The sequence below is a fragment of the Dromaius novaehollandiae genome, chromosome 1, assembly GCF_036370855.1.
Source record: "Dromaius novaehollandiae isolate bDroNov1 chromosome 1, bDroNov1.hap1, whole genome shotgun sequence".
NCBI classification, from domain to species: domain Eukaryota; kingdom Metazoa; phylum Chordata; class Aves; order Casuariiformes; family Dromaiidae; genus Dromaius; species Dromaius novaehollandiae.
The window spans coordinates 145273422-145517281 of NC_088098.1; the positions used below are offsets into that span (position 1 = coordinate 145273422).

General features: G+C 39.5%; 6 protein-coding genes and 1 long non-coding RNA gene across 21 annotated transcripts; 2 read left to right on the forward strand and 5 right to left on the reverse strand.

Moving 5' to 3' along the window:
• Nucleotides 1-7479: 7479 nt before the first annotated feature.
• On the reverse strand, nt 7480-34351 carry LOC135324691 (uncharacterized). Its single transcript, XR_010385990.1, has 5 exons — nt 34130-34351; nt 21221-21293; nt 14860-14942; nt 9472-9645; nt 7480-7774 (listed from the first exon to the last, which is right to left on the reverse strand). It is a non-coding gene; the product is annotated as an uncharacterized LOC135324691 (long non-coding RNA).
• On the forward strand, nt 33879-90284 carry PPP2R3B (protein phosphatase 2 regulatory subunit B''beta). Of its 5 annotated transcripts, none has more exons than XM_064501421.1 (14): nt 33879-33993; nt 35864-36314; nt 67101-67286; nt 69167-69270; nt 69864-69966; nt 70719-70793; nt 74280-74366; nt 74841-74997; nt 76970-77018; nt 78289-78378; nt 79098-79273; nt 82723-82841; nt 82926-83032; nt 89105-90284. In XM_064501421.1, the coding sequence occupies exons 2-14, from the start codon at nt 35967-35969 to the stop codon at nt 89247-89249; spliced, it is 1746 nt and encodes a 581-aa protein (XP_064357491.1). In that variant the 5' UTR covers nt 33879-33993; nt 35864-35966; the 3' UTR covers nt 89250-90284. The 5 variants fall into 5 exon arrangements, with proteins under 5 accessions (XP_064357491.1, XP_025964778.2, XP_064357496.1 ...); XM_026108993.2 differs by having other exon boundaries at nt 33880-33997; XM_064501426.1 differs by having other exon boundaries at nt 33892-33967.
• Nucleotides 90285-91908: 1624 nt separating this feature from the next.
• Nucleotides 91909-154413, reverse strand: LOC112988454 (cohesin subunit SA-2-like). 5 transcript variants are annotated; one of them, XM_064501396.1, is made up of 33 exons: nt 154324-154413; nt 153351-153531; nt 148766-148850; nt 148016-148162; nt 146467-146563; nt 145390-145466; nt 142014-142085; nt 139387-139591; nt 138153-138304; nt 135354-135427; nt 134812-134935; nt 129699-129797; nt 127602-127681; nt 118008-118115; nt 115912-116020; nt 114931-115048; nt 113972-114075; nt 113440-113532; nt 113261-113350; nt 112042-112245; nt 110484-110560; nt 109163-109250; nt 108074-108151; nt 106021-106113; nt 105127-105292; nt 103124-103275; nt 102189-102290; nt 100726-100880; nt 100504-100632; nt 96810-97000; nt 95619-95793; nt 94539-94632; nt 91909-92958 (listed from the first exon to the last, which is right to left on the reverse strand). In XM_064501396.1, the coding sequence occupies exons 2-33, from the start codon at nt 153392-153394 to the stop codon at nt 92950-92952; spliced, it is 3591 nt and encodes a 1196-aa protein (XP_064357466.1). In that variant the 5' UTR covers nt 153395-153531; nt 154324-154413; the 3' UTR covers nt 91909-92949. The 5 variants fall into 5 exon arrangements, with proteins under 5 accessions (XP_064357466.1, XP_025964775.1, XP_064357477.1 ...); XM_026108990.2 differs by lacking the exon at nt 154324-154413 and adding an exon at nt 153919-154087; XM_064501407.1 differs by lacking the exon at nt 154324-154413 and adding an exon at nt 153919-154087 and having other exon boundaries at nt 148766-148884.
• GTPBP6 (GTP binding protein 6 (putative)) lies at nt 154336-164939 on the forward strand. Its single transcript, XM_026108986.2, has 10 exons — nt 154336-154714; nt 156808-156945; nt 157375-157445; nt 159041-159171; nt 159919-159989; nt 160437-160595; nt 161933-162141; nt 163529-163677; nt 163985-164137; nt 164627-164939. Exons 1-10 carry the CDS (start codon nt 154336-154338, stop codon nt 164766-164768), a joined length of 1602 nt encoding a protein of 533 aa, XP_025964771.2. The 3' UTR covers nt 164769-164939.
• Nucleotides 164940-165367: 428 nt separating this feature from the next.
• On the reverse strand, nt 165368-185100 carry PLCXD1 (phosphatidylinositol specific phospholipase C X domain containing 1). The gene is made up of 7 exons (XM_026108989.2): nt 184950-185100; nt 180422-180564; nt 176456-176592; nt 173427-173555; nt 172310-172465; nt 168327-168510; nt 165368-167241 (listed from the first exon to the last, which is right to left on the reverse strand). Exons 2-7 carry the CDS (start codon nt 180531-180533, stop codon nt 166958-166960), a joined length of 1002 nt encoding a protein of 333 aa, XP_025964774.1. The 5' UTR covers nt 180534-180564; nt 184950-185100; the 3' UTR covers nt 165368-166957.
• Nucleotides 185101-204025: 18925 nt separating this feature from the next.
• LOC112988458 (regucalcin-like) lies at nt 204026-222633 on the reverse strand. 5 transcript variants are annotated; one of them, XM_026108999.2, is made up of 7 exons: nt 220410-222633; nt 211413-211581; nt 210670-210852; nt 208741-208956; nt 207033-207164; nt 205811-205965; nt 204026-204640 (listed from the first exon to the last, which is right to left on the reverse strand). In XM_026108999.2, the coding sequence occupies exons 2-7, from the start codon at nt 211576-211578 to the stop codon at nt 204590-204592; spliced, it is 903 nt and encodes a 300-aa protein (XP_025964784.2). In that variant the 5' UTR covers nt 211579-211581; nt 220410-222633; the 3' UTR covers nt 204026-204589. The 5 variants fall into 5 exon arrangements, with proteins under 5 accessions (XP_025964784.2, XP_064357625.1, XP_064357629.1 ...); XM_064501555.1 differs by having other exon boundaries at nt 219834-222633; XM_064501559.1 differs by lacking the exon at nt 220410-222633 and adding an exon at nt 217437-218113.
• A 153-nt stretch (nt 222634-222786) lies between these two features.
• On the reverse strand, nt 222787-238483 carry LOC112988459 (regucalcin). Of its 3 annotated transcripts, none has more exons than XM_064501582.1 (7): nt 238420-238483; nt 235366-235530; nt 231646-231828; nt 230170-230385; nt 228476-228607; nt 223972-224126; nt 222787-223229 (listed from the first exon to the last, which is right to left on the reverse strand). In XM_064501582.1, exons 1-7 carry the CDS (start codon nt 238466-238468, stop codon nt 223179-223181), a joined length of 951 nt encoding a protein of 316 aa, XP_064357652.1. In that variant the 5' UTR covers nt 238469-238483; the 3' UTR covers nt 222787-223178. The 3 variants fall into 3 exon arrangements, with proteins under 3 accessions (XP_064357652.1, XP_025964786.1, XP_025964785.1); XM_026109001.2 differs by lacking the exon at nt 238420-238483 and adding an exon at nt 236402-236537; XM_026109000.2 differs by lacking the exon at nt 238420-238483 and adding an exon at nt 235652-235811.
• Between the last annotated feature and the right edge of the window lie 5377 nt (nt 238484-243860).

The window sequence follows — 243860 nt, forward strand, 5'->3', positions numbered from 1 at the left end:
TTTCCAAATGCCACTTTTGTACTTCATGTTGAGCAACTGGGCAAGTGCTCCTATCGCTAGCTATTGTGACAGCTGCACCCCATCACTTTTTAATAAAAGTGGCTGTGGACTCCATGGTTTGTGATGGCTTGCATTCATCACATGTGGTTTTGGTCCTTGGCATTCACAGGAGAAGTCCAGGTGGTCACTTGCCCACTCATAAGTATCCAGTGCCACTTGAGATGTTCCAGGGTATCCGGCTTAGCCTCCAGCTGTCCCTCCAGAGACTGCAGGTCTTCCATAGGACCTGAGATACCTTGCCAGCCTTATGCAGATGTTTCTGTTATCCACAGGTGTTTCAACTGGTAGTAGATGCCTAGGTGTTGGCGGCTGAACTGAGTTCTCAAATCCCTGAGCCCTCCTACATGTCAGGGGAACTTCACAGTGATTACTGAATACCTGTAGGATTAGGAAGAGGATTTGACGCCTGCACATTACTTAAATACATGAATTCTCCTTAAAACTCTCTTTAGGAACCTATAATCTCCCATAGATCAAGACCTTGTTGGCTGTCACATCTCACATTGACCGTGTAGGGTAGGTGTCTTGCATTGCTGCTGGACTTTCCCTTTCTCTGCTGCGTATTGTCACTGTGCTAGTGAAAAGAAATACAGTAAGCACTTTCTACCTGATGTGGTTTATTATATTTAGGAGTCACAAACTAGTATGGCCATGAATCTCATCATATTACTTACATTTTTTTCATTACTCAGGTCGCAAGGAACTTCCTATTATACTAATAGTTCTCACTAGTTCTCAGCAGAAGATCACTGTTTTTCTTTAGTGGACAGATCCACCACAGGGAGATTAAGTGACTTCCTCCTTGAAGGTATGGTCTAATAAATTTCAGGACTTTAGCTAAGTTTATATAAAGGCTGCATCTCAATAGTTTCTTACTAACTAGAGGTAGATTCTGTCTCTGAAGGTTCTTATATTTGCTGAGATCCTTGTGCATTATGAATTTGAATTTGCTGTTCAGGATCTTTAAAGGGATTTGCCCATATTTCAGAGCTTACCACTTAACCTTATCTTTCTGAGCAAGGGGAAGGTTTTGAGCCAGGCATATCTAGTCAAGCAACATGTTCCACAGCTATATACCTTCTAAAAGCCACAAAAAAGTTGTTTTTCCCTGCAGAATAGATGACTGAGATTTTCATTACATATAGAGTATCTGATACATTCAGCATGTTTCCTTGATTATGAACCAATCCTTATTCCTACTGATGTTACCATTCTTCACAAGTATGCTACAAATAGCTTGGAAAAATAGGAGGTGGTTTGCTTGGATCATTTACTTTGAATATTTGATATTTGTAATTTTTACTGCGTGATATTTACCTTATGTCAACAATCAGATGTTTCTGTTCCTTGACTAGATGATAAAATTTAAAGAGAGGAAAAAATCATACAGATAGGAAATACAGAATAACAACTGTTTCTCTCTACATTAATATTGCACTTACACATGTGAGTTACCTCCAAACCCATAGATTAACAAAACCCTGTGTTATTGACAAACAACAAACCATAAAGACACACAGACATTGTCAAATGGAAGCTGAGTACAACCAAATTTTTGCCAAGTCTTTGCACTGCAGCATCCAGGCAGCTCTAGCCTGTGCTACTGTGGTGTCTGTAAAAAGATGGGTGATTTTTTACACACAACTGAGATATTTAATAAGCCACAGGGCCACAAAATGCTGACTAAGAGCTCTTTTCTTTACTTTTTTCTTCCTCTTTTCCTTTAACCTAAAAAATACATTCATCTAATATATTTCTGCAGAAATTTTACTTAAGATTTTCTCTAAGTGCCTTTTTGAATAAGGGCCAAAGACCATAAAGTTAAGCACTCAGGAGTACAGAAATCAAATTAATAAGCTGTTATGTCTAGGGAAACATATGAGAAACCACCATATGATAACAATAATAATGCTTACATATGTGTATACGTATATAAGAACACATGTGTGTGCATGTGTGTATATATATTTGTAACCTTGCTTGCAAAGCTGTATTACTCAGTACCCGCTAGTAAAGTATTCAAGACAATTATTTCTAGAACGTATGATAGAGATCATACAGAACTTATTAATATTAGTAACTGTCAGTAATAATTGCATGGATCAGTTGTATTCTCTCTTGATTCATGTGCCTCTGATAGCAGCAGTTTGCAGGACTGGACACCTAGGGAGTGACAGGGTTTTGGAGAGATACCTGCTGGTACAAAGGCACCACACAAAAGGACCTTCACATTCCTGTGGAGCCAGTCAAAAACCTCCTACAGGACAAGTCATTACGACCTCTGTCATGCATAAATGTAAACTTATACATAAATGCTGTTAGGACTCAGGTCTAAACACCCTGATCCAGAGTCTACTGAAGACAGTGAAAATGTCCATTGTGTTTAATGACTGTTGCATTGGCTCTAATTTTTTGGCTAAGTTCATGCCTTAATTCAAGCCCAGTTCAGCCATTTGATTCCATTATTGCCAATCCCAGCTACAGGAAACTCATGATTCATCTTCTTCCAGAATTTAACTTGATGGCTAAAAATGGTAAGATCTTCAAAGAGTCATGATATGGGGTGCTTTCCTTCTGGTTTTTAGAGCCTATAGATTAGAGACTAATGCACTTACATCATATTTTTAAGTTGTCCCTATAATCCTAAGACTTAAAAAAACATTTTTCTTTTGTTAATGCAAACAGGGACTCTTGCATAGACACTTGCTCCAAGGATGCTGGGCTTTAAGAAAGATACACTTAATGAAAGCACAAGGGTTAGATTGTGTTGACTTGTGGTTAAATTCTGTTAACTATGCTAAATAAAGCTAAGCCATAAATCTGGGGAAAACAGTATTGCTGAACAGTAAATTTGACCAAAAAAAAAGATTTTCCAAAGAGTAAGAATATTTGCCAAATCAAATAATCTCTTACAGACTGTTTGGCCAAAAGAAAGGAGAAGAAATGTCAAAACACTTATTGTCAACATTTTTTAAGTGAAATATATCCTTCAGAAACATCAACATCTTGTATCCTCATTTAGCAAAAAAAAAACACTTAAGTTTTCTTTTTGGAATGTCACTTTTTGCTTACAGATTGAAGCAAGCTTCTGAAATGAGGCTTTAGAAACAGTTAAATAACCTGAAAATTAAACAAAATGGTTGCCTCAAACAAGCTGGTTTTGGTGATCTCTGTTTTAAGAAAAACTTCAAATTCATTGTAACTTTCTGGGGGGAAACCAATAGCTTCTTAACTGTGTGGAGATTGTTTAGTAGTTTGAAATGATTAGGAAGGACTTATCTTCCTAAATTTGTCTGTCAGTTTTGACAATAATTCCTCAATGACCTTGAGTACATCATTCAACTCTCTTTGCTTCAGTTTCCTCATCTACCTGGATTTTGCTAGGATACTATCAAAATCATCTTTTGTCAAGAATATTCATTTACCACTATGGATTGTCATTTACTTATGAGTTTGCTTGTGACAAGGCTGTCCTGTAATGTCATTGTCATCTTATTAACTGGGAAAGTAGAGCTTTAGGTGTATTTTTATCCTACCATGGATTATAGGAGTTTGGTTGGTGTGATTATTTCCATCTCACTAAGTAATCAAGCGAATTTTCTTGTTTATTTGTATGCATTTCTAAACCGTTCCAGCTCACATTTGCTCCTCAGTAGCATTTGCTTCAAAAATAATTGTATTGAACTGTGAAAAATAATAAAAAGAAATATCTTTGTATTCGTGGTGCATGATTTCTTTTCTAACAGAGGAAGTTTTCTTTTGCGACCTACTCCATGTTCACTCTTTTCGTTTTCCTCACAAGAAAATTAAATGAGTTCCACAACCAAGCTTTCAACTGTCAGTAAAATACCGGCCTACTGGTAACACAAAGTGACTTACACAGGAGTAGGTATTTGTGCCTAATTTGTGCTATGGGACCTCTTAGAAGATTTGCAATATCAGTTACTCAGACTAAACCGTCAGAAAGATGTTTGTGCACAGCAAGTTTCTAACTTTTATGTTATCTTTCTAGCCCACTAGGTGGCATCTGTTACTACGTGTGTTATTAGGTGACATGATATCCTTTCACTTAGGGCAAACAAACCTTCTCTCTGGGTAACAGGCTGTACAATACAGTACTCTGTGCTCATCATTACTGTATGGCAGTAGTGGTAACATAAAGTAGTACAGTTTCTCAAACTGTGGTGGCATTTGCTAACTGAACCTATCCAGTCTTTCACTAAAAAGCAAGCATTGAAAATACTGGACTATTACCAGCACCCGTAAGTTTCATTTTTTGAAAATGGAAGTGTTCTGCTCCTTAACTGTAATAATCCAAACCACCATATTTTTCTATCTTATGTATGGATTGTTTTCCACAAAGAAAACTACTTATAGTCACATTTCTCATATTGTTAAGATAACGGAAACCCTCCAATTCTCCCCTTCCAGATTATGCCTGAACTCCTAAATAAAACAGAGCAGGGACTATTCTTTCTCAAATCCCCACACTTCAACTCTCTTTCTCCCTAAACAGGGTGGCCAAGTCCAAAATGCCTACTGGGAACAATCCGAGCCACCCAAGCCCGTGCCAGGCTGTTGGCCACCAGTTTAACAGTGAGAACACCCACATACGGCTGTGTTGCCTTGGAGGCACTAATGAATTTATCTTGGAAGGAAAGGTAGAATAACGCTGCTACCACGTCAAGGATGGGACAGTGATTTTAGCAGAACAGCTACATTATTTGCCCAAGGTTGCACCAGTTGACTGGGAGAGATCTGGGCAGAAAGCCAGACCGTTGGCTCACCACCCAGACCCTTTTATCTTTCGACTCTCTTCTGGAAATACAGGAGTCTCAGCATGTATCTTACTGTCTTAGAGTACAAATCATCACAATAACACATCAAAAGCGTGAGGGGGTAGATTTCAGCTGGTGTGAATTCAGTTAAGTTATGGCAATGAGTATCAGGAAAGGGGCTGCCTCCAAGGCTATGACCACACCCAGAAGCACACACACACTCAAGGGAGAAACCAAGGAAAAATTCAGATCATCTGCGGGCTCTACCATCTGTCTGTAGAAAGCAGGGTGGCTACTACAGACAGAGTTTTAGTCACTGATTTCATAATTCAAGGACAGTTTATTTCACAGTTCTCCAGTTCCTGATAGTTAGCAACAAACAAAAATAACTTCTTCCAGACTTCTTCCATAGAAGCACTAGGACACATATGCCTTTTGGGATGTTACTTGTTAAATAACGTGCATCTGTTTTCCAACAAAACTGTAAGGCAGTGAGTCAAGGTAAAGATCTGAATTGTCTCAGTACCATATATAGACCTGAGCTCCCAGATTCCAGCGTATTCCATTTTGGACCCAGGAATTTGACACTTTGTTTATAAACTTTCTGCAGTTTGGCTGAGGATAATGTTATATTTAGCTTCATGTTCCTATTCAAATCCAGCAATGACACCTCACAATCTCTTAACTTTAACAGGACTTCAGTATAGGCTTAACTATTTTGATGAATAGGAATGAATTTGATCATTCACACAAAGATAATTAAATGCTTTATTCCTTGAATTCTCTCTGCTAAAGAGCTCAGAAGAAGCATGAATTTCCTTCTCAACCCTAATCTATATTTCTATTTTATTCATTTTGCTATTACTACTAGTTCCAGATTTTTCTGTTCCTTACTGAATTGTTCAGAGAACATCTTCAGTCATCCCATTGTCTTACAGAAATAAAATATATACTTAACTCCATAAAAGATGTGCTTAGTATGAAAATACAAATGTTTGACTAATAGTTGTTACATTTGTTAACATACCTTTTAATGCAGTGACCTGTTTCTGGAACAGGGAACACACCCAGGTTTCCAGACTAGTAATACATATTTTTAACAGGGAATTGTATTTTTTGTAAGAAGAGCTTTGGTTTTTGAGATTATACCCTCTGCAGTAGTCATACAGGCTTAGTTTTTAAGCTTAGAATTCTTCTCCTGTTAAAATCTACGGCAAAATTCCAGTTGAATTCTCTGCTAAATGCTCAGAACCATCTTCCTTTCACTATATATCAGCACGGCAAACTTTTCTTTAAAATATTTAAACTGGGGTATGGATTTTTTTAAGATATTACAGAAGGCAGAATTTATTTGCTACAACTTTTTTGTATCCCTGTAGCTGCACATTGGGTATTTTCATGTTTCAAGTCTGTTGCTACTAGATACTATCAAGTCTCTGTGTATGCTTGCTCGTTTCTCTCTGTTATTATAATTTCCATGTGGTTTTTCAGCATAAGAAAGATTTTTATTTTACTAGATTACAAAAAAGCATTTTGATCAAAATGCAGTTTTCCAAAGAAGTAGGTACAGAGAGAGTTTGTTAATTTGAAATGTGGAGTAGCTCTGATCTTCAGATCCATTTATTATCAAGGCACATCTCCCAGAATCAAATCTTTCATCATTGTTTATTGTCTATGCTAGGCCAAATCTCCCCAAAATCAGTGGCAGCTTGACTTCATTGACTCTAAGGTTTGTCCTCTACTGACTTGATGATGCGGGTGACTGAACCATCAGAGATGTCTAAGGGAACAACTCCTTACGGTTGCTGCTGCAAAATGTCAAAAGCAAGAGATATTAACACCTACACTGCCACTATCATACACTATGCAATACAACAGAGAAGATTCTTAAGCAAGAGGATTTTTTTTGATGTTTTATTTACCTTTGGCTGGATTATAGAACATTTTCTCATTGTACATACATCTGTTTAAAGACATGGTCATTATCAGAGCACTACCTCTCCAAGAAAAAGATGTGGTAAGAAAAAAAGAGTTGAAAATCTGTTCTATTTAGAAATTGTGTTCTTCTGCACTAACATGTTTACTTCCTTATTGGCCTTGAGGAAGCATTGCTACATACATATTGGCTGGTTAGCAAAACCAAGCAAGAATGACTGTCAGGTATTTGAAATGCCTGTGAATCTTTTCCATTACATCAAGATGAACACAGCACTCTGCTATAAATGTAGGGTCTGATCCTGTTCCCATTAAAGTTAGTTAGAGGCAAAATTCCCATTGACTTTAACAGTGCAACACAGGATCTTTACAAAACAGAGAGGGCACCTTTGTATTTCTTACTGAATATAAAAAAGAAAAAGCTGAGTACCAAAGTCTTTGATCAAAAAGAAAATGAACATCTCTTATGGACGTTTTAATAACTTTTTCTCCCAATATAAAGAGTAAGGTTGGCCTGAAATTATTATACCTGTTTGAACTCAAAGCATATTTTCTCCCTAGCTAGGCATTATATCATTCAATCTCTCAATACAGAGATGTAATATAAAGTAATAAAGAGGAAATACAACCTAAAGTAAGATTCAGACATACTAAATTGCTTAATGAAAACACAAAAGAAAAAGAGTGAGTAGGAAATATGGTTTGCTTTATTGAGAAAAATCCCTTTTCAAATGTTTAATCAATAATAAAGTTCATATTTCCTGACTTGAAATATTTTACACATTTATTTTTTGAGAAAATTATTAAATATCTTTAATGAATACAGACTGTCATTTTTCTGTAACATGGCCTGACAGCATCCTGGATAGATTGTTCTCTGCTTAATCTGTTTCCCTTCTGCAATTGACTGTTCCAAGCAGTGCATTTCATAATTTCATTTCAGGATCATTCTTGTCACTGACTTATATCCAGTAAATGTAAATACACATTTATAAATGCACCTGGGAAAAAGGAAATCCTATAGGATCATGCTGCCAGTAATTTGGAGATGAGTTGAATTAATATGGAACATTTCTTACCACTTAACAAAGTATTTAATTTTCTTGTACTATGTGAATAGATCCAGGCTATACAAGTATTGAAGTCAAAACTCCATTATTCCAGTCTCCATTCTCCATATTCCTTGAGCTTAATTCACTGTCTACAGATTATTAAATATCCAGAATTCAGGGACTAGGACATAAGAATGTGGGACTTCCATTATTGTATTAGACGTTACATCTATCTACTCCACTAACTTTTGCCTGAATATCTAAGGTACAATAAGCTTCCGAACCGTCTTACTCTGTGGGATTTTATACTTTCTGCTCATCAGGGCCATCTGTCTCCCAGCATGGGACTGCAATCACTCAGTACCAGCAAAGCATATAACTGGTAAGACCCAAACCACTGCATGCAGTTCCCAAAGAGGGGTAGGGGGTGGGGCAAGGCCCACCAAATCTGCGAGATGGTTTGGAGCCTTCACAGTGCTTCAAGGTGCTGGTAATCTCATAGGATACAGATTCTGCGGCATGGGGACCCATGCAGGTCATGGACAGGGAGTAGAAAATTCTCAGTGCCTGGGGAAGCTGGGATAGGAGTGCAGAGAGAAGGGCATCTGTGGGGGTCTTCAGTCCAGATGGTGCAGGGGAAGAGGAAAGGTTCAGAAGCTCTAAGAGACAGGTATGTAGACAGGAATGGGGAGTTGCAGGATGTCCTACAGATAGAGCAGTACAGGTCAGAATTAGGCCATGCAAGCAAAAAGAGAAGAACACGGGGTTCGTGGGGTGCAGGGTGGCAAGTGCAGGCAGGAAACAGGGACGGGGGTGTCCACTGGGGGGTGCATTGCAAAGCAGCAGTCAGGTGTGTTGGGAGATAAGGAGAACTGGCAGAGGCACCCTCTGAGGCAGAAACGGTGGGGAAAGAGGGGGAAAGATGCAGAGGGCTCTCAGCCATATTAAGATTTTAGTGTATGGCTTTTAATAGCAAGAAGTTTGATCACTCCTGGGTTAGACCATTTCTTCAGCAAGACAGCAACTCAGAACCCACATATATATGAGCAATGATGTTCTAGACAGCATGATATCCAAAATAAGTGCCTAGGGCTGGTAGACATAACAGAGAACCTATGGAGACCTAGGTCCTTCTGCAGCAGCACCTGGTTGCCAGTTGGGAGGCCTCTAGGCTTCCAGCATGGCACTAATGTTCAGGTTATATTTATTTTTTGGTAACTGGTTCCCCCCCTACAACTGCTCTCTGACTTTCTGGAAATGTTTTGGATGGTCTGTACTGGGAAGAGGGAAGCCACAGAAGGTCAGGCAGACAGAAAGTAAGAAAGAGGTGACAAATCAGACAGAGTGGTTGTCCTTGCAAAAACTGACAAGTCGCCTTACATATTATTAACTTTTACAGTGAATACTGTAGTGTATTGAGACAACCTTATTTACATATTCAAGTTAAATTTGGCTCATTTCTAAGGACTATCACTACAGTACACACGTATCATCTGGAACACCCTCTCCTTCTATTATAAACCCATAATAAAGGTTTGTAAACAAAAGCATGGTCAAGCTAGAGATAAGCTGTCACACAAAATGCTGGCACCTCTTAATACCAAGCCTGAGAGACTGTTTTCTCCTATTAAAAATATTGTACTTACTTTGCTCAGAGGAAGCAGAAGTTGAAAGAAAAATCAACATTATGTGAGCTAATCTTTCTCATTTTCATTTTTAATTCCCCCAGCATGGGGTTGGAATAGTTCAATTCCTTTATGCAGAGTGTCATGACAACCAACAGATCCATCAGGTATCCGCATAGCCATTCTGCTTGTTACCTGAGGAAAAATGTAAATACCAAATACTCAAACTCTTTTTAAACCTATTAAATATAAATAACTAATAGCATTTGACCTAGATAACTGAATATATCATAACATGCCAATATAAAAAAAAAAGTGTAAAAGCATTAATATGTTTTACGGAGACTAAATAAAGCCACTACAATGAGGTTTATCAGTTGTATTATGTTTTAAGAGAACCACTCCTTAAGCAAAATGCTTTCAAAGTGAGAAATGTGAGTCAGGTATTCAAAACTTCAGGTATCACTTGTAGTCTGCAAATATAAATTTCCAGGAACAGTGTAGTTAAAGCGTCTAGGACACATGTATTTTTATAAATAAGACACATCTCAAATCTACATAATTAGTATCCCCAAAGAAAAATTTATTTTAAATTGCCCTTACAGCTCTGGCTTTTGCATCTTATTGAAACCTAGACTGCACAGGTAAAATACTGTATCTTTAAACATTATTAATTACTGTATGAAACAAGCCATAGTTACAAACATTCAACCACATCCAGTTTGCCTTTTGCATTGGATGTACAAATACCAACAATATATCCAGCTTTACTCCTTGTATTTATAAATTATGCTATCGGTTTCACAGATGACTTATTTAAAATTTCTAATGTTTTCCCTAAGAAGCGCTATCTTTCTGGCCGCTGGCCTTTGTGAGAGAACATAAGATTCTCATTTAAAAATGAAAAAGAGATGTAAATCCAAGCATCACACTGTTAAGCTGGCTCAAGGCTTTCATTTAATTAGCACATCTTTATCTCAACTAAATTTAAATGAATACATTTTTTGGTAATACAGACAATAAAAAAGGTCTAGTATTTAGACCTTATGACATAGGTAAAGATAATGCTTTAAAGATGAAGGCTTTGGAGTTCTCTGATTGATTTCAGCTTTATTCAGTTTAATTCCCTGATTCTCTAATCAGTGTTATCCTCTCTATTCTCTTCCAATGTATCTGCAACTTCCTCCTGAAATACCTCTCCATTCTTCTTTCCCCACACTGCTGAATTCCCGAAGCTTTTACTCTATGTTTGATTTTATTTTCTTCCTTTAAATGTCTCTCCAAACACTTAACTGCTTTTCCAGTTTCCCAGATACCATCAAGAGATGTTTAAACATTAATGACTTTGCTTCCAGCTACTGATCAGCCATATAAATCTGTTCACACACCACAACTCTTTTTCTGAAAATTGGGTTCAACTCTGTCCTAAACTTCAATACAAAATCTCTTTGAAATCAATTGACTTAAACCAGCATGCCTCTAAAAACACAGTTGTTGATGCAAAACCAGCACCTGCATGACCCTAATGTTCTGAGACATTTGAATCTGTCAGGAAGTCCAAAACAAATGAATTTCATTTGCAGCTGTGAGACAAATAAAAATTCATTTGGGTAGAGGTCTCACTGTAAACTAATCACATTAGACTCACCACTGCCTTTCATCTTGTACCACATTCATTCATCTCTTGCTCAAGAACAGGAAGAGGAGGCTTCTTCCTCCTAACATAGCAGTCTCTGCATCCCTGATTCAGACCATATGGACTCCAGTGAAGGTGCACAAGTTTGCCTTCATGCAAGGATATGGCCCACAGAAGCTGGTGAAATCACTTTTTCTCTGCTTGGAAAATGAAACCAAGCTACACTCACAGAAATGCAGCAGTTAGAAGGGCTGTATGAAGATATAACTAAACTGCATGTACATTTTGTCCTCTGTGGAATGTTTTATAATCTATTAAATTTTTATTCCTCTGCTTCATGGCAGTCTAAGTGAAAAAAAAAAGAAAGGAACATTTAACCAACATTTGAGAATACTTCTCAAAGATAGTACTTTTCAAGGTCATCCCAATTATTTATTATTGGGACGTTTTTTTGGTTTGCAGCTGTTGCAAGGGAATCCCTTTCACTGAAGTATCATTGGCTGCAGTTTTCAACAAAAAGTCCATTAACTGGAACTGAGTATCAAAACTACCAGGTATGCGTAGCTGCACTGTAGAAGTGTACATTACCCGGTCACCTCTTGTATGGTATTCCATTTTTTTTTAAGTTCAAATGAGTGTTTGAAAGGGGAACCTGAGTGTGTAAGATTAAGAGGAAAAATATATAAAGAAGCAGCAAATAATGCCCTGCTAAAGACTTTTCTCAAAAGAAGGAACCAGAAAAATGAAGCCCCCAAATATGACCCAATATGACCAAAATGACCAAATATGAAATACATGTACAATTCTGTTAGAAACAATGCAAAAGTGTGTTTTCAGCAAATGAGGCAGACTGACTAAATGATGCACAAGCACATCTCTTGGAGAACAAAATCAAACAGACCACTGCTCATAACAGAAGAAGCAGAAAAACAGGATAGAAAATGCAGAAGCCAAATGAATAACAGGATTATAGTCTGAAACTGTGCAAATAAGCAGGGAATAATGAACAAAAGCAAACAAGAAAAATTAGAGATGTCAAGAGTAGAAAACTCAGCTACCACACATGCACAGATACCAGTATATTCCATTTCTGGGAATGCAGCATTTTGGGACTACCTAGGCACTCCTTCTGATGAACTAGTGCATATCAGCTCTGGAATGGTGTTCTCCTTAGGGACTGGTTATATTGCTGAAAATGCAGTGCTGGCAACATCAATGGCAAAATTGACACCTGGATAATGTAGACAGTGCCCGTTCTGGCAGCCAGCTACCTGCAGCCAAATTCCTTCCAGTCCATACAGTGCCAGCCCTGAGTGTAACAGAAATTGTAATATCTCTGTAACAAATTCACTTGCAGTTCTTAAGCACTCAGATCTTGCCAAAATATTTGCTTCCCATTCATGCACATGATGCTGTGGCACTGGATCGTCCTAAGCTTAGGGTCAACTCTGCACTTCCCAACTTGTGAGCCATTAGAGCTATGCCAGCCCCTGAGTGCTGTTTTACACTGGCTGCTTTAGATCAGACAAACACATGGGGATCACCTGAAAAGAATCAAATGAGAACTCTTGACCTTCCCTCATACATATGATGTGGTGATCATGGCCAGAATCTTGCCCACACAAAATTGTACTTTTGATCAGAACAGTTGTAATCAACAGGACAACTCATGAACCACTTCAGTGTGCATATGGTCCTCAGAGTCAGGCCCTTGGGAGCAAGCAAGTGGATAGAAGTTCTAGGCAAACTTTCCACTGCTTCCAGTTCAGGGTAGTCATCATAAGAATCCAATGCAGTGTTGTATCATGTTTGCACTTTAGACACTGGTCATATATATCACAGTCTTTTCACCAGCAAATGCAGCCTACAAGAAACCAAGATATTCAGAGATGTTTTCTTACATCTCTGCGTGCCAGTGCCTTGACTTCTCTGTTTCTTACCTTCAGCAAAACTCTTAGTCTACTAGTGTAACCATGCAGCCCTGTATGATGGTATTGCCCTTGCTAGTAACTGGCCATAAGTTTTGTACAGAGTTCACAAGGTCTCTGGACTGAGGCTTGTCACGCCTGCTCTGTCTGAAGTTTTGTTGACCTGCATGTAGCTTTGTTTTACTTGGTTTAACTGTGGTTTCTAATTGACAAGGTGTCTGTGGCTTTTTTTTTTTTACTTTTGTTTATTTTTGTGTGGTACAACCATTTTTTACAGATAGCAGTAACAAGCAGTTATTCTATGTAGAATGAGATACCTGTGACTGTAACACAATGACATAGCCTAGAGAAATACAGACTGGCACAATAGCAGAGGCCTTGAGAAGTGGAGACATAGGGTGCGGCACAGAGGAGTACAGGCATGGGGTGAAAAGAGATGGGGTGCAGGCTGGCACTGGAGACCCCACAGCTATAAACAGCCCACTAATGGTCAGCTTTAAAAATGCAGACCTGAAGCTGAACAAGACTGGTTTTAGGGGTAACAAAGAGAACAAAGAAATAGCATCTGACATACGTAAAGGGCACCATGTATAGTAAATTTGGATGTAACCTGGGGCTGCAGATCAATGAAGAAAGAGAAAGGTGTAAACATGTGTTAGCGAACATATAAAAATGACCCAGGTGGGGGAAGAAGAAAACATCAAAATGAACATCCTATTCCTCCCAATGAAGACCCCCAATGCCGACAACTTGCCATAACATCCCTGCCCACCACCAATACCAGAGTGAAACTACCAACCAAACTACTGATCTTACACAAAGATTCAGGGAAGGGTGAGTACAACACCAGGAAAAGGGGTAGAAAGAAGTGTGTGTGTTACAATTTTAATTGTATTATTACTTTTATTGTGACCTTTTCTTATATAAAAGTACTCTAATTGCATTATTATTCTTTCTTTTTCTATAATAATTAGATCTACATTAACATTGATTCTTGAATCAGACTGTTAAGATTTCCACTATACTAACAATAAATTCTTGATTTTACTTACATGTGTATATAGTGCTTCCTCTTTGCCCATAAACAAGATTTTGAGTGCAAAACTAGCGAGAACCTGCATTTGGGGTTCAAATGAGGAAAAAAAAGGAGGCTTGACAAAGTATTTCCTTTATATAAAGTGTGTGTGGCAGGGGGGAAGTACAAATTTCTGCTGTCTTTGAGGAAACAGGCTTTGGCATCGAAATTTCCCTCCTCCTGCTATCAGTCCAGCGCTGTTTTTAAATGCATTATGTTCTAGTTCTCTTCATTTTCAGTGAACTATTCCTCTGTCATTCTTACTGTCAGAGAATCAATACACAGTAATAGCATTATATAGGTGGGACTGTTAGCTTTGCAATATCTTCTGGAGAGGCAGACATATGGTTTATTAACATATCATACAACTCCGACTGGCTCTTTTCCCCTTTGCCCTCTAACCCACCTCCCAGGGACTCATGCTAACATTGCACAGCTCTGAGATGCTATAATGCACATCCTTGTTTTGCTTAGACAGAGTCGTCAGGAAGTAGTAGTCTTCTCTTCCTACAAATACAGAATCACCTTTCTAAATATTACACTAACTTGTACAAGGTCTAGGAATGACAAGAGTTAATCTCTGGCTTGTGGAATGGTTGTATATGTAATAACGTATCTGCTCTAAAATTCAGCATCTGAAAACACAGTGGCAATAGAGTTTTGCAACACAAAATGGAAGATTCCTGGTTTCCCAGTGAGTGACAATTCTTTCTCCTAGCCCTGCAAGAACCCAATACAAATGCTGAGAAACTATAAGGGGTCATACTTACAGTTTTTGATTCTGTCTTACAGCATGGTGCAATGAAGTAAAGTGGATGGCTGCATTACCTTCTTCCATAATAAAACACATGCACTGGGAAGGCAAAATCGAACATATATTACTGAAGTTTCACATAATACTATTTCACTAGGAACAGTTTTTGAAATGGCAATTCAGAAGTATGGATGTGCTTCTGTTCCTACCACAAATGCCAGTGTAAGTGAAGTCAGCTTACGCCAGGCCCTTTCAACCACTGTCCAAGAACACCCGCTACTCATAACAACTGCCTGTTGTACACACTGTTTACAGACCTATTCCATAAACTTCATTTATTTTTGTTTGTCATGGTTATATATGTGAAACTCATTAACAGTATCAAGATCAAGATCATTTTCCACAGATGTTCACTAATGCCCAGACAACCAAAACATCATTTTTAAGATGTGTTAAATGAAACACTCTCTTTCAGCTCTAGCTGCCTTCATATGGCCAAAGCGTATATACATTTTCTAGATATGCATTGACTCTAAAGGTAGAGGATCAGTCAGACTCATCAGTATTGCAGAACAGTGAGCATAGATGCAGTAGATTTCCAAGCTGCCACCAGCAACAATAAACTACACAGAATGACAATGATCCTTCCATACAAATACTGATTTCATTTTTGCTGAAATCTAGGCTTCTGGTTTCACGGTATTTTTATAGACTACACTTTGTGTGAATTATATTATGGAAAACAGTCATGATGCAAGAATATTGTTACACTCCCTTTTATAGTTATATTATGAAATGGTGCAAAATGAAAGGAAAAAGAAATGTTTCAGTAGACCACTGGGTCAGTACTGCACTTCAGGAGACAAAAATCAGTACAGACTCTGTTTGAGTTTGTAACATTCAAAGATCTTTCCTCTGCACAGTCTTGGTTTTCATTTAGAAATTCAGAATAAGGTATATTCCACTGTAAAAACATCGATACCCTTTTTTCTTCCAGAAAAGTATTTTATGAAGGCTTGTACAAGGCAGCTTTACATATCTCTGACACATCATTTAGCCGATTTACTTTAAATGCATTGCTTCTTCAGCTACCTCCAAAACAACAGTAAAAACCAAAGGCAGTCAGTCATAAGGGTACATGTATGTTACAATCTCATGAGGAGCTGAAGTAGAAGAAATGAAGAAAGCAATAGATCAAAATGGCTAATTTTATCTCTGCCCAGCTCACTCAAAATAACAGAAAAATGTCTCATGATTTGGAAATTACTACACATTGTGACAAAGTGACAAAGCATTACAGAGAGACAGAGAAGCACATGACTTCTTATATGATAGATTAGGAGAGTATTTATGTCATGCTTGTTTTTGAGAGAAAAAGATCTATCCAATTTATTGCTTTTGATAGTGAGGAGTGAGATGATTCTTCCTGCATTGAATAGTTAACATGGATTTACACACATTTTGCTTAATTCACAGGTAGAAATATACTTGCATGTCTTCTCCCGTTTGTTCATGATGTAACTTATAAGCTTCAATGCAGAAATAGCAAGTCTAACATTCCTGGTAAATTTTTAAGAATTTTGTAGTGCTGAGGACATAACTAATTACTACAAATATGACCTACAGTCACTGCAGTTGCAGTAGGGGTGATACAGTATGCACACTCTGGCATAAGTGGATGCCAAAGAGGAGAGGAAGCACAAAAATCCTTCCCCTTTCCTTTTTTTTTTTTTTGTAGATTCCCATTGTTACCACTTCCCAAAAGATAGGACCAGGCATGTACCAGTTACACCAGCTCCTACGATGCAGGCAGACAAGAGATGTATACTTCACAGGCAACCTTCTTTGGATCAACCAGTGCACAGCTGCTGTTGTCTCTGTGGGACTTCTAAAGCTCATGCTATTAAGGACCATTCCCTGTACATCGGCCTGTGAGGAAGAATCCTCAGCAGAACACAACAGGAGGAGTCTAAAGACACTTTAGCTGCAGCAATAATGAGAGATTCTTTATATTTTTCTTCACTTAGACAAACATCTCAGAAGAGTTCTCTTGCAACTGAGGTCAAGGTTGTAAGTGAGGTTAATACAGGTTTCTACCTGTATTAAGATGCCAAGGCTCATAAGAAATTCTCTTCTGAAATAAAATTCATCAGGAAGGTTTGTATCTAGACAAGGATTAGTGTTTCACTCTCTTAACATGGCTAGAGGTATCCCGTCTTGTTTCTATAGCACAAAGAGGAATGCGTATTGCTGTAACATCCTTTATATCCTTTTTGTCTTATTTATCTAGAACAAATTAATTTGAAGCTTCCTCATTCATCCTCGGAGGAGCTGTCTAAAGAGTTCAATATTCACAGTTATGTATTTTTAGCAAAATACTTAAGATGATATCAGTAGCATACCAGCTGATGGGTGTTTTATGCCCTGTGCATATAAAAGCCCATTCAGCTAAGTTTGTTTCATCCTTTGGGGACTGTAGGAAGTGAGGCTTTAGTTGATGAACTGTGCAAAGTTACCACTAAGGAATCCCTTTATACATACTCTAAGCAATATAATTTTCATGTTCTTTTTTCAGCAGACAAAGCCAGTGGGCAGCATGGCCTCCAGAGACTATGTTAAAACGTTTCCAAGAGGTTTAATAGGCTTGTCTTTTCTACCACTATCAATAACTTGTCCACAGTAAGCCTTCATACTTGACTGTGGACCCACCTGTATTGGTTTGGTCTACTTAGTTTAGGCTTTTTAGCTTTTCAGACTGGTTGTACTCAGAGTACGGAGAGAATGCTGTAAAAGTCCTGTAAAAGTCCTATCTATCCTGTACAATGTCATCAGGAGTTCAAAACTCAGAGTTTTTACCCGGTACTTAATTTTTTCCTTTCACTCTCTCCAACCAGAAATCTCCCTTCCAGTTAGACCAGCAAGTCTATCGTCATGCACATTGTATAGATTTTCAGCTGAACTGTGTCTCTGGAAATTACTCTGGTAATATATAAATATATATATATATAATTGTATAAATATATATATATATATATATAGTGGCAAATAAAGAGTATGGTATAACGAAAGGTTCTTTTTGGTTCTGATCTGCCTGTGAGGCAAAGAAGGAAGCGGATCTTTCTTTTCTCTTGGTAAGACCCAGGCACCAAAAGGAATAATTAGATAAGAAAATTCTGTGTCTACTAATCTAATTTTTTTGCTAAGGAAGATATTCTGTAATAAGCTCACATAATCCTATTAAAACTCATGCAAACCAATTACATAATTGCATTTATCCTTTTACATGTACTTTACCCTTCCAGATTGCAAGCTATCCTTTGCCCTCTGTACTGTATGCAGAGCAACCTCTCGGACAAATCTTGCTTGAGTAATGGCTGGAGAATTTTACCAAATACTTATTAAAACATCAGTGACTGAAGTATTTTAATAAGTCCATGATCCAATAGATAATGAAGAAAACGGGAAAAGCTCAGCTAGATCCAGACTCTCTCTGGGCTTGTCAGCTGTCTGTTTCTGTATGTAAAGTGATTAACACATTTGTAAAGGGGAATATATGCATACACAGAGGAAAACAAGTTCAGGGTTTAACTATCAATATATGCATACCGCATTAGGCCATTTGTTGCTAATAAAACAGCTAATAAACAAGGCTTTGTGAGTTTAGTTTTCATTAGAAAAGCTCAATAAACACAAATGTTTACTTTTCCTAATCTGCTCTCACTAAATAATCTCAACATTAACTTATTTTACCCACTGGAAATTTATACCGGGTATCAGTTTAAAATTGATCACTCATTTCTTGTTTACTGTTGTAATAAGGGGCTCTGCAGTTGAAAGAAAAAAATGGGTTTTATTCTTATCAATAATAGGAACATAATCATACTTATCTTAAGCTGTTTCCCTCTTAGTTTATTGTAGAGTTATAAAAATGGAGAAGGAAATTGTTGGGGGAGGGCATTGCCACTCTGCAAATTTCTCCTATTAAACAGAAGAAAAAATTCCATGGAGTATGATTACACAATTCTGGTGGTTTCCATCTGCTTTTATTCCATTTGTAGTAGAAGACAGTTTTATTCAGTAAAATGCATCTGCATCTCTGTTCGTCCTACTAGAGCAGCATCCTGCTGGACACAACATTAAGTTTTGCTGAGTTTTCTGACAGCTCTAAGTATCTGACATCTCACTTAGATTCTGATTCAAAATATATTGAGATAACAGAGAGATTTCTTCTTACTAGAGTAGGTTTTATATCTGAGTTCATTGGGCAGGCCCTTTTTCTCCAAGTGGTCTGTTATACATGACAACATTTGCACAATGGCCTGTTCAGAAATCATGTTGTTGACATGTTGGAGGAAATTCCCTTATACCTAAGGTCTACACAATTGCACACTGCTGGCTACAGTTCGTCCTCCCTTAAAGTCATAGGGGACTCCTCCAGCAACATCAATGGCAGCTGGAATGGATCCTCAGGTCAGCATACCATTCCCACAAAACCATCAGTGTTTATAAGTTGCTGAAGTTGAAAATTTCAGAGGGAAAAAAAGATACGTATTGCTTCTGCTGGCACAGCCATAAAGGCTCATCGCTTGCTCAAAAAAATTCCCTCCAGGTTTCCATCTCCAGAAATAGCTCTTCTACTTTTCATGGACTTTCATAAATATCTTGGCAAAATGGCAGCAAATTTTAAAAAAGCATTAGAAAGAGTAGTCCCATAATGTTAAAGATTTGATGCTCATTTGCCATGAGTCCAGCAGGGGACCATATAAGGGAGAGTGACCCTTTTTTGGCACTTTTTTCCCCCATTCCCTCTACAGCTCTAGAGGCAGCACAGCCACCCAGGAAGAAAGCGGGAGTTGGAGCAGCTCTACGGAGCCTGGCTCATCCCCTAGGCTGCCATCCATGATGCAGAGTGGTAAAAAGTGCCCTGTCCCTTCACCAGCTTACTAGCCTAGTTGCAATTTGGCTCTAATGTGCCAGCCCAAGTCCTCAAACACAAGCAATTCCACATGGCCAGCATGCTCTAGCAAGGCACATTGTCTCCTGCTCCACCTGTGTAACAATTTCTCCATCGTGAAATACAATAGGGCCAAGCTTACTACCTTACCTATTGGGAACTCCTGACTTTCGAATACTTGATCTCATAATCCTAACACTGCATGGAAATAGGTTTTGATATTTTAAAAGTCTTCCCAAAAATAGTCAATTAAGTAGCTGTCTCTTACCTAGATGACACATTTCCTTTCCATTATTACAGAACAGTCATTAGGTGGCACTTTCAAGCAGTGCTTTACCATTAAAGCGATTTTCCTGCATTAAGCTAACATACCCATGTGCCTTTCAGTTGTTTACCTCTGGCCTTCTGTGCTGTCGGTTATGTCCTGGAAGTGCAAACTAGTATGTATCTGGCCTCAACTCCCATTGATCTCCTTCGAGCTGACGGTCTTCAGCATCTTACAGGAGACACGCAGGACAAATGATCTTTAGGCCTTTTATATAACACATTTTATTGTTTGTTACGTACACCTTCTGGCCTCTCTGTTCCCAAGTGATACCTCTGCAGGGAGGAAAATGTTTCCTGTTAAATCTTGATACATTTGCAATGTATGTGTGCTTCTGCTTGATGCTTGCCTCTCCCCTGCACCACCTCCTCCCTACTACTGCTCTACTGCACAACCAGTTCTATTGCATTCTCCAGTAGTTCACAGTCCATCCATTCCTTTACAAAGTTAGATAAGAAACTGAAGTTTCTCCCTACAATGCAGGTGGTCTGCATTTTTTTCATTCCCTTTCCCAGGTCTTAGGATTTAATGACCAAATTTGTACAGAAGAGCTGCCTCACAGAACTTTACTTCCAAACACTGAGGCTTAGTTTGCTTTGAAACACGAAATACACTTATTTTATTTTACATTTATTTTGGTATTATTTTGGTATTACTTTTAATTTTAATAATCACTTGGTTTTATTTTTCTGCACTGTATATATTTTCTTTGTCATCATCCAAGCAGTTGTTCAGTGGCTAGCTATAAATTTGCATCTGTTTGATCTCAGATGTCTTTCTGCCTAGAGAATTAATGGTGCTTTTGATAATATATACTCCAAAGGTATGTTGTTTTGAACAGCTCTTTGACCTACTTGTTTCGATAATGTTTGAGGTTCCTGTCAGTGTGATTTCCCCTTACCATTTCTCTTCTGTTCCCTTTACCAGAGGCTGATTTTCTTCTAAAAACCTATTTCATTTCTATTCAGTAAAACTTCCTTTATTTTTAAATTTTATTAGGTTATTGAAGTCCCCAGATTCCAAAAACATTAATTATATATTCAGTTAAACAGAAGAAACTTCAGTAGATTCAAATAGAACCAGACTGAAAAATCTTACCTATGTAATGTCCTTTTTCCTTTGCTTTGAAAAATTCAGCAACTGTGGATGAAATTCTTGTTCCTGTGATAGGCTGAAAGAAAAATTAAAGTAAGTCTTATTTCATTAGATCTGGAATATAAAACTCTTTGTCTCTTTTTGAAAAAAAAAAGTTTTATTCAAATGTCTATGTAACATGCAGACACTCCTGATCCATCTAATAAGAGCTTTATTTTACAAAGACCCCCATCTTGCAATCCAGTCTGAACATAAGAGCTCTTTCACTTCAACTGCAAGCCAAAGAATCTGTTAGGGATTAGGTTTGTAAAGGTATTTCGGCATTTAAAATATACAGAGGAGTACATAGTAACATCCTCAAAAACGCATACAGAGCAAATTTCCACTGAAATATTTCACTCCAGCTCACATCAGTGCCTATAACACAACACATTATAGTTGAAATTAAATAAGTCAAAGTTGAAATATAGTTTTCTTTTACAAAAAAATCCAAGAACTGGAATCTTTGTCGCATGGAACAAGAAAAGGCTGCTGTGGGGAAGGCTTAGTCCGTAAGTTCTAAAGGACCTGTGAATTTCTGGAAAAAATATCCATCTCTATGAACATTCCCTTTCCTTTGCCTTTTATTCATTCAGAAGTCTCCTGACTCACCACATCATTTTGTTTCTCCTTCCTAATAATACTGGCTGCATTCGCTCATGAAGTGGCAAAAGGCCTAATTTCACATCTGCACATCCAACACTTGAATGAAAGCCCCTTTGTCTAGAGAATGAAGGTTCTGTTTGCTAATTTCAGTTTTTTAAGAAGAGATTATTTCGTTGACAGGAAGAATAATTTCAGATTCCATATAACACACTTTTAATAATGATACAGTATTACAAATAAATCAATAAGGCAATGTTCAGATTCACATTATTTTACTAAGATAAAGCCTACATATTTGCTTTCCAGGTTATATTACAGACATGATTGTATTTGGCTTCAACTGCAACAATACTTTCAAATTACCCTTTACAGAATACAAGAGAAGTTTCACTAAGGCCTAACTGATATCAGATCCCACCCAAATTCAGAACTGGTATTTGAAATATGAATCCAGTGCTCCTTAGAACTGAAATATATTTGAAAGCTTGATTATATATGGTACTGCCTATCCTAACTGGACAGACTACAAGCAATTATGAAATGCTGAACTATTAAAAATGAAAATTTACCATACACAGAAAGGTATCTGTGAACACCACAGTTATTTCTTATTGGAGAGAACAAATGATTCATAAATGAATACACGTAAAATGAAAAGTATAGATGCAGGATAAAAAATCCTGAGCTATCCAAAGCTGAATTTGAAGATCAGTGTGTAATTTACATGGTAAGTTTACAAGGTTGCTAAATTAGCATTCCAGGATCTCATTTGGAAATCTATTTTCCTGTAAAAAAAACATCAGCAAACCTATCCTGCATACACAGGTACACTGACAAGAATGGCATTACTATTTATTACTATTAAGCAAGTACAGAAACTCTTTGCCAAATCAGGGCCTGTATTTGTAAATGTCAACATTTCTGAGGCAGCCACAGTAGAAAAGCTCTGTCTTACAATTTCTTGGTATCTACATTAAAATAAAAAGAGAAAAACATTTGTTTTTATGGCATAACACCAACATGCTTCTACATTTATTTTCAACATTATTCATTTCACATTACAAGCTGGAGAGGGAAAGCTGCAGAAATTGTTACTGCAAACCCTCTTCGAGGAGACACTGATTATAAAACGTTTGAGATTTTTTTTTTAACAAGACAATTTTATGCATATAAATTGTTAGCCTTACATAATCATAACCTCTCCTGCACCACTGATCAACCACCTAAAACTGAAACAGGTAAGGCTATGAAGAACTGGATTCTCTATGTCCATACAGACTTTTACGATCTCTTTATAACTGATTGAGAATGTTTTCTGATTTGTATTAAAAAAAAGTTTAAACCGCTTGACAAATATTTCATTGTCCTCATACAGCTCGCTGCTGCCACTTGTTTGGAAAATTGAAAGATAAGTTGAAAAATGCACCTTTTCCATTTTCATCTCTAATTGAATTCTCTCTTGACCCCCTTATTCCCCATGGCTGTATTTCAGGTTTTGATGATAAGAAAAAGATTTTTGTATTTGGATAATACAATTTTCTCACTTGCCTTCAGCGACCTTCAGCTCAATTTCCTCTCCCCAGAGACACTGTATATTATAGAATTGAATCAAATTCCTTATTCATAGAAAAAAAAGTTCCAATTTAATCTGAATATTCAGCATTTTACACTGGTCAGGGTGATGGATGGCATATTGAAATGCTTTTGGTTCAGGTAATCAAATGGTAGAATTCAGACTTGTATTGAAAAAAATAATGAAGTCTATTCAATATTCTCATAAGGTGCAAAAATGCACATTACACAGTAGAACTGGTGCTTTTTCTTATTACCTAACCAATAACATCTCCCCTGCAAAAAGTATAGTAAAACATTAAGAATTTATGTAGGTTAGAAGATGTGAAAAGCAGCCACTCTTGAAGGAAAAAGTAGGCATCTTCCTGAGAATGCTCAAATGAGCAAGTACCAGAATCAGGGAAAAAACAGATCTTTTCCCAGTATGTAGCTGAAATGTTCAAGAGTGGCTTACTGAAGCTGAATAATATATACTTTAAATGCTTTTAGAAAAAGAAATATATCCTTTTGAAATGTTTCAAGTCATTCGACAGCCTAAATTATTGTAATGCCTTATTTACATTGCCAAAACTTTTGCCAAGTAAAAGTATCAGGTATCTCATTATTTCTAAAGAGCTACTGGTCTAATTTTGAAAATCTGTCATGCTGCTTTTGAAATACAAACCCAAAACAACAACTGGTTAGAACAATCTCAGCCTGACACCACCCCCCGATGTAGGATGCTTGGACCTGGACAAAAATGTTTCCAGGCAAACAACAGAATAATGGTGCTGAATAAATATGGTTTAGTTTTAAAAACTGTATCAACAGTTCCTTTCATTCCTAGAGATGCATGGAATTACCCTGTTTTATTTTTAAATACTGAATTAATGTTATTTATTTTGCATTTATTTTGAGTAAACCACAGGGAATGCTTAACTGTAGGCATTACTAGCATCTAATTACAATTCTGATGAAGCAACTTAAATGTTAAGGCACTGCATTAAAATGAAGTACAAGGTTGTCTGTATTAACAACTATACTGTACCTTGTGCAAAACAGCAGGCCTCCATGTTCATTCTCTCACCTTATACAGTCTTGTTGTACAGTCTCAGTTCCCTGAGAAGGAAGATGAGATGAACCTCCTCTTCACAGTAACCCCACACACCTGACAGATGTGAGGCAGCCTTCGCACCTAGGGGGAGAACATCTTTCCTCCCTCCACATCATTAGCAGCTCACAGGGACAGTGGTCACGCTCAAGCCTCCCATGAATACAGAGCTCTGCCATGATGCTGGGCATCCTCATCTGCCACCGTTTTTCCGCAAGTACCCTTTACATGGAATTTACCTTAACAGCTTGTGTAATTTCAGAACCACATGGTAAAAATGAGGTGTGAGGCACATGGAAAAAGCGTGCACGTCAGCACTCTCAAGAACAGTGTAAGTGTTCACGCCATCAGTGATAACGGCCATATTAGAAACGCTTACAAGTAGAAGCCCTTAACGCTGAACTAACTCCAGAATTAAGAAAAATTGGTAGCAAATGGCAAATGTTAAGAACTTGTGATTCCACCAGCATAGTAATGGGACAAGAGCAGAACCTAGAGACACACACAAATATATCCATTCCAGTCAAGTCTCAGATAAAAAAAGACTGCATTTTTCCAACTTTGCAAGATCAATTTAGGAACCAAACATTATATGGCATCCTGTAGTGCTATAAGGAAGGTTTTGCAATGAAAGCCACTAACAGTTCCACTCTCAAATGAGGGAACAGAATCTAATTACTGTTCCCAGTTATCTTACCTTTTCAAGATTAGCAGGAATAGAAGTCATTAAAATGCAAACTTTTATAAGCTTAAGGGAACAGATACCAGATACACATCTGACGGAAGAAAGTGCTGGGTGTTTTATACAATCAGAAAAACAAAAATGAACTATAGGAGTATCCTTGTTATAGATCAGGATTTAAGCATGTGATTATAAAGTAATTTAAGTACATGCTGCACTGTGCCCTGAATAGGATGGGAAATAAGTGCATACTATTTTCCGACTATCCTATTAGCTGCATTTCAAGGTTCAGAACACCAAGGCCTTTTGCTGCACATGCTTAGTTCTGTAGGCATTTATTGGGAATTGCTTTTTTTAACACTTCAGCGTGAATATAAAATGTATAAATAAGATGCAAATGTGAAAAGTACCTGTACAATACAGTACAAAAAGGAATTAGAAAAATGTTTTAATTTTCTTTGAAGGCTGCATTCAAATCTGGACTGCTCTAGTAAAGTTCTTAGTACCCTCCCCCTGTAGTGGTGTTCAGCACCCAGTCAGGACAGTAAGGCTGTGTGAGGAGGGCCTAAAAGTCAGGAAATGCCAGCAGTAAGATAAAAATACACCTTGTGTTAATTCTGTTCTTTTGTGCATGTGTGTGTGGGTGTGTATATATATATATATATATATATGTATGTACACATATATATATACACACCCCACACACACACACCGCCACACACATATGTATGTTAACAACATAATCTGTTTGTATGTTATCATGTGGGGTATCCCCAAAGACCGATTTTAGCCTGAGGACTCTAAGCCCCTTAGGAACTTTCCCAACCAAGGGAGAGCAGTAGGCTCCTCTGGAGGGCAGCTTGGATCAGGAACCCAGCTCAAGCCCAGGGAAGTTTGTGTCACCCAGATGAATTTAGCCCCTGTGAATGCTCCCCATACATTCAAATGATACTCTTTAGCCTAAGCTATTTTCCCCAGCAGCATGTGGCACATCATACAAGCTTTGTCTTCTTTCTGCTTGCACTTTTCTCATTTCCATAATATTCCAGTATTCTTCTAAAGACTCAGATCTTTTATTAGTTCACAATATTAGCTCCATAGCTTGGCTGTTGCTGTCTGCTGTGACATTAGCTTCTCTTTTCAGCTGATAATATTAAAAGCTAAACATTAATTACAAGGAATTTTTCTCTAACTATGTTTCTGGGCAGAAGATTTAGTTAGGAACAGTATAGTCAGTCACTGCTGTAGTCTGTTTGACAAGTGCTTCTTAAAGGCCAGACTTCTTGTCTGCAGAGTACTCCGCATCGCTGACGACTGGAGGAGGTGGGAGGTAGGGGGACAGTATGAGGCTCTTAAGAGGAATAACTTGGTTCAAGGTAGCCATTTGCTAGTGTGCCTCAAGTGCCTTCTTCAGAAAGAGGGACAAACTTCGTAACAAGGTACAAAATACTCTGGCCCAGCATTCAAGGAACTTTTGTTCATCCTGTGCATGCTAACTCCAGCAAATATCAGTGGGAGCACAGGCCCCTGTATTAGCTGGCACACAACACATTAGTTGCTGATATACCCTGTCGTGTTCACTATGAACATAAGCCAGCTTGGGTAGCAATTTAATAAAGCAGCTGAAGCTAATGCCATTTTTTGGCATCACGTAACAGAATTTGTTGCAGGGTCACATATACGTGTATAAGGGGTCATGTACCAGCAAATTTTCAGGAAATAGTAGACATGCCCATTATTAGACTCAATTGCTGTCTGGCTCCAATATCTGAAATATGTAACCAACCCTTAACCCTAAGTCTCAGCGCTCTGATGCATTTAAATCACAAAAACCTGTAGGTTTTTTTGTCTTAAACTAAGCTCCTAGAGCAGGAAAAGAATATCAGGGATGTAGCAGCAGGTCCTATACAGAAATACTTGAAGAACCATAGTGCTGACACAATATTTAGATTAATAAACACTTTTGAAAACCTGAGACTGCTTCTATAATCTTGATTTTTAAAATAACTAATCTGGGGCTCTTATAATTTTTATAATTAGAATTTTTGAGCCATTAATTTAATATTTTCAAGATTTTCTTTGCAATCACAAGGGCTCTTTTTAACATACACATTTAACAGCAAATAATATTATTTCATAATCTTGGGACTCCAGAGCTAGAACTTTATAAGAAAAACACTAAATCTTATGAAACTTGTAATAAAATTATTAGTGTTGGCAACCTTGCAGACATATGCCTAGAGCTGCACAGTGCTTTCCTCCTCTAACTACTGTTAACTAAAAAGACTTTAATGAGAGCAAAAGAATGTGGCTCTGTCTGCCCAGAATCTTTTGGAATTTTGACTTTTCCTTAATGGAAATGAAAATAAATACTTTTTCCCTGTAAGCTTTTATGGACATCTGAACTGACTTTTGTAATGAAGAAGGATTAAGTAAACTTCCTTCCAAAATCATGATAAATGTGGTTTATATTAGTGTACTAATTAGCTCATAAATTTAGAAATAGTTAATCTTTTAGTTCTGCTGGATGAAAATAATGGCTGAAGCACAGATCAGATCGTGGATCTGGAGTAATGCAGTGGTGAATTAAAACCCTCTGAGCATAAGTGTCTGATCCCATAGCATTATGAAAACTAGAAATTTTGCTACTAGCTTTGAAAAGCAAAAGGTGAATTTAACAGAAGTTGTAAAATACTACTCAAGCAAACAGTTACCTAACAGATAGTAATAAAAAAGTGTGAATTATTAGCTGAGTGCTTTTCATTGTGTGGTAATCCAACAATTAACTATATTAATTACCTTCAGTTCAATAGGTGAAATAGAACACTGATAGCCAGCATAATCCTATGCCTTACTGCAGTTTTCATTTAATATATTTATGTACAGAGGTATTCAAAAACCATGCCCCAGAAATATAACATTATTTCAGAAACAGTTCTGGGTGCTAAGTGATAAAAATGTACTTGCCCATCATATGATATACATTCCTTTAGAACTGACAAGGTAGAATATGAGTAGAGGCACTGCCCCCTTGACAATCTGATGAAGACTCTTCCGATGAAACATGGAGAAATACATATTCTATTTCAAAACAACCAGTTCAGTCTTCAGTTCTTTGGGCTGGGTCCTAGCCAGGTGGTGGAGATGCAAGGACCCAGCACCCTCACATGGTTTACAGTACAGTAGCAGGTAAGTAGTTGGCAGACATCACTGGCTGCTGAATACAATAGCTCAGAGCCTCCCCTCACCTCTAATGGTTGAACCAAGACAAGGTTAGAAGAGAAGTGGGCTCAGTAACACTCAACATGGAGAATGAATAGACTCCCATTCTCACACCCCATAAACATCCTCATGCACACCTTGTTAACCACCGGCCCAGAGACTGCATTTCAAGCAGTTTTCCATAAACTCCATGTAACCTGCATACAATGTTGGATAAAACCATCGGATGAAGTACAGCATTAGAAACATGCAAACACAGGATTAGAAGATCAGGGTGACTTAATGAGGAACCCATCTTCACAACTGGACTGCTGTAAACATTGTCCAAGGCAAGGTCCCTGAGGAAAATATAACACTGATTCAGTAAAATGTACAAGGATACTCACTGCTAGCCCTACAGAGTGATATACAGTGGAATTAATTTAAAGCCATGACAGCAAACAACTGCTGAACCAATTTTCTTCCTTGGCTTGTAGTGCACCTGCTCTTACAGTATTTACATTTTAAGCTGTCTCTTTCTTTTTCCCTGCAGAAATGTAAATATTCCCACATGCAATCAGTTACTCATGTAAAGAGATAGGCAGCGATAAGGCCTTATTCTGACTACACAATGTTATAAAGAGGAAATAAAATGTGTTTGCAAATATAAAAATGTTTAAATAATCTCTGTACTCATGATACAAACTAACAAGTTACAAAGCAATTTGCAATTATACCTCTGACTTGCACTTAAGGAGTTGCTGATCAGCAAGCAATTAACCAGACCTTGTATTTCTGCAGTATTCCACCGGAAAGTGGAAGAACAAAGACCAAATTTAAGCCTTGAATCTCAGTATCATGCTTTTCTCAGAGTGTAGCTGGCTGCAGAACATGTACATCAAGTCAGCATTGCTGACATTTTTTGTCTGCATATGATGCTACTTCTGGAGGCCATATGATCTGTAGCTTACCATCCTATCTCTATTTTTGGTTAGCAGCTGCAAGAAAGGATGAAGTGGCATGGTTAGCTGGTATGGGTGGGTAGCTTAAGGGATTCCCAGTTATTAACATTTTCTTAGCCCTTCTCTTCAGTCTAAGGGGGGCTGCATAAAGCCCCCCAAATCCTCTCCATTCTCAAAAAAAAAAAATGGTACCAGAACTAGCAACTTAGTTCTGAATGATAATATGCTAGATTTTATCTTTTACTCAGTGCAAGGCAACATTTATACTCTTCTGAAGTCTCTGACTGCATAGCAATAAAGCAGGTTTTACAAGGAACATTACCTTGAGAGCACAACCTCAATGAGCACCGACGGCCAAAATTTTCAATTATGACAACTTAAATAAAAATGACCTGCTCATCACAGATACTCAGCACACTCCCTTCTAAGTAACTAAGAAACTAACCTTAAGAAATCAGGACACAGTTATTTTAGTGCTTATATATAGGTTAGAATCCAACTTCAGATGCCTAAATTTGAAAAATATGAACTGTGTCAGCAGAAGCAGTATAAGAAGCCTCACTGAAATTCAATATTCTTTTTAAAGCAACATCCTAAGTAGGTACTGTAGTTCTCTTCCCCATACAGCATGCATATGAAAAGCTCTAGAATAAGGTCTCATAAAGATTCTGCAGAGTGAACTGCACTTTGATCTAGAGTATATATTTCACCTCACTCTTACATGCTCTGTGGAATGATGACAATTCTACTTTCTAGATAGAAGTACACATAACAAAGCCTGATGCAACCAGGTAAACTTACTACTGCAAACACATTTATCCTATCTATCTTTAGATTCCTTTAATGTGGTCATGTACGCTTCAGATAATAATCCAGATTCCTATTAGTGGAGAAAAACAAGCACTTTCACATCATGATTTATCTGACCTAGGTTAGATGTTTACCTTAGGATAAAACTAATAAGGCCTTAGAAATGTCCCTTTACTTCCACCAAATACGAAGAGACAACTCATATGCAGATGTCCATGCTTTGTATATGTAAGATTGTGTGGGAAGAAGCCCATGCCACATTCCTGAAATGCTGACAGACAATGGGAATACTTCCAATGAACGCAGCTCCCTTGTGTCACTGTAAAAGTAACAAACAAGGCTAAAGAAGGATTTTGATACTCAGCCCTTAACGTCTATTAGCAGCACTGCTAAAATCAGTCTGTCATCAAGATTGGAAAAAGAGGGCGACTGATGCTCAGAAAGGAGGTATACACAGCAGAGCCCACAGAAGCTGGAAGCTGTTGCTTCTTGGTTTCTGCAGCTGAGCTAGTACCTCCATATACTACATGGAGGGAGGCACTGCACTACATAGACATACCAGTAAAGGTGTACTAACTCGACTGTACAGTGCAGCTAGGACCAGGCACTCCTGTTTCTTATTAATTGGTGCAAGCTATACTAATACACCGCTCTCCTGCACTTGTTAAGCAGATTTTTGCCTTATTTGAAGTGTAGTCTGCATCTTTTTCAACAACCCTGAACATGATTCTATCACTTTAACTTTCAGACATTGACTGGATACTGCACACTCAGTATTTTTATATATTATTATTACTATTCAGTTGAACTTTTTAAGGAATCCATCCTGTAAACAAATATACACATTCTACACAAATTGTAACACATTAAAACAGATTTCTGTTTGCCACATGTCATGACCACCATAGAAAAGCTTGTGTACTTATCACGACAGCAAAAAAGTGGAAACGGTGGTCAAAAAGGAGTTTTAAGTATCAACCAGCATTGGAAGATGTGAACAAACAGGTTCATTGTAAGTATTTTTCTCCTTTTGGCCAAGTTTGGCTTTATATATCTCTACAAAGACACCTCCCTAGTGGGAGATATACTGCTGAAGAGACTCGATCCATCCAGAGGCACGCTCAGAATATCCCTGTCAACTGCAAGGATCTGTATTACTTGATGATGATGATGATCACTTTCTGTTCCCTCCCAAATATCCCTGTCAATTGCAAGTATCTGTACTACTCGATGATAATGATCACTTTTCTGTTCACTCCCAAGGCACTTTGTGTTTAACAGAAGACATGTGGAACTGATTCATCTCTCATGCCAATGCTGATCATGACAAATTCTAATAAAGTCAGAATTAGAATTGCTTTGAATTTACATTAGCATACACAAGAGAAGAATGTGACTCTGTGTATATTTTTCAGAGATTTTTTTTAACATCTCTTTTTCTTTTTCTTTTGGGAGATCTCATTGCCAGCTTCAACAAAGGGCATCATCTCTATGCAGACGATATCCAATTCTACAACTCTTGTCAACTCATTCTCTGATCTCCCTCTTGCCAGCTGTCTTCAATATGTCAATCAACAGATGGCTACACCAGCACTAAGGAATGCTTCAAAGGCATTCATAATGTTTTAAAAGTCCTCTTTGTTCCATGTCTGTGGTTCTGCTATCACTCGTCTTAATTCAGACGACCCTCAGTTCTAGGCCAAAAGTCTTGTCACTATCCATAATAGCACACAGTTCTCATCTTCTTTTCCCCTGCTTGAAAACTACTTCTAGAATATTTACAGATTTATTCTTACTTTGACATCTGCTTCCTCTACTTTATGTTGAATGCTTTACTCCTGTTTAGAGTAATGCAATTTTTTCCACTTTCATCTTCTAAAAACCTGCTCTCTGAACTTCATAGATCAGTGGGCAGCAAACAGAGTACTATTCTGCTTCAAAAAGTGGAGACTCTCTCAACTACTTTTGAAAGTAGTTTTAAGCTTAATCTCATTTTAAGACTTGTGTAAAAATATTCCAGCAAGTCAGCAAGCCTACAGCAGCAAGTCAAAGTCTTCCAATATACCTACAATACACCATTGTTTTTGCCGAAGACTGAAGTATTTTGAATACGTGTAATATTAATTGCTGTGTTGATACACACGAGATCTCTCTCATGGGTATCTAACTGTTTCCTTCTCCTTAGTCCTTTCTTATCTCTGTGTCCTCTTTGAAAGTCATCTACCCTATTTTAATCTTGTCTGCATCCCTAAGGCTTCCTTTCACTGAAGTATGTCTCTTCTACTTCTTAGCTGCCGCTTCTCGTAAATGGTGTCATCTCTGGTACAGCCTCAGTTCCACAATACTGGCATTCCAAGAACTCATTATATTGATCTATCACAAATCTTTGGAATATCTCTCACTGTAAAGACACTGGAAGAATGTAAAAGGAAATAAACAACAAGAAAGAATAGCCACATACAAAAAATAGAGAAGTGAAAGTAGGAATCCAGGGTTAAAATACTAGTGACTTGCTGAGGTACAAAAATACCAGTAAGAAAACTGTATGGGGCAAGGGTGTACTATGTAGCAAACCATTGCCAAGCCTACCTAGAGCGCCTCATAGGTGTCCCTGTGAAGACTGGCAAGAAGTTTCCTCTATATGTTATCTGATGCTGAAAGGGTCTTCAATAGATTGGCATGCATTGTTCTGTTAATGAGGGGTTTATCTGTCTGTTAGTTTGCTACTCTCCCTTTTCACCACCATCCTCTTATCCCGTTTGTAATCCTGTAACGGCAGCGGCAACTACAGCAATTATTCATGTAAAATGAAAAACATGGAAAATGTAAAACATTTCATTTGTAAAACATTTACATTATTCATGTAAAATGTAAAACAGGAAAGTATTTTTTTTGTTCTCTTTTAACTGGGATTTAACAGCTGGAAACAGCAAGCAAAGGCAAGATCATGTCATTTGCCAGCTCCTCTCAGCAAACTAGTCGGTGGCAGGCAGCCTGAGCCACAGCCCAGGAACTACTGTCTTAAAGTTGTCACCATCTAAATTTAGTACACGTGAGGGCAAAAGGAAGGTCCTGGGATCATGACAACATGGGTAGAGAGTGTCGTGACCTTGCACCATGACCATTTACAAGCAACCAAACCAACCAACTGCACCCTAACCTGGCAAGAAGCAGTCTTGCAATATCTTTGATTACAAAACCTGGATTTTGAGGGGGGAGGTCCAAATTACAAGCACTTTACTCTCTCCCCAAACAGCGGGTGACTTTGCTCTTAGCAGCCCAAGCCACAGCCTCTGGCGCCAGAGGGGCTCCTCAGCGGCAGTCCAGGACGCGCAGTCCCAGCCCCGCACCTGCCTGCAGCAGCCGGGCCAGGCGGCTCCTGAGCGGCACGGGGAGCAGTGCGACGCTTCCCAGCCCTCGTGCCAGCACCGAGACGCGTCATCACACGTCACGACACAGCAGCGACGGCCGCCCGCCACAACCGACAGCGACGGTCCTACACTCCCCTCCGCAAGGACTGCTAGGAAGAGAGGGAAACCGCCACACACTCCTGCGGTGACGCCATAACGCACGCGGAAAACAGCTCTTTTTGACCCCGCCCCGCTTCGTCACGTGCCCCTCCAGTAGTCTCCTCCCCGCCACACCGCTCGTTACCATAGTAACTGCCCGAAGCGTCTCGGAAAGGCCGGGCGACTCTCGCGAGATTTCCACGGGGCGGGAAGGGCGGGAGGTGTTTACATAGCCCGCGCCGTGCGCAGGGCGGGCCGGAAGCGGGCGCTGATTTGAAGGTAGCGGCGGGAGGAGCCGGTGCGGGGTGGGTGAGTGCTGCTGTCTCCTCTCTCCCCTCGGCTCTCTGCGCTGCCCTGCCCTGCGCGCGCGCGCGCTCGCACGCGCTCCCCTCTCCCCCCTCATTCCGCTTGCGCCGCTTGCGCGCCGCGGAACCACGTCACCTCTAGGGAGCTGGGGCAGGGGGTGCCCGCGCGCCCGCCAACTGCCGCGCGGCGCGGGGCGTGGCAGCGGGGAGCAGGTGCTGGCCCCTCCCCGTCCCGCTCCCGGGGCAACGGCTCCCTCCTCCCTCTGTAGCGCCGCCGGCTTTTTCGCGCCTCTCGCCTGGGCTGCGGTGCTGCTGTGTGGGGCTTGCTTCTCCCGAGGGCTGCCCTCCTCCCCCGCCTTCGGGCGGGGCTTGGCGGGAGGCAGAGGAGGCTCTCGTGACTCGCTGCCTGTCACAGTACCTGCTGCAGGTGAGGTGGTGGCTGCTGCCCATCCCTCAGCCAGGCTACAGCTCCCTTTCCTGTGCTTCTAAGTCATCGCCGGTATGTTTGCACCCAAAATGCAGGATTTTGTGCGAGCTAAGACTCTCGCAACAACCAGTGTGACTGCCTTCATTTCCCTTTGGGTTTACTAGTTCTGCTAACTGGACTAGTCCAAGACTTTAGAAAGTGTCTGTGTCGTGCTGTACAGCATCACTTTCTTTCCAGCTCAGATAAACGGTACTTTCACTTTGCTGACACAGCAACAAACACTAAGACTACTGATTTTAAAAACTAGCAAAATAACTGGACAGTGAATTTCAGTACTGAGGGGGAAATGATGATACTACTGGATCTGTGGGGGAAAAAATATACCCAATGAAACTGACTAACTTAATCTTTGTGTTATTAGTTAAGCATGAAGGTACACAAAATATCAGATGGTGCAATGTCATAAGGAATTACGGGTCTGCCACTTGATGAAGGCTCAGCTTTGATTTTAATATGACATTTAAGTGCTATGTTACTTCATATTCATCTTAAGGCTTCTTCAGCAAAATATTTTGCACATCTTTTTGGCCTTCTAAATAAGGATCAAATATTTATAAATGTGAAGGCTTCTGAGAGGCTTAAAAAAAGGTGGGGGAAGCACAGGCTTTATTTAAGCTGTACCACTAAGTAATTTGACTGCAGAGCTGGCAATAACAACTTGGGTTCTGTCCTCAGTGCTAAGCTCCAGTCCTCTTGCTTAAAAAAAGAGAAAAGTCCTCGGAAGTGAGCAATTGAAATACAACTTGACTCAAGAATTGGGATAGTATGATTTCAGGTTCAATTGGCTTTAAAAACTGTAAAAATAAATATCAAAATAGGTCAGTCCTTAAAATATCAAATGACTGTGGTACCAAGTAAGCAGATAAATCAAATCCTGAGGCAGGAACTATGGGAATTTGACTGGGCATAACAGCACGAGCTTCAGAATGTAAATTGAGCTTTCAACATTAGCTCTAAATCTCTTGACTGAAAGGCTTGCTAATTCAATCATAACTGTATTGTCACCAAGGCTTTTTGCATAGACTTTTTGTTTATAGCTATTTAGTCCTTAGCAGGTTCAATTATAAGTCTTCTCAAGGCTATTTGTCATAATAAATGTGTATATTAATACATGTTCTTGGGGAACGTTTGTTAGACGTAGCTCTGTTTGAAGTTTAAGTGCAATTTCTTTCTCTCCAATTTCCTTGCTTTACATGGTGTTCTTTTAAAAGAAACTGTCTTGTGGAGTTGACCTTGATTAATAGCTTATACTTACAAAATGGCCATATGTCAGTGTTGTCACATGATATCATGTATTTCGTCACATCAGTTCACATCCTGTGGGAATAAATTTTCACACTTTGTTAAAACAGTATGATTAAATACTATTATTTTTCTTAACAGGAACCTTGACTTCTGTGACAACTTAAAAGGCAAAAAGAATAAATAGATGATTTTCAGACTTATATTTTGAATTTGATCTGACAAAAAGGTAACCTAGTTGAAAATGCCAGCTGGGAAAGTTTTGCAACCTGTACTGAAAATGAAGGTGGATGAACTCTTTTTGTGTTGGCTGAGTCAGCCTGCAACTCAGCTGGCGCTAAAGGACTGCTTGAGAAGTATCAAGAATGAGGAGAAAACTGAGATTACTAATGGAGATTCAGGAAACAGTAAAAATGAGAGATGCACTACTAAAAATTCCAACTCCAAGCAAAGCATATTAGGAGATATCAGGTTACCTTTGGTGTCCTTCAATCCTCCTCATCTTTCTACGTCTCTTCCACTGGCAACTTCAACCAGTCCAAGGAACATTTCTAATATTAGAGGAATACGCAGATCTTCAGGGACTAGAGTAGTAAGTTGGTTTCTTACTTCTTAGAAATATTTGTTTAAATAGAAGTGAATTTGTAGCACTGGTGGGTTATGCAAGTAATTAGTCTCATTGCAGGGGGAGGGGGAGGAGAGAAATGGTACCACAGAACCTGAAATGTCAACTTTTGTGTCACTAGCACTTGGTGACAAAGTAAGTGGTCTCAACTTCCAAGAGACCGTCTTGGCTCATTTCAGCTTTGTTGTTCTTTATAAGCTATTTGTGCCTGACAAAAATGAAAAATCAAGGTTTTTCTATTTCCAGTAATTTTTCTGTCACAAGCAATTGTTTTGATAGTACCATATGTCTCAAACTGCAGAAGGAAAGATACCTTAAATTCCTTATCTGGCTGATTAGTTTTGGTACAGCTACCCTGCTTTTGAGGTATAATTTCAAACATCATGCTATACTGATCTGTGTTGCAACCGATTTATATGTTATGCCCACTTCATTGGATGCAGCATAGATAAGAAAAGATCAAAACAAGTGATGTTACATTCTGAAGGACTCTCTCTCCTGTGTGATAAGGTTAGGCCTAGTATCTGTATTCCTGCATTTCTTAACAGGCATGAACAAACTAGAAGCAGCTGAAAAACTAGAATAGCTATATAATGGCTAAAAATGTGGTTTTCCATGATGTGCTTGTGTCTACTTAGTGTCTAGTGTGTGGGAGTACCTGTATGTAGAATCAGAGGTTGAAAAAGAAGTGATTTTAAAAGCTAAAACTTGGCTGACTAGATCAGGTAATCAAGGCTAACCAGGCTTCATTCATGAAATACAAAGAACATTGTATATTAAAATAAAAAATCTAGCTTTCCTTCAGTCATGGTAGCTTAAAATGGCTATCTGGTTTACTGAACAGTTCAGTTCCTGGCTATCTTTGGTCTAACTCACTTTTGCCAGAGGTAACCCACACCAGTGTTGATGCTTCAAATGCCATCCATGTCAATAACAAGCCCTCCCACTATTAAATATAATCTAATTGTGGATAAGTGTAAGTGTTTATATGCAGTATCTCTGTAAAATACTGTCTTGACTGCAAATATTCCTTTGTGGAATGATACCAGGCACTGTTGTTAGTACAAGACTCAAACTTGGTTCTGTTGAAACTGCATATTAACAAAGTAATTGTTTTGGCACTGCATGGTACACTGAATGCATCCTTTCTGAGAAGATCTTGATTTATAATAGACAATGCTCTCTATGCAAGCCTGTAAACAAAATGCATCCCTCCCCCCCCAGCTGAGACTTTTTTTTAACTTGCAGTTAAGTGTACATCTAACTTCTAGCCCTCTTAACAAACTGTAAAAACAAAACTGGATGTAAAAATCACATGGTGACTGAAACTATGATTACATACATGATGTGCCGTATTTCAAAGGGATTGCTAACAGAGGCATGCTGTTTCTGCTGCGGTACTATAAATTCATATCATTTAATAATGCTGGGTAACTCTTAAGTGGTTACTTAACTCCCAGCCACTCCCCATGCTTTGGTGTCTGACTCAGTCCACTAACCAAACCTCCTGGTATCCCAGTTTCTCCCAGCTTTCTCAGTAGTACCTACACAAATTGCCACTGCATACCTGACACAGTGGAAAATGGCGGTGTGGAACTGATTTGAACCCAAGTTTACTGTTTACATTTTGAAATGCAAGGTTTTCATAGGGAAGTGTGGACAAAAGTGTTAATGGAATGGGAGCCTACCCAGGTTGTTAAGGGTAGAGGATTAGAGCTGAAGATGATTAAGAAGAATATCAGTTAATTCCTGTCTCATACTCCGTTTGCACTGAGTGTGTATTCCTGTATTCTGACCCCCAGGAGTAATAAGATGACTACTGTTTTGCACTAAAACGTTTGACCTAAAGTGTTGACTTGATTTTATATGTATTAATTGTCAAATCTAGTTGGACAACCTCGAGTCTTCAATTCTTAGTTTTGAGATATCACATTTCCAATCTAAAGTTATAGTTGCCTTTAAAATAATGCAGACTTGTATTTCATGCATAATCATTTAATTGCAAATTGATTAGCAAAACATAATTGATGTATTTGTTTCCTTTATGTTCATACATACATTTCCTAAGTTTAGGAAGTTTGCAGACGCTCAGTTTATTTTTATTTCAGGCAAAACCAAACAAATGGAGAGTTTCCATTAGAAGCCTGTGTTACTTGGTGTACTTGATCACTAACTCATGTGTGTTATAATTTCACTAGTGAATCTTGGTTGATTGTTTTAAGTAGACCATTCAAAAGAACTAAAAGAGATTTATAAACAGTAACAGGCTTCACGTAATATGAACTGCATGTGTAGTGCTCAGAAATAACCTAGAGGGTTGGGTTGTTTTTTCAATGAGGTAGGCAGGGGAACGTTCCAAGTAATTAGAAACTTATCTGTGGCTTTATTATTCAGCTGAATTGAAGCTTCAGCCAAAAGATTCTAAATCTTTTAGGAAGTGAAAATTGTATTTGCAGCAGGCATCAGCTTTTGAAATACTACCCAGAGCTACATAATTGCATGTTCTGCCATGACAGTGGGCTTTTTCTTAGATAGCAAAATGTGCCACTTTTCTTTCTTGTACATCCATAAAGCACTCACTGCAGTGTCAAAAGTAATGTTTCTGTTTTTATGCATTTAATCATGGTTCACAAATTGAACTACAATGGTTTTATCCACTTCATTTGAGTTTAAATAAGTTTGAGATCATGGTCATGTTTCTATAAGTGGAAGGAAGTGTTTCAAATGGCTTTCTAAAAAGGAAAGCTTGTACTATAGCTCCAGTAATCCAGGTTTAAATAGCATTCCTAGAAAAGATGTTAAAAATTAATATGCTTAGGATTGTGTGCCTGAGCATGATACCAGGAAAGGGCTTTTGCATCCAATCATAAACAGCTGGCAAATGAGCTCCTTTAGGACTATATAAGTCAACTTGGGTATCTTCTTATTAAAGCTTTTCTTACTGTATACAGAAATTCTTGTAATGCAAAGCAAAAGCAGTGAATTCATTTTGGCAGCATACTTTTTTTTTTTTCAATGTCATTGGGCTGAATCCCTAAGTTTGATTACTGGTAAAGTTGCTGTGCACACTTTCCTGTCTCTTGAAATGCTCAGGCTAAAGCTTTTCTGAAGAGCATCAGACAATATATAGATACTAGATAGGTAAGTACAAACATATAGAAAACTCGGCTTTCTTGCTATCGTTTTCTGTAGTTGTTACAAAATCAAGTCGTGCAAAATGAGAAGCATTCTTGGAACATAAGTCTCAAAATTAGTCAGATATTTATGCTTTAATACCTTAATTGGTAGTATGTGAGCAAAATAAAAACCAAGTTGGTGTTTTGATGGCAACTGTTAATATTAAAAGTACAGCGTTTGGCAACTGTATTCAGGGAGATCTTTTCTCTCTTTTAGAGATTAGCATTTAATTGAAGTTTGAGGGTTATTCTTTTATCCAAATTCAGAAGTTTTCAGGTGTTTTTGCTGAAACGCTAATGCCTTAGTATAGGAATTTGCTGTCTTTCAAAACAGTTGAAGCTCTCTGCTGATTAGCAAGTCCCAAATACTTTCTTGGATAATGAAAGAGCCTACATTGTCTTTATGTTAAAGATGAACAAGAAAACTAAAGTGCTTGAAATGGGATGTTTTCATCTGGACTGGGCACTTAAAGCTAGGTTCTGGAAAAAAAAAAGTTCATAGTGGACTGTTGGCTTAATAGGTTTTGGATTCCTGGCAGCACTGAACCAGGAAAATTCATCTTACAGTGTGTTTTGTTTAAGGTTTTCTTTTGTTTTTTTCTTTAGGGGAAGTACTTCCCCTTTGCTTGTATGGTGTTGCTCACAGGGAGGTCAGGGTCTGACTGCATCCATTGCGCAAACACAGTAATTGCAAAGTTCTGGGGATCTTGGTTATGTAACATAAAGTGCTTGCTAGCACTAACAGTATTTTGCATGTACACTCATGACTTGTATATGCTAAATGTGTTAAAATAAAAGCAAATTAGAGACATAGATCTCAACATTTAAGTTTCAGAATGACTATTTAGAAGAGTGCATTGTTGTAAAGAAAGGAAATTCTGGAGATCTAACTTTTCCAAACTTGAGGAATAGTTGTGTCACAGCTTTCTTCTAACCCTTATCACTCCTGTACATGGATTTAACAGTGTATTTGGTACTCTAGATTATCTTAAACACGTGGAGAGTACACAATTGTACACTGTTCATCACACTGTCAAAAATGCCAAGCCTTCAAGCCTCAAAGATGCTGCAGGCAAGATGTTTAATCCTAACCAGCTGTTGTGCAGGGTATCTAGGGAAACTATTCGCAGAATTCCCTATGGGCATTTTGGGGAGGGTATAGAGAATGCGATATGATCTGAAGAAGTTTGCAAAGTTATTTTCCATTTTCTGCAGGGGCAGCCTTTGGTATAAAGGTACTTCTTGGGTTGATTTCCATGTATCTTTTGCTTGATAACTATACTATTCCTGTTTGTTATCCTGTGGTGATTGTTAAAACTCATTGCCCTGTGTTTTGGTACTTTTTACTGCTTTATTATATTGTTGTATAGCTTTTTCATCACCATGTTTCTTCCCAAATTTTTGTTACCACTCATGTACTACTAGAATCCCTCTTAGTTTAAAGTGAGACTGGAGTACAACCTTTTAACATTAAGACAAAGGTTTGAGTATAGTAACACTAGCAGTCACTTACTGGAACAAAAGAACTCTTCTGATGGCTTGAGGTAAAGGATAGCAAGGTTTAGATCTGTAGCCTTAGACCAGTGGTGGGCTGTCTCCATGTTCTGCAGATCTGCTGCAAGGTTGGGGGCGGGGGGAGGAACACTCATCTTCTATTAACAAGGAGAGAAACTGCTCTTGAAACATTAGGTAAGAACAAGAGGAATGACTGCTTAAATCCTGCAAGCTTTCACTTCAGTGATTATTAAATTTTGATGTCAGTCTTGACACTTCAAGTGTGTAGTTTGTACACTTTCTCATCTGAATTGCTACCTACTGTACTCCTAATACTAGAAGCAATGTTAACTACAAAGTCTGGATTACATTAACTGTATTAGCACTGCACCACACACCAAATCATGCTGTGCAGAATTGAGTGTGGTCTAGTACATATGCTCCCTAACTCACTATTAACCAAAGCTAGTGTTAATAGTGCTGTCTCCCATCACTAGCTAGGGAGGGGTGATGGACTTGGCTTCCAACTTAAGCCTGTGACTTGAAGCCAGACTCTAAATAACCTGGTATCAAACTGATGTACTTTTATGATGATAATGGGGTACTATGACAGATGTCAGCACTAACATGTTCACAATAAAGGTCATTCTATGGTGCTAACAAGGGAAGGACAGTCCAAAGTTCATATTAAGGTCTGGAAGAATGTAGCTATAAAGGTATTCCTAGAAAAGTGTTTAGTCCCAACTGTGATGAAATAATAGTCAACACAAGCAGTACCAGTAGTATGTTGTGTTATTTTTCTTAAGCTTTGCTGTGCTGAATATCCTGGAACAGAAGAATCATTTTTCTGATTAAAGAACCAACTATTCGTTTTATGTATAAATGACAAATTGAAATTATTCACTGTTATAGCCTCTTGGTATGGTTTTCTTGATCTCACTGCATATAAGGCCCTGGGACATAAATATTGCACTGGTTTTAGAAGTAATAATACTAATTCTGTTTATACACTGTGCTTTGTTAGATGAAATAATAATCTCTTGAGTAATCCTCTTTCAAAGTGGCAATTGCATTTGAAAGAGATGATAATTCTCTCATATTGGAAATGCATAAATAGTTCTCATATGCTCCTTCCAATCTTACAGAGTTTTTGTAATTTCTAGTGCTGAAAAAATTGAATTCAAAATTACACTTGGCTTTCTTCAAATTTAAAATTCACCTGAATTGTGACACAGGACAAATTCAAATGTTTGGATGAAACTGATTAATCATGGGCACTCTTTGCTTTGTGAGTAACTGTCATTTAAAAGCAAAGAAACAAAACAAAAAGCTTAGTTATGTGAGAACATTACACTCAAAAATACTTCTACTTACTTCTCAATGTGCAGTTCTTATTCAAAACACTTGAGTTTAATTATAGTCTTACATCAATCATAGAAACGGTTCACTGATCTAAGAGATGGTCAATCCGAGAAGAAATTAAATATTGAAATAAGGAAACACCCCCCTTTTTTTCTTCTTGCCACCTCCTCCCCTGCCCCCCCGCCCCCCCCAAAAAATGCAAGAGACTCCACAGCAGGAGAATCCCTCACAGCCTTTGAAAATATTTCCATGTGCCCTATGCTTTCTCCATCTGTAAGAAATGAGTTTGAGGCCAAAAGAATGTATGGGCTTAGTTGAATATAAAACAATTAACACAGTTCCTCTGGTGAACTAGTTTGTAGGTTGATGGATGTAGTCAGTGATTGCACAGAATTTTTCAGGGAGCCATCTTATGGCAAAATCTACAAAATACTATCTGGTCATACCACACAGCTCAGCCTCTCAAAATTGGAAGCTTTGCACACCCAACAGTCTTGAAGAATTCAATGAAGATTAGGCAATTTATGTAGCTGCATTGATTTGAGGAAGATACCAGTTAAGCTCTTCCTGTTTTCTGCAGCCCACAACAAATGGATATTGAATTTATTGTTCTAACTGTGGCATAATATGTAAATAACTTTTGTGCTGGGTTGGGTGGTTGTTTTCCTGTTGTATTTAAGCTAATTGGAAGGTACTAAGGTAAGGTTGGTTTGTATTCTGCTAACAACAAAGACAACGTACAATTACTCCATAGCAAGCTAATCAGCAATGAAGAGATGTTTTTACAAGTCACTGTTGCTACTTCATTGTATTAGATGTGCCCATTTCCCTTATTACTTGCTGTTCTGTTTAAAAAAAATAGCTGGAAACTTTAGAGCCGCATGCATGCACCATTAGTTGATTGCAGGTACTTGCAGTGATATTGGGCTCTTAAGACTGTTGGGATATGTGGTTAAATAACCCCATGCATGCTGTTTAGTCTGACTTCATATGGAAACTAGTCTTACATATTTGTTCTATGCATACCTTACTAGAAATTTTGGAAAAAATCAGCCAAAAAGCAGACAAAAGTTGGAAGACTATAAAACAATTTTCACCATGCGGACAGAAACAGATATCCAGGAAAAATGCAGGGAGAGACCATAGTGGGTGACCAATAGAAATGCTGCAAAACTATCTACAAAGGGAAGACAAGCTGTACATACACCAACAATGAACAAGCTTCAACTGGGCTTTCCTATGTTGATGCTAGCTTGACAAACCAAGGCTTGTGGAGCTTATCAAACTGCTTGACTCAATCTGTTTATAACATTTTATAAAATTAGGATAATTATTTCTAAACAGTTTTATTCCTTTAGAAGCTAGATCTGTATTGATAAACAGCGCACATTCTTGATTTTGATAAACATTGCTACCAAATGCAATCACCGCTAATGTGCACTGAATACCACTTTTCCTTGTTATATACTTCATTGTCTATGAAATCAAGCAAACTATTTGAAATTAAATAATACTGAAGGCACTTAATGGGCTAGATTTTTTTTCTTCAGTATGGTAATAATCTCATTCCATTTACAGCAAATACTTTAAAGTCTTCAGTTATGACTTAAGATTTTAAACAGATCCCTGACTTAATGGTCTGACTTGCTGTTTAATACTATATAATGTCACCTAAAATATCAATTAGATGCTTATTTATCAAGCAGCAACTGAAGTTTAAGCTTAGGATTTTAGAAAGGTCTTCTAGAATGTTTGGAAGATACTGAGACTTCATATCAAAACCTTCAGTGATGGAGAATCAAGCAAGCTGCTAGTCAAGAGTACTGTTGCTGTTCTGGCAATGTTTTAGCATTAGTATACCTCTCTAAGTTGCCTTATTACTTAAGTCATCTTTTTAATCTGTATGTAATTTTTGCCCTTGTGGTCGTTGTCATGGATGCTAAAGTTCAGCTAGTTACGGGCTTTTTTGGCTTGCCTTCTTTCTTTCCTTTGTCCATACCCTGCTTGCAGGCTTGTAAGTGACCTTTCATTTAGCTCTGTGTTTTTTGTGTTTTTTTTAAAAAAACTAAAAATTGTTACCTTGTGCTCCTTATTAACCAGTGTAACTTCTCTGTTGCTATTTTTATTACCTCTCAATCTCCTATACCTGGATGATTTCATATCAATATATGATGAACACCATAGTGTTAGGCCAAGAGTAAATCTTTATAGGATTCCTATCAGGAACTGCACTACTGGTTGGTAAATTACAGTTAACTTTCATGTGGGAGGAGTCCATATCTTAAGCTATCCTGATTTGTTTTTGTTTTTGAAATCTGGAGCAAAAGCATATGCAGGAAGATGATATGCAGCTCTAATTCACCCAAAATTACTGTTCTGTGATTTCAGAGACTAAATTACATGTGGTGTTAGTCTGTGGTGTTTTAATTAAAGTAGCATTTAATTAAAAGTATTTTCATATACGAATCATTCTAGTTTTGAAAACAGTGAAATTCAAAGGTAGAAATGTGTTTGTGAAAGATTAGTTGAAAATTCAATTCATGTCAAAATGATGAAGTGCTGAACAGCTGGTGCTATGTTTAAAGTAGTTCTTGGTGGACAGTTAAAGTACATGAATGACAACACTTTATACACTAGATTACTACGTCAATTTCTAAATTAAGGTGATAGAAGGTAAATAATGCCAATCTAGAAACAGCTAAATATCCAAAATGGTCTCTGTAAAGTTGCATAGTACTAGACTCATTATAAACATCTATGTCTTCTGTAGGAAAATCTCAAAATGGCATTCTGTATTAGGTTAGACTGACTTGTCATTTCATGTTATTCTGCTATTCTGAGACTTACCTTGATAAAGTTACAAATGCACATTTTGTGGACTGTAGCTTCTTCTGTAGATAGTAGTCTCTGTAGCATGACAGTTCATGTAATTTTTTTTATTTAAAAAAAGCATTCTAGTAAGCAGGGATAACTTTAATTTGTATGATGCATACTAGATATTTTGATTATATCTAACTCTGCTCAGTAGCTACCTCAGTGGTGTCATTTAAGGTGTTGCTGATTTTCATGTTCTGAGGATATTCATGATCATCTGAAGATCATGAATAATAAGTAGGTTCCAAGTGTACAGCATCATTCCAACAACCTGTTTCCATTAAAACTCTGATATGCACAAGTAAATAAAATGTAAACTGCTAATGTTTTCCTTAGGTGGCAGAGAATGAGAATTGTTCTGAAAGGGATAAACTATCCATTAACAGTCAGGCTTCAGTTTTATAGTAGCTGGTGTTGACACTTGCTGAAGTTAGTCTGCCAGATGCAGTTAGCAATCTAAAAAGGCCCATACTGCTTCCTTGGAGTCCAAGCAGTGTAGTCATAGCAAGGTGACGTGTATCTTATCTTGTTTATAATCTGATAACAACCCATGGCATGGTGTACATACCTGGTGCTGTTTTGGTAATGCAGAGAATACGATCAGCCCATCCTTCCTGGGCTACCAGCATGACCATGTCTCTCATCTAACTGGCGTCTTTTAACTCGCCATCTTGCCTCCTTAAAATTCTGGATTCTCTGGGTAACTGTGGAAAGAACTTCTAGGTACAGCTCTGTCTCTACCAAGAGTACTGGAAAATTAAAATAGCGCTCATTAAAAAAGGCATGCCTATGCAGGAATTCTGTGTTCCTTAATTCTCTGCATGTTCTATAGGGAAGTCATTGCACCCTCCAAGAAAAAAAAAATGCATCTAGATCCAGGTTCTCACATGGATGAACTTCCTTCTAGGGCCCAAACTGTTAGGATCAGTTTCCCCTTGTGAATGTAGATATCTTAACTACACAATGACAACATCTTGCAGCTCAATGATGTAGTACGCTATACTCAAAATGCTGTTAAAGCAATCAGCTTAGGTAGCTGGGAGCTATTTCCTTTGCACTGGTATGAGCATCCTAACATGATTCCTTGTATGATATAGACATACTAGACTCTGACTCACTTGGGTTTTGTCAAGGGACTGCTGGGCAAACTGTTTGGGCTCTGAGCCTTAAAGGAGTGACACTTTTATCCAAAGTAGAATTTATAATAGTAATACCTTCCCATTCTATTCAGCTCCCAAGCTTACTGTCCTCTTGTTCTCCTCACATGTAGAGCATCTTGAAATGGGAAGACATTGGCAAAAAGCAAGTTAGACAAGCATCTAAAGAACTGGGAAAACTGCTTATTTGGAATCCCATTAAATTCCTTTCCTTAATCACTGGTATGAGGTTATATACTGAGCCCTAAGGGTTGACCAGTTTCAGTCTTGTGTGTCCTTATCTCAGGATAGAGCCATGGGATGGGGCAATGAATAGAAAAATCAGTATTTGTAAAATCAATATTGAAAAATCAATATCAATGTGTTTTGCTTGAGTGGGTCAACTTGTTGATAGCCACTAATGTTCTTGGTCGCTTAGGCTGTTATCTGGATAAAGAGCAGGTTTTTTTCTTTGCTACTTTCCATTTATTCTTGTGTTTTCCCATTCTCTAGAAATCTCATGTTTTAGAGTACCTGTGCCGCTGAAGTTCAAGGTCAGTAAATCTTACTACATGTTGCAGTCTCCTGAGAAAGGAATGTCTTGTTTACTGCTCATATAAAATAACACTCTTGGATGACTGAGACCTTAGGAAAGCTCCTTTCCTATACAGAGGTGGTTTCTTCCACAATGGCCTTTTTGAAAACCTTGAGGGGAAGTTTAAGAATTATTTCCAAAGTAAATCAAGAATGACAGTGCTTCTTTTGTTTTGACTATATCAACACTGGGAGTTGCTATATATAATCCTAAGCAGAGAGGTACTACAGATGCTACCAAGTGAGCCTAAGTTGTTTTTATCACTTTGTAGATCATAGAATCAAATCTGACTGAAATAAACATTGAGAAACCTTCTGATCTTTCCAGTTGCTTTTATGCTATACCTTGGGAACTGCTGATACAACAGTAACCCACAATCTACTTTTCTGCAAAGTTAAAGATCTTCAGACTAGTGTAAATAATGCAACTACCCAGCTAGCGTTGTTTTTTGGGTTAGAATTCTGTTAGAAATTTGGATTGGTCTAAGAAGTTGGAAATGGCTAATTATCCCTCAGATATCTAATACTGATCCAAATAATGGGGTGTATCTTACAGCTTCCTTATTACACTTGGGTCAGAGGCAAAAATAAATGCTATGCATCTCTCTTGCCAGTGAGACCCAATTCTTGTCCCTCATTAGGTGATAGTGTAAGATATGTCTTTCAGAGATACACTTTTCATCTTGAAGACAAAGACTAGGTATAACTTCAGTCTTATTATTATCATTTTTAAATAGGCTAACACATCTGCTCTTTCTATAGCCACTTAATGGTTTTTATTTGCCTTTCACTTTCTCTACTGTGGAGACTACAACTGTCCTGTTAGTTATATACTTAAGTAGCACGTCATAGCTGAGTGTAGAATCCTAGCTGAGTTTAAGGCACTCTCACACAAGATACAGGAGATCATTCTCAAAGGTACCACATGCTGTGAATACCATTCAAACAGTATGTGCGTACATTAAAGTTACAACAGCTACAAACACAGGAGATGCTTGTTTTTAGTATTATAGCACTCAGTTCTGATTTTGCTAATTACTTCCAACTTTGTAAAGAATATTGACTGGACTTCATTGAAGTTCAGTATACTAATTTTGGTTTTGGAGTGCACTTAGCAAAGATTATTCTGAATTCTGACTTTTTTTTTTTTTTGCCCTGAAGTGTTAGCCCAGTTCTTCCACGTGCACTGCAACACAAATGTATCTAAGTCTTTTACATTGATATTAAAAATAGAATAGGGCTGAAGACAGACTCTACCTCTTACTCTAGACCTAGGTATCTTGCATTTGTTGTTTGCTTCATCCATTGGGTCAGTTACCCTGATAATGGGATTAGATTGGTTTGTTTTGATGCTGGTAAAGCTGGTGGCTTATTTTCACTTCTACAGTAGTTCTCTCTGAGCTGGAGATCAAGGAACTCTGTAAATGAGGTCATAAGTAATACCCTTCTTTGAAGCTTATGATTGGATTTAAGTTTGAGTCCAGTGGAAGGAGTCCTGTGCTAATCAAGTGACAGGAAATAGCTTGTGAATGGTTGTTTTCAGTTATTAGAATGGGTTGTTCAATAACTAGTTCCAGCATCTTTCATTATATCAAAGACCATGTGTAGACTGTCTGGTCTAGAAATAACTCCTGGTAATATTAAGTAATGGTGATAGTCTGGTCACAATCTTAAGACTAAGGCAAAAAAAAAAAAAAAAAAAAAAGCATTTCAGTTTTTCCTGTATTGTTTGTTTGTCTTTGTGATATAGCAAAGAATTGCTTTTGTTTGTCTTCTAGTATATTTATGTGATTTTTGTCTGTGTCTTTCCTGCTTCATACTGGTTGGATTTTAGTTAACATTGTTAGCTGCTTGAGTTCCTTTTTGTTTGTGGTGTTGAACTATTTGCTGGTGCTAGTAGTGCCTTTTTTCCCACTTTAGACATCTGAAAAATACCTTTAGTAATAAGTTAGTTGTGCTCTTTCATCTTTTTTTCCTGTATTGAGAAAGATGTTACACTGCCTTAGTTATCTTAACTGCTCTTTTCTTCCCCTCATCAATCAGTTACTTTCTGAAAGGCAGGAAGTTATGCAACTAGCATAACCCTTCATGTTCACTGTAGTGGAGATAGGAAAGTTCCCTTTCCACAACTAACCCAGGATCTACTCTCATTTCTGCAACATTGCAGGCTGAGGGATTCAATTAGGTTATATGCTGTTGCTATTAGGCCTGTTCAGTCAGCCTCATTTAAGCACTTGTCTCCAAAGGCTGAACAGGCTTCCATCATATTCACTCACATGGGCTGAAATCTGGGCCCTAGCAACTAAAGGTTTTGTATGCAGTAAATGAGTGCATCTCATTACATATTTAATTTCCTGTTTTCTTGGAAATTTTCTGTAATCTGGCTATTTCCTTAAGACTTAAGGCCAGTTCCCTATAAGCTTCTAAGACTTTAGATCTAATATCAATATATGCTTCTGGCAAGAAACTGCACTTTTTAGCCAAATATTTAATGTTTTTTCAGATATTGCAGTTTTCTAATTCTTCCACATTAACCAAAACATTCATAATTCTCATCTATAACTTGCATACTTCTGTGCTACAGCCACACAAATATTGCACTGCCGTTGTGCATGTTCAGATCCCTGTGCAGTTGTGGGTATTAAAGTGGTAAACTCTTCAACCACAATCTGTTGAGTGAGATCCATTCATAGTGTGTATCTCTAGCTTTGGAAGGAAGCTTTAAGCAGGCATTTTCCCCTCTGTTTATCTAGCTAATAATAAGCTGCCAGGATACTTGCATAGCTTCATGGCTGGCATCCAGCCCTTCACCCAGGAAAACATTTTGCCTTAGCTTTCTCTAGAGAGAATTCTGATTTCAGATTAATGGAATATTATACTGGTTCAGTCTGGATAGAAATGTATTTACCCCATCCCCTGTGATGAATTTATAGCTAAAAAAAGTTAAAACTGATCTTATGGAGCTCTTGACCATATTGCTTTACAAAAGCTCCTATCTCCTTAAGCGTGGCAAGACAAAAAACATTTCTGTCCAGATGGTAAAAGGGGGGTGGCTAATAGCTGTCAGAGTACTTACCTTTCAGTGTATCGTGACTAAATGCTTCCTCACATGTGGATACTTCATATACTGCAACCTGTACACTTTTGAAAACTATACTGCTTACAGGCATATAAACAACCACTACGTTTGAAACCAGACTAGTGACAATAGAGTTAATACAGTATTAGGTTACCAGTAGGATTGGTGTAACCTCTACCTTGGTCAGTGAAATGATACTATGATAATGAAATATAGAATATTCAGAATATTGAATATAATAGACTGATAAGTCATGACAGACTCTGAACTTCTTTTGAGAAATGGAAAGAAATGCACAAGCCTATTCTTAAAAGTCAGTTCAGAATACCCGTTTCTTACTGAGGCTCCTTCATGAGATTCAGGTGAACTACCGCTTCAGTCTTGCAGCTTAGCTTTTCATGTGGCAGTTGGTTGTCTTAGTGACATGCTACAGCCACTTCAAACAAGACCATAAACTTGGTGAACTGGAGTACATCATGTTGTGATAAGGGATGAAAATAGTAAGCAACTTAGGTGAGAAGATATCTTTGCTTACATATTTTGTTCTGTAAAGTAAGGCCTATTTTGCCTAACCTGAAATGCAGTCTGCCTTGCATGTGTGCAGTGCAACCTTCCTGACCTTCCCCAGACATCTTAGATTGGAGCTAGGATTCTTCTCCTACTCTAACATCTCACCCTTTCGTCTCAAGTTCCAGGCGTGCTCCTGCTGTGCGCTGTGGTCCTGGCTCCCCTCTGGCTTTTATTTGGCCAACCAGGTTATCATAGGTTACTTGATTTAATCTTCCTAAAAGACAGTGAGCATTAGCCAGTTTTGCTCTGTGCAGTTTGACAGTCTGGTCATGCCAATCACAACACGTCTGACTCTTGCCTAGTCAATTCCTTTCCTCCACTTCCGAAGGAGATGAGTATCTTCATAACAAGTTGTAACAAGGAAGCAGATGGGGAAAACTAAATACCAAATTGAAAACAAGCTTTCCAGCTTCATTTATTTCCTGATAGTTTGTGATTTAAGCTAAAAAGGATCCAATTAAAACAATAATGTTTCACTGGTACCTTTTCACAGTTTCCTTTTTTGTGAATCTCACGAGATTATGGTTTTTTATATATTGTTGTATGATAGAAAGGCTATGAATAGATGAATGGGGGTAAAGATTACAAATGAGGACAGTGCTGGGGTAAAAAAAAAATGTAGTCCAGTAATGGAAATCTGGAGCTCAGTGGTGAAATAGTTGTTTTAGTGTTTCTTGGGTTGTGTACGGCTTTATGTAACCAAGACAGTGGCCTTATCTAAAGGACGAGGGATCAAAACAAATGGAGAGATGTGGCTAGTCTTATTCTATGTATATTAGTAACTGCATTCATGCATGACAAGGTACAGATATTAAGCAGTTATCGTATCAGCGTCTTAGAAGTTGGGGGTAGTAAGAGTGTTCACAGCTTGAATTGAATTCTAAGTGTTGCCATCCTTGTGTTAAGTCTAATGGGGATATTTGAAGTAACTTCATCCAAATAGTAGCATTTCTTAAAGGCTGCTATGGTAAAAGCATACCTATTAAAAATGTTAAAAGCTTACCATTTACCATTTAATGGCACTAAAATGGTAAAAGAGGAAGGGCAGAATGTCACTTTAAATGCAGCAAAAACTAATCAGGCTTCTGTTTCAGGGAAGAAGATTGCTGTGGACTAAAACTTACCGTCACTCCCCCACAAAGTGTATTTGAGGTTCAATAAACTGAAAATAGAGCAGAATGGATAGTGTTATTGAAATGTGATAGGAATGCAATCTAATATTTCTATGTTAATGTTTGAGAATCCTATTTAAGCAAGAAAAATATGTCCTGACAGCTTCCCCCCCCCCCAGGTTTTCTTGTTAAATTGTTGATATTTTTAGCATAGCTTCTCTGCAAAACATGATTAAAAAAGTATTCCATTGCAGTAACACTTGCCTCTTATTTCTGTTAGCACTTTCTGCCTTAACATTTGAATCAGAATCTTGCAATACAATAACTTACATTTAAATTAATGTAAAAAAACCTTCTATTTCATGAAACAAGGAGAACCATGCCCTGAAAGTTTGTCTGTACTTTATTCTGCTGTTGCCTTCATTTTCCTAATGTAATAGGGTTCCTGCTAGAGGGCTGAAGAGCTTAAAAGGAATTTAATTACTGTATAATAAGCCTTATCCTTTGGTGAGGTACTTCACTGAAGCTAGACAGTGAGTGTTTTGTGACAGAAGGAAAAGCCGGGGGGAGGGGGGGGGAGGAAGCTACAAAATGACCACGGCTAGCCTCTTTGCATTCCTCCAAGGCTTGCTTTTTTTAAAATTGGAAGCTGCTTTTATAGATGCTCTTCTAAACAGGTTTGTTTCTTTCCATACTATCCCATTTGGTCTTTGGAATGCATGTACAAAAGGGCAGGCCCCCAAAGTGACTTTCCAATCTGTTTTTGTGATTCCAGCCAAGTTCCCTTTAATGTATGGAGCAGGCGAAGTTGAGCTGACTCTCTTAGAGTATCACAGAACTCGGGCGCAGCTGCTGCTTTAAGTGGCACTGTGTGATAATAGAACAGCTCTGCTATTTACTGGGACTCAAGTGCCTGGACTGGCACACAGAGACATTATATGAAATCCGAAAGCATGAGGATAAAGGAGATTTCCTTGCGGCAGGATCCTGATCTAAGAAAGGAGTTGGCATTGCTAGCTCGAGGATGTGATTTTGTTTTACCTTCTAGATTCAAGAAGAGACTGAAAGCTTTTCAGCAGGTCCAGGTTTGTCTTTCAATTTTTATATAATTAAGTTTTTGTCAGCTGTACCTTCATAAGAACCCAAACTTCAGGAAATACATGGAAGTTCTTCCTCAACTAGCAGTATTTCAATAGTCTAGTCCATATATGGTCTCTTCTTCTATCTTCTAGAAGCCTGAGCAGGTAGCTCTGCAAACCATTAAGAAAACGAGGAAAGCACTTTGAGCCATGTAGCGTAGATAAAAGTATGATGTTTGCACAGGGGCATATGAAAGAAAGTTGTTATACTTAATGCAATTAGACTGTTAAAGGCTATTTTCTTTAATCTGCATACTTATAATCTGCATGCATTTCTCCAGGGGGTTTAATTTACACTTTACTGAAACTGGGCATATAAAACCCAATAAAGTAGGCTGTAGCTTTACTAACTCAAACAGAATATATTAAAAGGTTCATTCATATTCACCTAATGATCCTGAATTCCTTTATGTTGTATTTTAGACTTTGTATTTGGATAAGTCATTGCTACATGGTTCACACATCTGCCTCTTTGTTTTGCAACAGTGAGTTAAATCCACCATTTTAAAGAGAGCTCATAATTGAAAATAGAAGCATTTTAAATGCATAATAAGTAGGAAAACTACTTATAATCTCTTTGGAACATTTACTCTATCTTTGGGGGGGGAGGGGAAAGCTTGCAACTGTTTTATAGGAGAAACTAAAAGTTAATAATTGCCCGAACATGCCTAACTTTTTCCTCTTTTGGAGGTATGTGAATGCATTCATTTTGTCCTTATCTTACCCTCACCACTAATCCATGTACTAAAGGTGTGTCGAACAGCGATGTAATATATTATGCATGACATCTTTACTTTTTTTTTTTTAATTAAGGAGAGTTTGGCAATTAGATACAAATTACCTTGTCTTAGGATTTCTGGCTTTTAAAATCATTCTAAATATAGCCTGCCACTTAATTTTGATTTCAGTGTGCTAGTGTCCCTTTCAGGTGACCTTCAAGAGTGGGCCAGAGCCCTGTGACACTAAAAATGTGTTAGCCTTCTACCTACTACATGAATATTTCAAATTTGGTTCAGCTGAGCCGTATTAGGATTGTGTGTTCCTCTGTGCAAAGCAGATTTCAACAACTGGTCTGTCTGTTTTAGTCCATTTGGCACAAACTTGTGAATGGAAGGGTTTTACAACTCTAATCTTTTATGTTGAACACTGGAGACAGAAAGGAACTTGTTACTGGAGGCAGCCAGAAGAAATGAAAATGCTACCTCAATTACCCAAAAGTAGCAGTATCAGTTGATACTTAGGCATGTTGGAGCCTGAGGCAGGTTTAGTCTAGTCATCGTACCCTGTTGTAAACAGACTATTGCCTTTTGTCATGCCCATTAACTTCATCTATCTTTCATCAAATTACAGTTGTACCACTTTCACTTTTACAAGGCTTTTTCGTGTTGAGCTGGAAAAGCTCTCTCTCTCTGTAGTATGATCATGCATATGTGCAAGCAACTACATACTTCAGAAAACAGCTTGTCTTATCTGTAGGTTTTTTCCTGTTTTAGCGTGTTGCCAGCTGCAAGCTTACAGTGGAGATAGTGAACAAATATTTTTCACTTTTAACCAGTCTTACACTTTTAGGGGTAAATGACAGTTGTTGATTAACGTATGTTAGAACACTTAACTGTATTATAGACAAAAATCTGTGGGCAGAACAGACTTAAAAGCAGTGAAAAACTAAACCTGGTGTTTATGTGCTCAATTTGATATAAAATACTTTACTTGAGCTTCCATTTTAAATGGTGCTTTGATTCTACTTCATGACTTTAAGAAGACCTTTTTGAAAGTACCTTGAAAAGCAAAATATGAGTGCTGGTAACTCTTGATCTTGAAAGAAGTTTGATATTCTTTACCTGACAGTTCATACTAATGTTAACTTCAAATTGTGTGTCATGGGTTAGATGCATTTCAAAGAGTGGTAGTCATCTTTGTTGAAGAAATCTCGTGTTGAAATTAAAGACTGCTTAGAGCTTTTCTAGAATAACTTGAAATTTTTTTCTCATCTCAGTTGCTGAACTTCACTGACACTAGAGGACCTGTTTCCCTGGAATACTGCCTTTCAGACAGAACAGTTCATAAATCTGATGTAAAATTAGAATGCTAAAATCAAGCCAGAATAGAAGCTAGTCTGTCTTGTCTTAAATTAATTTTAGAAATTTTTATATGAATGCAGTTTCTGCATTTTGTTGGACAAATGCTAGTTTTTCCTTAGGAGGTTTAGTGCTGCTAGACATAAACTCCTCAAATAAAAAATGAGTAACAATGGTGTATGGCAGTATAACATGTGGCTAAACATCTACTTTGCGGCTGTTTGGAGTGACTGGGTCTTGCACAGGTTCTAGGAGTTCTGAGTCAGTGGCCTTTTATGTAGAACTGGGCCACCTAAGTAGTCCCCTGCCTTTTCAAAAGGCATTCGTTGAGTCTAGCAAATGAAGTTTTATGGAGATATTTTAATAGACTGAAATAGGACTGTTGGCAAAGTGGGTAGCTCTGTAAAGTGGTGGGACAGGCTGTTTCTCAGTGGTTGCTTTTATCTATGAAAATTGATAAAACTAAGCTAAATGGGGCTTTCCAGAAAGAAGATCAGTCAAAATAAAGATAAAATAATGCTCAACTCTTGAAAATATTATCTATTACTTTGGGCTATTGAAAAATTTTTAATAGGTACTTCTGAACAGAACTTTACTATCCCTCTTATATATAAATAATGTAAGGAGACTTCTTTTTTTATACAATTTTAACATCTGCAGAATATAGTGAACTGGAAATGTAATACTTGCAGAGGCACTGTATCAATCATGCACATCAATTTCTCTGAAACTTTGGAGTGAGAATCACCATATGTCAACTATACTGGTAACTTAAAGATGTGAACTGAAAGTCTTATTACCTGCTCATAGCTGAGTAAGTGTTTTGCTCAACAGCTGATGACATCTCTACCTGTGAGAGCTGGAGTATAAGCAATGTCATTAGCCAGCCTGTGTGAAGAAAATCATATATGAAGTTGGAAACAAAATGATAACAGAATAAATCACATCTGTGTGCAGTCTGACATTTATACTCATATAGCTTGGTATTTGCCAAACTAGGAAAATAGGTATTTTTGCTATTTAAAGGCTGACATCACTTTGTAAAACAGTTCAGTTCCAACTTTGAAACTAGACTTTTTTAAAGCCAAATCTATTTGTGTTGAGTAGCTTTAATGAGATGATTTAAAAAAAAATAAAATGGCCAAAGCTTTGCATTAATCCTTGGAATTTAGGGCCAAACCTAAAGATCTGGCACTGTTAAGATATTATTAAAAAAAGGCTGCTACTTATCTGCTGTTACTACTTGGTGATCCCTATAGTTGTATGCGTCACACCTCAGTGTGGAAATGGAGAACTACCAGTTCCACGACCACCTGTTACTGATACTAAATGCTGCTTACACAAGCTATTTATGTCAGTTGTATGTGAAATATTTCTTCAACTTCTGCACAGTGGCTCAAAAGATTAGCTTTCCTTCTGAGTCAAGTAAGCTGCCTAGCTTAAGTGCCTCTCGATCATTTTCCCACTCCTCTGTTACTAAAATGCTTTTTTTTTGTGGCACATTCAAGGCAGCAACAAATAAAGAGCCTGTAGATATTAATGTGTGCTGGGCTGGTGTGCAGTTGTGCAGTAGTTTACTGATTCTTCCAAGGTTGATAACATTGTCATTTCTGGGGTAAAATGAATTCTGAAAAGCTTGACTGAGGTAGTTTGTTTCACATGTGTAGTCACAGAAGCAGGCTGCAAAGTGATTAGTGGTTATTGGCAAGCCAGCTTTCCTAATGGGGTCTATTTTCAAATATAGCATCATATGGAGACCCTTTAACACCACAGAGGGAGAACCTGATATCCTTTTTAAAGAAGTTTTTCATCATGTACATAAATGCTTAAAAAAAAGAAAAATATTTGCTGGAAAAAGATGGAAGTCTCTCTCAGATACTTGATGTTAGATTTTTTTTTTTTTTCCCCAAAACTGGTATCATGCCAATCTTCTGGAGCAGTGTCAATATTTCAGACAAATGTAAAACATCTGAACTACCTGCTGAGACTGGCTAGTTAAGATTAGAGATTTTTTTCCATAAATGGTTGCTTGCTAATGGATTGCCAAGCCTTAAGCTCTAATCTCTCAGAGGAAGGCTGCCAGCAAGCTGGTATTTTTCTACCACTTCTGCAATAGAGACTACTGATACAAACTTAAAATGTTTTGACTGCACTGTGGCAGGAGCTTGTGTACCTGCTCATAACTGGTAATAAATGCACAAATGTGTTTTTGTAGAACTACTAATGTGGTGCAAGCTTATACTGCTGATTTAAGAGTCCAGGTCAGTTCTCTCTGCAGTTAAGTTTTTGACCCAAGAATTTGACATTCAGGAGTTCTAGTGGGGTTTTTTTGCTGCTTTGTTTTCTGGAATAAAAGCTTCACTGGCCTTTTCCCTCTTTTAACATACTTGTAGCTTTATAGTCGCTAATGCCACTAATGGTCTGTGTATTTCAACTGTACTACTTGTATGCTAGAAAGCCTGAAAAAGTTGGGCACATCTTCATATAAAATATCCTTTGACTTTTACAGGTAAATAGTGGGAAATGAGTGTGGGTTTTGGGGTGGTTTGGGGTGTTTTGTTTGTTTTCCCCCCACAGCTGTCCCAATCAGAGTTTGTTGGGGGAGCTGCCAGACAAGAAGTTGACAGAATACTTACTGCAGGGCTGAGCTTGCTGATACTCCTCTCATCTGAGTATTTTTCCCAAGCTCAGTTGGATCTAGTGACTGAGACTTGTTTTGCTGTAAAGCATGGAAAGATGAGAAGCAATTTCAGAGTTTAGGAATAAAGTGGATATCTTAGCCCTATTTGTTATTTCTGATGTTTAAGTGATGGCCAGTCCCGATGAACTCTTTTCTGTAGAGAAATGTTAGGATTACGTGAGGTAACTGACTGACTGTCAATTTTTCCCTATTAAAATGATCTGTTTTGACAGTTGAGTCCCAGTGCCGTTCAGTGGCTATGTGCAATCAAAATGATTACGTCCTAAGAGGATCTTACCAGCTGATTTTCCTGAACACAGCTGAAACAACAGATTAAATCAGTATTCCTATTCTCTGCCACTATATCCTACCATCAGAGTATTTGCTGAGGAGACTGCAACTATATGGAACCCTGGAATATTAGGTGCTTGGATACTTGATTTAACATAATTCATAAGACGGAAGCTGTTTGACAAAAACTCACAGCCTAGGATTAATATTTTTGCACTACTTCCACCTTGCTACAGCAAAGTATTGTGGAAGTTGCCTTTTGCAAGATGTCTACGAGGTGGATTTTTCTGAAGAATTTTGCTTTTTTTTTAATCTGTACCATTTTTCTTTCATGAATTAGCAAAGCAGGCAGAGGAGGCAAAAAGCAATCTTGCTGGTCAGTCTTAGTGAGCTGTTAGAGGATCTCATTTCTAAAAAGCTGTAGTGAAAGTTCTGTCAACAAAGTTAATTAGTTATTGATGGACATGCTGGTAAGATGCAAACTTCTTTTTCATGTTCATGGTTTTGGGGGCAGGTAATTACCTCTTCCTTCTCTCCCCTTCACCAAGATATTTATAAATGATGATGGAAATCTTTCTAACTACATAGTTGGGTCTTTTTTGATGCTGAAGCTCCAGTTAACTTTGCAAAAAAACCAAAACATAGCCATATTTGAAATTGTTTCTCAGTAATAATGCATTTGCAATAGAGTACTCCATTTCGCAGCAGGACTGCATTACTTGTCTAGGTCAGCTATATCAAACTGCAAAGCAGGAGAATCCTGGTATTTCTGAAATCATAAACTTAGAGAATTCAGGGCAGAAATCTCACTGTTAGTGTAGCATGTATGTTGTTTAAAGTGATGAGATTGGCATTCTATAGTGGTAAAGTGTCATGCAAAAAAAATGATGCTAATATATTTCTGATGGAGTGTTTAGTCTTTACTGACGTAGTGAAAACCAGCTTTTGACCATTCGAAAGCTCCCCCTGTGCGTGCTTATTTATTGTACACTCCTTTTGTATGTGTGTATGTAACTTAACTTGTCAGAGATAACCATTTACACGTGCTTTAGATGTATTTTTAGTTTTAATGTGCAAGATGGTGTGTATGGAATGTATTTCATAGTAGGCAGTGGGATTTAGCAAAAGTTTCTGCCTAAAATTCTCCTTCTACATGAGAATTAATACACTATCCTGAACAGTGGAAATGGTCCAGACCTTGCATGCTCTGCTGAGATACATAGGCTTGGACATAATTTCCTTCAGTGGCTTTCTTCTGGATCTTATTTAGGTTGTTTAAATGGGGCTTGGTTAAATTAAATGGGGGGGAGGAGGGAGTTGCTGGTAGTTGGGCCACTATTAACAATTTTTTTTAAAGAATGCTTTACCCTGTAGTAAGCCTTTTAAAGCTTTTGAGAGCCAGTGATGGCTGGTGCCACAGCAGTTTCACCTAAACTTGTGGGACACTTCTTTCCCTGGCTGTCATGTAGTTGAGAGTAACTAGCCGAACTGTTCGCTACTCTGCTGTCTTGAGTGAAAATAAGAGGAAAATCTACTTACAGTTATAGTGTCTGTACCATGAACTTCTGAACTGTGACCTGATGAAGACATCGTAGTTGGCATAGAGTTAAAACAATATCACGTGAAAGGTTATCCATCCTTACAGCTGTTTTTATATGCTTATAGCAAATAAGAAATTCAATATATTTTTAGGTCATGGAACTCTAGTTCTAACTGCATCCTCTTCCTCTGCAAGTTATATTTCAAGTCCAGAGTCTTCCTCAGGGTTCATTTTTTTTAATTGTTGTAACTTGCAGAAGGCTCCTGGACATCTCCTCTAAAACTCACTCAGTTTCTTTGGTTTGCTCATGGACCGGCTACTTGCTGGAGCTTGTCAGGTCCAGAAACTCCAGGACACTTTAATTCTACTGAATGGGAGAAGTGTATGACTTAGTCTTTTGACCCATCTGGGTTGAGGCTAACAGCAAAAATAAGCTAGTGTAAAACTGTATCAGGGTTAAAACTAGTAGATGTTTCTCCCTTACTATGGAGAGGGAAGAGGAACATGTATGATAAAATTAGTTTCTGTAGAACATCCAAAACAGCTGCCAGAGAATAACTAAAGGATAACAAACTGCAATGCAGGATAGGAAGAAGCAGCTGGGACTAAAACATTTGTGGCTGGAGGAAAGACTTTTTCAGTCTGATGCCTATGTTTCTAACACAGATTCATTCTCTATAGGTGTCTCTGACCTTGACCATTCACTTATGTTATCTTTCTATTTGCAAAAGGTAGACAAGATGAATTCTTAGTATGTTTTTAAGGCTCATATCAAATAATACTGCCACAATGTTCCTCTAAACTTCACTGTTAGCACTGGAACCAGGTTGCTGCTAAGTGGGATGAATTAGCTGTGTGAGATGGGGTGAGAACAAATAAGGGGGGGTTGTTTGTTTTCATTTTCTTTTTTAACATTGCTTTTCAGCCAGCCCAGTGACTTGAGGCAATTCACCATGTTGCTGCACTATCACTAGTACTGACCCAAAGGTCAGTAAAAACTATATATGGCAGTGGGGAAAGATGCAGGTGTCCTATGGTTTAGTTTGGCTTATGCCATGCTGAGAAAATTTGTTATTAAGCTTTCAGACTAAATTCCTGTCTTCAGATTTTTTTAGCACAAAAACTAGATTTTAGAGAAAGACCCTGCCTGGAAAGTCTAATTTTGAAAGCTTTAAATTGTCAAAGGATCCTCTTTTGCTAAGGAAAATACTGTTAAACATGCGAGGCTAAATGGGACAGTGAACACAGACAGTGAACTCTTATAATAATTTATCTTCCGTCCTAATTTAGCTGGAAGGAAGATAATTAACATACAGAAAACAGTCCTTTTTTTCTTTTTTGTTTTTTAACTGGATAACTGGAAATCTGAACATCTACCACAAAGTCAAGAAACCTGCTATTATAGAAGATGCGTTTTTCTAGGCTTGTCCTAATTGAAGTTCTTGTAGTAAACTTACCTCTCTTGAAATAGATTTTTTGAAGCAACTTTAACATGCCAAAATATTTGGAATGTTGGAACAGATTTTCTAAATTAAATGTCTTTTCCTTGCAAATGAGTCTGAATCTTTCATCAGGAATGAAATTTTTCTAGACAAGAGTGGTAAAACTCTTTAATCTGGTGTTTCCAAGATTTAAATTTTGTAAAACTTATTGATAGTGTCACCTGCTTATCTAGAAGGAAACACTGAATTTCATTGTACAGTCAAATCAACAGGAAGTTAAAGCAGAATCATTCCTGAGATTTTATTGGTCAGACTTGAGCTAGTGCTATATGAGTGGGGAGGCAAGAAGGCTGATCATTTTGAGCCTGCTTACATGTAACATTATTTTATATTCACAGTTATTTAATTTTGATAGACATTCTGTTCTGTGAGAATTTACTGTGTTTAATGAGAGGCTTTTTATTAAAAAAAAAAAAAGTGCAGAATAAGCTTAGGACTTCTAAGTTCATGTGTTAAACAGCATTTATGTCTCTTCACTGGCATCCTACTGCCCTTCAGGATTAGAAATATGTAACCTGGTCCCCAGTGTTGACTTCCATTTTCTCCTATAACCAATATTTATCAGTTACAGAAAGGAACTTTATGCAATATCTCATTTTCTTGTTGTGTGGCTTGTAAGCTCTGTAAGTGGATGATTGCAGGGATAATAGATTTTAGAAGGTTAAATATCATCTTTGCAGAAAATCTTCTTAGCTTATTATGCAGCTAGGCAACATTTGCATAAAATGTGATATACAAAAATAGAAGAACTAGTCTGTTGAGCTCAATTTAAGCAAAGCTGATTTAAAATGTGTTGCAACACTTTTTTAGTAAATTCCCTGTCTAAAAATACTAAAGACTTAAACATAACTTTTACCTATTTGATAGGTAAAAATCTTTTAGTGTTTTCAGTATGTAGTGACATTTTTTGCTTTACCATGGTGTACTACTACTTAGTAAAAATTTAAATGTAAAGTTGGGCATAAATCTGTGGTAGAATTTTTCAGTCTTAGTGATTTAACCCTGTTGTGTGTGTTACTTTGCCTTTTGGTTCTAATATGAGTATGCTTTTGGAAACTTGCATCAGATTATACAGCAAGAGCTGACTCTTTTAATGTTTTAAATGTTTTTACAGAACACCAGGCATAACAAATGTCCCGGTCTGTCAAATACTAGGAAGCATAAGTATTTCTGTATAAAGATAGCTTTTTTTTCCCCATCTTTTGTAATCATGTCAAAACAATGCAGGTACCAAATTGGTTTAATGAACTGGTGTCTTAATATATTTAGATAGCTAACTGATTGAGGTTATCAACATTTACCTTGTCTGTTCCAATAAATACCATTTAAGTGATGGTGTACCGGGCTTCATATTCTGTTCCTTTGTAGGGCTCTGTATTTCTGTGTGTTACTGTATGTAGATCTAGACTTGACTGAGCACACAGTCTTAAAGTAATGGGGAACAAGCACCCCCCCACACGTTTCAGAAATGCATCCTGTCCTCCAAGGACTCCATCATAGTGTCAACTCTTCCTTTCAGTTAGGAGGGAGAGAGAAGAGGACACTTCACTTTAAAAGCCCTGCCGTCTTCATTTTTGCTTAGAACCAAGTTTACTGCTCAGTGCAAGTCATCTGTTGGTAGATATAAGGCAAACAGGATGACTAGACTTGTCTCTTTGGGGTGAGGTGTATCCATATCCTCTGGTCTGTTTACTAATGTATTACTATATAGTAATTTTTTTATTTTTCATTCACTGACAATGGCTGGAAAAGGATCCTGGAGAGTAGCAAAATAAATCAGGAAATTTGCCCTTTAAGTAATTATCCCACTGGGATATAAATTTCCTTGTAAACTTCCACTTCCTTATTTATAAAAGTCAAGGCAAATATGTGTTGAGTTAAGTGTGGACAGTCCTTACAGTTGTATATGTCAGGAATGAAAACTGGTATGTATTAAAGGTTTTCTTGAATTCTCTTTATGGGCAAATCTTACAGAAGGTCTTTTACATTATTGTAAATGAGAAATTTTTGAGAAACTCTCACTTTCCAGCTTTAGCATAAAACCTAAACTTCAGTGGCAACTTTAAAATAAATTACTGATTCTGGACCTAATATATACTTATTTCAAAGGTTAGTATGTCATTCAGTCCTACTACTGCAGCTCATGTCTACTTGGCTGAATTATTTACAAGCTTTTTTAAAGTTATTTTCCTTAACACAGAGTATGTTATTTTTTGTGTGTATCTTGGCAAGTTACTCTAGAATTCTTTACTTAACCAAGCCAGTGCCTCCTGGCAGTTTATCTTACTGGTACTAGTGTTAAAGGTTTTAACTTACAACCATAAGAAAATTCAGGTCTGTTTCTAAATGTTAAATTGACCATCAGAAAAAGAATAAATAGCTAACTGTTGCTGCAGATTTTCAATTCAAACATTTGCCATTCAGACTTCTAGCAGTTCTTGTTAATGAAGAAATTCTGTGATTAGAAAGATTATAATTCATTTTATAACCACTTAATCTTATCAAATTGGTGCATTTTGATTGCTCTGGAATAATAGAAATGACTCTTTCATCTATGCAATACGAACATCTGCAGAACTACCTAGATGAAATTATAGAAAGCAGTGGAATTCCACACTCTTTGGTATTATGTGTTCCTTCATTAGACTACATAGAGCAGAACAATCTCAGTTGTACTAGGAGCTTTTTGATTGTCATGTGGGAGTTCAGACTAAGAAGGGCCAGGGCTGCTTCTCTTGGGAAGGTGAGGAAAAAGAAGGGGTATAATACTAACTTTATAGTGCATTAGCTAGAGCTGATAGTTCTGGATGACTTGTCTCTTTCTTTGGTACAGGCAGTTATCCCTGTGTTGACTGACATTAACAGTACAATTCAGTTGTCCCGAGTGCAAGTTGCTAGTGGCATTTAAGAAGCATTAGTGTGTTCAGAACATCCACATAGCAGTTAACAATGTGACAGCTGTGCTCCAAGTTGACTGCTGGATACCACATGGAATATCCTTGGGCATTTCATATCATGCCCTAGATAGTCTTGTCACTGGATGCCTATGTATAGACAACCAAATTAAGCCCTGGAGTCAGAAAATTGTTTTGGTACTGAGAATTATGGTCTAGGAATTTTTATCCTTCCTTTGTGGTGTTCATTGGTGGTTCTAATACATCTTGGACCTTTGAGGAAACGCTTTGAGGAATACCTCCTTGCTTTGAATGAAGTAAAACACTGAGCCTGGAAAAATAACTACAGGAGGGGAAGAAGTTTCAAATTCTTTGCAGGGTACCAAAAATGGGAAGCTTCCAAAGCTTCTTCCTAAGAGACCAAAGTGATCAGCTCAAAGGTAAGGAATGAAGAGAGCTGCACAACGTTTCCAAAACTTCAGCATATTTTTCTCATCCTTAGTGATAGAACTAAAGGATCCAGATCTGCTGGCTCTGCCTCTACCTCTTTGCTTTTTGTTTATCTACCAGAAGTGCTGATCTGACCTTTTCTAATGCAAATGAAGCACTTCTACAGTTTCTTTTTCACCTATTCTTGAGAAAGCAGCATGCAATAATAGGCAACATTTTTCTGTGTAGGAAGAAATTTTGTCTTGTAGCAAGTGATTTGCATTCTGTACTTGCTTTCAGAATGGAATAAATATTTAATGTTTAATTTGTAAAACAGTGTACTTTTAGACTAAACGCTGAATTCAGTCTGGCTTGCATATAACTTTTTTCTTATATCTTAGAACCATTTTTCTTCCTGTGTGAATCAAACTTTCTGCAGTTTTGAATCTGTTGGCTAGTTTCTTCCTCATAATTGCTCTCTGGAACATGTTTACAATAGGCTAAAAGATGAACAGTATATAAGAGAAGAAAAAATGCTTTTATTGTATAATTCCTTTAAATAGCGCACACAACTTCCGTGGGCACTAGAATAGCTGTTATCACAAATTTTCAGTTGAGATTTCCACAGCCATTTAAGAGCAGTGTTTAACCTGCACTAATGTAAATTGGTTATCGTGCAGTGAGGTTTCTGAAGTAGAAGAGTAGTTTTTGAAAGAATATAAAGTTTCCAATGAATGAACAATTCTGTTGCTAGATTTTCTTTTTAGAAGCTTTTTCCATCCATTTTTCTTTCAACTTCAGACTTTCCTTTTCGAAGAAACAGTTTTTTAACCTGAGACTTAATTTCTTTTGTGTGTGGATTTTAAGTGCCTTGCCTGCCTGTACTAGGCTTTGTTGAAATACTGGTTTACTTGATCTTACCTGAAACATTAAGGACATGCTAGTAGTTTATAACAGACATTTATCCTTTTCTCAGTTTAAACGTCAGGCAAATCTGAAGAAGCTGCTGCTCCTGTGGCAATTTGAGCAACTCACATGGGTGTTGCTATCCAGGCAGATGTTGTAAATAGGGTAAAGGGGGGATTAAATAATAATAAGACAAAGCAAGCCTTCCCCTTAACCCCTGGCTCTTTGGAACAAAGACAAGACTTTGGTTACATTCAGTAAAAGGTGATTTGATCACTAGTGCTGAAAAGAATGCTAGCTATGTGACTCTGGTACCTGTCCAATATAACATTCCTTTTCAGCATAGGGTAACTGTAAGGGCTATATTAAAATGCTAATGTGTAGAGCTCAGTTTCTAGAGCTAAACAAGAAATTAATGCAATTACATACGTTATTTGTAGTGCTGATGGTAATGTTACTTTGAGGATAAAATGTTGATTTTTTTTTTTTCCCCCCAAAAGTTTGGAAGTCTGGAGTTGAAAGGGTTTTTTGATACCCCATGGCACTTTTGTTGGTTCTAATTTTAGTGATTCAGCTGATGACACTTCAGCTAATGACTAGGTGTCAAAAGTTTTAATTTACAGAATTGTTAGAAAATTGCAAGCACTGATTCTGGGTGTCACAGATTCAAGGTAACTTCTTCCTCTGTGAAATAAATTTTAACTTAGTTGAGGGAACTCAGCAACTGTGAACATGATCACTGGCTCAAATGCCAGGGCAGGGAGGACACAATTCAGGCTTTTATATCCTCTGTATTCCAGTAAAGATTCCTGGATTGGAACCCTGATAATAAAAGTTTGCTGTCCACAGAATGCTTGCTTTAAGCTATATCAAAGTACCTAGGTCTTTCACTGACTTAAGGAAGGATTTTGATTATAGTAGGGAGGTAGGTATCTTTACAGGCATTTTGGTAAAGATGGTAAGGAATAAGATACAACCTCGGTTGGAAATGAGAGAAATGGAATTCAGGATTTTGGGCATATTTAACACTAAGATAAGCCATCATATAACATTAACCGTTGCTGTTACATTCAAATAGTAGCCTTGAGATGAAAAACTTCATGTTTAACTGCAAGTTTTGAGTTGCCTGCTAACTTGCTTGCTATGTTTGTTACTCTACCTTATTGGCCTTTCTTTATGAGACTAAAAGGTGAATTCTTCTTCACTGAAGCTAAATACATTTAAGTAGATAATAGCTCTTGTTACTTGCCTTTTTTTTTTTTTTTGTAGCATCGTATATCACAAATCCTACTGAAACAGTTTTCTAAACTCTTATGTTGTAATTGTGTAGTGTGCAAAAAAAAAAGTCTGAAGGAATTAATTACTTCCTTTCAGAAAATCAGCAATTTTTTAGAATTGAAAAAGCCATGAATCTTCATCATAAATTAGACAACCGGGGAGTCTGTAACAAAGTTGTCATGATTATTTCAACAGTTTGAATATGTAAAACTAGAAAAAGATTTTAAAAGCAAATTGCCTCATGACCTGTCTGTTAAACTAGAAGTTCAATGTTTTCTTTTCTGAAACTGAAAGTGGTAAAATAAGAGTGTTTCAGAGGTCTCCAGGAAGCAATGTTTAGTGTATTAATCTTGAAACTTAATACCATGTAAAAGACTAAACTTGTTCTTACTAAATTTTTAACATCCTAGAAATCTTTCTAAGTGAGTTTTTGAAAATGCTCATGAATCTTCCAGTGTGCTCTCATTCTTAGACAGCTTATTCCAACCTATCATAAATCTTTTTGAAGGTATTTTGCAACAATATGAAAAAGAGTGACATCTTTCAGGCTTCATCCAAGGCTGACTATTGTAAGTGTTTTCATTGTAACCTGAATGTCATGTGTGTTTTTTCCATTTAGGTTCAGACGAAGAAGGAAGAACCTTTGCCACCATCACTTAGTCAAACCATTCCAACTTTCTATTTTCCTCGAGGATGTCCTAAGGAAAAAGTTAATATAGATGCTGTGATCACCAAAATTGAGAGAACTTTCTCTCAGTTTCCAAATGAGAGGGCAACTTTGGAAGATATGGGGAAAGTTGCAAAGGTAAGGATTTGCTAGCTTTCTACTTTCAGTACTGTAAACCTATGGAAAGGAAATATGAGTTCTATGTCTTTTGTTTTCTTGCTTTATGTGTTTTCATCTCTTACAAGGCAATACCAGTAAGACTTTATATTTAGCATGCCTGATAGCACAGTTATGTGAGAAAATCCTTGCATTAACAATCTCCCAAACTGCCCTACATCATGCTTACCAAAAGGAACGAGCCAAAAACCAAAATCGAACTTTTTAGTTGCTTACACAACCAAATACTGAAGGGCACATTGTATGTTCTGCATTTGCTTTTGACTACCAGCTTTCAGAGAAAGCACTGTTAATACGCTTTTTGGTTTCAGGCCTCCAAAGTGATGAAAATGTCCATGTAATTGATATAAAAAAAATTGCAAATTGTGTTTTCTCATTGAAGTGTCCTGAACCTCGGTTGTAAAACAGTGAAATCCATAATGGTGTGGGAACTTGGGACTATTGCTCGTTAGTGGTTATTGAAGTGCTAATCTAGAGTTACTGTAGAGTGACAAAATACTGGGCTTAGAAAGCAGCAAAGTTGGGGAAGCAGGTTTGGATGGAAGTGGGGTTTGTTTGTTTTTACTTCTGTGTAATGCGTGATAAACTAGTTTAATACAACTTGAAATTTCCATTTTATTGTATTGAATCAGCTCTTGAAATGCTATCACTGGAAGTCATGATCTTGGCCATGAGTCTTGGGTTCTCATTCCTGTTCCCATCACTTTGCACATTAAGTCCAGGGTCTGGAAAACAGAAACAAAAACCTTCTCAAGAGCACAATTAGGAGTTCAGAAACTCCTGGCTTGTCCCACCAGAAGTGTTTTAACTACTAGATGGGTTGATAGGATTCTCTCCTTCCACAGCTCCTTTCTACATATAAAAGTGGTGCTTCAACAAGAGAGGTGGAGGGTGCCAGTCATCTATAATTCAGTGAAAAAGGCACCGTCCAGAAACAGAGGAACAGTTTGAAGCCTCTCAGACTGAGGAGAGTATTTGTCAAACCCACGTTTCTTTGGTGTGGGTTTTGGGGTTTTGTTTTTATTTTGTTTTCATTTAAGTAGTGGTTTAACTATTGAATGAAAAGTAACTATGCTTTTCCTCCAGGGACTTTATACATTATATAATATGCTTGATCTTATATGAGATCCTCAGATGCTGGTATGTCTGTGACTACTGAGTCACAGTCAGTTTTAGGCAGCAGATGGGTACTTTGTTGTTAAGACTGAGGAAATTTGGAACAGAAATAGCATTGGGGTGAACGGGAACTCTGAAGCTTTGAAGGTGCAACTGCTAAATGTCCTGAGGTAAGCAGCCACTGCTCAGGGCAGGCTGGCCCACTACTGAAAGTTGGATAGAAGACACGCATGCATATGCAAGGATGCAGACAGGTTGAGCCATTCTGTGAACCAAACAAATGTAAACTTGCTCCAGTCCAGAAGCTTCATAGCAGTTTGTGCTGTCTTGAGTGCGACTCTAATCATATCTAGCCCTTTGGCAGAGCTTATTAGCTTGGACTTTGCTCAGCTGCTTGGAGCTTGGACAGAGCAAATATGTGACTGTATTCATCTATTAGGCATGCTGAAAATTGCCTCATGTTTTGCTTTCCTCTTTTGGATTTATGCCTAAAGCAATTGCTTAAACTTAATTATTTTTGAGGGTACAGTTGGTTTCAGGAGCTGTTTTAAAAAATTGTGTTCATTGTAGTTTCAGAAATGCTTTTAATCCTCTCTGCATATGTGCAGTACTACAAAGGTTTCTCCTGTGGTGTTGTTTAACACTTGCAAAATTTAATTTTTGAAAGGTTTATAATCCTCAAATAAGTAATGAATGAACTGATTTGACGTACACTTTAATTCTAGGCTTGTGAATGCCCGCTTTACTGGAAAGGTCCGTTGTTTTTTTGTGCTGGAGGTGAACGAACAGGATATGTGTCAGTTCATAAATTTGTTGCAATGTGGCGGAAGTAAGTAGGTTACGTTTTTAGAGGTACTGTATTTCTTGATTTAAATGTGATATTTTAAGCTCTGAAAGAGATCCAGCCTGTAAAGGGAAGAAAACATTTTCCTACAATCAAGCATTGACAGCAAACTTGTACCTAGGGAAATGTAAATAGTTCATCCCTTTTAAAATAAATCTTTATTTACCGTGTTTATAGATTTTTAAATGTTTGTGGTAAATGACTGCAGCTGCTTATGGGGAAAGTGAAAACTACAATTTTAACTTGCGGAAGTCAGTTCTCGAAAAAAATGCATTCTCTTCTGTCTAGTTCTGCTTCCAGTTCTAACTTAGTATCTTTTCATATAATCAATCTGATTGTGTACCCACCTCCTTTAATGTAAATGTAGGAGACTATATATTTGTCTAGAAATGTGTAAAAACGCTAGATGGCAAAGAAAGCTTAACAGATGCCTGCCTATTCTGTTTCGATAACTTCACTTGGAGTGCACTTTGACACTTGTAATTCGTTTTTGAATTAAATGTTGTGGTTACAGTTTCATAAGCTGTGCGTGAGTAATTTTCAATGTAGAATATTAAATGTATATATTTACATTTCAGAATACTTCAGACCTGCTATGACGATGCTGCAAAATTTGTTCATCTTCTAATGAACCCTGGATGCAACTATTTGGTGCAGGAAGACTTCATTCCTTTTTTACAAGTAAATTGCAACTGGAACTAGTTCTGGAAAGCATAACAAAATGATGACCTGGCAGAGCAATTTTTTTTTTTTTTTTTTTAGTTAAACATACTTTTTCATGGTTTTAATTTAAAAAATTCATTGATAATATTTAGTTAACACACTTTGCATGGTCAGCTAGGTTGCTAGTGAGTGACTTCATTTACAGTTAACTACAGTTAACTGCTATTTCATGTAAGGTGAATTTTATTTTTAAGCTACAGAGGGATGCATGGATTTAAAATTGCTTTCAGGAGCAGCTCACGTGTCAAAAAATCTTTTAGGGTTTAGAGAGGAGTTGAAGTTATTTAAGTTAAGGAGGTCTTTTGGAAGGCAAGGGAAAAGTGACAGGTGAATCCAAGACTGAATAGTTTCTCCCAGAGCAGCAAACAATACTGAATGAATGAATAAAACCTAATTGTTTTTTAGTGGACCATAGTCGGACACAAAAGTATGCTATTAACGGTTGTGGCAGCTTGTTACTTATGTCCAAGTGGTTAACATATTATTCTAAAATATATTTTGTTCTTTTAGCTTTTAAAAGATAATTTTGTTTTTACAAATGAGCAGTGATATTTACATGAAGTACTTTGTAAATGAGGTTATTGTTAATAATGATGGTAGTTAGATATGACATGTTTTGGTTAAGGAAGCAGATGTGCTATTCTGTGCTAATGATTTTATATAGACACTAATGAATACCACTTGGGATATTGTTCTTCCTTTCTGTTTAGGATGTGGTGAATAGTCATCCTGGCCTATCATTTTTAAAAGAAGCATCTGAATTTCATTCTCGGTACATTACCACAGTAAGTGGTTTTTATTTGGAAAAGTTACTTTTTGTTAACCAAGTATGAAAAGCAAAATGTTTAAAAGGTCACTATATATAAACATCTCTGTCATACTTCTTTTTGGAAAAAAGTCAAATATGCTGTCAGTCGTCTTTACTACATGACTAGAAATCTTGTGAAGAAAGACTCAATTTCGTAATAATCATAGTTTTTCTTAACACTTTTAAGAAATTTGCTGAACCTAATATTTTTGAAACACTGAATTCTAGTAGTGTAGTATAAACTAATGAACATTAAATGAAGAACAGACTGTTCTTGTCTTAAACACTTGTGGCTATAGATTGTACTCATTAGAATCCTGGCCCTACTCTGGGATTAATTAAATGGAATTTTGAATGAAAGGTCTGTATTAAAGTGATTATTTCAGTATTAAGTAAAATAATGATAATATTGAAGCTGCTTACTACTTTTCTCTCCAGGGATTTTCTCTCTAAGCAGATTTTATACATGAAAAGTTCCATTTCTCTCTTCCTAGAGTTATGTGACTGAAGTAATTGCTCTGTACACAAGAGAAAAATCAGCGGCATTAAACTTTCTCAGTCGTGGACTAGACAGCCAGTTTCACTGAAGTCAAAAAGATTAAAATTCTCCAGAAGGACGTTCAGTTCACTTTCTTTGTGCATGTCAAAACTAGCTTAGCAAATATTCTCTAACAAAAACACACAGAGAATTGGTCATATTTTACTTATAGTTTGACCTAGCCCTTAAACTGTGGAAGCTTTTATTTTAAAATAGAAACTTTAGTTCTGCACGCTCTAATTCTATTTGAAATTGTTTGGTTCTGGTTCCTCATATCATTCCTGTAGAGATTGCCAGCTATCAAGCATATCCTGCCATAGTAGGTTTTGCCTCTTATTACTGTGGTAACGTGAGTTCCCAGAACTTTCTTGTCAGATACGATTCTTCCTGTGAGTAGTTTTTATTAGTGGATTAATGGTATCAAAGTCTGCTCTGCCTGAAATTGTGAAAACTTGCTGCTAATCCTGAAGGACAGTAGGAGGGAAGAGGTCCTGCCATTTCCAGTTACTTTTCTTTGGAGGAACAGTTTATTTGAGTAGGTCTGAATATAGCAGTATCAGACAAATCAGTACTAGCAGTATTTCACTAACAAAATTTAGTCTAGTCTTCAACAGAAATTCATGTTTAATCAAAAATTTAGAAAAGAAACTAGTATTATTAGGAATATAGCAAGAATATTTGAAATACCTGTCTGCAGAACAAGAAATGGCAGGAGGACTGTCTGCCTTTTCTTGTCTTATTTTAGGATGGAGTAACTGTTGACCAATGCAGACTTCTAAAATTGTCCTCCAAGTTATTACTAAAATAATTATAGATGATTTTTCTCTTAAGTTGAAGCATGGCATTTTATACCTCTATTCAAGGTAATAGTTAAACTTGTAGAAGCCTTAATGTTGCTATATGAAGGTAAATCTAAAGGACTTTGTCAGCACTGTGGTTGAAGATTTAATGTCTGTTAATGCTAACTTGCAGTTACAGGTAAAATGATCTATTTTTCTGCTTGCATTTGTTTTCGTGTGTGTATATATATCTTCTGTGAAGCAGGTGTCTTGTAAGTGTTCAACCATACGAACAAGCAGTTCCATCTGCTATGCAGTGTTTTAGTTCAGTTGGTTGCAGTCCAGTGGGGTAAGGTTAGGTACATCAGTTCAAGATTAGACTGAACTATATTTAAAAAGTTTTTCTTGGTAAATAGGTAATACATTTAATCTGTAAATAAGTGATGTATATATCTTAACTACGAATTCTTGAAATTATAATCTGTGTATTGCACAACTTCCTCTCCCTTCTGATAAAGCACTGTGCAGCATAGTAAGGAGGACAATTTTCAGACAATTTCCTTATACTCTGATTGGATTCACTTTAGAAAATCAGTTTTTGTTCCCTGTTGTCTCCAGCAAACATTCAATTTGTTCTTATTTTTAGAGCAGTTAAATGTATAACAGATGAGATAATGACATGCAGATGGATTAAGTTGCAAAGCTAAGGCAAAAACCTTTTTAGAAAAAATTGCTTTGTAGTATAAGCCAAAAATGGGCCTTCCCTAAACTCACAATTAGAATTGAGCTAATTAAGTTTCAGAAGTAGGCTAGTTTATTCTCCTTTCTGGGTTTATTGAACCAGCTGTTCTTGTTCAAAGTGAGAGCTGCAGAGCTTGCTGTGTGCTACAGTTTAAGCTTAATTTTAAAACTTTATGAATACATTATACTACTTTTTGTAATTTAGAAATGGTTGGTTAGTTTAAACTATTGATTTACTGCAGTTGAAGTCAGAAGTGGTAAACTTAAATAGCAAAGTCTTTAGTTTGGAAGAGATTTTATTTGGGCAGAGAAACATTTTCTAAAAAGACTGCTTTTTGGCTAGTAACTGCTGTATTGCAAATAAAACAGTATAAGTGCACTATTTAGTGCTTTGATTATCAGCTCTATATAATCCATCTCCAATTAAGCAGTTACAGCTTGTACTATGTTTAGATGTTTTTTGTCTACATTTTAGTGGTGAATGACTTGAGATGTATATCTGGCTGACAAGTAAAAATAATTGAGGTGACTACTGAATTCAGTTGAAGAAACAATGTTTTAAAGTAGTCTGTTAACTAAGTTAAGCAAATTATGCTGAATGCATAAGTCTACTGAAATATTCTGCATGTAAAACTAATTTAAACAGAAGTATTAGAAACAAGTTCATTCAATTGTATATCCGGTTCTCATATCATTTACAGCATAAGAACTAGTCATCTTTCTTATATAAATATTTGTTCTTCAGTTAGAAAATATTTTACATGCTTTTTTAACGCTACTGTCATTTTTTTCAACTAGCTTTAAATAGAATAAAATTAAATGGAAGAATATATTCTCCCTCCACTCACAGGAAGTATTGTTTCCATCAAATGTTGGTTTGTTGTCTTTGGGGACTTCAGAAGTAATGGCATCCCCCAGTTCTGTAGTTTGATCTTTCTTAGACAGTCCCCCTTTCTATCTCTGCTTCATTTGTGAAGTAAAATATTCTTTTATAGTAAGCATTAAGTCTTTAAACTTGAAGTCATGAGATATATTACAAGGTTTATTGGATGATATCCTGCAGTTCTAGAAGTTTGGGAGGTAGTGAAATTGTCAGTAGACATATTCTGGATAGCTACAGGTATTCTGCAGCTTCACTGTATGGGACATAGGTAATGCAGTACTGAAAAAAAAAATTATCCAGATGAGTTTAGATGCATGTTTGGAAATGGTTTGGTAGTATGACCTAGGAGAAGCATCAACCTGCTAAGTAACAAGAAGAATGGAGTTGTGAATCCTTCAGTAGAGGGGAGAGAGAGGCTCCTAAAATGCGGGCGAACTAAGATTTATCTTTGGTCACAAAGATTTTGGGAGGCTGTTTAGTTAAGATAGTTAAGATCACTTTTCAATTTTCTGTTTCTTGCAGGTTATACAGAGAATATTTTATACAGTAAATAGGTCCTGGTCTGGGAAAATAACTTGTAACGAGCTCAGGAAAAGCAACTTTTTGCAGGTACAGAACATGTAAAAATTTTGCAAGATAGATGTTTCTACAAGTCTAAAAACTGCTTTAACTAAATGCTTAAGGGAGTAATATAAGTAGCATTTCTCCCTTTTCCAAAAACTAGTGAAGGCTAAATTCCATTAATTGTCATATACTGGAATGTGTTTCACTTTAAAGGTCGTCTTTTATCTAGAGTTGTGTATGTGTGTGTGTATGTGTATATATATATATATATATATATATATAGTTAATTAGAAGAAGTCTGGCTGATCTCCTCATACTTCTCTGCATACGTTGCCTTTCAACCTTGTATATTAAATGTTTGCTGTCATACTGCATGGTGTTTACTGTCTCTGAAGATAAAATAGTTTCACTGAAAGACTTTTAGACAATACTTATATTAACTTGGTTATGAAAACTCAGATCATTCAACAGCCATTTTACAAATTCTTTAATGTGTTCTGTTTATCCTTCTGTTAATAGAATGTGGCATTATTGGAAGAGGAAGCTGATATTAACCAGCTGACAGAGTACTTCTCATATGAACATTTCTATGTAATATATTGCAAATTTTGGGAGCTGGATACAGATCATGACCTCTACATTGATCAGAAGGATTTAGCTCGGCATAATGATCATGGTATGACAAATGAAGCACCTTTGAGTTAAATGAACTGTAAATTTTAAACTGAGGAAGTAGTTAATTGCCAAGGCCAATGTTCATGAATCTGTTAGAATAGCTGATTCTGCTGACTCAGGGAAATAAAGCAGACAAGTCATCTGTGACACTGCTGTGTCTAGTGATACCAGATTTGAACCCTGATCTTGGCAAAGAAATAGAAGAGGAAAGGCACTTGTAAATGTGTAGGCTTGATTTAAAAAGACTGAAGTCTTGGTACATTATAAATGGCTTCATTTGAAGGTTTTGGGTTGTTATCTTTGGAAGCAATCCATCTTACTGATATTATTCAAGTAGTATAGCTTTTATGGAAAAGAATATGGAAAAAGTAGAAAAGTAAGACAAACATTTGGATGCTTTGCTTATCAGAAGCTTTTGTTGACTCAACTACAATATATTTTAAGTTGTTTTAATGCTATTTAGTGGCTTTGTTTTCTGCATTCACAAGTTGCAATGATGTTGAGATTCTGCCATCTTGCACACTTGTACCTAATTTAAATATTCCTGTAGCTTGTATCAAACTTAGATGCTTTGTGTGCATTGTCATCTTAAAATTATTTCTTTCAGGACTGGAAAGCTTGCTTAAACATACAGTGGCTATGGGATATTTTCCCTCACCAAAAAGAATAAACAGAATACTTGTTACTTCTGAAAGCTTGCCTACTGAAGTCTGATGCATTAGGACACTGGAAAGAAGGCTTTTGTTTGAGAGGTTTCTCTACTGAGCTATTACACACATTTCCTGCTAGCAGGAAATAAGCAGAAATAAAATGAGACCACAGGCAGTTTAGTTATGCACCTTTTTGCATCCTTTAAACTATGGAGTATTGGTCTAAGTTTTGAGGACTGCTGCCTAATGAGAACTAGCCTAAATATGAACATAAAATGGTATGATTACCCATTTTTAGATGTAGGTTTTAAACTTCTATTTTTTTGCATGTCAAAATTAGGTAATTTTGATTCATCAGTCCCTTCCTTTCTTATTGTGGCTGGCCTAAAAGTAGGCTACATCAAACACTTTTATGCATAATAATAAAAAACATTAAAGCGTATAGGTGTTGTTGAGAAGAATGAACTACTTCCTCAGTGTTTTAAAAGTAGAGAGATAGAAGCAGCACATGATATGTCTGAAACAAACTGGCTATTCTGCAGTTCTGGGGATAAATGTTAAGTTGGGACTAGTGTTCCAATTAACATAGTATGATGATAACATCATCAAATGTATATAAGACAGATTAACTGTTTTAATGGTTAACCACTTCGGCGAATTATCAGTATTCCTGCAATGTCTTTTTAAAAAAAAAAAAAAAAAAAGTCAGAGACAGTAATCAGAAGTAATTCTGCTTCTGTAAGAATAGTATCTTGTGCAGTTTTGAGTACCATTCACAGATTCTTCAGGATACATTATCTTGAATACAATATTCTGGCACAACATCCTTTACAGAAAGCAGTACTCAGTTAAGACATCTCTTAACATCCCTGAAGTGGTCTCAAAATAGAAGCATGGATCAGAACCATGTTGGAAGTAGACCCAGATCAGAACCTGGTCTGACCAGGTATGCTCATTATGTATTAACTTGCCAATTCTATTTTGGCTCTTTGCCAAAAGCTAGGTCATATATCTGGAATGGCACTTGAAAACATGATTTACTGGTAAATGCTGTCTTTGCAATCAGCCAATTTTGTTGTTTTTATTACATTACTATTGTTGCATCAAGCCTGAATTCAAAGGTGGTTGGTTCTAGCATTGCTTCGGAGACTGTGTTAAATGGTCCTCTTCAATGGGACTCAAAAGGATTAATGAGAGCTACATTTGATCTTTCTCACAGATGTGTATGTATAAGAGGTTTCCAATAAACTCTTCAACTAGACAATACAAAGCAAAAATAACTTGCATAAATTATGGTGTCAGTTATGTACCTTTCTTTCACAGCAATATCAAATAGGATGATAGAGAGGATCTTCTCAGGAGCAGTAACGAGGTAATTACTTTGTATGCTGATTTATATCTATATTTGCTTGTTAAATTGAGCATGACAGTTTTAGAATAGATGACTTCCCCTAGAATGGAATTGTGAATTTCAGGGTTTAGTATTGTAGTTCAAATGCAACAGTATTCTTAGAATCTTTGGCTCAGTCCAAGATCTTTACTCTTCTTTCTTTACCCATATTAACACTAGCCATTGAATATTGTACAACTCAGCAGGGATGGAAATGAGGAAGGGAAGAATGTTGGCTTTGTTTTTCCATCTGTCGAATGTGTAGAATTCTCAAAGGGAATTGCACTTTTCAGTAGTGCTTGTAAAATGAATGCTTATTGCATAAACAAGTTTAGAAAAATACCTCCAGTTGAGGTATTTCTTGCTTTTGATGGTCATTCTTCGCTGTTCTACTTGAATTGACTTTGTCTCATGTAGATATGGTACATCACTCAGTTTTGAAACATTTTGCTAACATTCATACTATATCTGCAGCCAGAAAGTGATTGATAAACAGAAGTGGCATGACAGAAGTTGAAAGGACACTTGGCATGCACATGTCTAGAGCTTACTTATTCCTTTTTATGCAAGTGATTTGGGCAAGACAAAGCACACATCATATTTTTCTAAATATTGTGAGGATAACAGTAAAAAAGGAATTTCATGAATGAATATTCCTGGGAAAAGCTGCCTATCTGTCTTTTTACTAGAAAGTTTGACATCTATTCAGAAAGTATTTGGATGCTGTGTTCTGTGGTATGAGTAAAAAAAAAGACAGTTACTTTCTTGTCACATACACTTACTTCCTGAATATCTTCTTTTCATTCTTATTTTCATATTTCCATCCTAGCACTCTTAGCTGATAGAGCTCTGTACAACTTTAAATTTTCAACACTTTTCGCTGAATAGAGATTCTAAAAAGCACATGTGCTTGTACAAATTAAAAACAAATTGAAATAGCTCCTCTGCTCATAACTAAGGGAACTGCATTGCTGTCCAAGAAGGGAAGCTGTAGGTTCCTCTGCACAGGTACTATCCTCTTCTTATCCTTCTCTTTAAATACCTACTGCAGTAGAAACAGAACAAAGCACATGAAGCTCTCTTACCCTCAATGATCAAAGCAGTCTCTGACAAGCCACCTTTCAAACACTGTCTTTTAGCAAAATATATCAATGGTTAATAGCAACGAGAAAAGTAATCCTTAATTTTGCCTAGTAAAACTTAAGCATTTTAAAACAAACCCTTTATTTTTTTTCCTGCATTGGCCTTCAAGAGGTAGAAAAGCACAAAAAGATGGAAAAATTAGCTATGCTGATTTTGTCTGGTTTTTGATATCCGAAGAGGACAAAAAGACTCCAACAAGGTAAGAATTCATTTGTTTTAACAGAACTAAAAATTGGCTTTATTGGTTTTCTAGGCCTTGAATGGGAACCGTTGATGTTTAGCTTCTGCCAGAGTTCTAACTAAACTGAAAATGTGAGTGGAAAACTGGCTGCAATTCATTGTATGGTTCTTACTTCTCAGTTGCTTTTAGTGTTACCACTGCAAAGGTCTATTTTAATGACTTTTAAGAGGCTAATTAAATGTTACTGTTCCACATTTTGAGTGTGTCCTACTAATGGACAAAGTTATAGATAAAGGAAAATGTGGTTGTTTCATGATGCCAGAGATTCTTGGGAACTACACAGCTAGCCATTACCTTTAGACTGTGTGAAGTGTTATTGGCTTCTTCAATATGAAAATAGATCTTGGGTTTTGATGGCAGAATTTCATTTTTTCATCTGCTCCGTTGAGTTCTCATATAATGCCACGTGTTTTAGTCTTCTCATCTCCTCCATCATCCCCTCACAATTTACAAGCTTTTTCAAATGCAAACAATATTGTATGGCATGGCAGACATAAACTCTTATCACAATAGATGTTTCTTGTTTAATGACTTCCTATGGTGTTCTGGAATGTAGGCATAAGTCTAGTTTTGCATCTGTAAACAGTGCAGCCTTTAAAGCAGGTACATAAATTCTTAATTCCTTAATAAGCGTGTGTAAACTGTTCTTCACTCTTAATAAAACTACTGAATTTCAGCATTGAATACTGGTTTCGCTGCATGGATCTTGATGGGGATGGTGCTTTGTCTATGTATGAACTGGAGTATTTTTATGAAGAACAGTGCCAAAAATTAGATAACATGGCCATAGAACCTTTGCCATTTGAAGACTGTTTGTGCCAGATACTGGATCTTGTGAAGCCACAATATGAAGGTAATAAAATCCTTTTCCATTATGTAACTTCTGCTTCTATGGTTTAGGAGTTAGTGTTCCCATAAGAGCCTTCTGTTGGCTATACTGAGAATATGCCTTTGTGTGGTGTCTCTATAGCCTATTAGTGCTTATTAATTGAATGGTCTTCTGAGGACAGACAGGTATTCATTTTCATACTAAAAGGTAATATGTTGTTTTAAAATTCCTCTAAGACTTTTATTTTGGCTTATAGCCATGTTTAGTCTCAAATGAAATCTTGTCACTGTCTGGCTGAGGTGGTATTCTCAAGGAAAGCTCTTGAATGTTCAGTTTCTCTTGCTGCCTACCTGTTCCCAGTACTCATTTATTTTAGATTCCTGAAGAGGGAACGGTGTCTAAGTGGTGCTTGTCTCTAGATCAGTAATGGAATGACTTTGGAAGTCTAAATTTCCACTAAGAAATTCGTACCAATGGGATTAAAAATAGCTGAATATTAAACTGTCCTTAGTTTTTGGCCACTTTCCATGTTTTGAAGTTCACTAAACCTTCATAGACCTACTGTGTTCTACCCTCCTGTATTTGACATGTATGATCTTTAGCTGATGAAATTTGAGTTTACAAGTTAGGCCCAAAAAAAAACCCCTTATAATACTTCATGATGCTCACTTTGTACTTGCTGTTCTGTGCTGTTCTGTACAAAAAATTTTGAATGCATTTCTGAACATGTTACTGTGATGTTGAAGAGTAGTATTCTGTACGTTCACTGCCTCTACCTCTGTGCTGTTTTTGATACTTCTCTCACTAATTTAAGAAAACTGTTGTAGCCTTCATGTGGTTCAGGGATTTCTTGAACTCAACATAGCTGAAGTCAAACCATCTAAATTTGATGTCTGAGCACTTCACTATAGTTAGCACTAATAATCCTTGTTATGGCTATATTTTTTTAATGTCAGCTTCGGTGTGTAAAGGGACTTGGCATACAATCTAGTTGCTGTTATTGTACGGACTCTGCATTGCAATAAATTTAGAACTGGCCTATTTGCTCTTAGTGTTTGATAGGAGTAACAGATTATCTGTACACAAATGTCTTTTTTTGTGTGTGTGGTAGAAGTAGATTGTTGACCATCTTAATTCTTTTGTTTAACAAATGTAATGTTGTGCTAGTGTTTTATGAAACAGCTTTTGCTACTGGAATTTCAGGCATCGCTTCAACTGTGTGCAGGAAGGTTGTTCTGTTTAATGTCTCTACACATAACAATTTTCTAGAATAAATTAATAATAAACAGTCCTCCTGCCTATTGCCCTGCTTCTTTCCTGTATTGAGGATATTTAAATTACAACAAACTAACTTATTGAAGAAAAACGCACTTGTCTATTACTGAGACATGATATTCTGCATGCTAGGGGAATTAAAATAGCTCAAAATTGGTTTTAGAGAACAGAAGCTTCACATTCTTATCTAAAACTGAGTTAATATGGGCTAGCAAGGTGAAAACCCATTTCTAGAAGCACATGATAAAATTGTCAATGAAAAAGGAATATAAACTATGTTTAGGCTGGAAGCTCATTCCTAGATATCATGGAATGAAGTTCCTAGACAAACTTTCCAATGCATAATGCATTGGTGGAGGGGATTTACAATGAAGTGAAGTAAGCTCTCAGAGTAATATTTCTGTGATATGGTTCCGTATGATAGCCTTCTGAACTTAGGAAATCCCTTCCAGTCTTGTACATTATACTCCTAAAAGGCAGACAATTTCAAAATGTCACTGTTCTGCATTTGAAATGAAAGATGATTGGTGTGTATCTCTTCTGTTTCATGAAGATGATAAAAGGAGGCTGTGAAACACAACTAAGAAAAGAATTATTTGGGACAATGAAAATGAAAGCCAATTCTGAAGGGTTGATAGGAGTTTTTATGAAAACTGTGTGACATGGAGAAGGTGGATGAAGAGAAAATTCTTGTGTAGTTTTCCTAACACAAACAAGTAGCACCAAATGAAATTTCAACTTGTATATTTAAAAGAAAAGGTACTTGCGTATAGCTAAATTGTGCTACGCTCTGCTACAGGATGCTCTGTGTACCACAGAGCCAATTCTTGAATTTGTAGAAACCTGAATTTAGTTATCTCAAATCTGTTCTCTTTTTAATGATCTTTTGAGAGAGAATGTAGGACTCTACTTGAGCCTTATGTCTTTAAGCTCCCATTGCAGTCCATGGAAACTGGCGAGCAAATCAACCAACCAAATATATGTGTCTAAATAGGGAGCTTATATAACTAGACTCAAATCAGTTGCTCGATTGTGGGGGATTCCTGCCACTTGAGATGGCCTGGTACATCAGACATCTGTGTGGATCTGACAGATACAACGCAGGTGCCATTCACGTCATTCTGTAGCATCAGCTCTAAGCTGGGTGCTTCCAATGGCACTAGGCACTTGTGTGGTAACAATTTCCCAATGAGATTCAGATTCAAAGACCTCACTTCCCTTTCATGTCCTTGAGTTATACATTGTTATAGGCTGAGATAGTATGCTGAAGAAATACTGTTGTAAGTTTAGCTGTTCTTGCACTCTTCCATAACATCTATAATTAGCCTCTTTGATTGACAACAGAAGGCTGGCTGTATCTAAGGTGAATTAATAAAGGGGAGTTCTAAGGATTGATATCTGTCTTTCCTGGTATGTCTGGTATTCTTCAGTCATTCTGCCAGGTCACATTTCTGAGCAACCTAACAAATAGTTCTAATGCTTAACAGATTCATTGCTTTGGGTCTTTCTCACTTTAAAAAAAAAAAAAAAAAAAAAAGAATTGTGAACTCTTAGACTTCTGAAGCAACAAATATTGATAATGCTGGACAAGTGTGAGGAAACTAGTCTTTATGAAAAAGTCATTTGTATGAAGCACAGTCGCGCACACAGGTCTAAACTAAATGCCACAGTTTGAGGGCCCATAAAAATTATTTCAGAGCTTGAAGGAGCTTAGTGAGATGGATTACGTTCACTCATGTCATGCAAAATAATTTATATAAAAAGAGCAGAAGAATCTATCTCATACATTTATTAGTGGGGCCAGTCAGAGGACATTACTCCCTGCGACCCAGACACTTCTCGGGATGGAATGACTAGCTTGTTGGGGGCTTGCACCTCTTGAGGAAACCTGGACAATTAACTTAAATGACTTTTAATAGCTACGTAAGATAGACTGCATCTCATTCCAGCATGTTGAAGGACAGTAGGAGGGCAGCTAAAGCAAATAATATGAAATATTTAAAAGTTTGGGGTTTTTTTCCACTTTGAAGGACACTTCTGTGGATATTTAATCTATTCATTTTTTTTCCTATTGCACTGAACCCTAGTGGCAAATGTTCTTGAGTAAAATGTTGACTTAACTTTTGAATAACATTTGTCCTTTTTGGAGGAAGGATAATTACAGCTCTAAATATCTTATCTTGAAATCTTCTTTACAGGAAAGATTACTCTGCATGATTTAAAGAAATGTAAATTGACAAATGTGTTTTTTGATACTTTTTTCAACATTGAAAAATATCTCGACCATGAACAGAAGGATCAATTTTCTGTGTTGCGGGTGAGTATGAAACTTTAAAAATTTTACTAGCTATATGCTTAATACCTAATACACTTTTGTATAACTTGCAATGTGATTGTTTAGGATGGCGAAGGTGAAAGCCAAGAGATCTCTGACTGGGAGAAGTATGCTGCTGAAGAGTATGATATCCTGGTAGCAGAAGAGGCAGCAAGTGACCAGTGGAATGATGGGTAAGGATGTAGCAGGAGAGTTGGTCTGAGTCCTCTCTGCTGATGTAGAGCCTCACCATCAGACTCATCCTTAATGTTATTTTTTGTAGAAACTTGTTGTCTTGTTTAGTCACATGCTCAGTGGGAAGGAAGACGTTTTCTTATACCCAGAACAAAATATTCCTTGATAATTTATGATCCCATTGTTTTTGACAAAGATTAGGTCCTACTTCAAATTTTGGGAGGAAAAAAGGTTTTAAACAGTTTTGCAACAAAACATGACATTTAAATTTTGAACTTGTTTTTAAGTGAACTAAGAGCCAATTTTGAGAAACAGGTCTTACTTCTGAACTCATCTTTGATATAAGTTGAACTTATATCAACTTACAAGTATTTTCACCTGCATCTGCAGCAGTACAGGCTGGAGGCTGACCTGCTGGAAAGCAGCCTTGCAGAAAAGGACCTGGGGGTCTTGGTGGACAGCAAGTTGGACATGAGCCAGCAGCATGCCCTCATGGCAAAGGTGGTCAGTGGTATCCTGGGCTGCATTTAGGAAGAGCATTGTGAGCAGGTTGAGGGAGGTGATCCTTCCCTGCTACTCCACACTGGTGAGGCCACACCTGGAGTGCTAGGTCCAGATCTGGGCTCATTAGTACAAAAGAGAGATGCACATACTGAAGTGAGTCTAGCAAAGGGCTACTAAGATGATTAAGGGACTGGAGTATCCCTCATAGGAGGAGAGGCTGAGAGAGTAGGACTCTTCAGCCTGGAGAAGAGAAAGCTGAGGGGGATCTTACTGATGTGTATAAATATCTGAAGGGAGAGTAAAAGTAAGATGGAGCCAGACCCTTCTCAGTGGTGCCCAGTGACAGGACGAGAGGCAACAGGCACAAACTGAAACACTGGGAATTCCATCTGCATATAAGAAAAAAACTTTACTGTGAGGGTGACTGAGCACTGGACCAGGTTGCCCAGAGAGGCTGTGGAGTCTCCATCCTTGAAGATATTCAAAACCTAGCTGGACATGGTCTTGGGCAGCCTGCTCTAGGTGACCCTGTTGGAGCAGGGGGGTTAGATCTCCAAAGGTCTTTTCCAACTTCAACCATTCTGTGGTTCCTTGCAGTTTTATAAGAACAAATAAGTAATAAATGTTACCATTTCTAAGTCATTCCTTTACTTCTTGCTGCATAGCTTCCAGAACCTCTTGGAATCTTACTGTACTTGGTGTCAGGTTTTCAAATCTTGTTTTCAATTGGGAGCAATGAAGTTCAGCTTTCAAAGTCTTGGATTTGCCATTTATCATTTTTGTTATTAAAAATAAGCAAAATAAGTGCAATTTTAACTTGTTTTTGGCCTTAAGTTGATGGACCTGTCTAGCAAAAACATTCCTGTGTTTTGTATGTAAGATGAGCATGAACATCTCTACAAGCCAGACAACAATACTAATTTTTAAAATGTCTGTGACTGTTCTTCAATCATGTGGAGAAGTATTAGCTATAGGTATTTAAGACTGCTCTAAAACTTGAGACAGAAAGATGCTCTAATGCAGGGAGTTCAAGAAACTTATTAAAAGAAAACATGAGAGGAGAAAGAGGGAAGGGAGGTTAATTATGATCACCTAGCATCTTCAGTGTTACGGGGATCATACTCTTAACTCTTCATGGGACCATCCCTGGAATTGATTAATATTACAGAACTGACAAGCCAAAAACTAACTGAAGCTTTATTGTGCTGCGAGTTAGATAATACTAGCTTTCAGTGTTTCATCTTGTTTCATCCCTTAAGATCATAGACTAAGTTTGGGGTAGGTGTGGAATATATATGTACTTCTTGACACTTGTTTATACACTTTGCATTACACAGTGTCAATAGCTTAAACTTGATGGATCTAAGGAAAGACAGCTTCTACAGTCTTGATGGCTGTGAAATGTCACACTGAAATAATCAATGGTAACTGCCACTGCTGACAAAACTAGTGGGTTTCCTATAATCCAGTGAAAGCCTTAGATTTTTGGCCCTCAGTTCTAGAATGCCCTACTAAAATTGACATATTTAAACCGTCAAGACTCAAAACTTAATGTTATTGCTGGACCTAGCTAGACAGGATCATATTGGCCTCTACAGTGTTGTCTCCTATAACCTCAGTTTCATAAAGGCGCCCCTTAATATCATACAGTAAATCAGTGCATTGGCAGGCCAACCTGAGAGTCTGAGCCCGAACAGCTTTTGGAGACTTCAAGGTACTGTTAAATCTGAACATCTTAAATCTTAGCCAAAACCACTTCCTCAAACATGATATACCATAGTGGTTTTCACCTTATTTTCTCTATCTTCTTGTCGGTCTTTTTGTTTATTTCTGTCACAGCAATTGTCTGTTTCCACTTTCCCATTTGAAAATTGTGCTACCGCTATTGTTGTGACCATCCAGAATTTGAGTGGTAAGCCCATTCTGACTGAGATGCTAAGTTCCAAAATTCAGAGTTTTTCTGACTAAATTTGTCTTAAGTGCACCTGAGATAAAGTTAGTAAATATGGATTTTCTGAATTCCAGTAAGATGCTATTATCTTCTAGCCACTTGACCCTGTTATAGCTTCGCTTTGGAATACCCTGAGAAACTAGTTGTTTTGTCACTTAAAGTATACTTATGGTTCAGTAGCATGCTATATGGTCTTTAAAACTTAATCCTTATCTGGATTGTCACAGAAGGCTTTCAGCTGTTTCTCTACCATTCTGTCCTCAGATTGCAATGCAGTATCACTGGCAACTGAAAGTAAATTGGTGGTAAAATATCCTCTACCTTTTGATACAAGAAAAGAGGGAAGTCAAATTACTCTGTACCTCTGATTAAGAGTTTGAAATTACTGGGCTGTTGTAAGCAAGTATAATTTTGTAAAGTCCTGAGATAATATTTAGGCACCATTCTACCCACAAGTGCAGATGGGGTATAAAGAAAGAGCCTCAGGGTACTTTGGTTCTGATTCAGTTATGAGCTCACTGACTGCAGCTGTCTCTCAGAGCTAAGAGCATTTCTATGGTTCTTGTTTAGGCTAAATTTATATATAAATTATGTATACACCTATATATATATAAAAAAATTTTCAGCCTAAACAAGAATATGTATGTGTATGTATATACTTTATTCCCCCCCAAAAATGTCTGATTTTTGGTAAAGATGAATGCCACAAAATTCACTGCCAGTATTCTTGCAGTTGGATCACTTTTGTTTCTTTTTCCACAAAGCTTTTATTCAAGGTGTACTTGGTACCATAGTTCTGTGACTTTACACAGAAAGCTTACAATAAAAACTAAAATACAAAATGCTTCTCAAGTTAAGTTTGCACTAACCTATGCACTGGTTTTCCTTAAGAATAATATAGTGGAGTACCATGAGATATGGAGGAAGAGGGAAGATGTACGATACTAAATTATCCATTTTCACAATACATATGAGCTTGGTGTTTGTAAACACAAGCAATTCATTAGTTATAAATTACCTATGCTTCTGGTATTAGTAGGTTCATTACAAATCTTATAGAAGAAAACTGACAGTAATTAAAGAGAAATCAGGCGCTATATAGAAGTGCAGCCCAGAATTGATGCAATTTAATAAATTACTTTCTTTATTTCCAGTTGAGTATGATGCGTAGACCATGCCTTAAATGTTTGTCCTCCACCTAGATGGCTAAAAGCTTTATTCCTCTGTGTTCCTGAAGTTTTGCTGCTTAATGTTTCCTTGGAGTACAAATTGTAATGCTGACTGTCTCTAACTTCCATGACTAATTTGTCATGACTTCCATGACTAATTTTGTGTATAACGCACACAACTGTATCCAAGATAAGATTACTTGGATGGACTAATTGGAGACAAAAATATTTCATGTATTTCATCATGCTGATATCTGCCTACATTTATGTCAGCAATTTGTAGAGACTATTGCATTAGAAGTACTGAACTGAGATTTAAAACAGAAAAGTGAGGGTAGCCACCAAGCTGCATGTCGAAAATAAGCAATTGAATCTAAATTGCAAGCACATACATGAACAACTAAAGAGAAGGAACTTAATCCTTATCTTGCTTAAGGAAGCATTGTCAAATTTGACCTGAATGTTTTTTTAAGGCTTTCCAAAAGTGAAGGCCAGCAAAAATGTTTTCAAACTGTAGAAAAAGATTTAGTTCTATTTTAGTGTTAAATTTTGATCTGAAAAGGGAGCTTCTTTTCTATTGCTGCAGCTGAAAGAAATGCAAGACCAGTAAAAGTGCAAAGTGCTTGCTACTGCTGGAATAGGACAGTTTCAAGAACAAGTATATTAACAAAAAAATATATACTATGACCATTTTAAGTTACTGCATTGTACAAAAACTTGCTTCAGTTCTGTGACTCTACTTAGTGGCTTGTATTGCCTTGCCTTAACTGAAATGATTGTTTGACAATCCAGTACAAAGTTGATTTAACTCTATGGTAAATTTTTTCCTGGCATTCCTATCAAAACATTTAACTTGAAACTTAGGAGTGGTATGCAGAAATCTGGAAATAGGCTGATTTCTTTAGCTTTGCATGAGCTGTAGAATTACAAGGAAAAGAAAGACGACCTTTATGGAGCTGTTGTAGCTGTATGTTTAGATTTTTATAAAACCTCTCTGCTGGGAAGTAAGAATAGTCTTTGTAATACTGTGAGCTCAAATAAAAGTGCCTGGATGTGTGTCACTTACGAGTGTTTAAATTTCCTTAATTTGAGTACCTTGAAAAGGAGTAACAGTCTGTGAGGACACCAGAGCTTTGGAAGAGAATAGGATTTTCATTTCATTTCACTGGTACAGCTTGAATAACAATCTTCTGAATTATAGGATAGATGGAATCTACAAAGAGTATCTGCAACATCCTCTTGCTGTCATTTTTATTGACTGAAAAACTTGCTGTCACCTCTCTGTATCACTACATGATAAAAAAAAATGCAACAGGTGTGTTCTAGAAGAAAAAAAAGTCCTAAAAAAATAAGTCCCTCTCAAAAAGATGGAATTTAATGGTATAGAAGACTCTAAATTACCAGGCTGTGAGCTAACACTGTCATTATGGTGGAATACACATCCACTCTATTTTAGGGTTTGTAGTAGATTCCTCATACTTAAGAATTCTTTGCCCTGTATCTTCCTCTGAAAGAATACTTTGGCTAATTGCCACAGAATGCCATAGAGTCACATGTGAAGAATCCTAAAGGAAACAAAGGTTTGGGCCAGTATCTGACAGGACATATTTTGGGGTCTAAACAAGCTTGTTCTTTGCCTGGTCTTGAGGAGATGGAATGATCACGTGGTTAAGATGAGATTCAGTAGCATTTGGGAAGATGTGTGTGAACCTAAGTCAACCTATTCCAGAAAATGGTCATTTCTTTAATGTGACATCATAAATCTCTACTGAGACTAGCGTTCATTCAAGTTAATTGTTTTCAGTTATAGATTGTTTCCACCTATATAGTGCTGAAGCACATCTTTTTAAATATCAGCCTTCACTGGCATGAGTTAGTTAAACATTACATTTTATTACTTATCATTACCCATCTGTTTATTTTAATGATCACCAGGTGGTTATGAGTATTTATTTCTCATTAAACAATTGACTCTTGCTTTCTAGCATCTGCTTTAATGTACAGTTGGTTACTATCACTTCCTTGTGCTTATGCCCATTTTAACAATTTTTAGTATTTCCCGCTTTGTTCCATCTACTTAAGGCATATTCTCTTCCCCCTAATTCATCCTAATTTAAGCTTCTTTGAAAAGAATGTGAAGGATTTCTGCCAAATATTTACATCTTGCATTTGACAGTTTCATACTTAAGAGTAGCCCACTAGAGCACTGTGTGCCTTGAATCCTTTCAGTATGGCTGTGTATCTCGAGTTCTACACATGATGGGAGAGTAAACTAGCTTTAACTTAAATGAAGGTGGTGCAGAAACTGAGTGCTGCATTGCTTATATGTTTCTTTACCCTACTTTAAAATATTGGAAATTATGTTCTTCCTATAGGGTGTCTCGTTAGAGTTGTAACCCTTAGGCACTTCCCAACATACCTGAATTTTCTTTCTTGTCCATTTCTAGGTATGAAGCAGAACTGAATCCTGTAGAGCATCAGAAGGCCAATGTTCTAAAGTATCAAATGGAAAAAAGACCATTTTTTGAAATGCCTTCCCATCTGGCTGATGTAGACTTGGATGAATATGACTATGAAGAGGACTTTGAGTAGTGATTGTAGTCAACACTTGCAGAAGAAAAAGGACAGTCTGCAGCAGGTCTGCTACACACCTATACGTTTCAGTGGGTTTTGTTTCCAGCAAGTCAGCTGAGTTTTGTGCTAAAAATATTTAATCACTAGACTACCTTTTAAAGAAAATAAGTGCATTTATATGGAATGATGAAACTTTTTGTATTTATTCAGTAGTCTATAGTTTGTAAAATAGATTAAAATATTTATTTATAGATGTTGCATAATTCCTTCTTGGAAGAATAACAATATTTGACTGTAGAGAAAAGTAATATACTGTTTTTAAGAGATGACGGTGTAACTCTTGATGTGTGGTGCACTGACCATCTCCATCCCATATGTAAATAGATGTCCCTGTCCTGGTATGGGAAACAAGGGAGACAATTTATACATGACCTGCAATGCTTATATGCTCGTGACAGTTTCTAGGGGTTTTTTTTGCCTTGACAAGGAAGAGATTACTGTGAGTGGATGACTCAGCTCTTATTTACAAACACTGTTTCATTTGACAAGCTGAGCATATTAGTGCACATGGAAAACTAATGGCTGAAACCAGTTGCTCCTCTTTTCTGTGTAGTCCTTGTTTGCCCCAACTTTAACTTTGCTCTTTTAAACTTAAGTCTTTTCATTGATGTTCATTATAAAAAGATTATTTAATAATGAAGTCTGTTTTAGTGTTCATACCTGATCCAAAATGAGTGTTTTAATTTATGTAGAAGGAACCAATTTTTTTTTTTAAGTCCTTTGTATAAATGTTACTTGATCAGTGATGTGCACTAATTTGTTGTGGGCATTCAGTGCTTTTGTCTGTGCCCTGCCTTCAGTTGTTTGCTATTGACACATTCCATGGATATTCAAACAGTGTCACAGCAGCTTGAAATTTGTTGCCTCACTTTACTGTTAAACATTTTGTTGAAAAATGTACAAAAAGATGTAAGCTATTTTTGGTTGCAGTGTAGATCTCAAATGTTTAAAAATCATGTTTGTATTTTCAAATAAAGATTTTCATACATGTAATTTACTGATTCTAATTACTATGGCATGTTCTACATACAATTAATTTACTATTAAAGATCCATTTAAGATAATATGGGTTACATATGCATGCAGTCTGGTTAGGTAATTGCATCAAGCTGCATACTCACAAAAAAGCAAGCTCTAGCAGGTTTTTCTTCCAAAAGCCAGTGTTTCTAAACAGCTGGAAGTGGTACAGAAAAAGCAGTTCCACTCCGCTCATCACAAGATTTACATAAAGTGACACAGAAACCTGTGTGTCATAAATGTAGTGAAACTAATCACTAACGTGTTAGTGAATTTTACCAAGTAAAGTCAAGTTATTCTAATCCCATTCTAAGTTTTTTAAGTAAAACCATGGCTTATTATTCTAATTTTAATGGAAACTCTTAAGTGTTGAATTTCTTTAGTATTGGTCAGACACCTTAGCCACCTTCTTGCCCTTTTTTTGTTTGTTTGATTGTTTTATATAAATGTACTAGACAAGTACAGGGCATTTATTTTAAGTTCCCTTCTGTGAGGTACCATGAGTAAGGATAACTAATTTGCTCTCTAGGATATGGTCTTAAATTTCTTCTGATATTCAAAAGGTAGTCTGCTTTTCCCCTACCTGACAGCCTTCCTCTGGAAGTCAGCTTCTTAAAAACACTTGTAAATGGACATATACAGCCAAGGACTTCCTCATCACACAATGACACTTCTCTATTAAACACAAAGAGGTAAGGTACAAGGTAGAGTTTCTTTGCAGAACCAGTAGGCAGTGTTGCTACTTATATATAATGAATAGCCTTTAAATCCTGCTCTCAATTACACTTTGATAGCCGTATCCCTTTTTCCTAAAGGACTTGGACAGGTTTAATAGAGTAAAATACAGTGTTACTGTGAAAATGGCTTTTCTTGCAGTACATTAAGTAGAAAGACTAGTGCACCTTCCCATAGTAGGGATGTAAATTACCTTTCTACTTTTGTTACAAGACTAACTTACACAGTAGCTTAAATCATCTACATGTTTGCTGTGGTCTGAGGTATAGCAGCTGTATTCTGCCTACCACAAATGTTTAGGCTAGATCCACATTTGCAGATGGCAGCAGCTTCGCAGTGCTGAACACACTTTTAAATGCCCACCCAGTGTGTACTTTTAGGGATGCAATTCAGGTAGGGGGTCTGCATAGAGTGAGTCACAGTGGGATCAAAAACAAATTGATCTGAGTGAGAATCTATATTATATACTAGCCAGTAAAAATGCTGAAGACTACAGTAGCCTGAAATTTCACCTATCTGAGACTTAAGAGTCTAGAACATACTTTCTTCTATTCCATTTTAATTCTGAGATGGAGTGAGGGCTAAGGAAGGAAGCTACAGCCTGCTAGCTCTCCCATTCCTTGCACTAGCTTACTGAATACTTTAACTATTCAAAATGAAACACAATGGTTTCATTATTGCCACTGCAGGATAGCTGATATCCTTGTTACCTAGGGACATTCATGGCTTTCACTTTCCTGTTCTTGGGAGCTGAATTCTCTCTATATTTAATAAAAGGACAAACTAGAAGACCATTATCACTACTGCTGTTCTTTCTCCAGACTGTGTTGGAATAGCACTTGCACTGTCCATTACTAATAGAGAGTAGTGGTTATGTGGTTTATTTTGTACAGTTACAATCTAAAACAATAAAAAAATAAAGGTGATGATAGAATTAATGCAGCATATAATTCCATTGAGCAGTGACAAAGGGTCAGCAAAAGCAGCCAGCATCCTCCAGCCTACAGCCTCTGAAACACTGAGTGAAGAACAACATTTTTGGAAAAATGGAAAATCTATTTTTGAATTGCCATTTTTTTTTTTTACAATCTATTTACATCATATTTTCAAGCTTTATGTTTTCCAATACATTATCACTGTGTGAAGGATTTCTGCCAGTGGAAAATACTTAGCTGGTCCATTGTGTGGTGTTTGTTATGTTGTTTTGTTTTGTTTTAATACAAGTCTTGATGCAAGTTTCCCTGGAGCATACCCTGATTCCCACAGACAACTAACTATGGTTCTATAAGCATCAGGGTTCAGAAATACTTTAAGAAGATTTGCTCCAGTTTTTCTATTTAACAGGCAGGAAACAGTATAGCCAAGTCACTTCACATTACCCAGCAAGTGATGTGGTCACCCAGTGGTCACACCTACGCCAGGCCCCTTGCTCCCCATGAAGTACATGCATGCCTTGGTTATCTCAAATGGCAAAGAGTGAATCCAGCAGAACAGTACCCAGGTCTGATTTGAGCAAGTTAGTCTTATCTAGTTTACAGACTCTTTGAGCTAGTATTTCTAAACTACCTTGATGCCAATCCTTAGTTTGGGCATTTTTCCAGGACAGTACAGAGGACCAGGATGACAAAGTTTAATAATAATGTCCACAACTCCCACCACCTTAGAAGCACGACACCAGTCAAATCAATGAATGGCAACGTGGAGAAATCAACAACAGTGCTAATAACTGGTTCTGGGTGGGTGCCTACACAGGGAGATTTGACTTAGTATCTATCTGCTACTTGCTGGCTAGGCTTTAGATACCCAGAAAGAACTGTCTCACTGCCTTGGTTGATGCTGTCACAACCAGTTTCCAGAAGGAAGTGGTAGCACATTCTTAACTTCCATGTCTCCTGTCAGCTTCTTCTCAGCTGTCCTATACCAGAAAAAAAAAAAAAGGAACATTCATGTCAGTCATACTGTCAAGAAAACATCATATAGGTGCACATAGGGACTTTCAGAATAAAGACGTGGCCTCTGTCCACTTAGGAACTTGGCCACAGTGGTCTACTGGAAAGCACTACACTGACCTTCCACAACAGGAAAGAGGCATCCCTATATCATGAGGAGCCCAGAAAAGACACTGTATACATTGTCCACATCATAGTGGGGTTTAGTGCATTTTCTGTATGGCTTTGATCTTGATCCACTAATTACTCTTATTATCTTCTATTGACTGCTCCAATCACATTGTCCAAACAAACCAGTATTCTATATTTTAACAGGCATATGACTAGAATAAAAGGTAGGGAGAGTCTAGCTTTTCTTCCTTTTTTTTTTTTTTAGGACCAAGTATGGTCCTTTTAAAGGACCACTCGAGTATGAGAAGAGATCATTTGCTCAACTTTACAGGAACACCTCATTTAAGAAGTCAAAAAACAGAAAATGTCTTCTAAAGTGCCTATAGATCTCAGATAACAAGAAGACACTAGAAATCAAGGGGATGCCTGAATCACTGCAAAAAAACTGTATGCCAAAACCCTGGGTTTACATTGTATTCCAGTGCAGAGAGCAGGAGGGTATAGAAGAGAAAAACCTGAAACGGCCCCATGCAATGGCTGACACAGCAACCTGTTAGAAGAAGGGAAGTGATAGCTGGTGGACATGGCCTCATTTTGTCCTGTTTCAATACAATCACTGCTTCAAGACTCAAGGTTTGTAACAGCCTATTTGAGACCTCGCACTTCCCTGTCCCAAAGGGCTAGAAGACCTTCACTGCTGCAAGTATTCGTTCCTGAGCTGACCCAGGCAGGCAGCTGCAGTTTTGCTATGCTAACATGTGATCCTGAAGGCAACCAGTGCCCACAAGACAAACCCCAGGCTATGCCGGCTGCCACTCCAAGCCCACAACATTCACATGCTTCCCTTTAAATCCCCAGCTGGTTTGGAAACAAGTTCATCTCCCAGACAGGCTCTCATGGAAAAGGACAAGAAATAAGGGACGCTTCACAGAGATCCCTGGGCTGACCACTGGTCAGACACATTAAGTCTTTCAATCTAAAGAGCACAATGCAAACACCATTTTTTTAGTTGACATTCCCTACAGGTCATGCAGCAATACCATCTCTGCAATGTGTCAGTAATATGAAGCAACTAAAGCAAATGGCTCTTAATTAAGAGAGTTAATTAAGGAGTTTCTTAATTAAGGAGTTTCACAGTATGGGAAAAGGAAACTGGATCCTCTTCATAACAGATCCTAGCTGTTTTTCAATGTACCTTAGGATGTCTAGATGCTACAGTAAGAACTGTATGAGACATGCAGATAAACAACTTGAACAAAGAGCCCTCAGCCAGGGCTGGAAAGGGGAGAAATTAAACCCCTTTTTCTCAGGTTGAAAGGGGTGGCAAATGACCATGCTAGCTAAATGGGTTCTCATGTGATTCTGAACTCACATTCACGCACCTAAAGTAGAGCTGTCTAGAGAGTTGGAAAACCCAAGCCTAAATTACCATTACCTGGTCTGCACCAACCACATCAATATCAACATCTTCACTTGTGTCTTCTGCTTGATCCTTTACTGAGACACCTTCTGTCTTGATCTCATCTTGGCTGAAACAAAAAGCCAAGTCTTGAGAAGCTGTTTTACAACAGAGGTTCTACATTGCACAGCCTTGCTTAAGGCAGAGTAGTTCACACATTAAGATCTGTTTTTGAGATAGCCACATAAGGTAGCTCAAAGTTTCTGGCCCAGTATTTCCCAGACACAGAAGAGCTTATGCTCTGAGGAATTTCTATTAAAGCAGTTCAGAAACATAAAATCAATCTAAACAGGGGCTGGATCTGCAACCATCTATATGTTTAATTAATTCTTTTTCTATTTCACTTGTATTTAATAGGTCCATGTGAACAAGTGTCCCATGACCTGGAAAAATATGCATCTTTCTGGGATTTGTGTTTCATCTACCAGTATAGGGAAATGCCATGTAACATCCCAATAAATGAACTGTATTATGGAAAAAGATATTTCAGTTGAGCACTCTGAGTGTGTTACAGAACTCTGAGTGCAGACTCGCTATTTCTGCAATACATCCAGTTCTACTGCGCACACTGCACACAGATATGTACCTTCCTAAAAGAAAGTCATCAGTAACACAGTAGTTAGTAGAAGATCTGCAGAGACAAGAATCCTCTCTCAGAGAAGCAGAAAGTACTTGTCTCCAGGCTGCAGCAAACAGCCAGAGAGTAACTGAAACCACAGGCCTCTGATCAGGACCAGAGACAAGAGAAGTGGGGCAGGGAAGCCTCTTCTTTTTTCTTGTCTTTTTCTCCTCTTGCTTGATATTACTCCAGGGAATAACGGGAGCCATGAGACAGCAGGAACAATCAGGCTGAAGCAGCAAATGTAGAAATTGGCTTGGGGAAAGCAAAACCACAACCTGTCCTTGGGACACAGCCTATACAACAGACAACAGGCACACACAGTCTGTCCCTTTGCACAGGGAAGTATTATATAAAGCAGTAGCAGAAGAAGGTAGAGAGACCCCAACTATCAGTACCAGGACAGTGAAGGAGCTTGTAAAGCATAACACACTCACCTGTATCTTCTCTGCAGCCCTGCTGGACAAAGGAATGGCAAATGTTCCTGCAAGTGCATCTCTCGAGATTTCAGCTTCTTTCTGCTTTTCCCTGTTGCAGAGGCAAGCTGGGAAGCACACTGGAAATCTGCATCTCTCCTTGCTGCTTCAGTGTGGCTGGTTTCAGGCAAAGACCCTGGAACAGACAGTAAACAGACCCTGTTCTTCAGCCTCATCCTCAGAGGTCATGAGATGGCCATTTCCAACAGCAGCATTCCTTAATATGAGGAAGCAATGGAGACCAGGCTCAAAGAGAGACTTGGAGCAAAGCATTCGTTTATTGAAGGACCCAGCTAAAAGCCACACAAGAGAAAATCAAATTAATTTGCCCACTGGTCACTTCTGCAATTTAGATTTACAATCCTGCCCCCAGTCTGTAAGTGTTATCAGCACTGCCAAGTCTACATAAACCTCAAAAAAGGAGTGCCTTTGGGACACAAAGAAACAAGCTGTTTGAAGGCAGGTCACTGAAAAGAAAAACTCTGAGAAAGAATGAGAGAGAAACTAAAGGATGTTCTGGAAAAAAAATACCCTTTCCTTCCCAAACTGTATGTGTCCATAACACATAGCATTTTTACTGGCAACTATTTTCATCATGGCTTTACTACATTTAACTAATCCCCACCATAGTGGTGGGGCAAATACCTCATTACAGATTGGAAAGCCATGAGAGCTGCTAAAGCCTGCTAAAGCCTTTAGCTCACATGACTGTAATCCTTGAAGTTAGGAGCACAGTCCTGCAGGTCCTTAGAGATTCAACGGAGAGAAAGACCCCAGAGGATAATTCAGCCCAGGTATCTGAATCGCCTTCTGGAAATATCTCTCCTCTCTTGATTATCTACAAGACCCTAGAGCAACAGTGCCCGTAACTTAACAACTGGAAGTAATGAACCCAGCCCCAAAGGCACAGACAAATGCCAGAGCTCAAACAGAGAAGAATACAAGATTATCTGAATATGCAGGGTCAAAAGACCAACTTCCTCCTAGTGAGTGATGAAAAGGCCTTTAACAACAACAAGGCTGAAGGCAAAAACCAGAATTTGAACTGGAAAGTCTGCAGCATCCAAACTGTGGTACTGCAAAGCATGATAGGGTGCATTTTTGCTGGGACATGGAAAACCCAGCTGATCCAGAACAGTGAAGTTTTCATACCATTGGACAATTTCCTTTTAAAAGAAGATGTCTTAGATGTGCCCACGGGGGACCACTCTCCTAAACTGCTGAGGACAGAGCTCTCCTCATCTTCATTTGCCAATAAAGAGTTTCTGTACCAAACCAAAGGCTGCCATTCGTCTCCTCTGCAAGACAGTGGTTCTGCTATATACCTCTGTAAGTAAGCGTACCTGGGGAAAACCAAAAAGCAAGCATAAGAAAACTCAGTATCTTTTCCCTCAATATCCAGGGAAGGTATTGCTAGAAAGGCATTTTTCCTTAACTCTACAAGGAGTTCAGGCAGAACTGTCAATCAAGAAAAGGAAAGGGCATCCTGTTTCCCACAAATCAAAATCAGTGTAAATGCCTTCAAAGCTAAGAGACTGCTTGAACTTTAGCATTAGAAACAACATTTGTTTCCTAGGAACTACAAAGCTACATCAGTCTCTAAAAAGAATTCCTTATGCAAGAAAAGTCACTGCCAATTGCTCCTGCCAGGAAGCAGTCTGAACAGAGCAGTACTCTGAGAGGATGCGCCCCTTTTCCTGGTGGCCTTTTTCTGCCTCATTGATTGCAATGCAATTGAGAATCTAAGTGAGTGATACTCCTTGTGATGTAGTAATATAGCAGGTCAGGAAATGGGGAGATCTTGGCCAGGAAGTGCCTGTTTTATCAAAATTTAAAAAACAAACACTTTTTTTATTGTCATAACAACCCCAATCCAATTCTGTCAGGTTCATAATAAAATTTCAAGTGTCTGCAAAAAGCAGTTAACAGCTCTGCAGTTATGACAACACAGGGGATGTAGGAAACATTGGTTCAAATCCCTGTTCTGCCAGATTCAAACCAGAAACTTGACATTGGGCCTCCCTAAACCCTAGGTGAATTATTTAATCACCAAGCTATCACCCTTTCTGAAGCAAGGAGGTGTCCTTCAGACATTCGTTTTGGAAAATAATGATATAACAATGATATAATGATATTTCTGACAAAAGTCTCTCTCATCCACTTCTACTTCACAACTAGTAAGAAATGAAAAGCACGATTACAAACATATTATATTATAAAATTATAAATAAATAAAGTATATATAATCAGGATTATAAACTGGATATTCGCTACATTTCAGCTACAGCTCATCACTTTAAAATCAAGTCCAGTGTTATTAAAACAGACCCCACCTTAGCAAATACCAGAAGCGACAGTTTTAACACCAGCCTGTACAGTGTATTATTCTTTCTTTGATTAGGAGTGTGGCCTGGAAAATATCAGACATTTCAACCGCTTTGCAAAACAAGAAAACTAGTGCTGGGAGGCGGTTAGGGTAAGCACTGACTCTGAAACAATTAGAGTCATGCACCCCAGGGGCCCCAGGGATCAAGACGCCCTGGTAATGGAATTTGTTGGTTTCAAACAAGCACGTATTGTAACTACTGTTTTAAGGTCTAATCCAACCGCTATCCATGTCAATGGAAAGACTCCCACCAATTCAGGAATCAGGCCCTTCATGCTGATTGCTATTCAATAACTCGTTTCTTGTGCATATTTTGTGGCACATACCAATTGAGAAGTCAGATATTTTACTGCTGTAATCTGAGCAATTACAGGAAGAGGAGGTTAAAATCCATATACTTAGACCATGTTGAAATATACTCCTTTTCAACAAATGCCCATATTCTGTATCTCATCTGTTATAGGTACATTCACATATGTTAATATACAGACCTGGACATCAATCCTATGATTAATAACAAAAATGAAAATAACCAGATGTTTATTTCCAGAAGTTCATGTTGACTTAAAACATTCCATCCAGTAATTTATGATGCAGCTAAACCTAAATATTTCCACGAGGAAATATAATCTCCGGCCCCTGCAAGGCATTTTAAGCCTCCCAGAATAGAAGCTCTAGGAACATAGTCTGAACGTAGTTGTGGATAAAACTGCAATTTCCCCCCTTGTGAATTTTATTGTTTCCCATTTGTTTCCAGCAGCAGTGCATTGGTTCAAGGCACTAGAAACTAAAGTCAAGGAGCATTCCCTGCTAGGTTCTGTATTTATCACAAAATTTTCAATGAATAAACCTGCCTGAAAGTATATAATACTGCTTTCCTGAAATATACCCATAGGTCAGGAAGTTAGACACAGCTATAGGAGAAAAATAATCAGGATATAGCCTTAAACTTGCCCACATCAATGATGAAATATTTCCCTCTTGTTTAATTAAAAATACTCTCTAGAGGTAAATGAAATTACGAAGTTTTTCAAGGATGGATTAATAGAAGTCTACTTATTACAGAAATGTCACCCCATTGATGATAACAGCAATTTAAAATCCAGACCACAAGGGCCAAGTTGCACAGAAATTGTACAAAACCAGTTCTAGTGTTGTATGTCAAAGATTCTGTCTGAGAAAAATATAAGAACAGAAAGGGAACTTACCACCACCTACACATAAACTGCTTTAGACTACCAGTCAGTGTATGTCAAAAATTTTTCTTCTATATTTTGCATCTTTAGTTTGAATTCATTTTTTAAAATATAGCCTGGGTAGCTGGCAATCAGTAATGCATTTTATTTGACATAAAAAGTAACAGGAAATTACACATTTTACTGCTCTTGACCTTTGCTATTTAAAACCTGGTTGATGGTCCCCATGGAAGCTAACCTCCAATTTAAGTTAAAAGTGACACAAGCAGCAAACAAGTTACATGAGCCTCAGCAAGATGTGGGGGTTTTTTTTTTCCACTCACTGCTGGCTTCTTATCCAAAGTGGAACCTTTCTTCTCAGGTACGAGAGTAATTTGCTCAGAAATTCAAAAAGACAAATGTGTCTTAATGTTTCATCTTACATTCCCAAGTCTTCAAATATGCTCTCAGGAAAAGGGAAATACCTGCTACATATTTTGAAATAATTTTCACAGTGTCTATAAACAGAAGACTGAAGTGCAGAGATCCAAAAGAAGCAGCACTGACCAGGGAAGTAATGACAAAGGTCAAGTACAAGGAAGGGAACTATTTCCTTCCTAAAAATGAGCTGAGGCAGGTGAAGAAGGCAGTAACAGATATACACACCCATCTCTCTGTTAAGGATGCATAATGCCAGATTCTTATATTATTAAATTTAAATATTTAAACCACTGTAAAACACAGAGGCTTTGAAGTAGATCAGGCCCCATTTCCCTGTAAACAGTGAATTCTTAAACATTCCTATTATGAATAGTGACATGCGTATCTTTCTATTCCAAGCATATTACATGGAACTTGCCATACAGTCCTGAACTTGTGGAATTTGATCATTACAAAATAATGATCCATGCACTACCTCTTCCTCAATATTTTCTGCCTTGCTTTCTCTTCAGAAAAGCATTCCTGTTTCTCCACTAGCCACTCAAGTTGCAAATCCCTTCCACCAAGTTAATGTTGTCTTACTCTTAGAAAAATTCCTACATGTGGCTGTCTAAAAAAGGCCTAGAATGGATACTGCATATATAATCTGGAATAACTGCTACTACGAAATTGAACGGAAAAGAGATCAAACAAGTGACCCTCCAGCCAACAGCTGACTGATTTCAAAAGTTCTCTGAAAAATCCTTGAGCAATTTTTCCAACACCGCAGGTCAAGCATACTATCTACAGGAATACACAGAACACAAACTGTCCGTGCATGATAGTGCACAAGAACTTAACTTACACTAGCCTTTTGTCAGGCTTTAGTAGCTTGTTGGAAAATTCACTGATGATTAACAGAAAGCTTAATTTAGGAGGCAGGCATTTTCCATCCATTCCAGTAGCTCCTTGAAAGGCAAATTCAATTCCTTCTCTATTGGGAGGAAAAAAATAGAGAACAAAGTAACATAATAAACAACTAATAAAATCAATGATCAAGGACAAAGTGACATTAGGTGGGACTTACTTGTGTATCATGGCTACAGATTCTCTAGATTTCACCTGGTCCCAGCCAAAAGTTAGCGAAAAACGACGAGCGAGTTCTTTTATGTTTGTGAAGGAAGCAGAGGACAAGTCCATACCACTGCTGCTGTCATGGCTTTCTACATGGGTCTGAAACAGCTGCAAAAAAAGGGCCAAATAACAGTATGAAAACCTAAAGGCAAGCAAAGTATCAAGAGGACATAGAGAGATGCACACCAAGCAACAGATTGTTCACAGAGACAGAAGCCTTACAAAAGAACAGGTAGCTCATGTATTTCAGAAGTACACATTACTGGAACAACCACGAGGAAGCTAACACAAAAGACACTGCTGTACTTAACAGACAGACAGAAATTAAAAAAAAAAGTGTATGGACAGAATACCAATCCTTGAAGGTGATGACTCTTCTGACCCCATCTCCTGCTGGGACCTCTGTACTAAGCCCAAGGGCCCAAACTTGCCTGGGAGGTTTTCAGAAAATCAGAACACAGATATATAGCAGCAAGTCTGGCCGCAGTGCGGTCCAATTTCTGTGAGTGAGATAGGGTCAAAAGGAGGTCTCAAGCCCAATTGCTATCAGTTTCCCCCCCCCCCCCCAAAAAGAGCATGGAGGTAGCTTGTTCCCCGCAATCTGCAATTTTCAAGGTCAAACAGAGGCCAAACAGGACCTGTTGTCTATGTGATACATAAACACATAGTCCTGACTATGTCAGCAGAATGTATGTAGCCAAATGCTCCTTACCATCATCTAAGCTCAGATTTCAGGGGTTGGTTCACAGATCTAAGCCCCTGGTGATGTGTGTGAAATGAGCAAAGCTCGTGTATCAGTACCCCCTGGGAGGAGCCTGTTCTGTGGCTTAGAGAGTGACTCCAAGCTAGAAGCAGCACTGGTTGGCAACAGAGCTGGCAAACGCAGCTGGTAAAATAGCTGACTGGCCTCACCAGTCAGCAGCTGCAAGCCCAAGTCAGACCCTTCAGAAGAGCTGCACCCCACTTTCTTCCACAAAAAAAATACTGAAATAACAGGGGCTTAGAACTGGCTGGGCACAGATACATTTGTGGTTTCTCAAATCCAGTAGGAACTGAGGGTGGTCAGTAAAACACAGAAAACTGTTAACCTCTGTTTAACACAGAGACATCTACCGCATCCCAGGAAACACTCTTTAATCTCAAAGTTTACCAATCTTAAAACTATGCCTCTGATGATTTAAAAAAAAAAAAACCAAAACTGTGCAAAAAATTACATTTTAAAATGGATGTAACGATTTGAAAGGAGTTCTAATCATGAACTGCTAGGATACATACACATAACAAGTAAAATCGAGGAATTTCTTCCATCATGTTTTTTAATGAGTTTGAATGATTATGGCAAGGTATGTAAAAGACTCCAATACCAATATAGCTGTCATAAGAGCTCCTAATCTTCTGCTTTAATCGTAATCTTACCTGCTGCAGACAGAGAATCAGTGTCTTGGCACTCTGAATTTTGTTATTGTGCCTCGTCCTGCTTAGTGTTTCTTTGATTATGTCTCCAAAATCATTGTAGGTCTATCAACAGCAAGAAAACAAATGTGAATTATCATTCCCCTTCTGCAACGCTGGTAAAACACAGACCATTCAAGCTACAAAAGAAGTTCATAAAACACAATCTCTAGCACACCCAAGTTAAAAGATGAAAACTGGACTTTTTATATTATTTCATACATAAAAGAATGGTATGCTCCTTTATGAGCAACATAAGGTTTAACCTTACACTGAATTATTAATCATTTATTAAGACAAAAAAATCAAGCGTCTTCCATAGAGGAATACAGAGGTTTTTATATGTGGCCTATCACTTGCCTTGAGTCCCATGAAATGAAGATCAAGACCCATATTCAGCTATTTCCAACGTCCTGTTAGCTGGCACAAGGCAACCACCCACTCTGTTGTATTCAGCCCTCCTGACATGCACTTCAGAGGGGCTGAAGCTCTACCAACTGTCTAGGCATGGGGACCACATGAAATCTAGGCCATCTGAGTATGGACTGTATAAGCTGTATGAAATGCGTTGATCGTTTTGATGTAAGAATGTCTGTATTTAAAGAACTGTCCCACCAATAAGCTGCATCTCTGCAATGGCGTCTTCTGAGGAGCCAAGGAGCAGATGTTCTGAGAGAATACATCCTCCTCTCAACTTGCAGTTACCTTGTCTGCAGTGAGGTACCTTTGCAAAGCAATAAGGAGAGATTTGTGCCATTCCTGCTTGATTTTATAGCGTTTTATGACTGAAAGGATTCTGAGCCATAAGACTACTAACCCTACACCTTTTATAAACACCAGAGTCACTTTCAATGAATGAAATGCACTGATAAGCAAAACAACCACATCTAAAACCTTACCTTCATATAATGCTTATAGATCTCAGCAGCTGCAGCCATCTCCACCACATTATGCACTATCAGCTTACAATATGCTGCAAGAAGACTCCGCTTTTCGTGCAAATCATTCAGTTTGCAGTTTTTGTCCTTTCTCTCTTCCTCTTCTGTCAGGTCTAGGGAAACAAACACTGAAGCCATATTCTGCTACTTTATTCAAGGTATCTCAATTTTAATGACCAACTTTCATCCAAACTGTACAGACTCAACTGTTCAGTCAACTCTCTAAGCAACAGATGCTAGCTCAGTTGTGCTCATTTCTGTGTATATCAGAAGATAAAGGTTTATTTCCATTTCAAAGCTTCCAGCTGATGACAGTGAAAGCAAGTTATTTACATGTCTTCTACTCTGATCTTCACAGGGATTTCTCACTTCTACTGGTCAAAATCTCCTTGTACGACACTGCTCACAACTACAGACAACACAAACATACCTAATGGAAGAGACAGACAAATTGTAACTACAGTTTTTTCCTTAGAATAGCACAAATTCTAGAAGACCAGCACTTAACTCATCAGCAACCGTACAAAAGCTCCCCTACACAGTCAACAAGAGAAGAGTTCAGGTGAAACTCTCCAAGTGGTTATCAACAAGAGTGAAAAGAAAAAGTCATTTCACATCATTATGAATATACTAAGTCTTTGGAAAATGGGTTAATTCCCAGTTGGGTAACTTGTGAAAAACAAATATTCTTAACAGTCTTCTTACACAGCTATGAAGGTAGTTGAAGAGAGCTTCTTGCAGCAGGATTACTGAGATACACTCTTTCCTGCTGCAAATGTAATCTGCCAATTTCCAAAAGGCTCACTCTGACCTATAATTTTGATGTGATCTGTTTCTGCTTCTACTACCACTGTGGGCCTGGAAACAAAAGGCAAGTGGATGATTAGAAGTATCTGCAAATCAGAGTTAAAACTGAAATGGAGTAGCTGCCAGGTGTACACACAGACAGGCAAAGCCACAGCAAGAGACAAAATCACTCTTTCAGGAAGGAGCCTGCAGTGGAATAGCATGGATCCTTTGTGAAGAAGACTGAGAAACTGAAAACATACAAAATGGGTTTGAAAGAGATCTCAGAAAGCCATTTAACCCCAAGCACGATCAACTACATCAGTTTCAGATATATAACATATATAACCTGAAACATAACCAGTTCCACTCCTGTGACTGGGATACTACAGCCTCCTTAGGCAATGTTTTCTATGGTGTCTCTACCTCCACTGTTAAAGAGTCTCTCCTAGTAACTCCTTCCTGCAATATAGGCTCACCATTTCTTGCCATATACACTGTGACCTGGAGAAGTGTGATGCCCAAAACCGGACACAGAACTCCATCTGAACACAGCAGAAGGGAAGAGGTTGATGAGGTAATATTCCATTTCTTACAGGATGTATGCCCGTTTGCACACCCTAGGAACATACCTGCCTTCTGTTTTGCTTTTCAAAGCACACTGTTTAACTTCAGTCTCAAAACCGCAATGAACCACAAATCTCTTTTCAAAACACTTCCAAAAGAAACCAGCCTTCACAATAACAGCCTCTACTTGGCATCTGAATCTGACAATGTCAACAGAGCAAAAAGTAGCATAATACTTCCTGCAAAATCCATCCCCCTTTAAACAAAATCCACTAGTCCTTTACTCTGATGGCTCTGAAACTGTTCATGCTTCAACAGAGTCACACTGCAACACTGCAAGGCTTTTCAGGAAGGTGGTTAATGCAATCATCTCTACCACCAAAGTCAGTCTGTCAAATACTTTTACATTCTCATGCACCCCTGTGTTACCTCACTGGCAATATTCCTATGGTTGATCCACAGTGGACATAAATCAGCGAATAACAAGCAAGTCATTTTGTTTGTAAAGGGGCCAAAAAGTAGACCAGCCCCTTTTCCTGGTATGTTCAGTGCAGAGGACAAATGACAGCAAAAAATGGTACATTGCTTCTTCAGTGATGAAGGTGCCTAACCTTTGCTTTCCTCTTCCTCCTCCATGAAAACATGTTCCTGGATAAACAAAAGCAGTTTTTCCTGAAGTGATGTGCTGGGAAGATAATCTAGAAGTCCTGCTGCTTCATTATTATTTGAATCTTGGTGACTTAAAATCAGCAGCCAGTCACAGAGTATCATGAAGGCCTGTATCAAGCAAGCAAAGCCAAAGATGGATTTAGAAACCATGCTGCTTTCCATACCAGCTCCACTTTTCATCTCCGTCACAAACCACAAATCATGATCTGGTTTCTACTCTACTTCTTCCTCTCAGGCTAAAGATTTCTATTTGCCCTGACCTCAAGGGTTAAATGCCACTGCTAGATGCTTCCAGAACTCATACATTAGGATACAACATTTACAGTATATACTTGAAGATTTTCTAACTTCCATGGGAAGGAAGCTGAGCTCTATTCTGCCACAAGATCTGCTTTTTAACACATGTGAATCACTGCACAATTTCTCCCAATTTTTCATTTTTGAAATGATACTCATAGTAAGGTCATAATGCCTTTGTTAGGCATTAATAAAGATATGATAGCAACAAACACACTGATGTCAGTCTAATCAGAAAACACAGTGATTATCAACTGGCAAATTCAGTCATTCAGATTCAGGCTTTGATTTTCCAACTGGATCCATGCAGACATACACCTATGCTTGATTAAAGCACTCATTTTGGTAGCATTTTAATGTATATAAGTTTAATTTTCCTTTAAAATAAATAGTTGAGGGTTGTTTTTTTAAGAGATACTTGTCTGCTAAAAGACAAAAACATTGCAAAAATCAGTAGAAGAAAATACTGGTATGAAAAGAAAAGCATTTAAAAGGAGGAGTGAGTATGGGTGCCAATCAAGTGACACCCAAACACTGACCTTTTCTCTTACATCTTTTTCCTTATGGTGGAGGAAGCACATACAAATTTGACAGAAACGCCTCAGCTCTCTTCTTAATGCCAAAAGAGTCTCCTAGAAACATATTTAGGAAAAGTAACAGGCCTAAGATGTCAGGAACTACTATTCAATGGAGAACTATAGAGCAAACTTAACGGTTACATCTTTTTTCCACAGATACTATTCATTTCAGATGGCACAGCTGATGGCATTATGAAAAAGACTGACATCTCACAATAGCAGGAGCTTACCAGCTATTAACAACTTCAAGAAACATGTCTTGCTTTCAGGAACCATATCTGGGGTAGAAAGGCCAACCCATAAAAACATATATTTTTTTTCCCCCACTCTGGTGCAGAAAGGTGACAAATCCTGGAGGGACATGTGCATTTGTCATATGTGCTCAGGTTAGTAGTGTTCAGCAAGTCACAAACTCCTCGTTTCTCCATCTATAGGATGGGCAGCTCTAATGATATTTATTTACTTACATGGCCCTCTAAACATCCAAAAATTTGCAAAATTCCCTTCAGCTTGTCCTTTTAAAGCAGTGATACTAATTTCCAACTTAGAGAAGGGAGTAGAGTATAAAAACCCTGGTCCATCCCACCTAATTTTCAGCACCCAACACGTGAATTCCCCTCTGGACTTGCTCTTCTCTCTCTCTATTGACAGAGGTGTTGACAGAGGTAACCCAGGTTAACTACACTGCTAACTTCGGCACTCCTAAACGTAGACGCCTCTATTAGGATAAACCCAGCAAGAGAGACCTCTTGTTTTGCCGACAGCCATATAAAAGACCTCCTGATCCTTTGCTAGGTCCAGCTGTTATACTGCATTGAGCTCTCAGCAGTCAATGGAAGTGGAATGCCATTATAGGCAGGCTGGGTTTCCTGTTATGCAACTATATCTTTTAAGAAAAAGGATCCATCCCAGGGCATGCTGGGAAGAAGGGGAGGGGGAGGCAAAACATTGCCTTAACAGCATTAGGGAAGAGGGAGGAGGAAACAGTCCTAGAGCTGCTGTCCAGGAAATGTTCTTTTTTTCTCTTGGAACTTCTCTCTGTCAGTATCCAGATTTGGTCCTGCAGAGTGGGCTGCAACATCTTGCTTCCAATCAAAACCTGTTCCCGTATGAAAGGCCAAATTCAAAAATGTGCTGCCCTGTTATCAGTCAAGCTAACTGTGTCTAGATTGAAAGGCAGAGCATATAAGAGCAGAGATGCGGACACCCACTCAGGAATGGAATGGGACGGGAATAGATAGTGAATCAGTCACCAAAAGGGTAACCTTCCAGCTAGCATTTCTAACACAAAACAAATGCCCATGTCAGTGTCCTGTTCTGTACACACAGGAGAACCAGAGGAAGGAGACAGAATGGCAGAAGGAGCAACAATGTAGCATGGATACAAATTTGCTTGTGAATCAAAGCATAAAAGAGTTTTACTCTCTAGTGTTTAAAACTAGAATGTCTTCTGAAATATCTGGCAGAGCTTGGGAACCACATAAAACCAATTAACCAAGTAAGTAGTCAGCTGATGAGTATATTACCAAACACTTTCGATAACTTTCTACATACATCACACAATATGTAAATAAAGCAAGAAAAGAAGAAGAAAATAAAGCAATAGGACTTCCTGGAGTTTTCACTGAATACTCTTTGTTACTTAAAACAAGAAAATAACAAACTGTTTGGCGCTAGAACAAGCTCCTTATCTCCATCAAGCACCAGGAATTTGTAGCACATGTTTTGCAGTAAAAATAGAAATGAACCATTGTTCAGTTATTCTCTTGCAGACTGAAGAAGCATAAACAAACAAAAAAGGGGGGGGAGGGGAGAGAGAGGGAGAGCGGAGAAACGGGGGCGGAAGGGAGAGGAGCGGGAGACAAAATGCCTCAACTAAATTTGTTTTCCTCAAGAAAACACAAAAATTATCATCTTGACAAAGCCTGTCTTTTCTGGCCATCTGAGATTAGAAAAGCAATCTAAACTTCTAGAAGCACAACCCTGGGCTTCAAAATGATATGGAGTGGCCAACCTTGGGAGAATTTTCCACAGCTGCAGCTAGTTGCCACAGGAGAGAAAAGTATGTGCACTGGAGAGCTGGCAGGATCATCTGAAAATAAAAACACAAGTCCTTTATTTACATGAAAGGCTTTACAGCAAAAAGCTCAGGACTAAACAAAGCATTCAAGCCTGACATTCTGCACACTGTTTGCACTACCATTTCTGCCATGTAGGGCCTTTAGACCCCCAAAATAAACTTAATAGGTTCACATACAACTGAATGTTGCCTCTTGAGAAAGTTTATTATTGACTAAGGTCTTGTTTCTGCAACACCCTGGCATCTTGATGAATTCAATCAAATGGAAAGGGTGTTCACAGAAGCTAACTTAAGGTTAGCTTCTTAGGATCTCTCTGCAGTGTTTGGATAAAGCAGACTCCTTCAGAGGGCAATTCAGAGCAGAAGCCAAACTTTGGTGCTCCAGTGCTCTATCTGATATACCTCTGCCCCCTGGCTAAAGACTCTCAGCTCTCTCCCAGCTGAATTTCACTCCTTTCTGAATAACCCCATATTATCTACTGCAAACAGTGCCTGATTAACATTAATGACTGCTGGAGCACATCAACTTGTAATGCCAGGGAAATACCTCCACCTTGGCACAAACAATATTTGAGTTAAGGCAACCAGACAATCAAAGGACTGCAGTGTAGGCAACAGGTAATTACAAGCCATCTTCACCAAAAGACAGGCAGCAAGCAACGAGTCCCAAGTATATCGATTTCCGGTTACCTGCAAACCATAACAGGCTTCTCACTGTCCAACAGTTTCTTATCTACTCACAGCAAGATCGTACAATCAAGGTGAAATATTGAGCATGAGAAAGGATTAATCTAGATTTTAGCTGATTCTTCTATCACAGATCTCCAAATAAATGAATCCATGGCATGAAATCTACTTATTCCAATAACATACCAAAGGCGGCCTTAGTTTCCCAAACTGAGAAATGAAAACAATACCTTCTTGCATTACAGGACACTGGTATATACAGATTGTTTAATATGTCCTACTCTTCATGCTTTCAACAAGAAAAACCACTTTCAGCGTTAAGTATCAACAACTCACCTGAACAGACAAATCCCCACGTTCCATTTCAAACACCAGCAACCTTAAAGTCTTGTCATATAGATTCCACTTGGTGAGATCATGGGCACTGCAAGTAAAAAAGAGATGACAACACACTAAGCAAGAAATGAAATCTCACCTCACCAAATAGGTTAAATTTATACTATTTTTGTCTGCCTTTAATGTACAGCAATAACTTTAAACAAAATCTAAGTCAAACCACGCCACAAAAGACTAACCTAGTCTTCTAGGCATTGAACCCCTCACTATGATCCTGATGTTAAAACAACTGACCATCTACTATGCAGAGACTCACATGAGCAAATAAAACACATCAACCTTCCAACAGCATGCTAAAGCTGGTCACTACCTTTCCTCCTTAGCAATGAAACTTACTGAGAGGCACTTTGTGAAATCTTCCACTACTAAGAAATAATAATTAAAGGAAAAAAAAAGGAAATTAAGTTTTTGCATGGCCTTATGTTGCCTGTAAGCTTTAATCTATAGCTTCATAGTCTACATTCCTGCTACAAAACAGCAGTGTCCATGAAGACAGTAAAAAGAAAACCAACCTCTGTACCTTTTTCTACATGTTATATCCACACTCTCAAAGTGTCCCAAAAAGGTCTAAAGAATACTGTTTTTTCTCTTTAAAAAAGTGTTTTTAATACTCTTGAGTGCTTGCAAGCTGCCCAATGTTAGACTTCTCTCTGGAAAAACAGAGCAACCTTAGCATGCAGGATGGGCAAGACACATTGAGCCCAAGGCCCAACTATCTCACACTCTACTGTCTTGCATATTAATTTACTTGGTGAACAATCCCAGAAAAAGCAAGCTTCTGAGAGACCTATGTTTTAACAAAAGAAGATCACATAAAATAGGACAAACAAAGCAGATTACATCCAAGGGAAAAAAAGATTGCACTCACTATCTTCAAACTGACTGCCAGTGTTGAGAGTAAGACAGCACAACAGCATCCAGCTAAGAGAGAGGGACCATAACAACCCAGTTGAGAGGACCTCTGTGTCCACTCTGAAATCCCAACTCTATAACACACGTTTCTTAGGCACATTAGGGCTGATGCTCCAACCTCAGTAACAAGTCCAAAAAGAATTCCACAGCCAAAAGTACAGTTCTGTTCAGGAAATCCTAAACCTTGCAACACCTCTCATAGGGACCATTTTCATTTTCTTGTGAAAATCTTGCTAAACCCACCAAGCAAGGACAATTCATGCTCTGCAGCTGCTTAGTTAAGTTGACACTTAAGTATAGAAAGTAAATTATGGAAAGTAAATAAGCACTGTGTAAATAAACATCTCACTTATGAAAAGCCGCTATTCTTCTCAAAGCAGAGTGTATCTGGGAAATTTCTCCTGCATCCGCACAAAAACCTTCTTCCTAAATTGTGCAAGTTTGGGAAAGAGAAAAGAATTAGCCAGTGTGGGGTAAGGTAACTGCTATGTCTTCTTCCCAACCCACAGACTTGAATTACTCTCCTCCAGCCTTCCCCAGTGTTCTCATCTTCAGTCTTGCTACTCATACCTTCCTCTGTGGCGAAAAGCAAACAACATATGTTGACTGCACAGAAATCGTGTATAAGGAAGTGCCCCATCATTGCCAAATCCACAGCAATCTTCCAGCACTGTGTTATTGTTAACACAGTTTAAAACCTAGGGATTAGGCTAATGTAGAAGTCTTAAAACTCAGTCCCGCAGGCAATTCATGGTCCCTCACACAGTTGCTAGGGATCTATGGAAAGCTAACTGTTCACATGGTGCTGGCTCTTCTTGCTTCCAGCTGCCAGATCACATTCAAAGATAGCTAAAAATACATTAAATACTTTCCCATAGATGCAATTGCTGTAGTTTCCACAAGGATACTACGTGATTATGGGAGATGGTCTGTACAACCGGGAATTAGAAGGGAGGGGTTCCAGGAGAAAACCTCTTTATTTAGATATGGATCACACTATGAAGGAGTTTAAGAATCCCTGGTCTAGCACTTATCTTGCTTCTCATAAATACACATTCTCCCACATTGACATAGATGTCTATTTAAGACCAACAAAATAAACTTAATATGAGGTTAGGGGATTTTTTGGCATGACACATTTTACAATATCCCAGCGTCCAATAAAAACCTGCCAGTGTGAACTCTCGTACCATGGCATGACACCTGTTCATAACGGCACAGTTGATCAGATCAGCTGCAGGCTTCTGTTGTTCAGTTCAGCCAGCATGCTATTCATATCACCACCAGCTGTTTCTGCTTTTTAGAACTAATGAAAAACTTTGAGGGAGACTCTGCAGCTCTCCTTCAAGGGGAAAGTCATCATCTCAAAGACCCCATAACTATTTAATCTGTATTATAGACTGTAAGGTTTTTTCCCCTAGCAACATCTCTACAGCCAAAACAAGACTACAAAGGTCATCTTATGTGCTATCAAATACGTCTCATCAGCTATAGATCCACAGCACTTCTTAGATGATGTTACACATAGTATCTCTAGCACAGTAATATTTCAATTTGTAGTATTGTAGTATACAATCGTAGTATACTTACTATATAGTAATACTACATAGCCCAGGTCCAGAATATCAAGAAAATATGAAGTGCCCTGAGGCTGCTGTGGACTACCTTATTTTCCACCCTATTACCACCAAAAACATCGACTTCATTAAAACATCAATCCACTTTATTAAACAGTCATCCACTTCATTAAACAGTCAATCTTCTTAGAGTAAGACTCACCTTTGAAAGCTCTGCTCCCATCAAGCAGAGAAACAGATACAAAGGGTGATTCCATATCCCCTTTAATCTTATCTCGTCTTTTTTGATGGGGAAGTGGCTTGTTTATGTGCACAATGAGTCATACTCACCTTCTGCCAGAAGCTGTTTAGTAGCTGGTTAAGCTGCTCTACCAACTCATCTATCAGTTGAGTTCGGGCACCATCCACCTGGCTGTAGATGGCAATTTCTTCACTGCAGAGGAAGTAATAAGTCCTGGAGGAGGCCTCAAGGACGGACATATCGGAGTGTTTGGCCACAATGTCTTTTACCTCTCTTAGCAAAGCATCCAAATGCTGCAAGTAATAAACGGGGTATGACAGTTAAATCATAGTTAAGTCCACTTATATTTCAGATACATTTCACCTGGCCAATATATCACTACAGGTCATATAACCAACATGAAATAAATGCCAGTCTGAGGAGGAGAAAGGCAGGATAATGTGATACAGCTTTCTTCTGCATTTATAGCGCTTTTTTATTTTTTTGTCTCTGGAGCTCCCTAAAAACTAAAATAACTGTTTTAAGCTCTGCTTTAGCAATACACCTTTGGCATTACATAAAAATAATTACAATGGTAGCGAAGAAGGAGTGTCTTTTCCTCCAAACAATGGAAGTGGTCTTCCTCAGCAGCTGAGGACAAAGCAGGTTTCAGATCATCCCAGCAACTGGGGTCTTTATTCTTAATGAGAGAAAAGGACTTCATTTCTGCCATTTGTCTCTTTCTGTTCACTTTCTGTCCTGAAAGTAAAACCTAGAAGTGTTTGCACAACATCATCTCCCTGTAAACACCCTTGATTAAGAGTACATTAAGCTATTCCAAGGATTTCATCTATCCATTTCTGACCACCCCTCTCCCATGAGCAGATATATTATCCCCATTCTTATCTTTCAGTTACTATCATCCCCCAACAGCTGGGAGACAGTCTTCAAGGAGAATGAAAATCCATTTTGTAGTAACTCCTGGAAATGCCAACTCAGACACATGGCATAACCCACCCTCTCTCCATCCAACAATGAAGAACCCAGTCTATTCCCAAGGGCAGGCCTATCATATGAAACCATAAATCATTACACACCAGGGCATCAGGCCAGTCAAAGCATATCAGAACTGACAAGCACTAAAGCTTTTCTTGGCAGTCCCAAATCAAAAGGTAAAAAGCCTCAATAAGATCACTTTCCTTGAGGCATGAGAATATTTCTCTGTATCTCAACAGTCCCCTATTTGTTCCAAGTCACACTAAACCCTGTACATTGTCACATAAATTTGGTACATTCCACATACACCTGACTACCCCAATTCCTATTCACCTTCTCTAGATGTCCTGTACTGTAAACATCTAAATCATAATACTGAGGAATCTGCAGGAGATTTGTCACTTTTTCTGCATCTGCTGAATACTGCAGAGAAAAAAAAAACAGGAGATGAGTGCATTGCAGGAATTTTAATGAAATATTTAACATGCATTCACAGAGCAGCTGTTAGTTACCTTTGCCAAGAGCTGAGGAAGCACCATAATAAAGTGTTCAGTAATTTTGGTACAATCTTCCAATTGTATTTTCTTCTCTTTTACTGACAGAATCTGCAGACAAAGCATTTTGTTTCAATTATAAAATCTCTCAGATCTGAGTGGAATTTTACATTTAACCCAAGGTTAACTCATATGCCTCTATCTAAAATAAATCAAGCCAAGGCAAAAATACTTTTCCATGGAGTCAACCAGATGGTTTTGGTTTTGGCTACATCTAATTAAATTAGATGTAAATCACCGAACAACTATATATCATGGATAAAATGCTCACTATTTTATCAATAACATGCTTCCACTAGCTTTCCTCTAATGCTCATACCCTTCAATATCCACTGCTAATAAGACCGAGAGGTCAAAAAACACTGTGCCATTTCATAAAAAGTAAGCTATTTTATTTCTGAAGATGTACCAACCACTAGGAACATGCTGTTTGGCAAAGCACAGAGAGAATGTGATTACAGCACAATAAATCAGAATAAGATGCACTAACTTTTCTGGCTGCACCTCTGCCCACTGGAGGATGACCTTCAGCTGCTTCTCTAACAGTTGCGAGGATAATTTCAATGAGAGCACTTTCATGGGCATCACTCAGTGCTGTAAGTAAATGAGTCTCCTTTCAGAATCACACAAAGAAAAAATGAAGACACAGCAATAGATAATGAAAAACCTATCGTTTATCTGGGCAACTGTGGAAGGACACTACATAAAGAAAGATGCAGTGCTGCTAAAGAAATACCTAGAGAATGTTAGATTTAATTTGAAGGAAAAAAAAAATCCATATTTACTGAACACAACAGCAATTATTCCTCTCATGGCCAACCTTTCTAGGGCACTTAGGCTCCCAAAGACACAGGCAGTTTCAACCAGGCCTATCCCTGTTGACTACCATCTCACTTAGGACACACCTGCTTCTTTGAATTACAAAATGCTTTAACTCTCTGGGTCCATAAGCTTTGATTTCAATCATGCAGCCACCTCCACATCTACTAAAACAACTACTACTTACGTTCACTTTAAAATATTTTTACATAAAACTAATCCTCTGCAGTGTTAGTTGACAACAGATTCAATGCAGTATTTTTTTCTTTTCAGGCATGAACAATAGCCTGACAATAATACACTCCAATCAATCAATACTTTTAGATTCTTAAGTTTTGGACAAACAAACAAATCAAGTCAGAATTACTTAAGCATTATGACTTAATTATGCAAGTATTCTTGCAATTTTTCTATACTAAGATTATATAAATACAGAAAAATAAAAACAAGTATGTTGATACAAATATCACAGTGGCAATATCTGAGTCATACCTGCTTTGTGACCCTTGAGGACCACAATCTGAGATCAAAGGGCACTGCAAGGTGGAATGATCCTGAACTGTCTGAAGTCAAAGTTTGGAAAACAACAAGAGACTCATACAGACAAAGCTAAGCTCTGTGCTGACCCACCTTCTCCATCTTCTTCAGCATTTTTTAATAGAAGAGTGGTCATGCACTCCCAGTCCTTCAGGAATTTGCCTGCCCAGTCCCACAAGCTATCTACAAGGTATGCGACATGTTTGTGTAGCTAGGGAATAAAAACAAAAGCTTAGAGAAGCAAATCTTTCATTAGAAAGAAAGAGTTTCATATGTTCTTCTTCCCTTTTCCGATTACAAAGCTTTGTCATCCATCCATACATTCACATGCAGTCCTCCAACATACTTAGTTCAAGGCTAATCAATGTTAAACACCATTTCTTCAGTCTGATACAAAAGGAGCCATAAAAGCAAGAGAAAAGCTTTTCCTTCCTCTTTTTAGGGTATCCTTCTCCTGTAATTTAAGTAATCTCTTTAAAACTAGCTTCTGTATTGCTTCTATATTGCTGACCATAACAACTAAAAATCCAAACTTGGGGATAGAAATGAGTTAACATTTTAGATGATGTTGATGAAGTTCTTTGCAGGTAGATTAAAAACTGCTGTGCCTGAGACAATCTGGCTGGACGCAGGTCTAGACCACAACAAAACCTAAGCAGGCAAAATACAGCGCTTAGGCTGATAAACTCTCAAGAAGGCCTGTTAGTATAGGCAAAACTACATGGTTCTTAGTCAGTCAGCATAGAACACGGGCACGGCAAGCTCATATCTGCCCGCAGAAAGACACAGACACATAGTAATACCTCTCACTCATTGTCTTTTGGGTTATTCTCAGAAGCTGCTTCAGCACTGGTTCTCTCCAGCAGTGTAGCTGTAAATTAGTTTTGATACAACAGAACAGAAGTGCTAAATTCTGTCTCCTAGACATCCTACTCATCCTAGAGAGTCAGAACGTCCCAAAGACCAAACAGTTCTAAGTTCATAACCAGAAAGAGACTTCAAAAAGAAGCCAACACTTGATTGAACATGCAACACTGGGTGTAAAAAACTTACTGGAGGGGATATTCTCCTCACCTCACTCTCCAGGAAAAAACGTATTAATGTTTTCAACTGGTCAGTACTCGCCCCAAACTTCTCTCCTCTTCTGGGCAGAACTTCTTCATCTCCCTCATGACTAAGCAGCCTGCCAACAGAAAAGAAGTCAATCCAGTTCTGCCACATACTGCCTAAGTTCATTTGCCAGAGTAACACTAATTTTGTCAAGACTTCAAGAACCATATGTCTTCTAAGTATCAACTTATTTATCCCAAATCATATTAGACTTTTTATCAGATGAAAGGAAAAGAGATTAGATTGTTTTCCACTATCGGAGATCTGTTATCCTTATGAATGCGGAGATTCTCTCTGACAGTTTCACAGGTACCCTGCCAACTTTCTGGACAACAGATGCAGATTTCACAGTGTTGAACATATAATGAGGTAGGTAATTGCTCACGCTTGAGAAGGTACTTGCTCTAGACTGAATTTAAATCTTAACAACCGAGTAAAAATATCACTACCTGACTATTTTTCACATTATGGTACATCTTGGCACTGATGCTCCTTAAAGAAAGCACAGTATCTTATATTTACAAGAGGCAATTTATTCAACTTCAGATACACTGGAAAAATTGTTGTTCTTCTTCTACCTGAAGTATGAAGCATCTTATACTTTCACTTCTATTTCCCCCTTATTCCCCCTGAATTTCCACTTCCCCCTTATCCAAAATGAGTGTGACTGTACTGCTCATGAAGAATGTTAATCCCCAAGATACAGACAAGAAGGCCATCCCCACAGATTAACGTAAGGCCTAAAGTACTTGGATTTAAAGCAGGGCCACACTACTTAATGTTGGCATAAGCTTATACTTCAAAAAAGTGCTTCTGCTAGTATAATTTAGCCCAGCTCAGTAAGTAACCTAAGTTAAAAATGCAGACATTGAGGAGATTTCACACACACACACGCGCACACACACACAAGCATTTATACTAAAACTTTTACTAGTATGACTGAGAGAGAGGGTGCCACTAACATCTCCATCACACCAGAATCAACACTTTTATACTGGCAGAAGTATGAAAGAAAAGAACTGGACAAAAAAGAACAAGGGTGAAGTTTACAGGGTCAAAGCATCCATGCTGCATTGGGAGGCTGGGTATAAAAAGTAAAGTTACCAAGGCAATCACTTCAGTGGCAAAAAGCAGCAGTGTTCTGAGAGGAAAAACAGCTGGTTTATGATAGAATATTGGGACCCACAGAAAAGATGAATTAAGGCTAGTAGATGCCATACAAGACTCATCAAAACAAGAATTTATCTTCGTTTGTCTTTTTGTTGGGCTTGGCTCCACAAACCCCAGAATGTCAGCAATTCAGCTGGACAGAAACAGACAATTAGGAGGAGATTCTACACGTGTGGGAAAGATAAATCATTATTATTTCTGAATTTTTCCTTACAAAAGCCTTGCCAAAATATTTTTACTTTCATTCCCCTTTGTAAGGCAAAATTATTTCTCTCAGCTGTAAAGACAGAATATTTCTTCTTTTTAGCATGCCAACTCCATTCACTTCGTGCAACCATTGTTATAAGAAGCCCATTTATAAGAGTTACTCCTGGGGAAGATAAACCCTATACTTCATTAACCTGACAGAAAATTGGGAGGCTTTTTAATCTGCTGCATCTCTCATTATTCAAAGCCTTTACAATGTATAAAGCAACTTCCAAAGGGTGAAGAAGAGGCCATTTTTGTGATTAATCACTAAAGCTATGGAAATCCAGCAGATGCCAGGTGATGAATTAGCTTGTTAGAAGCAAAGCAACATGAAAAGAAAGGAAAAGGAAAGGTGGTATACTCTCAACCTAGCATAGCACCTGTGGATCAGCCAGTTGCTTCATATTCTCTAGCCTTGCACTTTTCTCATGCCTAACATGTCAGGGCTGTGCAGGGAACAAATGATTACACCCAAACGGCATTTCTCCTCCAATTCAGCTGAAGAAAGCACATCTACTCTCCTCATAGTACTTATTTCCAGCAGAAAAATAAATGCTTAATGCCCTTCTTAAATAAATCTACCTTCACATGGAAACAAATAAGAATGTGCAAAAAGTAGGCAGGCAGGCAGGCAGAGATACCTTTTATAAAGGAATTCCCCCGCTGCTACTGCAAGTGGACGGTGTGTGGTATAAACAAACTGGTATAAGGTTTCACAGTCTTCGGCTGATAACACATCCTCACAGTTCCTAGACAAAAATAACAACGGAAATTATAGTTCAGGTTTATCTGCAAAGAATATTATGAATGCTATGCCCAGCTTTTACTAGACCTGGTTCTCCATAGCCTTCCAACCTGTTTACACAGCTAAAATTTTAGATGTGTCCCACACATTTTAGATGTGTGTGGGACACATCTAAAAATGTTACCAGATGGAATTAAAAGCATTTTTGTACTCACTTTGTAGAGAAACAGAGGTCTGTGCAAGCCATGAGGAATCAGGCCCACTGCATGGACATAAAGCATAACTAAGGTTTATTAGTCCTCATTGTACTAAAAACAACAACGACAAGCAAGAAAATGATGCCTCTACTTCATGCCTTAAAAGTTTGTCATAGAAGATAATAAGACAACTTCGTTTTGCAAAAAAAATTGTTTTAAAATTACTTAGTATAGTGTTTTAAAATCTATACTCCATTACACTAAGTTTATACAATCATGTTTAAAAAGAAATCAAATCACAAAGCATGCTTTTGACTGTGACCTTTCTGCCCAAACATACAGTCACAGTTTTTCTCACAGCCGTTCAGCTATGCATCCTGAGAACACCATTTGCCAACTAACGGACCTTCAACACTCTATGGGAGGTAGAAACGGTACTAACATCAGCCTTTTACAAAAAGGAAACTGAAACATCAAGGTTGAATGACCCACCAAAAAGATACCAGAGGAGCGAAGCCCAAAGCAAGGACTATAATTTCAAAATGCTTGCTTTCTACTGCCATAGCAATGTTATTAGACTAAGCTACTTCAGAGGATTAAACACCAACATCTGAGACCCTTCTACTTTCTACAGCCAGACAAGGGGAAAGGAGGTTTATTTATTACTCCTATCAGTCCTCAGGTACTAACAGTTTAAAGCCATCTACAACTGCAGATCACTACCATCTCTAAAACTGAGGATTCATGCTCTGCATTTGCTAGGACTAACATAATGCAAAAATTAGCACCCATTCCTGCACTGGTCTGTTTGTCACCAATCCCATCTTACCCCTTAGCATCCTTAGCACAAGTCACTAAGCCCCAAATGATCCTCAAACCTTACTGCAAGGAAGTGAACTAACAGGAGGTGAGAGCATCACCAGAGTGTTTGTTGCAAATAGCTTTTAGCACTGGCTGGGATTTAAAATCAATAGAAAAAAAGAAAGCACTCTTATATCTTGAAGTCAACAGCCTCTAGTTTATGGATGTTGAGACCTCATGAATTTTACCTTTTCGATGTATTTACTTATGTATCACTTGCATTTTTTCCCAGTTTTCCTCTGTTTGTTTATAATGGTCATTGACACAGTAAACAGGTCTTAAATGGAAGCACTGACTATGTGCCTTCAGAAGCGATGGGTCAATCTTGCCAGATAATGCTTACCCCCAAACAAACTCAAAATCTGGCTTACAAACTGCAGGCAGGCTTTGGTGGCCTCTTAACATGCAAATCCCTTGCATATATATTTGTTGTAACAGGTTAGATGGAAAGTGATCTGAGTATACACCATGTAATCAGCATAAAGAAAAATATTTACATGACTGTAATTCAGCCACCTACAGAACTAAGGAAATAGTGTAAAATGTGTTTTTTGATGTTAAAAGTAAGTAACTGAAAAAGGTAACATGGTGCAGCAGAGTACATGAATAAGCACAGTGAAGTCATGAAGGAAATAGCAATTATTAAACTTTGAAAAGTTCTCAGTTGAGATGATCTTTAACCTGCATCTTATAGTCAAGAGAAGTGATAATAACACAAAGAGCAACAACAAATAACACAGGAGTAAGAAAGGATAATAAAGCAAGTATTTATATTAAAAAGTTATGGAGAATTTACTGAAATAAACTAATAGTTTGACATGGTTGCTTTCATACTTTTTAGTGTCAAGCTATTATTAAGCTATTTTAAAGCAATTGGTTTCCATGAAGCTGCCCTTCTCATTTTCTCTATATACATGTATTTTTTAAAAGCTGGAGGCAGCTTGGAAAATGGGGAAGTTCTATGCAAAGATACTGGGATCTAGGCTGGGCCAACACACAATCAGAGGATCACAGAAAAGTTGAGGCCGGAAGACACCTCTTGAGATCTTCCAGTCCATCCCCGCCCTGCTCAAGTAAGGTGAGCTAAAGCAGGTTGCTCAGAGCTGTATCCAGTTGGGTTTTGAATATCTCCAAGCACAGAGACTCCACAGCTTCTCTGGCAACCTGCTCTAGTGTCTGACTACCTTCACAGTAAAAAAGCTTTTTCTTATGTTTAAATACAATTTCCTGTATGAACATGCCAGGCAAGTGTGCACATTTTCTAATATTTGCATTTATTTCTCTTCATATATCAGTTTTTTTCTTCTTAGTACATTCTAGGGAAATAGTGACTATAACACCTGTGTGTCCCTATTTAAAAAAAATTCCTTGCCCGAATTTTTTGGATAGCTGGAAGTGCTCAGTAACATGGCTGCAGTTATAGACAAACCTCTCTTTGAGCAGAAATTAAAGACTTTGCCTATCTAGCCACAAATGAAATGCCAGCCTCCATGATTTTGGCTTTGTCTTCAATGAGGCTAGGAATCTGATTAATCTACAACAGTGTTATTCCCTCCCTCCTCAAGACAAGAGTAGGTCAGAAGCAAAAGCTCTGGCTATATATGAAACACTCATTAGTAGTATGGTAGCAAAGGAGGGGAAAATAACCCAGTTCTTCACAACACAGGCTGACAGACACCAGTGGCACCTCTTGAGCCCTAGACGTTTTTTTCTTTCTTGAATGAGAGTGAATACCTGCATGCACTTCCTCTCCTTTTCACATGCTGCTCAGCCACTACTCTCTGTGAAACACAAATTCCCACTCAAATGAGTGTTAAGGGGTTTTACTTGTCTCTGGATGTAGCAACACTTACCTACATCTGCTATCACTACCACTACTGCTATGGCAGTAGATGGGTGCCTTTCTTTTTTACATACATAAGGCAAAAATCACACGTGCAAAGAATACTTTAAATAGAGCAATACTACTGCTGCAAATTTACAGCCTTCAGAATGCCAAGCAACAGATAAAGGTTAAGCCAGAAGTTCCTGCCAGTGTTTAGGTGTCTAAAAATAAACAGGCATGCCTTCTACATACCAATGTCATGACATACTATTTTCTCTGCACTTCTGTGTGAACATGCCATGGAGAAGAAGATGGGATATTCTAGGGATAGATCACAGATCCATTTTATTATGTGCAGGGCACCAGTTGAAAGATCTCATGTGTTTGTTCCATTTTACTTTATGCAAAAGACATGACCATATATGGCTGCTGGAATTATCCTGCTTGCTCTGTCCTATAGCTTATACTCAGGATAATAACAATATCACAATAGCAAAATAAAAATACATCTGATGCACTTCTGAAAGTTTTGCTACCTTATTCTTTTTCCTTTCTAATGGCTGTGCAGTGAAAGATCAGACACACATCATGGGGACATTGTTAATCTAAGGTATAGCATCTCAATCAGAAGAATCTGTTTATTTTTCATTTAAAAGAAATCCAAGTCATAGAAATTTGCAAAGGCATTACACAAACAACATTGCTGTTGCCTTGATCATTACCATCCAAAAAATACAAGCATTCTAATGCTTGAGACAACAGAACATGATTACCTGATTTTTATAATTATTTTATTTACCTCTTTCTACCCTGCTGTCACTGTAGGTATTTCAAGATGACATTTTGGTGATCAGAAAGAGAGATGACAGTGTGGTCGTCACTACAGCATAACAAGAGTCCTTCCCCACTCACTTTAAAATAGGATTAGAGTGTTGCAATACATTGTGTTCTACGATTATGCTGTGACAGAACACCAGAAGATGCACATTAGACAGATGCTGCGTAAGTAACTATGTTTTTATTTTGGTTAAGAAACATAATCCAGGGAAACAAATAATCCATATTTTTTCTTATTAACTCTTCAAATGGGAAAGATATTAAGATTTCTGAGTAGATATCAAGGTTTCTGAATAGAAGTACATGATGGCACAAAATGGTTGAAGAGAACTTCCAAGGAAGCAAAAAAAAAAAAAAAAAGGCAGAGAAAGCATAAGCCTTCTTTCAGTTTTGGTCTTTCACTTTTGCTTTGTTTGGAATAGGCTTGACTCTTCTAAATCACGAAGCACTACCATAACTCTACCCAGATAAGAGTGTAGATCTAAAGGAATCGTGGAGGAGCTGTAGCTCCATGTCATTCCCTTTTACTAGTACACGGTCTGCTACAACAGAGTGACTCATGCAAGGAATCAGACCTGTGCTGTCTAACTTGCTCCACTGAAGAGAGCCCTTCACACTGCTACTTTTATCACTTTCAGGATAACGTTTCCTTATTTTTGCTAAAGGCCACTAAAGAGGACAAAGGTAGATAGTTCCTTTATTTGTATGCCAAGTGTGTCTATCTCTTCAGCTTATTTTTTAAAATCACACAAAAACACTTTTTACAATAGCATTTAAGCTTTCAATGCAACTTAATGTTTTTCTGCACAATGGGTTGTCTGAAAGACCTTGTTAGAAACAATGTGTTTGCCTAGCAGTCACCTTCTCCTCCAAAGTCCATGAACCAGCCATACAGAATCACCTAGTTCAACCCTCTGCTGAATTATTTGTCATTGGACATCTACGAAGTATAGCAACATGTACTATATAATCAGCCACAGTGTATTTTGCCAAATCCAGTTTTCAAGATTCTCATACAGTACAGCCCTTCCCACTTCAAATTAAGAGATCCTTCCAAGTCTAGGTGAGAATCAGAAGGGATAATGAAGTTTTTAAAGTGCAAGAGTGAAGTATCTTTACCTGACTTGTGGCTCTTGCACTGAGCAGAACACTGGGCACTTTTAAAAGCCTCATTTTCCTGACCTTTAAGTTGGAATAACTCTACTTACCACTGTCAAAGCACTGCAGTGAGAATTAATGTATATATCAGCTCCAATAAATAATTTAAACATGAAGTCGTCAATGAGTGCCATAGATTCAGTTTTCACTGAGAGGCAGCTCTTCCAGATTTCAAACTTGGAGTTTTGTGCTTAAAACTCAGTTTAATTTCTAGTTACATTTAACTGATGTGATACAAAGTAATTTTCTCCTTCCTTGCTGTTTATATATTCAAGCCATTTGTAGATTTGTGCCCCTACATGCATCACTTCTAAACTTCCCTCACCCACCTACTACAGTTACCTAATTGCTTTTGCTGCTCTTTTCCAAACTCCCTCAACTCTTTCAGGTAGTTAAGCATATAGAAATGAACAGAATTGTCTGGCACTAGCCTCACTAAACTAATTTGCCTTCTCAAAGGGCAGTATTTCCTGTAAGTTTCCTTGGTTTCTGTACTTCTCTCTTTCAGTGCATATTTATCACTCATTCTTTCTCCATATTTCCTTCCTATTCCCTATCAGATGCTTTGCAACATTCATGCTAACAATTATGCATAATTCAGTAGCATTAATAATTTCTATTATGCTAAACCTCACAGGCTCATTTCAGTTTCAGGATCCCATTGGGCTGTGTAAAAACAGAAATCCACTAGCCCAAAGACCTTCGCATTCAATTGAGACAACATGCAACAAACGGGAAAAAAATAGCTCAGCTCACAGGGTAAAAACACAAATATGGATTTGAACAGACAAGGTCTATGCACAGCAAGAGGGTTTTGAGTCAGCACTGAATTTTCTTTTTAAATAATGTAACACATTAAATGAATTGAAAAGGTCAGTGTTTTTCATTGCCTGCATGACTAGCAAGAGAGAGGATGTAAAGGCCAGCACAGCAGTTTTATTGGCCAGTAGTGTACAGAATAACCAAAGTATATTCCACAGAACTGGAATGCAGTGATGGTTAAGGAGGAGGAGGTCTTGCTACTATACTCACCCAGACAGACAACTATGAAAACCAAAAAAAGAGTTGATGATATAGTGAATCTTCCCAAAAAGAGTGACAGAGTGCATAATGGGCTAATTTTTTTAAAAAAAGTTTACTCTTGGCCTTGCTTCTGGCCATGCATGCCATCGAATAACAGGAGATTTATTCCAAGATAAGAGACATGTTCTAGAGGTCAGTGCCTGACCATTTAAGATAATTTTCTTGGAGAGAAAAAAAAAAGAACTGCTGTTCACTGTCTCCATGATTCCAAACCAAATATATGGAGTTTATGAGATACATGTTCTTACCAGTAGCTCTAAAAATGAAAAGTTGGATCTAAAAGATCTTTCATGCCTCAGTAAAAATGTACTTTGGGCAACTAGAATATAGTTGCCAAATTTGCAGATGACAAAAATGAGCCACCCAGAGAAAACAGTACAGTATGACTGAAAGCTGCAAAAAATTTGGTTACATCTATACATACAAGTAGAGGTGTGCTTACACGAGCTGTTGTTTATTATTCTTTACAAACAGTGAAGTCACTGTCCACAACCCCATTTCATGCTTTACTGCATGTACCAAGTAGCATAACTGCTTAATATCCAGATACCATTTATAGGCCATAAAATGCACCTATTTCAGACACAGTAACCCTGAAATGTCTTTGCTTCTGGAATGCTAGCATTGAGTCCTTTCTGACATATTTAGGTATGCAGGCAAAAGCTTCTGCCCTTCTGGAAAACCATCTTGATGCAGACTCTTATTAAGAAGTCTGTATTACAGACTGTACTGTCTGCATTGTCTTCACACAGGTTTTATAGACTGGTCAGTACTAGCTTTATCAAAGAGAAGATGTGTAGTTGAATTTGTTCATTAAGTCCCCAATTCCCACTTTCATCGTTGCAGTAATTAAGCCAAATCATCAGGGCTCAAAGCAGTTGGGGGGAGGGGGAGGGAAGGGGGGCAACACAGCAGATGAGCAAAAACAAAGAAAAGCATGTGTTTGCTAGGCCTCCACACAGCCTAATTAAAAACAATTTTAAAAATCTATTCATTTTACTCATGAAAACTATATTTTACAATGAACAAGTGTTATTTAGAAAACTTTAGAAAGCACTTATTCACGCTGGAAACCTAATTGCATTTAAGAAAAATTAGGAAAAAAGAAACATTGATCAAACTTTTATAGCTGCAGCTTGCATTAATGAGAACATGATCGCACATAATAAAGCCAGAGATACTAAACAGCTGCAGTGTCAATATAGCACTTGTTAGTTAGGTACAGAACAAGGGCAGCCGTAACTGGTCTACAGCATCTTTGCACTTCGACAATGGTGTACTACTCCTCCTAGCACGGGGACACATTATGCACATAGACAGAGCATTGTAGTTTGTTCCACTAGCCACACAACATGGAGAGCCAAGTGCTGTACAAATGGACACTGTAAACACAGTAACAATACAACCCTATCTACTTCTGGTGAGACCCAAACAGTGGTACTTCCTTCAGAAAAGCATGTTATGTCCACAGCGGTCATATGCTACTCTGATGTATATGCTGGAGTAGGTCTAGAGAAATGCCACTCAAGTCAATGGAGTGTGAAGTGATATAGAAACCAGTCCCTCCTCCAGACTATAAAGCAGCACTTCAGTATACGAAAGTACTTAGGATTTAATGTAAACAGGAACATTTGAAAAAAAATATCCATCCAAGTTGAACTGTTTTTACCTCAGCAATATAGAGCAACTGAGATGACTGGCAGTGGCATACCCCCTGTCTGTTCGCACGAATAAGCAGGCACTACTCCTGAAGAGTTTGTTAGTACAGCAGCTTCAAAAACTTACTGATACGGACAAGTTTTAAGAGTGGAGGAGGAATACCAACATTGGCTTAGTGAGCAGCTGGGTCCAGCTCTGCCTAATTACTGGGTTGATGTTGGAGAAATCAAAAAAGCCACTTCTATCTCCAAATGCAGATAGATGTAGCACAGCATCCATCATGTTCTAGGATGTTTTTCAGCACTCATGTGGAGAGTTCTTCTACGGAAAAAGCAAGAGCAGCTTGCATAAGTGCATCAAAAGGTGGGTAAAAGTGGGAGAGAATGACAAGGAAAGCAGGTTTGATGTAGACATCTTGCCTACATTTGGATAATAACCAAAGCTATTCCCGTTCTTCTGGAACAAGGTCCTGCCTGAACATTTCCAGCTTGTTTACACAAGGACCTCAAGGAAAATCCGTATGAATGCATTGAACCATATTAAACTCCTGTGTGCACTCTCAGAATTAAGTCCTAATTTAGTGGAAATTAATTCACCTTCAGAACGACCAAATTCACCTTCAAACTATTTTATCCTCAACAGGAACATTAACTCAGAGGTTTCATGCAGTTCATTCATGTCTTAAGTCTCTTCATGTATACATGCCTTTATTTTAAAGCAAGAGCACACCTATGGAGGCTCATCTTGAAATAACTCCTGGAAAATTATTTAGAAGTAAATTTCCAAGTGCTGATAAGTCTTAACTGTCACTTCACAAATTTCATTAATAACTCTTCCCACAGTTTTCAGAGTTCTATGTACATAGCTCAATATTTATTCTATGTTATTTGGTCGATTAAGTTCTACAGCCTCTTCTACCAGTGGGTAATACTTTTAGATTACTTCTGAATACTGGATTCAAAATCTGTATTACTTCTGGAATACTTCTGAATACTTCAACGGAAAAGCAAATCACAGAAGGCTATGGACAATGCACCTGCATCAGCAGAAGTCAACTTACACACTGAAACAGAAGGGCACTTACGGAGTCCTAAAATCCATTTTGCATTAAAAAAAGAGAGACAGAGAATTTACTCGTCCCTTATTTTGCAAAAAAGCCATTTCTAAAATAAACATACTGCTCAAGAATGTATCAGAATAGGATTCACACAGTTCTGTAATGTTAGTCTAGTGTCTTCCCACACTTCCAGCTTGCCATTATCCTACTGAACCTGTGGCTGGCGGGTAATTTCCCAATAAAACAACTTTTCTGTTGTTAGCCTTCCACTTCAGCAAGAACAAGATATCACATATTTGCTCATTTCCTGTCAGTCTGTTGTGGGCTCGATAGCTCCCAGATTCTCTGCAACAGAGCCAAGAATCTGGAAGTCCAAACTCTATCAACAACCTCAAGGCTAAAGGCTTCCTGAATCACCTGGGGAAACCAGGACAATGGCAGAGTTCACCGAGTTCCCAGTCAAGACCTGGAACACAGGGGTGGAAGATTCTGTGGTGGAGAACTTCCCCAGAGAGAGGAATGCTCTATTTGAGAAAAGCCAGAAGGAAAATGCTTTGGAATTTCCTTTCAGGGAGAAATATAAAGATACAACAATGTACTTTTCATACCGAATCTGAGCACAAACGTTTTCATAACGTTGGTGTTTCCCACAGAAAGAAAATGCCATGTTTTGAGCAGCTTTAACTGTAACTAATATCCTGCTGGGAGCAATTGTTTCTCAGCATGTAATTGATTACAGGAAGATTCATCAGGACTGTATCTGAATCTCATTGCCATTAAACAATACAGTAAATTAAAAAAGAAATTATTTACTGTGACAAAAGCATCAAGAGTTTCATGGCTTGAACTGCTACTTCATGGTCCTTGTCCAGAGGCATGGACACAATTCGATCCTAATGGACGTAAAATGACAATAAAAAGATGTAATGTGTATTGTTCTCAACAAACATATATTTTTTCCTACAGCTAGAATGTCTACACTAGTAGAGCAGAGATTTATTTTTATTTCAGCAGCTATTTCCTAGGAGACATAAGGCAACTTGATTACTATCAAGTAGTTCCCCAGCCCCTGAAAATTAACAGCATGTTAATTTTTTAACTGAATTAATCATGCAGTAATATGATATTTTTTATAGATGTAATGTATGCATTCACAAGAAATCAACTACAGTCTACAAATTAAAAGCGACTGACAACTTGTTTCTAAGATGTTACTACTAGCACTTCAATATGTTAAATGAAGGTAAGGCTCAAATTACAAGCATTACATAACCGGTTTCTCCCATCAGCAATAAAGTGTGTATACATACACATTTAAGAAGTCAGTGTCTTGCTGAAAAAATAATTAGGGCTTGAGTCATAAAGTACTTCCTGGAATAAGCAATATTCATGACCTCTAGAACTCACACTACTATAACTTGTACAAATACAAAACACCTCAGAACACAATGGAAATTTTCTTCTCTTGTGCACCCAAGAACTCACACTGTCCCCAGTACAGCCTACATTTTTAAGGCACATTAAACCTTAAGGCTTACTTGTTTGGGGACTAACAACTTTCTCACTTAACATATCATTTCCAAATCTCTATATTCATTTTACTTTGTACCTTCCTTCACCTCACAACTGAGCTGCAAGGTGTGGAAGACCATGAATCCCGAGTTTGGCAATCTCAAGGATAACAGGTGAGTGTGAAATCAGGCTTGTGGGAAATGGATTACTGGTTACATATTTCCATTTACCATCACTAAGAAAGTGTAATTTTAACTACAGAAGATTCCAAACCAGTCTATGTTTTCTGTGTAGGTGTTTGCGTTTCTTCAGGTTTGGGGAGGGGGGTGCTATAATCTATTTATATAGCGTCTTCCACATAGAGAGAGATCTCAGTATGAACAGACTGAAGCTATTTCATTAGTCTCTCAATAACAATTCTGCAGTTGCCTGAGCCGCTTACAGTAGCTTACAGCAACCTTCCTCTAACAGGACCGCTATAAAATGTTTAAAATAGGGGTTGATTTTAGATAGCCAAGTTTCAGTCTGAATAATTTATTCTTAAGACTTCAATATTAATCTATTTCTTGTTCTTTGAGAATGTCATAGCATTTTTTTAACTACTGACAACTGCTTTGACAAGTGGGTAAGCACTGCACCTTTGGCAAAAAGAGTATGAATTACCACCGCATGCAGGCATTGATTACATACTGATTCAGTGAGATTGAGATATCAATCCCTCCTCTCACAGCATTCTGTGCTTTCTTATCCAAATACTGAAAAGGCTCAGCCCCACTGCGATAAGAACAGCTGATGAAATCATCACCAAGGGCAAGATTAAAAAAGAAAAGGGCTGAGTTCTTAAATGAGTCAGGATGTTGGAATATGATAAAGGTAGTATACAGGGTCACTGTGGTCACAGAACAAGTTCTCAAAATTACAGTCTATCATTTGACTTGTCATGACAGGAGATCAGGGGTCCTTCTTCAAGATTCATACTGGCATAGTGGATCAACAAGGAGTCACGCATTCCCACATCAGTGTAATACATGATCAGCCAATCCAATACGTATCAGGTGAACCCATTACTGGGAACAGTGAAAAAGGGACCTTTGGAGTATCCAATTTTTTCTCATCTGCCAAAAATCTGGCCATTCTGGATAAATGGTTAAGATGACTGACTAAAGATCGTGCTAACACCACTCTGTGCATAAGCCAAAGTAAAAACAGAAATGTCCATATAAACAGAGGGAAACATCTCTGCAAACCCCCTTCATCCACACAGTCCAGCAGACTGTCTCTGTAGTACTCTAAACTTCTGTTAGTCAAGAAAATGGGGAGATCAGCTCTGATTAAAATATCAGATCCTGTATGTACACCCAACCTAGATTTAAAAAATAGAAAATATAATTCATTTACCTTGAATCTGCTAGTAAAGAGATCCATCCTGGAAACAAGGTCTTTTCTGCTATAAATTCCCTGAAGTCCCAGAAGACACTTCAAGCGTACTTCAGCTTGCTACAAGACAAAGAGGAATCTGCTAACAGTAACAAATATGCATCTTTGATGTTATTTACTATTGATTGGCATTTATATTAAGAAAGTAAGAGCTCTATGGGTATGCCTACAACAAGCTAGTCAAATACTGCCTCATCTTCTTTAATGGTGATATCAGTACTGTTATGTCTGTGTGCACACACACACATTGTCTCTCTCCCACACACGCACAGGAAGCCAGTGGTGAGCCAAACTGCAAGTCCTCAAAGTTTGTGTTAGGCTCCCTTAAGAGTCAAAGAAACTCTCAAGATCTCACAATTGATAAACAACAGAATTTAAAAATGGAGGAATTGTGTGATTCATTCTTCAAAGATATATAAGGACAAGAGTACAGATGACCTATATAACACAACCAGCAGTCTTTCCATACATCAGACTTTGCTTGTTTCCTTTCAAGACTTGACTCAGACAGAAGTGAAACATGGATAAGGACTTCCAGTCAAGAAAACCTCCAAGAAGAAGAGGTGCAACTTAGAAATGCACTAGCTTATCATTGTGGGTCCCTATAGATACAGAGTTAGATGTTATGCCTTCTTCCTCCCATTTCTGCTTTACACTGGAACATTACTATGTATTTTAAACATTCTAAGGGGAAGAGTTGCTTTGATTTTGGCCTAGGTAGTTACTTGATTTAGGCCAAATGTACTTATCTCTGCAAGGAGTTACTTCATGCTATTAGCACTGACACTTCACAAACAACTCAAAAAAGAGCACTTTCCTTAGCCAACTTCTAAATATCTCAGGTGTACTGCTAAAACCTTCAAACGACAAAAGCTTTAATGTCATTAAGACAGTCATTCTGAGGATCCAACATAAAAAAATCACTCTGTGCTGTGAACTTATAAAGCCAAGGATATTAGTAGAGACACTTGAATGAACTGCTGGCTTTGATACAGCCTCTTCACATTTCTTCCTTAATTCTTCCTGCTAACAATAGCAGTAAGGAAAATCAAGGAAACCGAAGAGGGGAGACCACCTACACATAGGCTATCCATTACTACAAGTTCCTGTTCACTTGCTTATGATGGAAAGCAAAGGATGATATCCAGCAAGAGGCTTTGACTAACAATTTTGCATAAGGCAGCAGTTACTAGAAATATAAAAAGAAAGATCATCAGGCAACAATGAGCACTGCTTTCTAATTTGTGACACACATGCAGTACACATTTCAAGTTGTGCTCATCTCTTTAAAATTAAGGGCCTTGTCCAAAAAATAAACTGTTGCCTCCAACTGCTGCTTCTTACAGGGGCTCTGCAACATGGAATTCCATTCAGGAACAGTCTAAAGTTGCTACTCATCACTGTCTGCTGCCACAAATGCCAAGGACAACAGCTCTGCAAACTTACATGAACTCAGCTCAGCCAATGTACTGGAATCCTGACTGCAGCTGCCCTCAATATTTTATTATGAGGCTGTATTCATGAATAGGGACTGCATTTGTGCTAAAAAAAAAAAAAGAAAAAAATATTTGATGGTTTTGGTCTGTTAGATGGTCATACAGCCCCTGGAACATAGCTAAGGATGGATGTCATTTGCACTTGTCAGTCAGGTGGCATTCAAGTGTAGGTCTGCAGATATAAAGTTTAACGTATTAAACTACACCTGCCTTCTTCTAACATATTGATTTCCCTCCCAAAAGCTCTCAGCCATAACCCTGTATGTGTACAGTTCTTTTAAGTGTTGAGAAAGTTATGTCTAGGGACTATAAATGAATAATTACTTCTGCTATGACTATTTCTGCTATCTTCCTATTGCTCAGCGGCACTGTCTCTTTCTCAAATGCTTCTTCCTTTTCTAGATTCATCATTCCTTGTAGCTTCTTCATTACTCAAAATTACTTCACATCCTTCGAAAACCACCTCACTCACTTACCTTCATCTCCTTTTGATAGCAATGCAGGCAAATACAAATACCCTACCATCTATTCCCCTCACTAAAACTACCATTCTGACCTTGACAAAATATCTGCCTGTTTGGTCTTTCAAAGCTGTCACACAGTGAAAGGGAATTATATAAGCATATCATCAGGATGCTCTGAACACACATTATCCCTCAGCTATATTGTAGTGTATTTTGACCCTGGCCTGCAAACAGACTGACATGGAAAATCAGGAAGTCAGTGAGCAGCTCTAGTGACAACAAGGAGCTCCACATGGGCTTCAGCACTTAGACACATTCAGTTACGAGATTTCAGTCTCATCTCCATCTCTGTGAGAGAGGAGCAAGACTACAGGTCCTATAGATACAGGTGAGACCTGGACGAATTGATGAGGTTGGGCTGGGTCACTTTTTTTCCTCCTCAACACATGCATCCTTCCTAGAATAAACTGGGAAAAACAGGTTTTCATTTGAAATACTCTTGATTTGCAAAGACAATTCAGCTTACCTGTCCTGTTGAGGTAAAACATAATAAAAGAAATTGCCCTCACAAAAAATATCAATACGTACACAGGCAGATGATCTTTGGAGCAGAACATCAGTATTTTAACATGGACATTTGAAGAAAGAAGTATTCAGAAATTGCTGTAACAGTGGGATCAGTTTCTATGACCATGCTGAATGGAAGGCATAACTGAAAACCCTTTCAATCAGCTGAAATTTGCCAGGAGGATCACATGATCAGGACACAAAAGTTCATTTCAACAGAAGTTCCTGCTTCCCACAGGATTTGTTTGGGGTGGTTTTTTTTTATAGTCTAAGGAGAAAAGCTCAACAACTTGCCCTGAGGTCCCAGACAAAGCAAGCCTAATAACCTGTGACGTTCCAAGCATCTGCGTGCATCTCCACTTTTATTGCCTCTGCTTTCCTGTCTGCTGCTTCTGCCTTCCACTTTCCCCATTCTTGCTCTTGATCGTCTCTATTTTTCTGCTCTTCAACTTGATTTCTCCACAGCATTCCCCTTCAACACCTGCTGCCCGGATCAGCACTGCTTTCATCAGATCCAAGTGCTGATTAGTAGCTAGGTATGCCCTTGGAGCACCATTTAGGTGCCTAGGTTTCACAAATGCACTGATAGGTGACTGGGCTTATATATAAGCCCATTGTTTAATTGCATACAGTTGTCAGATTTAGTATTAAGTATTGTTTGTCATTAAAAAAAAAAAGTTAAATTATTTGTAGCAGATGAACATAAAACACAAAAATACATGCGCAAAAAATCTCTTTATATCACTGCTCCACAACTCTTACTGAGCCAAAGAGAGATTTTCATATACAATTTTAAGCATATTACCACTGAACTTGGAACACCCTCTTCCATCTAGGAAATAACCTTTCATAAAAACACAAAATGCTTAGTATTGAGATAAAGTATAATGGAAAAATGGTATCTCAGGGACAAGAAGGAATAATTATATTCAAATAAATCTTTGAAGACAAAATGTTAATTTTATACTTTCTTTTTTCTTCTCTAAAGCTTCCCAAATGACTGAACTTAATCTCTATTTACAATGCTGTAGATGATCCTGCCCAGATTTTCCCCACAGTTAGAATACTTTTATGGCTGATCAACTCTGGGGCCTAAATTATTTGGCAAACATCTCTGCTTTATATTCTAAAAGAAAATCGGCTCTGGGAGCGATCAGTTTCTTGCTGTCTACCCCCATCAACATGGAATGGAAATGCTTACTAAGGAGGAGTAGTGGAAAATAACATTCAGATGTATATAACGGCACTGCTGCCCCTTTCACCGCCAAAAATGCCCTGTGCTCATTTTGGACTCTGGCAACTTAACGGTGGCTACAAGTCACAAAGCACTGCCAGGACTGCCACATAAGCTTTAAAAAACATCCTTTTCATTTCCCAATAAATGACACTGGATGAGCTGCATGTATTAATCAGAGATACCAGCTGTTAATTGTCACTGTACAGCACTGGGAATGAAGAAACATCATCTTCAAAAATGACTTTTTATTTTCATAGTTTGAGAATTCTCTCAACTGAAACTAAAAAGCTCTTACGTTCTGATCAGGTGCTGTTTTTGCAGGAAAGCACAACAGTTCCTGATAGATTTGTTGCTTCTAAAATAAAAACTAAATGCTACCTTTACAGTAATGGCAGAAAACAGGGAAATAAGAAGCTCTGTGCTCCCCCTCCTGGCTTTGTTGTAAACTGCCATTCTATTCACAGCACACAAACATCACCTAATGAAAGTGAGGATGCTTAAGAATTCATACAGGAGCTAGATACATTTTAAAAGGTGGCCTGCAGAAGTATAGCATGCAGATTCCAGTAATTAGCCATTGATGATAAATATTTCTCTCTCCCTAAAATCTATCTTGCCTTTTAAAAGCACAAGAAACAGCATATTTTTGAGTTAACTTTTCTTAAGAGTGCATCTCTACTCAAAAATAAAAACATAATTACTAAAAGGAAAAGAGAAAGCTCTTTGGAAAATGACTGAAAACAAAAAAATGTTTCAAAGAGAGAAGAATAGTTAAGGAAAAACCTCAACTATAACAAGATGAGATTTTTAAAAACTTTCTGCAAAAAATTCCATATCCATTTAATTCCAAATGAGAAATATGATATTGCAGAGTATTTTACTATCGGTAATATTTATCTGTCATCTTTATAAGATAAAACAAAATTTTAAATATAATCTCCAGGATTTTAAAGCAGAATTGTAGCCAACTTTTAACACTGCATGTACTCAAAGGATATAGTAGGATATAGTCCATGTTACAATTTAGTAAGAATAGTTTCCAATTCAATCCATTTGATAAAGCATGAAAAAAAGGCACACCGAGAGACACACACTCGATACACTGCTACAGAACTGGGAAAAGTGTTCTCTGTTATTTAGTGATAGGATGGCTTTAAAATTAAAACCTGAAATGGGGCAGAAAGGAAATTCTTTTGGTACCATCACAGTTTTAAGCATATACTCTTAAGAATCCTAAAATTTAAATTCTTAAAAAGAAGAGTTTTCCTTCTACTACCCCCTTAAAGAGGTAAGAAAAATTAGAACTTTACCTTATCATACAGCATCCACCCAATATATTTTAAGTAACTATCATTTAAAAAGGCATCTGGGTATGTTTTCATCCAGCTGCCAATTTCTTCAATGCAAGTGGCCCGAATCTCAGGGATCACATCACTGAAATTATAAAACTGTATATTAGCACATTAAAATATCTAATTAATATTAATTAGTTGCAATATTTCCTGGAATTGCAAAAGTATGTACAATCTCAAATATTAAAAATATCTTCATATTAATGCTTTAAGCTAGTCTTTAATCAACAACTCACTTTTAGCTACAAATGTTTCATACTGTAATTATTTTGATGTTCTGGATGTTTTCTAGCGATATCGAGCAGGAAGAACTTAAAAGAAATGCACTTAACAGAGGTCCCTTTCTAAGCCCAAATTCTCTAAAAAAAATCAACTGCTACATGTTTTCCTTGACACTCTCAGTGCCTCTAAGATGTTAATTTCATTCTGGTATCTGGGCAATCTGAGCAAGATTTCCTTGAGAAAGCAGATACATATCACAGCTTTATTTTTATTCTTACCGGTAACGGTTTAGAAATGTCCCTTTGAAAATGGCATTCATCACGTTCTGTATCTCCAAAAGCTTCTGCTCGTACTGAAATACAAAGAGAACTTAATGTTTATACTGTTCCCACAAATTTGCTTCACATGTGAAAGCTGCATCAGTGCCTTCACAAGGCTACTGCAGTGCAAATCTCACCAAAAAATGGTACCACCACAAAATGAGTGATCTGTAGATACATTAAGAATTGGCCTTTTTGTAGCTATGTCCTGATGAAAGATTATCAGATACCAACTACAAATCTGGATAATCAGGCACAGCACATAGCATGTTTGATGGAAAGAGTCTTGTCAATGCACAGAAAGATACAGCGCAACTAGTAAGTGATCCTCACATATAGGTCCAAGTTCTCTTTTTATGCACTGTAACAGAAACGGAAGAAAGGCAGGCAAAGGAATTCTCAGAATTAATCTATAGCACACTACTGGCATGTGTTTTAACCAAGCCCTGAAAACCTAGTTTTGAACTTCTGGAAACATAAGTCGCCTAATAAAAATGTTCTTTCATGGATGGCATCAAGAAAAGTGACAAGTTTGTTCCCCCCCATACACATTTCTTGTTTTTCTCCTAAGACCAGAAATACGATGATGCTAAGAACCTCTGTCTCACCCGAACAGTTCTTCCCATGAAAAAAGGGCCATTTTTCGATCAGAAAAACCCATGGGCATCCAAAGCTCAAAAGAGAGGTAATTGATTCTAAGGTCAGCAGAGCAGGGACTATGCTTGTTCACATGTCAAGTTATCTCAGACATCAGGCTAGAATTATTTCTTATGGTTAAAGGCCCATCTCCGGGTAGTGACAAGGAGCTGTCTGGCTGAGCAGAGAAGAAATGCCAGAAGCTGAACAGCAGAAGAGATAGAGGCTATTCTTGAACTTATGACTATTTTAACCATCCATTATTCACACAGAGATGACTGTTCTATCCTGCCTTCTACTTTATTCATTTAATTCAATGAAATCCAATCAAAGACTTAACATTCTGGCTCACAATTTGCATAAACATATGCAAAACTGGAGCCCCACAATATCAAAACTACTAATGCAAGTAAATGTGTTCACAAATCTGTATTTGTGTACAGATCAATAGCTAATGACATCAATTTAGAAAAGCAATTAGTAGGACAGACATCTCAAGTTAACAATACATAGGTCAGTTATCACTTTAGTCATTTTTGTAACACTGAATGCAGTCAGGCAGATCTGCTCTACAGCATGCCTTAGACAAATAAATAAAACTCAAACTGCAGTAACCCAAAAGCAAGGTGTCAGCAGTCTGTATTTTCACATCTTCACTCACCTCCCACATGAAACACCTGTCTGGCTAGGTTATGTGACCAAAAGCTCCTCTGCACACACATAAAGGAGCACAGAAGGACAATGGCAGTTGAGGGAACCAGAATGATACCCTCACCCAGCTACTCCCAGGTCCATCATGGGAGAGCAATCAGTCCATAAAAGGCTCATCTCCACACGCAGGAAGGAGCACTTGGCAGGTGGGGAAGCCCCAATACCACCCAGTCAGGGAAATAAGGCTCTGCCCTAGCCACTCCCAGGGCTGTCACAGGGAGCCATAGGACCTATGGGCCAGGGGTGACACCCAGCACAGTGAGTCAGTGTGAGCGGCTCCCCAGATCACCTTTCAGACTGAGGGAGCGGGGTTACTGCCTATGGGAGAGTGGGATACATTATGGGATGCAGGGGAAGAGTATTTTGGGCTTGCACAAGACTTACTATGGGATATTTAGGGGAGGAACCAGAGGCAGGGAAAGGTGGTTTGGGGAGGAAGAAATGTGGGAAAATAAGGGATAAGATGATAAAAAGGGCTGATCACATGTAAACAGCACTGGTCAGTATGCTTGTCTGGCCATGACCTGCACCTGATCAGCACAGTCTGCCCTATCTTCTTATTAAATTCCATTTCTAGCTGTTTTCCGGAGTGAGAGGATGCCTTCTATTTTTGCATCTGCATGTATGGAGTTCTAAGTGCCAACAGCCAGAGTCAGACCACAAACCACAAGGGTCCCTGTGTCTGTGGTGCCAGCAACTGCAGTGAGCATGAGGGTGCAAGTCAGCATGTGATCACTAGTGAATATCAAGCCACACTAGCCAGAAAGCAAGTTAAGTGGCCTGGAAGCCAGGTATGTGTGTGTGTGTCACCAAGGGTGAGACCACAGGAGGCTACTGGAGGGATCAAGGGAGTCCCAGCCAACTGCCACAAAGACCATAGGGTCTGGGGGTCAATCAGGAGACCCAATGGTGTGTGTATGTGTCTGTGTGTGTTTATATATATTTCTAAGCGGTGAAGCATCTGCTAAGAGCAAGGATCCAGGACCAGATACTGGATGGACTGCATGTCCAAGGACAGCTACCTGGGGATCCACAGCATACATCTGTGTCTGCCTGTGTAGGCACCTGTGAGTGAGAGGTTTGCATCAGCAACTGCAGTGGGGCTGTGACCTCAGGGGCTCTCCTATCCAGGTGTCAGCAGTCAGAGAGACTGGGGATCCAGGGGACAACTGATCATCCTGATCAGTCAGAAAGGGGAAAAGAATGAGGCCATTGGTGCTCTTTATGTTTGAGGGCTGAGTGTTTCTCTCTGTGTTGATCTGTATGACTGGCCATGTATATATCTGTTTTATACATGTATTTGTGGGTGTGCCTACTGGGAATACGTGCTCAGTCTTGCTACTGATTGGACCTGGGGGCATGGAGCCTCTATTGAGCTACGGGATTTGGCATTCCCCTAACCTGCCTAACCTCTTTTCTTCTTCTCTGCAGCTGGTCAAGTCTGTAACTGGTCCTCTTGCCACTTATCCTGTTCTTCTCCACCTCATATAATCTTTGAGCATTATGCTTGTTGACATCAAGGTTCAGATGTACACTTACAACTGCTGTCAGAAGCTTCATTGCTGAAAAGGAAACAAAATCAGCTTTTTTAGCTTAGCTCGGAGATACAAAGCATGAATATTCACCACTTTACCACAAAAAGGATATGGTTACCCAAACCCAGTTTATTACCCCAAATGCAAACACTAGATCACAGTAATTTGTTTTAAAATATGATGTTTATTTTAAAGGCAGAGGGTGATCAGAAGGGAAAATTTATTCATATTACTGGTGATTTACAACTTTTGGCCAGAGTAAGAAAAGTAAATTACTGGGCAACTCTCTTAGTTTATGTAATTTAGATTTTTCTGCAGAATAATCTAGAGCTGTGGAACAGGTGAGTTGCAATAACAAAAAAAAAAAGGCTCATCTTTTACTTCAATTGACAAAAATTAATGCTTCTCTAAAAATCACTAGATGTTCATTCACATAGATTTCAGGAGCTTTCTTAAGTCTTTAAAGTAAACAGTGTACTTTAGTGCCATTCACATGGCAGCAAGGGCACTTACTGGCTTTAAAAAAGAAAAAGAGTGACTTAATATCATCATGCTGTGTCAAATAAAAACATGTTACAAGCACTGTTCTTTTTAGCACAAGTACCAGAAGAATAGCAGCTCTCCAAAGGAAGTTTTCATAAGTGAGGTGTTTAATGTAACCCCTCTGTATTATGCATGGGAGGAGGGAAACTAATGAAGTAGAACACTGACTGTAAAAAATCAGTTACTGCTAAAACATCAGAACACAGCATAATTCTAAAATTAATTATCTCAGACATTAAAGATCTCATTAAATATCAAAATAATACAGGCAACTGCATTTGAACATTTCACAGAAGTCTGATGGACTGAGCTCCTCAAGAACTTCAAACATCCTCTTTCACATTAGCCATTGGTCTAGATCTACCATATCTAAATCTTCCAAATTCTATTCAGATACCTGTGGAAACAGGCTATATTACAATTGCATACATTAGGTGCAAATCACAGTCAATGCATATGAAAAGAACAATCGTTCCAGTAAAGAGACCTTCTCAATTTTGAGAATTTTTGTTAGCATACAAGTCAACAAAACTCATGGCCTATGGCACTTCTGCGAGTTGTTTTACCTGCCAAAGTGCTTGTGTGCCTAAATGCTCTGACCATAGAGTCTGCTAAGCCTGTAAGCAGCGAGATGATGGTATCCATCAAGTAGCTATCATACAAGATGCTGCACTGGCACTGCCGGACAAGCACTGCAATGAATTCACAGAAATTGGCTTTGAACTTCTTCCAATAGGGTCCTGTTCTGATGAGTGGGTAGTCTTCATTGTCCTACACAAGAAAAAAAAGAATAAAGAGAAAACACATTAATCAATTTTGTTTGTGTACACCATTTACATCTCTCTGACTTCAGAGAGAGTTTTGTTGACAATCAGTTTCATCTCACCTCCCCAGTAACTTTTTTCATAGTTATTATTCCAAGGTAGGGACATGCAACAAAGTTACAGGCAAGCATGGATATGAACCAGCTTCATTAGCTACTCTGTCATGACAGCTTGCATGAGAGAGCAACAAATGTGAGGTAGATGAATGGACACATGGGAGGAGACTTTTGTGAGGCCACAGTACCGTAAATACCCTTCACTGGCATAAGTCACCAGCACACCTGGCCTCCTCTACTTCCTCACAGGTAGTAACTGTTTCCCCACTGTCCCTTCCCTCCCCTTCCTGCAGCAGTAAAATTAATCAGGAGCTCATATGATTCAAAAAACTGTTACTTTGCCAAATTGTTTTTCAGTTGGATCAACTCCCTGCACTGGTTCAGCATGTGACTACACAAATGTGCCCTACCAAAGAGGGCAGAGAGTAGGGAAGGGAAAACAAACAACTGTGGCATGGGGCAGGATGGTATTGTTCTCCCAGCAGCACTGCCAGCTGAGAGATTTTATCAGGCTACAGCTTAACAACAAATACTGTGTCGCTCACCTAAACCACCAACACCTCAGTCTCCGAAAACCTCCACAGAAACAGTAAGCAGATAATACCTTTGATACTACGCAGAAGGCAAGTTATGATGAAGCCACTAGAGTGCTCACAGTACATTTGGTATTGCCAGGAAGAGAGCAGAAAGATGGGAGTTCAAATGACTTCCCAGACAAAACAGTAAGCCTTGTGTGAAGAACACTATGCAAAGACTTTATAGATTCCAACCTCAGACCATGTGAATATTTCATTTGTACCTCACAGACACTGGAGCTAATGAAAGATAAGGCATCATAATTAATCCCAGGAACGACTCTGAATATTCTTTGCATCCTGATAGTTTCCAAGTATTAAGGGAGCCAGGGAATTTCAAAATGCGACTCACTATGGAAAACAGCATCCTGAAGGCAGAACATGACTCAGCTGGTCCTTCACTATTCAGCCAAGAACCTTTTCAGAGGAATTTTAAAAGCCAGCTTCACACCCAGAATAACCTCAAGTACATCTTAAGTGCATTTTATGCTTTTGTTCTTGTAACTTTGTTTCCAAAGCACAAGGCATACTGCTTTATTGAAAAAATAAACACAAGTGTGTTACAGACAGATCTCAGGGATGTGTGCAACCCAAAGCACATTAGGAATTTTGGAACGGTGATGCATTTCTGATCAGACTGCAAGAATCAGTTCAAGGCCTAATAGTAGCAAGTGCCAAGTAAGAAGGGGAAGCCTCCTAGCAGGCCTCATTCAGCGCTCGTTGATCAAGAGACAGACAGCAGAGAGAACGGGCAACGTCAGGAAATACCTACCTTATCACAGTAGCTTACTCCTCAATCTGAAAAGCCACATAAATGCAGGAGGACATCCTATTTTTGAAGAGCATTTCTCCTATCCATGCATACCATATTGGGATATCGTATAATGGTATAAGTATATTCTAAATATACCAACAGCAAAATTGGGCACACAGCCTAAGCTTCAGCACCTGATCTGGGATTGCCTTAGAATTCCTCAATAGCCAGTAGAGAGAAGCTGCTCTACCTCCAGGAACCATGTCAGATTAGGAGCTTAACATGGGTTCTTCCAGAGAAGTATTCAAATCACCCAAGTGAGGCTCCTGCTCTGAGTCATACTGGAATTGTTCATTTCTTCCAGAGTCTAGGGAGACAGGAAAGCCAGACTGAAATGCCAGCAGGGACTTGAGATGAATACTCCACAGTGCTGCAGGTGATATATGGAAAGAGGCATTGCAGAAAAGCAGTTTTTGTTCTTAAAATAGTCTTCCAATCAAACATTTGCTTGCAAAACAATATTTTGATGCCACAAGCTTTTGAACAAATCTGTCCACCAAAAGCTGTGTGTGTGTGCACGCACGCATGTGTGTGTGCACATGTGCATGTGTTCGTGCACATGTGCATGTGGAGCTTGCTGGAAAGGGAGTGAAATCCTCTTGAATACCTCTGCAATTCAACACACACAATTCTATCTACTGTTTAAAACACTTTAAGGGCAATTCATCTCATCCAATTCAGCAGATCACCTTCCTTAAAATCAGTAACAAGAAATGGGCACTTCCAAAGCATGAGCAAGTTTATTTCAAACCTGAGGTCTAAAACAGAGCAGACAAAATAGACCTCTGAAGTGACTGGTTACCTCCATTCACTAACAAGCAGTCTAAGGTGACTAGTTCTGACACATATGCCTACATTGAAGACAACTACAGCTGCAGAAAACTCTACACTACGGTCACACAGAACTACAAGAGAGCTTTTTACCATGTCCACTGGCCAAGTAACTGTCAGAATCCAAGGATAAGCCATGAATTTCTTGTACTGCAACCCAGTTTCCTGTAACACATGAGAGAAAGTTGTAAAAAGCTTTCTGATGAAACTGCACATCTGATTCATAAAGATAAAAATAGCAGAAATTGTGCATTGTATTTAAAAGACTTAAAACTTAGGACAATCTATATTACACATGCCTCATACAATCCAGCACATTAAGCAAAATCTAATCCCTTCTCATCTAGTTTTTATTTATAACCAGTAAGTACATCAGTAGATGAAAAATGCAGTTTTCTATGGGTATGGTCCTCATAATTAATTCTAAGAGATGCCTTCCCAAGAAGTCTAAGTATATATTCCTCTCCAATGTTTCGTAACTAGTACTGTTAAACAGTTGAACTCTAGAAAACCATTTTGAGCTTTTCAAATTATAGAGAAGTGTTTTCAGAACAAGTATGACTTGATATAGAGAAGTTTCCTCAAATATGCAATCACTGCGAGACAAGAGGCATGAAATCTGCAATTTTTCATCAGTCTTAATAAAGCATTACAAGTATTTCTATCCCCATCTGACTGTACAGTTGCACCTTGAACTTCTCACTTCTGCTAAACATATCAGCAAAAGAATGAGAGAGGGAATGAAACCTACAGAAGAACAAAGAATGGCTGCAAGAAATAAAATGTCACACACAGGAAGGAAAGTAGAAGAGAGAAACAGAAGAGATGAAGAAAGAGGCAAGACAAAAAGAAGCGGTCCTAAAGGTAAGCCTACTTCTCCACTCAGATGTATCACGGCCCACAAAGGGGAAATAAATGCATCTGAATGACGATATTAAGACCATCTTCTGCTTCTGATGCCAGCACATATTTTCTCACTAACATGAGCGAGAATTTTGTGAGGATGCATGAGTAAACAGATATAGTGTCACAATTACTTAGTTAAACAGTACAGCAACGGTTAAATCACAGGATCAGGACTGAACCTTTAATTTTCTAGTCGTCTGAATGCTAGAAACAAGCAATGTAAATCAAAAGGGAAGATCAGCTAACAAAGCAGATATCTGGTAATGTTCTCCACCTTCATTTTTACTTTTACTACTATTATCATTTGTTTTCAAAAAATATTGTTGCAATGATAGTACCGTATGGTAATACTTCTCAAATAACTTTCACTAAGTCATGCTTCCATCATATTTATGAAAAAGATGACAGAGAACTGTATGAGAAAAGAAATGCAAACACAAAGAGGAAACAATTCATTTTAAAATAACAAACTACTTTGATCCTGTTTCTACTACTAAAAAGGTTAAACCTATATTTCATGAAGACTGATTTCAAGTGAGCATTTTACCTCCATAAGCAGTGCAGAATCTAGCTCAGTGTCTAAATTTGTAGAGAGTTCAACATTTTTCACATGAAAAAAGTGTCACTCTTAACCGAAACTACTATATATTTGCAAACATATTCTATGCAACTACAATACACCTGTAAGAGCCACAGAACCATCATTTTTCTACTTCTCCCTCTGTCTTTGTCTTGAAGACTAATACTCAAGCATTTTTTCAACCACCTAATAACTGTGGTAACATAAAAATGGTCGCTTCAGAAATCTTTATATATTAATAGTGGCTTTATACTAGTCTTAATATATCAATGGTCAATAAACAAGCTGACAGATACTATCTTTAAAAAATATTTCACTCTGCATAAACCATTTTGGGAGATTTTTAGGCTTAGTCTATTTAAAAACAGACAAAAAGAATTTCAGAATTCAGCAGATTTGGAATTAAGAAAAAAACAGTTTTTCTCTATGTATTCTGAACCATGTTAAAAACAATTTCAGTTTTGTAACTGAACGCTTTTAGATATCATCTCACACTGCTGAGCAGTACCTTTGTACACTGCAGGCAATAAAGATGAGTGTTTCAGCAGATCTTGTCAGGTATTCACCTATATCACTACACTTCAATGGTACAATGAATTAAGTATGATTCAAAAATAATACTTTCATCATGACAATGGGAATGCTTACAACAGTCAAGTTAAGCATGCGTTCAGAGGTGTTCAGGACTAAGGTCTTCACATAGTCTTTTAAAAACAGACATATGAATCCCAGAATAATGAAAAATTCTCAAAACTGAAAGGATAGAAGAATTATAGTTTTCAATTTTATGGTTTTACAGAAAAAAAGGGTTCAAACTTTGAGAAATATCAAGTACAGGAATTATCATCAGTACTTTTCATAAGTAAAATGTTTCATTAGAGTAGCAGGTCAAAAAAGTGCCTCAAAAACAAAGCCGCTTTCTTTTTATAGGATGTAGAATACAGCTTCTAAGGCAACTGTAGAACTTTCTTTTTTCCCCACCAGGACATGAAAAAAGGTTCCAGAGCCGTAACACGTGGAAGGTGATAACAACAATAATGAGTGCCCATCCTATCACAGGTGCTACTCAGGGCTAATTTAGTTGTGAAAGAAGTGCTAGATTATTAATTCAAATGGCCTGACGTATATTGGATCATTTCTGTCAAAATTAGCCCAACTGTTAATACAGTCCTAAAATGAAAAAAAAAAAAAATACGTTGGCAAATCCATCCTCTGTGGGAATTTCTGCAGCAGCTGGTCATTGAGAAAAGCTCAATTAAAGCAAGGCTGATGGCTGCAGCTTGACAAATCAATTCAGAGGTGGCAAATACTGAAAAAAGCACAGAAGCAACTGTGAGAGAGCTGCAGAAAATTTGATATTAGCATAACCAGCCAAGGATCAGTCAAACAGAGAAAAGGTATTGTAAAGGCATGCATTCTTCTTAACAAACCTGAAGAAATTAGATACTCACTATTGTTCTGACAATGTTCCAAAATCACAAATGCATTTTTCTTCTTTCATGTGACAAAATATAGTTACAAAAATTCATATTGTCAGTAAAATGGGAGAAAAGGATTCAAATAAAAGTATCAGTGAAAAATTATCTTTAAAACGGCTCATCAATAGTCCACAGGAACATTTTTAAAACCACCTATCCACCAGATACCAAAGGAACTGTTTACCTGCTGCCAGGCCAGGTTATATTTACCTCTGTAAAGCTGCTATCAAAAGAGCTCCTAAGCAAATGCCAGATTCAGAAAGACTGCAGTTAAATAGCCCTAATAAAACTCTGAAATTAAAAGTAACTTACAAAAATTATTCTGCTGATGCTAACATGGGTCCTTACAACATCAAGTTTCTCTCGTGGAAAACAGGATTATTTTCCCACAGAAAGGAAGTGGGACACAGGTCCTGATAACCAGCAAAAACTCTGCCAAGTTGCCTATCAAGGTAGAGCATCTCATTTATATAAAAACACCATGCAAAGTCAAAGCTATGCCTACCTCATCAAAAGTCTCTGTCATTTTTCGCATGACATCCTTCTTGTGTAAACTTTGAAACATCTCTGCTGTTACCATGCCTAGAAAAGTAACATTGTAAATGGAAGGATTATTGGCAAGCATATTACATTAATCAAGTCCAATCTGTAGTAAGGAGTTTATTTTAAATTCCAAAATATCAAGAAAGGGGGGATCACACTGTTTTATCTGTGTTTGCAATGGTACAGGGTGACATAAATAGATTTATAGCAGAAAATACGGATGACCCAAAACTGAAATTCTCTTTAGAGAAACCTGCCCCATGTTGTCTAGCACTGCTATTGTCTTTGACCATTCATTTACTTCAAGGATTTGCTAAAATTTAACCCACTGTAAGTCCAAGACCCCAAAACACTTTCCATATGAGAAGGCATGTTAATCAAAGTTCTGGACGAAATTTGACATGTAAAAGGTACATTCTAGCTGCTTAAATACGCTCAGAAGTTGCAAGTAAACAGAATAGTCTTCTTAAATATTCATTTTCCATCCTGAAGCTTTCAGTTAGCAAACCATCCCCAGAAGTCACTGTGCCTCAATGTTTGTTATGAAATAATTAGCTTCACAACCCTCTGGTTGCTATTCTAGACACCAAAGCACAGGGCTTAATTTGTTAGTTGTTTATTTTCAAACAAAGATACTAGAAAAAACAAATGACACTAGAAAACTACAAAACAAATGGCAACTGAAATACAGGATTTTAATTAGAACTTTTAACTTAATTTAATTAGAATTTCCTACGTGGGGATTCTGCAAAGGGATGTGACATGTCACTTCAGAAACTCGACCTTGCAAACCACCTTCAAAGACAGCTCTCAGAGTTGGTATGCTGCATACACAGAGTTGAAGAATTTGACTGATAACATTCTTTGCTATTAGTCCTGACCCATTTGGAGTTTGTCTTAAACAAAGAGTCCAGATTGTAATTACACAATTTATTGGAGGAGAAAAAAGAAAGAAAAAAAACAGTTTTAGAAAGCATACTTCAGATGACTCTCACTCGCTCCACGGGCAAAGCAAAGGGCTATTAAGCAGGTGAATTACCTTGACAGCCTGAGCACTGAATGAAGAAGCTGATCAGATCTAGAAGCGCCACATTCCGGTCTTGTTTATAAGCTTCAACCCAGTCATCCACTACGGACTAGAAGAGATTAAAGAAACTCAATAGTCAGAAGCCAACCACAGCATGCCACACTCCACTGAGGATATCCATAATGCAGATATACTCTAACATTGTTCTGTCTTCATTCAATTATAAAAATGAGAGTAAGTTCCACATCATTTTGTTCCATCTCTAATAGTACACGTAAAACATCCCTTCTGGGGCAAAATGAAGTCTTGAACTGCTCATTCACAAGTTCTGCTCTAGGCAATTTTGTCTTTCACAAATGCTTTGCTCCCTATGAATAGGAAAAAAGTACAGCTTTAGTAAGTTATATATATAAATACAAAATGTTCTCTTCCTGACTTCTTGGCAGCACTGAAGTAGCAGATTTACTGGGGGTTTTTGTCAGCATTTAAACTCTGCACAATCTTGTAATTAATATTAGCAATGGCCTCTGGAAGTTTTTTTGTTCTTCTCTAGTGCCTCGTTTGTGTAGAAGGCTGAAATAGTTCACATACTACAAGTCTTCAGTTAGAAAACAACTCCAAATTTCATTTCTAGGGCAGTCCAGCTTACAGCCTGCACATGACACAGGGTCTGCTGGGACAAATCATCCAGCCTTCAGCTCACTTTTGTTGCCACACAGGTCTGATGAATTCCAGCAGAAGCAGACTGGTCTCAGCTACTGTCTTCCCAAACCCTTCATAACATGCCTCACATGGCAGAATATGGGCCCTTCTGGGAGCCCTGCTGAAGTTAACACAGCTGTAGCATGGCAAAAGCCCACCTACACAAAGACCTTGGAAGACTGGGGCCTTAGCATCCAAAATATAAATATGCATTCCATATGCACAGACATGCCTCCAGTGCACAGTGTGTTTATGTACTATATTAAAATATTTGAGGCTCCAGTTTCTAATCTTTCATACAAACATAACAGACACATATGCATCTACACACAGAGTATGGGAAGGTAGGCTTCATCATACTGAAGAAAACTACTAACTAGATAGAGGCGCAGGGAACCTGACTATTATACAAAGTGCTTTCAAATTGCATTGTAATGGGAATAAAGGAAAACTGCAAAAAGGACGTGTAAAGGCAGGCTCTTAAATAAACAGCCTTATTTCCAGAATCCTGAACAACCAAAATTTTCTACTGATGAACATTTTCTTTATTTTTTAAAATAACTCTTTATGTAGGTTCGGACATTGCTTTAGGAAAACTGGTTTAGGTACATATTTCTTTTCTCTCTTTAAATATCTGACAGCTACTTTTTTGCTAATTTCTTGAAGATACATTCTTTTCAAGAATTATGGTCATAACCCTCTTCCAATCGAACATGTTTTTCCCATTTATGTTTTTAAAAAAAAAAAAAAAAAAAGAAAAGCAAAATTTTAGTGCTCCAGAGAATAAATAATTTAAATGACCATCGTTTATCCGTCTTCCCTCCCACAAACTCCTCTCAGAATTTAGAGCTGGAAATACCTGCATGGCCCGTTTCCCCATGCTAACCACTTCAAACAATGTAACTGCTTCAACTACTTCTCCATTCTGCAGATGGCTCACTCTTCTGTTATTGGAGGAATTTCTCCTTATGTTTTCACACTGTTCTCGGACCTTCCGTTTCTCTCTCTGAAATAAGTCAGGTGAAGAAAGCATGTGAGAACATGAAACATGTAATATCCATTCACTGGTATATGAATTATTGCTTTATAAGACATTTATGTTACTCTCATTTTAGTGATTTCCCCAGAATGCTAACTATTCAGCCTCACTGACACTGACAAAGCCATATCAAACATGACTGCATCAGAGGGTGATGAAGGGAAGAATTTACCAGTTTGAAATTTTCTCTAATAGGATGTGTAAATGTAGGAAGTTGTAACTGGAAAGAAGCTGCTGAGCAGTTGTGTACTACCTGAATGGCATTTTTCAACAGCAGCTGTAATTTCTGAAGAGTGGACAAGAAGCACAGCTCTTCCACATCTGTTAACTAACGGGGTAAGCACACAGCCTGCAAATTAGCATCAGCTGCATAAAATGGGCAACTAAGGAAGAACACTGAAATGTTCAAAACCCAGTACTGAGGCTCTAATGCCAAGAGAATTTGGCCATCAAGCTGTAACCAGTGATTAGGTTTTAGATGCACTGTGTTGTCATTGTTTTATGCAAGACTCAATTTAGTAACAACTGAATGAGACAGAAAATAAATTCTATTATGAAAAGTTAACTTACTGGTGTTTTCAGGTTGCCATTTCTCAAACAGCTGCCATTCTGCACAGCAGACTCGGGCACTGTCTCATCATGGACAGCATTCTCTCTGAAGCATAACAAACAAATGTTCAAGGGGATAGCTGTGACAACACAGAACTAAATAAATATATACAGAAAATAAAAGCATACATATGAATTTTAATATTTTATTTATACATAATGGTTTGGGACAGTTTCTTTTTTTTGTTGCTAAGAAACTAAATAACTAACTTTGAAAATACATTCGAGATCTGGAGCCTTTCTCAAACTATTTTCTTTCCTAAAAGACTTGACAGATAATTAGAAAACTAGTGAAACTCTATCAAAGACATTAATCAAGTAGAAGTAAATGAAACACAAAGCCGATATTGATTTAAGGCAGCCTATAACACCTTTGCACCATCAATAGATAATACAGCTCTATATCAACTTCGTGAGTCTTCTACACAAAACACAGAACGACATTTGATGGGTCTATGACTCAAAGCGGGAGGAAGAAACTGCTTTTCTTTCTCTATAAATTATGTTGGGAGAAAAAAGGTACGTAAGACATTTAATTCGCAAGTTGTCTCTAATATGATGGAGGAATTGTTTTACAAAGAAAGATGTACCTTTTAGGAGAGCTGAAACCACACATTTATCTGCAATGAAATCATGCCATTTTTCAGTATTTCCTAGTGCTAAAACAATATGCTTTGCCAAAAGTCAAGTTTGAGTAGATGAGTTGAATCCCACTTGTGCAGCGGGTCCAGTACTGGCAGCTGGCTGTTATGGCCTCCTTTTAAACTACAGTGGCCAGGCTATGAAGCCAGTTGGCTTGTACTATAAGCAGGCACAAAAACAAAGTAAACATAAGACTGTACAATTACTTAAACGTTCATGCTACTGCTATGACAAAAGGGTGTAGTAAGTCAAGTGATCACTGTAGGAAGAACAAAACAATGTATCACACTGTCAGATATAGTCAACTCTCCAAAATCCCATGTTGGTTAAAAAGATGGAGAATTAACTGTGCTGGATGCAGATCCAGCATGAGTACGGCTAGGTTTATCAATGTCAGGTAAACACTATTCTTCTTCTTCCCAAGCAGCTTCAGTCACACACTGCCTCTGCAAAGCAAATCCTGAGCCTGCATAGCAGAAACTGCAGGACCAAGGTCCTAAGGTTATTTCATTAGTGAGCACAGAGAGATGTTTTTACATAATAACATTTCAGTTTACTTTTTGAATCTATTGGGACACTTCACCGCAACTGAGTGATGTGGAATTATTCCAAAGAGTCATATTCTGCTGTATAGTTTCTACAAAAATATATCAAATTTCTAAATAAGATGATGCAAATGCTTAACTTTGTTACAGAGAAAGGTCCGATTAAAGTTAAATTTAACAAACTTCTTGTCAAAGAAGAGTTCAAAGGGTACCATACTGTTTGATGGATAGAAGCTAAGGAAACAAATCAGAATGAACCAATCCTTACATCTGTTGCACGAACTTCTACGTGTGATGGAAAAGGGGAGATGAACTGTAGCTCACAACCAAGTCAAAATGCTATAAGCAACTGTTTGCTTAAGTTTTCAAAATATTTTCTTTGATTTCTAATTGTGAGCCACAGAGATTACATAAGTCAAGCACCACCAAAAACCTTCTAGTTCAAAAGAACAGGTAATTAAAAAAAAAGATAGCAATACATATTGCTTTTCTGATGCAGTCTCTTCCCAGACTCTTCTACATACCACAAACAAAGAGAATCCAAAAGCGTTTGCCAAGGAGCTGCTTCTCCTATGCAAGTCCTTTCATTCTAGACTTCAAAGAAGAATGCAACATTATGGGCCTAACACATTCCTATTTGAGCTGTTTTACTAAAACTGCCACTCAGATGCCAGCCAGTATTTCACTATGCTTCCCATTTTTGAGTTATACCTTAATGCTCAATATACTCTCACATGATCTTCCTGAATTGTTTCTATGTACTACGTAGCAATTTGCTACATCTCATAATCAAAACACATTCATTTCATTGCAGCAACCATAATTGGGTCCAAGTTGAATTAAAATATTTAAATGATGAAAAAATCAACATTGCTGCAAGACAGTTCAGTCAAGTACTTGTCTGAACATGTAGTGCTTTTAAAACTATGTCTAGAATATACCTTATTGAAGCTTTATCTCATGCAGCTCTTTCCCAAGAAAATCCTGGAAGTGTTAAAGCTGATGTGCAAGCAAGATGCACGTGGGAAAACCACTCCGAATTAATGTCACTATGGATGCCATGTACCAACCCCACACTACTTATTTTGTCAACTCATGCCAGGTAGAAGGTGCCTGTAGCAAAAGAGGCTCAACGAAGTGAGTGAATGCATGTTGTATGGAACAGCATGCTTACCTAGCCTGTGTGAAGCTGCATTAATGAAGAAGAGACTGGTGAGCTACAACTTCCGCATGTTGGGCTAACAACACCAAGCAAAATGATACACCCTATGCAATGATGCCAGTTGGACTAACTTTCACACATGTACTAAGCATGTCTGTTAAACACACAACAAAAGTAACTAGGCACTAAACAAATACTAAAAAGCCATTTAGTCACTTTAGCTATCAATACACCACTGTACATAGCAATTGCCACAGTAAGCACCACACTCCAACAGTCAATCTACACCAAACACCACACCAAAGGCAACACAGTTAAGCAGGTTTAGGCCTCTACCTGTTTAAAAATTATTTTAAAAGATCCCTCATCACGACCCATAACAAATAAAATTACATGTGGGGGGGGGGGGAAAAAAAAATCTATCAAGAGCCATTATGGCTGGACACCACCTTGAAAAACAAAAAAGAAAAAGAAAAAGCATTTTCACTTTATTACGAACTTCATAGTTCTTCTGTACTAGTAAGACTTTCTACATTTTAGGTATTCTTTAGTTCCCTAATTTCTAGGCTTATTTTGCACTCCTTAAAAAGCCATTAAAACTCATTTGCTCTTATTTAGTTTCTGTATACAAAGAATTATTTAAAAAAAAAAAATCACTGTAATATTTTATTTAGTTTTTTAGTGGAGTTTTTTAAACCTAGATACTATATTTTTTATACCCAGACACTCAAGCCTTTTTTTTTTTTTTTTTAAACACCTCCTTTTCTTTAAATACTGATCTTTCCAGTAAGGCTATTCTTAAGGCAGATGCTTAACCATTTGCAGGAGCTAGACCAGAGCCTAGAAACTGAACCCCATGTAGTCACTTAAAATTCAATGAGATATTTTCATGGGACTGCTATCTGCACAGCTGAGATTCTGTTGAAGTAATTGTAAAAAGAATTAAAGACATCCTTTTATCTGTTACCTTCTTGAGCAAAATAAGAACTACTAGACCAAAGATGACACGTGGTTACTACTGCACTGATCCTTATGCATAACTCCATTTAACATCCTTTCAAGGATATCAGTGCAACAGTGGATATAGCACATTTTGAAGTATTCATCTGTCTTTTATTTTTTTCCTGTTAGCCTATACCATATCAAGCATGTTGGCATACCTAAATTCACTGCCTAGTGCACTGTTAAGAAATAATTCTCAGTCATTTACCTTCTTTCCATCAGGAAGCAATAAGGATGCATAGACAGAATTCCTTTCCTAACTCATAACAATTTTGACCTTTAGACCATGCTACATATGGCTCACAGGCTTTTTACCTTGCATTTCTGCCACAATACAATCCTTTCACTAGCACTTGAAGTATACTTATAAAACACACGAAGCAGGAAGGAAGCAAAGCCTTTCTTCTAGTCCCGAAACAATACTCTTTTCAGCATTTCTGAGTTCAATTTTCTCATCTTTGTAAACATTTGGAGCAGAATTAGCCACTCACATTTGAAAAGAAAGTTACTTCTTTAACATAAGGAGAGATAATATATCCCTTTAGTTGTGTAAAAGGGACAATTAATCTACGTTACTGGAAGACTCCTACTTAAAGATTCTTAAATTAGAAATTCCAGTACATCTGCTTCACCAACATAACCTGCTATTTCTACTTCCAAGTACATTCTGTAAACAACGATATCAATCTGACTGGTTTATAAATCATTTCAACTAATGACTGAAAACACACACTATATCCCTGATCATAGCAGTTTAAAAGAAGGGAAGACATGGAGAACCACATTCTCTCCCCTGTGATGTGACAAGGGGTATGTACTGCCCCTGTCAGTGCCAACAGGGAGATTACACATTAGTTGGCACTTTTCTCCCTCACTACCCTAAACTCGCCACTGACCTGTACTTTCAAAGTAGGCTCATTTACACTGTACCGAATAAGGCACAGAACAGCTTGCAAGATCAGGGTCCTTGTATATCAGCATAAAACTCTATATTAAGAAGATGCTAAACTATACACAAGGGGCAACAAGATACAGACATTAGTATCAACATGCAATACAGAGCAAATACCTTTTTTCCTCCCTCCCACCCAAAATGACACACTGTAGACCCTCCCAGTATGTACAGGACACAAACTGTACAGGGATAGTGTCCCAATTTACCAACACATTTTACAGGCAACAGTGCCTGTCTTACTTTTGACTGGGAAGACTGCTGGCTGGGCTGGGCTCGGCTATCATTTCCACTACATTATTTCAGCGGCACAAACAGCAAGCTGACACTTCCTTCCGAGAAAACTTCACCAAGAACGTGATTAAGCATAACAAAGACACAGCTCCGCTGCCTTGGCTCTTCTGGACGAAACGGCAGCAAAACACTGTCAAGGAAAGGAAACGAAAAGAATTAATTCTAGGCATCTCTCCTAAAAAAAAAAAAGAATAATTAATAAAGGCAAGTCCCGTAAGGGAAGAAAAAGAGAGAGAGAGAGAGAAAAGCTTGAAAAGGAAAAGGAATGCAGAGGGGGAAATCTGGAGGTACGACGACTGCACCTGGGAGGAGCACTGAGGATGTCCGCTGTCAGAGACGGGGACCGCGAACCGAGCGCAGGGCTGTGCCGCCCGCCGGCCTCCTCTCCCCTCCGCCGCGGCCCCGCACCCCCAACCCGCAGCGGCCGGGGACTGCCACAAGCCCGCCGCCGCCCCCCAGGGAGGCAACGGAGCGCCCCCGCCGAGCGCCAGCAGGGACGCGCAGGCCCCTAGCACACCTGTATGGCCGCGCACAAACCCACAGAGGTGGCGGGAGCAGGACGGAGCAACGGGGCGCGGGCGCGGCGGAGCGCGGGCCCCAACGCCCGAGCGCGCGCGCGCGCACCACCCCCTCTCCCTCCCTTCCCCAGCACCGGCCGCGCAAGCCCCCGGCCCGACCGAACACCAATCACGGCCGCCTCTGGGCGCCGCTCGGCCTATCAGAGGCCGGGCTCGCTGTCACGTGCCCTACTCGCGTGGAGGGGGCGGAGCGCTGGGCGTCTACGCGAGGCGAGTCTGAGGGCGGAGCGCGGCAGCGGTCTGTGGTGCTCGATTTCCGCAGGGCCGCTTAAGCGGTGGGAGCGAGGGCGGAAGGGCGCGCTCTGTTACGGCCTCTCCCAGCCGTTTCCCCCGCGAGGTGCTACCAACGGTCGGCCATGGGACTCGGGCTCCTGTCGCGCTCGCTCCTGCCCTGCTGCCGCGGGGTGGCCGCCGCTCTCGGCGCTGCCGCGGCCCGCTGCCACCCGTTACCCGCTCGGTCGCTGGGTGGGGCGGCCCCCGCCCGCCTGTGGGCTCCCCTGCGGCCGCCGGGCGTGGGAGAGCCCCCGCGGGCGGGCGGCGGGCCGCGGAAGGGGGTGGCGGGCGCTGGCGGGGGGGGGGAGGGGGAGGGGGAGGAGGAGGAGGAAGCGGAAGTGGAAGTGGAGCTGGAGGAGCTGCTCGGCCCCTCTCCGCTCTCCACGAGCCCCGGCGCGCAGCGTGTGGCCGTGGTGCACCCAGCTGTCAAGTGGGGCCCGAAGAAGCCGCAGCTCAGCACGGGTGCGTGGGGGCGCCGGGGCGGGGGGCGCGCAGAGCGGCGCCGGCCCCTGGCTGCGGCTCGAGGTGGGCAGGCTGCCTTGTTCGCTGCGGTCCGCGTAGGCTCAGCGGGGTCCCGCTAGCCAGGATACGTCTCTGCCTCTCCTTGCCCATGCTGCTTGCTGTTCAGTTTTCTACTGTTATAAACGTTTAAGGTCTGCAGGAGTAAGCGTAAGGAATTAATGCCATTAGCGTATGTCTGTGTCAGCTAGCAAAATGCAGACTCAGAATAGGTGGAGGTTTAGATCGATGTGTTCTTCTTCAATTGCTTTTTAAAAGAGAATATGTTCACCGTGACTGTTTGCAGATCTGTGCTTCGACTTCTAAATTGAAGTAAACATTGGGTCTTGGACTACAAAACAGCTTGGTGTACATAGTGCTTAGCTTGCATCAGGAAATAGCCAGGTTTCTCCCTTATTAACCTAATGTTGGTAGCCTTCAGTTTTCAACCATGCTGCCTGGCCAGGTAGGCCGGGGCCTTTCAGCCTTAAAACTTGCCTAGAAGTTGGTTTAAGAGCAGTAGTACTCTTCTGTCTGTAGAAAACAGTGCAGTGAAGATGAGGCTCTTAAGCTGTTATTTAGGCACATTCACTAATTCATAATTCCTTTATCAGGGCTTCATTTAGCATTGCTGTTCTTAGATTTGTAGTTAGCTAGCTAATACATATGCATTTATCCTGCACATTTAAGATTTATGAGGAGCTTGTCTCTGATGAAGCCTTTCTGAACACTTCTTTGATGCAAAGTTGTATCAGAAAGAATTAAATATCCTGTAACTTTCATATGTACACATATAGCTGTACACATATAGCTATCTTATATCTCAGTTCATATTTGACATGTCCTCTCATACTTGCTTATATTCAAGTTTATTATGCTATAAACCTAAATTTCATTCTGTTTGATTACTACTGCTAACTGTAACAAATTGTTACTATGCAGAATAAAGTCTGTAACCTTTTCAGGATTTAATTCAATGTTTAAATAAAACACTGAACAGGCATTTTCAAATACTTTCATGCTATGTTCCCATTTTACAAATAGAAAAAAAAATTATGAAGGCACCTTTCTGTCCAGAAATACAGAAGAATAGCAGTGACCCCTTTCCATTTATTTAGGCCCTCCAGATGAAGAGCCTGAAGTCTGAACAAATGTTTTGGAATGATTCTTGAAACCCCTCAAGTACAACAGAAAATGTGTTCTTTTCAAAAAGAACACTGACAATATGAAGAGAAAGAGAATCATGGTTATTTTAATAGTATATTACCTTTTAGATCAAGGTATTCTATTTAATACATGAAATGTATTTTGCTATCTAGAGGAACATGCTTAAACTGCTATGAAAAGAGGGTCTTATTCTGACTTTGCAAAACCAACTTGATCCACTGATCTGATTTGCCCTGCTAGCCCCTATAATGTTATGAAGTCCCCTTAAATCAGTGCTATGCAATGTAGATTAAAAAAAAAAAAAATTATTCTAATGAACTAGAATACAGTGCTGGAATTTGCTGTGTTTTACCAAGTCAGAATTCAGTGCAAGTTTTTTATGAATAAGCAGTAGTGAAGTTTGCAGCAAGGTATTCAGTATTAGGAATTTTTTAAATACTACCACAGAACACTAGTGAATTATTCACATGGTTCTCATCTATCAATTTCATCATTCACATGGTGTTCATTTAAAACAATAGAGTATGCATTTTCAACTAATTACTTGTTTAAGTTCTTAAGAATGAAGTAATGTGTTGAAGCAAAAAGCTAGGTAATTTCTATGTTGACTACACAATTCAAAGTTCTGCCAAATCAACCACCCTAGAAATAATTTGTACTGACAAAAAGATGCTTTGCATGGTAAAATTGCATCAAAGTAGGAGTTTAATTACTCTAATTAGAAGTAAAATATTTCCTGCCCTGTACTACTAGTTAAAAGAAATACACTATTAGAATTTCAGTGTAGTTCAGGTCTTTCCCTGTTCATGTATGTACTACAGATCATGGAAATCCATATATAGAGAGTTATGATGGTATGTTATACTCTTTCTTTTTTTCTAATCCTAAAGCTGAATTACAGATTGCTGAAGCTGTTGCTCTTGTAGATACCCTTCAGAGCTGGACAATTTTAGATAAAATAATTATTCCTACAAAAAACCCTGATAAGAAGTTCATTTTTGGCAAAGGAAATTTTCAGGTTTTGACAGGTAAGGACCAAGATTTTTCAGCAGTGCATTATTCTAAATGTTAAAACTTCTGTAAATGAACTATACAAAGATCAGTACAAAAGCTGAAGAGAAGTACAAACTTGTTTATCCATTAGGGATGTTTACAAACACACTTCAACGATATTTCTTTAAAGGCTACAAAAAGTACACAGAATCAAAATAACCCATAATTGCTTAAAAAGTGTAGGCAGCTAAGTACCTGCATTTAAGTGATTGACTTATAGGAAACTGGCAGCTGTTTTTGACATTGTACTAAATCAGTACAAATACATCTGTGAGCAAAGAATGTGATACCATTTGATATTTTATTACCACTGTTTTCAGTGCAAAGCAGTTTTATATTACATGTATTTTAGAAAGAGATTTGATATTTAAGACACTATTTTGTAATGGTTATCTATTTTTTAGAAAAGATTAAAAAATTGTCCCATCTGACAGCTGTCTTCTTGAATGTGGAAAGACTATCTTCATTAACAAAGGTAATTAAATATAATGTCAAATTATATTCTTTACCTCAATACTGTTTGGAAAAATCTTGATGTTATGAAAAGGAAGGTCAGTTATGACTCTGAATTTGCAAATGGTAATATCTAAAGCCAACTGGACTGAGTTTTATTGTGTTGAAAGGAAACATAATTCTGATTAAATCTGTTTGGTGTTATATTCAGCTATAGTGCAGAAAATTTTACAGCAGCCTGATAGCCATTTAATATAGACTCTACTCCTACCTTTGCCACTGGCTTCACGTAAAATTTTGGAAAAGTTGCTTATGGTCTTTTTTACAAAATGAGGGTAACAACACAGCTTCTGTTGTGAAAAATGTCAAAATTCTGGATTAGATATATGCACATACTTTCTACAGCTATATAGATGCTATATTTATTTTCTGTATTTTCTATATGGATGCTGTACTGTATTTTGAATATCAGTTTTAATTTCAAAGCAAGCCTATATTTGAATTTTTGAAAGTATTACACTTTCATTCATCATGCCTAAAAAGAAAACATATTTTAAATAGATAAATGGGGGGAAGCATGCTTCACTTTTTTTTTTTTTTTTTTTTTTTTTTTTTTTTTACAGTGTGTATAGCATTAAGACAACTGATGCATGAACTTTAGATGCTTTTTGAAATGCTTAGACAAGCACTGAAAAAATACATTTTAGTTCTTCTGCATGTACAGCATCATGCAGGGTGTGAAATGCAAACACTGCAAGCAAACATTAATTCTTTTCAGGTAGTTTTGAATGCTTTTGCTAGCTTATAAAATGAATAGAGGTAGTAAACTGTCTTGAACGCTTCAATTTATTGATGAATTTATTGATGGAATGGAATTTGAAAATCTTTACATTAAATGTTCTATTTTTTCTCCCTAAAGACTTGTTAAGAACACATATTTAGATCTTAAATGCAGCTTACCAGGATCTTAATTCAAGAAAGTTTGTGAATACGTTTATAAAACATAGCATTCTGGGTTGTAAAGATAGGCAAAGGGAACTACTTGCATATTCTTAAGTGTCTTTTGATGAATTAGAACTTTTGTTTGGTTGGTTGGTTTTTTTGTTGCTTTTCATTTTTTTAGTATTTCATGGGGGGCTGGTTATGAAATAATTTTCCTGCCTTCCCCTCTTTCTTATTTTTTTATTGCTGTAATCTTTTCTTCTTCCTTTGTTATCCCTATCCTTTCCCATACAAGCATTTCACAATTATTTTTTGGAAGGATTTAACCACTGAGATTCTTGATTCTTCTAATACTATTAGTTTTGCTGTAAAAGTTGTTGTGAGAATCTATTAAAGACCATAGAAGGATTCCCACTGAAATACCTTGGCCTTGACTCAGGACAAAGATTTAGCTTTTAAACTCACCTTTCACCTTTCTTTCTTCCTGACCAACCAAAATTTTGCTTTACATGCTTGTGATCACTACCAGTCCATTGAAAAGGAATCCTGAGATCCTCTGAGTTCAAGTCTCCATCAGCTAACTATAACTACAAATGCAGTGCTGTATACAAATTGATTTACTGATATTGTCAGGAGAAGAAAACATTTAGGTTATTTTGTCTTACATGGCTAAAGAAAGAACTGGAAGATGCCTGGGGCGTGAAAGTTTTTGACAGATACACAGTTGTACTTCATATTTTTCGTTGCAATGCCCGGACTAAGGAAGCAAAACTTCAGATAGCATTGGCTGAAATTCCTCTTCTCAGGTACCTCCAGCTGTGCGATCCCATACTGATATTTCCATATTTTAGTATCCATTTCTTTACAGAAAGAAGAATGCTAATACTGTGCTGTAAAGAAAAAGGCTACTGTTTTGGTGTTTGTATTATATGCTCAGTGATTAATTAGAACATAGAAATATTTGCTTTAGTGTCATTGCTTTAAGCTCCAGCAATGTCGACAGGCAAAACCCCGTATGGTTGGATAGATAATCTTACAAAATACATTTCTATAGAAAAAGATACTGATCCTTTCCAATCTGGAAGATGGGTTGCAAGAATATGTAGGAATTGGATTAACATTTGTAGGTAATTATGTGTATTTCATATGTGGTATAGATAGGTTTAATAAGGAAAACTATGGACAAGAAGGATTGAAGGCCTTTATTTATATTTTTATTTTCCACATTTCTATATGACATGGTATTGGTCCTCAACATTTGTACACGGAAATTCATGGAAGTTGCATGACTGTAACTAAAACCTCTTTGGCTCCCTGAAATTTCAGGACAGCCATTATAATTTGCTAAGACAGTTATATAATTTATCAAATTTCATTTGGGGAGACAGGAAGATTGAATTTTTCACCAGTCTTGTAGCCTTGGGCAAGTTTTGTCTGTCTTGTGTTTTCATATGTACTGTTAGATCATTGCTACTGTTTCAGATTAATTAGGTGTTTTATGATAGCTTGATTTAAAGAATGTTGCATCTAACTAAGTATTACTCCACTGCCAGGTCAAATCTGAAAAACGAGGTATCTCAGTTAGATCAGCAGAGAGGTGGATCGAGATACATCATGGGCTCAGGTAAAATCTAAATATATTCTTATGAATTAGAGGATTTTTCTCTGTGGCCTTTACACAGGGAGAGGCGGGGAAGAAAGATGGTTTGTGTGCTGTATCTTACTGAGAGTATATTGGAAAGTAACTTAAATCGCAACCATAATAAAGCTTTGATCTCTACTGACTCAGTGAGTGAGTCATGGACAGAGAAGAAATTTATAATTTTTAATAAATACTTACTGCCACAGCAGTTAATCATATGTGCACATGATTATTCTAAAGCACTTAGCATATCTTTTAAAAATTAGTTATCACTGATTCTGTCTTAGGTAAGAATACATAGTTTGAGTTGCATATTTATAACTTCATATTCCATACCGCTAACTTAATTTCCAAATAATTACACAGCATCACTTGATTTACTGCATCTCTTGTAGATTATTCTGCCAATTATCGGTTTGTATTTTTCAGGTGAGACATTCATGGAGACACAGAATCGTCTCTTGAAAGAAAAAGAACTTAAAATTAGGAGTGCCCTGGAGAAGCTAAGAAGAAAAAGGTCTATACTTAGAAATCAACGCAAAAGACGCGAGTTTCCAATTATCTCGGTAATGGGCTATACTAATTGTGGTAAGCAAAAGCTCATGAAATTTGTAACACAAAAAAGCTTGCGTTATCTAGTTGTTAATTAGAAGCTCTTGCCAGAATCTCATTTCAGTGTGAATAGGCTTTGTATTTTAATTAGTTTTTAGACTGTGTAATGAATATATGTCAGTGAGGATCTTGTTAGGAAAGCAAATGGTGCTTGTTGTTCTAGTAAGATTTTCTGCAGCGTTCAAGCCATGCTTTGGAGAACTGCCGAGCTCCTATTGTGTTGAAAGGATCCTACACGTAGTGCAGAAAAGAGTTGTGTCCCTTAATACGAATTTTTATTAGTTGGTCAGAATGAGTAGAGAAAACTACATTGGTTTTTACATTACTGCAAAGGGTTGAGGCATAGGGAGAAAACTGAGGAGAGCTGCTCTGAGAAGTGTGCTTAAGCACACTTAAGCACTGTAGCTTTTCATTGACTAATATATTGTTTTGAGAAGTGTTCATAACAATGTAAATAAAAAGGTGAAGTTATTTTTCTATTTATTTCTTATAGATTACAGAAGTGAATTCAGACACAAGGCATAAATTAACTTTGAACTAGACTCTTTCTCTGGTTAGATTATTTTAAAACTATTTCATTTTATTATTCAACATCTTTATAAAAAAATTTACTTTGCACTAATTTTATTATCAGTTGTATACTCATAGATTTTGAGTTCCACTTTATTGTTTTCTTAGCCATCACACTTCTATGCTTTTAAAACTGAAGATTCAAATATATTATAATTCTGCACATGTAATTGAATTACTTTAACTAGAGTATATACTGAGCCACCTTAGTTTAATAACTGTAAGTTGTGTGAAATACTCATAAACAATTAAATCTCTCTAGTATTATGTTCATGATGAGCCACCTAATAAAAGCATAAAGCTACTAAAGTAAATATCATTAGTGCTTCTGATTTTTCTGGTTTTAACTAGTAAAGGTTAGTATGATTCATTTGAGAACAGATGTGTGAAGGAGTGCATCAGTGTAAGCTTCCTAATGCTGTCATGACAGCATTCTTCAGTCAGTCTTAGAGGTGAGACATGTAGACAGGCCATTTTCCATGTCAGTTCAGTCTTGATCATCTAGCAGCATAGCTTCCAGATATGATCTTAAATCCAATTCCAAGTCGCAAAAGGCGTAATTGTCTTCTGACTTCATAACAGCATATAGAAGACTAAACATAGGCTAGATTTAAATTAGTGAACTAAAAATGAAGAAGTCTTACATCATACACTTACCTGAGCCTTATGAATTAAAATTTCACGTGAAGCAAGCCATTAATGTTTCTTCATTTTTTTTTAATTATTTTTATTTATTTTAATAGGAAAAACCACCTTGATCAAGTCCTTGACTGGGGAAGCAGGACTTCAACCTAAAGATCAGCTGTTTGCCACTCTTGATATTACAGCTCATGCTGGCTATCTGCCCTCACATATGCCAGTTATTTATGTTGACACTATTGGGTTTCTGTCTGATCTTCCCCATAATCTGGTTGAGTCCTTTTCATCTACGTTAGAAGAAGTTGCTTACTCAGTAAGTAGTTGACTTCAAAAATTGAGAACTCACATATTTGCTTTTGGATAATCTTCACCCCTTCAGAACAGGGGAAGTTAATTGGAATGTCTGGCTGACTGTAATAGTCTTCTAAGATAATAAGTATTAGGTAAATATCTTACTATAAGCCACTTTTCTGGCACTTGAAATTATGCAGAATGTATAAGTATGAAAAGATTTTAGAAGTGCCTTGTGTGTCCTTTTCCATAGTACCTAAATAAGATACTGATGATGAAATATATGAAAACCTAGACAGTGCATTGGAATAAGTTTAGTCTAGCTTTCTTGAGGAAAAAAAGAAAGCCTCTGGAAGAATATGTATTTTACATAGGTTTCAAACAGCACTAAAAGTGAATGAGTGTGATGTGATGCAGGCAGCATGTAATAAATGTTAATGTGCTTTTCCTATCATTTACTCATAAAAGTACACAAAGGAAAGTCTAACACTGCATATACACACAGACATTTAAATAGCAAAGCCTAAATCCTCAGAGGTAATGAAATCAGTGGTAGCTGGATGTCTGAATTCTTCTGAGGATTGGATTTTAACCATACAATGATAGAACTTTCAAAAGCTGACTGCAACTATCTCGTTTGTCTTTTATTCTGGAGTGTCAAATTAAAGGCGAGAAATTCCCTTTTTGCTACAGTTTTCAGATGTTTGCAGCAATACCTTAAGCAAAGATGCTGAAACATCTTGAATATAAATGCTGAGTTTGATTGCTTGTTTTTCTGTCATGGCAAATTTACTATTTACATTTGGCTTAGGTTTGCCACATCTCTGATCATATATGTACTTGAAACTGATAACTTCTGTGTGAAGCTTTTCTAAGTGAAGCACCAGTAGTAGTATAGATCTCACGAGCTAAGAATAAGGAGATATAATCCCCTGCATTTTGAATGTAGAATTATAAATTACATGTATTTTCTCACTATTTCTGCAGAGATTTTTCAGCTGTTACTCCTATAAAAGCTTTCTAGAGTGTGGACTGTCTTTCCTCTCCAGTATTTTTGAAGCGTTATTGCTGTACAGCTTGGCTTGGAAAAATTAGATTATTATTTGAAATAAGTGAATTATGTAATTAGCTTGATAAACAGGGTTTGTTTCAGGGTCACTGGAGACAATTCATACTCACTGTGGAGCGAAAGACTAAGCCACCTACGAATGGCATCATGATTATAAAAGCTGGTACTGGTTAATACTGTTCTGTTAGTTCATTTGACAATGTCAACCTGACAGTGTATCATCTAATGGATAGGACTCTATCTTTTATGAAATAGCAATGCCACAGTAGTATGAAATCCACAAAGCCTGATAACGGGAATATTTCATTAGCTAACTGTCATGTATATTGATGCTTGCTAGGATCTCATAGTTCATGTGAGAGATATTACTCATCCAGAAACTATCCTCCAGAAAGCAAGTGTTCTGTCAGTTCTGAAGAATCTTAATCTTCCCAGCCACTTATTGGAATCAATGGTAGAAGTTCATAACAAAGTGGATTTGATAGAAAGGTAAGTAGGAGGTGCTAAGTATACTTAACATTTCTTATGTTCTGGAAGCTCTTTAGTTCTTAGTCTGGAAAATAGCTTGCATACTTCTGCATATACTTAATAGTGTTTCTCAATCTTTTATTTATGCAAATAAAAAAGAACTCATCATCTTTTAGTTTTAAAGGGAATCACTTGAGTTATAGAAGAAGTGGTCACTATAGGAAGGCACCAGAATAAAATAAATAGATAGGAAGTCTACGTTTGGAATATTAAAACATTCTAATCTTTCGAGTTATGAACAAGTCTGCTGGCAATTTTTGCCTTTCAGGTATAAGCCCACTGAAGAAAATGCTCTAGCCATTTCTGCTTTACATGGTCATGGTTTAGAAGAGCTGAAAGAAGAAATAGAGAAAAGAATTTTGAAAGCAACTGGGAAGAAGATTCTGACAGTTAAGATCAACTTAGAGGGACCTCAGCTAAGGTAAATAATTCAGACTTGTAGGAAGGACTCTGACAAATATGAAACTCATAGTCTTGTATGTCATAAAATTGCCAAATTATATCATACTTATTTTGATCTGTGATAAGAATTACAGAGATAATTTTCAAAGCTTTCTAACATACTAAGAAAAAGTCTTGACCCATAGACACCATAGAGCCTGCTTCTGAAAGTGTCCTTCAGAGTTCTGGGGTCAGTGCACTAACATAAACTTCCTAAAAGACCATTCCACTGGTCCTAGAGCCATATTTCTGATAAAAACACAAATCTGAAAGATTGATGAAAACATTATGCCTTATATCAGAACAGCAAATAGCAAATGGAAAGTTAGCTGAAGCATGTCATCTTTCAAAGTGTGAAATTTTCTATATTAGAACATGTATAAATATCCTCTAGTTGACCTAAAACAAAGATTACATTTTATGAAATGTGGAATACCTTGAAGATGCTGATGAGCTTTTATTTTTACAGTTGGCTATATAAACAAGCAACAGTCCAGGAAGTAGAAGTCACACCTGAGGATGGCACAGCCAGTGTGAAGGTGATAATCAGTAATTCTGCCTATGGTAAATACAGAAAACTCTTTCCCAACAGTAAGTTATTTATCCCATGAAACTGCATCCTTTTCTGGAAAAAGAAACTGATCTCATTAAGAGCATTTGAAATTAACTTTACAATATTTGGGCTATCAAGTCATTAACAGTGTATTTCTTATCCACTTGAGGTTTTTGATATACTGACATTGTCCCATTTTTCAGAATAAAGTAATATTTATTACCTCCAAGGTGTCTGAGTAGCTGATTGGGAAAAGAAAGTTAATAAAGAAAATGTTATTGGCCATATTTAAATAATCATATAGATTCATGCTTTTTGGTTGAACACATTCAGTTAAAACAGCTGCCATATCTAACTGCACTGAAGCAGAAAACATTAGGTTTGTATAGTTAAAGCAGAAAATAAAGTTATCTGTGAACATCTCCCACCCATACAGTATTCTCGGATACAGCAATTTATTTGCAATACCTATTACTGTAGCAGTTCTTGAGGAGAAAACACTTAAGGTACAGTGAGGCATGGATTTCAGGTAAAAGTGGTATTTCACAAAAGAGAATACCGAAACCTGTTCCATTACTTGAGTTACGAGTTACTGGGACTGGGAACTAATAAAACAACGAGCACCACAGAAATGAGAAACAAAACTGTATTTCAGTCTGTATTGAACAAATAGATCAAGCTTTATTAGGTAAAGTAACAAGACACTTTAGGTACAGAAGATACACAGAAATACATTCTGAGTATATGTAACATAGTACTTCATGCAGGTGGTGACTCTTAAAAAAGTCAAACTGAATGACTGCTGTACATAAAGTAAACAGAGGTGAGAACAAGGATAAAAATCACTGTAAAAAAAAAAGCATTTTAAAAGCCGTCTTTCTAAATGGAATGTTTGGTTTTCACTCCCACGTAGCCTTTAATTGGGGGAGATTGCATGAGGAGGTAGCGTCTTAGCCTTTTGTTTCGAGAAGCCTAAGGTAAGTTTGATTTATTTAATGTCAAGTAACAGTTCATTTCAAACTTGAGCAAATATCTGCTGCAAATGTGAACATCTTGCCAGACATTTGAACTCAGCTTTTGCATATAAAGTGCATCTAAAATGTGAGGTATATTGATGAAGCTGCACAGTGAACTTTTATACAGCACCTGTTTCATTTTATTCCTGACACTTGCCAGTTTTCTTACCTTCATGATCATGTATTATTGCACTGTTCATTAAAAAATTAGAAAAATAGAATTAATGTGCAATGGCAAGCAGTATAAAACACTTAGTTTTTGCATAAACATAAAACATATATTAGGATGAAAAATAATTTTAGAGCTACTAAAATAGGTAAATAAAGGAAAATCAGTTATAAAATGCAAATGAGCATGACAAAAGCCAAAAAACTGCATTTTTAGAGCAGGCCCTGTGTACATTAGGCACTAGTTTCATGCGTGCTTGTTTTCTGTGTAAAGTATCCTTAGCAACTCCTAATAAAACAATGGGCAAAACTGTCTAGGTGCCTACTTCTAGTATCTTGAGATCAATAGTAATACTGGCATGAATGTATAAAAAGTGTAACAATAGTTTTCAAATATATGCATCTTTTATAAATCATAAAGAATATTGTGGCTACCCTTTGGTAAAGTGGTTCACAACTGACATTCAGCACACAATAGTACAGCCATTTCTAGACCTCCAATACTAATGATGTATTGGTGTATATAAAAGTCATGTCAAATAGGATTGCTGATGAACTATCTTTGCTATATCAAAAATATTTTTAAACTGTTTATGTTGTATATTTAAGACAAACTATGAAAACAGACAAGTCAGTTTCATGCTGATATACTGCGAAATGGAGCTTGTGAGTATGTGCAGAATATCTTTGAAGTTATTTGAAGTTATAAGAAAAATAAAATCTGATCACTGAGTAATTCATACACATAGTGACATTATATTTATCCTTCTTGCTCAATTGTAAAATAAATCAAAATAGGATTAAGTTCTTAGGACTGTCAATATTAGTGATTGTGCAGAAACTAAGCACCTCCAAGTAAATTATACCTATACTGTAGTTCTCTAGAAACTTCAGCAAGGTCTTCCTGCCTCTCCTGTTTTCTCTGAAAAGGCCTTTAAACCCTGATGATACTGAGTTCCCTTACTGAGTCTTGAAAACATCCCTAGTTTAAGTTAATTGGTCCTTTATGTAGTCTAGGATGTTTAAAGGAAGAAACATTAAATGCAGACAAAGATGAAAAAGCTCAGAATGAAACAGTATTTCCTCCAGCCCCTTTGCTATGACAATGTAATGGAGGATTCATTTTTGTGTTAAGTTCTATCACATCTTTCACAAAATCATCATTTCCTATGAAGTCTCCAGCAATGATGTTAATACATTCTTTTTTTGGTCCTGGATACTGTTGCTTTACCCAGATTTTCAGGTATGGAAGATTCTGGAGTGTCATTTTCTTCAATGATCCAAATGGGTGTGCAAGAATATATGCTAAATTTTCAGTAAGATTAATCCCTGCTACAAAGAATCTTTCTGAAACAAAAAATCAGAAGGTGACACATTAAATATTCCTTTGACAAGACTATAAACTGCTTGGCATTGCATTAACTCCAGATCTAGTTCCTCTGGAAATCATTAAAATACTAACTTTAGGATCTTTCTGTATTGTTCCACTGTATTTAGATTTACTTCAGTAGATTGTTTTCCAAGTGCAGCTGTATGCCATGCTAAATAGTTATTAAAACACAGCTAACGCATGTATTGAAGCATTCCAGTTTGAGCTATATCTAAATCATTCATTGCAGACTAAACATTCTCTGTTAACTAGTCTTCCTTTGTAAAGTATGTTTTAATAATGCCAGATGACTAGCTTTCAGGAACACAAGGTGCATGTACATTAGCGTTTTTCTTTGGATCACAGGAGTATGCTTTTGAAGCAGTTCTCCCCTCCCTCACCCCTTGTGTTCACATCACAGAGCAGCATCAGAGGTTATGAACTGAATTCCTTTCAGCTTAGACTACACCAGCATCCTAATGGGGTTTTCAGTCCACTAGCTGGGACTGGAGAAGCAGTAGTCCAAAGTGAACTCTCCCCAAAACAACAGCAGCGGCTCCAACAGAACTGACTGTTTCACTCTAGAGATCCACTCATACTGAGCTCCACTGTTTGCTAATGTAGCTACAGCCTTCATGTAAACCATTCCTTTAGCAATTTGTTTTCACAAAAAGGATAGCATAATCCACTTCTCTCATAATAAGAGCTGTTTCAACTGGTATAAAGCCAGCAACCACCAGCTGGGAAGCAGTCTCTTTTCAGTATCAGTGGCATGACAGAGCCAGTGATTTTGTGTTTGGGGCGGGGGGCTTTTCCCTGTGATTACATAAGTGAAGTGGCTGCCACAAGTTACATAGTCTATGTATGTACGTGTGCTTGTGCACATATTTACATCACGAGAGAAGACAAAATGCATGTTGCACATAAGAACATATGGGGCACATGGCATTTAAAAAGTGGCTATTACATTGCCTAATGCTATAAACTCCCAGCTCCTTATTTCTAATTGTTTTGCATTACTGCATGTGCCCCTGGTTGCCTTGGAGTGAGTCACTGTACATACCTGGACGGCCTAGCTGTTTCATGCGTTCTAAATACTGGATAAGTGCACGAGTGGTAGTTTTGTTTCCCCACCAGTATGGAATCGCAGGCCACAGTTCACAGTGCTCCTTCACTAGGATCTCCTCTTCATATGAGACTATCACCTGATAGCCACACTGCCACATGGTCCGTAGCGTTGGCACTACCTGAAAGAAATTGCATCCATGTTGAAGTCAGCTGGCACCTGCAAGATAACTCTACAGCAATTTTCCCAAAAGCTCAAATGCTGAAGTGTGAAATTGTTCTAGTAGATACAGATTCAGTTAAAATAATGCTGTTAAACTTGTAGCCAGAGAGGTTGCTGGCTGGATTACAAGCTGCTTAATGCCAGCCAGGTTCTGTGATGGCAACAGGAGCCTGAGAACTTCAGTGGAATGTGAACAACTCCTTTACTTAAACAATTCAACTAGGTAAAGTATGTATTTCATATTCAAACACGTGTTTAATAGAAAACCATCCCCATGTTGGCACTCATGCACATACCACCACGGAATAAGTTTGGAAGATAAAGACAGACATTCCATAAGCTAGGAGGAGGACAAATCTGTACACCTCCTCTGTAGAAATATAGACACAGAGAACCAGAAATAATTTTGGCAGCTGTTGCATAAGTGATTCAGATGTGTCATTATAGTTAGACATTCATGAAAATTGAACTGTTTAGACTATATAAGACTTAAATATGATTTTTTTTTATTGAAATGCACTTTTTCATTGAAGGTAAAATGGTACATGGAGCCGTGTTAATTTGAATTTGTGTAAGGGGAAGGTGTCTAAAATTGATAACTGAGTCAGAAACCTAAGAAAAACAGATGTTCTGATACAAGTCTGTAATTAAAATGTTTCAATATGCAATAAAATTGTCCAGTCCTCATCAGACAGAATTGTGGCCCTCTGAGTATAGTATTTGCAAAAAAAAAAAAGTATATTAAATTAATAAAATTGTTTTTAAGAGTTTTGGTGGTGAAAAGGAAATTGCTTGTGAAAAGAAAATGGTGGTTTTATTATAGTCCAATGAATTTATTAAATAAAATAAAAGCTAATGTTGCAAATTTTTAATGCAAATCTTGGAAGAGAGCCCGGGATTTAATGAACATAGGAATTCCTCTACGTTTATCCAAGAAGGAGAGCATGCAAGTCCAATTAGGTCAGAAAATGCTGCAAGAGTTAAGACACAAGCTACTCACGAGCTACAAAAACCTGTGGTTGACAGAGGCCTTTGCTTTACTACAGCTGGCAGCTTGGAACTGTTCTAAAGGCAAAAAATGAGGTAAGAGCCTCCCCCAAGAAGCTACCAGAAATGTATACATGACCACAGGTGCTTATTTTGCAAACAAAACAGAAGTGAAACTGTAGATGTCTGTCAAGTGATTTTTAAACCCTAATAATCCAGATCAAAGGACTTGAACAGTCAAGGCAATTAAAATTTTAAACACAATGTAATATTGTCACACTGTGGCCTGTATCAGTACTACATATAGAGGTTTACTTCCAACAATGCTTCATAGGCACTTTGGCGCTTATTGTGGCACAACACTGGAGCTGTGGTCTTGAAATCCAAAAGATATTTTAAAAAATAGTGAACAAGTATATGGTATTTGATGTAGGACAGGTGGAATTTTTGTGATTCTGAAAAGCCCAGCTGCTGCCTAACATGCAAAAGTTATCACTTAGAAATATGGCAAGATCTACTGTGCTGGTCACAGACCCCCCCCCCCCCCCCCCCCCCAAATACATAGTCTTCAAACATGAGGGAAATACTTGACTTCTCTTTTCTGCAGTGCCCTTCCTCCCTCTCTCTGGACACAGCTCAGAAGCAGTCTCCTTTCTATGGTCAGGTCATTTCAAACCATTTGTTATCACCTGTGTTCAACAAACTCTCAGCAGCAGCTTGCCCCTCTTACAGTTAGCAACTTTTAGAGCTAACCATGTGTCTAAATACAAATTTAAATCAGAATCCTCTAATTTTGCTGAGAATTGTTCTATTTTAACTTTGCTGTACAAAATGCTGTGAAATGGTAATGCTCAGCCTGTTACTGATACACTATCTTCAAAGGCTTAATTCGAATCGCGAACAGGGTCATCATTATCCTGCACCCTTTGTGTCTCCAGAGAAAACTCTCTGTTCCTGTATATCTTTGAAATGTTAATTGTTTAACTGCTAAAAGCTCCCACACATAGTATATAGAGGAAGACTAAGTTCCTATAATTTAACAAATAATTTTTGATTATTTATATTAAGACTTTTCCATGGGTTTCAGCAAATGAAAGCACATTAGGCTGGTTGAAGGTCAGCTCTGGCTGAAGTCCAGTAAAGAAAGTCAATGCCACCAATGCAGCTGTTACATGACAATGGCACATGTTGTCAGCCCACTCTCAAGTAGTGACCACATTTGTATGGCACAAAAACCTTGGTACCAGTTAGTACCTTGCTGGCAGCTATAGCAGAGAAATCCTGATTCAGAGAGTAGAGACTGACCCTCTCCTTTATCTGCTGCCTCTTCTGGCTTACAGATGGCACACACTGACATAACAGCATGCAGAAAACTGCTACAGCTTATGGTTACACTTACTGCAAAGCTGAACAAAAAGCACTAGACAGCAGTGTTGCGAGACTGGCACAAGCATTAGAAACAAAAATGCATTGGAAGCCAGGGCTGCTATTTAGAGGGACCTCAACAGGCTGGAGAAATGGGCTAACAGGAACCTCACAAAGTTCAACAAAAGCGAAGTTCCCCACCTGGGATGGAATAACCCCACGCACCAGGACAGGTGGGGAGGGGGCAAGTGGCTACAGAGCAGCTCTGCAGAAAAGGACATGGAGCTCCTGATGGACAACAAGTCAAACACTGGGCAGCAATGCACCCTTGTGACAAAGGCCAACTGCAAGCTGGGCTGTATTGGTAAGGGCACACTCAACAGGTCAAGAGAACTAGTTCTTCCCTTCTATTCAGCACTTGAGATACTGTCTCTCAAGTACTGTGTACTGTTTTGGCTTCCCCAGTACCAAAAAAGTCGTTGACATACTGGAGCAAGTTCAATGGCACGTAGCCAGGGTGATGGAGGACTAGAGCACAACATCCGAGGACAGGCTGAGAGAAATGGGCCTGAAGAAGAGAAGACTATGGATGGACCTCATTCCTGTCTGCAAATACCTAATGGGTGGATGTAGAGAAGGCAGAGCCAGACTCTCCTCACCGATGCATAGCAAAAGGATGAAAGGCAACAGACACAAGCTGGCACAAGAGAAATTCTGATCAGATATGAGAGTGCGGTCACTTCAATGAGACAGTGATCAAACACTGCACCAGGCTGCCCAGAGAGGTTGTAGAATCTCCATCCTTGGAGTTGTTCAAGGCTGGACTGGACAAGGCCCCGAGCAAACTAATCTAACTTTGAAGTTAGTCCTGCTTTGCATGATGGGGTTGGATCAGATGACCTGCAGAGATCACTTCCAGCCTACATTTTTCTAAATAGCTAAATACCATTGCAGTTAACTCATAATTATTGCTGTGAAAAGGCAGAACAGGGATTGTTTTGAATCCTATCGATAGGACAAGGATGTCAACTCCAACTGGGACTGAATGCCCTTTCCATAGTTTGGACTTTATAACAAACTTTTTTTTTTTCTTTTGGCAAAACTCAGACAGAACAGCGGATGGCAGTTGTGTCCCTTCTACTGTCCCACAAGTCAGCAGTTCCCTCCTCCACACCATGGTATGTGGGTTTGTTTCATCTCCTACTTCGAGTGAGTGAGTGAAATCCCAATCATCTAGGGAAGAACACATTAAGTAAAGACCTCATCTCTGATGCAGCAAGTGTTACTTGCTAGAGGTGGAGGTAGAAAACATACAAAGATTCTGAATCAGTTAAATATCTTACCATAATGTATTATATCATCTTCAAAAGGGGGGAAAAAAGGAGGAAAAAAGATATCATACTTACATTTCTGGGACACAGTTTACACTGGAAAATCTCTTTTATACAGCCAATGAGATGACAGTGAAGCTTCTTGGTTAATCCATCAAAATTCCTGCAAGCTAAAATAACAACTTCCTGAGGATGAGTTTCCAACCACTTTAAGACTTCACACAGAATATCCTACAAAAGAGAATCATGGCAACTTAGAAAATATTCTGTAATGTGCAAGGGAAAGGAAATAAAACAAACCGAGCATTCATGATAGGGCAGAATCATGGTAATAAAAATCAGTGTAGGGTTTTGGAGAATGGCTGTCTGGCAGTCCGTAAGATGTTCCACAGAGATACACGCCAGGACAAATCACTTTCTGCAAATGGATGCTGATTTGCTCTGGGCATGGATCCAGCCTGGTATATTTAGTGGCTTTGCATTTTGATAATATCCATGAATCTCCTACTTCAGAGGGGCAAGCTAGCAGTAAATTCATCTTCCCAATCTTTTTAATCTTTGTTAGTGGCAAACTCAGAAACTGGGAAGAGATTTGTGCTTGCTTAATCATGAGAGGACCTGTTTCCCCATTTGCTCCAGGCAGTGAGATCTTCTTGTAGATCACATGCACTTAGCAGTGTAGTCAGAGTTTATAGGAACATGCCAATCAGCATGAAATCTTAAGACACAAAGGGTTCAGACTCATGACCATAAAACTGAAGTTTAGCCAGTTACCCTGCAAATCAAAAGCTGCATTTGCTGGCTGTGCATTCAGCTTCTTCTTTTTAATAACCTCTCCCTTACTGGAGAAGCAGGATTGCCCTGAGTAGCATCCCAGGACAGCACAAGACAAACCCTGGAAACATCAGCCACCTGGTAAATGGTTGGTGGCAGAGAGCAGGGCACAGCAATGATGAGGAAGATCATGACTGAAGATGAGAATTTGACTGGTGCTGAAACATTACTGGCAAGTGCTGAAACTAACTGCCAGTTCAATAACCAGCCCTGCAGATATTTTCTAGTTTGAAGTCCTCACATTAGGAAAATAAATAACCTACCTTGGTCCAGCATTCTCAGAGTAAGATAATTCTGTTTTTAAATAAAATAAGCAGCACTATTTTTATAGCCTTTATTCCAAAGGTAAGGACAATACCTGAACTGTAACAGTTGTGTAAAGCATATGCACGAAGTACAAATTCATAGATGGATCACTAGCCTTGTGGGCAATCCTAAAATCCAAATATCTAACTCCGGCCTCGAGTTGCTCGGTCACACTCAGTTCCTGAATGGTTAAACAGAAAACAAAGATCCTGAGAGTTTGGAAGGAATATGTTCCTTTATTTTAGAAACTGAAAGAAGGAGGTGAAATTAGCCTTGTGACATTTTTCATAGGTCTTTCATCTTTAAAATGACACTATACAGCATCAAGTCGTAAATTCTCGTACTATCTGACAAGAAGGATTCTAATTTCCCTGAGGAATATGCCCCGGATAAAAATTAGATTCATTTCAGACCTCTGCATTCACTGAGTTCTGAAAGTTTAAGATGCATTAACCTGCACATAAACATACAATCATTGTTCACAAGACTATTCATATGAACAGAAACTGCAGGATCAGCATCTTAGAAATACTGTATTTATTTTACTAGATCAAAGACTTTACAGTGGTTGTCTCTGTGGAGCTCGCTGATCCTCAACAGAAGGAAAAACAAAAATGGAAAAAAGTATTGGCTATCATTCTTTTCTAGGATAAAGTCTCTTATAAAGTTTGAATTATCTGGTAGAAGTCCTATAGAACAGAAGCCCTCTTCTATTTTAACTTTGCCTTAGACCTGTCCTACTTGCTTTGAGGGCTGAATGGAATGGATGGTATAGCTGAGCTTCTGGGGCAAAAAGTCCCAAATGATATGTCTCTTTTATTTATAATCAAGAATCACATTGCACAATAAAATAGAATCAATTTAATTAAATATGTTTAAAAACTAATTTGTCTGAGTTCAACCTGCTTGTATGGACAACACTTTAAGGAAGAATTCATTGTATTGTTTTAAGACAGTAGGGATTCAACTAAAGCTAAATCAATACAAGACCCTGAGCCTGAACAACTACGTTCTTAGCTTTAGTGCCAAGAGAGTGCTTAGATACATTGCAGGATGTTCGTCCTGCCTACCTTCAACCAAGCTAACTTTCTAACTTTCCATTCTTAGGATTTTAGGAATTTAATCTCCCTAGGCAGTGCCTAAGCTGCAGAGCCAGGGTGCAGCCCCATGCGCCCCAGAGCACAAGTGCTGCAAGTGCTCAGGCCAGCGGCCCCGCAGGAGCTAGCAGCAGCTCCTCCCCTACCTGCAGGCCGTGCCCTGGCTCCTTCAGGCTGAAAAAGTTGCAGGAGTGATCCATGCCCAAGTCCATGCAGTGGACTTTGCATGCAGTGCGCTGAGGCATTCTGCATGTAACTGTAGGTCATACGTAACCTTTGTGACCAAGGGAGAGAGAAAGAGAGAGTCCTATAGAGAGAGAGAGAGCAAGGAAGGCTTCTCCACAGGGCAATCACAGCACCAGACTAATTAGTTGCTCTGAATTGCCCTTTAGATAAATTTCTTTCTTTCTGTTGACTTCATGGGAAAACAAGAGAGATCAGATTCCTTAATTAGTCACCTGAATTTAGACGCTAAATTAAACAGTGTGACTAATCCCCTAGGGCCAAATTTAAGAAAAGGCCTTAGGTAGTGATGCTGCTCAGTGCTGTAATCTCATGTCAGACATCTAGAGCAAGAGTGGGAGCTATAAAGCTGAGCATCTAATACCATAGCCATTGTACAGAAAGATTCATTGCACTTCTCGACTAACATACATGACAGCCAGAACTGCAGTTAGACATCGCCTACAAACTGGGACATCCAGGAATATGTGGGACCTGCCATGGGTAGGATTCCTTGATCTGTAGTCTGGATAGCAATGAGTGGAATCACCTCCTTGCAAACATGACTCAAGCACGGAAGCACTAAGGAGTGGCAGGATTGCAGCCATGCCTTTCTTTAATCAGTGCTGGGTTGTTTCCAGCTCAGCAAGTTGGGTTCAGACCAGAAAAGGATTGTGATGATACAAGGAGCTTGTTTGTCTCCATCAAGGTCACTTCATCCGCCAGCAACTTACAAATCAGTAGATATCTAAGCCTTTCATTAGCTGAAGTCACAAAGCAAAAAGCAGTTCAAGGAAAGACACTGTGAAAAAAGAGTGCCACTCCATATCAATTGATTACTTCTGTTACATATTTGATGTTATAGCGTCTAAGACCCCAGTTTGCCAGGGCTGCTCAAACACAACACAAGAGGGCTAGGTGTAATTATTGCTATTTATCAATTATTCAGTTTTAATTCACTAATAACAAACTGTTTCTTCAATAAGAACAAAAGTGAATAGGTTTTTGGTACCTCTTTGATGCCTTGAAAGCCTGTTCTTTAGAAAAATCTTCAAAAGCACCTGTTCTTTAGAAATATCTTCAAAAGCTGTAGTTTAAATTGTGTTTCCCCAGTTCTGTCTTTAAGAATACACTTGTGGGGAACAGAAAGAGGTAATTACTAACTTTAAGTGTAGTAATTCTAAAAAATGAATTAAGACTTATGTGGGGTTCCACACCATCATTCACTAAATCTTTAAGAAAAAAAAAAGGATCTTTAACAAGAATTTTGTCACTGCTGCTGACTGAAATGCACAATAAAGCAGGGGAAAACAACTGACTTCTTACACAATAGTGACAGTAAAAATGACAAATATTACCTTATGAATAAAGCAAAAAAAGAGAAAAACCCTTTTACCGCCAACCTCTTTTGAATATAGTAGTATTAAATATTATTTCTAGCAATAATAAACATGACAGAAACATGAGTTTCTAGGTACAAGCGGCCAATTTTAAGCAACACCTTCATCTATTTCCCCACAAAGGAAGATCTGGTATGTATTACATGCTTGTTTCTTTTTTTTTTTTTTTTTCCTCTTTTTCTTTTTTTATTTTTTAAACAAGTGGCACTTAACATATACCCCAAACACAGTGTTTCTTAGTAAAGCGTATTCCTAGGCAGCAGTGTATTCTTTCACTGGCATACAGGAGAATATGACCACTTTCATCACTGCAGCACAAACTTGAAAGTTGTTCAGGCTTGAGAATGACAGACAATAATTACCTGTGTTGTAGACCACTTCATAATAATAGGTTGTACAATACAGGGCATACATTTATTTAAAAAATTCACCAGCTTTGATTCATTGTCACTAACAGCAGAGTTTTTATCCAAACAGTAGGTCATAGTGTCATGACTCCCTGTAGAATGCAAAAATAAATGTGAAGTGAATGTCATCTCTTAACTCCTCAAACACCACAATACACAGTCATATTGCTTGCACACACCTGACATGCTACCTCATTACCAAAATATGCAAGTATATTGCCTAACAGCCTATCTATTTGTGGTGAAAAGGTAGGCTCTTCTACAGAGATCACTCACTGGACATCAATAGCTTAGTGTGAAATCCTGGTGAAGGGAAGGCACTAAGGCTTTTCAGTATTTTTCAATAAAGCAGTTCCCATCCAAACTATATATCATTGCTGATGTTTGCCTCAACAAACTGTATTAAAATGGCCTGTTTCAATGAGCGTCTTCCACTGAAACAATTATCTTGACATGAAAACTCACTTTGAGTGATTTGATTTAACCTATCTAGAATTTGCCCAGATTTCAAAGTTGTTCAAATGCAGGATTTCATACTCCAAGCCCATCACCTTCGTGCAGGAAAATACATAGAACCAGTACTGAAGGGTGAAACTCATCTTTTTACACCTTTGACTGGACCAGCTCCATCTAACTCGTCGCTTTAAGCATCTGTATTTTACGTATCTATTAAAAATGCCCTCCTGGAGTAAACACCCACATCCCCTACAGAGACAATGGAGAGAGGTAGATGCTTGAAGGTTTCAGACACAAACCCAGTCTAAGTTTATATGTAACATAGATGGACTGAATCTACCTTTTGGTGAACTTCAGAATTACCTGAGTCTTTCCAGCACAGGGAACTGAGGAATGTTGCTTCATCACATGCCCAAAACATAGGGGCAGGTTAAGTATCAGAGTCAAGCAGGGTATAGCCTATGCAAACTTTTGACTTCAAAAGAAGTCTTAATAAATTTTATGCATCTCTTACGTCATATTTAACTGAATCTCTGCTGCAAATTACAATTTCTTCAGGACAGGCAGCCAGTGATTTTGCTGACATTTTTTCCATTATTTCTTTGGATTTTGTAAAGCAACAGTAAGAACAGCTAACAGCTCCATGAAGTGACTTACTGGAATTTTTATGGAGTATCTGTAGAGAATTTGCATATCATTTTGTTTTTTAAGCCTTCTGACAAACAAGTTGTTCACTGGTGCTTGGAACTGCCTTGTTGAAAGGTCAGTCTTATTGGTGCCAATGGCAATACTTCTAGTGGCCATTAAAGGAAAAGAGTAAGACTGTATTGAAATAAAGAAAATTCTTTGAAGCAGTCAATAATAGTTTAATGGCTTACTCTTTTTTTCACTTTTTAAAATCTGATTTCTATCTAATTTCTTGCTTAAAAGCCCAAACCAAGATTATTGCAGATCAAAGACCTATAATGACAGAATTCAAAGAAAGAAGTTTGTTTTAAAAGTTGTGAGAGTCAAATCATTAAATACCAATCGACCAAATCCAAGTCTGAGAGAAGTTAACAGGATTCCATCCATGGGCGTTGCATCTACTGATGCCAATCAGCCTATGGATAGTAACCTTTAATTTAGGAGTCTGTTTTCGTGATGTGAGTGAGTTGCATTAATAAAAGGAAGATGGGTATATCCACAATACCACACAATACGATGCAGAGAGAGTGAGCTAGGACCAAACCAGGTAGCTTCAGAAAACAATATTGACTGGGCAGAGCAGGGCTGAACCTGATGCAACACAGCATTAGCAATAGGGATTTGCCTCTGTCTTCCCTTCATGCTTTCAGAATGCACTTTCTCAAGTTTCTTGCAAGCCCTGGTGTCTTCTCTGTTCTGAGATACGGAGCCTGGCTTTTCCCTCCAGGACCCATCCCGGGATATGATGCCTTTCTCATCCCCGAGGACAAGAAGGGCAGGATTGGCTTCTGCAGGGATGTGAGTAACCCCTCTTTCCAAGTGGGGCTTCCCACAGTTATTGCTCCCTCCAAAAACCTGCTGGAGCTGTCCAGACCTGGTTGGTCTTGATCTGGTTTGTTCTGACTCAGGTCAAACCAGTTTTATAGGTCAGCTGGAGAGGCAACAAACTTCCAAGCTAGGTGGCCTGCAATGCTAAGAGTCCTCTGAACTCTACAGAAAATTGGCTTGCCTTCAACTATTGTTTTCCTTCCTGCCTATTCTCTGTGCAACCTCTTGTGGCTTCAAACAAGACTAATTCAGGAAGTACCACAAGAACTGGAACAACACACAGAACTTACAAATTAAGCAGCAATTTCATCCCAAAACTAGCAAATGTTTAACACAAATGTTTATGAGAAAAAGGTCACTATTACAAAAAGAGTCAAGAAATCAGCCAAAGGTACACATCAACAGGCTCTCAGTTTCTACAGCATCCAGGAAACAACATCTTGAAAGCTAGTCTAAAAGCTCTTTAAAAATAATATGGCTCCTTTTCCACCACAGAAACACTGAACACACTATTGATTTTTAAAAGTTTTTTGCAAGAGGAACAAATAAACAAAAAAGAGGACTGGACCTTTATTTTTCTGCCACATGTAGAGAAAGATATTTATTTTCTGCTTTTGTTGGTTAAATAAAAAATCTAGGTTCTCTTTATCCTATCTGTACTTGGGTACACTTACATAGGCTTTACCCAAAACTAATACTCCTCTCCATGAAGCTGAATAGTTGTGGGTCAAGCCACCTTGTCCCCTTTTGCTGTAATTCCAACAAATGGAATTGTATCACTTCAAATACCTGAGACTTCAACAACTGAGAGGTCCACTTGTTTTGATGTTTAACACTGATTTAAATTAAGCCTCTGACAAAATACCATGAAATGAGATTCTGTTTTTCAGTTTTAATTACCCTCCATTAGTCCATGAAGAGCAGAAAAGCAGTCCATGAAGAGCAGTTCTCAGGTCCTCCCAGGAAACCCACTGAAGACAAGGCTTGATTTTCCTAGCATCTCTAAATATATATCTTGGCCGAAGTTAACCTAGGATCTTGCCTGTAACTTCACAGCCAGCCACCTACACAGAACACCCATCTACATGGTGCTACTTCCCATTCAAACTACCTATCTCCTCTAAAGATGTAAGAGAAAATGTGGGCTAGACCTTTTATTAAGTATCAATAACCCATCTTCATTGTGCAGGCAAAGCTAATCACTGGAGAGCTAACACTTCTCCAGTGCCTTCCCACACGCCAGTGGAAACAGGTTCTCTCATAATTTCTTCATACAGAATGAGAAACAAATTCAGTTCAAGGTAACAGAGAGAACCAATAATATAACCAAAGAAAGGTTAATAGTGCATAAGTCTGAGAGTAGCACCAATGAGGTCACCAGCTACTGTGCAATTGTATATACCCATACTAGGATAAACCCAGTTTTCAGAAACAGGGGCCAGTAACCACACAATGAAATCAGACTTTACAGTAATAAAAACATATATTAATTAAATGCCCCATCTTGCTTTTTCCATACCTTCCCAGACTCTTTTAAACTCTGTAAAGAAACAAATAATAAGGTAAAATTCTCTCCTTTTGGAACCAGTTTAGTATGTATCAAATAGCAGTCACATAACACAAAAATCCCACCAAGTCCCAGATAGACAAATGCTCATATTACTAACATTGGTCTGACAAGATGATGCACAATGACTTTTAAAAGTTCCCTCTTTCTTTCATTCCCTCAAAAAAAAATCTTTTTCCCCTCCCCATCAAAAAAAGAACAACCATCACTGACTGAAAATATTCACATATGCACACATATGTCACACAAACACTCTCCCAAACACTTCTCCCACACACTGACCCAAATAATAAATATAGCCATCCTGAAATGGAACAAACAGGATGTTTCAATGCTTAAATTGCATGTTAATAGAGCAGCAGAAAACAAAAGTTAATCTTTACCTGGAAGAGATAAGTTATAGAGGGGAATATCCCAGAGATTTTCTGGTAACTGTGACATCCACTGACCATTTTCATGGCACAGGTGAATGGATGTTTGCAAAGGGCCTTCCATTAGTACTTATCTTAACACTTTATAAGATGTTCTGGGGGAAAAAGAAGAAAAAGAAGAATTAAAACATTCCATATATTACAGTTGAGTTTACATCTTTCTTCATGTACAGAATGTATTTATACATGATATAAAAGGTCAGTCCTTCACTCCAGCTGTTGCAGCAAAATGTCAAGAGCTTCTCAGCTACAAAACACACTGCTTTTGAAAACATTGTCTTCCAACACAATGCCAAAGTCATGTTGCAGTTTTCAGCTTGTAAAATCGCCATCTGAAAGAAAAATCAGCCAAGTATGTGCAGTTTAGCTGATGTGGAGAAATCACTACCTACATTGGCTTTTGCGACATCATACGGAGTAGTCTTCTTCCAGTGTGAAACAAAGTCCATTCCCAGATTCTCAATGGACCCTGGAAGCATGGCAGTGGGACTGATGGCAAGACTGGGGCAGGCGCCGGGTCTGTGCACCTCCAGGGCCCCAGTTCAGACTTGAACCATCAATTCGGCTGCTACAACAATACCCCTATGAAAAGTCTTGACAACTTCTACACGACACTGTATTTCCAAAGAGCGCTGGCTTCTTGGGTCAAGAGGAAAACGTCAGTCGTCTTCAAGGAGAAAAGTTTGTTTTGAGAAAAATCTCTTGATGCCTATCCTTAGCACCCCTACTGAGCATTGGCCCATGATCACAGGTACTTTAATCTGATCAGATCTTCCTGAAAACTACTCTGGAACTGCTCCTTCTTGAATATAAATCTGTTTGGGATCTTCTGCAAACCTTGCAGCTATGATTCAGGAGTCCCAGTGGGTGAAACCTGGCTGAGAAATCACAGTCTTCGCCAGGGTCTGCTAGAACCATGATGTTCATTTTTCACTTTATGTTCTCCTGAATGACACATAACATGAAGACAAGCTCTCCATGCTGTGTTTTTCTTTCTAGGATGTTGTTGAAGTTCCAGCAGTGTTTTTGAGGGTGAGGATTTTCTATCTTTTCAGTGATTTCAAGACTCTCTCTGTTTTCTCTCAACTGGCACAGCAATTACCTATAATAATATCACACCTTCCTTTTTATTTCTTTTTTAAAAGCTGGCACTGAGAATGTTTCATTCTTGTTTGCTACATAGACAGCAGTCAGTTATGTATTATGTGGGTTTTTTGCTGACCAAACTTCCTGACAGGTCCCTGTGTCCTTTTGCTGCATCTTGAGGCACTCATCCCTAAGATTGCTTCTTCCCAAAATTTTCATCGGGATGCTTTTGGGGTACCGTTAGTTATTTCTGAATTAGAAATGGGCCATACTGCTTAGATGAACAATCTGTGGTTTTCTTAAATACAGTGTAATAGATTTTTGTGGCAATCCCATCAGATAATCTGAAAGGCAACTTTAGGAATTGCTAAGTTTTATGTGCCTATCACATGTAACAGATGCAACCTGCTTTTATATCTGCCAGTGTGTGTAGCATCACCAATCCAGCCTGCCTTGCTGTGCCTCTGGTCTCTACTGGCTGGTACAGCCACCCTAATTAAGATAAAAATGGGGTCATGCAGACCAAGGGAAGTGTCCAGCTACCCTACTTACAGGTTAAGGATCTTCTCCTGAAGAACTGCCTGTACTAGCCAGACTGAAAAATGGTGACTTGCTTAAACCTGTGAAGAAAGAGCCATTTACTGAGGAAATCCCAGCTTGGAAGATCTGTGCCACAGTGATCCCAAATCTCTACAGCTACCAGTGGTGTGGTAGCAGGGTGTTGCAATGGCAACAGAGTGGGAGTCCAGGGTTTCAAAAGGGCCAAAAATAATCGTTTTACCTAGGCCACAACGACCACCCAACACCATCTCCTGGAACACTTTCTTCACACGTATGATAACATTAGCTCAGCCTCAAGGAATCCCCACAGGACCAAAGAGAATCTGACACTGATTAGCGCAACAAATTGAAACTGAAACTACTTGATCAAAAATTCCTAACAACATGCTTCTATTTACCTGTGTTCAACATCAACTAGGGCATACCGCCTGGTGGAGGAGTCAGTGCTCAGGGCAAAGCCAGTGACTGGAAGTCACCTTTGAGCAAATGAATGTAGCACCTTGCTGAGGTCAATTGGAAGCTCCAGAGCAGAAACTATTTCCTGAATATCCCAATGTGCTCATGCTTACCACCCTACATGAAAGCACCTCCAACAAACTGGACAGCAAGGCACAATATATGCTACATGCAATGGTGTTCAAGGACATACAGACTTCTTCCCTGCTATCGGCTTGCAGAAGCAGTCTCCAGACCACAGTGCATGTCTCCTTCTTTCTGAGACCACCAGTAGGACAGGGACAAGTAATAGCAGAGAGAGTGAGCCCTGTGTCCCTGCCAACTCTCCCATCTTTACTAAGCCAGATGAGCAGCTACAAGTTCTAACATCCTCTGGAGACATTTCAACAAGTGCTGTTGTGCCACAGTCTGCTGTGGCCAGAGTGACCCTGCCTGGGATATCAGGACATTCCTTCATGCATCCCTTGTGCCATGACACAGGCTGCATGTGTCCTGGGTGCAACCTGAGGGCTTCCTCCTGGAGAACCACAGCCAGATGAGAGGTTATCCATATGCACAAGACCATTGCACAGGCAGGAAAGAAGTTTAAACCATGTCTTGCTCACTAAAGAGCAGATATGTGATGGGCCTAGTGCAAAGCCCAATGGAAAAAAATTCCATGAATTTATTAAAAAGCAAAAACACACAAATCTCTTTATCATGCATAAGCAAATGATCTTTACATGCCGTATCTCATGTTTACCATTACTCTTCTTGGAAACACAGCTTCAAATCCCAGGTAGATCAGCTCAGCCTTCTTCTAACTCTGCAATTTAACATGCCAGGTTTCTGCTTTCTGAAGACCCCTTGCTCTGACAGCAGAAGACTGTAACTAATCTTGTCCCCTTTTCCTATGTTTTGCCCTTCCTCTGACTGCACACCACTCCTCTCCCAGAATCACTCTGTTCTAATCTATGTACCAGGTAGTATCAGTGTAGAGATGGGCTGTAGAAGCTTAAAATAACATTACTATTTAGCAGTTGCACAAGTTCAGATAGTCTTCCTCCTTCCCCAGCTATAAAACCAACAGGAAGTGTGAGAATGCAATATTCCAGCATATGAGAGCATTTATGTAGGTGTACACTGATTAGAAGCCTAATTACAATCACTGCTTTTTTTCAGTTCTCCTCTTGGGACCAACAGCTCCCTTTCCAGAGACTTTGAGGCTGCCTAATTCCTGTTCCCCAAAACCACCCACATACCCCAAAGGGGGTATGCGGCCTCTCAGTGGCTGCCCCAGTAAGCCCTGCTGGCTAGGCGCATGGGGAACAGCCCTCAGCCTGTCAGAAGCCACTTTGCGTGGGCAAAGCTCCAAGGACACCTTTATGAAACATCACTTTGCTCTTCCTCCTTTCATCCAGCATTGGTTTCCCATTGATCCTTCAGTAAGCCAGTTCAAAAAGGCTAAATCAACAGAGTTACCCCTATAGAAAAAAAAGTGATTGGTTTTCTGCCATTTTAGTCCCTTACACTATTTCACCACCCAGTTAGGAAAGCTCCAGCACTGGCCTGTACTGGGGATGACTCATGGCAGTGGGGAGGGAGCTCTTTTGGAACCAGTGAGCCGTGAAATCAGCTTTGCCAGGTGGTAAAACTGACCCTTCAGCATTACCAGGCCAAAACCCATAGGAAGCAGGTTCTCAGCTGGTGCAAGCTGCTGTCACTGCCCTGGCCTCTGTGGGACCAGACACCTCACATAGGCACCAGCCCTTAACTGAGGAATGTGAGGAGCATCTTGCCAAGCCAGGGAGAACCAGTGCAGAGGAGAAATGGTGAGAGCTTTCTGCAAGACCAAACTTGCAAACACAGAAATGCAAGAGCTTCAGTTCTCCTCTTCCCAGCTTCCCTCCCGGCATGCTGGGGCCAGGTGGTGCACTGGAGGAGCAGCAAGGGCACAGGGCTGTTGCTTATTGAGTCCTATGCAGAACCAATCCGATCAGATTTTGGTACGATCCCTTGTGTAACACAAGACCAAATCCTCACCCCACCATTTCCAAACTGAGCTACTACTTTGTGTTTCAGATGCAGCATATCTTTTAGGGAGAAACTAAGGCTAAGTTAGCCCTTTTTATGAGTAAATCTCAAACTCTGCTAAGGAGAACTGTGAATTCATGTGAATTAAATGAACTGCCACAATGAAGAGTAAATTGCCAATCTCACCAAACATACAGGCAAAAGCACACACTACTGTAAACAGTTTCAGTATTGTAGAATCCAACTAGCAGCTTGCATTTCTGAGTACAAAAAGGACTGCAGCATTTCTGATCTACATTATAACCTATTATTTTGTTCTCAAGGGGGAAAGATTGTTCTCTCCCTTTTTTATTGTTCTACTTACTCCGATGAATGATTTAGTTTCCATTTCAGCTCTCCAGCTCTTCAGAGAGACTTCCACATCTCTAGATTTCCCTGGGTTGCTGTAAAAAGACTGCATCTCACACAGTGAAGCAGGAAATAAATGCAAACAAGCACTGCACGCTACCTGCCATTGGTCCGGGTCTGCAACGCCCAGCTCAGGTCAAGTAACAGCAAATTTTAGGAAGGTAAAGGAGGAGCAAGGGAAATGAGAAAGAAGGGCTGTGTAAAATGCACAAATGAGACGCTTAGTGGCCTGAAGGCGTATTGCTTCAGAAATAACGTGCAGGCAGGGAACAGAAAAAGAAACGCCAGGGCAATGCAAAGTAATAGTATGTAGCAGTCTTTGAACTGCATTTAAAATTTGTTAATACAAAGAAGCCTGCTGGCAAATACCATTAAGATTGTTAGTGCCTTCATTGCCTGTTTTGTCCAACAGAGCTTCCATTCTTCAGCTTACAGAGCTAATAGATGATCTCATAATTCCGAACAATTCTTTAACTTGTACAGTCCCTCATTTGTGGCGAAATTCACTCACACTTATGGTATCTTATAGAAAAAGCTAGGAAACCCCATCAAAAAGCTGTCTAAGTAGAAAGGAGACAAATAAGTGAATGAATGACATGCAGAGACAAACATTCAAATCCCCAGTGCACTTTCGCAAGCAGAGTGCCTTCTCAGCCTTCCTGGAAGCTCTGTGATGTGGGAGAAGTCTCCCTCCTTAATCTCTCTGTTGCAAAAGCATATTGAAATACATAATACTCAAATGAAGAATGTTGAACTGAAAGGAAAAGAATGAATGAATGAAAGAAAAGAGAAAAATGGCCTTCTCTCTCCCTTCCCTGGCATAGCGTTCCCAAAGGGCCACCTGCAGGGCAACTAAACACGTGTGGTGCTCCAGGATTGCAGGTTGCTGCAGTGCTGTGCTTCTCAGTGCAAGAACATATTTTCCTGCCATTCCTTTTTCACTATCTCATTTTGTTTGAGGCAGAACAAAAAGAACAGCATTCTTGTGCAGAGCCAAAATTGCTGTGGCAACAGCAGTGGCAGGACTAGGTTCACAGTCAGCTAACGGGGCTGTTCCCATTAGCGAGTTCCAGGACCATGAGGCCTTCTAAACTTCAGAATTATGCCACAACTTCAGACTCCCCTATATCATCTTTTTACAGAGTGTCACAAAACTTTCCAGAGATACAGAATAGACATGCAGCACTTTGTAAAGCCAGGCACAGAAAGGACAAAGTAGTGCAAAGAGCAGAGCAAAAGAAAAGTTAATAAAGAGAAGATGCTGCGTAAAGGCTGTGAGGATTTGCATTGGCATGACAGAGAGGAGCTGAGAACAGTTACTGGAGAAATATTACTGTGCTCTTCATGGACTAAAATAAATGGGAATATATTTCAAGTAAGAAAAATAAGGGAAAAAATCAGACAAAACCAGCTTTAATTCTTAGTTTATATAGAAAGTTAAGGCTATGGAGATGTGACAAAATGTCAGTCATGCTGCCTTTAGATACTACTGTGATGAATACAGCATAACCAGATAGTGCTGACTTTAATTCCAAAGTGAACCTGTATCAAGTAGTTGGGACTATCTAGAAAAACATGGCTGTGGATAGGAAAATTAGAAAGCCAGTTTTGTCCTCATTTGAGATGAACAACAGAAAACTCAGAAACAACCATGCAATTGAAATCCCAGAATATTTTTTTCTGGAGGCACAAAACAGGAATATTTGCCTCAGTGAAGTGACAGTGTCAGCTGACTTGTGTAGATATAACTCTTGCAAGTCTCATCACAGTGGAAATACTCAGAAAATTTCCAGCCATCTCTAATCTGCAGCCTTTTTAGTCAGAGTTCGGGGCTCAGTTCTTCTTCATTTGCACTGGAATTACCACAGATGTCAAAAGAATTACTCCTGATTTAGTTCTGAGAGAGATCTAGAGGGATTTAGGAAGCCAGTAAAAGGAGGAAGGACAGGAAATTCATCAGCAAGAGATTAAGCCCTGAATAAGCATGTCTCCCAAGGAAAGGTCAAGGCAAGGATAAATTTTGGCAATATTTGCAGAAATAATGATAAGCAGATTTCAAAATGAAGAAGCTGTGGGAAGGAAAGAGCCTGAGATTTCTGACCATGGTTGCAAAATAAATGTCTGCATTAAAAAGACTGATAGTAGAGTTCAAAAATACTGGAGAAAGAAGAATTTTTTGACTGATTAAGATACATGGGATGTTGCATGAACCTTTTTTCCTTCATTCCCAATTCTTTAGTTTCAGACATTGCACGCCTGCTCAAACCAAAGACTGAAGGCTCTTATGACATTGTGCATACAGTAAGCATTCAAACAATTTTTTTTCCCAAGATTGATGCTCCTTTATCTGTGCTATAACATACAGAAATGCTGCTGTTAAGCATTCAAATGACCTTAACTGAATCCCCTGGGCTTAGAGCATTTGCTTTGGGAACACTTGCAACACGCTGGCCATGTGCGTGTTTGTTTCTGCTCTGACTCACTGATAAGCCCTCTCAACCCTCACCGAATTTCGGTCTCTCTCTGGGAACAAACATGCAGTTCAATATTTCTGCCAGGACACCGCAGCTAGTGGCAGCGGCCAGGGGACAGAGGGCAGAGCTGGATGGACCCACTGGCCACACAGTGGGCCTGCCCTGTGGCAGTAGGGCCAAATATGAACCTTAAAGCTTTTATAGACTGAAGGGCCTCCAGGTACCTGCCCCCAAGACACAGGTAGGCCTAGAGCCTTGCAAAGTCTCCTTAAAAAAATAAATTACTAATAACATTACACCAGCAGTCCCAACTGCACTCAAGGGGGGCAGCCTGAAGGGTCCCTGTGCCTCCAGCCAGTCTCTCTGGGTGATAAAAAGAATTGGGAAGGGCTTCGGTGCAGCAGCTACACCACAGGCCTATGCCCCAGGGACAAAATGTAACCCAGAGAGTCTGACTGGGGTTCCCCTTATTTGTTTCTGAAGTTACTGGACCGCTATGCCTTGTCCAAACCCACTGTGATGTGAGTGGGACCACGATGAGGCTTGAGTGGCCAGAGTCAAGAGTCCTCATTTCCACTGAAGTCCCCATGCTTGGTACTGCCTTTTCATGAGGTGCCTTTGGTGACCTAGAACAGGTCAGCAGGAAACCCTAGGCACAGGTATTTAGTGAGATTTAATTTACCTGAACACCTCCCAGTGTCTCAATGTTTCTGTGAAGAAATGCTCCTGGCTTTATTCACAGCAGATAAACCAGTGTACCAGCTGACAAAAATGCTACTGCAATAGTTAGACACCAAGCACAATACTGTTCCCTTGACATGATGAACTCCCAGGAATCAGGGTGACATGAGGTGAGGTTTTTCTCCCCCCATTCTATCATCAAAAACGGAGTATTGCAAGAGGAAGGAACTTTTTTGGCTTATTTTAAAATAATAGAAACAAGAAGGACAATCAGGGTTGAATGTTATTAGCAAATTTTTTATTTGAAATTTTTGAAAAAGAAAAAAACTGAAATAAAATGAGATTCCTCCACATTTGATCCAGTCCCACCAATATTAAGTGCAAATTCAGTGGTTTTGGGGCAAGGTCCAAGCAAATAATTTTCCTCTCAAACAGAAGAAACAAAGATCATAGTTTCAGTTTAACTACACCAGTCCTAGTAAGAAGGTTTAGAAAGCCCTAAAAACATACAGGAAAGCCACTCTTACTTCAGTTGCATCTGAAAGGGGAGGTGTTTTTCCCCAAATGCTTTGAGCTCTGATGCCGCTAGTATTTTAAACAAGACACTTCAAAACCCACTTTATCATTGAGCTCTAAGAAGGACTTGAGCTCCAGAGATGTGTGTACTGTAAGGAATGAAAAGCCTGGAGAAATGACATAGGTTTCCTAACTACATGGGACATAGGCTCTTGCAACCTTCTTGTTATAACAGTGCTTTCTTGTAGCACATCTCATCAACGGATCTCAGAGTCCTTCACAAACACTCATTCCTTTTCTTGAAACCCCACTGGTATGTGATAAGCAAACATGCTGTTTGTATTTTTAGAGCTCAGGGAACATGGGCGAGGAGCAAGAAAGAAAGGAGCAGAAGGGCACAACTTGCAGATGCCGGGCTGCTCTGCCCCACAGATGCACTGGCTGAATGAATCTGCTGCACTTGAGATCAAATGTGAAGTAGTAACACATGTCTGGCAGTGATAAAAGATTTGTCACTTTAGGGAAAAAGCACAAGAAAGTCCTGCAACAAACTACTTGTTCACAGTCAAGAAGTTCAGTGACAGGAGCTGATTTGCACTTTCAACCACAACTTGCCATGGAGCAAGACCTTGTAAGAGCCACACTTCAGCACAGGCATGACTCATCTACCAAAAGCAAAGATACAGGTCAGATAAACTGGGTCCTCGGTGTGGAATTAGCCCTGCTCCATGCCCTACAAAGCTGTATCTGTTGAAGTTACGTAGACCTGGTGCTCACGCTTGATCTCAGCACATATGTCATACATATCTGGTGCACGAGCAGAAGTCTACTAGGATAGATGTCTCAGGCAGTGCAAGCACAATCTGAGGCGACCTACTGCAGATGTTTGTCCTCCAACAGGACACTGCACTGCAGACAGTACAAGTCATCCATGGCAGAGGCTATAGGTGCAGGGCTGGCTGCAGCTGAGCTCAGCATGTCGGTTTAGGTGAAACACTGCTAGTATTAAAGGCTAAGGTCTACAACAGAAAAATGACACATTAAGCAGTTTCCAAGGGGGCAGATAACTTTACAAGATACTTTATCTTCCAGGGTTTTTACACCTTCACCCATCATGTCCTTTAAACTGGAAGAGATCAACTGTTGTAACAGAGTAATAAAACTCCCACACTACCACAAGGCAGTAATTTATAGCGTAGTCACTTGTAAACCACTGAATATATACTAGTGGGTCTTTTTTTCTATCACCATGGCCTAAATCCAGCCACCCTTTGGTGAATTGTTTTCCACTGGTACCCAAAACAACAGAAATTTCAATTGCTGGTGCTTGATGAAAGCTTTTATAAGGAATGCTGAACTGAAAAGTTGTATATGTTGTGCCCTTGTGCAAGGACTGCAGTTACTGAGGTAATTCTACTCTCACATACTCGGTCTCTGCTGGAAGTGTGTGTAAAAACAATCCAGTTAGTTTCCTACCCACAAACCAATTTTGTGTTATATTTTATTTTGCATGAACTAGTTCATCATTATCCAGATATACACTCAGCATGGGCCATCTTCACCAAAGTTTGTAAAAATGGTATAACAAATATCCTTTGAGTTGTTACATTGCATTCTTACTTAAGGGGCTGTTACTAGCACTGCTGTACACAACATACAGCATACGATGTTATCTGACCACAAAAGCAGATTTGCCACACCTCAAAATACAACACTAACAAACCACATTCTCTTAAAAGCAATGGTAAAAAGCCACCCCAATGCACTGGAAACTCAACAGCTGTCCAAATGCCACTGTTTGTCTTTGATGAACTCAAGGAGATACAGAAGAACTGCTCAAGGAGTGAGCAAACCCTACCTGACCGTCATTTATTTCCTCCTATGAGCCAATTTTCCTTAACAATTCTCCTTCAGTTAGACTGAAGAGGCACTAAGACTTTTCAAACCATCACATGTCCTATAGGACTTAGTACAGCCCTCTCCCAGGAAAAGAGATCACTGCCTCTTAACAACAAGACAGACCCTACACAAGAGCTAATTCTAAAGACTGTCTTGTTTGTTAATTGAATTTTTCATTGATCAGGATGTTCCTGACTGACAGGTTTTGCTGTAAAATAAATAAATACATCAGTTTTTCTTATTCTGTCAATACCTCCATACCTCCTTTTCTTATTCTGTCAATACCCCTATATCTCTTCCATCTGTAATGATCATGGCAATGGTAACTAAGCATAAGCAATTCAGGAAATACTAATAACACTCATTTACAGGAGCCTAGGAACACATTTATTATAGCATGTGTTAGAAGCTGCAGAGAGCAAGGACATTTGTGACACGTTGAAATACAAGTATTTCTTGTTCCTGGGCTACAAGCAAAGAACATGTTGGCACATCCAATGTACACTGTTGTACTTACAAACTTTTTCTAAATGAATAGTTGCATTATTGGAACAAGGGAAGCTCGTTCAGCTTGTGGCTGTGATCAGAACCATCAACTACAAATTCAGTCATTGCTGTAAATATACATGATGCACCTCAGGTCCTTCAGCTCTTAGAGGAACCCCTGATATGAAAAAACTTTATATCAGTGTTAGATCCTTATTTTCAGTCTCTAGTCTGTACGGAAACAAAGCTCATAAAAGGCAAATAAAATGAACTAAGTAACCCTGGTCCCAGCTGAGGAAGCTAGGACTCTACTAATGGGCAACTGAAAGCAGCTTAACACAAAGCTAAACCACTGGCAGCTTATGGAAAATAGAACTTGACAAATAACTGGATTTTTATCTTTTTTTTTAATTTTATTTTTGAGGAAGTGAGAACAATGCAATCTGTCTTTCTTCCTATCTTTCTTCTCCTGGTACCTTTTAAACCAGCTGAGTTCAGCCAAAACGATAGCAGCTATAATAGGCACTTCTTGGAAAAAGCCTTTCTTTAATCTTTTAATAATTCAATTAGCAGACCCTTTCACTTTGCGCCAGATCCAAAGGACTGCACATTGCTGCATCCCACAGAGGCCACACAGCAGGACCAGGAGGGCAGAAAGCTCCAGGAAGTTCATTTTGAGTTTCTTCCCTCAGCCATAGCTGGACGAGGGCTGATCACTATGCAGGCAAGTGTACGCCGTAGGGCACCGACAGGTCATAGCCCTGAGCACTCTGGTCAGACTCCAGAGCTGGCCCTGCTTTGGGCAGCAGGTTGGAGCAGGGACCTTCCCAAGTTCCTTCTTGCCTGAGTTAATCTGTGAGCCTATGGTCCCGGTTGCTGGCCAGAAAACTGGGACTGGACCAATAGAAAATTAGAAGGAGGCTAACACAGTTAAAGCCAAACAATCCTAGCCTTACAGGAGAGAGAGATAGCCAGAGTAGCTCGATTTTTAGACAGAGTTTCTTTTTAGCAAGTGAGGTATAATGCAGTCACACTGTCTCATGTCTGTGTCTCTTTGTGTCGTATCTTCTCTTTCCTCCTTCTAATTTCTGAATGCAAACTAACTTCCTCCTAAATCAGAGAGAAAAGGGCACATCTAGGATGCCCTCATCTAAGCTGCTTCAGATTGGCTCAGAGACATACTCCTACCAGACTTCTCCAAATTGTTTCCCACCCCCAGAAGTCCTCCCTAAGGGCACTGCTCTCATGAAGACTGACCCTGCAACAGTCCTTACATTTCTAGTGGAAAAACCACATTCTCCAGCCTCATGTTTCTTCCCACTGTTTGCCTCTTTCATCTCGGCTCAGTGAGGAAAGCTTAGTCATCTTTCAAAATATCTGCTTTCCTTAGTACAATCTGCCTTATACATGTAAGCTCACTCCTTCACAAGCTTCCTTTCTCCCACCTGATATCGTTATCTGCAAGGACTATGTCTACACCTTTGGACACAAGAATATTTCTCAGCTCCAAGGTCAGGGAGCACAACAGGGCTCCATCTCAAACCCACGTCAAGGTGATGCGCCATGCACACCAGCCTCTGTGCTCCTCAGTTCTATACAAGGGAAACCTCAGCAGGCCCCCTAATCTGGGTAATCAAGAGAGCAGAGCCTGAACTTCAGGACAGAGACAGACAAAGACACTGAAAGCCGAGAATTTTTGCCTGTGACGGGAGTTATGGCAAGTTTTAAGCACACGCTGTGGCACTGCAGGAGGGTAGGGAGGCAAGTAAGCAAGATATCACCATGTTAGGATGGAAGAAAGAAGAGAACTAGCATGCAAGGAGCAAACAGACAGCTACAATTGAAACACAGCTCTGCTGCCCTCATGTCTCTCTGTTTGATCCACCAAGCAGACTACTGGGAATGGGAAGTGCTGCCCTGTGCCTACTACCGATGCTTGACAGCAGATTACAAGATCACTACTTAGAGCTATAATTACACTGTAGGGCTGGCAGAAGGGGAAAATAATGGTCCTAGAAGGATAAAAATTGTTCTGAAAATAGATTAAAAGAGCATTAAAAAATGAGAAACTTACCCCTCATCACCTGGCAGTCCTGAGCTTCCTTGTTTTAAAATGAAAGTGAACATGAAATTCCCTAAATGATTTCAGACTTGTGGCTGTTAGCATTAGATGAGAAATGCCCTGTCCTAAATTCTGTCTGTAAGAGCACAAGAACCTGCATTTCTTGACAGGAATGCCAGGTACACCTAAATAAGTCCATTTATGCAGCAAACTGTTCCCTTTTGTTGCCTTGCTTACCAGAGTGTGGCTGCTTCTTAGACAGCCAGAGCCAGGGACACAAAAACGCCTGTGTGCAATAGGAGAGCTGAAAATTTTCAGCCTGTCTTTTCTGGAGTGTTAGTTATGGGCTCTGTATACCATGAAGGTTCACCCTGAGGTCAAGCATTAATGGTCAGGATGTGTGCTTCTTCCCTCAGTTCCTCCCATGTGCTTTCAAAGAAGCAATCAACAGTGGTGCAAATAAACAGATGGACAGAGCTGCTATCCTAATAGCATGCATTAGTAGAACCACAATAGCAGAAGTCCCCAGCTTGTGCAAGGCCTTGGCATGACATCATGGCTTAGCAAAACTATTTGCACAATCTCCGGTTATTATTTAATCCAACACCTAGGGCTAAATGTAAGACTCTTTTCTTGCAACAGTGCAGAGTGATGTCAAAGCCATAGAATTTCATACACGAGCTTTCTCAATTCAGGCCAAGAGCACAAATGAAAACACAAGTCAGATATTCTGACAGAGCAGCAGAGTTTCAGCTTCCACTTCCAGCAGAACACGAGCAGGCGCATCCCTGCATGTTACTGGCCCTCTTGTCTTGATTAGGCAGGTTTCCTTCCAAAACAAAAAACTAACAACTTTGCTCACTACACAACAGAAGAGGGTAGGAGAGCCTGTTTCTTCTTCAGTCTTCTTTAAAACATATCTCTGACAGCCAGCCCAACAGCAACAGGCACAACTTCTCTTTAAAAAGCACCCAAACTGACAGAAGTCCAAATAAGGTATGGATTAATTTTTTTCTGCCAGTTACTCAGTAGGCCTATAAGTCTCTGGGGAGTTTCTTAAATCCACAGAGTGCCCCCCAGGCTGCATGTGCAGGTGCCTGCAGAGGGAAGAAGAGGAATACAGTCATCTCCTAAATCCGAAAATTCCCAGTCCCTATGCGGGCCCGTAGCAAAGGAAGGCTCCTAGTACTGTGGCAACCAAAGTTCACATAGTAATCTTCTACTGTCATCCCTCCCTACACGCACAATCTTCATGATTTTCCTGAGGATATTATGCACTTCAACATCATTTTGACAACTTCACCCATCAGATCTTGGCATCACCTGACACTTCATCCAAGGCAACCTTGATGTGCACCTGAAAGTTGTTCCCATTGGAAGATGGTAGCCATATGGCACAAGCTGTTGCAGCAGCTGCTGCTGCTTAACTCCAAAGGGGGAAAATTCACCTGACACCTCCCCTGGAGCTATCTGTTTAGCACCTCCAGAGAGCAATTCGTCCCATCCTCAACTAAATCAGACAAACTGCAGCCTAAAAATACCTATTTCTCTGCATTAGCATCCCTTAATGCTTAAGGCAACTATCTCCTGTGACAAATTTCCTCTGGAAGAGATCAAGTTTGCATTATAAGGGAGATAATCGGTCAAAGTTGCTTTAGGGTATTGCCTGGAAAAAGTTTATTCACAGTGGGTAGACACTGCATGATCAGGCATGACTGATCCTTAATTTTGGGTCAACATACCACAAGATCATACAGCAATACAAAACTGACTGGAGGCCAGAGTGGGCATGCAGTCATCATGAGCCAGATTATCTGATATGAATTTTGTGCATACTTCATATTGTTAGACTGATAATATGCCACCTGCAGGAGGACAGACAGGCAATACCTGGTCTGTTATAAAGCCTGCTGATACAAGAGAAACCCCTTAGCTTTTTTAACATATTTAAATTATATGTTAGATTTACTGTGGCATCAGAATACAGCTTCATCATGAACTGATTGTATCTCAGGTCTCAACTCAAATATATCAACCATTTTCAAGAGTATCACGGTTAGCGTTTAAAAGTGGCTTCAGCATGAAGGGATGACACCAACAGAGGTCAGTGCTTCACCAGAACTCAGCCTCTCCTAATCTTATCTAGTGAAAATTGTTCAACTCATTGATCACGAATTTTTAAATGGGGGAAGGGACTAAAAGGAAACTTGTAAGTGACATCTTTCAAGGGGAATTGTCCTGATCATTAGCTCATCCTAAAAATTACAATAGAAAAAGAGCAAACAACAATCTCTCTCCCTATTTTTGAATTCCTTGTATGTAAAGATCTTTAGTGAACATGGCAGTTTTTGACATTTTTCCTTCTCTCTTCCCCCACCCATCCACAAACTTTTAAAGCAAATACTTAGAATAAATAAGAAGCTTATAAAATTACCCTATGTGGTTTAATTATTAGAAAGGTCATTAGCATGATAGGAAATACACCTTATGAGCTATTGCTCACCCTGGGACATTCTCTTTGCATCAACAAGGAACCATACCGTGGAATCTTGAAACGAATAAAGCCATTTGTTAAAGTAAACAGAAGGTTTACTTTGTACTCTATTGAGAAATCTCTTGTGACAGATTGCAGAAAATAACAATTCTTTCTCAGCAACATGCCTCTTAACGAAAATCAAGGGCAAATTCCTAGGATATCAACCTCAAAACTGCCCCTACCAGCCATTGATGCCTGCATTCTGAACAGAGATCACCTGGATTGAATAAGTGATAAGGACACACTCAGAGCTGACTCTAGGTACTCCTACTCATTCCTGTGAAAGCAGGTGCAGATAGGCCTCATTCACATCTGGAGTGAGTGGGAGGAGGATGGAACAACAGCAGCAGCCAGAGGAGGAAAGATGGAGTTTGCAGGGCCTGTTATCTGTTTTCCTGGGCACTAATGTTTTTGCATTCCCTTTTCTCAGCAGTTACTCCCACAAGTTTCCATTACCAGCCCATACTGCAGTCCCCATGTGGACAAAACCCACCATATGTTAGCTGGGTTAGGGCTCTGCTGGGGCTCTCTAACTCTGCTAAAGATTTCTTAAGCAATCCTGTCTGTGCCTCAGTTACCCAAGAGAGGAGATGGTAGTGCTGATCTCTCTCTAGCCCCTCCAAGCAGATGGACTTTGAATATTCATACCACATTCTTCCTAGCCAGGTATCAGCTGCCCTCAAAGTCCTTTAAAAAGTACTTTTCCCTGTTTTAATGCAAGCAGTGTAATGAACATCACATGCTGCGGAGAGGGGTATTAATCAAGAGAAAACAAAGTTGACATCAAATCAAGTTGAACAATGCTAGGCTCCAGTCTTTCTTCACTGAGAGGACTTCCAGGCCAACCTGCACAGATCTTCTCTGGGGAACAGAGCTTAGAGAAAGCCACCAAGCACCAGGAAGGTGAAAGTTAACACTGTCACTGCTTAGCATTACTATCCAAAGGCACAAGCCTATGCAGTCACTCAGTGATCTTCCAGGTAACATTTTAACCCTTTGGCTAATGCCATGTACATTTGAGAAAAGGATCAAGGTGACCAAAACACTGAGGTGGGATTCAGCTCACCCAGCTCCCCAGATACCAGCTCTGCAGATTCCTACAGATGCCTGCACTACTCAGCTTAGTCTCCTTTTGCAATCAAAGGGAGTAAATAATTAAAAGCTACAATTGATTAGCCTCAAGTAGACATCTAAAATCAGTCGGATGAGTTACACCCTAGAGCTGCCTGTTTCTCTCCCCCACACAGTGAAGAATTTATTGATTTCAAAGCAATAATCTTTCATCAAAGAGCACAAACAAGAGGCGGCTGGAGAAGAGAGGGAAGGGGAGGGAGCCCTGACCGAGATGTGGTCTGCCAGAGGGAACAAGAGTGCATAAGTGTAGCTAGTCATCTCAGGAGCATTGCCTGCAAAGTATTAAGCAATCTCACACTGGAAGACACAATTCCAGATCCCAAAGTGCTCCAAGCCAATGAAAGCACCACCTTTCCCAAGCCAAGGGAGCACAGTCAAGCTTGTCCATAGCACTCTAGATTTTTGGCCAGAAGGAGTAATTTATGCTGAATCATTCAAAAAAACAAACAACAAAAAAACCCACTATCTCTGAAATCTTTAGTGAAACAGTATCATCTCAAGCTAATATTCATGTTTCTTCCACTCCTGTTCCCCACAGCCTATGCAGGCTCATATCCCAGCTCATCTGGAGCTTGCATCTCTGCTTTATATCTCCTAAGGGAAAGCAAGCACCTCCTCGAGCCTTTCTGTCAATGCATTGAAAAGATCATTTCATACTAGATTTCCAGTGTTTGTGGCTGTACTGGCTCTCTCGAACTCCCCTCACATGAGCAAGTCCAAGCTGCTCCAAAGAAGTGTGGGCAAGTAGTGGGGCAGGAGAGAAAAGAAAGAGGGCTGAAGGAGGATTCAGGTATGGGCAGGAAGCACAGCAGCACTGGCCAGAGTTAGTCTGCCCTTTCCCAGCCACGCATCATCTGGCAAGATACTCAGGAGTTGGCTGCATACCTCAAACCCACCCACAGGCCTTTACACAAGGGGAAGAGCAGGAGCAGGAAGGCCACGGAGCAGTTTTTCTAGCAGGAGTTGATAGCACCAGTAAAAGAGGGCTTCTGGGTCCATACACAGACTCATTTTCATAGAGCAAAGTTAAGTACCTTCAGACTGCAGAATCCTGTCTAAGATGTCCAGCACCCCAATATTGCCAGGATATCTGTGCATGTCCCCCCCTTCCCTACCTGTATCCAGGTGCTGTGAAACACAGAGTTGAACATTTTTTCTTTAAGAAGACAGGGGCTGAATAAGGAAGAGGGTCTTAAACTATCTCAGGGGTTATCACCACTTATGTTTAAAGCTCACATGAGCCTTATTTATTTTGATGCAGGAGAAGAACCCGACTTCAACACCAACCATTTCTTTGACCTTCAGGTTGGCAGTAGCTGCAGCACGCAGCACAAAAACAAAGCAGTAAGTCTTGTCTTTAAATAACTCAAGTGATCTACCAATCTGGACAAAATCAGTTCATCTACCGCTATTCCCCCCTTCAGCCATTTTTATAAGACACCCACTTCCTGTCCATTCGCCTGCCCAAGGAGATGCCTCTCACTGCTGCAGCTGTTTTCCCCATCAGGCCCATCTGCTGACCAAAGTAACCCTGCAGGTCATCTGATAATGTTGTTAATAGTTTATCAGGGCAATGGCATCTCATTTTCCAAGAGTATTTTCATGTGAATAGAGGGTCAAAGTTAAAATAGAGGGTCCAAGTTCAATGGCTCATCTTTGTAGGCTGTGTATTATTATCCTCCGAAATCTTGATCCACATTGCTATGGAGAGATAACAATAAGAAGACTGCAAGGATCTGTAGTCAAAGTTATATTTATAAGTTTGACACTGAGATGAATCTGGAGCATGATAGTGTCAAGGTAAAATAAACAAATTCTCCAAAGCCACCGCATTTCACCAGCTATCACCAGCAGCTATCTCTTTGCTCTGCCAGGGACCTGTTTACTCGCAGCAGGTAGCTCTAAGTGAACATTTTATTTAAAGGCAGTAATTTTGTGTCCATCCCCTCTGTCATAAGCAAAAAAGACCATCTTTAGAAAAAGAACTCTTTGAGATGAGGTAGATAATTTGACAGTGAATGGATAAACAAAGATTGTTAGAAAAATGATGATGTCTCCTAACCCAGGGTTAGGAGATTACACCTTCTTTTCTTCCTTGAGTCCAAAGCACAACAGTAAAGTGCAGCAAATCCTACGTCCCTATCCTCGCCAGTTCCAGGCCTGTGATAGCACACGGATGCAGCAGCAATGCCAGCACAGCCATGATGTTTTACCAGCTTCATTCACCTCCTGGCTGCATTTTTGAGTATTTGGAAACCCTCAGTTTAGACTAAACAGATTTTCACAAAGAAGGCAAGAAAGGGCACTCAGGTTGTCTCACAAAAGCTAGCAAATACAGGGACCAAAACGTTCCCAAGTGAAGGCCTATTCCCAACACCCACAAAAGCATGTAAGAGAAGAAAAGTTTGTCTAGCCCTGTAAACATTAAGCATGGTAAACACTTAGAAGAGCTTATAAAAGACAGGATACGCAGAGCCATCCCTCGGAAAGCAGACCATCTTCCTTCAGCCACCGCTACCCTGTTGACGAGCTCTGTTGTGCTCTTCTCTCACCCCACATTAGGGAGATACCGCATCAGCAGGTTAGCCCTGAGCAGGCAGTAGCCTCCCTGTCACATATCCCATGGCATGGGGCTGACCCACACCAGCCCACGTACTCGGTCACCCAGTAACAATCTCAGAGTTTATCCTCACCAAGGACTATAGGTACTATTTTGTTCCCAAAACACACAAAGGCAAAAAAAACCTGTCTTGTATACCCCTCTTTTGTGCTGTCCTCCTGTGCAAGGTAAAGGGCCTTTCCCTTACTTTGACTAATGAGGCAAGAGAACAGCCCTACCATGATTTTCAATAAACACTACTTTTTAGGAAGCAAAATCATAAAACAGGTCTGAAATCTGAAGAGATGTGAACAAGCAGACTTTTGGATAAGAGAGAGAAATTCACCTTTGAATCTTTCTTTATCTCGTGAAGTCCTGCTACAATGATGGAGATCCCAAAGCATTCAGACTTTGGAATTTGTGAGTGGCAAACAAAGTATCTCTCTTTAGAGATGGGGGAAAGGCGTGGGTGGAGAATTACAGGCCAGTGAGCCTAGCTTGCACACCTGGGGAAGCCGTAGAAAAAATGTGTAAGGAACCAGAGGGCAATAAGGATTTTTCAAGAATAGATTGTTTCAAAACAATCTATTTTCCTTTTCTGGCAGAGCAAATAGCCTAGTGGATAGGCAATTTTCTAAATAATTGATTATTTTTTATTAAATAAAATGCCTGCAATCACTTCCTACTATTTTTTTAATTAAAGGTTAGGACACTAGACTTGCCTCCAAACATCCTGCTTCACATTGCTCTTCGTACTGGGTAAACAGGAAATCTTGCATAATTGTCAGTTCTTTATAGCAGTTTGGCATAGACGTGGTGCCAGAAGGCATTTAACACCATTGCTCTTAAGAACCGCCAGCAGCTTAATTACTACTGGACTTATGACTAGGGAAAAAAACAACTGCCTGGTTGTTAAGCAAACATTAGAACGAGCTGAATGTTTTATTTCTCAATCAAGTTGGCTTTGTGCAGCTGTATGGACTCATCTGCCTTCCAGGGCAAGGTAGGAGTGAGGCAGAATAATGGGCCAAGAGCCTTTATCCTATTTTACCAATTATCACGTCAAGTAGCACTGGTGCAAAGTGCTTGTTAATGACCTAAATTAATCACCTAGAACAAGAATTGGAAAAGTACCTAAAGCAGGTTTTATAGTGGACTTCAGGCAACTACATTCAAATATGTACTCTGGAAAACCCTGTTAAGCAACCAGGCATATTCACTAATGCCTAGTGCATGAAGTTTCCTTCTTGGCCCCTTGAACCTCAAATTTTTTCCTGGACTTTTCAACCAGAGGGGTCAAATATACCACCTATCTCCCCCATGTCACATCCCCCTCTGAAATGGATAGGACATTGTCCTGGGAGAGGAGGTTTGGACTGGTTGGAGGTTTGGATCAGAGCCCAGAACCTGATGCCCCGTTTGTCAGGAAGCTAGCAGGGTACTTCACGAGAAAGTTGAGCATTATGGATATTTTAAAAGGAAAAAAACAACACATCAAGAACAAATTGCTTCAAAACAATCTGCTTTCCTTTTCTGGCAGGACAAATAGCCTAGTGGATAGGCAATTTTGTAAATACTTGGCTATTTTTAGTAAATAAAATGCCTGCACTCACTCCCTACTGTTTTTTTTAATTAAAGAGTAGGACACTAGACTTGACTCCAAACATCCTGCCTATCCATGTTTGTCAACCAGGAGGGCCCCTTTGCCATGTGAGGACTGCAGGTTCTGGAGGCACTCACTTGTTCTAGGGGCAAACTGTATACACCCTCACGGAAACCGTGTTTACCATTTCCTAATGGCTAACTGCAGTTTCTCCCTGCTCCAGGCATGGGTTATTTTGAGGGATTCTCCCCCTGGGGCATCAAATACTCCCTGCTCATATTGCAGGGAGCCTGAGGGCTGACTCAAGGCTCTGGATAGCACTGGAAGGGCCAAATACCTCAGAGAAAAATACTGAAATATCTAATCTGATATATGATGAATATCATTGGCTTCTTTGTAATATCACAAAATGTCAGCATTAAGGAACTGAAAACATATTATGTGCTGTGTATCTTTCCAGGTGATAAAAAGATACCAATTGAATGCAAAGGCTAGATTTCACTGGAAATGTACATCTTAATAATGAAAGTAAACCTTTCCCTAGAAAATAACTAGAGAGTTAACTAGAGACAACTAGAGAACTCAGAGTTCTGAAAATGGCTTCTGGAGCTTCTCCTGAGGTCAGGTAGATCCACTCAGATTTATACCCTAAATGGGACAGAACTTGCTGCTCCAGCTTGGACCAGAAGAATTTGAATGGATCAATGGATTCAGCATTATTTAAATAGCCTTAAAATACACTTAACATTGTGTTTCTTGTGCCTCTGAGGTACAACCAGCTCCTGCTCACAGGGAAATGAAATGAAAATCATGGAGTTGTGGGAGTCAAAGATAGTCTTGTTTGGGTGCGAGCTTGCACAAAACCATCTGGTGTCAGGAAGCATCAAGAGACACCCCCCCCCCCCCCCAATGGCATGGCCTGTTCTTATACAGGGTCATCTACCAGCATTATCCAAAGTGCATTTCGCCTCCTCATGTGCAAGATGCTATTTCTGCCCTGCAGTGGCTCTGCCAATACTTCCCTTGCAGTAACTGAGGAAATGAATGGATGTGGTGACATTCAGAGGTAAGAGCCACAGAGATACTGTGGCATTCATGGGAAACAGAAGGGTTGTGAAATGACTTGACAAAATAAAAATAAAAAATAATTATAAAAAAATTCTAAAATGCTTAATGGCTACACAGCTACATGCTTTTTCAGTGATCACCTTGCTGACGTTAGCATTGCCAGAACTAACACTGTGTCTCTAGGAGTGCACAGAGAGAGATGGCTGACAGTCTGTTACCAGAAGTGGCTGTAACATGACATTTGGGAACAGAAGTGGAATAAGAAATAAGAATAAAATTGCTAACTATGTGTTGTTCATCCAGGCCTAGCTCAGGATTGTCTTCATAAATGGCATGGACTGTACCCTCATTCCTCATTCACTCCTCCGGCAGCCCATGCAGTAGAACAGAGGCAAAAGGCAAGCGACTTCTTCACTTCCATCACTTATCTGCTCAGTCTCAACAGGGTCTGGACAGGATCTGGCTCACTGCAGGTGTGCTGGGGCCTTTAAAAAAAGCCTGTATTCAAGTGTCCTCTCAATGGTCCCCTGGCTCCTGGCACATGCTGTTAGAATAGGAATCAAGAGCCCAATACCAAAGAAAAAAGAAATTGTATCTGACAAATATTGACTGGTAGGGAAGAAATTTTCAGTCTGACTCCCAAGGCTCCTGATGCTGCCTTTCCTGCTCTATCACCTTCCATTGTGGGACAGAAGCAATAAAACTAGGTTTACTTAAGGAAAGGACTCCAAAATCTGCCCCGACCATTCGCAGTTTTAATTTTTAAATACGTTTCTTAAGAATAAATCCCTTTGAAATCATGGCGACCTATATTAATGTTTCAGATTACTGTTAGGATTTACTGCGGTTGTTAAAATAACTTCAGTGAAAACAATCGCCAAGCAGTACCTGTTTCTGACTGAAGTCTTAAAAAAGTCAGCCTACCAAATTGGCAGAAGTCACTAGCTAAGCACCTGGACTCAGAGTTTGTGAAAGTGTCCCATCAACTTTTGGCTTCATCAAACTGACATCTTCTTCATTTCTTCATGAAATTGGAATTTTCTTCATTTCAGTTTGCCTAGATTGGCTTTGGTTGACTCAACAAGAAGTCAATGGAGAGTTCAATCAAAAAAAGCAGGAAAATAGTCCAAACTAGGTGGGAGGTCTGCAGTCTTCTACTTGAAAACTTTGGAAGGAAGAGTTAGTTCAACTCACAAACTACATGTAATACTAACACTGCCTCTTCAATAAAACATCTTTTAAATGCAAAATTTGTTTTTCCCTTATGTATATAGCATATTTAACAGTTTTATTTAGTTCTTAACACTTTCAAATGTTGCATTTTTCTGCACTTCTTTAGTGGAATCCTAATTTCCGTCTAAGAAGCAAGGTTAGGATGAGCATCTTCGGAGTGAGTTCTGAGAGGACAGTCTTAGCTTTGGTGTATGCAGTAGCACGGGATAAAACTCTACAGTCTGGCAAAGAGAAAAAAGGCAAGAGGCCAAAGCAGACATCTCAGAGAGGAAAGATGAGGTGAGGGTTATGCAGCAAGAAACCTGAGCAGATGTATGCAGCACTGTAGGCAGGGACAAGGACTTTAAACTTGATACTGAGTGATATGGACCACAAAGAGATGAAAGGAGATTGACAAAAAGTGAGATTACTCTAACTGGATAGAGAAACTTAGGGAGAAGTGCATAGAAGAGAAAGGCAGCAAAAAGAAAATCTAAAAGGGAAAAGGGAGAAAGAAGGAAAAGACTTTTAATGACAGAGGAAGAGAGAAGCCACGTGTGCAATAAGAAGGTATGGAAATCAAAGGGAGGTACAGGCATCTGTGTGAAAATATGTCCTCTGAGAGGGAGACTATAAGGAGCATCAGGTTTCAGTATCAAAGAACATCCTGGTAGCTCACAGACTGTTTGTACCCTGACTGTGTGTGGTCATTCAGTATTTTCATGGTAATATCTGAATGTTAAAAAAGTACCTATAAACACATTTTAAATATGGTTGCATAATTTATTTTCAACTGCATAAACGATGTCCTAAAGACAAGGCAGAAGAATTCAAGACAAAACAAATGAAAACAGGCTAGAAAGGATCTAAACTGAAGTCTCAATACTACAAAGAAGTCTGATCCACAGCAAAGCAGCAGTCTAGTTCAAGTCGTCACTTTGAAATTATTTATTAAAATCCGCCATACTGTTGCTGCTACATCACTGCAACAGGAAAAGACAAGAGTCAAATTCTGCTTCTGGAACCACAGAGATACGAAAATGCAGAGCTGGTCATCAGTACAACAAACTAAGCTGGAGTTTAGAAAGGTTTGTGTAAATTCACAACAGATGTCAAGAGGTAACACAGATAAGCTTTGCCTCTCTAGCCCATTGTATCATGCCACAGACCCAAAGAAGAAATGTCTTCAGTTCCAAACATGCGCGTTCTCAGATGTGGATTTAGAAATCCTCATACAGGTAAATTCTGTAATTCATTGGACGTTTCCTTGTCAGAATTACTCGAACAAGACACAAGCATTTCTTGTTTATCATTTAGCATTAATATTCAAGCAGCATAGAAATTCTGTGGAATCCCTTTCACATCCAGGCCTGTTATCTGTTCAAAGAATAAGAGAAAGGAAGAAGATAAATTTCTGTCTGATTAAAATGGAAACATACAAATGTTGTACAACAAATATCATAGCAACCGACCCCTACATCTGCTACAAGGAAAGCCCCCGAAGAGTCATTACCTGGAGTCCTTTGGAGCAAAGTGTACTCAGATGTTATAGTGACTGGCAACAACACAAAGCCCTAAGATTAATCTTTAAGATTATCAAACATCACTCAATAATTTTGCTAATTCACACACTTTCTGTGGCCCTTACATATGGTTCTTATCTCCGTATTAGCCAAACAAGTCATATTAACTTTTAATGCACTCTGCCCATGCAAAACAAATGTGAATTTCGAAATTAGCAACTTCCTTTTATAACAGGAGAATTGAAGAACAGAGATAAAAAAGGCAAGATTCATAATGAGATTCTGGTATTTAATTCTCATGTGAGCTCCTAGATTCTGCTGATTCAAGAATCTATTGGTTCTTGACCGTGGGAAATCTGTTCCAAGCACTGCCTTGCATTAGAAGGTCCCGGATCCCAAATTAGATCCTCAGGTCCCTCTTGCATCAGGCCTTTATCCTATATCCAAACTTATATTAAGGTTTTGCATTTGTTTTTGTTTTCCATTTCCCCTCATTTACAGCACTTCCCTTTCACAGTATGGTCACCTCTCAGGGAATGATAGTAATTGCTCTTTCAGAACTATCTTTTATTCTCGTGGTGTACCTTTTACTAATGCACTGGAATAGAAAATAAAATAACCAAGAGAGAAACACATTTTGAATTCAAGAGCCCTAGAGAGAAATGTGATTAGTGATTACTCAAAATATATCATCCACTTTTAACAGACTAAAAGAATCCCAAGCAAGACGTTCCTTGCAAAGTTTTGCCCTGGTGAACTTTAACATCTGATTTTTAGAAATGGCAATCTGTTTTGTAAACCTTTAGATACCTTGGCACAATTAAGAAAGGAAAACTAAGGGAGTGAAATTTCCCAAACTGATAAAACCATACTAAGAAATAGGAGCAATGCACAATTTTTCAGAATATATTAAGGAATACACTAGGAAGGACATGGCAGATCCAGAACCACCAGTCGCATGCCTCGCTCTCAGAGTGTGAAGCTTGGCAGGTCTGATTTACAGAAAGAAATAAGATCTGGTCACCTTGAAAATCTCTCCTGCCTGAGGTTCCTTTGCTAAGGCTGTCTCGTCCAGTCCATCATATGCAGAAGTCACATACATTTCTGAATAGTCTTTTCCACCAAAGCAGCAAGAGGTGATCCTGGAAGCAGGCAGCATCACGGTTTGGATTCTTTTTCCTGGAAAAAATATACAATTGTTTCCTAATTTCTATTTTCTAGGAAGCATGTAAATATTAATTTACTATTAACAAATATGGTGCAGCTGTGGCATTTACACAGAACATGAAGAAGGCAGTTTCCTTTCAGGCAGAGGCCATATCCGAAAGAACAGTTTAAGGGGAAATGAAAATCTTCCACCTGCTTCATGTCTAATAATTTTTCAGCCCCTCTCCTAGAACCATGAGGCTTCATTTCTTTTTCTCAAAATGAAACAATAAAGTATGTGAAGCCAGAGAGGGCAGAGACACGTGGGGCCTGAGATAGCTGTCACTTCCTAACAGCATTTCCCAGTTAAACATTTCGGTGGTGAGGGAAAATGTTCTTTTATTTTAATTGCAAATTTAAAATGTTTTTCACAATGGGTATGTGGGGCCAATTTTTAAAAAGTGGCGTTAAAAGGAAGGAGACAATCTTCATCAGCAAACCATGTGAGCAGAGGTACTTGGTATGCAGAAGGTGTTGGCAGGCAGCCGGGCAGTGCCCTTCACCTGATCAGGGCCTGGACCAGTGCTGCGCAGGGCAATCCGTGGGGCAGAAACAGGCAATAAAAGACTCCTGCTTATCTTACACTCGAGACATCCCTCCTGGCTGCCTTTCCTGAACCCTTTTGCTCCATGACATGTAACTTAAATCAAATTACTGGAATTTTGTACAAACATCCCCTCTGAGGACAGCATGGCTCACATGCCCAGCATGATTTAGCGGTGGTGGCTGTCGAGGTTATTTCTTGGGGGAGTGCACTCCCCAAGCACCATTAACGTTCCTTTGGAGCAGGTGGGGCAAACCCCCCCAACTCCGCTGCCTCATTTTACCAACTGGAGTATTAAATCCATGGTGGTTTATGGTAATACGTAATGCTTTGAATTGCAGCAGCTGAGGAGCAAACACTTCCTCGTAACAGAACAACTCAATGCAGAACAAAACAACTAATTGATACAAAACGAAAATACTTTAAAACTGTGGCCCAGCAATCAAACAGGCTTACCATAAGCAGAATTACAGACCACGACTGGTGGAGGCCTTACCTGTCTCTGGATCTAAACGAATCACTCTGCCACCGTCAATACAGGCCACCCAGAGCTTCCCTTCTGTGTCAATGCACATCCCATCAGGCATTTGCTCCTCCTTTTCTAAATGGTACACAAGTTTCGGGCAGGCTGCAGGAAGAATGGTGAAGCCACTATTATGTGAACTAGTACAGCTTCTGTACCAGATCCCAGTCTAACATCTTCCATGCTCTTGCAAGCGGATAGGTTTGTTTTCTATGAGGAAGACACACACTGCAAAATTTGTATTACACATGCATTTAGCAGCTCCTGTTAAAAGCATAATTTAGGCTGGCAGACACAAGCCCCCAGTGGAGCCATTGTGGTTTGAGATTGTACTGAATTAGGACACTTCTTATTTTATCAAGGGAAGAGAACAAAATGTCTCTGTCCCTATTATTAACCTACTAGCTGCATGCCATACCATGACTACCACAAATGCAATAACTTTTGCTAGGCTCAAGGCAGCCTGAATGTCTTTTTATGAGCAATAAATCGCATAAATAATGAGTCTAATTTAAATGTCAGTAATAAATAATCTCTCCCAGGCGAAGATCAAGACCTTTATTTATTTTAATGGCCAATAAAGCTACCAGTTTTAATTAGGCCTGGACACCAGCAGTTAGAAGTCTAACTGCAATGCAGAAAATGGTTCTTTATAGACATGTAGGTCCACATGTGTGCAGTCCATGGAGCTGTGCCCATGGGTAGAGTTCTGCCTGCTCAGGCCTCAATGCAATATTGTTATTATGCCACTCTAAAACAGATATTCACCAGCATAAAACCAAGCCTGGGGAAACTCAAGCTCATTATAATATTTATTTGGGAAAAAGTTACCTCAAATCTTCTTTATAAACCTTATGTCCTAAAATCTATAGAAATAAACAGCAGAGGAAACTGAAATCTAATTGAGTAATTGTAATTAATTTGTATGATTTTCACCTACGACTACACAAACTTCACACTGGTTAGAATACTAAGGGAGTCAGTTTGGTCATTTAACTGCCCATAGATGTGACATTTGTCTCAGATGAATTTTTGCCTTTAAGACAGATTGATACAACAAAAAAATATTTCATGGAGTTTTGAAATTAACTTACATCAGTTTTGCTTGTACTTCTATTTCCTTTTTGCAAATACTATAATTAAAATGTTTTCCCCAGAAAGTGAATTTAAGTGAAATCTGCCCAACATCTGCAGGCGATTTTAACTTCAGAGTTGAGAAAACTCAGTCACAATGGTAACTTAATTTTTTAATATACTTCTGCAATGTACTTGCATATGCATTCTGCATTTTCATCTGCATCCGCATATATGCAGCTAGTAGAGTCAAAGTGTTCCAGTAGATGGCACTCACGAATAAATGGCACCCTGTAAGCTAGTTCTGCAGTATCAAGGGCATCCTTCCTGCAACTCCGTAAACAGGTCAAAGTATGATGCACCTATTTAGGTGAAAGTGCTAACATTTTATATTTTCACAATACAAAAATGTGACAAGATTGTTCACCAAACACATCTGCATTGTAACTAGATTTGAGAAAAATCACAGTCAGCCTGCTAGCAAGCTGTAAACAGAAGAAAATATGAAATTTATCAAATTAATCAATCATTAGCCCTTACACAACCAGGTCTGCTGCAGAAAGAGAAATAATACTGCTTGTCACCAAATTTAGAAAAGCATTTGTACCGATCTTGCCGGTGTGCACATCATAGCTGAAGGCATGCACAGCATATGTCAGGCTGTCAATGTGAAAGAAGGTCCTGTGATCCAGAGACCAGTCCAGACCATTGGAGATGTCCACCTGGTCCAATTGTTTCACTACAGAATAGTCAGGGTAAAGAGTGTAGAGAGCTCCTTGTCGTCTCGCTCGCACCCCAGGCACTGTCTCTTCAGCCATCGTACCTGAAACAAAAGTGGGAGCATCGGTCAGAGAGGAGAAGCTTGTTCCCACAAGAGTGGCTTCCTCATGCTTCATCAAAAACCTCCCTTTAGTTTTAGTAAGAAGTCCTAATGCTTTTCTTTAAGTTTTTATGACATGACCTATTATTCATTCAACTCTGAACACCCCCAGCATATATTGCCTGGGCTGCCTAAAAAGGGGAGAACAACATCTCCATCCCAAAGTAGTGCACAGTGATGAGAGAGCTGTTGCAAGGATGGAGAGGTTGTAGAAATGGGCCCTGAGAGGTCCTGAACACCAAAGGAGAGCAAAGGCCCAGTGGGAGACAGCAGGAAGGTGGAAGAGGAGAAAAATCTCACTGGCAGTGAGAAAGGGGTGAGGTCCTGTCAGACTGCTCACCTGAAAAAAAAGGAGGAAGTCAGGAGCAGCTATCTTCTGCAGAAGCCATCCTGACCACAAAAGGCCGAGTTTCTGCATTTCAGTGAGGTTTAAGTTTCAGATACCAAAGACAACACTCCAAGGACGGAAGTTTTACTCACAGCCCTCAATGAGACAAAGCAGAGATGCAGGCAAATGTCAAACGCTCAGTCTTTTTGCCATTGGCAGGCTACTTCTACAATTTAAATGGGCGGTGACCTTAAAATGCAGGTGCTGTAAATCACGGTTATCTCGGAATCAAGTAAAGAATAACAGAAGTGAGAGGTTTTTTTTAATTAATTTATGCCTCACTGTTATGCTCTTTATTCAATTTTTGATTCTCTCTGTTCTGAAAATGACAGAGCTCTACACTGACAGAATTGAAGCACTCTAGGATGGTGTTTACATTTTCTTTTAACTGTGAGGAACTGTTTCTGTTGGCCTTTCTTTTTAGAAGAGCTCAAGAGCTTGCTTTACAACATTTGGCCAAAAATGAATTTAAGGTTGATCATTCATTATGCACAGCTAGGAACAAGCGTGCAAAACAGTTTTCTTTAACTTCTCTCTTATTCTTCCTCTTAACTCTAGCAGCACATCAACCCTAAAGCATAATCATGAGTCAGATGGATTTGCTGGTTTTGGCAAACTTGAAATCAGAGAAAAAGGCTGGTTGGCAGAACAAATAAAGATCCAACTCTGGAGCCATCTTCACTCACATCTGTTGCTCTCTGCTTCCCATGCAGATTGCTGTACTTGGGTCATAATTTCTGTGGGAAGAAAGAAAGCACTGGGGGATCCTGGCTACATTGAAACTGATGGCAAAAGTCCCACTTGCCTTAGGCCAAGGCTTTCTCCCAGCACCTCTGTTTCCCACAGCCTGATGAGCAGGGCTGTATGGGAATCAGGCAAGCCACCGTGTGAATTCCCCTCTAGAAGCTATGTCCTCCTCTGTACCTCCAGAAACCTTCCTACCTGTGTGCACCTTTCACTGGCCTTTCATGTCCCATGTAAGTAGACTTTTGAAAAATAAGGTCAGTCCAGTAATAGCAGAGCCCTCTTGTCAGACAGCCATGATTGACAGCCTCTGTCCTCATTTAGATCAAAGGATTAAGGACTACTTCTCCATCAGGTGATCAGAGACTTCAGCAGTAATTTCAAAGAGGATTCACAAGACCACTCACACTTGCTGCAGTGGTTGTTGTGGGGAACTCAGGGAACAGAGGAACTGAGAGTCAGGAATAAAACACACCATAATTTGTTCCTCTTTTCTCTGGGGGAAATTTCTGCCAGGAACTTACCAGCAAAAAACCTCCCCTTTGGATCCACTTTCCCATCATTGAACCTGTTGTTGGGTTTATCCTGCTCAAGCTCAAGGACAGTGGTGACTGACTGAGTGTCCCAGTCCAGAAAGGCGAATCTCGTTCCCAGGGTGATGACGTAGCCCTTGCACTGGCGCAGCGCCACCGAGCTCACACGAGCATCTGCAGGCAAGAGAGAGTGGGAAATAGCAGGCAGCTCCAGGGCCATCGGTTGGCCGTGCCCTCCCCACTGCACTGGGGATCAGAGCTTGATCAGGGGATACCTGACCCAAGAAAGGCTGGGGTGATGCTAAGAGAGCGAGGGTAACATTTTTCAAGACTGTCACCTTTGTAACATTCCCCTCCACTGAGATCATCAGCGCATCTTGCAGGCTATATACTCTTTATGCCTTTCCACCTTCCAGACAGACACAGCTATAAGGACCGTACCTTTTCCTTTGCAAATGGCAAGAGAACAGTGCGCCTCCCTACTGGGCTTAGCAAAAGCAATGTACTCAGGTACCTCCATGCTTGCCCATGGTCCTTCTCCGGTCAGTCAGCTTGGGTCATGCCATACTCAACAATATGTTGTGGGAGGACAGGGCATGTGGCTCAGTGGAAAGTAAAGGAAGCTGCAATGTTACAGGACTCATAGTAGGAGAGACAGACTGGGAAGGATGCAGAAAAGGGACCCAAGGTAAAGCAGTGAATATGTTCACAGACTTGGCGGGGGACTCGCTTACCCACAGGCACGCTCTGCACTTTGTTGGTGACAGCATTCCAGCGGCAAACTTTCTGCGAGTTAATATCTACATACACGAGTGCATTTTCTCTTTCTTCCCAGACTGGGCACTCTCCCATCCTGTTCTTCTCCTTCACAACAGATTCAATTTTAATGGAGGAGGACATGGTCTGAAGGGAAAAGAATAAATAACATAGACCTCTTGTTGTACAGATTTTCATAGCTACAATGCTTAAAAGTGGAATTTGTAAACAGCAAAGCCCCTCCCCAAATCCCACACAATCCAATAACTCAGGAGGTTCCTGTGATTTTTCCATGGCTTCTGGTTTTATCTTATCTGAGCGCTTCTCAGTCTGGAACTGAGCTTGAAGAACTGAGTCTTCTATTTAGAAAATCATCCCTAGATGAGAAACACAAGTAAAAGCCCAAGAGAAAACAGTAAAATTTATAGCTCACATTTTTTTTTCAAGCACTTTTCCTATGTGGATTTTCTGGTGTTTACTCAGGGTAATTTCCTTTCCTCAGCATCAGCGTTTTTGTGAAGTTGCCATGCTTTCAGTTTTACAGGCCACCTAGCAATGCAGTTACACATACATTTACATATATAGAGATACTTATATAGAGACCTTGCTTTTGATTTTTGCCCTTCTGTCTAAAAATAATGCATGTGTTGTAGAGCATGGGTATCCAGGTATTCCAGCTGCTGGGGGCTTATCCAAGAGATTCATTTCTGGGCAGGTCAGCATCAGCAAGAACTGTAAGGAAGCTGCTTCCTTCCGTGATCAGTGTCCGAGAACTGAGCAAAGAGGCACCGGAAAGAGGACTAGGGAAAATGCCAGGTGGGAAGGCATGGCAGGAGGCAAGCTGCTCACCCTCAGTGGGAGGACGAGGGGTCTCATGGCGGACCGAGGCCCAGTGTGGCAGCCAGAGAGGGTGAGCAGCCAGCCAGACAGGCCGTGCTCCTCGCCCAGCCCCACAGCCTGGGCGCTAAGCCTGCACCTGCCTTTCTTTAGGGAATCCTGGTCCCATCAGTCCTGAGACTGCTGAGCTGCTAATGAGGTACCTGCCTCCAGGCATGGGAGCACTGGTGACATGGCCTGGAGCTGTGACTGAACCAGCAGCTGGGGAATGATCCTTAGGGAAAAGGACAGCTTTCCTCCAAACTGTGAGAAGACATCAGTGGGCAGAAGCTAGGCTAGATGCATTGAAAGTCTTGTTGCAGAAAAACAAGATTCTGCCTTGTTAATATACATTTATTAACTTACTCCAGAAGAAAGCACTTACACACAGGTAGTACTGACTGCAGGTTGTTGGTTCCAAAGAGCCATCTAAGCCACTGCAAACCAAATATTTCTTCCCACATCAAGTCAGTGTAAATATGCAAATGCCAGGGAATATTCCTGCCTTTGAAAGCCAGTGCTTTGTTTCCACTCCAAGCTTTTCATGTTAGTCAGCCCCATCCAATTACTGCAGCAATGGCTCCCAATGGCTGGAGCAGACTAGTGAATTCTACTATATGCCATGCAGGAAGGTGTAATTACATGATCGGCTGGCTTCGGGGGCAAAGCTGCTTCTGCATTTCACATTCCGAGCACCTGCTCCCACCTGGGTGCATTTGTGATGGCCCTCCTCACCTGCAGCCCTGGCAGCAGTGGGCTGCATAAAGAGGTCGGTGGCTCTGTGCACCTGCAGACAGGACCTTCTTCCACCAGCCCTGGTGCCCAAGCACTATGTAAACGCCCCTTCGGACTTCTTCTTTGGTGGTACCACTCAAAATAGGTGTCCACGAGGTACCATTTTTGGTAGATCCCTGAGGCCCAACTGGAGCAAATAGCTAGCTTTCAGTCCTGTGGGCTGTTTCAACTCAAACGAAGAGCCAGTCTTGCTTTTTTCTACAAAAAGCATATGCTAACACCCTATTCCTATACCCTAACTCCCATTCCTCAGACACAAGAAGACTCAGATAAGAGGCAGATCCCCCAGTGGCAAGGTGGTATATCAAGGCTGCTTTCCAAACAGCACCTGAGCAAAACAAAAACCCAAAAAACAAACACAAAACCCCTCACAACTCTTGCCATCTCTCTGGCACATCACCATGTTGTTTTCTCAGCATTCAGCTGCTATCTGACTCACGGACACTCAGCACTCCGGCACAGAGTATCCAACCCCATATGTTTGCAGTCAGAACCCATTGAATGCCCTCCAGAACACACAGCTCACCACCTGCCCTGCCCCTGCCCTGTAGGATTTGAGCAATAACCTCCATTGTTCAGCTATTACAAAACAAATAGGGCCTGATTTCCTCCCTCATTCAGCTCTGGAGGAGATGCAGCTGCTACACCCGCCAGCCTCAGCAGATTTGTCAGCTAGCTACAGATCAGAGAGAGATTTCTTGGAAGCCAGTCAGTCTCTGACATAACGATATCCCTCCAGTTTACTATTGTAATATGGGCATTGTTCCTTAGGAGGTGAGCTGGGGATAAGATTTACCTCACAGATAATTAGCTAGCATTAATATGCTTCAGCATCAGTGGGAAGAGTCAATAATCACTGTGAGCAAAAAAAGGCAGCATTCAGGGACCCAGGTATCTTTCTTGCTTTCTGGGTCCCAGGGCACATATAACAAGGAGTCACACAGTCAAGGGGAGGTCCAAACAACTGGTCTATCAAATATAGCCCTCCTTCCTGAAATAAATGATGTCAAAGGAACATTGTTGAGGATGCGAAGTCAAGCATTCAGGCTAAGAACTGATTTTTGTACACATGCATTATGGTATGAGGTGTACTTACTTTACCTCACCATTTTTTTGCATGATTGCCCCATCAGCTACATTATATTAGTAAATAAACAGGGCACTGTTTGCACTGGCCTGTGGTTTCCATGTAGTTAATTTTTTAGCATGTTTTCTGGCCTGGCTGTGGGCATGTGTCGAGTCACGCTCTCCTCAGTGGCACCGGGGCCAGGAGCTAGGAATAGGACATGTCAGGACTCCCAGCAGCAGAGTTTGGGCTTTACTAACATAAATGCAGCTATTTATATGCCCTCTTCAGCTGTGACAGCTCAGCACAGCTCTACATCAGTGCAGTCCTACTCGCACTGAGCTAGTGCTCAGAGTGGGGTGCTTGGCCCTGCTCGCTGCAGTCACGCAGCTGTTAGAAGTAGGGCAGCAACCCGCTGCTGCAAAAAACGATGCAGGCAGGCAGCACCAGGCCGAGGGTAAATAAGGATATATGGAAAGATATCCGGAGAAGTTAACCTCCCGAAATCTGTTAAGCAGAACTTGAGCTGCAGGAGTGAGTTTCTATCAGGCTGAAGTTTTGTGTCATATAGCTGTAGTATTTGTGACCTGATGCTCGGAGATCTAATGCTGACTTCACTGCACCATTGAACCATGGTATGGAAAACACAGAGCTGCTCTTGCACCTCTGAGAAGGCTGATTTCAGCAATGAGACTAGCACTAACTCCTACTCCGGCAGAGGAAGAAAGTTACCAAATGTCCAAGAGCCAGTGTGTAATCGTTTCATTGATGGTTTCATTGATTCCGTTGGTTCATATTAAACCTTTCCGTTCCCACCACCTCCCATTTCATTTACTGCCCGTTCTTCAGCTTCTGTAATAACAAAGCAGAGGCCCTGCAGATAAGCAGCTACAAAACACTGATTCACAGACCCATCCTGCGCACAGAGGAATATGCAATCAAGTGATTAACAACTGTTTCATAATGCACAGGCAGGAGAAAAACAAACCTGGGTTGTACCCACTGCCTTTTTACTCGTTTCTGGAGCTGAACTGTTTGGCTTTACAGCCAGAATGCCTTTTTAAAGGACTTTTAGCTTTGCCCTCTTAAAAGCAAACTGGAAAAAAACCATGGAAATCTAAAAAACACCCCATCTCCTCCCCAAGACACAGAGACATAGGTTGAAACTCTACACGGACAGAAATGACACACTGTCCTGGGTGCTGGCGCCACTGCGCCAGGATGCCCAGACACAGGTACTGCTGCCCAAGGCAGGTGCTCCTGCAGTGGCCCGAGGGCCGGGCCCTTGGTGACGCATGGCGCTGAGGGACACGGTGCAGATCTACGGGATCCCAGCAAAATGCCCCGACCTCAATAAACTGTGACAGAGTTTCACCAAATTTCTCAACCACTTCAGGCTGTATCATTCACAGATGACTGATGCACCCTAATAACTCATTACCACCACAAGGCCTCCTACTCTCCCTCTCTCTCCCTCCTGCTCTGGTCCAGAGTGACCTCTCTGGGCCAGGTATTGGCATTTCTCCAGACAGCCCTGAACCAATTCAACTCACTGACCTAGCAATTTTTTCTCCCCTCTGGGGAGACAGATACTTGCTGATGCTTTTGAGGAGCGAGGAGAGGGGACTCGTTCCCAGACCACCCTTCCCTCACACCCAGGCTCACATCCACCATCTTTGCACCAGTGCGGTTGTCCCATTAGGGTTAACACTCCTTCCTATACGAACACTCTCCTCTGGTGCCATCACTGTCGGGACAGCAGCTCCTCCTGCCTCCCGTCCCTGTGTCGTCTTTGGTCTCTAGCATCCCTGGCCCAGCTCCTCACCCCGGCTGCCTCTGCCCTTCCCCGCCATTGCCTCCTGGGCTTGGGCCAACTCCCAACAATCCAGGACCTGGCTCAGGTTCCCCATGAGTCTCCCGTGCCATGGACATCTGCCGTGTCCCACAGAGCCTCAGAGTATGCCTTCCCCAGCTGCACGCCCAGCTTTACTATTCCTCCCCCCACCAAAATAGTTCCCATATTTTTCATCCAGCTGCATTTTTTTTTTAAGAGCCGAATATTTGGGCTCAAAATTCCTTCATGTTTTTCAGAAGAGAGCAATCAAAATGGGAGATTTGTGCCTTCATGGCTGGGGTTTTACTAATGTTTACAAGCAACTGAAAACTGACTCTTTTAACAGGAAGGGTCACGCAACCTTAATAGGCAGCGCCACCCATCACGGCGCTTGTGGCCTGGTGACTTGGGATGCAGGAAAGCCAGTGAGTGGCCAGAAGGCATCTCCAGGGTGCAGCCCCACTCCCCTGCAGTGCAGGCGCCTGGCAGCTGCTTCCAGCCCCCTTCTCGCTTGGCCCCCATGATCCTCATCCCAGCTCACCGTCCCTGCCAGCACCACACTCCTCACCAAAGCCGCTGGCGGGGGGGTCCAGAGAAGACAGCATCTCATTGTGAAAGGATGAATTGACCCCAAATTTTTGCTCAAAACATCTGGTGTTCACCCCTTCCAAAGCATCCCTCTGTCTGGCATCTTTTTGTACAGCACCTTGCACTTTGCTTGCCACAGTACTAATAGATCAGAGATAAATGTGTAGGAAAAAAAGTAGCAATTCCAAGCAGAAACCAGCAAATACTGCTATATTCTCCCTAAATGAAACATACCAGGATAAAAATACACGTTCACTTTGTGTATATCCTCACTACAAAATAACGTTGATGTTTTTTCCTCCTGGAACCATGCCTGAACCCCTTACAGAGAATAAGTGGCTAAGTATCACTGCAATGTTTGCTAAGTTAAACAGTTTAAAGTTATCAGAGTTTTGAGACTGGAAGAAATATTTCCTATTAGGAATGAAAGCCTAATGGAAAAAAATCCACTGATTTTTTTTTAAAGCACTCTTTCTAGTAGTTATTTGAAAATAGCCTTTCTAATCTTCAGTACAGATGGCTTTCAGAAATGATCTTGGCAAAAATTGGTAATTACAGTATTCATAAGATACAGGTAAAACAGAAATTAATGATTGTACTTAGAGTGTTTCTTTACTGTTGCTCTTTCTCTCCCATGCAAGCATACATTATTTTATTTTTAATTTCTCGCTGAAGCTTTGAATAAGACTAACAGTTAAAGCTTTTAAGATGTGCACAGTGAAGCAATAGTCTCTGTATACCAAGGAATTTTAAGAATAATTTTGCCTCAATCCAACAGCTGAATGTTTATATCAAGCTGTAGGGCACCAATGCAAAACCCTGCAGTTAATCACAATAACACACCTGCTGAGAAGCTGAGAAAAATACTGCAAGACCTGGGTTGATGTCTCTTTTCCAGTGCTGGTCCAATGAAACTGTCTGCAGTTTTCAGAGATGATTAAAAATGTGCAATAGTTGATGTTATCTGCAGTGTAGGTAACCTTTTACATTTTCTGTTCTGTCAGCAGTCACATGAAGGATGAGGCATGAATCAAACCCCTTCTGAATGGTCTGGTTTGCAGTGCCAGCAGCAGAACATGTGATATGGAAAAATCCCTGCTCAGTATTTTTCTCATGTCATGAGAGCAGGATAGGAAAATGGAGACATTGCACCATTCATTCGCCCCAAGGGCTAGCCCAAACTTCTCAAATTTAGAAGCAAATGAACATCTAGGGTGATAAAAACATTGAGAGGAGGTTAATAAAAGATGAGAGGAAGGGTTGAGCAGGACAAGTCACTTTGAATGATAAGGGAAAATATTCATGTGATTAAGGTGTATTATCACCATTCAGACTTGGCTTCTATTCCTAACTGTGCCACAGCCTTCTGGTGTTTAGTCACCTGCTGTCCTCGCCTCTAACACGCAAAGCATGCTCCCTGCCTGGGCAAGAGCTGTGAGGCTGCTCTGAGTGACCACAGAGTACATGGGGAAGAGCTTTGGCAAGGCATCTGCAGCAAGTGCTGAGGATGCTTCAGACAGCAAAATAATTAAATGGCTCTTTTTTTTTTTTTTTTCCTTCTCTGATGTTCGCTCTTTTTTTGTGTGCAGGAGGCGAAGGTGGAAGATGCCAAGTGCCTTCCCCACCCATCCTCACCCAGCAGAGGTAGGTAACAGGGGACCCCCAGCCCCAGCTGCCGGCCACCCCATCTGGGCTCCACAGGGGATCGTACGAGGGAGGGATGAGCTAACGCTTGCCAGAGTCCGAGAGAGGCAATGCACCAGGGCCACTGACGGCTTTCCTGCAACTGGGAACGTACCCAGTTCCTCCCTGCTGCAGCAAGCAGGGCACTTGGAGTCCTCTGTGCAGACTGGAGGCAGATTCCTGCCAGCATTAAGTCACTCCACTAAATTCAACGAGGCCAGAAGCCTGGCAGGAATAGGTCCCAAACCAGCATGTAAGAGAAATGCATTTCTTTACTCATGTAAACGTTTAATCCATGTTTTCATTTGATATTCAGATGACTCATGGGATGAACATTTTTCCCAGATAAGCAAATAACAGAGGTAGACCGAATATTACCCCATCGCAGTCATCATGGATCCAAATTCAGAGATTCAAAAACTATACCTCTGAGCTGGAGACAAACTCAAACATTTCTAGCAAAAAAAGCCAGTAATGTTTCAATCTCAAATTCCTGCCAAGATCATTGCATTATGAGCAAAGCAACTGTGCTCAGGTTAAGGACCATTCTTAGACTTCCTTCGCTTCTCATCCCAAACTATAGGCTCAGTTTTAACTTCAGCCCTAACTCTCTGCTTCTGTCAACATTTTTCCTATTACTCTATACTTTCCTTCCTTTAACCTAAATAACAACTTTGAAGGGGATTTCGTGCAGACATGGATGAATTTTTTTTTCACTGCTCTCCTTCCTATGAAATGCTTTTTTATCCAGTAGAAATATTTGAAAGGAAAAATCTGTTTTAAGATAATTTTAGTGGTTTTCATTTAAAAATGAAAAAGTGCAGAAAAAATAGCAGCAGTCATTTTTCTATTAAACACTTTCCAAAGCATTTTTTCCTAGAGCAAGATTTAATGGCAAAAAACACATTTTCCCATTCAACTCTTTTAATCTGGTGACTTGACTAACTTCACCACCACACACTGCAGCAAAGTAAAATCAAGTCACGCCAAGGGACAGAGCATTAACCTCAATACAGTAAAAAAAATTAATATGATGCTTTGCCGGAGAGCAGCTCAAATGCAATAGAGTTGGTCATACTAGGCATACCGACAGCTGTGGAAGCAGTATCGGAGGACATACTTCTGATTTACTCAGATGACTACAAATGCCCTGCAGATACACCAGCAGACCATGGCCCCCTCTGTGCTTTGCACCACTGCTCAGCCCAGCTGCTATTCCTACCCTGCTGGCTCCTAGACTCCCAGTACGCCTGGTACCCTGTCTCTCTCCCTCCCTCAGCAAGCCCTTGAAGCATCCCCCAGCTCTACCTTTTGAGAGGTCAGTCATTTTAGGAGGAGGCATGTCTTCAAAGCTTTGTAGACTTTGCTTGCCAAGTGGTGCAAATCTGCAGCAACAGGTTCATGCATTTATTCCTAGCCAGCCAATTATTATTTTAGTTATTCCCACAAATTAGATATCCTACCCACATCATTAAGTTCATTTGTTTCTGATTTTATCAGTTTGCAAAGCAGAAATTTTCAACAGAATTGGCTGAAGGCGGCCATACACCTCTGTACCTCTGCCTGGTGTCTTCCTGCTCCTCTGGAGTATTTTCTTCTTGGCTCTCTTGCTCTCTCCCTTCCCTCTCCTTTTGTCCCCTCTGATGCAACTGTTACTGTTTTCTTTTATAGTCCCTAGTTTTTATAAACATAAGGTAATTGAGATAGCATATCAAGGCATTAGTGTAATATAGATATTAATGTAGTTCATAAATACATTGTATACCATATGTATTAATGTAGTTTGCAAACATTGTATTTGGCTTGTATTACATAGAGACATAGACAATACCACTGAATGTGTTACTGTGACTTTGCAAATACTTCATAAGTCATTCTCTCACCTCTTTTCTCCCCAAATTACCCTTGTGCAACTTCTTCCCCATGGGGATCCATCCTAACGTTTACTACTCTAATAACTTTACTTTGCATGTAATTTGATGCCCTGATCACTCAAAGTCATTCTTCAGCTAGACGCAGTCATCTTCTGCATTTATCTTTCCCTCCTTTTTGGAGACAACAGTAGACACAGTTAGAGTTAATGCAGACACAGCTATTAAAAAACTCCAGACAGGCACAGATGTAACTACTCACCTTGGCAATATCCCAGTCAACAACGCTGTCCAAAAAGCAAGTGGAGGCTTATCTTCTTGTGGCTTTCTCCTTTTGTAGGAAGGAGCTGATCTCTCCTCACTTCTTGAATTGGGAAGAACTGGAGCTCCCTGGGCAGTCAATACTGCCTGCTTTTTTCCGGCAGAGCTATTTTGCCCGCAAAGGATTATTTGAGTTTTCTCCAGCTTGGTTGGGAATAAATACGCTTCACCTATGAGTATAGATTTTGGTCACGAGGGGAAAAAAATCCTTCAGGGCACAGCAGCTACTCCTCCCGATACGGCGTTTCCTGTCATTGAGTTCTTACTCAACCGTAATTGAAATCAGCGCAAGTCTTTGATCAAAGAGGTAAGTTTCATTAATAAATGAGGGATTAAACAAAAAGCCAGGGAGCCTTCCTACGTGAGGGAGCTGGCAGGCAGGAGAGAAAGGCCTGGGAGAGATGATTGCTCAGTTCCACTTTGCTGGATCCAGCACTCCGTCATGAGACTGGAGTCAAAAAACACCTGTGGCACCTGTCTGGGCTCCTCTGGGCGGGAGCACTGGAAGCAGCTCCGGCCTCTCAAGTGGAGGCTGATGTGATCTATGATCCTAGTGTATTTTGGTAATACTGAAAATGCAACTCCCCTAGCACGTTCCTGTTAATTTGATGTCTGTGAAACCAGGGGTCCAACCATAAAGTCCTCACTGCATCTCCCAGGTGCCTCTCATCTAGTGATGACAAACTAATCTTTGGCCAGATCTTCCTTACATGCATGAGCTGTTGCTTTTACCTTTCTAGCACACTAAGCCTATAGAAATACCATATCCAAAGCTGCAGAGGTAACACTGCCCCAGCCTAAATGGGCAGGGAGGTGGCAGCTGGCCACAGCACAGGAAAAGTGAGCTGTGCTGAGCCAGATGAAAAGCGGAGGAAAGAGGGGAACACAAAAACTACCTTTTCTCCCCTTCCCACACCTGCATCACGACGGGAACAGTGCTGCTCCAATATTGGTACTTGCACCACTGCTGAAACCCTCTTCTCCGTATCCTTGTTTTTCAAATAAACAGAAGTACAAACTGAGGTGCAGAAATCTCTGCAACTTGATAGGAATGATACAGAGAGCTTAATTTATGTTTGCACCTACTTATTTTCTGCTGCATCTCTGAAAGTAAAGTAGCTATCAAGCAGCTCATGCTGCAGTTATTGCTAGGTTTGACTTCAGTGAGATTGAAGCCCTAAATTTGCCAAATTCTCCTTCAACTCAAACTTTCCTTCTACTGTGTTTAAGACTGCTTTGCAACACATAGAGCAAGTGGAGGCATGGTGGGCACTCAAAGAGGAGCACCCCACTTCCTTCATCACCTCACGTCCCATCTTCCAACCCTGCCTGCTGCAGGGCTGCTTAAACCTCTCCTTTGTCCAGCTGCTGGGACATATCACCACATGCTTTGAAAAGCAAAAACAGTGACTGCTGCCTCTCTTGGTCGAAAGCGGCACCGAGGCTTTGGTGTGATCCAGGGGCCAGGCAGCCACCTGTCTCCCCGCTAGACACTTGGGGTGCGGAGCAGACACAAGCAGATGCAGCAGAAAGGCATGCAGAAACACAGTGGGAAATCATCAGGTACCAATTCTTGGAGCTAACTGCAGAGAAAATGTGCAGCCACAGGCTCTCGTTTGCAATCAGTGGGTTAAGCCAACGGAGCAGGGTCAGGACAGATATTTCACCTGCTGGTGGAGATGCACTGGCATGGGAACATATAGCATGCCGAGAGCAAAAGCTGAAGTTTAAAAACCAATCTAGCTACACTACAGCCTTTTCAGCACAGAGAGGCCTGAAGTTGCGACAAGTTTGTAGCTTACAAAAGATGCTGCAAAGCAATTACAATGAAACTTCTCTTTCCCGCACATCCATGCAAGCTGTTGCCAATGGGGCACGCGAGCTCCTCTCAGCTCTCTGGCAGCTGTGGGGAGTTTGGTCTGGCAGGTGGCATGTGCAGGTATTGTTTTCTTCTAAACACAAATGGCCAAAAACATCTGGTGCTTTTCTATCATGACAGATCTCCCCAAAGCAGGCTGAGACCCTCAGAGGATGGACAAAGATACAGTTCTTGCTCCCGAAAGTTTGGTTTTATATGTGACAAAATGAGTAACTTAACGACATGCAGTGGGGAGAGATGAAGAAGGGTCCAGCTAATCAGTGTTAATTTAAGCACATCCACAGCTGAGGGTCACAAAAATGTAATATAAAAAGAAAGCTGCAGATGCATAGTAATGAGTATTAAGGATACACTTGTTGAGAATTTCATGCAACAGAGGAGGTTCCAGTTAAAGCAGCAATAAAACCACAAATGGGCATTTTATGAGAAACTTTGAAACTACAGAAAAGAGAAACGAAAAGTAGTTTAATCGATAAATCAATATAGCACAAATCACAAATGAGACAGGATAATAAACAACAAAAACATAAGATGTTAAAACAAATTAGTTTACTATTGAAGAAAGTTACAATATTCAATAGTTTATTAGGGTGAGAATCTTTTTAGCACAACAGGAAAAGTACCAGAAGCTATTTAAAGTAATAGAGTTTAAGGGAAAAAATAATCAGTTTTAAAATATTCCACGTATTTCAGTAGTTTTTCTTCTTTTTCTGATGGGAGATTACAATAGCGTTATAGTTTTAAGGCAAAAGATGCCAAATACCAGATTAAGACCTTCTAACTCGTCTTGCTTAAATCAGTCCTCTTTAATCCATTCTGAAGAGTGAATAATTAACCTGCAAATGGATACGGTGGGATTCCTTTGACCCCTAGCCCAGTTATCTATTGAGAGAGAGAGAAAAAAAGATAAGCGCTATAATTAATCACTTTTCTTTCACCACCAGATAACTTTTAATTTAGAAAAGGACTGTGCCCAATTTGATACCCTACTATATTTTGTATACTGCAGCCCATTGTAGCCAGTAATTTCAACCCATGTTATTTCTCTGGAGTTAAGCAATCATAGGCCAGAGTCCATCCCCCCCGAAGCCCCTCCTCAGATACTACTAAGCCTTAATCCTGCAGTTGACAACGTAACCTTTGGTATGTGTCTGTATGGAAGTACAGGGCTTAAAAAAAGAAAAAAAAAAAAAAAACTAGGTGACGTATCTTTATAGGAGATAATTTAGTTACAGCTAACTAGAGAGTAAATAAAAGATGCTCTTATCTGCCCTTGGTTAAGATACAAAAGTATTTACACATTTTTCTTCTAATAAAAAGATTAAATTGTGTTGACAGAGGAAAGAGTAGCAAGAGGTTATAGCATAAGAAGCTTGCAGTATCAGCACTGTTACAAATTTTAAACCAAAAAGTATTTTCCTATCTCTAAAAACATTCATCTTTCCTCTCCTGCAATAGGAAGCAAAACTATGAGCAATAACTTAGCATACTATATGACTGATGTACCACCATCCTCATCCTGCTTCCCACCACCCCAACTGTTTGGCTATCTAAATGAAGGAGAGGGGAAAAAGAAAAAACAAAAAAAAGGCCTTCTAAAATGAAAGGAGGAAGAACTGTTCACCTTGAAAACCCCACCAGCCTGTGGCTGTCGTGAAAGCCAGTCTTTGTCCATCCCTTCACTGGCAGAAGTCACATACATTTCTGAATAATCCTTTCCTCCAAAACAGCAGGAAGTTGTCTTGTCCACAGGAAGTTTCACAGTCTGGATTCTTTTTCCTGGAGGAAAACATGCATGCCGTTTCTGGTTTGTCTGCTTACTATAGGAATTTAAATAAATTATTGTGAATAACCAATGTGGAGCCAGGCGCTTCAGATCAACAAGTACCAGGCAGAGGGTGCTCCCATGCTGCGTTCGGCAGACTGATGAGAACCAGGACAGGGAGAAACCACACTTCTCTAAGTCACGCTGTTGTTGACAATGTACCATTTGGCAAGTTTCAATCTCGGTTATCGCAAATGAATCCTGCCCCAAATCCCTGAGAGTCCTCTAATTAAATGCTAACATCTATAGCACAGATGTCTACAGCTGAGCTCATCATCTAGGCTGCCCATACAGACAATGGAAATAGGACATAATCTCTCCCTAAAATAGGTCACCTGAATCCTGCCCCACACCTGCTCACTTCCCTGCTTTGACTACAAAGGGCGCCTGGAGCAAGCAGGGATCATGCAGCTCTCCCACACCTCTACCACCTGAAGTCGAGGAAGATGAATTCCTAGATTTTCCTGAGATTTCAACAGACTTTCAAATCAAACTTGCATAAAATAGGGATCATGGGACACAGCTGAAGTTTACAGAACACTTAAGAGCTAATATAAATAATATCATGCATTTATTATACCATCAAATAGTTACTGGCCTAATGATACGAGTTAACAGATTGCCCCCAGCACTAACCTAAAGACTGTTAAGACACCTTACAGCGGATTTTTCCAAAATTCATCCTACAACTGGGCAGTATGTGCTTAGGTCCATTAAGGCCCATTAGGCCCATTTTATTTGCCTACAGTTAAATTTCTCTTCCTGGAAATATGCTAGGATATCATATAGTTATAAGTCTCCTTACAAAATATGTAATTCCCCTTGCCCCTCATTTATGTGTGTAAGAGGCCTGGTCCCGTTACAGTCACTAGCTGTTTGACCGTGCATCGAAAGAGGAGGATAGTAATTTTAATACAGGCACACTATAAAGAGGGAAAAAAAAAGAAAAAAATCAAGTGAAATGCTTGGCCCACTTTTTGGCCCACTCTCAACATCTATGAGAGGTTTCGGTCAACTTCAGAGTGGGGCAGCATTTCTCAGAAGGCATTTGTCAAAGCACCCTTGTCTTCCCTTTTATTGCTACAAAAGCTTTTGCTTTCCCCCCAAAACTGTGCTTTTGTCTTTTGCAACAAAGCAGCAACAGTGCAGTGAATCGGCAAAAGCACAGACCAAGCAGCTTCGTCTATACCAGAAAATTAAGCAGGGCGTAAGCACAGGTAAAGGCAGTGCCACAAATAATCTATATTATTAAGCCATTGGTGCAGTTGAGGCAAAATTTTGGCTCAGGCCAACCTAGTTCATCATGTCATGTCCTCAGGGCAGTCTGGGCTCTGTTTTGGCGTGGGAAGACAGCCCTGGCTGCGTGACAGGAGTTATGGCTGCATGACATGAGTTACGACACGCCACACGGTGCAGACTAAAGGACATTCCCTGAACTGTTCAATTTACTAGTAGGGGCCTAACCAGTACATCCAAAACATGGGATAGAGAGGGATTAGTGGAATCACCTTCGTTTCACTGAAAACCCTGACAGGAAACGTTGGATAGTATTAAACTGTCTTGCTTTTAATCACAAAATAAATAAAAGTAGAAAGCAGATCAGCAGCGTGAAAGGGCCTTTTTATATAACAGCTAGGACAGTTTGAGGACTTTAGGATATATGAAGATGTATAATAAGCGTATTTGGCATTAACCCACAATGGCCAAAATAAAAAATCAAACCCCTCAGAGTAATGGGATTTAGATTGGCAGAGATTATTTGCATGCCCGATTACTTGTTGATTCCCTGAGAAGAGCAGATCTTTCAAAATATGTGGAATACTGGGAGAAAAGGAGACCTATCTGTTGCTTAGGAGAGACAAGGACAAAGTATGAGAGCCTGAGACACAGCTCCCACCGACTGCTCTAGCAGCATTTTGTGGTTATCCAGTCAGCTAGAAATAGAAGGATTACACAGCTGGATAGGTGACATAAAATACTCCAGAGGCCACCCTAGAAACTGGCTGACACCAAGTCTGGGAAAAAACAGGTGGGAAGGGCCTTTAAAGGGAGAAAACATACACTGTAGGTGCAAACCCAGAAATACTGAATTTGCAGAGTGGTCTCAACAGAAAAGGGCCCCGGAGATATTGTTTACAAAGCTCTAAGATAAGAAATGTTTTCCTGGAGAGGCAAGAAAAGATGCACCTGGATACTCTGAAATCCACCTGAAGAAGTACTCATCTGTGCTCCATATCTATAGTAGAGATAAACTTAGCAAATCTTGTGGACCCCTTACACCCAAGGACTAAAATACATTCATATGGAGGAACTGGGAGATCATTAAGCGTCTGGAAGGTGAGACCAGACTTGGCAATATGAAAGTCAGGCATCACTTTTGAGCCCTTTGCACACCCAGTGGGGTCAGTCATCACAGCCTGCAGCGCATGCTGAATCCAATGATAGCTGTCCAGCCAGAAGTGCCCTTAAAAAAACCTGAAAAGACACATTATTCTGAACTAATTACATTATCTCAAAAACTTTGTTTAGAAAAGATGCCAAATAAATAAGTTTCCTTGACCATTTCCCTAAAAGCATAATTCAAGCTTTGCTATCAATGAAAACCTGAAAATCCCTCACATGCTTTAGATGAGCTCTTTGTCACTGAATAGATCTGCAAGGGGCTAACAGTAATTCAAGCCATGCTTGATAGCTATTTTGCATTAAAATACAGGTTTTCATGAAGTTACCTTCAAACCTGTCTGTATCATTTCCTTAAGTAGTCAGAGTTCACTCAGAATTCAGCAAATTACAGACTTTACATATTACTTGAAAATACCACAGAGAGGGCAGGTGAGCCTGAACTGTTCAAAAAAAGAAGGTGGCTCCTTTGGAAACAGACACTTGGCCTGGGAAACTTCTTGCTAACATCCACTGTGAAAGCTGGGAGTCTCACACAGGCTTGAGGGTAGACAGGACAAGTCCACAGAAGAGAAAACCACTAGGAGTTACTAAATATATTGAAACTACACCCAGCTCAGAAAGCCCCAAGCTGAAGATAGCTGGAGGCTGGGTATGCACTACGGAGATGTACTATGTCTGCTTTCCCTCTTATTACACTCTCCCTATGTATCTGCCTATGGACACTGTTCCCACTAGCTTTCCCCTAAGAAAACACTTTCCCTCCCTCCAAAAAGGGAAGAGGAAAGGCACAACAAATGAAAAAAAGGAAGAGGGTGAGGGTCAGTGGGGGAAAAGATGAAAACAGGAGAGGACAAGTAGTGGAGCTCATTGCTCCTAGAGGGTATTCACAGGGCTGGCGAAGGCCATCCAGGAGCACTCTGCCCACCAAAGAGAGAGGACGCAGGATCACAAGCCAGCAGGGCTTTGGACAGGTACAAAAAAAAAAGACAAAGGGAAAAGCACGGCCTGAACCTCAGCAAAGAGGCTCTGGAGGAGTCAGAAGAGATGCTACCAGCTGGCCTGCTCTGCTCGCCTGTGTGCGGTGTCTCCTCCATGTGGTGAGGGGCATGCAAACCACGAAACCCAGTCACTCCTACACTGCATCATGCAAACCTGTGCTGTCTGGGATCTGTCAAATCAAGATCCTGCTCTCACCACTGGGCCCCTCGCAGGCAGTGTGGTTTGGTCTCTCTGACAGGCCTTACGAGTGTTTTTCAACCAGCCTAAATCACGCCTGGCAGACCATCGAAGTCCAAATGTGAGTAGCAATGCATGACAGACTCAGACAATGGACACACCCAAAACATTACTGTGGGAATGATAAAACGCTGTGGAATTCATTAAATAATTTTTATGATTTCAGTTACAAAATTTTTTATGGTGCAAATAATTTTCAACAATATAAAAGTATTGCTGGCATCAGTGTTGCGTGGGACATGTATTCACTTTGATATACTGCCCAAAACAATACACCATGCTAAATAAACAAGAAAAAAAAGGCAGAAGTCAGCTTTGCCGTTTCACAGGGGTTTTTTTATCCATTTTTTACCCATGATCTTAAATTTGGAAGATGCAAGAGGATGTTAACTCAAACAATTCCCAAGAATAACAGTAAGCCCCTCAGCACCCTTACCTATTTCAACACGACAGAGGCTGAGAGCAAAGGAAGATATATTTACAAAGCTAAGTCTTAAGAGCAAGAAACTAGTATAGCACTTCATACTGCTAACAAAAAAGTAATGTTTTAAAAAGAACAGATATACCATCTTTGTGTTGAGGGGAGAGAAAAGCTCTCATCTTCATTTTTGTTTCTTTTGTTTTTTAAATGCAGAATTCCAGGCCATCCTTTGCAAGGACTTACCTGTCTCAGGGTCAAGACGAATCACTCTCCCACCATCGTAACAGGCTACCCAAAGTTTGCCTTCTGTATCAATGCACATCCCATCAGGAATGCTTTCCTCTTTTTCCAGTTTGTATATACTCCTACGGTTGCCTGCAGGGTAGAAAAAAAAAACCAACAAAATTGGATAAGATATTTGTTAAAATTTTCATTAGTCACAACCCACCTGAGTTATTCTCACTGTTATTTTCAAAGGCTGTGCTGAAGACCTAAGTACTTTCAGATGAAAGAAATAGTTGGATCATCTCTGCTGTCCCATTTGTTTCTTGAGACAGTTGCTTCTCAGCATGAAAGCCTATAGATAGGTTTCTATCCAGTGAAAGTATAATGCTTATTCTTGGTGCTCTTTTCTAGTGTATTATTCATGTTCCCCACTTACAAATTAAATGAATAACTGAATAAATTAACTGTATAGATATTTAGAACATTAATTACTTTTATAAAGCAGTTTGGATCACTTTGAGTATGTGTCTCTCTCATTCAAATGGAGAACTGGAAACTTTTCAGCCAGATTGCTGGAACACACCAATAACCACTCTTCCAACACAAAACTGACCTTCAGATACATAAACTAAGAGTTTATATAAACACAGAGTTAGGAAAAGCACTGACTTCAAAGGCATACTGTCAACTTAAAAACAAACATTTCTATCTGAACTTTTATCTACTGTTATTAGGAAAGATTAAATCCAACTTTCCAACATTGTTTACTTTCTGCTCTGACAGCTTCAGTGCTTCTCGCATGTAGAATGATTTTTAACGAGTTTCCTTTGTGCTCCTGTGGATTGCCAGATTGCCCACAGGAAAAGGAGAAGGGAGGAGAGAGAGAGAAAAAAAAACATTCTGTTTCCTAAAGAAAAATTCAATTGTAAACCATAAACATAGCAGAGACACATTGGTGCAAGATGCTACACCTAAAATAACTTTAAATTCACAGTTTTAAAACTAACTCAATTTCTTATTGAGAGGGTTCTTTCAAAGCAAAATGTTGCAGTCCGTGTACTTAAAAGCAAATTAGTAGTCCAAGCTGCTGGAATTTTTCTTTTGCCCAAACTTGCAGAAGCCCTTAAGGGTTTGTTCTGTTTTAAATAAATGAAGGAAGAGTACTGAATTGCTCTTTTTCCAGCTGTTGCTCAGCACTGGCTGCAGGATATTCATTTAAGACCTTGTATTTTAGAAAACAAAATAGAGTGAAAAAAGTCTAAAGAAGCCTAACAGCGGTGTCTAAAGAAGCCTAACAGCGGTTTTGTAAAAGATAGACTACAAGCTATTCTTGTCGCTTGGCCTACTCTGTCAGTCATAAGAAACATGCAGCCACAGAAATCTAACTGTACAAAAAAAACTTTGCCCTTTTTACACAGGAAGATCAGATATGCATTGTGTTCAGCTACAGTATTCCAGATTCCACTCAAACTCCAACACGCATTTTAAATACTTTATAAGATGGCCAACAGTCTCTGACTAGTGTGAACTAGGAGCCCATGCAGGCACAGATTAATTTTAATATGGTTTCTGCTGTTTTGTCCCAAGAAGGATACTGAAGAAGTGATCCTGAAGCACAGATCATAATTCATATGCTGTATAGTAACTGGAATGAAAACAAGCATCATAATACTTAGGGAAAAACCATTATCTTAAAATGCAATGATTCATACCAATTTTTCCAGTTTGGAGGTCATAATCAAAGGCATCAACAGAGTAGGACAAGCTGTCAATATAAAAGAAGGTTTTGTGATCCAGTGACCAGTCCAGCCCATTAGAAATGTCCACGTGATCGAAGTGCTTCACTACCGAGAGGTCAGCGAGAAGCGTGTACAAAGAGCCCTGGTGTCTTTCCAGCACGGCAGGTCGAATCTCCTCGGCCATCGTACCTGAGGGCAGAGCCAAGGGGCAAAAAGCAGGTTCAAAGCAATCAGGTTCTCCCCTGGATCAGGCGGGCAGCCCCTCACTACGGCCATGCCCACTGCTGCCAATGCAAGAAGGAGCTGTGGGGGGCTTCAAAAATTCAGGGGAGAATTTGAATTAAAAACAAAAAAGGAAAGGCAGATTTCAAAAATGCTGGCATTTAGCAGAGGATGACAAAAAAGAAGCCTCTGTCTTTTGTTGAAGTGTGGTAGAAACAGTGTTCAGAGTGAATTCTGTAGAACATTTGATTCAGTCACATCAAGCACTGAGAAAGGCATGGTCAAAATATAACTTCCATATATCTTAGCATTTTGTATAGTAGCGCCATCAGAAAAAGTTTCATCATCCTCTCTCAGAACTAGTCTTACAAAAGCCTTTTTGAAAACAAATCTCATCTTTGCAACTCTAGGTTGTTAGTTCGAACTGGTTCTTGGGAGGCTGGGCAACAGGAAGCCTGGGAACCTAAATACAGGGCAGACACACAGAACAGCATTTTTAAAACTAGGAGGACAAAATCACAGAATTGCCGAGGTTGGAAGGCACCTCTGGCAATTATTGGGTTGCTCAGGGCCATGTCCAGCCAGGCTTTGAGTACCGCCAAGGATGGAGGCTACATGACCTCGCTGGCCAACCTGTTCCAGTGTTCAAACTGAAGAAAAGTTTTTTTCTTATGTTTAAATGGAACCTCCTGTGTTTCACTTTGTGCTCATTGCCTGTTGTCCTGTCACTGGCATCTCTGAGAATGGTCTGGCTCCGTCTGCTTCACCCCCCTCATCAGATATTTACACACACTGATAAGATCATCCCTGAACCTTCTCAAGGCTCAGTATCACATTATTCTTAGAAACACCATCTATAAATTTTGATTTGTGATGAACAAAAAGCATGATATAAATTTCTTACTGGAAAAATATTTCTACTGGCACTTGACCAGCATTCAAAACAAACAGGCCAACAAGGAGGAGACAAGAACAGTACATTAAACTAAGCAGGCTCTGAATAACAGATTTCCTTTTAAAAACATAGTTCTAATAAGATGGTGACAAGTGATTTATATAAATTTATAATTGGAATTAAATTCAACTTGAAGACAAAAAAGTCCCCACCATTAACTAGGAATGAACACCTGCATCTACCACTGATCATCACATAATGACAGTAAAACCTAATGGGAGGAGCAGGGCAAACACTGAGCAGGATGGAGAAAGGAACCACATCCATCATACCTGCAAAATACCTTCCTGCAGGATCCACTTTCCCATCATTGAATCGGTTGTTTGGTTTATCCTTGTCAATGTGAATAATGTTGGTTACCAACTGGTCTTTCCATTTCAAAGCAGCAAACCGGGTGCCCAGGGTGATGACATAATCCCCAGATTTCCGGAGAGCCACGGAGCTCACAGGAGCATCTAGAAACAGGACGAAATGGAAAGGGGAAGAGATGTACGTACTATAACAATATGTTTCTTTTCTGCCTACCTGCTGCTTGCTTTAGACAGGCAAGCAGGCACATTGAACTCAGTAGGATCACAGGCATGAGAAACAACATACTTTTGTAGCAACAAAACTGGTATCTAAATACATATAAATCAATCCTTGCATGTCACCTTTAAGAGGTCATACTTCATGAAAACAAAAAGCGGCTATGAAGAGAATTACCAGTTTGGGACACAAAAGCTGAAGGTCCTTGACTGCTACCACAGCTTCCAGGAGCAATAATCATTACCAGCACCCAATTCTGCTGGGTGCTTTAAAAACCATAAAAGCGGGGACAGACACAGGGCATATATACTTTGTACAGTGGGATGTCGTGCAGAGCCTGCCCCTTCCGGAGAAAAATCAATGGCCACAAAAGCTCAAGAGTTATATACGTATAGTGCAGTTCTGCGATAACTCAACCCTGCACGGCCGTTCAGTGCTAACTAGTGGAGCGAGCAAGTTATCTCTGCACATGAGATGGGTCACGCTGTGTAGGGGAGCCACCTCCAAGATGAGCCTCTGCACTCTGCTGTGCAGTCCAGGCATGCCTCTGGCAGTGCTAAAACACAGAAAAAGGATGAGCAAAGCACACACTAAGGAGTAGCAGAGCTTTCCAAGAGTTCAAGCAAAGCAGAAAATTAGCAAATGTTTCACGATTACTCATTTGAGCTATTATGCAGGTAAGTCTCAATTACAGGTTATTGTAAAGGAATTAGTTAAAAAAAAAGAGCGCAAGAAAGGGAAAAAGAGAGAGAGAGAGAAAGCAATGTGAAGACAACATTTCTATACTATCTACATGCTATATATGGAACAGTAACTTCAAATACTATCCCAGGTTTTATTGCTCTATATATTTAACAGACAAGACTTAGGAATATGCATGAGACTAACCACCAACTTTTTAATTAGAAATAAAACATTTCCTGTATTTATAGCTTTGCAGCGATGTAATTAGGTAATAGTTTTATAAATATCTTTAACTGCCATATGCCAGCACGGTCACTAAAAAGGAGCTGCTCTTTTCTGGGTATTTGCTCCCACTTTGTGATGCCCCTTCATTTTGCAGCCCCAGCAGTGGTGTCATCATGCTGGAGACTGAACGCAGGTGCTGCCCAGCTGCACACATGCTTGTGTCAGCGCATGGGGAACGGGGAGCAGCGTGACAGCAAGAGCCAGTGGGATGCAGAGCCACTCCTGCCAGCCTCAATGCTGTGACGCTGGCGGAAAGGATTTATGAAGCCCCGGGCCTTGTCTGTGACATTGCAGCCTTGATTTCCAAGGAGGACACATGCAGCTTTTAACGCGTCCCTGCTGTATTGAAACAGGGATGTCAATGGACCTGTTAAGCCCCACAAGGAAGTGTGCGTGCAGAGAGGGCAGTGCAAGGCATCAGGCACCAGCACAGCATCCACAGGCTCCTCGGCACTCAGTGTTCAGGCAAGGCAGCGCAAGCAGGGCAGGGGACAGCTCTGTGATGCAGGATGTCACCTGAGACACACTGCTAATTCCAGGTTCAACTCTAATGATTCCTTCACTTAGAGACATCTGAACGCACTGCTGAGACAGCCGGTGACCTGGGCTCATCTACATTGGGTGAGTGGCTGCCACTTTTCTTTCCCACACCAGCACAGACAGGTTGGCAGAATCCCCTTGGCCATACTATGGCACCTGCCAAAAGAAGTCACATTGCTGCTCTTCCAAATACCAGTAACTATAGAGAAAGCATTTTTTTCTGTCAGTACGACGGTACCAGCAGTAGGGGCTTTGCCAGCAAAGCATGGGAATGCAACTCTCCGCTCACTCTCCCAGCAAAGCACCTGGGGCACAGCAAACGCCTGCAGACATGACCTGCAGGAGCTGTCCCAACCGGGAGGCCCCAGGTGGAGCAGCCCCTGAGCGCAGCAACCTACATCCTCCTGCCCTCCTCTCCTTGCAGGCGCCAGCCCCTCATATGCTCCTGTCCACTGCAAAACAGCCCCACACCTCCTGGATGCAGCACACCCAGGGATGAGAAGAGAACTGTGCTAGAAAGATGGATGTGGCCACCCAACTGTTGGCTGCAGAAATACAGCGCAAGGGAGCGTGTGAGCCCAGGTGCCCGGCTCAGCCTACAGCCGCTGTGGAGGGTTTCGTTAAGTGGGATCCACAGGAACCGAGTTCATTGTGATGCCGTTTTATGCCAAAAAGAAAACTGATCACAAGGCCCCGTGCTGTGACACATGTAATGGTGTTTTCCCTGTGGAAAAATCTGAAGCTGTTGCTAACCACGGGCTTTTCTTAATTATCTATAAGCTTTAGCAATGTGTAATTTCTCTCTGTTTCTACTTTGGACATCAACCCACTATTTTAATCATGTGACACTCTTTGGGTGCTCGTTTTGTCTTTAATCATGGTATTCCCAAGGCAGAGCCATTAATTATGACCATTTTATTACTAAACAGAGAAATCAGAAGCAGAAAAAAAAAAAAAAAAAGAGTAGCTACTTCAGCTACTATCCTGTCTATGTCTCCAAATAAACTACGTAAAAGAGGTTACACCTTTAAGAGTAGGTCCAAGTTGGAGGAAAGGGGGGATGGGGTGGGAGGAAGAAGCACACTCTTCCAGCTAAGGCAAGGAGAAACAAGTCTGGGAGGCCATGTTCCCAAAATTTGCATCAGGCCCTCTTTCATTTAAAAACTGATTTTGTTTCAGTGCAGAGAAGTCCAGATCAGTTTATTGTGGATAATGGGAACAGCTTATGGGCATACAAAAGCAATCAATTTTCACCAGGTTTTATGAGAAATTATTAAAATCTGATTACTTTCATAAACCATTTAAGGAAATTTCTTGAGACACAAATAACCATTTGCAGTATTACATTCAGGAGTAAATCTGCAACTCCTTCTTTATGAGGGTTAGCACACATGCCTTCCTTTCTGGAATAAACACCTAAATTATTCAAACTATAACCGATGACTCTGTTACCTTAAAAAATATCATCTTAAACAGCTAGGGAAAATCCTCACCCAAAATTATATTGAAGAAAAAGTTTATAGGCAAGTCCTCACTGAAATCAGTAACAAAACTCCCACAGATATCAACAATAGAGAATGAGTGTCTCGGTGAACCTTAACCCCCGGGACAAAGAAGGAGCAAAAGATAGCGAGCTATGAACAACATACAGGACACAGAAGCAGATCAAATGTAACCAAATAGCATTAAGTCCTAAGAAAAGTCCTCAGGACTAAGTCTGGTCAGTCCCCGTGCTTAGTCTCTGTGCACAGCACAAGTTCCAAGGTCTCCCTTGGCCTAGTAAGGGCAGGTTTGAGGGAATTGTCTCCTCCCACTAAAAGATGTTCATTACACAGCTTTTACGGGATGTAACTGCATCAAGTGTGTGAGTCCTGCCCATATTTTACAGGAACACGGTATCAACTCAGGATGCACAAGCCATAGTTTTAACAGAATATTTTTCAGCACTTTCTTACCCACAGAGACAGCTTGCACTTGGTTGGTGAGGGAATTCCACCTGCAAACCTTTTTACCAGTGATGTCCACATACAGGAGCGAGTTTTCCTTTTCATCCCAGACAGGGGATTCCCCAATCTTGTAGCTCTCATTAGCGACACACTCAATCTTGATGGATGACATGCCTGAGGGGAAAATAATCTCAGTTTTACATAAATCTGTAAAGAGCAAGTGTGCATAAAATTAAGCCCAAAATTTTAATGTAAAAAATAAATATTTGCATTTGTATCCAGTTTAAACACATACTTTCAATGCAGGAGTTTTTGCAGTAAAAAGCATAAATCAACAGGTAGGTTTATTTCTGATTATACTGATAGCTTCACAGTCTTTCAGCTTCTTAACGTTTTTTACACGCATCCAAAATCGCATCAAAAAAAGACAATAAACACATTAAATCTATTTAACTGCGTGACGACACCATCTTCTTCCCTCTGCACTTGACGAATTATTTAAAAAACACCTGTCAAAACCGGGGGGGGGCCGAGAAGAGGCAGCCGGGCGAGGGGGCCACGACCGGGGTTACTGCTGCCACCCCAAAGGCGCTGCTAGCGGCAGAGGGGGACGGGACACGACTGCCCCGGCGGCGTTTCGACCTGATCGGTGCGCAGCCCTACAAACCTTTACCCCTACCGGTAACTTAAAGAAAAAAAAAAGAGGGAAGGAAAAAAAGAAAATAAAGAAAATAAATTAAAAACGAAAGGGGAAGGGAGTGCGGTCCCGAAGCGACCGGAGCGCCGCGGCCCCGGGGCGGGGGCGGCTCCGCGGCGCTGTCGCCGGCCGCTATGGCGGGGAAAGGCCCGGCCGCCGCCGGGACGCGACGGGACGGGACGGGACTTTCGCCCCGTCGCGGTGCTTCCGGCGCCGCTCCCCGGGCGGCGGCACTGCTGCGGTCCGCGGGCCAGCGTATGCGGGGAACCGTATTAAAAGAAAAATAATAATTTTTTTTTTTAAGAGAATAAAACTAACAGCAGCCCCGCGGGCCGCCGCGGTGCCTACCTGCTGCCCACAGCCCAGCCGCCGCTCGGCCCGCCTGCCGCCGCCGCTCCTCTTATAGCGCGGCCAGGGGGAGGCGGCCGCGCCGCGCAGCGCCGGGGCTCCTAGGGCGGCCGCCGACGGTTTCGGCCCCCTGCCGCCCGCCGGGGCCCTGGGGAGAGGTCGCGGCCCCCGGGACCCACGGGACAGGCTGCTGCACAGGGCCCGGAGGCGACTGGGGGGCCGCGTCGGGCCGCGGTGTTAATTGCCCCTTCGCCTTCGCGGGCGCCTGCAGAGGCTGTTGAGTTACTGCTGCAGGACAAGTGCAGACAAGGAGCAGGCAAGGGTGCCCGAGCCTGGCAGCGCGATCCTACTCCAAAAGGAGAGTAAAAAGAGAGAAGGGGAACTTACACTTCAGGCGCTGGACAAGACCTTAAATCCTCCTGTGACTTTTGGAGAGGCACCAAAGGTACCTGTGTCCCCTGTACCAAGGCAATGATGAGAACAGCCAGGAATATGCTTAGGGCAGATCTGCTACCAGCTTTTGGCTGCATGCCCCTCGGGAATCCAAGATTTCCTGTCGTGGTGGCCAAGCTTCTGTGCCCTCCGAGGAGGCTCGTTTTTTAAAAAGCAGTTTCTGTGGTCCTGCCGCTGGCTGTTGTAGGTGCGCGCTGAGCCTTTGTGCTCACTTCCAGCACTGCAACTCAAGGCCTGCTTTTCTCAGCTCATGTTATTTTTCCCTGGGTTTCGAGAAGTCTTGGGACTTGCTGTACCTTCCTTCGCTGTCCTATTAAGCCTCAAAAACTTCCTGCATTGGGCAAATAGCTAGAATGAAATTTCTCCTTGCATTTCTCCATTGCGCATACCTCCTTTCCTGCTACGTAACAATCACTGATGCACACAGGCCTGAAGTCCCCCCCCCCAAAAAAAACAAAAAAACAAACAAACAAACAAAAAAAACACCCTACACTTCATAAAGCTGGCAAATGCCAGCTCTCATCTTCAGCATCCCGAAAAGAATTACTTCTTGACTCGGAGTCAGTAGATGTGCATGATATAAACATGACTTCAGTCTCAATGCTCTGTCTCACGTGTCTTTTGGCACCTTTGGGTGCTCTAGATACATGCCAACTTACTCTCTGCAGTTTCCTGCAAGCCAGTGTTTCATGAACAGTGCTCCAAAATCTGCCTCTCCCACTAGCAAGACTCTTCATTCCAGCTGGCACTTTTAATAGTCCTTTCATTCAAGTGGCACAGCAAACAGCATGGCACAACATTGCATACTGGTGATTGAACAGCATCCGCTAGTGTCTTCTACTGGACAGTCCAGTCACAGCTTTTGTTTTAGATACGTGTTTTATCTGTTCTTTACAGATCATACATTTTCTTATTTGTAATTATCTTTTTATTGGATTACCTCTATCCATACACCAGGCACTCACACTCCAGGGCTCATTTGGTTGTCTTTTTTTTTTTTTTTTAATGACATCTTTGGAAAGTTTATAGGCTACATGTCCTTATCCACACCTGTTTCATGCAGGTGTTCATTATCCTATTGTCATCTTGCCTCAGACATCACATTTACATACTTCATCACCTAATCCTGTCGAACTGCCCTAGTAGTTAGGTCTTTATTTTATAAGTTTGCATAGCATTACTTTAGCCCACGCTTAGCTTTACATTTTTTCTGTCGCCACTGCGGTATTGTACAACACACGGCAAGGATTTCATTGCAGACCTGAGGCAAGCAAATTATTACTGACTGCCAACAAAGAAAACAAAACATCCAACCAGAAAAGTGTCACAGTTGTACTAGCTTTTTCATGTACTTTACAAGAAGGGTTGAAGATCCTGAGGTTTAAAATATATATATATATATATGAAGAATTCAATGAGAATTCATAAGTACAGTGAGAATTCAATTGTCATTTCATATAAAGCTTTGCCATGCTTTCTGCTCTCCCAGTCCTTGCACGCTATGAGGCAGTTTGGGATATGTGGCTGAGAGCAGCTCGCAGAAGTCACCAGCAGGAGATACTCACACCCTCGATCCACCAGGCGAGTCTCGCTGCTCCTTGCTGACTTAGGCATTTGCCAGCATGGTTTGGAAGCATCAAAACAAGCTGTTTGTTGGCACACGCCTTGGGAGAAAATTAACAGCTTCTCCGAGCTCCGCGTTGCAATGCAAACCCTGTCTCCTTCCAAAGCGACAAATATTTTGAACTTGGGTCTCTAGTTACATGGCACAATACTCCTTTTCGTCATTTCTGTAATGGCTAATGCAGGTTTGCTGAAAGGTAAAACAGCGCAGACTTCGTGGGGGAGGGGGAGCCTCCAAAAAAGAGCCTCAGCTGAGGTTTTCCGTCTCTAGAAGTTTACCAGGGAGGCAAGAGGGCAGGGAAAGCGGAAACAGGCTGCCAAAGGCAGTGCTGCCTTGGGGCTTCCCAGGCAGGAGCTTCTCACTGTTGCATTGCAACTGTGACATTTACTGTGCGGCCTCCAAGCGACAGGGAGCATGCAGCACCCTTGCCTCTTCTGAAGGAAATAGCTGATGGCTACAGAGGTGCTACATTGGCCCAGATTTTATTCCACCCTGTAGCGCATATTGCACACACTCTTATCCTGTTTTACAGGGAGCAGGGAAAGGGAGGGTAATTTTTCGCTTGCCAAGGGCTCACCACGTCTTACAGACCCCTCCAGTTGCATATTATCGCAGCTGATAACAGCACAAGAAATACATCTACGACGTAACAGGCTGCGCAAGATGAAGACACAGTCCTTATCCAGGCCTGCAGGTTCCCTGTGCCTGCCACAAGTCATTGCCTTTCTTGCCACTCAGGAGATGCTCAGCAGTTCTGGACACACAGCCCTGTGTCACAAAGCTAGAAGAAAAATTTTCCCAATACACGGCGGCCATAAGGACCACTGGTAGGGAGGAGTGATGGACAATTTCAGGGCTTGCAAAGAAAGTGGGTTTTTTATGCTAGTTCCTGGAGAGTTGCAGTTCTTCCTGCTCTTCTTGTATGAGCCTGATCCTTTCATTCCTTATTCTTTAGAACTCACTTCTTTTATTTGAGATCTATCACCTTTCTTATTTTACTTTCATCTCCTCCTTCCTCCCCTGCTGGCAGGTCTTCATCTTTGACTTGATCCAAAATGCAGGGGGGGGGGGGGGGGCTGTAGGCCTTGTATATGCCCACTACAAAGCACAAAAGCCATGTATCAGATGTCCATTTTCTTATAGCCGCCTCAGAGCCCCGTCCAAAGGGAGTCCATGTCAGTCCTCTTCTACAGCTGGGCAAAGCCGAGAGAGCGGACACAACTGCACCAAAGGCACTGCAGTCCAAAGAGCCAGCACCTTCCAAATCTCCATCTAATCCTGCCCTGCTGTTATACTCATTAGTGCAACTGTAGTGCACCCTTAGAAATTTACCACCAGCAGTTAATATTGTATTTTAGAAGAAAAATTAACCAGCAACATGGTGGTGGAAACTGTTACTGTGATCAGTTGGCTGGAAAGCAAAAGTTAGCACTGCCAAGCACTTGCTTTCAGCCAAGTATAGTTCTTGGAATGAACCTGTGTGTTTGGGTCAAGCTTTTATTTGTTAGTAAGCAGCAACTAGGTCCAGGAGAGATCAAACTGCTGAGAAATCTTAACTGTTTACTAACTAGTCTGGATGATCACAGTCACAGGTTTAAATGCTCATGCAGTCAGAACACTTGCCAAAGCGTACCATTCACCTGCTTTGCGAAAGTCTCTGCAGGACAAGGTGGCATGAGGGGGTTAAACAGCAGATTGCACCTGTTGATTTATATATGACATCAAGTATAACACACATGGCCGTCACAGGTGTCAATGCAGAACAGATTAGGAACCTCAAATAGGGAATTTCTAAACGTGATTGCAGCAAATTACCATGAAATGATATTGAACATTCAACCTTAAGAGTCCAATTTCTTTCACAGAACTAGCAAAGGTACCCTCACTGGTTATTAAAATTTGTTATGCAAACCTTTTTGAGGATCATTTCTTACATACTGGCCATGGTCTTAAGAAAATGTACCTCACCTAAGAATATGGTGCTGTAAGAAATCAAATACAATGTTATGTCACCCATCCCAGCAAAGCCTGGTTCTCAGACTTTCACAAATATCCCTTGCATCACCACACGTGCACCTCCAACTTAGAACACATTTGAGAGCTAGTTCCTGCCATCCTAAGCAGTCTCAGTACGCCTGAGTGTCCAGCCTGTGCCTTTCCTGTCACGTGCTCTCTACGTTTGTAGCAGCAGGGGAACAGGGCACTTCAGAAAGGGCAAACATTCTTCAGTGGAGCATAGCCAAGGATTTTTTCATTAATGTCTTACTTTTCTGCTCTTTGTACCCCATGTGACCTGGATTTCCATTTTGCCTCCCTCAGCAAGAAAGAGTATCGATATGTTTAATGGCAGTTGCAAAATTACTGCCACAATGTTCTAAGCTTAAAGGGAGCCAAAGACTTCAGGGAGAGGCAGCATCTTATATTCAAGTAACTGATCCACCAACAATGTTTTTAGCATTTCCAGCACACGAGTCCTTCTTCAGGCCCAAATTTGAAGCAGATTTCAAATTAACTGCAATTTGGGACAACTGCTCTGAGCTTAGCTCAGATAGGTTCAATCAGACAATTTGAGAGAAGTCTGTTTTCTGTATTACCTGTTTATAACAATCGTAAACCACTACTTTACCTACGCTTTAAGCCAGGAGAAGCTGTTGTAGAAGGCAACAGGAATAATCAGAACTGGCAACAGAAAGGCCATACCTATACCATATACCTATAGAGGAGACAAAAAAAAAAAAACAACGGCTGAGCCATCACTTCAGGAGGAGGGGAACCATCTGTCTGGCTCCATTCAGCCATCAAATGGAAGCCTAAAATACCAGTGACCCCAGGGCAGGACTTCCCAAACTACTCAGAATCACCTTTACCTGATAAGAGAGAGGGACAACAAAAAATGGACTAGATTTAGTTACTTCAAGGAGGGAGGGGGATGTTTTTAGGAGCAGGCTTTTTTTCCCCTTCGGACATCTCATTCCCACGCTAGGGCCTATACCTGTAACTCTATAACCAGAGCCATTTTCCCCAAATAGTACGTTACACGTTCTGTTTTTACGGGTACTATCCCAATGGATTCTTTGTTGTTGCTGAGACCACAGAAGATGAAAAGAGCAGCACATCTTGATGGCAGGCACAAGTTCAAAGGCTTTAGGGTCACCAGCTTTCCTGAAAATGTCTTCATTTACACCTTGTGGTTGTGTTAGGTTTGAAACTCTTCTGTCAGGATGCTGGCCCACCAATTTGGCTGGCAGAATGTCTCCGAAGCTGTTTTGGCACTGTCAAAATAAGCCTTTTTTCCCAGCCTTGCCCAGTGCTCTTCCCCACAGGAGAGCGGGTGGGGCAGCAGCTGGGAATGAACAACAAGGCCTGGAAAAACATCTTGAGGATGGTTAAGTTAAAAGAAACTGTAAAGGAGCTATTACAGAGCTTACCCGGAGATTTTACACAATGCATCAGATAAGGCAGCTTAGGTGAGGCAGACACCAAGCTTCAGGGCTGCGGAGGAGAAAACAATGGCCCAGCTGTGGAGACAGAGGGGATGGTGGCTCTGCCCAGCCTGAAACAAAAGACAGATTCCTGGAGAAAGGGCAGGGCAAGGTGGATCGAGGAGGCAGCTAGAGCCAAGAGCAGCCTAGTCAAACTGGAAAAGAGAAAGATTATCTGGAAGCTGTACTCAGACAGGCAGGGAAACTAATGGGCAAACATCCCAGGCTGCTTCTCCTTATGCAATGAGAAAAACAAACTTTCAAGTAAGTAGTAGGACAAACTTACCTAAGCCATAGCCAGGGAGGTTAACCACAGAAACACAAATACATGTGCACACCTGATATTAAAACAGCTTCTAATTGCCATGTAGCTTTGGGAAGGAAAGAAATCATTTTGTTTCAAAAAGCTGCGCTTGCAGTCACTTGAATCCACTTTGTCACGCTGCACCAGAAGAGCCCAAGGATTGTCAGATGCATTGACCTGGTCGGGAATGAGGGAGTCCTGGGAGCAGTTTTCCCAGCATGGCCCCAGGAGGGGCAGAAGCCTCTTCAACATGCGGCTGGCATGAAGACTCAGAAAAAGCAGCAGGGCTCCCCTCTCGTGCAACTGGAGCCCAAAAGTCCGTAAGTCTTCACTTACTCCTAAAGCAGCAGCATCGAGGCACATCATCTGCTTTTCCATCTCTTCTTTGCCTTTCCCCAGTACTTTTCCCTTGCATGCCAAGCTGCCAGGTTGTGCAAGCAGCTTCCTTCTGCTTATTAATTCACATGCCAAAAGCATGTTTTTCCAGTACACGTGTCAATTCCCAGTAGTGCTAAATCTTAGCAATCATTAGGATGGTCAAAATTCACACAGACAAAGATTTCATTGGATTATCTTTGCAGCTAAATAGAGGCAGGCTTTAAGTATTCAGTAACTCGGAGACAGTCCAGACATCACATACACATCTTCTCTCTGCAGCAGAGCCTACATTCCTAGGCCTAGCAATCAGTGAGGTATCGCTTCAAAATCAAGTGTGAATTTTTAAGGTCATTTTTAATAGCATATTCAAATAGCATAATATTTTTAATAATAACATTTGCAGTTTCTCCTTCAATGGGTTGGGATTCATGCAAAGAGAACATTATAGAGATGACAAATACAACAGAAAAGCCAAAGCACAGGTTATAGCTGTGAAACATTACATCATTTTCTCTTTGGGCAAAGACATAAATCCAGAGATCATGATGCCTCACATCATGATCACTGCACAGAACCTATTAGCACTTATGAAAGTCTGGCCCAAGTTACCATCAACAAGTAGCCAGACCTACATGGCTGTCTGAAACTCTTGATTTGTAGACTCTACAAATCAAATAGCAGCTGTTTCCAAAACAAACAAATGGGGATGCTAATTTCCTTCCATGGCTCCATCTTTTCCACTCCCAGCCACAGCCAGACTGTACTCACAAAGGGATTGGGAGGCCACCAGGCAAATAGTCACAAAAAGCCAGTCTTTCACTGGAAACAGTGAGAATGCCTTTTGGGAAGAAATCTTGATCCTGAAAAATGGCTGACACTCCCCCGCTTACTGCTACTGCCTAGTCATTTTCCCTCTCTTCTGCATGTGCTTTCACTGCCTTTTTTACCCTGCTCTCCTTTTCAGCTGCAGGACTTGTTGCTCCATTTCGCCCAACCCACCTCCAGTTCTGCTGCCACCCTGCCTGCATTCTCGCACACATGGCTTCACCACTCAAACATGTGGCCGCAGCTCACAAATCCCCCTCAAACACTACCTCCACCAAGCCGACGGGAGCGCGAGGGACGCTCCCATATCGATGGGGCAGGTGGAGCGCGAGGGACGCTCCCCCATCGATGGGGCAGTCACACCTGCCGCTTTCTCCCCATCCTCACTGGGTG

Excerpts from the sequence above, each read along its gene's own strand:
- LOC112988454 (XM_064501396.1), bottom strand. The coding sequence starts at position 153,394 with ATGATAGCCGAGCCCAGCCCAGCCAGCAGTCTTCCCAGTCAAAA. Across the intron at positions 114,076-114,930 it reads TGCTGAAGAAGATGGAGAAG|CACTGAGTGATGCCCATGAA; the intron begins GTGGGTCAGCAC and ends ATTTACTTACAG. Across the intron at positions 100,633-100,725 it reads TCTGTAGCCATGATACACAA|AGAAGGAATTGAATTTGCCT; the intron begins GTAAGTCCCACC and ends TCCTCCCAATAG.
- PLCXD1 (XM_026108989.2), bottom strand. The coding sequence starts at position 180,533 with ATGGAAGGCCCTTTGCAAACATCCATTCACCTGTGCCATGAAAATGGT. Across the intron at positions 176,593-180,421 it reads CTATAACTTATCTCTTCCAG|GGAGTCATGACACTATGACC; the intron begins GTAAAGATTAAC and ends TGCATTCTACAG. Across the intron at positions 172,466-173,426 it reads ACACAACTGTTACAGTTCAG|GATATTCTGTGTGAAGTCTT; the intron begins GTATTGTCCTTA and ends TCTCTTTTGTAG.
- LOC112988459 (XM_064501582.1), bottom strand. The coding sequence starts at position 238,468 with ATGCCTAAGTCAGCAAGGAGCAGCGAGACTCGCCTGGTGGATCGAGGG. Across the intron at positions 235,531-238,419 it reads TCGCCTGGTGGATCGAGGGT|GCATGTCATCCATCAAGATT; the intron begins GTGAGTATCTCC and ends TTTTCCCCTCAG. Across the intron at positions 223,230-223,971 it reads AGGCTGGTGGGGTTTTCAAG|ATAACTGGGCTAGGGGTCAA; the intron begins GTGAACAGTTCT and ends CTCTCTCAATAG.
- GTPBP6 (XM_026108986.2), top strand. The coding sequence starts at position 154,336 with ATGGGACTCGGGCTCCTGTCGCGCTCGCTCCTGCCCTGCTGCCGCGGG. Across the intron at positions 160,596-161,932 it reads AATGGGCTATACTAATTGTG|GAAAAACCACCTTGATCAAG; the intron begins GTAAGCAAAAGC and ends TTATTTTAATAG. Across the intron at positions 163,678-163,984 it reads AAAGTGGATTTGATAGAAAG|GTATAAGCCCACTGAAGAAA; the intron begins GTAAGTAGGAGG and ends TTTGCCTTTCAG.
- LOC112988458 (XM_026108997.2), bottom strand. The coding sequence starts at position 211,728 with ATGGAAAAATCACAGGAACCTCCTGAGTTATTGGATTGTGTGGGATTT. Across the intron at positions 210,853-211,412 it reads AGTGCAGAGCGTGCCTGTGG|ATGCTCGTGTGAGCTCGGTG; the intron begins GTAAGCGAGTCC and ends TCTTGCCTGCAG. Across the intron at positions 207,165-208,740 it reads TGTGCACACCGGCAAGATCG|CCTGCCCGAAACTTGTGTAC; the intron begins GTACAAATGCTT and ends TTCTTCCTGCAG.
- PPP2R3B (XM_064501421.1), top strand. The coding sequence starts at position 35,967 with ATGCCAGCTGGGAAAGTTTTGCAACCTGTACTGAAAATGAAGGTGGAT. Across the intron at positions 69,967-70,718 it reads ACTTCATTCCTTTTTTACAA|GATGTGGTGAATAGTCATCC; the intron begins GTAAATTGCAAC and ends CTTTCTGTTTAG. Across the intron at positions 79,274-82,722 it reads TGTGAAGCCACAATATGAAG|GAAAGATTACTCTGCATGAT; the intron begins GTAATAAAATCC and ends TCTTCTTTACAG.